Source organism: Aulonocara sp. 'chitande type north' Nkhata Bay, linkage group LG7 (genome assembly GCF_057382095.1).
Source record: "Aulonocara sp. 'chitande type north' Nkhata Bay isolate Kocher_YH1m ecotype deep benthic linkage group LG7, A_spYH_male_GT1.1, whole genome shotgun sequence".
NCBI classification, from domain to species: Eukaryota; Metazoa; Chordata; class Actinopteri; order Cichliformes; family Cichlidae; genus Aulonocara; species Aulonocara sp. 'chitande type north' Nkhata Bay.
Window position 1 is genome coordinate 44506338 of NC_141350.1, and position 238279 is coordinate 44744616.

The window sequence follows — 238279 nt, forward strand, 5'->3', positions numbered from 1 at the left end:
ACATACGTTTGTATTAAACTTGGTTGTTTTTTGCCCTTGTTTTTTATGTAATAAAAAATATTTAGGCTTATGTTAAATTGTAATTGTTTTGCCCTTTTGTACAAAGTCAATAAAAATTGTTAACTTTATTTGTGTAACTTTTGTCTGCTGGTTTATTTTACTGCTTTCCTGCACGGTAGTACACCATGGTAATGGTTGTCTTAGATGCACAATTAACAATTAAATGAGGAGAATGGTTAATAATTAATGGTGCCATGTGGGGGGTAGGTGATGTGTTCAGGCACCTAATAAAATTCTGCTTAGGGCCCCATAACACCTTGACCTGGCCCTGCACTTGATTTATGACCTCAGAAAACACTTGATGGTGTCAGTCGCTAGATTCACAACCTAAATTCAATACAGGATTATGTTCATTTGGTAAATTATGGTCCCAGCTCTAGTCTGATAAACTATATAACAGGGTAAGCTACTGGGCTGAATGTTGTGCAACGAGTTGTTGAGTGACAAGAGTGCACAGTCTTTGTCAGTTCCATCCTTCACTTATTAGATCTGGTGTCAAAACACCAAGATGGAGTCATGGTTTAACGTTGTAAACATAGTTAATGATCCAAGTAGTGATATAAAAAAAATTAAAAGAGAGAACAAGATGGAAATAGCCAAACTACACAGCTCTGCGCTTCAAAAGTTGCAATTTATTTATTTTTCAATAAATATATGGTAGGTCCAGAGAACAAGTCCCAGCTTTGTTTTGATCTCAGTTTTGTGGATGCCATGTGTCAAAACAATCGCAGGAAACTGCTTTACACATCTACTAATCTGTGCTTCACAAATACCAAAAGATATATTTTTTAAAAGATTTTATTCACTAGATTGATGTGATCATTAGAATGATGTGAAGTTAAGAAGGTTCAGCCAAGGCACTCAGTGTTAAAGTATAGCTTGTAATGGTTAAAGGCTTGTTCAGCTGGTACTAGTTGTTTTGTACAATCAGTACAAAACAACTGGTGCCCAAGACAAACGCCCATGTTGGCTGAATCTTTATCAACTTTCTAATCTTTGAGGTTGTCCCACTGGTGTCAAGGTTCACAAAACTACAGTATCTCTCCATAATCATAGGTGTGTTTATAACTTCAGTATCCTGCTGCATACCCCCCCTTGCGTGGATCGGACTGAGCATACACCTTGTCATCATGACACAGTACTGCCTGCACCACGGCTCCCGTCGATGTGAGGAGTTCTGTCTCATGGTTCTTCCTTGCCAAACCATCCAGGACATCCTGGAAACCAAAGCATGAGTGAAGACAGACTCTAAGCACAAAAACATGACTGACTAGGCGTGCCATGTAAACATGTGGGGAGGGGTTGTCTGTTCAGTGTTTGTCCATTAACACTGCTGTTTTTGCATGAGAGTAGAGAGGATTATTTTAATACTTTTTGCATTGCACAGTACTTGTAAACTGTACTTGTAAAGAGCACTTTTAATAAGAGAACTGGAGTGCTGGTCAGCAATCACCCCACATGTAATGGTGCAACCAAGTTAACTATGTAAGAATAAGAAGTCAGTGTCTGCTGTTAGAAAAAAACAGATGCAGAATTTAAAGGGGGTGGAAGTTTGAAATGAACCAAGCATAAAACTCTATTACTGAAACATTTTTTTCTTTTCAGGTATGGAAATTCATAATTGTAAACTGGTGCCAATAAAAAAAAAAGTGTGCTACATTTTTTTTTTTTTTTTGCTTTTTAGTCAAACTGAATTAGAAAATTCAGAACAGCAATACTTATATTTTTGCATTAAAATATCGTTATGATTGGTGGATTAACTGTAACAGAAACAGAGAAATTTTGTAATTACCAATACTGCTAATTCAAAGTAGCTGTGGTAGTAAATTTACACCAGAAAAACATAAATTTGTCAAGCATTGTATTTGTGATGTACAAATATATCACCTAAAACTGTTCTTGTTTTCAGTTTTCTCTTTCTCTCTCCCTTCTTCTCCTCTCTGTGTAACCTGATTACAGAAGTATGGCTCTAGAATCATGAAATCATCTGTAATTGTTTCTGCTTGCAGTCCAGTTTTCAGCTCCACCACATCCCCAGATTATAAACTCAGTAAATATCAGCTTTGTTCCAGCCTTTTATAATTGTTCTAGTCTGCTCCAGCCTAGCCTCTAAACTTCTCACCATGAATTAACACACATGTTATGAACACTCAGAGAGTCCTGGTCTGGTGTCTTGTTCAATTTTGTGAACAGAGGTGAAATGCCACAAATTAGACCATTAGCATAACCCTAGTACAACCATTTCCTCCCTTATTGTTACGCTGTTTTTACCCATGAAGCTAAAGATGAAACAGTGTTCCCAGTTCTAGTCATGACTTTGGTTTATACAGTGTTTCTTAGGGTTGTGAATAAAACATAGTTTCCCTGCACACCACACCACCGCCCAGTTGTTGTTTACTGTTTGTGACACTCACTTTGTCAAAGCCAGGCTCCGCTACAGTGATGTTAGGAATCAGCTGGTTGTGGACCCTTGGATCTAACACAGCTTCTTTCAGATCATAGTTGAAGAACAGGGTGTTTAGAATCACCTAATAAGTATTAAATAGAAACCAAGTTATTAATTAGTTTCTACATTTAACGAGTAGAAATGAGTGTTTTACATAGGTATCGGTACGCATTTTACCTGAGCAACAGAGGTGGTGATTTTTGTTCCTCCTGAACCTCCGACCACCATCTTCACTTTGTTGCTTTTGTCAAAAAGGATTGTTGGACACATTGAAGACATTGGCCGTTTCCCTTTTTAAAATGATATGTTGATAATAATTACTTTCTGAATGTCTGAGTCAGAGCAGATTCATGTGCATGCACACAAGATATTATTCAGTAACCGTCAATAACCAGGCTGACATCTGCATGACTTTTAATCACTCTGTCATTAAAAAGCTCATCTGTCTTGCAGAGTCGCTGGTTTTAAGGCCCTCTTATGTGTGTTCTCAGTCTGTACGAGCGTGGTGGCCATAACCTTACCTGGCCTGATGAAGTTGTTCGGTGAAGGAGGCACACCGAAGCTGTTTGTGATATCAGGCGAGCTGAAGTCGTCCATCTCATTGTTGAGAATGATCCCTGTTGATGCTGACATAACTTTGGAGCCCAAACTGCAAAAAACAAACCCAATAACCAGTAAGAAATCACATAAGTTGTACACACATGAGTGATTAACTTCATGAAGTGTCAGTTAGGAAGTCGTACTATAGGTTGATAGTGCTGGTGGCAGCCACAGCACTTCCATCTTCAGCTACTACCGAGAGGTGCGAGGTCCCGTAGTTTTCAGGCAGATAAAACTCTGGCTCGTAGTAGTTCATGTGATGTGTGGTTTCATCGGTAATCTTTTCATGGAGGGCATCGGCATACAATTGTGAAGTCATATTCTGGATGAGCTTTGGGGGAGAAATATTATAATTATACACATGCAAAACCTAAAAAGGTTTCCTATTATTCTGTCCTCAGGTTTTAAAGATTCTAGCCTAATCAGAATATGCAGGGTAATTTTGTTTTTCTCTTTTCAAACAGTGTCGAACAATGACTCTCATGGAGGACTAACATCAAATTTGGATTAATTTCAATTGTTTTTTTAAAATTTGTTTGATTTGTTTCATTATAGAAGTGATGTCAAAAACTCCTTTAATAATTGTATAATCTATAACCTTACACCTGTGATGTTGAGAAACTTCCGATCTCCGAGCATGGTTCTCTTTGCGTAAGCGAAACGATAGGCCTCCACCATGCGGTGGTAGGTTAGGATCTTTTTCTCAGTGCTTGCCACGCTATCTGAGGTGAAGTTGTAGCCTGCAGAAAATACAACAATAAGTACCATTTCATTTAAAGCACAGCCTTACCCACAAATGGTTGTTCAGGTAGGAAATGAGACACAAAATGCAGGCTGTTCCTGTGCTTTTCATTTAGTCTAAAAGGGAGCTGCAATCAGACCAGAGCTGACAGCCACATGAGGAAACAGGGAGATGGCTGAGAGAGCCAGAGTCTGGGTCTGATGGGTTTCAGCTGACAGCGGCAGGAGTCACAGTAAATCAGCCGGATGGAAGTTTTTGGACAGTGAAATGTGTGTGTGTGTGTGTGTGTGTGTGTGTGTGTGTGTGTGTGTGTGTGTGTGTGTGTGTGTGTGTGTGTGTGTGTGTGTGTGAAGCCTCCACCATTCAACTCTGTCCAATTAGAGATGAAATAGTGAGATTAATGTGAGTGTGTGGGAGGCAGGGCGGAAATAGTGAGGAAAGGAAAGGAAAGGAAAGGAAAGGAAAGGAAAGGAAAGGAAAGGAAAGGAAAGGAAAGGAAAGGAAAGGAAAGGAAAGGAAAGGAAAGATTAATATCTTTAAAGGAAGATTTGGGATCTAATCGTTAGAAGAAGAGACTGTCTCTGACCTAAAAAGTTACTGAAGCAGGGAGACAGTGTCCTCCCAGGCAAATATTTTAGATAGTATAGCATTCCCCAACCAACAAGGTCAAGGTCAACTTTATTTATATATCACATTGCCAACAGTCCATGCTGCACAAAGTGGAGCATGGAAATAGCATCACAGATGTAAAACAGACAATTATCTTTGGATCTTCACTACTTCAATAAAATTAAAGCTCTTTTAATCCAAATGGGCCCCACACTTTCAACCTGGAGCACTAATTTAATTTTGGCATAGTTATCCCATATCTATATGATAGTTCACTGAAAATCATCCCAAAGGTAGATCTGTGCTTTATCCCATCATTCCAGCTGCTCTTAGGTAGCAATAAGTCAAAGGTGCTTTTTATTGAAGTGAGACTGAAGAGATTTAGTGCACAGTAGATCAGCTTGAGTCTTTTCTGAAAGACTGACTGGTAGTGTGAAGGCAGCTCACATAAAAGCTTATTCTCTCCCACTCGGGATGTTTTTTTGGACAAAGCATCAAGGCTTACCATTCAAGATGTTTAATATCAGCGAGAGCACAGGGCCGCTAGCGGGGGCATTGGGAACAACCATGGTGTACTCCCCCACGTTCACCCTTAGAGGGTTCTCATCCAAGACAGGCGTATAATCCTGCAGATCCTCCATTGTGATGATGCCGCCTAAACAGATTGACAAACACTGTGAACGCACACTTGGACAGAACTGCTGCGTTGCACAAATCCTCTTTATCGTGAAAATTAGATGTGCATAGAGGTGTATGTAGCTATTTAAAGACTAAATATAAAGACTTTTTATGGAAACTGCGTATATGGGGTTTTCTAGGTACAGAAACATGATTTTAATTGCAGAAACTGCTGTTCTCATAAGTCTAACCCTTTGACTGTAAATCTCAAAACTGGGAAGATAGCTGCGACTATCAGCACAGGAGAACTGAACGTTTGCTGCCAGACTCAAATCAGTTCAGTCCTGATGTTAAGTGCTGGTGAATTTCTATATATGTGACTCCAACTCATCTGTTTTCCCGTTCAATTAAAATGTCTGCTTATTAGTGTTAAAAACTATACTTTGTAAAATAAAAATAGTACCTGCTGCCTGGATATCTGCCACAAGCTTCTGAGCCAATTCTCCCTTGTAAAAAGCATCAGGACCCTCTTCGGCTATTTTTCTATAGGTTTCCGCGAGCTTGGTAAATTTAACGGTTTCATTTTCTTTTAGGACGTCGCTTTTCTCCCCGCAAAAAACTTGACTGAAAGAAGAGAAGATGATTTACAATGGATTTAGTCACTGTCTAAATAATGTCACAGTTTTTATAGGGATAGTTCCCTTCTTCTCACCACAAGGTTGGGTCCTGCATGATGGTTTGCTTATTACTAGACAAAGCTGAGGCAAGTGCCTTTCCCAAAGGAAATCCTTTCTCTGCAAGTTCAATGCTTGGCATAAACAAGTCTTTCCAAGGCAGTTTTCCATGTCGCTGGTGTGCCATCTGGTAACCTCGAATCTCCCCTGGCACAGCAATCGCCAACCCTCCTAATAACAATGAGGATCAGGCACAAGGAAGTCTTAAAGATTTTATTTTGGTGCACTGAAGTTCTTTAGAGGTTTTTTAAAATAATTTTTAATCTAAATGATTGTTTAATTATTTATTTCACAAGCAAATCTTTAAGAAATTACACTCTCTGACACTGATCACCCTTTTCTCCATCACAATCACAAAGTCATCAGCTTCCCTCAGTTTGTTGCCATGTCAGATAGTGCTGGTTAAACATTACCTTTCTGGGATAGATCTGTACTGTTCCCAAACATGTTTTCTGTTGCGTTGCGTGGTGCCGTCTCCCTGGCATCAATGGTCTCAACTCTCCCTGTGCAGGTCAGGAAAAGCATTTAGGGGCCCAATGAAGTGGAAGCTTTATGGGTTTGTTGTGTTAGTGGGAAAGTATAAGAACAGAGTATTTGAAGTAAAATGCATTTAAGACGGCAGGTGTACCAGTCATTGCATTATAGATGGTGAAGAAAAGTCCTCCTCCGATACCCATACTATGAGCATTCATCAGTCCAACACACAAAAAAGCAGCTATAGCAGCATCTACTGCAGAGCCCCCTCTCTTCAGCATGTCCCTGAGGTTTGAAATAAAAAGGAGACAAAGTGGGAAGGGAAGGTGCTGGAAGTTTTACAGTTAAGATCCTCCGAAGTATCTTGTGGACAGATCTTACCTGCCGATCTCTGAACATGGTCCAGCGTCTGCTGCCACAGCTGCCTTAGAGTACCCCCTCTCACTTTTTGTCTCCCTTCTCCCCACACCAAAGTAGACGCCCACAAAAGTAGCAGCTGCTGCCAGCAGCAGTATTGTCAGTGCCACAATTATTGTCTTCTTTTTCATTTTTATACCTCAAACACAACAAATAATTTCTTTAATACCTCAGAAGACTTGGCTTGTATTTTAAAAGTTGCAATGTTGAGCTAAAACAAAGCAGCAGGAACATGCAAAACACTGAGATTATACATCCTCTGACAGACATACAATACATGTTTAAATACTTTGTGCAATGTGAAACCAAACACGACTGCTCGCACCTGTACCAGCTACATAAAGAGGTTGTAGATGAAATTAATTCAGCAGAGAGAAAACTAAAAATATATATCATGTCCAGTGGCTTGGGTAAATAATTTAGAAATTTAGTCATCATTATACAGCTACGCTCATCATGTATTCCCATTTGATCCAGGTCAGCAATGCCAGTTTGAGGAAAAGATTTGTAGATTTGATAAGTCTGAGGCACAAGATTTCCAACGTTGTGTAATATTAACATAACCACAGTAAGAGCCCTAAGAGAATCCATTTCTAATACTTCCCTGAAAAAACGTCTTGGAAATTGTAGCCTGCAAAGCTTCACTACACGAATAAAACCAGAGAATGTGACGGGAAAGCAAATTAATAGCTGCGCAGCACATTTAATATTAGTGCACATCAGTATAAACTGACTAGTTATACAAAGCTGTCGTCTGTTTTCACACCTCACACACAAAATAACTTCAATAAACTGAAAACGGCCCCTTTCTTCAATTTAAATTGAACATTTTGCTTTCACAGATATGAATCAATGACCTCTCTTACTTCAGTTCCTCTCGGGGTCTCAGCAGCAGGCTGCACGCTGTGCCACGGTCTGCAGGAGTTGAACGGTAAAAGGCTCACTCAAGGTCTCGATGTGTGATTGTCACAGAGTAGTTAAACTTTAAACCATCCCACCATAAAACACCATACTTGTGTTTTTGATTGGGGTGAAAGATGCAGGCAGACGAAAGTATAGAAAATGAAAGAAAAAAAAAACCTTAGACAGCTGCTTTCAAATAATTAGTTTTCTGTATTCAAGCAACTTTCTAATATCCACAGACAACTGCACAACCCTGGAGCTGAGAGTAAGAAATAATCGCCAGATGAAAGGCTCTTTATCTGTGGTAATACTTTATCTGTGAAAAAGATTAACCAGCAGTAGCCTCAGTTTGCTGATGGTTCACTTTAAATAAATGCCAAACGTTTTATAGTTAACACAGGACCTGTTTCCTTCTCTTAAGTAACGCAGCGCCTGCAGGAATGTCATTGAGTTTTTTTTCTTTCTATGACTTCACACAAAACCTAATATTTAGGTTTTTAAATAAAGTGCCTTCTCATCGGAAAAGTGAAGGCTTTCTCGGCTGCGAGGGAGAAGATCTGCCATGAGGCGAGGAAACAAACTCTCTGAACAAACTGCAGGAGAACCATGTGAACGAGTGCAAAGCTGACTGAGGAAGGTCAGTTAAGTAAGTATGTTTCTGTTCTGTGTCCTGTGTACTGTTTGTTTGTATATGTGTGTTTTTGGCTGCTGTTACAACCAAATTTCCCTTTGTGGGACAATTAAAGGATTATTCTATTCTATTCTTATTTTTGACTGATTTGAACCTCAAAACTTGAATGAATCCAGGAACATCTTTACTTTAGCAAAGACACTTCTAATAACTGAATTAAAATATGGTGCACCTGGTGTTGAATTATGCTAAACTATGGATTTTACATTCAAATACGTCCTTGTTTAAAAACCAAGGATTTTTTGTTAGAAAAACTACCCACATACATGGGTTTTTGCAGTTTTTATGTGAGCAATAAACTGCATGATTGCCAGGTGTAGCTAAAAAGATAGGATTTTTAATTTATGATAAAATGACAAACTCATATATGCAAATTGATATATTTTTTATATATGTATTTATATTTCGGATGTCTATTTAGTATATTTGTGTGGATTTCTTAAATAAGCACTCCCGTTTTTTGTTTTTTGCTTTTTTAATTGAATTTTCTGGTAATTATTTAATGGTTCGGGCTTCACTGGGTTAAATTCTGTGTAAGCTTTCAGTGTAGCTCATCACAGAAAACACACACAGGTGGAAATGAGTGATGTAGCAGCTCCAACCTATTATAGAATAGAATCAAACAGAATGTGCTTTTTACTGATAAGAGGCTGATTCGTTTAAACTGCTGAATTTGATTAATCTGAATCTTTCCCCAGAGAGCAGGGCAAAGAATCAGTGATGTCCGGGTGGGTGTGATCCATTATTATACACCTGGCTTTCCACTGGAGTCAGGGTGTCGCGCTGACCACCACCTGCCCTCACCAGCTATGCAGCTGGCGAACCACACCACGCAGCAGAGGGTCCGAAGGCTCTCTGCTGTTGAATGATAGAAGCTGCTCAGCAGGTAGCAAGGGAGGTGAACGTGTCTTAGCTTCCTCAGGAAGCAAACGCCTCAGCTGGGCCTTCCCCACCTGACAGGAGATCCGTGGTTCAAATGAGGTCAACCTAAATGTGAACACCAAGGTAACTAAAACTATCTACCTGCTCTACTTCTTGAAGTCCACAATCATTTCCTTGGTTTTTGTAGTGTTTAAATCCAAATGATTGTGATAGCAATAACCTGTGAGAGGCCTGACCTGCTCCCTGTAGGTGGTTTTGTTATTATGTAGAGTTGTTCACCTCAACTAAAATAATGTTTCATTCCATCCTAATGCTGGGGTTTGTTTTTAAGGATATCAGAGGCCAGATTGAGATGGTTTGCAGGATGGCTCTGGTCATTTAGCTGTATTTTCCCTATGTGTGTTTTAAATTCTGGATCCCTTGTCCCATGTGGCCAGTGCACATGGGACAAGGTGCAGGTCCCGTCCCATCCCAGTGACGAACTATTTCGACTTCTGCAATCAGGCAGAAGTTTCCACACTATCAGGGCAAAAACAGAGAGACTCAAGAGGAGCTCCCACTCCCACTTCCCTCATAACATCACCCAAAGTGACGGAAACAGGACATTATATCATATTCTTGTCACGTCCCAGAACTTTTACTGTCATGTTTCATATCATATCTGATTTATTATTACATCACACACTGATTCACTGATCATACTGCTTCACTACTATTTATATTACTCTGGTTACTCTGTTTAATTATCCTGTTAAAATACTCTGCTTACATTACTCTGGTCACTTTGTTTTCTCTGCTTTCATTGCTCTGTCAATACATTGTTGTGCTAATATGGCACAAAGCACTTTAACATTAAGTTCGCACATTGTACTTTTTTCAGATTTAAATTTAAAATTTCCAGATTTAATTTAAATTTAAATGTACTTGTTTTTAATATAATGTCTTGCACAGTCAAAGGAGCAGTTCAGGACACATTTGACTGTGTGTTGTACTTGTATCACTATGCATGTGACGAATAACGAATCTTGAATCTGTGGAGCCGCAGCTATCAAAGCACTCAAAAATCCAATTTAGGCATTTAAGGAACACAGACCTTTGACCTTTGAATTGCCAAACAAAACAATTATAGTCTTCTTCTTCTTTACTAATTTGTCCCCATCACTTTGCTCCTGCTGTGACATCACCAACAGACAGCATTGATGTTTTCATAGCTGTAACCCTCAGGCTGTACTAAATATTCAGAGTTAGGTGCATTGCTCCATGTCAGACGAAAGAGAACAGCAGGAAAATGGTGCCTTCATAATGCAACAAAACACAGAAGAGATGGGATATTGTTCTTTCCTTTTCACAAGAACAATGAAGCTGTAGATTTCTCCTCAGGCTCCACCCAACTGACAGCCATCCGCCAGACAGATTTTTTTTAAAGTTTGGTTTAATGGCGTCTTTAATAAAAGATGTTATTGCAGAACTGTGGGTGAGTCAGATTACTCTAAAATACAAATTGCACTCCAAGTTTTCTAGTTTGGTTCCACCAGACTGGTTGTGGAGTTTCTGTTATGGACTTTGCATTGTTCAACCTTTGGCCTGCATGGGTTTTATTAGCATGATTAAAGTTCAAGGAGTAATTTCAATATACAGTGGAACATAATCAGAATCAATCTGAATCTAACCACGTAATCAGGGATTAATCAAGCAGTTCTTGTCAATCTAAATGTCATTATTTTTTCTGATTGTGTAACTTAGATGACATTTTATTAGTTATTACCCAGCCCTGTGAGGATGAAGACTAGATATGGAGTCTTCATTCATATAGTGTGTAATTTTTATCTAAAGGCAGCTATGTCTGTGTCATGGTCAGTTTTGAGTTTGTCGGAGGTTTGGGGATTTTTTTTTTTACATTCTTTTTTGGGGATTTTTAAATTATTGTGGAGTTTAGTTCTGCCTGAGAGTCTTACATCTGGGTCCTTTTCTGTCTTGCCTCACACACCATTTTATGACAGTCTGGCATACAAAAGCATATAAGGAGCTCATGGCAAAGCCTGACCCCAAACCATCTATGTGGTGGTGGTGCAACACAGGTTGGTAAATCAGTTCCTATGTTGCATGCAGGTATGTTGAACCACTGAGACACGTCAGCTAAGAAGCATGAGTGTGGCTGGGAAGGTAAAGGAATGCCTCACTCCACCGCCATAAAGAGCAGTGAGCAAAGTGAGCCACAGGTGTTCTCGCAGCACGCTAATGATTCTCCTTGAATTTAAATGTTAGCCCACGTCTCATAAACCACACGGTGACTGTGGTGTCCCTCAAGCAGAACAGAGAGAATGAGGAATCCAGGAGATGGAGCTGCAGATCATTAAAGATTTTTTTCCGTACACCTGCTGCTCCTGGAGTAGGCCTCCGCCTGTGAGCGCCGACACATCCTGCAGCACAGCATCCCAAAGGCTCTGCATCAGTTTGGAGACACAAGGGCAGATGAAAGGTGAGATCCACAGTAAACAAAGAGTTCGATTTCGTTCTAAAAGTCCACTTGCGTCTCTCTTCAAGGATCTGTATAAGATTAGTATGACTCTTCAGTACTGCTACAGTAAGTCAGAAATTATAAGCTTTCTCATTATCCACTTCAGTTTTAGAAAAAAGGCCTAGATTAATAAACTAATTTCTGTGTTGTTGTTAATCTTGTGTTTAGAGAAAGTGGCTGTTACCTGCTGCCATAGGCCATAATGATGGTGTCAAGGCAGAATTAAATGCAAGATGAAGGGGGGACAACCCCTCTAAATTAGATGCTTGACAGGGGTTATACTAGGTTTCCATACAAGGAAAGAAAACATGTATGTAGGTTCTCAGTCATCCAGGTCATGGTAATCTAAGGAGCTGACGTTCCCTGACATTGTTCCCTGACATTCAAACACAGCTGTTCAAACTACATGTCAGTGAAAAAGGATTTTTTTTACCTCTAGCCTCACTCAGCCTCACAGGTGGGTTCTCCACTTCCACTTTCACAACTGCACCTAAATACTTTTGAGGTGGAGGGTTGTTAAACAACGTTAAAGGAAAGTTAAAGTTAAAGGAACGAGATTTAAGGGCCCACCAGCAATCTGGCAGTACTCGTCACCAGTGCATGACAGAGGGCACATCCAAAGGTCTCCGCGGTCCATTTTTGTAGTGAACTGTTCAAACAAGGATTCGCTGTTGGGACATGGAACTTCTTTGAGGCGATCTTTGTAAAGGGTGCACTGGGTGGTGTGGGAGGAGCCCTAAAGAGGAAGGCTGACAGTCTGGTCAGCAAAGGGACAGACATTCCTGATGCTACAGAACTGTTTGCTGCGTTACAAAAGACAGAAATGGTAATCAGGTTGTTTTTTGCCAATGATGATGCAGTAGAGAAAGCAGTTCAGGAGATGCCCAAAGATGTGCCATCAATTCAATCCACAATGAGGATACATCAGGCAGTGACCATTGCCCAGGCAAAACTGACATGCAGGGATGTCGGGTGCCTGTGCACACTAAATTCTGATCTGTGAGTGCTTTAATGCAAAGCATTTCACACTCAATCATTAACAGATAGCACCCAAAGCCACAGATATTCTGTGGCAAAGTCCTGAAGTTGTTGGCGAATGGTGTGTGGTAAAGTAGTGGTGACCTCCAACCAGGTGTCATCACAGATACACATGTTGAGGTGCATGAACAAAACTGGGGTCATCCCACCACTGAAGCCAGTCACAGCCTGCTATATGGAAATTGAAAAAGAGGCCCAAACTAGAGAGGGACTCTTAGAAAAGGTTACATAAGTTTGTTTTCACACACACTCACACACACACTGACATGCACACATTCTCAGGACATGTTCAATCCTGTTACTTTGCTTTGTTTCTGCAATTATGTCGCTTAATAAATACGATGAACTTGAGGTTTGTGTCAACTTGAACTGATAAATGTACCTTTGGATCTTTAAAAAACACAGTTTCTGTGTGTACATAAGGATTTTTGGTCACAAATATCAGTTATTTGACTTTCTTGACTTTTCTTGGAAAGTCAGTGGAATTCATCCATGCTTTAAACATGTTTTTTGAGTTTTGATAACAGGACTGAAAAAAATGCAAGCATCTTTGGCTTACAAGGCTTGTTAAACTTGTTAACATGACAGCATTACACAGTTGCTGCAGATTTATCAGCTCCACGTCCATGATGTGAGTCTCCTGTTCCAACACATCCCAAAGGTGCTCTATTGGACTGAAATCGTGTGACTGTGGAGGACATTTGAGAGGACATTTGAGAAACCAATCTCAGATAATCCAAGATTTGTGATGTGGTGCATCACCCCGCTGAAAGCACCCATCAGAAGATGGGTACACTGTGGTCATAAAGAGACATGGTCAGCAGCAATACTCAGGCAGACTGTGGCATTTAAACGATGCTCAGTTGGTTCTAAGGGACCTAAAAAAATGCCAAGAAAATATCCTCACACTGTTACACCACCAGCAGCCTAAACTGCTGGCACTAGCCCAGATAGATCCATGCTTTTTTTTTTCAAAGTCTGATTCCTACCATTGTAATGTCACGGTGGAAATCAATGCCCATCAGACCAGGCAACATTTTTCCAATCTCCTGTTGTCCAATTTTGGTGAACCTGTGCAGATTATGACATTTATTTTACTGTTTTTAGCTTATAGAAGTGCTGATCAGTGTGGTCTTCTGCTGTTTTAGCTCATCTGCTACAAGATCCAGTGTGCATTTAGAGATGCACTTCTGCGTACCTTTGTCATAATGAGTATGTATTTGACCGACTGTTGCTTTCCTATCAGCTCAAAGCAGTGTGACAATTTTCCTCTGACCTCTGACATCAGCAAGGCATTTTCACCCACAAAACGGCTGATCACTGGATATATTGTTTTTCAGACCATTCTCTGTAAACCCTATTGATGACTGAGTGGGAAAATCCCAGTATGACAGTCTGACTGACACCAACAGCCATGACACGTTCAGTCAAGTCACGTAGGTCACATTTCTGGCCCACTCTGATGCTCACTTTGAACATTAACAGGTCGTGATTGTATATTTAAGTTGAACATGTGTACCTAACAAAGTGGCCAGTGAGTGTAAATACCACTGAAGGCAGGTGACCCATACAGACGCTCCAAATCTCAATAAACAGACGCATCAAAGCATCATGTTGTGATAACAAATTTCACCAAACTGACAAAAACTCAAACTAAACATATTTTCTGGATGCTTTTATTTTTATTCACTTTATTCGCACCCAGTTTCAGATTGTAGTTCAGCTTTAGCCAACTCTAATAGCTATGCAAGAAAACTCAGCTGAGTGTTTTCCTGCACTCTCAAGCTGTGCAGCGAGTACCGATCTGATTGGCTGAGAAGAAACACCATCCCCGAGTAAAGCGAGGGATGCCAGAGTGCTTAGGCAGTGCATGGACAGATGCAGACTGAGAGAAGACGGCGGCGAAACCAGCCGCACATTTACGGTGGCGATGCTGTGCGGTTGGTTAGTAGCCTTCAAACTTTGAGGCACTATTTTATGCATCTCCTCACATTTCAAGTTAAGTGTGATGTTTTGGCTGCACGCTGAAAATTCGCTCTCCGCACCAACAGTGACACATCCTCCCAGGAGTGATGGGCTCTAAGTTGACCAGACAGAGAAGTCTCGATTTTGATAGCAAATTGTCAAAAAGGAGACGCCAGAGGAATGATATTCCTGGAGAGAGCGAGAGGAGTGGCGGCAGGAGCGGAGACTTCTTGTTTACCTCCCTGATGCTCAAGTCCGACAAGCTTCCAGGGATGCTGCGGAAAACCAACCACAGCCCATATGTCAGGCGGGTGGCTTGGGTCCGGGAAATCCAGAGGCTTCTCCGAGAGCAGAAGATGGAGCAAGCGGCCGAAGTGCTGAAAGTGCTGAGAAAGGCAAGAGACCGAGCTTATTTTAATCATGCATGCGCTTACTGTGGAAGCTTGGGGGAGGGGGGACTACTTTATTCCTAGTGTACCTGAAACTTTGTGACTAAAGAATGGAAGGTGGTTTTTAAGCAACTGGCCTTCTTAAATCGCTAGGAAGCTGGTTTTGCGTGAAACTGTGTGCTTAATGTTTGAACCATCCACAAGTGCATTTGTAAAATTCTGTAGTTCAGTTTTTGCATGTCTGCTAAAACCTGGTCACGTCTAACAGAACATTCACTAAAAGCAGAAGTTCAGCATAATGATCACACCCCAGCTAGTAATAGCCTTTGGCCATCAGCGTTTCTGATTTCTAAAATCCTGTGCAACTTCTCCTCAAATGAAGGCATGCTGAATAGTTCCATAAAGTCTGTTTCTTTGGTTACATTCTGGTCCAATCAAACATTATTATACTATGAATAATGATTTTATTTTGTTGTTGTTGTACGGCATTTCTTAACACATTGTTGCAGAGCTCTTCACAATTACAAAAAAACACATTAAAGATAAGTATACACAATCCATCATGCAAACACACAGGCACACACAATCTTTTGATTGTGTTTTTTCATAAAGGCATAGTTCTGTGCATCCATTCGGTTTGAGTTATATCACAAAAATACTGGATGAAAGATTAGAGAAACATATGAAACCACAGAAATTAGTTCTCAGTAGTTATTTAAAACACACCCACTTATTCAGCTTACCTGATAAACTGAGGGGGCTGATGTACTACAACCTCAAAAGAGTTTACAATAAAGTCAAAAAGATTTCAAATTAGAGCTTGGGTCAGTATATAAAGACTGCTCAGATGACCGGAGCCTGGAGCCTGGCCATACAAGGCTATAAAGGCTTTATATGAAATTAGTAACACTTTGAAATGAATTCACAAATTTCACTGGATGTCAGTGAAAGGGAAGCCAGGATAAGAAGGGTGGTGGCCATGTTTTTTGTGAGCAGCTGCAATTCTGGATGAGCTGATGATGGGCTAAGCGGGACTGAGGGACGCACATAAAATGTGAGAGATGAGAGAAAATTAAAGTGCGTACTAAAAGCTCTAAATTATGGGTGGGTCTAAATGATCTGTGTTTGATTTATGCATTGTTTTTTGGTTGAACGAAATAGGTTTGAATGAGCTTAGAAATGTGAGATTAAAAATTCAGATGCTGGTGAAATATTAAGATTCAGATGATGAAGATAGAGATGATAAACTCAGGCTCAATATTTTTATCAGCCTTTTATATTAACACTGAAAGTGTGAGTAGGCAGACTTAAGAACCTGGGGTGACTCTGTTTACCAGTCAAGTTTATAGAGTATACAAAGCCTGTATATAATGTAAATGAATGGCATGTCTGTTCACTGTTTTCATTGTTAAGAAGGCTTAAGAAGCAGTTTATCCAAAAGTCTTGGAGGTTATAATACACCATTGTTAAAAATAGCTCTAATCAGTCCCCGATCGAAACACCTTTCTTTCCCCAGCTTCATAGCTCTGAAATAATATACAGGTCTAGGGTAAGGGAAGCCTTTCTTCTCTCATCTGTTACACATTGCTGTGTGTTGCCATCTCTGTGTTAATCCTTGCTCTAGATTTATACAAACTAGAGAAATAAGAAAAAATAAATATTTTTCAAGCTTGAAGCCTGAGCTTCCTGCTGCCTTCTGTTAGCTGTGATCAAAGGGAACAGTTCTGAAGTTCAGACAAAAGCAGTTTTGATCAAGAGGGCCTCCTGTCATGAAAAGTCCCTGCCCATCTGTAGGGTGCTGTAGAATAAATTATACAGATGTGTGCAGATTAAAGCAGGAAACAATGCCGATGGGAAGCTCTCAAAAGTCTGAATTAAAGACAGATTTATGGGTATCCTTCTGCTAAAACCAATAGCAGAGCACAAAATAGGATGAATTGTTAAGCTTCATACACTATTTGCATGAAGCAGGAGGGAAGTGACTCATACATATTCCTTTAAGACTTCAAAGTGTCTATGTTTATTAAAGCAGACCTACAGTCACTCATTTCTTTTTATTTTTTTAAAGGATTTTAAAGATCAACATGTAGATTTGTTGGTCGTGTGCAGGGGCTGCTTTCTCCATAGCTCGGCATTTAAACTGCTCACGAAGCACGAATAGTCTCTCCATCACTCAGTGAGGTGAAGCCAGAGCACTGCTACGTTGTTGGGGCTGAAGCCAAGTGTCTGACTAATAATACTTCAAGACTGGAGGGAAAAAAAAACTGCCAGTTGATCTCCTGTTGTTGTTCTCTAGCAGTAAAGCAGCTTTTCCTCTCAGGGACGGATGGTTTTGGAGATAATCACCTCGAAGTGATGGATGCTGGAACAAGTGTCTTTCACATCGAGGAAGTCGTTTCAAAGAGGAACGAATAACATCGGCCCCCACATGATATCTCTGTGGTAGATCTGCCTTCTGGGCCATTAAGTTAATTAGTTTGGGATCTTCTAGATATTTATTAGCAAACAAAGAATCAGCAAATACTGATATTAATTACCAATATGTAGCTATGGAGAAAACAGTAATTAAACTGCTCCACATTATTGTATGTGACCTTTTTAAAGATTAAGATTAGTTGTCAGAAGCACACTCATTTTATTAACTGGAAAAACATCCTAAATAACAGTGGGCTAGAAATGGATATAAAAAAAATACATGGAAATGCGGCATATAAAGCAAAAACATAATTTGTACAATTCTAACAAGCTTGAAAATCGATATTTGGTATGGCCACCTTTAATTTTTCAACACAGCCTAAACTCTCTTAGACAAGTTTTCTTGTCATTTGTTTAAGTTGTCTTCAGGAATAGTTCTCCAGGCTTCTTGAAGGATATTCAAAGCTCTTATTTGGATGTTGGCGGACTTTTGTTTCGCTCTCTGTCAAGATGATCCCACACTGCTTCAGTAATAATCAGACTCGGGGAAGCCAATCTATGACTGATAACATTCTGCTGTTTGTTCTTCATTGGCAGTGTGCTTCAGATCACTGCTGATAAATGCACCGGACGCTTTCCCAGTCGTATTGCATGAAGAGTCAAAATATGACTCTAGTTTTCTACATTCAAAATTGATCAATTTTGACAAGATCTCTGACACCACTGGTTGAAATCCAGCCCCAAAATATGACAGAGCCTCCGCTGTGTTGCACAGATGGCTGTAGACACATCACTGTTGTACCTCAATGTAAACTGACGATGATTTAAACCAGAAATTTAACATTTGGATTCATCGTTTCATAAAACATCTTGCCACCAATTTTTAGTCCAGTTTTTGTAATTTTCATCCCGTTCTTTAAGAATGGCTTGTTGACAGCCAGCCTTCCACTAAAACCGTTTTGATGCAGGTTCAGTGAGCAGTAGATGGATCAGCTGAAGGGTCAGATGCATCTCTCGGGTCCTGTGTCTGATCTCTACAGGATTTTTCCTATTTCTTAATTAGATGACTTTCAGATCTTTTTTAGACCTGCCACTTCTTCTTTTGTTCACCACTTGTCCGGTTTCCGTTTTTTAAGACACGCTACGTCAAGTTTTTGGCTCTTTGGGAATCACCTTGTTGGTCTAAAAAAGCTATTTTATGCCTGCTAACTGTGTTATCTTTGGCAATTTTTGGATATCCAAGTAAAGAAGTGGAGACGTGTGTTTTGCTGCTGGTAAGAAAATTTGGCTCTTTGCTAAGTTGTCTGTTATGCGTAGACACAATACCAGTTATTCAGTTGACTTAAAAGCCTTTTAATGATTGAATAAGTCAGAGGTTGGTGGTCAGTGGCTTAAAAGGAAAAAAAACTCTGAAATTGGTCAGGTGAAAGGACTGGACTGAAAATGAGTGAAAACGTAGTCAGTGTCCACTGTTAAAGTTTAAAATGTCCTGAGAAAGCTTGGAAAACTATTCCTCAAGACCACTTAAAAATTACAACAGCCTGGCTCCTTGGAATTAAAATACAAAAGAAAATCAACTTGCCTTAAGTTTGTTAATATGGTAATAACAGTATAGCTGGATTGCAGCCACGATGCAACCCTCTTAATGGCAGCATTCTTGCTTATGTACATGCGAGGTAATGTTTTAATAGTCTAAATAAAAGCTTCACACTGAATCACGTCGGGGGGCTGCTTTGAATGGATTTTACAGTGTGACTGGTCCTAACGCTGATGAGTTAGCAGCTAACAGAGCTCTGATTAGAAAATCAATTATTTACATGTGTAGGCTATTTATTGCCAATCATTTTCAGTCAGCCAAATTAGATAGATAAGATAGATAACTCTTTATTGTCATTACACAGTCATACCTAGTACAGTAGTACAACGAAATTGGTGCCACGTCAGCACTTAATAAATAAAAGAATAAGTGAATGCTTATTGTACATTATTTTTATTGCACACCAAAAAAGTCAAGGGAGGTAGCCATTCAGGTCAGCTGTTAGCACTGATTAATATCTAACTGTTACTGTAACTGTTGTAAAAGCTGTCCTTGAGTGTGTTTGTTTGTGACCTCAGCAACCTAAATCTCCTGCCAGACGGCAGCAGCTTAAACACCCGGTGTCCTGGGTGTGTGAATCCCGTAGGATGCTGCGTGCCCTCTTGAGACAGCGAGTGCTGTACGGGTCCTTCAGGGAGGGAAGAGGATGTCCAATGATTTTTTGGGCCATGTTGATGACCCTCTGAAGTGCCTTTTTGTGTGCTGAAGAATTATACAGAGATGCAGTATCTCAGCACACTTTAACTTGAGCAACAGTAGAAGACGATCAGCAGCTCCCTCTTCAGGTCCATTTTTCTGAGGATTCTCACAAAAATGGAGACGCTGTTGGGCCTTCTTTACAACCGTCGAAGTGTTTGAGCTCCATTGGATGTCTGTGTCTATGTGCATACCCATTAACCTGAAACTGGACACCCTTTCTACACACTTCCCGTTGATGCTGAAGGGCTGCAGCAGGGACTTCCTCCTTCTGAAGTCGACTACCAGTTCTTTTGTCTTGGTGATATTGAGGTCCAAGTTATTGTCTACACACCAATCCGACAGCCTCTGAACCTCAGCTCTGTATGCTGTCTCGTCGCCCCCAGAGATGAGCTCCACCATCGTATCATCTGCGAACTTAATAACTGCGTTGACTGGGTGCTGATACAGTCATGTGTGTACAGAGTGCACTGTAGGGGACTTAGTACACAGACTTGTGGAGAGCCGGGTTTAAGGCTGAGGGCTGAGGAAAGAAGGGGACCCACTCTAACTCTCTGTACACGGTCTGACAGGAACTCTCTGATCCAGCAGCAGGTGGTAGAAGGAAATCTGATATCGAGCAGTTTAACTATTAGTCCGTCCAGGAGTTTCGTATTAAAAGCAGCAGCCTGGCATAACACCCCTGTTGTTCCAGGTGAGAGATGGCATTTTGGACAATGGCATCTTCAGTTGATCTGTTAGCTCTGTATGCAACCTGGAGCGTGTCGAGTGTGAGTGGCAGGCAGGACATGATGTGGCATCGGACCAGTTTCTCGAAAAACTTCAGTATAACAGGTGTTAGAGCAACTGGTCGGTAGTTGTTGAGGCTGCTAATGTTGGTACACTTTGGCAGTAGGACAATTGTGACCGACTTTAGGCATGGCAGGATGCAGGACTGGGACAGTGACGTGTTGAAGATCAAAGTGAAGACCCCAGCCAGCTGGTCTGCACATTCTTTTAGGACACTCCCACTCACCCTGTCTGGACCGGCGGCCTTCCTGGGGTTCACTGCCCTCAGTGTGCACCTCACCTCATATACCTGCACCATGAGGCTTGGGCTGCTGCTGTTGTCCGATGTTTGAGCTGCGGCTGCCTGTTGTCCCTTCACCGTGAAGCGTGCAAAGACGTGGTTCAGTTTCTCCGCAAGCGCCTCGTTGCCCTCAGCCATCGTGGTATTTCCAGGCTTGTACTTGGTTAGATGCTGAACTCCCTCTACATTTTGTTTATTTGACTGTGGGGGTATGATAGATCTGAGCACAGTGAATAACATTTAACCTCCTAGTACAGGGGAGGGCAACTAGTACCTGGCTTCCACATATGTGAACATCACATTTTGTGTTGTCTAGACCAACATACTTAATTTTTGCTCTACAAGGGCTTGATAATTTAAAATGAATGTCCTCATATGTGGATCTCATTTTTCTCAGAAAAAATCTGGTAAAAAAAAAAAAGGTAATTCTTTGTTTTTCCATTCATCAGGTCCCAATCAGCCCAAATAACAAAGAGAAATTAAAAATGCATGTCATGAAAGAGTTCAGGTCTTAGGAGGTTAATGTTTCTTCCAAATGGGTTAGGGTTAGGGATGTGCAGCTATAATGCTAGAAATGCAGCACCAAGCTAATGCAGGGAAAAGCCTGGCTTTGTCGAATTTGCTTCATAATACAGCCACCGAGGGAAGGACTTAGCTCAACTCTGTCTGAGAGAAACAAAGTATATCAGCAAGTGTCTTTAAAGCTTGCTTGCTAATTAGCATGTGTTATAAATGTTACAAATAAGTTAGAACTTCCTGAAGTTTCAGGTGACTAACAGGGCGCAAGAAGTTTTTTGTTTGTGTAACAGAACCACAGAAGACCCGTCCACGTTTGCATACTTTTCAGCATCTTTATTCACGGCTTTTGAAATGTACAAAACAGCTGCAGCTCTTCAGCAACAACAGTCAGAGAGCACAGACTTTAAGCCGGCGAGTCATGATTGCGGATGCCGTGCAGGTGCGTCTGCCTCCCCTGCAGCAGCACCGCAGACTACACCCCGCCACACTTTGTATCTAGAAACAGTTTGGTTTCTATACACAGGCTAATGAACAAGCTAGTTTCAGAAATACTTGACTTTTTGTAAAGCCAGCACTGGATGCAAGTGTCTACTTCAAAACCAATATGTAGTGACTCATATTAGCGTTCCCATGTATCAACGTGACAGCGAAAAGCAACAACCAAAATATCATAAAATACAGAAATAGTCATCTTACTGTGTCCTGACACCTGTGACCAAACATACAGACTCCATCCTACCCTTACCAAAGTGTTGTTTAAGTCTTTACAGCTTTCATTTTCATATTACAGCCATGATATTTTGAATTTAGTCCAGTCAGTGAAGAAAAAAAAAAGGGTTAGCATAACTGGAGTTGGAGCATCCTTCACCTGACAGCTCTGGCATGTTTCTTCCTACATAAAATGGTGGGACTGGATTTGTTGCACTCTGCAATATATTTAATTGGATTCTAATGAACTGCATGTGTGGGATGATGTTCTGCGGTTTGGAGCTCATCGCTCGATTCAGACTTTTTTGTGACAAAGCACACACCAGATTAGATATGCAGCTTTCACAGGGGACATTTGTCGTGGGATCTGAAGGCACACAAGCGTATGCACAGGCATCGTCTCAGTGAGAAATAGCAAAACATTTCATGCTTTTATAATTAGGAATCGGTCGGATTAATCCACGGGATCAGATCTTGTTTTGCGTAGTTGAAATGTCTTTCGATTTAGCTGTGAATGCTCCACAAAGAAAAAAAAATCATATCTGATGCCGCAGCTGCGCTATGGTTAACACGCATCATGATCATAATCTCCAAAATCCTCTATGCCTCCACTTTTAGACGCATGTGGCACCTTCTGTCTCCAATTAATGAGGTTTATTGAAAGGAGAGCTGGTCTGGAGGATAGCCCGGCGTCAGGGAATCCCACAGATCTCTGCTGTAATAAATCAACACAAAAGCTGGAGGAGGAGAAAATGCTGATGGGAGTTTTCCTCTTTGCCTCCACTGTGTTGTGTTATGGCTGTCAGCACATATAGAGCATGTCTTACACAGTTTCAACCTCCAGCCTGCAGTTTGAAAAGCTTTTCAGTTCATATAGAGCTGACAGTATTTATTTTTAAGCTCCACGGCCTCTTGTTGCATGCTTACATAAAACTGCCATCACAGTAAACTGTTAAAGGAAGATCGGCCAGTGAAACACGATTTTATATTCTTTTCGTATTTAAAAAAAAGGGTCTGTAGTCTGTTGATATATCTGAGTAGGGAAACTCTTTAATTTGTCTTGAACTAGGAAAAGACGTTGATGCTTTATGCCTTTAAAGACCAGATTTCCTTTGACTTCCTTTCCTTTTGCTGCCAGCCTTTAATCTTCGGATTATTTGGTCTCCTCCGCTTCGTTCATATCTTCTCCGCCGTTTGTTGTTTCTTTTTTTAAATATGGCTTGTTGTGTGTTTACGTGTCGGCGTCTTCATCGAAAAGGTGGCTGACACTGCGTGCTGCTGGGGTTATTCAGCGCGTCTGAAAACATTACATCTCAAACACTCAAACTTCAATATACTCTATTTACATTGTCGCCACAAACGAAAATAAAGCCCGGTCAAAAAATATCATCAGCCACCCCACTGGGGATGTGACCTGTTTTATGGTTTTATTAAAATCTTCTGCACATCACACAGTCTTCTGGTTATGAACTATCAAGATAAAAAAAAAGCGACGTTAGATTGAATCAAAAAGCATTATCCTCAAATGGATTAGAGGTCTTACATTTTTTCCCATTTCAACTGGTTAATGTAAGTATCCAGCTCCAAATATCACACTGATTGCCCATTTTAGCATCCCTGCATTCAGCCCTTTAGTGGTGCACCTGTGACAGAGGATCTGTTGTCTTCACAGCATTTTTTTTTTTTTTTTTGGGGGGGGGATTATTATACATGTGACGTCTGATGCATCAAACAGTTGAGAGGAGATGCAGTTCACAGCCTCACACCATTTCCTACAGTTTCAGGGAAACATCTCAAACCAGCAACAAAAACCATCCTCTTAGTTGTGACTGAACATGCTACAAGTTTTATCCATGTTGCAAAAGTTCTTTTTCGGTGTCTGTAGCTTTACCTTTGTTTAATGAAATAACCCTGGCCTGAGGAACCAGGCAAAATAAACTTGTGTTCTTGCAGGTTGCACAAGTATAGCTATAGTCCTCTCACATGTTAACTGAACCCTGGAGTTTACCTGTGCGTGTTTTGATTAAAAACCCACATGAAACTCTGGCAGAAATTGCTACATTACGCACAATGTTGTCGGATGTGGTGGCATTACTACTAGATCTTCATTTCTCAGATGCCTGGGGGGAGTGAAGACTCTCGCATGTACTTGTGCAGGCAGAAACAGTTAAAGTTAGCAGTCTGACAGGTTTGTCTCTGCAAACAAAAAAAGGTTGCACTGTGGATCCCGGTGGGCTGTACTGAAAGCCTGAATGAGGACAATTGTACATTGTTATATGTATGTTTACAAAGCTGAACAAATTTTTAAGGTCCATAATCTCTTGTTGTGTCCTTATGTAAATCTGCCATCACTGTAAACTGTAAGAGGATGGGCCAGAGGAACATGTTTTTCTATTCTTTTCATGCTATAAAAATGCCAGTAATCTCTTAATATGTCTGAGTAGATCAACTTCAATTAGTAAAAGATTGTGATGCTTTATGCTTGTGTGCACGTCTCTGTAGATCAAGCTTTTTTAACATTTGCAAAGCAGATACAGGGCAACAGAAGTTTCATTTTCTCCACCACTGTGTTGCTATAATATGACAATGGTGCTCCCCACCCGTAGCACCACTCCACAAAATCTGCTCACGAACAGCTTGAGCAACATGACAATGAGGCACTGATCTACCCTGCAAACTGTCTAGCGCTCAGTCCAAATGAGCATCTGCAGGATGGATTGAAAAAAGACCAATCAGCAGAGGCACTAACCAATAACGATCTGCTTGCCAGTGTCTAGATTGAAGGTTTAGCTTCAGCAACATTATGTGCCCAAAACTGAGTTTGGCTGACTACCTAAACATACTGAATGACCAGGTTTGTCCATCAGGTGATATTTTCTCCCCTGATGGCAGAGTCATAGTCCAAGATTCACTGAGCTCAAAATGTGCAAGAGTGGTTCAGGGAGCATGAGTGGTCAGATTCTTCCATCATTAACACAAGATGTTGGCAAAGAAGTAATGAAACCGTGGACAGAAATACATTTTGTGACACTGGATAAGTGTTTGACTTTTTGGGGTTTTCAGGCCAGAAGGTAGAAAGTCTTGAAAGAGTGACCAGACCCTAAAAAATAATGAGTCATTTCTGTTTTGTAGTCTTTCATGTGGAGAGTATTAGATTTCCTGGTACCAAATGGTAACACTTGGCAAAGAAGCTTTGATCCAGTTGTGTAAAATACACTTTTTGGCAATTAAAAGAAGCTTCTCCAGAAGTCTGTAGTGTAAATGGTAAATGGCCTGTATTTGTATAGAGCTTTACTAGTCCCTAAGGACCCCAAAGCCCTTTACACATCCAGTCATCCACCCATTCACACACTGGTGATGGTAAGCTACATTGCCACAGCCACCCTGGGGCGCACTGACAGAGGCAAGGCTGCCAGACACTGGCGCCACTGGGCCCTCTGACCACCACCAGTAGGCAACGGGTGAAGTGTCTTGCCCAAGGACACAACGACCGAGACTGTCCAAGCCGGGGCTCAAACCGGCAATCTTCCGATTACAAAGCGAACTCCCAATTCTTGAGCTATGACTGCTAGCTACTGCTAGATGCAACTCTCTAAAGGATAGGCCTAAGAGGAAAACACCAGGATCATTTTAAATTTTCATTTTAAATATTCTACTATGTTCTGTAGATATAAATGACCACAAGCTGGAAATTAATTTACTCCCAGAAGCAATGAAAATATGTTCCCCAATCAGAAGAGAACAGAGAAGGGAGAGAGCAGTTGATCTTGTACAAAACAACAGGGGTGATATGCAATCTGTGAAGAATCTTATACTGAGTCGCTCTGTCTATTGCATATGAGGGCAGATTTTATAATGCTCCCTGCCAGTCATCCTCTATATATTCTGTGCCTGAATCCTTTTCCCACTTATGAGCAATATTAGGCAGCTCATATTCATCAGAGGAACAGAGAAGGGAGTAGAATAGCGAAATAAAAGACTTCCCAGATTAAGGCTCTAAGACAAACCGCTCTATGATGCTATAGGTAGGTAACTGAACCCTGTAGGTAGGTAGGTTAATAGAAGTAGAGGTGAGATTAGAAGATAAAAAGTGCCTAACTTTCAAATATCCAAAGAATTGTTCCTTTGGACACATTATCTCCCCGTCCCACAATAAGGAGAAAGCAGATGAGCCAGTGCCAGCAGGAAAGTCAGCATTTTGGACAATAAGGGACAGCAAGGATTTCATATTATTCCTTCCAAGGTATTTAGTAATATAGTGCCAGTCTTTAATACTGTTATATAAAATAAGATGGTGCTTTACCACTGGGCTTATATTACTGACATAACGTGACCAGACTCCATAGGAAGCGTGGAGAACTCCAAGAAGCAATACATGATTCCAATTTAAGATTTGCATTAGCCAAGACCAAAGATGTGAGCATGGCAAGTCTGGTTGTAGAACAGTAATTTAGGCATGGAAAGGCCACCCATGTCTGTATGTAACTGTAAAGGTATAAGCCTCTGTCTAGGTTTTTTGCCATGACAGATTCATTTAGAGAAGGCCTTTTGTATATCCTGAATATTCTTCTGGGCAATTACAGAGGAAGCATCTACAAAGTTTATAAAATATGAGGGAGGATATTCATTTTAATGAAACTAATGTGGCCTATCAGAGAAAGTGGTACGTCATGCCAAGGTCAATGTCTTTTCTTTTTATTGAGGAATAAACTGGAAGAAAATTAGGTTTCCACAGGTCCTTTAGGTTTGGCAATGTTTTGATTCCCAAGTAAGTAAAACCAAATACAGACCATTTGAAAGGAAAAATTTTTCATTATAGTTTAGTCCACAAATTTTACCAACCTCCAACAGCTGGTATAGTTCTTTCGTTTGAAAGCCTCAGTTTTACTCCTCTTTTATAATTGTTCCTATTCCCACTCAGTATTGATAAATCAATTGAATCATGTCAAACAAACTTTTTGAACGCAAAGAGAAACTACAAATTGCAGTCGATCATGATCACCAACTTGAAAATGTTAGGTCTTGTTTTTCATCTTTTTATCTTCTTTTTTTCTCTTGTTTTTTAAAGTCATCAAAGATGTATGCTGTATAATTATATTACAGTGGGAAAAGAACAGTTCAGAGAGCTCATTAAATGCTCACAATTACAAAGACATTTGGCAATGATGAGTGGATGTTAACTACAACTGTATATTCTGTACACTGCCCAGCACACCCTAATCAGCTACGTTGGGTGGAGAAACACAGCTATGATGGGAAACACTCATCAGCTGACCTTGTGTTAAGGAGCCGTGATGAAAGGGAATAATGAACATAGCTGACAATACTGAAAGTCTATTTTCAGTTAACTAGCTATGAAATCTCAGTTTAATATTTAAAGTGTGGTTCAGTTGAATCAAATTCTGTTTTTGAAATTCTAATCCATGGGTTAGAAAGAGTAAATTGAATCACTCACATCCTTTTTCTTGTCTCTCCTTTAGGATTTGGGACTTCAGGGAACGTCACTCAATGACATTTTGTACAAAAATGCAGCGTTTCTAAACCTGGTGGACCCCATTTCCCACGAGTTGCTGCTCAGCCTTGCCCGGGACCTGCAGTGTCCAAAAAGGGTATGAATAAAACAGTTTTATTCATAGTGAACATTCAAAGCAGCTGTTTGTTTACAGACTTGACACCAGTAAAAAGGACAAGCAGTACATTTCACACAGAGGCTACACGCACGCCTTCATTAGCCACGCTTAGATGCTTGTGTCATATTCATTGTCATGCTATTGCAATAACAATGAACTATCGGTTTGCTTTGTGCAGGTACAAATGCAGAAGACAGGAAGAATGGAAAATATTGTAAGCGCTGACTCATTAGCATGAAAGGTTAGGGATGAATATCAGGGCCAAACAGAACCAGGGTATGACTCTTCATTGTTACTCTGCGCTCGGTTAGCCCAGTTGCAAGTGGGAAGCAGCTATGCACCAGGTGTATTAAATTACCTGCTCTGGTTGGGTTATACTGGAAAGCACGGTCAGGTGCCAGGCAGCCAGAGGTCAACAGAGCTCTTAACCTCTAGCTGCCTGGCTTTAGGGGGCTCATTACCCTGGCACTAACAGTGAGGGAAGTTTGAGGGCTTTGATAAATAGCCAGAAAAATCAAACTGGGGAAGGTAATGCTTTCCTCTTGGAACTGGGAAATCTAGGAAAGAGCAAAGAGAGATTTTCCAACACAAAATTTGAATTCTGCCCAAAAATCAAAGCCACTTTTTTTTTTCTTTGTCCAAACTGGCAGTCGGCTCGTTTACTTGCAGCACAGCATACAAATCAGACACGTTGAAATTCAAAGTACATTTCAATCTAAGGTAAGAGGCTGAAGACATTACAGAATCTACTCAGAGTGGCTGTAAAACATGAACCCAGAAGCTATTACGGATACAGTTATGAAAGAATGGCTGCCACAGGGGGAAAAAAACGTCCTTGTGGTGTAGTTATTACTTACTGAGTTCAGATGATAATCACCTGGAAGAAACTCTAATCTTATCTTTGTTTACTTCAGCGAGGAAAGCCCTGGAGGTAGGGAAGAAAAGTGAGAAGCTGGCAGCAATGTTCTCCTGACTGGCTGGCGACCCGTGGCAGGATACTGTGTTAAACGTGACAAGGGTGTATAGCGGCAATGTGGTGGATATAGGGCCCCGCAGGTGCTTCTGTGGCCAGTATTTTCCACCTTAGATTTATTTAGGCTGAGCATTCAAGGGCATACCGTGGGTTAAAACATACATCATATGCCAGTGTCTTGTTTTAATGCAGACCCATTATTAATGCTTAGCATTGCTTATAGAGTTACAGTACTGCACTCTGTCAATAACTCTGGAGCACGCATTTTTCTAAGAACACTTTTGCTCTGTAAATCAGCATGCGCTGCTTAACATCGTGCTCATTCATCCAAGTGGCTGAAAGAGAAGCACTGAATGTTTTGAAGCGCGTGACATGTTTGTTTGTCACCCAAGAAAAGAAGAGGCAGCGGGAACGGTTAATCGCCTTAAGGTAAATTGGCCCTGTCTTTTTTCCTCTCTCGCCGCATTGCCTCTTTCTAGTTGTCGTGTTGTACCATTAATTAGATTTAGCCTGCCCAGCGCAACCCGTTCCAGTGTTTGACGGAGGAGGGAGAGCGAAGAAAAAGAATGTAAAGAGGTGCCGGAGAATCAGGAAGGAACAGGAACGCAAAAGAGAAGCTGAATTACTGAGTCATGTGGAAAATGTTTAAAGCAAGACAAAGAAATACTTTGTAAACATGTAAAATTTGGTAGTTTCACAAGTATTTTTTTTTCAGCAGTAATAAAGGAAGAAAATATATGCTAATTACTGACTTTTAGTATATCTAACATCTGGAAAAGCTGTCCAGTATCACATTGTTTGCTTAGTTCCCTGTTTCAGGTGTGCTCATGCATGAGGAAAAGTTTGTTTATAGATTTGTGGCTTGCTTTTCTGTCCCTCATTCGCCCCTTTTGTGTGTTGCAGGAGACTGACTCGTTTAAGTCTACTAACAAGATATGTCGCCAGCTGATTTACCACCTGACCCCTCACTCCAAGTGGACAAGACAGAGCGTGCCCAGGAGAAAGTCCCAGGCCTGGTGAGTGTGTTCTCTTGGCTACCGCCTGAAACTGTGCCATCACACAGTAAATATATCCTCACCGTGTGTGTCAGTGTGATTCACAACCCTCCGGAGCATCTGTGGAATAAAGCAAGTGTGGAACAATCTCTGTGTCTAGGAATATGTTCCTTGACTTCTTGCTAAGCCCTGCTCCTCTTAGCTCATGCAGCTAATCTATCTCCAACTTACCAGGAGAACAGTGCAGATTTAAGATCCAGTCAGATCCCCTGGCAACCACCAGTCACTAGAGGAAAATGTAAAGTCCTCAACCAGCTTGCAAGTGGAGGTTGCAAGGATTTGGGGTTGCTTGGGGTTCACTGACCAAGCTCTAGATTTTCCAACATAAGGAGCCCAGACAGGAGAAGAGAAAAATCAGCGTCTCATTTGTAGAGATAAGCTGCTGAATTTGATGGCTGGAATGATTGTGTGCAACAGATTTTATATCAATTTGCGCACTAATAAAGCTACACAGCTAAGATAACTGCTCCAGTTAGCAGAAAGGGGTTTCTTTGGCTCAATTTTAAATTGTTCTTGCTGTTTTGTCTTAAAATAAGTCTTAAATATGCTACTAATTAGACAAAGTAAGGTTCTTTCTCAGTGCAGAGTGAATTTAACAATATGGGCTTTAAACTATTCAAGATCTGTATCATCAGAGCTGATCGGATCATTATCATTTATCATGTCATTTCAACAACAATCTGTAGAGCTCATCCTCTGACTGTGAATACATTTGACCTGCCCTGTCTGGATTTGTTTTCCATTTGGTTATTAGGTTATGATGTGAAAACTGGCAGTTGGAGTGGGATTTATGTTTCCTGCATGCTGCTCTTCTTAAAAACATTATTTCCTTGCTTACATTAGCCAGTCAGGGTTGCATTAGTAATACAACCAAGGGTACCATGACCACAAGGCGTAGCTTGCACTTCTAACCCACAACCAATCACAGGGGAACACTAAATGACAGGTTTCATTTTTTCTTTTAAAAAAATTGTTTACCTGATGTTTTTTCTTCTACCTAAATAACATTAGAGCTGATATGCCCTTACAAATCCTTGTGTGTAGCCAGTAATGATATTTTTGTATCATTAATCAACACAAAACATAAAGACAAAAAATGTAGTATTCCACTGTTAAGGACATTTCTGTGCTTTTTAAGTGTTTCTTATATTCATTCACATAGTTTTGCTTCAGTTATGAAGCGATATGGTAAACTACCCACGCTGACATCGGCTCAGGTGGCAGAATGCAGACTTTTAAAGGTCGTCAGTTCATTACATGCAGCAGAAGGACCGATGAGCTTATGCCACAGAGAGGCGTCCCCCATCAATAATTCACAAAAATCGCTGCTCCCCCTACGTGTTGGTCAGAATTTGATCAAACTTGCATACAGAAATTACTTGATGGGTCTTCATCTGTGCAAACTGTGCTCAAGGTCAAAATCACATATGTTCAAAAACCTGTGAATTGTAATGGCTCGTGAGTCAAATGAGCATCACTATGGTTCTGGTCTTTACCACTTATCCTATTCATGGCTGTTGGTGGACTGCGAGCCTATCCCAGCTGTGATAATAACACTGGGATAGGCCGATGAACCGCTCTTTAATTTTTAATTTGTACTGACATTTATCTGATCACACCCCTGACCAAGATCCTTCCTAAGAAAAATAGAAGACGCATCTTTAACGCAGTTCTTTTCATCTGAACTTAAGTCCTCAGGTTACAGTTTTCCACCTTGTGCCCTGTATTTGTTTACATGGACATGTTTGTGATCCAAATCAACTTTCAGTGCATAGTCAGTCAGTCTAACACCACCACTAGCCTGCCTGTGCTCTCTTGCTTCATTTACAGTACATTTCTTAAACATCACTATAAGACTGGACTCTCACACACGTCACCACACATTTCCTATAATCCTATAATTCCTATAATTTATAATCCTTATCTTTATAATCTCTTCTGCTATTTGCACATTCTTTACTGTAAATTCCTAAGTTAATTTGTAAATTTTTGTAGTAAACTGTAAATTGTAAATATTGTAAAACTTTTCTTCTGTCATTTAATGGTCGGGCATTGTACAGCTACAAGCATTTCACCCCCATGTCATACTGTGTATGGTTGTGTGTGTGTGACAAATAAAATTTGAATTTGAATTTGATTGACGTTTTAAATACAGCATATTATATCTGTGCATATGTACAGGTATAAGGTTGTATTATCTGCAAAATAACAAAGTCAAGAATGAATAAAGTAATTGTGAATCTTTTACTTTTGTTGTTTTACTTACTTTAGTTATGAAAAGTGGAGTTTTTCCTGGTAAATGTAATTTTTCTTGTTGTAAAATAACACATCACAATGTGTGCTTACTGGGATGTGTCCGTTTTCTCACTGGCCTCTCAACAGCAATGCTTCTTTTTTCTCTCTCTCTCATCCAATACTGCTGTGACTGAAACACTGCCAGTGACAAGTTTGACAAACCCAGAGCGTTAGTCGCCCTCTCGTTCCCTCAGTAGTAAAATCTGCTACAAACCTGTCCCGTGTCACTTCATACACTGTTTTGAGTTTTATAAATAATTACTACAACAGTTCCCTGTTGTATTATTTTTATGTCTCTAGGTTAGTTGTAAATCGCTTTTCATTAGTTCCCTTCCTGTAACCTTAGTCATCTCTTTGTGCTTCGTCCTTTTGTGTCTCCCTGAAGTCTGCCGTGCCTCCCGGTTTGTTTACCTTTTGTCTATGTCAAGTTCATGTGTATTAGTCTCTGTCTGTGTTTGTGCTTCCTGTTTTATTTTGGTGATCTCTTGTTCATGTGCGCCGTCTTGAGTTTTGCTTCCTTTGTGTCGTCTGTTATGATTCTGCTCGTCAATGCCTCGTTCTCCCCAGCTGTCTCCACTTCCCCTAATCACCCTCCTGTGTGTGTTGTCTGTCTCTCTGTTCTTTGTCAGCATCTGTTTAGTTCCTGTTTCGTCTTGTGCTTAGTGTTTTCTCAGTCCTAGTAACTCCGGTGTATTTCTTAGCAGTTTATAGTTTTCTGTTTTCCCCTTTTGGACGTTTGCTGCTTTTGTTCATTTTTTGCCATCAGTTGAATAAAGAGTTTGCTTTCTGTTAAACCCCGCCTGCTCGTGTCCGCATTTGAGTACAACTCAGCTTCCAGTCTGCACATCCTGCAGATTATGACACAGATCCCAAAGGTGCTCTAATGGATTTGAATCTGGTGACTGTGGAGGCCATTTGAGCACAGTGAACTCATTATCGTGTTCAAGAAACTAGTTTGAGATCATTTGAGCTTTATGACCTGTTGTGTTATTCTGCTGAAAGAAGCCATCAGAAAACAGCTACACTGTGATAATAAAGGGATAGATGGTCAGCAACAATAATCAGGCAGGCTGTGGTGTTTAAATGATGTTGGTACTAAGGGGCCAGAAGAGTGCCAAGAAAATATCCCCCACACCGTTACACTACAGTGTCATCACCAGACAATGTTTTTCCAATTTTCTGTTGTCCAACTGAGGCTATAATTTACAGGGGAGCCCCTGTATATTGTAGCCTCTGTTTCCTGTTCTCGGCTGACAGGAGTTGAATCTAGTGTTGTCTTCTGCTGCTGTAGCCCATCTGCCTATTGTAATGAATGGTTATTTGCATTACTCTGTCCTTCCAGTCAGCTTGAGGCAGTCTCGCCATTCTCCATGACATCAACAAGGCATTTTCACCCAGAAAACCGCTGCTCACTAGATGTTTTCTCTCTTAAACTAGAGATGGCTCTGTGGAAAAATCAGTTTCTGACATACTCAGTCCTGCCTGTCTGGCACCAACAACCACATAAATCAAATTTCTTCCCCAGGCTGGTGCTCAGTTTGACTTTGACCATGTCTGCATGTCTAAATTGAGTTGCTTCTTTGACTGGATGATATTTTTAACCAACCCCTAAACTGATGTACTTTGTGAAGTGTGCTTTAAGTGTGTTATCAATGCTTGAGAGGTAGAGAGAGAGCAAGATAAAGGATGTAAAGGAGTAAACAAAGGACACTGATTTGATCAGCTCGAGAAAAATCCGTGTAAACAAATAAAAATGCTCAAACTCAGTTAAGTAACAGTTACATTTGAGGAAACATTATGGGGGGAAAAAGAAAAGAAAAACAGTGCTAATCATAATAATACGGCACTCTCCCCGAACAATTAACCCAGATCGAAAGATGGTTTGACAGCTAGAGTTGCCTTCCCGCCCGAGTCTCTTGGTTGCAATGTTTCGAAATAACACTCAACAAAACAACAAGGCAGACACTCCCAGTGTGCTCATTAGCAAGCTCTGTCTCTCTCACAGCTTCGGCTGCAAACATCCACACAGCAGCACTTTACTGTGGCTGTCTCTCTGCTGCTGGATACGATGCTGTCTGAAACATGCAGAAAACGTGGCTGCCTTTGGATTAGATTAAGCATCAGTTTACTTGATTTCAGATGCTTTTCATTACAGCTCAATCTTCTCTTTCTCAATCCCTCACTCCTTTCTTTGGCAATCTTCTCGCCCACCTTTAAGCTCTTCTCTTTCAGTAACCCCCCGCAAGGTAGCAGATTAAAAGTCACACGCAGCCCCCGCCTGCCCTCCCCTTCTTCCAGACTCACTTTGAATCGATCAACAATTTGATCTTTTTATAAAATGAAAAGGCGATAGCTATTACGTAAGCTGCATTGTACCCTCGCAATCTTATTTTCTCCATTAATTGATAATGAGAACCCATCTGTCGAAGTGTCCCCGTGGCACACGGGAGATTACTTTCATGAAATATATGCAAGTGGTTCCAAATGTTCAACAGATGACATATAAACTATAATTCAAGCTTTATTACAGAGTCTTGTTTTGTTTTTTTCTCTAACACTGTAAGTGCAAAGCAAGTGTGTCGCGCATAATATATTATCGAGGCAGTTTCATTCTTACTCTGCAGCTGCTTGTGCCAGCTTTCTACAGTATTGCCAAACATCCAGTGGAGTTTTTAATGTTACCGTAATTGGTATTGAATTTCAGATTAATCAAGCTTATGCTTCATATTGCACTAAAATTGCGCCTCCAGCACATTTTGAAGAGATTGGAATCCAATTGCAGATTGCTATTTCATTACTCGTCTTTACTGCAGGGCAATAATTGATGCGATGCTCTGGCAGCAGATATTAGAGGCGTCTTCAGGTAAAATTACTATAGCTCAAGAAGAGCACTCATTCTAATAGGGTAGAGAGAAAACCATCCAAGTATTGGAAAAATATCTGTGGAGCTGTTTTTTTGGTTGTTGTTGTTGTTGTTGGTGTATTTGAGTCAAGATTTAACTGAAGCTCATCTTCAGTTTTGTTCGTCATGCTGTCCAATGCTGAAACCAGGCGCGGCTGTGACAGCTGTTTTGAGCAGGTGGGAACAGCTGCGGATGAGTGTAGATAACCCAAGTCCTGATATTTGACCCAGACCTCACACTGCTCAAACTAAACTGCTTTTCCACCCACATTTCACACTGTGAAGGATGTCCAGATGCCAGTTTCATCACTTTCATTTTGGCTTCAAGTTTTAACAACTGACATCTTCCAAGGTCTTGTTCGTCTGTAAGTACTCACGCTTTCATAGTGATGTAGCAGTGATTTAGATGTGTTTAGTGTGTTATGAAATAGTCAGAAAGAAAGCATCTGGAAACATCTGATAACATTTAACATCTGAGATCACTTTACTGTTGCACAACTCAAATATTTTGTAATAACACAAATTTACAACAAAGATTAAAAATGCCACGTGTTCATCGGGAATTTCAGTGGAAACCAGCAGAGTAAAGGGAAAAGAAACAAGAGGCAGATATCTATAATCTTGAGCTTCTGTCATGTATGAAGTATTCATGGCTGGACCATCGGTTATGCTTTGTTTTGCTCATTTTCAGCCTGATTTCTGGTCATACCTCAACTGAAGTCCAATCACAACATGTGAAATGTGCACCTGTCTTCCAGCACATACCGAGCAGCCTACTGGATCATAGACAGTATGGGACTATATTTTAATGAGTTGTTAGTTGGCTGTTTTGCATAAACAATTTCGACATAAACATTAGATCTCAACTCAAGAAACAAGTACACTAATAGCCATGATCTGCCTAAATCTTGCATCTACTGCACAAAGCTCACAAATGTGTCATTCTCCTTTCTACCAGAGTTGAAATGCCCTTCCTACTTTAACAAGATCACCTTTTCCGTGCCTTTGCTCATAGGCTGCACTTGCACAAGTGACACTTCATGTCATGTTGTCACTTCGGAATCACACCCCTGCAGCACTAACGAGTGAAAAGCCATCCAGGCATCTTCACTATACAACTAATTTTGGTTGAGTAGTGAAAATTCTCTAGACATCTCTTTAACAGTTTGGATGCCCATGACCACTTTTACAGCTTCAGCCCCGAATCTGTGACAGCTTTTCACTAATCACAAGGGAAAAAAGCTCAGTGGGATTTTCTAACTAGCTTTTTTCTGCTCTCCTCAGCCTCATTTGCTCTAATCTTTAAAGAACTCCCGTCTTCCTCGTTTCCTTGCTGTTATTTCGAGAATTCCCCTTTTGCACAATCCTTCCAGAGCCACAGCAATATTTGACTCAGAGCTTACCTCAAGCCAACATTTACACTGATGTGGTTTTAAAAAATGTCTGTCTTTAATTTATCTTTCTGGGAAAGTCAGACCAGATGGGATATTTATGGTGTTTTTAAGGTGAAGTTCTGAAAGGACACCATGATGGAAGCAGAGCTACTCTAAGTGTTAATTTTAAGAAACGCAATAACAAAACGCTGCTTTGACTCATTGGCTTTAAAAAGGCTGAAATACACCACTCAGATCAAATAGACAGCAGTGAGAAATGCACAGTGAGGCGCTCATAAATTAAACCAGACAGTGATGAGAAGAACAAAGGCACATGAGGACACATTCAAGTTATTTCTATTTATTATTATCTTAAATGTTTAACTTAACTCAAAATTTCAAGTTGTTTTTCAATTTTGATTTAATTATTCATAAGTCGAATCTGTAAGTCAACATTTTCAGCTAATAAATCGATATTTTGGCTTAAGAATGGTGAGAAATCTTTTTTAATGGCAGAGACTTCCTTAACACACATCCTGTGAGATACAGGGAAAAGAGGGGGAAACTGCTAACATGAGCAAAGGCAAAGAAATAAAGAAATTTCAGTAATCTTAAACACACTGACCATGAAAGTTTCTTGGCTCCCTGACGATGTATTCTACTCACTTTCATGTCATGATGTCCTGACTTTACCTCTGCTGCTGTGATAATTTGCTGGGAACACCAAGTGGGTCTCAACTTGGAAGTGATGTAACTCAAATATGCACCAGGGGATGGAATAATAATGCTTACCGACATTGGATGGCGTGGGAAACGTTAACACCGAAAAGAGAAAGCAAATAAAAGCAAAGAAAGCTGGATCTGTTCACTTCAGCCCAACTGTGACAATGAGAAACTTGTTTTAATTGTGGACAGGACTTTAGTTACCGGCCAGGTTTTTTAAACACTGCAGGAGGAAGTTCTTGGTCTTTGTGCACAAGGTCTGTCAGACTGTCAGAGTTCTTATTTATATATTCATACTTTGTGGTATCCAGTGTTAAGGAAAGATATATCAAAAATGTATGCAAACATAATCTGTTTGAAAATAAGTGAATGAGAGGGAGATGGGTGGAAATGCAAACTGGGGCCAATCATCCAAAGCAAGAGAAGAGCATGCGGGCAGGGTGGAGCGGTTGAAGACAAGTGTCGGATTTCATGTGTGACAGAAAGAGTGAGAGAGAAGGTTAACAAGATGGTAGTGAGACCTAGTCTATTGTTTGGAGACAGTGGCACTGACAAAAAGACTGGAGGTCGAGCTGGCGATGGCAGAATTGAAGATGCTCAGGCTGTCATTGGGAGTGAGCATGATGGATAGGATTACAAATGAGTATATGAGAGGGACAGCTCAGGTTGAGCAGTTTGGAGACAAAGTCAAATATTCAAGAGTGAGATGCTTTGGTCGCATGCAGAGGAGGGATAGTGGATATATTGAACAAAGGATGTTAAAGAATGAGCTGCCAGGCAAGAGGAAAAAGGGAAGATCTCATAGGAGGTTCATGGATGTAATGAAAGACATCCAGAGTCTTGGCGTGACAGGAAAGTATGCTAGAGTGAGATGTGGTGACCCCTAAAAAAAGAAACCAAAACAACACGATGATGTAAACACGATCTGTGGAGACAATCAAACAACAGTGTAACTTTAAGCTTTGTTAAAGTTTTTACGTCTGTATAAGTGTGAGGGACCAAGCAGCCAAAGCAAAGAGGACACAGGCAAAAAAAAATATCTTCAAAAGGGTTTTCTTTATTTTAACCCTCAAAAAGTCCAAAATTAACAAAATTCAAAACCATACTTAGCAGGCCCATAAAACAGGTCAACTAAATATAACTCTACAAAAAGTAATTTCCAGAAACTTAAACAACAAAGTGAGACACAACTTAACTCACAAACTGACCTAATTACAAAGACACATGAGGGTAGCTTTTATAATGATTTGGCCAAACCATTTGAACACAATAGGGGGGAAAAACAAAACACACACTAATATTAACTAAGCACAGAATAACCTAACTAAACCTAAAACACCCCTACTCCTGGTAAGCCCATGGTTGGTCCTGCTGAGCAGGCATTTTGTTCCTGGAGTCCTCAGCCACGCCTTTTGCCCAGACAGGAAACAGCCACCGCCCAAACCCAGGTAACTCAAAGAAAGAGAAACATAATAGCTAGGTTTCATTTGACGTAGACGTGACGTCGACGTAAAGCGCGAAATTTGACTGGCGGTCGGAAGTGAAAAAGATAAGCGCAAAATCACAGACAGACAGTACGCAAAATGCCTATGTCCTGTTGTGTTTATGGATGCTCCAGTAGGTCGACCAGAGAAACTGATAAACGGTATTTTAGGGTACCAAAAATAGCCCAACGAAGAGGAGAAAAATGGAAAATTCTAACCGAAAAACGTAGGAAAAAATGGATTTTAAATTTACGTTTACAGTCGGGAGGAGCAGAGTCTGCCAATGCCCGTGTCTGCAGCGACCACTTCGTCAGAGGTAATGTTATGTTTGCAAACGAACTTATTAGCATTAGGTTGTCGTTAAATTCTCGTTTACTTAGTGCTTTTAAGTTAGTAGTCTAATATTGACTTGATTGGGACTATAGGCTGCCCAAGTGCTTTGGATGATGAAGAGTCGGAGGACTGGGCTCCGACGGTCAATCTCGGCTACGAACGAAAACCCAGATCGGAATCAGTTCTCAAACGAGAGAAAAGAATGAAGCTTAAGGCAGAACAGCATCGATGTGCAGAGGTGATTTTGGATATGCAACAGACGGCTGAGAGCCCGGATTTGAGCCTAGTGACAGTGGAGAACAGGCTACTAACCCTGCCATACAATTGCAATGAGCTGCAATCACTTCTCCATCCTCCTTTGCAATTACCCAAGTCTTCAGAGGTGTCTCGTTAGACCGCTGAGAATGGTTTACCTTGAAACAAACAACTGTCACTCTAACGAAGTCCTAAGGATGTGGCATGTTTGTTGACGTTAAAGCCGCTACCGCTAACTGTTAGCGTGTTTAAGATAAAGCAATATAAGAACAAACACTCACCCTTGCAAACACCAAACTGTATCCATCACGGAGACGTTTTGTTCCAAGGTTGTGGACCCACCCGCTGACAAAAAAATTGTACGCCTCCAGACTCTTGAAAGCTTTCATTTGCTGCCTAGTGTAGTAAGAAGTCTAGAGGACCAAGTAGTTGGTGATATCCACAGCCTCGATAGTAGGCAAATCCTTTACTTCTGTGGTGTATTCGGACATTTTCAAAGAATACGGATCACGTCCGATATATTTTTTAACTATCTGTTTATATCTCTCCCGAGAAACGGGGTCTAAAGTTGCACAATAGCTGCTCTCCTGACTCTCCACAGTGTCCTCCATGTTTACTTCCGCCCTCCACTCAAAAATCGCGCTGCCTCCGCACGTCATCAGAACCACGTGACCGCAACCCAACTATTAATATAACAAAACATTTTAGAAAAACCACACAATGTTACTATGTGCGCGCCTCATAATACCAGTGTTAGGTTTAACCAAATGATTAATGAAGAAAACTGCAAAGCAAACTAATAAAGTGAAAAATGGACTAATTTACCCCTGTGTGGCTGATGCCATCACACACCCCCCCTCTTCAGGACTCTCGCTGGTACAGCGAGAGAGGAAGTCGGCGGTAACGTTGTTCTTCCCAGGAATGTGCTTGATGACAAACCGGAAAGGTTGCAGAGCAAGGTACCATCTTGTGATCCTTCCGTTCTTATCTTTCATCTTTTCCATCCACTGAAGTGCACTGTGATCCGTTTCCAGGGTGAATTCTCTTCCAAGAAGGTAGTACCTGAAGGAATCAAGGGCCCACTTGATTGCAAGGGCCTCCTTTTCCACTGTTGAATATCGAACCTCTCTTGGGAACAGCTTTCGGCTGATATAAGCAACAGGATGACGTTCTCCTTCCAAACCTTGAAGTAGCACTGCTCCCAGACCCCTATGAGATGCATCCGTTTGAAGGAAGTGCTCATTAAAGTCTGGACTGTACAAAACTGGTTCGCTACTCAGTGATTGACTGATGTCCTTGAAAGCTGCTATAGCCTCCTCTGTCCAGTTAATCTGATTAGGACACTTGATGCCTGTCAAGTGTGTTAGTGGAGCTGCCCTGGTGGAGAATTGTGGTATGAACCGACGATAAAAGCCTGCCATGCCCAAAAAGGATCTTAGTTGCTTCCTTGTCTGTGGGAGAGGACAAGACTCAATGGCTTGGATCTTACTGACCTGAGGCTTGATCACCCCATTCCCGATCACATGGCCCAGGTACGCAGTCTCAGCAGAGGCAAAAACACACTTAGAGGGGTTCACGGTCAACCCAGCAGCGCCAAGACGGTCGAAGACAGCATGCAGATGTTCCAAGTGTTCCTCCCATGTGGTGCTGTAGATGACAATATCATCAAGATATGCAGATGCAAAATCTGAGAAACCACATAGTACTTGGTCCATTAATCTCTGAAAGGTTGCTGGAGCCCCATGCAGCCCGAATGGCATCACTGTAAATTGGAAGAGACCCCAAGGTGTTCGAAAGGCAGTCAACTTCTTTGATCGCTCCGTTAGTGGCACCTGCCAATATCCCTTGCACAGGTCAAGTGTGGTCAAGTACTTTGCCTTCCCCAGCCGTTCCAGCAAATCATCAATGCGTGGTGTGGGGTATGAATCAAACAGTGATATTGAGTTTAGGTACCTGAAGTCTATACAGAACCTAATGCTTTCATCCTTCTTTGGCACCAGGACCACTGGATTACACCACTCACTCTTTGATGGCTCGATGATCCCCAAGGACAACATGAGGTCGATTTCCTTCTTCAGGGATATTAGCAGACGTTCAGGGATCCTGTAGCTCAAACGCTTTACTGCGATGCCCTCTTTAATGACAATGTCTTGCTCAACAATATCTGTTCGGCCAGGATTCACTTGAAGCACCTCAGAGTTGCATGCAGCTCTCACCTGAAGCTGTTTATCATCTGGCAGATGACAAAGGTCAAAATCTACCACATCAGCAGAAGGCAAGTATTGCTCACCAACCTCTTCTTCCTCTGGCACACCCCTTATGAGCATCACCTCTGCTGTCTTTTCAGGGCGCTGCGCCCATTCCTTCAAAAGATTTATGTGCAGAACCCTGCTGGAGTGTGGCTTTCCAGGGATGAACACTTGGTAAATAGTGGACCCCAATTTCTTCTGAACCTCAAAGGGCCCTTGCCACTTTGCCAATAGCTTGTTGTTGTCAGTGGGGAGGAGCACCAACACCTTTTGTCCAGGACTAAAAGACCTCTGACGAGCTGCTCGGTCATACCAAAACTTCTGCTTCTGCTGGATTTTGGTCATATTTGACTGAGCAAGCTCACTCATTTTCTGCAGTTGCTCCCTCATCTGCACAACATAGGAAACAATGTTAACAGAGTCCATCTTTTCCTTGCCTCCCTCCCAGATGTTTCTTAGCAGGGCTAGAGGTCCTTGTACCTCATACCCATACAAAAGTTCGAACGGAGAGAAACCAGTGGAGGCTTGTGGCACTTCCCTGTAGGCAAAGAGAAGATAAGGAAGCCACTGATCCCAATCAGCACCATTCTTATCTACCACCTTCCGGAGCATCTGCTTCAGAGTCTGATTGAACCGTTCTGTTAGCCCATCAGTCTGAGGATGGTATGGGGTGGTCCTCAGCCTTCTAATGCCCAGCAGCTTGTACACCTGTTTTAGTAGGTTAGACATAAAGTTACTCCCCTGATCAGTCAGTATTTCCTGTGGGAACCCTACTCTTGCGAAGAGCTGTACAAGGCAGAAAGCTACTGATTTTGCCTTGATGGATTTCAGTGGGAAGACCTCTGGATATTTAGTTGCATAATCAGTGATTACAAGCATATAGCGATTCCCTGACTTACTCTTCTCAACGGGTCCAACAATATCCATTCCGAGGCACTCAAATGGGGTACCAATAATAGGCAGTGGTTGGAGTGGAGCTTTGGAAGGGACTTTGGAGGATGTCATCTGGCACTGAGGACAGCTCTTACAGAAGTAGGCTACATCTCTATGGAGGCCAGGCCAGAAAAAATGTTGTTTAATACGAGCGGTGGTTTTGTGCTTACCAAGGTGGCCAGACCAGGGAATAGAGTGTCCCAAATTAAGCACGATTTCTCTAACTTCTTGGGGGACCACTAGCTTCAGAAGTGAGCCCATCTGATGGTAAAGTATGCCATTTTGCAAGACATAGTCACTTTTGTTAATGCCTGCCTCCTCTACTTGGTCCTTGTCTATTGCTCGCTGAAAACAGGAAGCTAAACTAGGATCAGTTTTTTGCAACTCTATTATATTGCCAGGAATTTGAAGTCCCAAAGGCAAGTCTGGGTCAGTATGCATTTCTGGGTGTACTATAGTATGCTGGAACTTCTCCTGTCTCCTCTGTCTGCGACTTTTCCGAGGCTTCACAGGTGCAACTTCCCATTCCTCATTAAAAAATGGCAAGGCACTGAAAACTTCTGAGGTTTCACTAGATTTTTGAGCTTGGGCTCTAGTAACAGCCACATTGCATTGATGATTCTGGTCTGACTCCAACAAATCAAAAAGCACTGGAAAATCTCGTCCCAGAATAGCTGAATAAGGCAGGTTATCAACCACCCCAACATTTAAAAGGTATGTCTGTCCATTCACTTTAATGTACATGTCAGCTGTTGAGTACATCTTCTCATCTCCATGCACACAACAAATGGGGGTGGTGTCACTAACACGGACAATATTGGGGGGCACAAAATCTCTATGTATCAGTGTACGAGAACTGCCAGAATCAAGCAAAGCTCTTAAAGTTGTTCCATTAGCTTCAATTTTTATCATTTTAACAGTCTGGTCACACTGGAGCCCATGTTCAGCATGTGAGCGTGGCATGAAACACATTTGAACCATCTTAGCTGAGGTTTTTGGGCACATTGGCTTTGTGTGGCCCTCTAACCCACAGAGGTAACAAACTATCCTTATTGAATTTTTTAATGGTCTGCCAGCAAACTGGTTCTCACCCATAGGAGTTTTTTCTGCTGACAGTGGCCTTTGACGATACATCTGGGCTGATTTGGGGCCTTCCTTTGGCATTTTATTTGCATTACAGGTCCAAGGTTGCCCTTTCCTCCTGGCAGCTACAAACACTTCTGCCAGCTCAGCTGCCTTCGCTGCAGAAGACGGATTGTGCTCTCGAATCCAAACCTGTAGCTCAAGGGAAAACATTCTCAAATATTGTTCAAGGATGATTATTTCACCAATTTCTTGGTTCGTTTTACCTTTTGGCTGAATCCATTTCCCGTACGGATCTTTAAGTCGAGCATACAACTCCTTAGGGTTCTCATCAAGCCTGACTTCCAGTGAACGGAATCGCTGCCTGTAGGTCTCAGGGTTAACATCATACTTGGACAAAATTGCAGCTTTAACTTTGTCATAGCTGAGAGAGTCATCAATATCCATATGAACGTATGCTCCTCTTGCCTTGCCCGTGAGCAGTGGTATTAATCGAAAAACCCAATCTGTTTTTTCCCAACGATATGCTAAGGCAATGCGTTCAAATGTAGTCAAAAAATGCTCAATATCATCACTATCAGTCAACTTTTCCAGTCTGGGTTCATACAATGAAAACTGACCTGATAATGACTGACTGGATTCAGCTTGAGCTTGAGGAGAACTAGGAATGTGAGGTAGCTCCCTTGACTCTGGTGACTCTGTGGTAGGTAATGGTAGCTCTGGTACTGGTGATGTCCGGGACTGCACCTCTAACTGTAAAAGCTGAAACTGATGTTGCAATGCTTTGAATTTTTGTTCTTGTCGTGCAGTTACCTCTTCTTGCCTTGCTTCCCGAGCCTCCTGTTGACCCATATGAGCTTGCAATAACCTCAGTGCTCTCCACCATTTCAGAGACTCCAATTTCCTCCTCAGCATCAGCTTCCTTCTGAACAGTTACTCCTTTCTTCTTTTCCACCTTTCCTCCCCGATGCATTTTTCTTTTTTTCTGGGGGTGAAAAAGCCTCAAAGAAAAAAAAAAAAAAACTGTGTCCTCAACTGGCAGATCCCACTGCTGCCACCAATTGTGAGGGACCAAGCAGCCAAAGCAAAGAGGACACAGGCAAAAAAAATATCTTCAAAAGGGTTTTCTTTATTTTAACCCTCAAAAAGTCCAAAATTAACAAAATTCAAAACCATACTTAGCAGGCCCATAAAACAGGTCAACTAAATATAACTCTACAAAAAGTAATTTCCAGAAACTTAAACAACAAAGTGAGACACAACTTAACTCACAAACTGACCTAATTACAAAGACACATGAGGGTAGCTTTTATAATGATTTGGCCAAACCATTTGAACACAATAGGGGGGGGAAACAAAACACACACTAATATTAACTAAGCACAGAATAACCTAACTAAACCTAAAACACCCCTACTCCTGGTAAGCCCATGGTTGGTCCTGCTGAGCAGGCATTTTGTTCCTGGAGTCCTCAGCCACGCCTTTTGCCCAGACAGGAAACAGCCACCGCCCAAACCCAGGTAACTCAAAGAAAGAGAAACATAATTAATATAACAAAACATTTTAGAAAAACCACACAATGTTACTATGTGCGCGCCTCATAATACCAGTGTTAGGTTTAACCAAATGATTAATGAAGAAAACTGCAAAGCAAACTAATAAAGTGAAAAATTGACTAATTTACCCCTGTGTGGCTGATGCCATCACAATAAGGAAATACAACACAATGTCAACCGAGCAAGGCAAACTGGTCCTCAGCTCACAACCTTGGCCTTTCCGTGAAGGGAAACTGAAGAAGCTGACTGGAAACATGTGAACATATGTTTCATGCAGTGTAATGGTGTTATAGCGACAGTATAGCACTACACATTTCAACCCTGCTTTCTGGTTGAAACGTTGCCTTTCTCAACACAATACACAGGACACTGTTTTATATAGTAGTAGCAGCAGCTATACTAGTAATCCAATCATGTGTGTGTACTAAGTGGTGCAAATACACGGAAGAAAAAGCCTTTAAAGGTGTGTCGTTCATGGGACAGCACCTGATTAGGCATTTAGTCCCAGACAGTTCCTCTAACTCTGGTCTGAAAGCACCTTTTGGTTACTTTCTTACTTTAGTTGTTGTGCTTCCTTGACCTATTAAAACCATGAAACTGTGGACAGACATTTTTTTGTTCTTCTTTAAGCCATCAACAGTTGAAACTTACATCTGTCCAACACTTTAGCGTAGAGCTAAATATTAAGCTGTTACCAATAATGTGCACATCTGCTGCTGGTAAAATTAACTATCTAGTTCTTCTTTAATGTTTTTACTGTACTTGTGACATCTGCAAACTAAGTTTTGTGTCATCTGCCTTTAAAGCATGCGTGACCTATTTGTCTGGAGCCAAATTACCCCCCTGAAGTGTACTCTGGCAGTCCAAACAGGCTCTGACACAGCGTGCCTGACCTCTGACTACGCCTCAAGGTCAACGCATAACTGAGGAGGGGAAAGAGTTTGTGGGAAAATATGAACTACAGATGTCTGTTTTTTGTAAAATGTGACCGTCCCTGTTTTTATTTCCCTTCGGCGATGGAGTACTCTACTTGAATGCACGCCACATTCAGTCTCCTCGATCTCCTGTCTCTCTGACCTCCACTTTTAATACAGCCTTAAAGATCCATCCACCATCCTTGTCCATGAATAATTGAGGGCTTCCCGTGGAGATCCTGCAGAGTGAGGCGGAGGGAGGAGGAGGCGCTCAGTGACTTCAGGGCACGGGGTGACAATTAAATAATTAGAATGATTAAATGTGTTGATCTTTGAACTGAAGATCGCTGGTGTAGTTCGTTTAACTGAAATAAAATCCTCTTTATGCATTTCAAGAGCTTCTTTCTGATGGTTTCTCCTCTCCTAACCGTTCATGTTTTTAACTGTGAATCAGAGATAAGGCTGCTTCACTAAAACATAAATAAGGATTGTTGTGTTTTTGATGATCTGCGGGGTCTCCTTCCTTGAAGGCTGACACAGATCACTCCACACGATCAAGCCCCCGGGCCTGTGTTTGGAGCCCTGCATTTTAATGCTGGTTTCATAACTGCGCCGTGACACGGTGTAGCAGAGACAGGCACACTCCTCCATGATATACAGTTATGTAATGCAAACTGTTTCTATGTGTTCTGTCGCAGCGCTCTTTCCTCCCAATCATCTAGTTTGTCACATGAAATCAAATCATGGGTGAATTTATAGCTCACCCGAGAAGCACGTGTTGCTTCTGCCACACTGCGCAGTTGAATTGTGGTACATCCTGTACCGAGAGGTTTAAGTATCATCGGCACAAAGGCAACGATATGCTTTTGGTTTGAATTTACATGTCATTAGAAGAGATCCGCGTCATTGCGTCGCTGGGCCGTTTGTGTTATTTTTGGTGTAAAATGAACATAACAGGGCGTTAATGTTAGTGGTATTTACATGGGAGTCAAAGACATTTGGTTTCTTTTGCGCTGTACTGTACATTACTTACATTTTTTGGTGGGAAATTTTTTTTTTTATGAGAAAAAATGTCACAGCAGGTTGTGCAGTCTGACGTGTTTTCCACATCGATGTGTGAAGAGACCTCTGAGAGTTGTGTGATGGAGTAGCTTATAGTTGTGGTTTATAGAAACTCGACAGACCCTGGAGTCTTTTTTGTTCCTGTTTTTCTTTGTGCTAATTAAAACTCCACCTTCAGACTCGTACGAAAGGCGGATGGTGACTAATGGCGCTGCATCTTTAAGGGTGGGACTGTAAGTTGGAGACTGTTCGACCTGTGTTTTCCATGATTTGTGTCTTTCGGTGAGATGAGACAAAAAAACAAAACAAAAAATAGCGAGAGCTTTTCTCATTTTAAGGGCACACGCTGTCACTTCTTTCTCAGTCAACACCGACGTTTCCCCGAAACTTCGAATTCAAAGTTTCCAAGAACCAAGTGAATGATTTGAGATGTCAAAACACTGCACAGCCTCAAGCTGCTGCATTGACAGTGTACAATAGAGGCAGCCTTAATCAGCCCATCCGCTAAATGTTTCACTGAAATTTAATCCAAATCCAAATGAGCTTTGAGGCTATTTTTTCCTTCCCAGAAAATGTGCCATTATCCCCATGAAACTGGAGGACTCTGGATGGTGTATGTAATCACCACTTTCATGTTTCCTAGTGCATTTTCTGCAGGAACCGTAGTATCAGTATGACAGTTGCATAGTTGTGCAAATTCAACTCCATTTTTAGAGTCGCTGTAAAGAATCCTCATTAACACGGGCCAAAGTAGCCTGAGGCGTAAGAGTGACACATAGCCGATGCTATAACTGAGTCAAGCTCCACAAGCTGGTGGAGAAAATGTTGAGCCTGCAGTCAAAAGGCCTGAAGTGACATCTGCAGAGAACTGAAGGATCGGCCCTTTAGCAGCTCACTTTTCAGCGATGAGTTTGTACAGTACATTGGACCCTTGTAAGGCCCTCCCTGACTGAGACAGACTACCACGCATGTATTATACAAATGCCCGGAGGCAAAACAGTTCAGATCGATCTGAGGTATACACAAGTCAAGACCAAAGCGTTGATGAAGCAGACATTGATCTGGTCGTCCCACGGGTCTGTGGTACAGCATCCACATCCAGTGTTTCTTAAGTGCTTTTATTTTATTGCCCTGAAATGAATCTGGTGTATCTCTGCATGCTCAGCGGGAAAAAATTCAAATCAAATTTGTAGTTCAGAGAAGTTTCTCCTCACAGCTGAGATACTGCTCGTTATTCTCTCTGATGTGATCACGGACATGCTGAACTTGGTCAGAGCTGTGCAAATGGACCACAGACCTTTTCTAATAACATGTTCTAATGAGACAGATTATATAATATAAATGATTTATTAATGGGTTATAATTTGTAATAAAGTATTCAGCTTTCATGCTTTTAAGAGACTGGAGAGAATATGGATAATGCCACCATCAAATCACCCACAAACTTCAGCTGTATGGCCCACACAGACATATCTGCTTAATAATGCTTCAAACCAAGAAATTAATATATTTCATAACAGAGACCGGAGACTTCTTGGATGGGCTGTTAGTGTAATTGATTGCACAGCAAGACCTTATTTGTCAAAAGAAAATTAAATAAAATAACGCTATGAAAACACTACTCAGAGGTGCTGTTAGAGGATTATAGAGGTTAGGGTTATAGGTTAGGGTAAGAGTTTTTTATAATTAAAGAAAAAAGTGAGAAAAGTAAGAATTATCACATTAAAATTATGAGGGGGGAAAAAGTCAGAAATCTACGGTGGCCCCAAGGGGTCAAATATACTGTAATTTAAGAAGACGCTTGTAAATTAACAATAAAAATTGCTGCAAAAGCACACAAAACACAATGGAAATTGAATAAAAACACAATAGAAAAAAGAAAACATCTGAGGGACCGGAACAAACTTAAGAGAAGCAGAGAATTCTTCAGTGTTGTGAGGGAGAAAAGGGGTAGTGTGTGTTTAAATCGCATAATTCATACAAAACCAGCGCATGTTTGCTATTAGCAGTAAAATGTTAGCTTGTCATTTCTACCGTCTCCACAAAAACACTTCCATTGTGTTTTGTGAGTTTTGCTTTGTTTTGGAGGGGTTTTTTATAGATTTTTTTTGTTCTGTTTTATTTGAGGTCAGAATTTTGACTTTCGCCTCAGAATTATAATTTTTTTCATCATTGTGAAAAAATAAAAACCCAAAATCTGTGATTAAAGTCAGAATTTCTCACTTGAGGAAGTTACTTGGAAACAAAACTCCCTTTTAACAGGAATAAAAATGCAGTAGAAACAGGCTCAGGGAGGGGCAGCCATCTGCCGTGACCAGTTGGGGGTCATTTTAATAACTTATAATGACATTGAGGCATATTTAATATCATACATCTCATTATTGTTAGCAAGCTTTTTTAATTTTAAAAAATAACTGCTTAACAGTAATAGTTCTTTACAGAAACTATATGCAACTGCATGAGTGAAAAGATGAATCGAGATGTCAGCCATGCAGTTAGCATCTCAAGAAACAGATTAATGATTTTTCCCAGGTTCTCCGCTTTCCTCCCACAGTACAAAGACATGCATGTGAGGTTAACTGGTCAGTCTAAATTGGCCGTAGGTGTGAATATAAGCATTGTCTTTCTCTTTACGTTTGCCCTGTGATGGACCCGTGACCTATGCAAGAATACCCCGCCTCTCATTCTATGCCCAGATAGGGTTGGCTCTAGCTCCCCAGGATAAAAAGAGATCCATGTAGTCCACGAGTCATGAAGTCTGCAGATAAGATTTTCCCCACATTTCTCACCCTATCAGCTCTTTTTAAATGTGTTCATCTCCTCAGCCTTCCATCTCTGCCTGGTTCAGTGCTGAGAAAGTGTTTGGTTGCATTCAAGCAAAAATTGATTAGTACATTGGTGAAGGAGGGAAGCTGCAGACTAATGATGGGCACTTAACTTTTTGAGACAGCTAGACTGAGTGGAGACTAACGGGGAACAGAAAATGAGTGTGAATGCAGAAATCAATGGACCTGCTACGACCGAGCCTTAATGGAGAGGCTTTAATGCTGTCTGGGGATGTATAGAACAAAATTACAACTCCTGCATGTATCTGGTAAATGTTTCAGTGAAAATGGGAAAAAAGCCAAAGTTGTATATTTTACATCTGGAAATAAAAGTTGCAAATTGAATATGAATATTTTTCTATTCATTTTTGTTTAAAAAAAAAAAAAAAAAAAATCAGCTGTTATGTATTCAAAAGGCACAGAAGTCGCCGGGCAGCCTAGACTGAATAAATCTCTGTCTCAACAGCAGCAGATTGTGCAATAGATCAAGCCACTGTAGGTTTTTTAATCAGCGCTAACTCCATTGCAGTCTGAAACACGCTGAATCACTCGTGTAGCTCCTAAACCGAATTCTCAAAAATGTTTCATTAAGTCATTATTCTTTCAATTTGTTCTGACCCTTTTTGTGCACTCCACTCTCTTTGCCTGCACTCATTTTTAACGTCACAAACCCCAGATGTTTTAGTCTCCACCTCTGGGGTTTACATAACTACAAATCAACAAGGACCCTGGTTCAGTGGATAAAAGTTAACAACATCCCAGAGGAAAGACGGCATATGAAAAGCAATTAGACAGCCTGTGTGAACCCACATTTAAGCAGCCAATAGTTTGACACATGAGACTCAGCCATTATTGGATTCCTGCGCTGTTGTATCAGTTGCTCCTGAAGATGTCAATAGATGGATTTTCCTCAGTTATTTGCTTTTAAATTGGTCCCGAAGCTGGGGACGCTCTCGTTCACATCATATTTATGGGGACGTGCTAGCCTTTGAAGTTGTTTGTGACTGAGCTGGTCCAAGAGGAAACGCACCACTGCCTACAAGTGTGCAACCACATCAGAAAGAGCAAAATAAGACATTTTGTTGTTTATGTTGTTATCATTTTCATGCTGATGGACAGTTGCATACACTGTGGCTTTAGAAATCCTACTTATGCCCCCTGGGCCTGCAGCTAACTAAGGAGCCCGTGGGTGGAACTGAGCTCACGGAGCTGGGAGGAAGCACATTTTGGGGGATGGGGGGGGGGTCTTTACTCTGTCTCATTAAAATCATATTAGAGCCCCACCTCCCCGTGCACCACCTACTCAGTTGCAGCACCTACTGTGCCTGTCTCATGAAATAGCTCTTTCTACATGAATGCAAAGGCACCACAGGTGAGAGGGAAAGGTTCTAGCAGAAGGAGGAAAACCTCCTATAAATAAGTCAGAGAGAACAATAGTCACTTAGATGACAGTAAAGAGCAGAAGCTGCACAGTGGAACAGAAAACCTGTGGTTGATTAACCCAAGAAGACTTCTCCTGCTTTTTAAGTTGCTTCTTAGCAATGTGCAAACCTCATTCATCATTTTCTGTTTTCTGTATTATTAAACTGAGAAAAAATTATTGAATAGTAATTTAATTGTTAACATATAAGAGATCACAGAATTTGCCGAGAAACTAACGTCAAATATGAGGAGCGATCCCCAAACTAGGTGTAACAGGGGGACAATGAGAACGAATCAGAGGGGGACCATGGAAAATTAAAAAAATATATATTACAAATTAAGCAATGAAAATTAGCATAGAAGACTTTGGACAGTTTTCAGGCTCCTGTGCTGTGTCACATGCACTGGTACAGGTAGAACATAAAAATTACATGAAAAGTAGCACTGAAAAAAAAACCTTTGTTTAACTGAATCTCTGCAAATTAGCTTCTTGAATGTCAGACATACTTGCACATCAATTGCCCTGGTTAGGATTTTATGTTGTTATTATGTTAGGTTCACTAACGTTCACTGTTATCAGCCAATCACATGGCAGCAACTCAAGGCATGCAGACGAGATCAAAATAACCTGCTGAAGTTCAAACCAAACATCAAAATGGAGAAGAAAGATGAATATCACTTTGAATGCTGCAAGACTGCTGGTGCCAGACGGGCCAGTTTGAGTATTTTAGAAACTGCTGATTCTGGATTTTTCACACACAGCCATCAGTTTACAGAAAATGCATTAAAAAGGCGAAAATATCTTGTGAGCAGCAGGTCTCATGGTGAAAATGCTTTGTTGATGCCAGAGGTAAGAGATGAATGTCAAGACTCCTTTGAGCTAATAGGAAGGCTAAAAAAAACATTACAACCAGGGTATGCAGAAGAGCATCTCTGAACACACAGCATATTGAACCTGCAGCAGCAGAAGACCACAATCGGTGCCACTCTTGTCAGCAAAACTTTTGTATGGGCTGAACAAGAAGATTGGTGTTGCCAGGTCTGATGACTCTCAATTTCTGCTGTGATTTCCAGATGATAGGGTTAAAATAAAATAAAAAACATGACAGCATGGATGTGTTGTAGTACAACCCCAACCTTTTTTGCACCACGGACCAGTTTATGCCCGACAATATTTTCACATGTTGCGGAATAATACAACAAAATAAAACCAGTACCGGTACCAGAAAAAAGAAGATTTATTTATAAGACACGGGAAAAGACCCAGGGAAACCAAGTTAACGATAAAAACAATTAAAAAAATAATGTTAAAAACCCTGAGAACCATCAATTTCACACCCGAGCCTCAACTCTCGCAGCCCAGAGCAAACAACTCGCGGACCGACACCAGTCTGTGGCCCGGGGGTTGGGTACCGCTGTTGTGGTATAATGATGTGGCTATATTTTCTTTCTTAGCATTGTTTAAATGTCACAGCTTACCTGAGTATTGTCCGTGACTATGCCCGTCCTTTTATGACCACAGTGTTGTGATGACCGTCTTCTGATTGCTGCTTCCACCACAATAACTCGCTGTGTCATTATCTCAAACTGGTTTCTTGAACATGGCATTGAGCCACTGTAATCAAATGACACAGTCAGCAGACATCAATCCAGTTGAGCATTTTACCCTCAGCAGTACAAGACTGATGGGGTATTGTCATCACCCCGCCGGGTGGGCAGCCAGGCAAGTGGCGTGCACACCTACGTTTGTGAATGCGATAACTCGAGGAAGAGGAGAGGTAGGCGTTTAAAATCAATAGCATAAGTGTATCTACTAAAAATATTGGACGAGTTCGAGTCTGACCTCAAGGTCAGAGGTCATGTTTTCTGAAAATCTTGTGAATGCGATAACTGGAGAACGAGGCGATGTAGGACTTTGAAATTTATACCATGCATGTATCTACTAGGAGGCTGCAGTGTAGCGCTGGCAGCTGCCAGTATTTTTAGGATGTGATGGAACAGGAGATTCACTTTGTGGATGTCCCCTATAATACATAACCCAAAAATACGGTTTTCATTCTCATATGAAAACTGTTCTAGGTCTTTTAATCTGTTAATTATTAGAGGTTTAGGTGTACCTGGTGCGTGCAATTCAATAACCTTTTGAAGGGAGCCATTCAAAAATGAGAGAATGAAGGGGTGAATATGTTTGCTTCAGCAGATCAGATTTAGAACAGGAGAGACTGTGAGGCTGTGAACAAAACAAACCGAAGAGGCCAAGAAAATAGAAAAGAGCAAGAAAGTGAGAGGCAGTGAGCAGGAGTGAGGATATGAGGGAGGGAGAGATGAATTATAGCCTACTCCTCAAATCAATAATCTTGCGAATCGCAGCCCCGGTGTGCTACAGATCTTCTTCTTTCCCTTAACCGAGCAGAGAGGGTGACAGATGTAAAGAGCACAGCCTGCCAATTTATGAGGCTCCCAGACAGACCAGAGAGCAGAGAGAGATGTAGGGATAATCCTTTACTGCGCCTGAGGAGGCAGAGGGGCGAGGAAAAGCAAACAGGACTAAGACAAAAACAGAATGAACCTCTGGTCGCTCAAACAGAGCGTTTTTCTGCTGTTTGTTGATTTTCTTTAACTAATTCTCCATTTGTTTGGCATATCTGTTTCCTCTGACTTCTTCAAAAAAAACAGTGTTCTGCAGCAGGCTCTGTCTACACACTCCTGTACCGCCCTAACATGTATGTTTCCTCCTTTTAGCTCAGCTATCCATATTCAACCAAGTTCTTTTATAAAGCAAATGTTTTGTTGAGCAATTCCATGACAGATCTGGAAGTCTGATAGTTACCGATAGTAGTATTTCACCTTTCACTGTGTTCCTGCTAAATGGAGAGATTCCGTAGTATCCATTCTGTTGTGGCGGGTGTGGTTTGTGGTGACCTGCAGTAGAGACTGACACCTGAGTTTGTTGTTGTTGTGCCGTATGTGTGGCTGGCAGCTGGGAAGCTGCAGCCAGAGTTAAAAGAGCAGCAACCGGGAATAGTGTTACAAAGTGCAAATATGTGGTCGGGTCCGTCCTTACTGCCACAAACTTGTTCTTATAAATGATGCTGTACTTCCTCTTATTCTTATAACATGCAGATTGCATGGGGTCCTAAATCAGGAGATGTAAACACAGAGGGTGCAAGGTGCAAACCACTGGTTACAGTCAAGAACAAGAATGCCAGATTAGACTGCCAGAAAAAAACCTAATAGAGCCTGCACATATATTTGGATGAAACCAAGATGAACTGATGCATACTGCAAACATGTGGAGGTAATGTTGGGCATGTGTGACTGCCAGTGGAACTGGGTCACTAGTTTTTATGGATGATGTAAGTGCTGAGAGAAGAAGCAGTGCTGCAAAACCGATCAGATGGCACTTCCCAGCGCACAGGGATAATGACCCAAAGCAAAGTGCAAAAAAAACCAAGAGTTTCTCAATTCAAAGAAATTGGATATTCTTCAGTGGCCAAGTCTGTAAACTGATCTCAACCTAGTGGGGCAGGTTTTTAAAAAACTGAAGACAAACCTAAAGAAACCCACAAACAAGCAGGAGGAAACCGCGTTTGGTAACATCCACGGGTTCTACACTCCAGGGAGTCAAAGGCATTTCCTCCAACTATCAAAAACATATATTATATATTTAAAATTGTGTTTGTTTGTCCAGTTACTTTGGATAAACATTCTTGAAATGTTAACATTTATAAAAAAAGATTGTAAACAGTTAATGCGAGGCTTTTGTAAAACCCCTTAAATTAAAGCTGAATGTCGGCACTTCAATCACATCTTGACTGCTCTGGTCCAACGTGGCAATCTACAGAAGCAAAACCACAAGAATTGAGTCTTTGTCCAAAAAGTTATGGACCTATCTGCGTAGGAGTTTCCTTTCAGATGGTTTCACCCTAACATCTGTTATCCACAGTTTGACTGACATAGATGGTGACGTGTTGCTTTTATCACTTGTGTGTCTTGCCTTTTCGAGACTGTTTGTACGTGCATCATCGACTCTTTTATCCTCCTGTCTGTTCTACACAATATCCTAACAGCCATTTATCAAATCCTGACAGGGAAAAGTTCAGGGAAGTACATGTATTTGCCTTCTTGCTGACAGTTTGTGGAGAGGAATCATGCATCTCTCAAGTGTATACATTAAATTTAAAGCTAACGCCAGTTTCTGGCTAAATTAACTTAATAGGGAGTCAGTCCAATGGTAATCATCGCCTCTAACGCCCAACTTTACACTGTCTGTATTCTTATAAAGCGTACTGCAAAATGTGGCGCATCCTAATGCTCCTGGCATAAAGACTCAACTGCGAATACTCTCATCTCTAAACTGCATTCATCTCAACTCCAGTGGCTTATTAACCTGTCACTCACAATATTTCAAACACAAGTGGCCCGATTTTCTTTTTTCTAACCCCCAAAAAACCCAAACTTTCCACTGAATCCCTGTTTTCAAAATAATCCGTGTCCCAGGAGTGACGCTACAGTCCCAGATCATAGCAAGGAGACTCATTTGTCAGGGTAACATGTTTACTTTTGCTTTGTTTGCTCGGTTTGCTTAATCACAAATATTTTAATTTTCTTGTCTCTGTGGGGTTTATTTTATGGATTTTTTATTTACTAGTAGAACTGGAGGTGACACAGAGGTGAAAAAAACAGATGACACTCAAAGCTGAAAACACCTGGCGCCTTTCTACGCCGCACATTCAGCACCGGAGACAAAATTTGTTGTTTGAGAGCCTCGGGACGAAACATAAATGCAAATTCTCTTCTGCGTGTTATTGTGGGCTGAACTCAGCCTAATGCTGTTTCTTTTTTTGCAGTCTTTTTTGCAGCAGTGGAACATTTAGAGTCTACATTATGGAGCCCTTAAATCAATAATGTCTGTATCAATAAGTAACACCTACTTGTGTTTGCATAACTAAGCATTTTCTTGCACATTTAATGTCTGCAGCAAATCACCATTTTGTACCTCGGAGACCAAACTTTTGAACATCGTGATAATGATTTGTTTTTCTTTTAAACAGCCTGAAGACCACGCTGAAAAAGAAGCTTTCGGGAGACGTTGTCAACCTGTCGGGAATCCCGCTCTCCGGCCGGGATGTCCACCGCGTGGCCTTCTACCTTCAGAGCAGCAGTGACATGGTGTCCGCCGTAGACCTGAGCTTCACTGAACTGCAGGACGACAGCTTACGCATGCTGCTGCCCTACCTCAGCTGCTTGCCGAAACTCACCATACTTGCTGTTAATGGCAACCGTCTGACAGCGGCCATCCTGAAAGACCTGACAGATGTAATGAAGGAGCCCAAGAAGTTCCCCACGCTGGCCTGGATTGACTTGGGGAACAATGTGGATATCTTCACCATCCCGCAGCCGCTGCTCGTGGCGCTGCGGCGCCGCTTCGGTTTACGCAGCAGCCTCCCCACCATCTACGAGTACAGTGAGGCGCAGGCTTTCGGTAGCTATAACCCGAACATGGAGACCTCTGTGGAGGAGCCTAGTCTGTACGAGGAGGGAGATATAGTAGAAGATGATAGAGAGGAGGAGGAGGAGGAGGAGGACAGACTGGAGCTTCAAGCCTGGGGCTTTGGAGAAGAAAGCATGTCAAAAAATGTGCCGGTGCACTTCTGTGGGAGGTGATCGCCCAGAGCTGCTTTCTTTTTGACAGGCAGCCTTGCATATCCCTCTGTATCACCTTGCTCCTCCTGCGTTAGCCGATGTCAGTGTGGTAGAAGATGCTTACAGTGACCCACACGTTTCTGAAAATAACTTTAAAATAAGTAAATGTGCTGTGTGTCCCTCTGGATGCTCTGACTACTGAAATTAAATGTGAGAATATGTTTGCGGACTGATTTATCCTTCATTTATCCAGGGGAGTCTGAACTGATCCAGCTTCCAGTGCTTCATCTTACTGAAGTTGTGTGCTTGTCCCACTTGGAAGCTGGAGCAGCTGTGGATTAAGTGCCTTCCACGAGGGCACATCAGCAGTAGCTGCTGAGGAAGAGGGGAGTGTTATTAATTCACTTTCTCTAAACACATCCTTTCTTTTTTCCATTCCTTGCCTGAATATGTCAGGGTCTGATATATATGTAAGTAACTATATATTCTGCACATGTGATGTGACAATAAAAGTGATTTGATTTGATTTGATTTTATCCTGCATAGGAAACACTTAAGAAACAGGAACATTTAACTTACTTAGAGAAGAAAGAGTATGGAAAGTATAAGCAACAAGTTGACTGTAATGAGTCGTTCATCAGCACTCCTGATCCAAGACTGTACACTGGGTAATTATTCACTAGAGCCAGCTGGAGGCACTATATTAGTGATTCGTTCATAGTTATCCATAAAGTGAGGGGTTTGATTGAAACACAAAGTGATAGAGTAGTCATGAGGAACTGCTGAGGCCACACAGACAGAGTAACAAATATTAAATATTAATTAGATTTTTAGTAATGAATAAGCAGTTATTGTTTTGGGTTGATGAATATTTGGATCAGAGTTGATGAATTTTTGTATGATTATGAACCAGTCCTCCTCTCCCTCCTCCGTCCCACCCAATCCCTAACATCCTGTCACACCAACCCTCTGCAATTACTCCTTCACTACATCTTTGAATCTCTTTTGTGGTTTTCCTCTTTTCCTCCTCCCTGGCAGCTCCATCATTAGCATCCTTTGTCCATTATCTCCACTATCCCTCCTCTGCACATGTCCAAACCGTCTCAGTATTGCCTCTCTAACTTTGTCTCCAAACTATGAGTACCACCATCTCCAAGTCATACACCACCGCAGGTCTCACTACCTTCCTGTAAACTTTCCTTTTGACTCTCGCTGCTATCCTTCTGGCACTCATCATCTCCACCCTGCCTGCACTCTCTTCTTCACATCTCTTGTGCACTACCTCTCTCTTTGGATGGTTACCCCCAGGTGTTTCACCTAATGGCACACTAATATCGTATTTTCCAGCTGGTTCTGTAGGAAGTAATTGTCAGAAGTTCGGGTGGGAGAGCACTGATGAACGACTGATTACATATCGGTTCATTCCTGAGTCATTCCTCTCTTGTTCTAACTAAGCAAGTTTTTTTCTGCCCTTTATTGTAAAATCTTAGAGCTTTTTTGTGATATGTATGTTTTATCTGGAAATAAATTAAAGTAATTCTGTTTTCATTAAATATGATTTCAGTTTTGCTACAGCTGGGACTCTGCATTTCTTCAGGAGTTATTTTTTTTAATCGATCAGTTATGATAAGCTAAAGCATACTGAATGATGCTTCAAGTCCGTGCCGATGTGCCGACAGAAGCCCTGATGCATGCATGGACACATGCTGGCAGGAGCACACAGAGTTTGTGAGCTGCTGATGAACTGGTTACTGCCTCTATCAGGGCTCGTTATGCCCCTTCAGTCAGAGACGGTGTACAGAGGATCTATTTTTTTTCTCAGCAAATAGGACCGTAGCCCCAGATCATTTCGTCCAATGGTGATCATCGAATGATTCCGTTTATGAATCAGACAACAAGAAACAAGAAGGAAACCGCCTATTTTGAAGATGTTCTCACAGTTTTGTAGACTACAAGCAGTTCTGCTTTTTCTTTCCCTTTCTGCTGTTACGCTCCCACGGACAGATCAGATTTTGTTGTGGCATGAGTTTTGTTTGTTTGTTTTTATATATATGGGTGGCTGCCACCCTTTTGTATTGGTTTTAACAAGTGGGCATGACTGTTTACTGTAACACAGCATTTAACCCGCAGACAGATAGCATCTACGTGTGCACTACATTTCCAAATACATTTCAAATTCTTTTGAATGGGGAGCTTGATGATTTCTTTTAAAAAAAAAACTGCTGTCTGTGAATACAGCTCACACTTTATCCTACCAGTATTAATGTGGTCTGTTCTCTTTCAGTGCTGTTATTCATGAAATTCAGAGTATTTGTGTTTACAGGGGGACATTAATGAAATGAATCCTTGGCTTTTGTGTGTCTGTGAGATGGTAATTAGACTGTGTGCATGAGTGTGTTTTGAACATGCAGAGTAAATTACTACCTTTGATCACAGAAATGAAATGTTTACTCATTTGCGCAACTCCGTCCCTGAATTCGCAATCTTTCCTGTTTTTATTGTTAATATAAAAATAAAAGAGTGACTCAGCTGCATAGCAGAAATGAAAATCTGTCCACATTCTCGATTTGATAGATAAGACGTTGACCTTCCTGGAAATTCACTGCGGTAAAGTCGTTTGAAAGTTTACTCAAATTTGACTTTGGCTCGCGAGCCTGCTGTTCCTTCAGAAGTAAACACAGTTTGAATAACATTTCCCTTCTGTGGACTTGTTTCTCGCTAAAGTGAGAAATAATTCTGTTTGGTGAAGCATCTGGATCGCTCTGCTTACATAGTTTGTCTCCTTAAGAAGAAGGAGAGCGATCGCCCTTATTTACTCTGATACTAGTCATTCCTTTACCGTGTACCCACATCCATCCACGCTGACTTTGTCAAGCTGCAGTTTTGACAGCTCGCTTGTCTAGTTTAGAACAGGGGTGGAAAATCAAAACAGGGCACTCATGGGAGCGTGTGACCAGTATAATCACTGGTTCGTTAACACAAAGGACCGGTTTCACACCATAAACATTCATTCGTTACTCTGTAGAAACACTAAACAGTCTCTCTTTGTTTTAAGCCTGCCATGGGAAAACATACCCACATTTCTGTTTTTCAGGTTTTACCGGTGCTTTATACTCTGTCAGTCTTATAACTGGGAAATTTACTCATCTGACTGGAAAGATGTGTGTCAGATCTATGGGGGCATAAGGTATATTTGATGTTTGTATTTTTATGACATGCACGTATATATATATATGCTTTAAAGAGATATATTCCTCCCACCACAAGTTGCACCTAAGTCACTCTGCCTGGAAAGCACATGCGTACTCTCATTCATCAGGAATACTTTAAACATTTTCAAGGGGCTCCAATTTCAGCAGGTGGTTTCCATGTTTCATGTTTTTAGTGCTGCGTAGAGATGAGAACGGTTCCTTGTACGGGCCTGTCAGAGGCACCACCATATCAACATCCTGATGGCTAGTTGTGGCTCTGCTTGCAAGGCATTTTTATGTTTGCAGGAGCAGAGCCTGAGGCTGTCCATCTGTGATTCCTGTCTGTCCCTCTAAAGGAAACACGGGAGTGTCAGATAACAGAGGATGTTGTTCTGGTTTGTAGAGGACGCCGAAACACTATGCAGACATTTACAGAAAGAAAGAATGTATACTTTATTGATCCCCGTGTGGAAATTCCTCTCTGCATTTAACCCATTCACTCAGTGAGGCAGTGGGCAGCCATTGGGCACCCCGGGAGCAGTGTGTAGGGATGGTACCTTGCTCAGGGGTACCTCAGGGTAGCTGTTCAGGGGAATCGAACCCCTGACCTTCCGATCATAGGGCCACCACTCTACCTACTAAGCTATCCCTGCCCCTATTTACCTCTGGAGCCTCACATCTGTGCAGTTTGTGACTACTGTCTCAAAAATCAGAGTGGACAATAATAAAGCATATTTACTTATTGTAAATACTTTTACTGGCTGGGTTTAGTTTCTCTGCCTTTCAAAACAAAGATCAGAGGTGTAACACTGCCGTTGGGTGTATAACTATTATATTTCTTCAGGCATTCTCGTTAAGATGAAAATCGAGCACAAAGTTTGAACAAGAAAAAAATGCAGCAGCAAAAACAACACATCACACTAAACAAAGAATCATTCAAATGTTTTAGGAGTCCTAAAGTACATCAACGCTCACACACTCCTGTCTCATCGGTCCACTTTTAGCTTTGATGGCAGCGCACATTTGTCATGATGTCGCATCGGTAAGATTATGCAGTGTCACATTTATTTCTGTCCAGAAATTGCATTATGTTTTCACCAAGTGTAAAGTCTTCTCCAGAACAATCCCCAAAATTCTGAATCGGGTCAAAATGCAAACTCTGTGGTGGCCAATGCATGTGTAAAAATGATGTCTCTCACATTTTGAGCCAGATGAAACCCAACATTGTCATCCTGGGATATGGCATCCGGAAGAAGAAAAACCCCTGATGGAAAAACCTGGTTATTCGGTATGTTCAGGTACATGGTTGGCCTCATTTTTGGGCACCTGGTGTTTCTAAACCTAGACCAACAGTCCACTCCAAGCCTCTATTTGTTTAGTTCAAATCCAGTGGGAACACTTTTTTAGCCAAGAAGTATATATAAACATGTATTCTTCCTCTTTCTCTTTCTCTTAGTTTGACGTCATAGGTAAATGTCACAGACATTTTCTACAGAATTTGGAAAGCAGAAGACATCAAAGACTTCCCATTCATCTAAACCGAGGGTAATTCCTCAACAGGTTTTACTATGAATCTGAAGTTCCCTTAAACAAGAGAAATCCACCAGTAAAGCTTTTATGGATTACCTTTGAATTATCAACCATTACATCGTCCACCTAGTATGTGAGCAGTGGGAATAAAATTTTCATGTTGGCAGCAAAGGGAGTTTATTCATTCACTCAACTTTCAAAACAGGGAGTGCTGGATTTTCTCTGGAGCTGAAAGTAACAATAAAACATTTTAAAAGACGTCATAGCTACAGTGTAAAAATCTGTTCGTTTGTGATAAATTATTATTGAGTACAAATAAAAAGTGAAATAAAGTAAAATAAAAAATGATTTTCTTCTATTAATTGCATGAGCTAGAGTATAAGTATAGCACAATTGTATTTCAGTAGATTTGCTCCATTCAAAATATTGTGACTAAAACTGCTTTTTCTGTGTAATAAAAATACAGTACACCAAATACTTGAACATTTGTTTAACTTCTCCTGAGATGTGCATGAACCCAAGCCTTTAGTGAGCAGTGGATTGCTCTTTTCTTGGAAAGCATACATGCTCCATCTAGTGGCGTTTGTTGGCTGCACAGAGACAGCTCCGGATGTCAGCTGAAAGAAGAGCTTGTTAGTGCAAGCGGTAGTTCAGAGTTTATTCCACTCATCCATGCATTTCTGATCTCACCAGGAGAACAGATGAGAAACTGCGGTAAATGTGTAATTAATAAAGCAAACACACATGGCTTATTTCTTCCCTACCTCAACAAAAAGCGATGGGGGGACCGATCAGTCATTCCCATAGTATGCTTTGTTTCACAATCCTGGAGACTGATAGCTTCTGGACTCTCTCCCAGAGTTTGTAGTCCTTGAGTTTGAACTTGTCATATGGTTCTCATCCAAAGTTAGTTTCTACAGACAAAAGAACACAAACCACCTCCAGAAATGCGGGGGTTCCAAAAACACTGCTTCGAAAGTGGTCTTTGATTTGGTCTTCCTCATTTGTGGCAGTCAAAGAATACAATTTATTTCTCACGGGAAAGCACCTTGTCCACTAATGTTGATTTCCTATCAGCGACAAGGTCTTCTTTTATAATTTGCATAACTAGCAGCGTAAATCAGTTACTAAATTTGTTCAGATTTGAGTGCAGCTGTGAGAGTAAAAGGCAAATGAGGGGCATGCTAAGAGGAAAAGAAGACAGTGTCCAGTGTGTGAGATGAAACATTAAGGTGAGAGCTTATTAATCAGTGACAGTCTTAAAAAGTCGGTTAAGGGAAAGCACCGAAGATAATTTGGCTACAGCCTGTGAAATCTGAAGATGTGCTGCTTCTCCTTATTTGGATCTGATAGACCTGAAGATTTATTTCCCTTTCACTCAGAGGTGAGCTTTGCTTTTTGTCACTTTGATATTTTTAAGCTAATTCACTTAAAAAGGATTTTTTAAAACCCGCCATGCAAGACTAAACTACTGATATGCATCATCCATGTACCTGAATGACATACAGGAGTGGAAACATGCTAGTTTAGTACTCCTGTGTCCAGTGTGCCATTAAGTTACAAATGGAGTGTGTCCAGATCTGCTGATGTTTATCAAGTACTTAAGATGGGTTGAACAATACACGGCTCAAAAACAATCTCCAAACTTTTCCTCTTCAAGCAGTTTCCCAGACAATCTGAGCACAAAGAGAAGCAGGTAAGTTAAGGTATATGAGCCAGGCTTCACTAAGTGCGGTGATTACAACAATTCCAATCGCTTCCTTAAGAAGAGGAAGTCAACAGCCTCAGGTGCATGATAACCCACAGGTGCAGGGAAGCCAGAAGGCGGGAACACAAAACACCAAAACCAGCACACCCGATGGTTACTGTACTTTACAATGTATCACTTTAATCTAATAATGAATTTGTGTAAAGTTGGAGACTGTAAAGTAATGAAAAGTTATGCCTTGCACAGTAAAGTCATTGTCCTGGGTCACTTTGACCCAGCGCCCTTGGTTTTCTGAATGCAACTGACACCCTCGTCTCGACGAGAAGCCTGGGTTCGGGAGAGCCCGCTGAAGACATCCACCTTTTTGGAACCATGATAACAGGGTTCTTGCTGATCGGCGCTGGCTTGTCCCTGGCTTATCGAAGAATAAAGAAAGCGGAAACGGCTGTTCAAATCCCCACAAGGCTGCCCACTATGCTGATTGGAACGATGGAGCGAGCCGTGGCTTCTCAGAATGGGCGCATTAGACGCAGCACGGATGACATCTTGGAGAAGCTTGCAGCTGCGTTGAGTGCTGAGACTCTGACAACGTCTTGGAGAGGCTCACGGCTGTCGTGAACACTCGTGCTCTATGAGCAAACTGGATAACATCTTGGTGTAGCTGGATAACATCGTGGAGAGGCTCACGGCTCTCCAACGGGAATGGTGAGGAACCAGTGATGGACGTTAGATCGACTGTAAAATTGACATGCAGTTTTTCGCATATGCGGCTACCATATCGGCACCAGCTGCGGTCTCAAGGCTGGAGCTGAGCATAACAAACAACTTCTCCCCTGATAACAAACTGTGTTTGGACTCTTCGTTCCAAACGCCCTTGTATGCTTATCTCCAAGGCCGAGTCGGACGGCGGGTCTGGCCCAGCGCTGGATGAATAGTTGCAGGGCAGGATGGCTGTGTCTGGATCGGCTTACTTCTCACCCCTTACCCACCCCTGTTGCTTGTCACGTGCTTCATGATGTTGTGATGTGGACATTTATGTGCTCTTTGTGCAGAGGAGGTTTCTTTTGTTTTCTGTTCTCATGCTGTCCCCCCATAGGAGCCCAGCATGAGTAGAGGTCTCTTTTTTCCCCTCCTGAACTTGCCCATTGTATTGTACATTTCAGTGTTTTTCCATGGTACTACCGGTCTCCTCCCTATGTGATGTCTGTGTTGTGTATGTAAGGTCGGGGGGGGGTCCCATTTCGCTGCAGGGCAACTTGCATGTGACAAAGGCTTTCTTGACTTGACTTTCTTGTGTTTTTGTATTTTGTTCTTTATTTATCCCATGGTTCCCAGGTTGTTCGGTTAAGTTTATTAGATTTACCCCATGTCTTTACCCCAGAGTCTGTAACTCTAATTGCAGAAGAGTGTAACAGTTGAACAATTACTTTTAACTAATAAAAAAGCAACCACATGAACTGATTTCCACACATCTTCTGTCAGTTACAAGCTAACTGTAACAATGTAAGCCAGGATCCATCTGTGGTCACCACATCAAAGACTTTATATAAAATCTGTCCTGTTGCACAAGAGTATGCTCTTCCTGTAAAACTCTAGAGTGTACCTCTAGAGTTTTACAGAATAATTTAACAAAAGATTTGTTTAATAGCCAAAAATGAAAGCACACAAAAGGAAACGGGGTCACAAACAATAAAGCAGAACATCACAAAAGGGACCATAAAAAGCAAAGAATTTAACAGCCAGACAAAGATTCGGAAACACATAGGACTACAAATATATAAATATATATCTCAGGGCACTGAGACAGAATGAGGGAGGGGCAAAAAAATCACAAAAGGAAGGAAAGGAACAGAAAATAAAACTGTGTGACACAACACAGAACAGACATTGGATGTAAAACAGGATATAACTCCCAGAAAAATAACACTGAGACGTGGGAACCGCACTACACTAGAGGACAGAGAGAGGTCAAAGCAATTTAGACATGACCAGATCAGAAGGAGGAAACACAGATGGAAATAAATTAAAACAAGCGATCGTACACAAAGAGAAGAATTCAAACGCTTTAACACCACTGGAACAAAAGAGCCTTTGTTCGTGGTGGCTCTATCAGATCAGAACTTGAACAACTAGAAGCAGCAACCACCAAAAAGTAGTTTAAAGATACGTCGAACATGCTGGATTATATGTCTACCTCTACTTGGTTGCATGTTTTTAAAATGAAAGAAAAAAGTAGAACTCTTCCATCCTGCAGTGCAGCCACACAGTGCAAAAAATATTCAGGTCGAATCTAAAACTCTAAAGTCTGTCACTGCTGGCCTGAAGGGATCCACAAATTTATTTTAACGTGGCTACGTGAAATAAAATCACCATAACGTCACTGTTTGATGTACTACTGTGGATGACAGTGAATTTAAAGAGAGTCGGCACTGTACTCACTTCACACACAACAATGCGTCTTGTGTAGTTACCTCAGATGCACTTTTTCTCTCCTGCACCACTGCTGCAGCAGCTGCGCGTATTTCAAAGACGCATATTTTCTGTAGGATTTCGTAATATTACACACTAAGAACATCGGGAGCATCCTTCATGCCTGCGGCTTCCTCGTGTCTGAACGATAATAACTCACTGAAGGCTATCTGCTGCCCCCTGCGGGCTTTCAGCAGGTACTGTCTATGTGAAGAAAGAAAACCCCTCTAATCTTCTTACTGCAGACGATATCCTTGTGCGCACACAGACGCACACGCGCGCACACACAGAGAGGGGCTAAATGTGCCTGTAAATAAGACTGTAAACGCATTTAGTTTTGGTACAAACAGACAGAAATAACACAGCGTGTGCTGGTGCGGAAGATAAGCTTAGTTATCACCTCTTCCTGCAGATACGACCCCTTCAAGCTGATGTGTTATATTTTGCGATTTCAAGGAGTTTTCATTGTGAAAGGCACCAAATTTGTGTGAGAGCTGTTAAAGCTGACCACCTTATTATAATGCTTATTGCTGCTAAGTCACCAGAATAAACCAACGCTGAGGAGAGAAAAAATAGCGTGATTCGTCTGGCACGCTCAGATGCGTCCTTACGCACAGGCGTGAACGCCTACTCCGGTGATGTGTCGGGGCGGATTGGCTGCTAAAGATACCAGAGTCCGTGTGCTCTTTGTGATTGGCTGTGGCTGTCTTGGCCATTACGTTATGCTTACTCCATACACACTGGTAGCCGGAGAGAGGGAAGACGTAATGGTTTGATTCCGTGTGCACTTGCAATGGTCGTCGTTCTGACATTACTCGGCAAATTCCTCAGACGAGAGGTGCAATGAAGGTATGTGCCTGTTTCTGCAGCTCGTTTGTGATTTGGATTGTTAACGAGGCTCATGCGGTGCCGTGATGTGCAGGGGGTGCTGCATCGAGAAGCAGGGAATATCCCCATCCTAATGCCAGTTAATTTCATTTGTGTGCAGTTGTATCAACAGGCTTGAACGCTGCAGACACACTTTAATTTTTTAACTTGCCATCACATTTCATTACTCGCCGCTGTCATTCCAGCGCCTGACAGTCTGGGGTTTGCATTATTTTCCTGTCGAGGGTGCAAGCCTGGAAACGCTTTCCCCACGTCTCCAGCCGTCCTGATAAACACTGGGTACAGTGTGTAGCCTTTTAATGAGCCTGCTTTGACCCCAGAGTGCTAGTTCAGTGGCCAGAGCGACATCCATTCATCGTCAGGCTTTAATCCGCTCTAACGAGATAGAGACACTGCGGCCGGTGAGTGAGAGAGCGTGGGGATGTTCGGGAGACGTCTCGGGATACCGAGAGGGTCACCTCTCAGGTCCAAGCTGTGTCAGGCTGTGCAGGAGTCTCCTTCCTCTCAGTGTGCGCTTGTGTATATGCGTGTGTTTGTTTGTGTGCGCCTGTGCTGTAGCAGCTACAGGCTGCAGCATAGGAAGGAAAGGTGATGAAGCTGTCTGGCAGCTTAGGACAGATAATGATGAAGACTACAACGATGATGTCATTGGTCCTCTGGTGGTGGCAGGTTTCTGGTGGCAGTCGGTGTGAAAGGTGAAGTGAAACAGCAGCAGCATCAAGGAACGTGAGTGTACACAGTACGAAAACTGTGCTGCTGTCGGTGGCAGTTGACACTTAGTCATCTGTTACAGTTAAAGCTGACTGGATGATTTTTTTAAAAGCTCATCGCATGCATCAGTGATTACCTTAAAAGGGAAATGTCCCCCTTTTTATAAATAAAGCCTCTCTTAATTCCAGAGGTGCAAAATAACCAAATACATAGCTTTTTAACTCCTCACTAAAGCACTGCTTTGGATTGGCGTGTCTCTTTTTTTCTGTGAAATCCTTTTCCTACGATTCATAGTGAAATGATATGTTCTTTGTGCCAGGTCAGGCTGTTTCTTTAGTCACCCCGAAGTGGCCCAACACACAGCAAACTTATGGAAGCATCATCAGCACTGAAATGCTGCAGGGATTTCAGCAGATGGAACATTTTCTGAAACATGCCACTGAAACATTTAAACAGAAGGGCGTTTTAGCTTCTTGCGTGGTTTGTGTGTATGGTCACATTTTCTCACTTTGCAGCATTTCTTGTAAATGTTGAACATGTGTTGGCCCATCACCCCGTCGTCTGTTTTCCTGCACGTTTTAGGCTGCAGTGTGTTGAGGAGGGTTTTTTTTTTATTTTTAATATTATTTAGGTTTTGCCTGCCAAATTTTTACAGTCAAGTCTCTAAAGATTGCTGGATTGTTATAATATTTGATGTTTATTTGTGTTATGTAGGTTTTCTTTTACTAATCCCCCTTTTTTCTTGTTTTGGAGCTATGCTGCTCTTCTGTTTAGCTTTGGATTCATCAGTGTTATTGTAGCTTCTCATTTGGCTCTTAGTGGGTAAAAAGGGAAATATTTTTTTCTATAGTTGCAATTAGTGGTGATGCACCCATCTTGAACTTGTGAGCCAATTCTGATGCTTAAAATAACCATTTGGCTGATTACCAAAGAAGTTGTTTGTTTTTGCAGTTTTCCTCCTGTGTGCTAAGAAAACAAGGGAATAAAACTCCCATCATATCACTATATTCAAACATTAAACAGGCGCAAAATTTATGTGGCACAGCAGAAAAGACATTTTGGCCAGAGTCATCAGTAAATGTCATCCCATTTGCTGGCAGGTTGATGGCAGCGAACAGGGACGATATTGATGTTTGGCTGATATATCGGTGCATTTGTAGCTCTTAATGGTTGCTTTTAACTAACTTGATTTTATGTGCAAGGCCCGTCCTCATAAAATAGAAGCTTTTTTGGAGAATAAGTGAGCTGGGGTTCAGGTTGAAATCACAGAGGACGTGATTTTTGACTGAAAGGCTGTTCTGATAAATTTTTTTTTTTTTTGCTTGCAGATTCAACTAAGACCTTTTTTTATTTTTTAATGCCTCCCTTCCTCCCCCCCTCCTGTTTATCACAATATTGTGGCAGATAAGAAAACAGACGGCTTAACTCTGTGAAGTTAATTTTCCCGAGGCACATCATCACTCGCTGTGTCCCGGGAAAGCAAAATGGATGTGACGTTTTATTGACTAATCTGGTTTAAATTGAAAAGCAGCTTTTCTGCCCCTGTGGACAGGACGGCGCTGGGTTGTGTAAGCATGCATCTCAAAACGGGAAAGACTGCTGTACAGTCTGTGCTGCCAGTGCCATTTTATTCAGAGTTAAACCTCTGACTTAAGTGGTTGGCTTTTTCTTTTTCTTTTTTTCTTTATTTTGCATTTAAAAATTCTCGTTTTCACGGCCATCTCGAAGCCCATACTGGGCATGGTGGGAGTAAATAGTCACAAATCCCCGCTTCCAGTGTATCACACTTTGTTCCAAATGGGACTAAACTGACTGAAGCTATAAAGAATCAAAGGGGTGCACGAGATTCCTGGTGATATTTCATGACAGTTTTTATATTGCAGGACTGCAGGACTCGGCATCTGTTTCCAGGGCTAAATCCAGCCAAGTCGTCCTTTGCCTTCAGAGTAGACTTTGTCAATTTCACATTTTGCACGCACAAATCCAACTTTGCCTGTAGCAGTTTGATTTGCACATGCATATTTCTCCAGACTTTGACATCTGCATCCTCCAGCAGACATCACTGACTGTATTTGTGTCATAATTTAAATGGAAAAATATCACATTTAGCTCCATCATCTTCAGACAAATGTCTAAAGGCGTTAAATCAATTAGTTGTTGTTTTTTTCTGAAACCATTATCTCCGGTATAAACAGGCAGCCAGCTGAATTCACTTTTCACAGTGTGAGTGACATTTGCAGTTGATACAAGAGGGGGGGAAACTGAGAGAGATTCAGGAGAGAGAAAGGAAATGAAAAGGCGGGAGAGAGGTGGTGGATGGTGGAAGATTAGCGTTGAAGGCCCCTTCAATAAAATATATGACAGTGCACAGTTTTCTCTCAAAAGTCCTCATAATAGACTCTGGTTGGTCCACATGTGCGTGCAGACTTGCAGAAGTCAGCCCCAGGTGTCATTTGTATCATTTAGACAGATGTAGCCAGAGAACTTTGGGTTTTGTTTTTTTTTGTTTAGATTTCACTCCTTTAACAGAAGAATAATATCCACTTTTACAGATTTCCCTCTGTTTATCAAAGCCTTATGCTTACATTACCACAAACATCATTCAGAGGTTCACATTGAGTACTGCTACAAGAAGCCAAGACCCAGCCGATGACTTAATTCAACAATGCAACGTGCGTCAGTGCTTTCCGAGTCCTGCAAACACTTAAAATACATCTTAAGTTTTGCAGTTGTGTTTCTTGCAAGGGGGAAAAGGTAAAGGAAGAGGGATGGGGACGTGACATCAACAAAGGTCACCATCGATAATCAAATTATGCTATCGGGGCACTGCAATGCATCAGTAAAGCACTCCCATTTAAAGTATTTAAAGTTTATTTTCCTTCTACGCTGAATTCCATTCTTATTATTCAATTCCTACATTTCCCATAGTGCAACTTGAGTAATTTTATTAGAACCCCATCCTCGTGTTGTTTTTGTAGCTGGCTTGATACATGTTAGTCTATATTCAAAATGTCAGTTATAAGGACAGAAAATAAAAGTAAAAGCAGTGTCAGAGCTCCAAGTAAAACAAAGTCATTTATGTTAATTATATAGTCCAATTCATGTGCACTTATGTAATTTCAGCTCTGCGTGAGAGTCTCTGCTGCCGCTTTGCTGCTCTCCTGTGCTCTCTGTTTCACTGTGGGGTCAGCGTGTTTGCTTACTATTACATATCCACGTCCAGAGAAAGAGATGATCTTTTGTTTGAGAGACTGTTTCTTCATTTGATGTTTAGTAGTTCAGAAAGTCATGCACAAACGCTATCAAAAGTCACCCAGTACAGTTTGAAGCAAGGTTAAAATCGTCTGTCTCAGTATGTGACTCATTTCTCCAGTTTGCGTCAGTCTGTCAGTGACCCATTTAAGCCTCATCTAGGTTCTCATCCCGGTTACACTTGTGGATGCTTGGGCAGTTTTTAAGTTTTTATCTTCTAGGCTCATTTTATGAGGTCGGCTAGCTGTTTGGCCACACAAGGCTCTCCCCTGTGGGTTTTTCTATTTAAATCCATGCCTCTGTTAGATTTTGCTACTTTCACACTTTAAGCTTGTGTGTAGGGGCTAGTCAGTGTGATGGCTGAACCCCAGCAGCAGTGTGTGAAATGTGACAGGTGACAGGAATGATAAAAATGCACAGTACAGTATCCCCAGAGGTATCATTCAAGTTAAGACTGTTGAGTGAAGATAAAACGCACAAAAAAAAAAACTATAAATCGCTGCCCTACATGTGATGTTTGCACTTGTCACTTGTTTATTCAGGACTCCCTGCCTACAGAGCTCGCAGTGTGCTAATTGAAGTGACACGGGGAACTCGTGCTGCTGGCTTAAAGCCAAATAAGACTGTTTTCATGGCCAGGCTGCAGTGGCTCCTCATCCTGGAGAATGCAGTAAAATTCCTTTTAGTGGCTTCATTCCCTTATGAGAGAGGTTTTATCTAACCGGAGACTTCTTAGCAGCTAACCACGGGGTCAAGTTTGTGCCACAGGCGAGTAATACAAGATTTAGTGTAACTCTACATAAATATATCTGGATAAAGTGAGCAGCTTGTGGAGGAATGTACCAAGGATAAGCAGCAATCTATAAAAAACAAATAAAACCTATATAATAAAATTAAAAATGTACTTTTATTATATAGCGGGTTTTTTTTATATATATGTTTATAGATATTTATTTCATTAATATAACATAATATACTGGTGGATTGGTAGCCAGGTAGCTACCAATCCACCGATAATGCGTGGTTGTATGGTTTGTTTAAGTATTGAGAAGGAGACAGTGAGTGAGGCATCTGGGGTCATCCTCTACAACAAATTTGACAATCAGAAAAGTTCAAAATCTCTTGTTTATTTTTATTTTACTTTTTTACATTTTTCTACGATATGTAATTCATCCAGTCACCTGACAGCAACTCGGCAGGTTTTGACATGGTCAGGAGGACCTGCTGGAGTTCAAACTGAGCATCAGGATGAGGAAAAAACACGATTAAAGTGACTGGACGTGGCGTGGTTGTTGGTTCCAGAGTATTGTAGAAACTGCTGATATACAGGGATTTTTCCACACAACTACCTCTCAGGTTTACAGATAAAACTGGTGTGATAAAAGAGAAAATATCCAGTGAGGAAAAAAAACCCAAATAACCTCTTGTTACAATCAAGGTCCACAGAAGACCATCTCTGGACACACAACAAGTGAAGCGTTGAAGCAGATGGGGTACAGCAGCAGATGACCACGCCGGGTGCCACTGCTGTTAGCTAAGAAAAGGAAAATTGGAGCTAATTCGGCATAAACAACTGCGAGCTATGCATTCAAGGATTCGGGCTGGTCCTGGTGTAATGATTAGGGGTGCAACGATACTCGTATCGATATTGAACCGTTCGATACAGTGCTTTCGGTTCGGTACGCATATGTATCGAACAATACAAAATTTGCAATTTATTTTATCAAGTTTCCTTCTGACGATGCTGTCTGTGTTGAGCGCTCAGTGAATCTGCGTTCGACTACTCAGCCTAGGCTGCACTGTCAAGCGCAGATCCACTGAGCGCTCAACACAGACAGCATCATCAGAAGGACGAGCGCAGGGCAAGCTAGCGAGACAGAAGTTAAGCTCTCCTTGCAACATGGCAAATTGAACCTCCCCCACCCTCATTCAGATGTGGCGTTTGGAATTATTTTGGTTTTCATGTGACGTATGACTCTGAAGGTAAGCGCGTCATGGACTAAAGTAAAACAGTATGTTGGATGTGCCACGCAATGCTCAATTACATGGGTGGGAACTAGTGTGTTAGCGAGCAGTTAGCTCGTTAACGTGTTAGCCGTCTAGCCCCAAGCAGGGGTAGCTCGTTAACGGAGATTTGCCGCTGACAGCACTAGTGGGAACACAACGAATATGACTGCACATTTACGCCGACATCATCCTAGTGCAAAGACAAGTGGAAGCAGACAAAAACAACAAGCATGCATGCTACAAACTTTACCCGAGTCATTTAGACAGCCGTTAGCACATGATTCTCCTTATGGGGACCTGATATGTTTAATATTGTGGCGAGCTCAGACAAGGAGGAGATGGAGGTGTCGTTTGGTCTTGCTTACCGTGAGCTAGCCAGGGAGCACAGCCGTTTATTGACATCTGCAGAAGAACACTGCCGCTAGCTAACTGCTCAGCGCGGCAACCGCACAGCAACAACAACAACACACAGAGCGCCCTCTGACCCCGGAAGGACACACCGTCGCAGCGAGAGGGCGTCACCCATCACTATGGCAACATAAACAAAACATAACTGTACAAACAGAACCCCGAACAGCCCTGACCCGCTACAATATGCTGCTGAGAATATAGCCCAGAAGAAGCGTATAGTATAGCTTTTATTTTGGAAAGAGCCATTTCTCTGTAATAAACTCTCTTTTCCAAAGATGAGTGATTCCTCAATCAGATATATTTATTTTTTTAATTACTTTTGTTTCAGCAATATTAAATTTAAAAACTGTACTTTTGAGTTAAAATATATATTTATAATTTTAATAAATGACAAATTAAAAAGGCATGAACATTTTTTTTTGTATCGAAAAAATATCGAACCGTGACACCAAAGTATCGAACCGAACCGTGAATTTTGTGTATCGTTGCACCCCTAGTAATGATGTACTCAAATGGCCTTCCACAGTCATAAGATCTCAATCCAATAGAGCACCTTGGGGATGTGGTGGAACCGAGATTCACATCATGGATGTGCAGCAGCTGCATGATGCTAACATATCATGTCAATAAGGACCATATGGAGCAGAATCTCTGAGGAGCACAGCTCCCTGGAATCTATACCCATGCGGCAATGGGAGGGGGGTGTTTGTATCACTGTAAAAGGAAAACTTCCAGCGTTTTGGAAAGACGAAACGATCTCTTCAAAATATCACCTCGGGCCGAGAGTAATGGAGGAAGACATTTTCCTCCATACTTCATTTTACAGGCTAAACAATTTATCGGTTAACTGAAAAATAATGAACCAGTTGATGCCATGTGAATTAAGTAGTAGCCTCAAAAAATATGAATTGAAATCGGGCAAAATTGTTATTCATTAATTTAATGACAGACAAACAGAAATGCAGGCAGGGAGACAGAAAGATTAATGGTGCCCACCGGAAACAGTCATTCATTCAATTAATGAGATTAGTTAATGATTTGAACTGTGGAGCCGGTGGAAGTGGACTTTTCCCCTCCGCGTCCCGAGTCCACATTTAGTGTGTCTTTTCTAAGATTACATAACGCCATCCTTAAGCAGATGGGTGAAGTCAGATCACAGGGTGTTTGTGACAAGTCGGAGCAGAGGGCCGTCTTAAGAAAAGATGTGGCAGGATCCCGTGAATTCCTTTGTTTTTCCTTTGGAGCCATGAACCAAAGAGGGCTTATATTATGCTCATGTCAGCTATTGATTCAGCAGGCTGGGGAACAACAGAAGACATATTCTCTCCTCGCTGTCCTCCCCCCTCCTTCCTCCCCGCATCAGTATGCTCCAAGGAGCCGTAGCTCCCATCGCACCATCTTTGCTCCCCGTCTCTGGGCCATTTTTGAGATCTGCAGACGCATCCGATTTATTCTTTCTGCGTGGGGCATTTTGCTTTAATTTTACATATACCAACTTAAGTCTGGAAGCTACCTCGGGACGTTTAGAGTATGTATTTACATCCACCTCTTCCCATTTGAGCTACACAAGAATAGCCGTTGGCTTGGACTCTTTTAACGTGGCTCAAAATAAATTAAATTTATAAATTTAAGCCACAGCGCTGTTGGTAAAAATGTCATTAATATATTTTTGAGACGTCTTCTTTCACCACTGTACACTCCTCCTCTCATCTCTCAATAATGTGCTTCTCTCTCTTTCCGGTCATTGATCTCCCCTGAGCACAGTATTACTCAAGTGTCGTACTGTAGTTTGATATTTTATATGGGTCTTTATGCAATATTGTACTTTATCTTTATTTGTTTCATAACTTTGTAGGTTCTAATTAACAGTACAGTAATTATAATTAGTAAAGAACTTATGGCGTTATGATGTATTAAGATAAGATCATACTTAATTAATCTTCACAAGCTACCCAGAGGTGTAGTTTTAAAGTAATTAAAGTTGGCTCTACCTTTATCTGCCCCAATGTTAATGATGTTTCTACAACATAGGTTCTATTTTTCAGTCATTTGAAAGTAAGTTAAAAGACCTAAGTGCTGTTCTGCTCTTCCCTAGCTCCATATTTCTGTTTCTATCGGGGGTTTGATTGATTTACAGTTCAAAACAATCCTTATTCACCCTACTGACCTAAGTGCAGCCCCTCATCCAATCCCCAAAACTAACCGTTTTAGCTCCTCTTGTCTTTCATGCGACTCTGCCAACAGAAGGGCACAAACAAAAATGTTTTTATTATTACATCTGCCTGAAAAAGAATTTAAAATGTCATCCTCAAATGTCATTAATTTCATCGATGATAATACTTAAGTACTGCATAAACTTCTGTACTAGATGTCTCTAAAAGTCATATCTAAGTCATGTGGGTGTATTTCTGTCTGTGTTGTTATAGGCAGGAGCATCGTCCATGTGGGCGTCATGCTGCGGGCTGTTGAACGAGGTGATGGGCACGGGCACGGTGCGGGCCCAGCAGCCGGGGTTTGGAGCAGGCGCGGGGCCCTTTCGCTTCGCCCCCAGTGCTGGGTACTCCACCTACCCCCCCACCAGCTCAGGGAGCGCCGGGCAGCTGTGCAAGGCCTGCGGACTGGCCTTCTCGGTCTTCAGACGCAAGGTAAACACGGATGTCAGCGAGTGACATGTGACAAAGCAGTAAGTGGAGCCTATCCCAGCTGTCGTAGGGCGAGAGAGTCACATCATGCCAGTGCTATATAAAAATGAACTCGCAGAGACTGCAAAGGTGCGAAGTAATCCCTCACACTCAACATTTTACACACCTTTTTTCAGCCTTGTAATCATTCTGTGCGGTTGTGAGCAGCGACTTTTCCTTCCTTGTGCATTCAGGAAAACGCACCCTAAAGTTCGGAGTCATCTTTTTTCTTTTCTTTTTTTTCTTTTAAATCTTGCAAAAAATTTAGAAGTTTCTCAACCTTAAAATCCTATTTATTATATTTTAATATAAACCTAATAACTTATAAGATTTATACATACAATATTATATTTAATCCATAATAAATGATGTAATTCTTTACTATTTTTAAAGGGCCTATGTTGCTCTTCTTAATCAGCACAATCATTAATTTGAGATACCTTTTAATTTAAGGAGCAAGGCCAAATTTTCACTCTTCTGTTCTCATTTTCATTTTCTCCTCAGTTCTCATGGCTCTCATTAGTACATGGAGATCTGCCCAGCTCTGAGGTGCCCCCACCAGTCCTCACCGAGGCCTTCCCCAAACCACAGTCGTAGGCATAGATCCATCTTTGTTACAGCAGCCGTTCTCTTACAAGAAACATTGTCAATCTAATTGGTCCCTGTTAGTGAAGAGTAATATTATTCAGACTGGTCTTTGATACTTGTATATATCTATCCCATTTTGGTGCAAGTCAAGAACATTGTTTTGCGCTATTGACAGAAATCCTTTAAAGAAAAGCTCAAGCTGTGCATGATGAGGCAGTTGTATTATTTTCCTACTTTTAAACTTTTCATAATGTGAATATTAGCCTCCACGTAAGCGTAGCCATTGAGAACTCACGGGCTTGTCTCTTTTTGACGTCTCGAAACTCTAAAACTTCAGATTTTTGAACATTTCATAGTATTTATTCCTCTAATGTATATTTATTCGCTGGTTTCTGCAGCAAACGCGCTGTTTTAGAGTAAAACTATTTTTAAGAGGACTCTGCTAAACATCTTACGTGGTTGTGTTAGAATGTGCGCCGTACCTTTCCAGGGTGTCTGCACAGCTCAACATGTTAGCATGGCAGAGTTTTATCTGCCTGGCAGTCAGACGGACTGATTAAAACTCTTCCTCTTTCCACGCAGCTTCACAGATGCCGGGTTGACTTCCATTTCACTGTCAGTGTGGTATTTTTATGGTATCTTTATAAAAAGAAGGGGGGAAAAAAACCTGCTGGGGGATTAACAACAACTGATTGAAGCAAAGTATCTGTTACGGTGCAAATGTGCTTCTTGTGAACCAAGAGCACATTTGTGCACAAGCGATAAGAAAATGTTTACAGCCGTGGCCGACCCGCTTTCCTGCCCATTTGAAGTGTCAATCTACTCAGAGGCTCTGTATCAGGAGACAGTGTTAAGCCTGTTAAATGTCAAACATCACCAGGAGCTACAGATGGTTTACGTCTCTTTTCTGGACTCTCTTTCCTAGAAATGACTGGGCACTGTTTCAGATGGGACTCTGTGTTCGTGGTTATTAAGGTTTCTCTTTGTCAGGGCGATTCAGGCAGAGCCAGGCGACTCCTGCATGCAGTATTTAAATAAGTGGCTATATGGGGACATGGCTGCACTCAGTACTGATTAAAAGGAATGTCTGTCAAAAGCTAAACTTTGCCCATTTTTCAGAGGTCTGATCTGATTAGATTTCTTTCAGAAGGTGTTTCCCTTATTTATTTATTTATTTTTAAAGTGGCATAAATGGTGAAGAGTTTATAAGTTAACAGGCCAAACATCATCACCCTTATGTTGCTGAAAAAGAACAACTTCAAGAACAAGTTTGTTTGCGTCAGTCAGAAGAGAAAGAATAACTGATCACATCACATCTGTCTTTCAATCTCTCCTCCCCCTGCAGCACATCTGCTGTGACTGTAAGAAGAGCTTCTGCGCTCTGTGCTCGGTGCTGCAGGAGAACCTGCGCTGCTGCACGACCTGCCACCTCCTGCGCGGCACGGCCTTCCAGCGGCCTCGGCTCATGCAGCTCAGGGTGAAGGACCTGCGCCAGTACCTGCTGCTGCGCAACATACCGACCGACACATGCAGGGAGAAGGAGGACCTGGTGGACCTGGTGCTCTGTCACCAGGGCGCGAGACAGGGCGCGAGGCAGACCCCGAGACCGGTGATGGAGGAGGATGAGGAGGATGAAGAGGAGGAGGAGGAGGAGGATACACATGAGGAGGAGGAGGAGGAGGAGGAGGAAGATGAAGAGGAGGAAGATGAAGGGGGAGATGACACAGACAGCCTGCACTCGCTCCCGCACTCACGTGCCGCCTCGCCCCCTTCCGCAACGCGCTCCACCTCTGAACAGTCGGTCCTGTCCGCCTCTCAGGGAGACGTGCTCAGCCCAAGTGACAGCTCAGGGACCACCAGCCAGGTCTGTGCTCACAAACACACCGCTTTCATTCAGAGTGTGTCAGCATCCTAACAACGAGCATCCTGGCAGCCGCACGTGCACAAGCATCATTCCCTGATTTACATCCGCCATACTTCCTTCACATCTGTCCTCATTCTGTCCGAGATAATTAATTTCAGAGGTGAAATCAACATATTAAGTTTCAGAGTGGCTGTTTTAACTTCTTCTCTTTTTAACTCGCTAACAAACAAGCACTCTCGTGTGCATAGAGGGCTTAGATGTCTGTTTCATTTGATTTCATGCTTTACTCTTTCCTTTGTGCTGCTTTCTGTGTTTTGTTTTGTTTTCTGGTCTTGTTGCTTTGTTATGAATGAAAAATCGACTCCATTGAAGGGAAAAAAGGTTAACTCTCCTCCGTGGTACTGGTGCAGTGTTCAGCAAAATATCCATGTGACAGCTGAAAACAGCTGTGTTAGCTATGTGGGCTAACTCTGTGTGTAAGTGCAAAACCCTCAGACCAGCCAGCGAGGCAGATTAAGCCCTTTGCCTTTTTTTAGTACTGTTACATGTACTGAGCCTGTTATGTAACAGGAGCACAGGTTGAGAACTCCCCACAGCGTCACAGCTGCAACCAAACAGCAGAAACACCACTGTACACTCCTCCTCTCATCTCTTCATGGGATGGGCACTGTGCAAATTTTAGTTTGTGGCACTTTAAATTTCTTACCACCAAATTTTGACACAAATACTACAAAGACAGTCAGACAAGAAAGCAAAAGTCATCTAAGACATTTGTGCTAACTTCATGAATTATTGAGAAAACAATCTGTCAAAAAATTTGGACGGTCCAACTAGATCACTCCAAACGGCACTCTTAGACTAGACATATGTAGGATATGGGGCTTTTTGGGGGGTGAGATCTGAACTAATCTAACGTATGTACCAGATATATTTGTGCCGTGGTCTTCCTAAAATATACCTCATCATTAAAATTAACTGAGAATTAACAGGCATCATTGCCAGTAAAAGTGTGGTGGCAGACGAAACTTCCACGTATAGTTACAAAAGCTCAGTGAATTAACATAAAGACACAGTCACGTTTTAGGTACATCTGATTTTTGCTGTTTGAATATCAGCAAATCGCATGACAGCAAATCAGTGCATTTAGGCCTTTAGACAAGGTCGGCAGCTCAAGTTCAAACAGAGCATCAGAATGGCGAGCTGAGCATGTCAGAAACTGCTCGGATTTTCCTGCACAATCATTTCTACGGTTTATGGAGAATTGTCTGAAATAAAGAAAATATCCAAGAATCTGCAAACCTCTGGGCAAGAAGATGCCAGAGGTCAGAGTAGAATAGCCTGATACGAAGGCAAATGCAAGTCAAGTAACCACTAGTTAAAACAAAGGTATCCAGAAGAGCATCTCTGAGCATGCAACACATCAAAACTTGAAGCAGATGGGCTACAGTGGAGTCTCTATTTCTGCTCCAGCAGAAGGACCGATGAGTGACAAAGATGCCCGGTGCTGGAGTTGGCACCATTTCAGCAGGACAAGCCACACAGATCCTGCATGTTGCAGATATATATGTTATATGTTGAGATCTGTGGGGTTGTGAAATAATTCCTGATAATGTCCCTAGTGTGGTGTCTGCTTTTGTTTGTTTTGTTTTCTTTTTTTAAATGACAGTGTCCACTTTGCTCAGGGCTCTGCTTTGTGATTGATTAGTGGTTAACATCACTTGTCGTCTATTAGCTTTAGCTTCTGAAACTACACATTGCAGTGAAATACCTTTTTGGGTGATGCAGTTTTTTGTGTGATAATGCAAAGCCACTGCATGAACTGAGTAAGATTTTCATGCTCACTTAGATATTCAAACTCTCGAGTTGATACCACTTCAACCATTTTCACAAAAAAAAGGACCGTACACATCGTTGCTTTTGATGAATAACCCATTTTCTCTGAGGCGATGTTTGGGGGATATTGGTGTCACTTTTCAGACTGGAGCTGGAAAATAGACTGAATATCAAAGAAAGGGGGGGAAATTGGATCAGTTGCTTTGAGATTTAACATTTCAGTGCACAGGATGATTGACAGGATTGTTTTATCACAATATAATGTCAAAACTAGAAGCCTCTTTGTTTGACAAGATGCCGTAATTTCTCTTTTAAATTACCTTGACATTTGTAGCTCTCTGGCATGAGATACGACGATATCGGCATCCGTCCAGGAGGTTATGGCCCTTGAAAATGTCTGGACATTTTTTGCTAACATTTGGTATCAAATCTATGAATCAGTAAGCATGTGATGGAACCTGACACATTTCAAGGAAATCCTTCTGTGCAGAGCCAAAATAAAAACTATCTAGCCCGTGTATGTTTTGTTGTACACAAAAGCCTTCTGAACATTTTGTTTCTGCTTGTGCTTCTGCAGCCTTGCTGGTTAATTCAAGTGCTTTCTAGTACTTCTATGTCGTTTTGATGGTTGAATAAAATCTAACATCATTCATGTGTTCCACTGAGGTTCGGCTCTCTGTGAGAGTCGAGACTGCAGCTCATGTTTGTGTCTCTGAGGAGTGCCGTCTGAGCAAAAGCACGATGTCTGCACAAAGCGTTAGGCACCTAGCAGCGCTCCTGATGGATTCATTATTAACACGTCTTTATTCAAGAAAGACAATGGTCTGCGGGAATGTGCTGAAGCAGAGAGAGGGAGTTTAGTTTTTATGGTCTAGAAGGAGAGGCGCTGAACTCAGTGGTATCAATTAGAGCTTATTTCAGTGCCTCACGAGTTCGTTTTGTCACACAGATAAAAGAACAAAGAGGGCAATATCAGCAGTGATAGCACAGCTACACAAAACAGAGCCTAAACTCTTCTGTAGCTCCTTTCGTTCTGTTCATTCGTTGGCTTTCTGAGCAGTTAAAGTCACAGATAGCGGTAAAGTAATTTCTTTTATCGTGGCAATGATGAAACCTTGTCACACAGAGCAGGAACAATTTATTTTATTATGCTTTCCATAAAGGTTCCACATTTGTTACTTTGACCAAAAGAGGTCTAAGCCATCAGGTAAAATGGCAAAGTATGTAATGTTTATCTCTGCAGTGTCTTTTTTTTTAACTGCAATAACCGAGTGGTTCTTGTATAGAACTTTTTATTGTGATGTAACATTTTATGCATTCATTCAATAGTGTTGTAGCACATGTATTCTGAAAGAATAGGTTGTTCTAACAAAAAGTCGTGTAAATAACTTCAATTCAGTTTTATTTATGTAGCACCAACACAACAGTCGAACTCAAGGCGCTTTATATTGTAAGGTAAAGACCGTACAACAATACTGAGAGAACTCCAGTAATCAGATGGCCCCTTTGAACTAGCTTTTGGCAACAGTGGGAAGGAAAAACTCGCTTATAACAAGAAGAAACCTCCAGTAGAACCAGGCTCAGGGAGGAGCATGAATGTGCATTATATACCTGAGATTTTTAAAGTATTTTTACACAGGGAAAAGAACTAATATGGGATGTGCATTAGATCTTATGAGTTAAACTACGAACTACGAAAATCAGTCATTGTCACACCTGAGAAGTCTTTGGTATTTATCTTAACAAGTTCAAAATCATTGTGACAGTTGGATCTGACTTAAGTTAACCTGACTGTTTGTCTCCACTCACACAGGAGCATGATGATACTCCAACAGCATCCCTCTTGAACCTGGAGCCCACGGAAAGTCTCATAGAGGTGTGAGACCCGCTTTTGTGCACATCTACAGCGTCGAACTGTCCGTATCTTTAAAGTCAAAGGAAATGCTATCCTGTTGCTCTGTAAGTGATTACGGCTCTGCTGCTGTGTGTGGATTGCAGGTCAGTCCGGCGACACAAAGGAGGATCAGAGCCTCGCTGTCGGATCTCGACAACGAAGAGGCGATAGAAAACCTGTCCGTCCGCCAGCTGAAAGAGATTCTCGCCAGGAACTTTGTCAATTACTCTGGCTGCTGCGAGAAGTGGGAGCTGCTGGAGCGAGTGCATCGACTCTACAGAGAAAACGAGCAGAACAGGAAGTCAAGTGAGAGCTTTGAATTTTCATTGTTTCTTACAAATTTCACTATTTTTATTTTTTGCTTGATGAACACTTTTTTTTTTTTCTCCTTGTGCTTTAGTGGAAAATGTCAACATAACTGCAGGTAACTTACATTTAATTATGTCTATTCATCTGTGATTACAACATTGCATTTATGCCGCTGATGTGCTGTAATTATGTGAGGAAGCATTTAATGCAAAACAACCTGCTTATTTGCTGCTTCACTTTTTATATTAATGAGCAAGTTCACGTCCCCCAAACTAATCTTCTTTGTTACTGCCCCTTCTTAACTATATAGTGGTTGCATATCCTCCACCTCTCTGCAACAGTGGAGTTGGAGGTAAGATGTGTTTCTAAAAAAAAAAGCCACATCACACACTATTTCCATCTCCTCCATGATCGCCATTGTACTGATACTGCATTTGCAACTCATCTGCTAGACCAGTTAAGGCATGCTGCAGCTGCTTTTACTCACCCCGTCCTTTACCATCTTCCTCTTTGTTGTGATCTTGCAAGGGTGCTTTTTATTAAGTCATTATTTCCTGCCTGGTTCGGTGTGTCTGCATTCTGTCACTCGTGCTTCTTCTCCTGTGTACATCATCTCTGTTTATTCTGAAGGACAGCCTCTCATGCCGTCGTTAATGCCCTCTTTAAGGGCTTTTACCTCTTGATGAGCCGTCATGGTGCTTCAGTGGCAGCATGTCTTCAGGTGTAATTGCATTGTCAAGCGTCCTCGTTGACATGAAGGGCTTGCGGATCACATTAGCTCCTCTTATTAGTCAGCTGTGCACAGGCAGCAGACAGGCTGCAGCTGCATTGGTCTTTTCCTGTCACGCTAGATGTGAGCAGCAGGACCCAGATTTAGGCCAGTCAGCTGATCAGTCAGAAATCATTTAAGTGTTAGTAAAACCAGAGCACTGATACAATTTGCTGCTGTGATTTTAAATGGTTTTGATGGGAGAGGCTGTCTGCCTACCATCAGCATGTGTTGATCATTATGCATGGCTCTGTTCACAAGCTGTCACAGGACGGCTCAGCAGTTTCCTTTTGTTAGTATCGATATTTTATCTCCATCTCAAATAAATAAAACCCCTTATTTTGCCCTGCACATGGAAACATTTAGCACAGACAGGTTTATGTTGCTCTATTTGGCACTAACACACACATTTCAAAATAGAGCCTAGACTAAAACCAGAGCACAGACCTCTTGACATGTCTGCTAGTTCAGTTAACCATACAGAAGGCCATATTGTTTGCAATATACAGGGCTCCAAAAGGAACCAACACCACAAAGACAGTCAAGCAAGCCTCGTTGGCATCGACATGTCAATCAAAGTTGCCGTACCCCTAATAATGCCTGTCTTTAATCCTTAATCAGATTTAAATGAGATGGCAGCATCTTGTGGCATTTTAGAGCTTCACCCGTTTTTAGTACCTCAGTACTGGCTTCACTGTTTCAGTCCAAGAGGAAGGACCACATGCTTTTAAGTTTTTTAGTTTAGTTTTTTGTTCTTTGTGTTTTTTTACTTTGGCATGGAAAGTGCAGGGATTTAGATTAGTCCGAGAACTAACTTGTCACCAAATAAAATGAATGGTAATATTTTTAATCGCTGGAGATGGAGAGCTTCCACCTCACAAGAAGTGTAGATATAAATATCTGCAATAAAGCTTCAAAGTACTTTTTCATTTTAAATAACATCTCAAACCCACAGGGAGTGTAGGGCTGTAGTTTACTGGGCCGAACATTGGTGATGGTGTTTGTGCTTATTATTCTGTCTTGCATCTGCACCTCAACGCTGATCTCCATACACTCTTATGAGCCCACAGCAAAGAAGGATTTCTTATTGAAAATATTTATTTTACATATATATATATATATATATTCCCATCCACAGATGGCGTCAAAGCTCAGCTGGCGGCTGATGAAAACCTGTGTCGCATCTGCATGGATGCCATCATTGACTGTGTGTTACTGGAATGTGGTCACATGGTAACTTGCACCAAATGCGGAAAGAGGATGAGCGAGTGCCCCATCTGCAGGCAGTATGTTGTGCGGGCCGTGCATGTCTTCAAGTCTTAAAACTCAGTGTGAGCGTGGGTGAGTGGGTGAATGTCGGCGCGGCTCTCAGGCGTGGCCCGAGCCCTGAATTTATCACTGAGAATGAACTGCTGTGCATGACGTCTCACAGGGCCTAATGCTGCAGCAGGCGTGAGCAACTTCTCGGTCTTGAAAACCAGACTGTTGTATCTGGCCTACCACGGTTTGCCCCCCTGCCCTCCTTACTAACTTATGTTCCAGTCCCCCTTTCTGTACCCTGGTGGACCGGCATCGGCTACATCGGGACTTTCATTTTCTCTGTCTTTGGTCGTAAAACACACAGCAGAAGCCCCTGCCATCACGTTGTACTCGCCAGTGTCTGTATAGATTCGACCCACAAGAGAGGAGTGGGCAGGAGGTGGTCCTGCGGGTACTTGAAGTGGACCGCCTTGTTATTTGTGGGGAAGAGAAGCAGTTAAAATATAAGATCCCAGGGTTTGAGTCAGTATGGTTTACACAGTCATGCCACATGGCATTGTGTCATTCTCCTTCAGTGTTGTTTTGTTTGTTTCTTTGTTTCTTTTTAGGATGTGCAATATCAGAAAAAAGTAAAAAATAAAAAAGAAGTGTTCTTAGAAAATATTTATTATGCACCAGGTCGTCTCACACAGGAGCATGTAGGGTGCCAAAAAAAATCATGCCTTGAGTTGATATTTGGTTAAGTTTCACAGTATATGCATCACATAACCAGCAAGCTTGGTGTGATACCTTATTCTTATTTTTCCATTTACTCAAATGAACTTTGGGGAAACAGAGTGTGTACACGTGAGCCGGTTAACACTTACTGTGTGAAGGATCGTTTCTCCGTTGTCTCATCCAAGACTCCTGCAGTTTGCCGGTTGGTTAAGTCACAGTGTACATTCCTGCTAGATCTACTGTGCGAATGTTTATTAAGACAACGACAACAAAATGAACTCAAGGCCCACTTTCAAGCTTGTTGTAGAGCTTTTTGCTGCATTTTACAGTCTCTGTAATGTGATCGTTCATTGATTTGCCATTGACATGTTCCTTGATGTCGCATGACTTAAGGTGGGAGATCATGTGAAAGGCCTCCTTCTTCTCCTGTGTACATTTTATTTCCCCACGTCCTTTCTCCTACTGGTCCATTTCTCCTCACAGTCATCGTTAAATGTACCTTAGGAGCTAAACTGATTTATAAATCTCACACGTCCACCAGTGATTATAGACAGGATGCACGTGAGACAGTTTTATTCCATCATCTCACAGTAACTCTAACACAGTGGAATATAATTTTACTGCAAAATTGTGTAGCAGTTGTTACCAACTACGTTTCCTGATACAAAAAAGCAGAAGAGATAACATATCACTTATCCATGAAGGACTTAGAAGATGATTAAATCAACAACTGTAACACAGCTATAAATGCACAACTAAGTTAATCAGTTTAAGTCTTCTTGCATTTTACCAGCTTCTAAGGGAATTTTTCTGTGGACAGTAGAACCAGTCGGGCTGACAAATGATCCTGCTGTGCAGCCTATCATAAATAAGTGATGTTGCCTAATAGGTCTGACACAATGGAAGCAAGAGTTTCTCATTTGGCAGCTTCTGTACTCAAATCTCTCTCCCATCTTTGCCGGGAGGAGCTGAGAGGTGAGGACGACACAGGAGCGAATGAAGTGAGCAGCTTCATTTAATGAAAACAAACCCATGACATGCTGCTGGACGTCCCAGTAGGAGGTACTAAGTGGACCTTGAGTTTAGCCCCTATATTTATCTACATTTTAAAGTTGGTTTAGTCTTCTATAGCTTTCACCAAGCAATACCGTTTCATTTCCAAATTGATCACGTGTTTGTGTCATCCTTTTTAATGTCAGATCGTAGGAAGGCAACAGGTGCTACTCTTTTTTTTTTTTTTTTTTTTTTTTTTTGAGTGAAACTTCCTCACGCAGACGTTTTGCCACGTCGTTTCCAAATATCCATCACACAGTAAGAGGCAGCCTGATTTACTTTAACCTGTTATGCAAATAAAACATTTTGTTCTTGTCACGAGATCCAGTTAACTCGGATGTCACTGAAGTATCTGTGTGTACAGTATGCCTGTGGTAAATAAAATAACTGCAATTTAATCGCTGTTAAGTAAATTGCATAGATAGCTTTTATTGTTGTTTACTGATACTTTATTAAATGTATATTTTTCCATTTACCTTGGAGTTGACAGGATTAAAAATTCTAATCATTACAAAGGTTTAAAAAAAGGAGAATTTACTGTTTTTCAGAATGTATTTCTGCTAGTTATGGTCACATGAGTTTGATCATGTCTCTCACTATTAAAGTTGCATCATAGTCTTGCTTTCTACAACCTTTCTGTTGTCTTCTGCTTCCAATTCACTCGCACCGTGCGATGTAGCAGTCGCTGTTACTCTGTCAGTTTGTTGTTGCTGCTGTCTCTCAAAGATGTCACTCACGGGCAGCTAAGGTATTATCAGAGTGAGAGCACATCATAAGCACTCGTAATCCTGGATCTTTATATTTTTGACTGTTCAACCTTTTTATTTTGGTAATCAAGATATTAAAAAAAGAATTTATTAGATTCAATAAAATGCAGTACTACAAACCAGAATGTAAAACCCTGCTTTTCATTTTATAAAACTGTGATATTCTCACTGATTGATATACTGTTTAAAAGTCTTGAGCCAATCCATGACTGATAGTGTTTTTCTATCCAAGTATGCTTTTACTGCAATGGCGGTGTGTTTGGGATCATTACAATACAAAAAAATTAAGGTAATCAGACACTTTCCAGACAGCATTGCAGCTATAGTGTCAATGGTTTGGGAATCATCCTGTTGAAGTAAAAATACATTTGTATGCCTGTCAAACTGTGTTATATTGGATTTTTTTTTCCAAGAAATGGGAACAAATGATGGATAAAAGAAACTTTTCTGTGAAAATGGTTACAGAGTAGGACTGGACTCAAAATTACTGAAAAAGTAAAATTGTATTTTACAGCACCTTTTAAGAAAAAGATAAGTCCCTCACAAAAAAGGAAATCGTTACCTAAATGCAAATCTAGAAAGTTTTTAATTGCTGGTCCATGTCCATGAAGAGCTGTAAAAGTCAGAACCAGAATCTTGAAATGGACTCTCAATTTAATGGGGAGCCACTGCAGTTGGATCAGCAACAAACTAGGCATAAATCTCTCAGGGGCTCAAAAAGGGGCTTAATGACGAAAAAATTAAGTTGGACAAGGCTAGGCACTTATTCAGGATATGTAGCTTAGAAACATCTTGGGGCTTAAAAGAGATATACAAGGGAATATATAGCAAATGCCCTCAAAGGTGCTCAAAATGTGCTGAAGAGGGAGCAGATATAATAGAAATATTAAAGGTCCTAGTACAGAACCTTGTGGCACACCATAGCTAAAGGAAGAAGACAAGGACCTGAAGCAGGAAAGCTTCGTTCAGACAGATGATGCGAACCACTCCAGAGCAGATCCAGATATACTCACCCAACATTTTAGCCTATAAAACAAAATGTGGTGGTGAGCAGTATCAAAAGTGGAGATCAGGTCCAATATTAGTAGACCAGAACAGTCTCCAGCCTCAGTCGGCATCAAAATCTCACTGGACACTAAGAAATGCAGTTTCAGTAGAATGAGCTCTAGAAAACCAGATTGAAATTTGCCATGTAAACTGTATTTGTCCAAGTAAGCTGCTTAGCCACAGCCTTTTCTAAAATCTTAGCAATAAATGACATTTTAAAATTGGTCTCTAATTGCTAAGAAGAGAAGGGTCAAGCTTGTTTTTTGTTTTGTAAATGGATGGATGATAGTGTACTTAAAATTAGCAGGGACTTGACCAGAGAACAGCGAGGTGCTGATTATAGTGAGCACAGAGGGGCCAATAGAGTTAGACTTTTTTGAAAAAGCAGACAATTTCCAAAATCAAACTTTGAAAGACCTCCAGAAACCCAGGAGAAATATTGTTCAAGACCACTTTTAAAATTCTCAATAAAGTCTGGCTCGTTACAAGTAAAATATAAAGAAATGAGGGGTGGCTCAAGAGTTTTGCACAGTACTGTATAGGAGCCAGCGTGTATTAAACACAGAGGTAAATCTAACATGACCAGCTTTCCAGTATAAGATACAAACCTGTTACTGATTAAACCCAAAGGACGAAACTCACACACTCATCAGTATTTAAAATGAATTTAATATCTCAAAGGTCGACTCTGAAGAGGCTTTGCGTGTACATTATGTACAGATAAATAGATCTGAAGTAATGTACTAAAATATTTCATGGAGACACGGCCTTTTAATAAAAACATAAAATTTTAAATGTAAATCCATCCACTGAACTGTATGGACTGGAGTGCTATTCAAAAATTACGCAAAAGACTTCATTTTAGAAAAATCTGGAGTTTCAAAGAGGAAAACGAAATTCTATTAATCACTAAACTCATGAGTCAGTCAAAACTTCCAACGACTTCTGAATGTCTTAATACAATTATAAAGAGTATAGGTGCACAGTAAGAACATTGCTTATGAATTTGAAACTTTATCACTGAATGACAGGTCACAATGTACTTACATCAGAAGATCAACTCAAAATATCATAAAAAAATAAAAAATAAACCAGTGTTAATGTGTTTTTTGTTTTCAGTGAACTTTCTGGCTAACAAAGAAAAAAAGCCTTTTTTAACTTTTATATTTTACAGAAATCTTTCATCCAACCCTCTGCTGACCTTTTCACTTTTCTCCTACACTGGATACAGTGTATTTGGTCTCATGCTGAGTTTCTGGTGAAGGCCTCACATTTTGAGATTGGAATGGCTTCACTGTTATTGGTTTCACTTGTTTTCTCAATGTTGTTGTCAATTTCCTTGGAACATGACACTTTAGGCATATAAAGCCCAAAATAAGAGCGATTTACAAAGTAGAGACACTCAGCTGCATTTTTCATTTGTATGTCTGATCCTCTTTTCTAAATTTAAACCTTATGGGCTTTACAGATTCTTTACTCCTTGCATGATTCAGCACAGTCTCTTCTTTATGGTAACGTGGAGTTCAGCGGGAGTAAACATGGTTATATCGTTTAACTGTTACTAACTCTACTGACAGTGGTGTAAACATGTCTGCATGCAGAGCTAAAACGCTTCCTTCCACAAAGCACCGGGAATACTAAAGAGTAATGGAGATGTTTTTATCTTATAATAGCCCAGTTACCTACAAGCTGTTAGTAAAATTAGCAGAACGTTTTAGTGTTTAAAAAATATGCTTTATACACTGTACACTGTATAGTGTATGTAAGAATGCATTCATGTATTCGTATTGACCACATCAGTGCAAATAACTAGATATTTCATCCAAACGGACATGGAAAACAAAATATACAGTACCTTTATCTAAAAGGAAGCAGAACTCTGGCATATACAATAATAAAATATAAAAACACCCACACAAACAAAAACTACCATCCTACAAGTCTGGCAACAAATCGTTAGACCTTTGTCTCTCGACAATAAAAAGCTTAACAGTAATGCCAACTAATAATCGCTTTCAGTGCTGTGATACTGTACAGTGGTGCATTTAATAAAAGCTACTTTTAGCCACTCCCTTATTGGAAAGGGGTCACCACAGCGGGTAGCTCCGCGTGTTTTAATTTGGCTGTTGTTTTTCTTTTTTTATGTCCGAATGCCCTTCCTGACGCAGTCCTCAAAGGGATTCGTGTCTCCTCCCCGGATACTGGGGGTTCCTTCGCTTATTAGGCGAATTTGAAAACCACTACAGCATGGAGCCACTACAGTGGTCCATTTAATACTGCACATAAATGTATGAAACACTTTCTGATACAAAAATATTCTTCTATAATGCAATAAACTTTGCATTGAAACAAAAAATAGTCTATAAACACCAAAAAGATAACCAGGATACAATACATAAAACAATCAATATAAAGAATAAATAACGTATAAACAGGTGTGACAACAAAAACTTATATATATATATATACATATATATATATATATCTCCATTACAGGACCATTTTTACATTCTTGCTTAGCAGCGCAAACTCCCTTTATATCAGTTTTACAGGAGTCCTTCACGCTCTTTCACACACAAGTAAGCAGTCTTCTGCTGCCTCCATGTGGACGGCACTTTTACTACTTGTGAAAAAAAATAAAAAATCACACCAGAGTTGTCCGTGTGCCTAACTGATCTTCTGCAGCAGTTTATCCTCAATGAGTTCAAACTGCACACTGACGGACATTTCGGCGATGAACTGGTCACATCCTTCCTTGGTCACCTGTTTGCAGTATCGCAGGTCGATATGGCAAATGCTTCCACAGCGCTTGAAATAGGTCAGCGACTGGTCTGTGACCCTGTTACAGACTGCAGGGAGAAATTGGGTTGGGAAAAAAATTAAATGGTGTATAACAGGTCACCTGCGCTGAAACAGACTCTGCACACGCATGGATTAATCAGCCTTTTGGGACAGGAGCTCAAACGGTCTCAGTATGGTGAGGTTTCTAAAATGGCCCTTTGATTTACTGCGTTTACCATTTGATAATATTCTTGGAGGAAAAGTATTGAGTTATTTTTATCAGTTCTGCACAGGCCACTGAACAAGATTTCCTCTCCAAAATTACAGTACTGTGCAAAAGTCTTGACTCACCCCTCATTTCTTTATGCTTTGGATCCAAGGAGCCAGATTTTCTAGGAATTTCTTCATGCGATCTTAAGCAATAGGCTTTGTGAAGGCAATTTTTCTTACACACTGGCTGCTTTTCACTATTTTTCAGTCCAGTCCTTGTACCTGACATTTTCAGAGTAATGTTTTTGTTTGTCTGTTTGTTTGTTAAGCCAAAGCCACTTAAGACTGACCTATGAATCATTTAAGAACCAAAAAGGTACCTAAATCTAGGGATAAACCAGTGTTGTGTCAACACATAACAGAAAGCTTAGCAAAAAAGAAATTTAAAAAACATTACTAGTAGCCAGTCAGCTCTGCCTGGTGCGCAATGCAAAACTAAACAAGCACAGGACCAAAGAAGAAGTGGCAGGGCTACAAAAATCTATCTACAACAGATAAACAGTATCTGAAAGCTGGGTCCTGAAGAACTAGAAAAACATCCAAAGACTGAACACAGGACCTGAGACATGCACCTGGCCCCTCAGTTGATCCATCTACTGTTCACTGAAGCCTACTTTGAGGTCTACAAACATCAAGTCAGAATCAGTCTCAGTGGATGGCTGGCTGTCAAGACGCCACTCTTAAGGATTTGAAATCATCAATTATCATCATCGTTCGTTTGTATGGAGATACAACAGTGAGTGTCTACAGCCATCTGGTATTGTGGATCTTGTCAAAATTAATGGAATTATGAACGCAGGAAAGTACCGTCAGATTTTCATTCACCATGTAATACCATCTGGAAAGCATCTGATTGGCAGCGGCTTCATTTTTCAACATGATGCACTGCTAATACAGTAAAAGCATACCTGGATAGACAAACACATGACGAAAACACCATCAGTCATGGATCAGCCTCCTCAGAGCCCAGACCTCAGCATTACTGAAGTAGTGTGGGATCATCTTGACAGAGAGCAGAACAAAAGGCAGCCGACATCCAAAGTAGAGCTTTGAATGTCCTTCAAGAAGCCTAACCCTAAGAGAGTTCAGGCTATGTTAAAGAATAAAGACCGAATATTGACTTTTAATCTCATTAAAACTGCACAAACTGTTTTTGCCGTATATGCTGTACTTCAGTGTATATTTGCACAATTTTTAATAAACTTCTGCACCTAATTTCAATTTTCCCAGCAACATATAAAGGAATGAGGGGTGATGGGAGTTATTTGCACAGTACTATAACTGCATTATTTATTAATATTGGACCCAAGTTTTCTAAAGCACGGTGTTGCTAATGGGGCTAAATATCAAGCTGTTTTATACATTCAATACTCAATACTTGAAATGTGCAATTCACTTGTATTTTTATTTTTTATTCCTATTTATTCTATTTATCCCCTTTGTATATTTTATTTATATTTGTCTCTGTATTTATATATGTGTGTGTGTGTGTGTGTGTGTGTATATATATATATATATATATATATATATATATATATATATATATATATATATATATATATATATATATATATATATATATAACAATTCTGTAACTGTAACTTCGGTCGTTGCTGTGCTTTTTGGAAGTTGAATTTCCCAGAGGAACCCACCCGAGGGATTAATAAAGTTCTATCTTATCTTATCTTATCTTATCATTCACTGGGATTATCTAAAGGGGACAGAGGTGATAATTCAGTATTCAGGTCTAATACATTTTGATTTCAGCCACAAGTCAGTGCAATGAGTCTAATCCAGGCAGATTTAGAGCCTACAAAGACAGACTCATACCTGACAGATTGATGTCAGTGAGTGAGTCTCTGGTGGTTGTCCCCGCAGCAGTCAGGATGTTAACCGACTGGTCAGTAACGTGGTTGCAGTAGCTGAGGTCCAGCTTAGATAAGAGGGGCATGTAACGAATGATGAGGCGCAGAGACGTGTCAGTGATGTCCAACCCTGCCAGACGCAGGTCCTCTACGTTACGCAGTTTACTCCTGTTGTCCAACTGACCTACAAAATGTGTAAAAACACAGGGGAGGAGATTACCAGAGGGATTAAGTAAAGAGAGATGATTCATGGTATATAGTTAATGAGCATGGAAAAGAAACAAATCCCCCAACAGTGAAGTAATCCTACTAACAACTGCTGTCTCTGGATCTAAAGCCTGACATAACTCATCTCTCTGCCACAAAGCTGCATTGTTGTCTACAAACAACATTAAAGGCACACATCGCACATCTGGGTGACATGTTCCTACAACATGGCTGCTTTAGCCAAGACTCCAATTTTGCATTCATTCATGGCTGATAATTCTGCATTCAACAGAAAATACACCAGTTACAGCAATTTGCTAAATTGGAGAGGCCAGACTTTTTAAATGTATGCAGGTCTTCAACAGGAACCAGTGGGTTGGCTCTCGGTCTGAGTTACAGACCAGGTAAGGAAGTGGCCAATTATTGATAGACTGATTAATTTGATGTTTTATTTTGGTCAGTTATCAGAATTTGTTGACACAGAGCTCTTTTCATTCATTTCTGATACTACTCAAAGGTCTCAATTTAGTTTAGGTCAGGATGCTGCCTGGACAGACCCTGCAGGACCACTTTAAAGTCAAACAATGAATTGCTCTGTCTTCACATGGGTTCAGTAAGAAATCAGACAAACTAAGAACTACTGAGCAGGGAGAGTAAAGTATGTTTAAAATCCTGCCCGAGGCAGTATTTATAGTCTACATATTATTTATGATAAATGCAATTTACACTACTCTTGCTCAATCTCAGTCTTAATTTTTACTCTTCTTTAACTTTGCCTCATTTTTATTTTTATTGGGGGGGGGGGTTTCAAAGTCACTGTTGTATGCAGATTTTGCACACATCCATCACACAGTAAAGGCCCTTCACTATGCACCTGAAACATTTTAACTTTGTTATTTATCTACAGTACACGGTACTATTGTTATTCTTAATGCTGTAACACAATAATTTCCCTTTTAGGATCAATCAGTTAATCTATGCACCAATCAATCTACTTTTCCTATCTATTATGGCCAAACACCTCCACTTTGGTCTCAAAGTCTTGTGGTTTGCGCAGATGCAAACCTAAGCCTCTTTTTTAGAGAGAAGATACGTTCCCCTGGCAACCCTTTCAAAGAAGTCATACTTGTTCAGTCTTTTTTCCAATTTTGCCGTCACGAGCTTTGACATGCAAAATGCTAACAGAGACTTGTAGTCTCTGAGATGTAGCTCTTGTGTTTTTCTGCACATTGCACAGTCTGACTTTGGGGAGAATTTGCTGGGACATCCATTTTGCCACTGAGGTGCTCACACTTGCTGATGATCACTTAATCAAGTGCTTTTTTTTAGCAGCACCTGGCTGCTACTGACCTTCTTAATCCCTATGAAAGCTGTAACAGTGTATTTGGCTTTCACAGGACTCTATGCATGTGATAGAACTGCCATTTGACTGTGGAGGCTTTTTAAAAACAGTTTTAACAGGTTGAGATAAATTCAGGGGAAGGGCATGTGTGAAAAAAGCTCTCAAAGATATTTAGTTTAGTACATAAACTTCATCTGAGCTTGTCTTTAGATGAATTTGTATTCTACCATTGTGAAACGGAGTGACTTGAAGTATAGTGATTCAGAAAAGAAAACACAGACAGAGTCACTATACCAACAATCTCCTTTCCCCCCCTCTGTAATCAAGCTCTCTCACTCAGTCAATAATGTTGTCCTGGTGTTCTGTGACAGAAAAACGGTTGGTACCTGGCCTATTATCTGTGGGAGGCGACAGCAAGTCTCTCATCTGAGCGTCTTTCAGTCCCTCGACCCACTGAACATCCAGAGTTCGCAGGAGAGGACAGCTGGAGGTGCAGAGAGCAGAGACGGCTACCCATGAGCATCCAGAGAGAAGCAGCACACGTAGACCTGCAAGGACACAAAAAACCTTGTTATAGACAGTTCTTAAAGTTTGGTTTGCTGTTTGATTTCATGTGGACAAATGCAACAATGTGGCATCTGCTTCTTCGTTTTCTGTCTCAGATGCAGTATTCTTGGTGTAGCAAAGAAAAAAAAACATCCTCTACAAATGTCAGCACAGAAAAATTACATTTAATCAAATACTCCCCCCGAAAAAATAAATAAATAAAATAAAATAAAACGCACAATTTGATTTGAATTAGAAATTCTCTGGAAGATTGAACAGTGACATACCATCCACTCCGATACAGTATTATACATTATAACGTATACAGCTGCTGGCAATGACCACAGGGTGAATCAATGCACCCTCATGGCTACACAGGTGTAAGTAAAACCTGTTCACACCACTCTTCCAGAAACCTTATGAGATGAGCTGCAGCGACGACTGTGGCTGCGATTTGGGCTGTGTCTGGAAAGGTTTAACACCAACTACATGCACTGGTTGCATTACATTTATGTTGCAGTATTTCTGAACTCTTGGAATGCTAACACATACTAACACGTGAGCTATATAAGGACCACAGATCTAAATAATTTTATTACCACAGAATCAGCCATAAACTCCAAACCATAACCACATTTACCTCCACAACCAGGCAGAGCAGCTGCAGCAGAGCTAACAGGCATTAGCTCCACACTGCGGCCACTCTGCCTGTTGAAACATCCTTTCAATAGACTGCAAATATCCTCTAACAGTACAGCATAAGCCTCAAGAGAAAAGGAAAAATGATTCTGAATGATTCCCAAAAGTAGTTTGAAAATATTTTTTCCCATATGTGACCATTAGGGGGCTCTGTAACATGATGAGCTCACTACATTTGGTTTTGCAGTGAGACAAACGTGCTGACCCCCCCCCAAAAAAAAAAATAAAATTACATGATATTGCCTTATATCTGGTTTATTTGCCACAATTATGGCCAAAGGGTGGTAAAACTGTTTTGCAGCGAGTCTCTTTCTTTTCATGACTAAGCTGAGAGTGAAGACGTAAGACAATTACAAATTGTCCCAATCCATTTTGAGTCAGTCCTCAATGGACTGACACTACATAATGAGTTAGTCTCAATACATATTGATTGAGATTAACTAGTTTTAAAAATGTCTCTTTCTAAAGCCCGTCAGACCAACTCCCTAAATTGTGTCATGTTTCCGGTGTTAATAAACGGATAAATACACAAAACTGCCACATAAAATCCTTCATCATTACCTGTACATGTCACTAAGGCTGTTTCATACAGACACAAACACACCTGTGTAGATGGGTGGATTTACTTACCTGGAAGTCTGTTGATGAGCCAGCTGAGCTGCTTCTTGGAAATGTTGGTCCAACTGAGGTCTAGGGCTACCGGCTGTCTGCGGATGATCCCGCTCAGCATCAGGGGAGTGATGGACTTGCAGCGGTTCAGATTGATGTGCTTCCAAAGCCTTTTGTCACAGCACCTGATGAGAGAGACAGCGGACGTTTTCGCTGGACTGCTGTGTGATGAAGTGCAGAAGGCACGTTTTTCATCTTCACCATCTTTCTACTCACCATCTGTTCCAGGTCCGGCAGACACGCATGCAGACGCAGAGATCTCTGTGACTGAGGTGACCGAACACCATCATCCAGGTCTCTCGCTGCATCACATGCGCTTCGCCGTCGTTCAGGGGCAGTCTGTCGGGCGGGGGGCTGATGGGAGGGGGCCGGATCACGTGGCGCTCCATTTGGATACACTTCGGTGGCGACCGGCAGGGAAGCGGTCGAGGGCATATTGGTGCGATCGGTGTGTTTCTGTTCCAACTGAGCGGCGAGTAGCCACGCGGCATCCCGTTCATCTCCCGCCCCCGGTGTCGCAGCCAGTCGCCCAAGTCGCTGCTGCCATTATTAAGAGGCCACCTGGGCTTCTGTTCGTCCACTTCACTCTCGGGCTCAGATTTCACTGGCCTTTGATTCTGATTGGTCAAGCTGTCTTCTGTTTTCAGCGGCAGTCTGTTTTGATTGTTTACGCCTTCTTCCATTTTAAGGGCTTTACGACTCGGATTGGCAGGTGGGTCCTCAGTTTTTAGTGGTTTTCGGTTCTGATTGGTCAGGGAGTCTTCGGTCTTAAGTGGTCGACGATTGAGGTTGGCTGGGCTGTCCTCCTCCTTCTTCACTGAGCCCAGCTTCTGGCTGCTCAGACAGTCTTCTATCTTCGGAGTCTCCTGGCAGAACTCTTTGCTCGCCTCCTTGTTGGGGAGCCGCTTACGCTGATGTCGTGCTTTAAGCTGAGCGGAGCTTCTCTCTTGGGCTTCTCCCGACTCACCGCTTGGTCCCGCTCTGGGAGAGTTAGAGGATGTCTGGTCACTTTCTCTGGCTGCAGACGTTCTCAGCAGCGGGCTTAGAAGGACCTTAGCTTTGTCCTCTGCATTATTGTCCCTCTCTTTTTTCACCGTCACCTCTTCCTCAGCGTCCCCATCTTGGTCCTCGTCGTCATACTCATTTTTCTCCCTTAAATGCATCCTCTCCAAGGACAGCCCATCTTCTTCATGATCCTCCTGGTCGTCTTCTTCATCACCGTGATCATTCTCTCTCTTAATATGCTGAAGCAGCTTCGAAGTAAATGAGTCATCCGGTTTTGAAAGCTTCTTCTAAGAAAGAAAAGAGGGAGTGTAATTATGTTTTGAAAGCAGACAGAATTATCAGTTTTTCCACATAAAGATCAGGACTTTCAATTAAGTTCTTGTTTCTTTGACATATTTTAAATATATTCGAGTTTTTAATTAAACATCTGCAGACAAATATTTGAAAACTTTAGTGCCTGTCTGCATTTTATGCAACATCTTAAACCAAAGTTGACAAAAAAATATCGTACTCTGCAAAAGTCTTGAGCCTCATTTATTTAATTTTCACTGGAAAATTACCACCTTAATCTCAAACACAGCCTGAACTCTCTTAGGCAGCTTTCTTGTCATTTCTTCAGGTCTTTAGGAATAGTTCTCCAGGCTTCTTGAAGGACATTCAAAGCTCTTTTTTGGATGTCGGCTGGCCTTCGTTCTCTTCTGAGGAGGCCCATCCATGACTGATAGAGTTGCACTCCGTGTTTTCCATCCTGGTATGCTTTTACTGCGTGCTTTCTACATGAGATTGCATGGTGGATCAAAATCTGACTGTAATTTTCTGCTTTCATAATTCCAACACCACTGGCTGAAATGCAGCCTTAAACCATGACAGAGCCTCCACCATGCTTTACAAACTGCTGTAGACACTCACTGTTGTATCTCTCCTCACCTCCTCCATGTGTATAGTTGTATAGTGTAGTTGTATAGTTAGTAATTATTACCTTTGTATCCCTTAATTTTACCAAAATTTAGCATGTTATTTATTTGTAATTTCTAGTTTTATATCTCTTGGAGATATATCTTTTATATAGTTATAAATGAACCATGGGGGCTTGGGGTGAAACAGAATTTCGGTACACTGTATACTGTGTATACTGCTGTATTGACAATATGAATCTTGAAATATATTGATAACAATTAACTAAAACTAAAAACTTTATCACTGCATAAGGCCCGTTGTCACTGATTTTCAGTCCAGAACTTGTGTAGTTTGTCATACCTCAGTCTGTTTCCCTTCTATAAGAATGGCTTCTTGACAGCCAACCTTCAACTAAGACCCTTTCTGAGGCATCAGTGAAAAGTAGATGGATCAACTGATAGCTCAGATGCTATGCAATGTGTGAAATCTTTGCTAAATGTTTTCCAATTTCTTGAGGACATGACTTTTGTTTTAGGCATGTCATGCCTTCTTTTTGTCCAGCTTCCTCAAATGTTTTAAGGACATATTGCACAGTATGCACTATGCTGTGAATGCATAAGGCATATGGTTTTCAGCTAGTTGCTCTTTGGAAATCACCTTCTGGGTAACGACATAATTACTACTTTATTTTTATCAAACTGTGTTTTCTTTGGCATTTTTCATAGATTCACCAAAATAAATGGGAACAGATTACATGTTTTAGAAACAGCCCGCTAGTAACAAAGTGCCAAAATATAATGGTTTTCGTCTGTATTGTCTATTACATATAGACACGGCATTGGTAGGTGTCTTTTTTTTTTAACCTTAAGGATTCATAGATCACCGTTAAGCCGCTTACCTGGCATTGAAAAAACACTGATTTGAAAATGGTCAGATACAAAGACTGCTCTGAAAATGAGTGAAAAAGCAGCCAATGTCCAAAGAAAAACTTTGGAGGGCTGTAACAAAGCCAGGTGAACTATTGCTCAAGATCACTTAAAAAAAAAAAAGACAGTCTGACTTCTTAGAAGCAAAGTATAAAGAAATGAAGGGTGGTTCAAGAATAGTTATATTCTTCCATTTTTGGTTTTCTGCATCTTCACCGTTTGTAACATTTCCGACAACATTAAAAAACTATTTTAAATATATTTTTAAAAAGCCTAAATAAAAAAACTTTACAAAGAGACATGAGTCTTACCTTCTTTTTAACAAAGCTAGGCTCATCATTTGTGTCAAAAAGTTTCCTCTTTTTCCTAAGAGGATTGTCCTCCAATCTCGGCCGGGGCATACCATCTAGAGAAAGCAAGGGGGGGCGTTTTTTAGGAGGCTCCTCGTCATTTTTCTTTGCGATTACATCCCGTTCCACCTTCCTCTTCACAGCAGAAGTGGTAGTCAAGGCAGCAATAGGTGTTGGCGCCACCATGGGTAGGTCTGGCTCTTCCTTTGAATCTCGGTTTAACCTCGGTTCTTTGAGCAGCGAGCCAGGAAGGTTGGATGCATACTTAAACCCTGGGCCTCTTTTTTGCTTTGAGGCCAAAAGGTTAGGAAAAAAGAGAGCACAACTTTATTTTTCTGGTTCTTAGATTCTTAACTAAAACTCGGCTGTTTAACAAATGCATCACACACACACACACACAGAATAAAGTCCATACTGATGCTTACTTTTCCAGTTTTCCCAGCATGGTTACATTTTGGGCACTCCCAGCAGTTTGGCAGCTCATCATTGACTACTCCATTTGAATCTTTAATCTGAATAACAAGAAACACACTGGCTATTAAACAGCGTTTGACATGAAACGAGCAATTATTCAACAGCTGACTGACACTCAGGTCTTCACCTTGAGACAGTTAGGGTGAACGATCTCGTTACAGATGGAACACTCCATGAGCATAAGGTTAAACTTCTCTTCCTCATCCTCCACGGTGTCCTCCTTGCCTGCCTCGCCACAGACGAGACACACTGCTGTGTGGGGTAGGACGGGCTGGAGGAGGGAGAAAAAAAAAAACAAAGAAAAGACAGTGCAGAAGATAAAGGCTCTGCATCAGCTCACTCTCGTCTTTTTAAGCAATTCTTTGTCACAACAAAATTTAACCCACACTTTTTCAGAAGGGTGAAACAAAGCAGAGCTGGAACTATTTGCTGCCATGGCTTTCAACAGCCTACTCCTCATATGACTCAACTAAGGACCCAGAAAATTTTAAATCCAATCTGAGTGATGGAAAAATGTAAATTGACTGGCATTTATATAGCTCTTTTCTCGTCTTATCGACCACTCAAAGCACTTTACACTACAAGCAACAGTCGCCCATTTACACACACGTACAGACAGATCGTTTTATTCTATACATCCAATACTTTCTCCATCATAGACACACACAAATCACTCACTGGAGGCAATCTGGAGTTCAGTTCCCAAAGATCACATGGACCAAACGCACAACATCAAGCCATTTGCTTCAGCTCCCAGCTTCCTCTATCTCCTCTGAGCCACAGCAACCTCAAAGTAATAATAATGTAATATTGATGGAAGATTGACTTCACTAATTGCTAAGACAGTAGCTGGTTTATAGAGTTGTATAAGCTACCCTTAATTGTGATCTAAAAGCCTGACAGCTCAAGTTTGCCACCATAGCTTTAAAAAAAATGACCTGATTTATTCATTCATTTATATTCCATATGAATCCAGAGTGTTATAGCCCTAACAGCTAGTTCATCATTTACCGTGAGGTTCCAAACAGATTTACAACAACATTAGCCAACTAATAAATGGGCTAAAGCAACAGAGTGGCTCTTGATGAACTGTGTGTAATCGCTGGCTCTGATGACTGCTCTCTATCTGTGTTAGAGTAAGTTAATATGAAGGGCGAGTTAAGCATGTTTTGCATTATTTAAACACGAGTCACGGTGGCTAAAAAGCCGAAGACCCGACAGCTCTCGCTATCTTTTAACTAGCATGATTAAACATTAAAACACAGTCCTTCTCATCATATAAAAGGCAGAAATAATCAAACTCAGCCTCTCTACAAGTCTCTGTCCTTGGTACTGAAACATTTAGACCAGGCCATTATCACTTTCTCCGTGCGTCTATATAATTGCTACTGTAACAGGTAATATCTGATACTGCTACTTGCATTCTTTTTTATTACACAGCTACAACAAACAGCAACTAAAAAAAAAAAAAAAAAAAACATTCAGGCAGCTACTCCAGAACCAAACATAATAAATTATAGTTATACTTATATAATAATATAATTACTATTTTCTTATAATAATTATAATAATTATAAGAAAGCCAGGCTTATGAGTTTCTCACTTTCTCAGTCATTGAGGTCATGAGCCATTCGGTCTAGCATTTGAGTCAAAGACAACTGGACTTCTTTCTATAGATTCATGAGGATGTTTCACCTCTTCATCAAGTGGTATCTAATCCTGGGATCTTTATGTTTAAGGTCACATGAATGTGTGAATGACAGCTGAAGCACCTGGAAAAGGACCTCAAGAATTAAGTCTTAAATGTGGTACCAACATCTGAAACTCTTCAATCAGTTCTGAGAACTCACCACACTCGAGAGGCTTCGTGAAACACCTTCACAAACCTAAAAGGAACTGCAGTTTCCTTCAATGCTTAAGACTACCATGACCTGGATGACTGAGAATCTACACAGAAAATATTGCCTAGGGAGGGAGGAACACCCTTCAATTGGTGCAGGAATATGAAACAGTATCAAGGAAGTTGACTAAAGGAACCACCTCTGCTTTAACCTAATGTGCAGACGCCTTGGGTCCACAGTCGAGGGACATAAAGCTAAGCAGAACCAGCTGCTGAGTGAAAGGATAACACTGGTCTATGTCACTACAGATGCACTCAAGGACAATAAAGTGATTGTGACTGAGACTTTTAGTTTAGCTAACAATAGATACAACAAACAGCTATCCTAGCTCTGTAAGTACTTTAAAGCTCACTGAGGCATTAGAAGTTGTTTGTTTAATCTGTAGAGAAACCAAGCTGTCGTTTGATCAGAGGTTAAATACTTGAATTATTTCTTGTCGAGAAGGTTTGACTTCTTCACTGATAGTGACACCAATATGCAAGAGACTTACATTTAAATAACTTCATCATCAAACAAAGAAGATACAGTAAGTTTTAGATAGCTTATGTAGGCGTTTCCATTCATTTTCAGTATTCATCCAAAGTGAATCACCCACTGGGTGTACCTCCTTATTTCACCAAAGGCTTTGAATTTGCCACCAATCAGGGACTTCAGGAAGTTAAAACAGTGAGTACCGTTTATATAAAACAGAAATGGAAATGTGAAACTAACAATTTTGAATATAAGTATATGAAACTCGTGGAGAGTCCTAGTAGATATGTCACCACAGCTGTGCAGACGCCTGCTCAGGCTCTTCAAGGTGCTGGAGGCATGTGGCTCCCAGGAGGCCAATCATTATCACTTGTTGTCGAGCTTCGAGCAGCATCAGTGACTATATCTGATGAGAATTACTTTCAATTGGAAAGAGCTGCTTGTTGGATTCCTATATTTGAAGCAGTGAATACAGCTGCTCTACTGGTATGAGTTTGGTGAACTTTTGTGATGGAAAGGAATCAGCTCTCCCAATTTTATTCTATTTTTTTTACATTAATGTGTGTTATTTATGATGCTTGTTCCCCTGTAGCCAACAAGCATACCACGATTTGTTTGTGCGTTCTCCAATGAGCACAAGAACCAATGTTAATTCGTTAACCAATACTTTTCCTCAAAGATTCTTTTTTTCCTGATGAAATTAAGATAATAACGGAATAAATCAACAACAAATCAAAACAAGTTGAAAGTACTCAGGACAGATGAGATCCAATCAGAAATAATGAAGCTGTGATGAAAGGCAGGACAAGTCGGAAGTGATCCAATGAGAAGTAATCTCCTTGTAATTGTGTAAGGAAGGATTCAGCTAGCATCCATGCTTCCTGTTTCTAATGAAAACGCGACAACATGTCAACGCTTCGGAACAAGAAAAGAGCAGATATGTGGAAGCTCTTCACATTTGATCTCAAAGATGAGAAGCTTTGTAAACCGTGCTGAGCGAACCCTCACAGCCCAACATTTACACTTTATATTTTAATCAACTGAATCAGCTTCAGATTTAGCCTACTATAATGATATTTAGTCTAATAAAACTATAAGAATTTAGATGCCTAACTTATGACTAAAACTAAATGACCTTTTAGTCAACAGACTACAACTACATCGAAATTGCTGTCAAAATTAATGCCCGAACTATACTTCAGCAGGAAATCTACCCTCTTTTAACCCTGCGGCATAACCTTCCACGTACCCTGACATCTATCTTCCGAGAAATTTAACTACATGTCAGGTCACGGCGTAGGGCTAAGATAGGTCATAAGTAAATTTCCTGCAGAAGCCTAAATCAGGCACACTTAGGAGTACATCCATCCATCCTCTTCTGCTTATCCTTTTCAGGATCACAGGGGGCTTGGAGCCTATCCCAGCTACCATACGGCAAGGTACAGCCTGGACAGGTCACCAATCCTACACAGGGCTAAAACAGTAAGAAAGGCAACCATTCACACTCACATTCACACCTACGGGCAATTTAGAATCACCATTTAACCTAACCCCACTAACTGCATGTCTTTGTACTAGGGCTGGGCCATATTATACCGTTCACGGTAATACCGGTATAATGTTAGGCAACGATAGGAAAATGAAATATCGCGATAGAATGGGAGTAAAACGCGCATGCGCAGTGCCTTTGTTTTCATACGCACATGGCCGATTGTTGAGTGAAACAGATGAACCAGAATTGGTTTGTAAAAATGGTGCAACTTCCGTGATGTGGAACTGGTTTGGTGTTTGTCCGTCAGATACACAACAAAGCACATTTTTTTGCAGAACATGCAAGCGGCCGTTGTTATTGTTGTATTTGTCGGACTAAGATGCTCTTAAATCTGGGAGTAATCTGGGTCCTAAACTCCGTATACTTCAGGTCAAACAACACTGCAGCATCACTTAGAGTTAAAAACTGTCTAAATTCTTTCATCTTTAATAAAACGATCAGCATTGCTGCTTTACCAGGTGTAACTATAAAGTTTAACTTCCAGGCATCCATGAAAACAAAAGTTATTACATTTAACGGAGTTAGAAGTTAGCAGGAAGCTAGCGGAAGTTAGCTCGCTAGTTTCGCTAGTTACCTAAGCATGATATAGCATGTTCTGACTGAGAGATTTCTGAAAAAAATCAAACGTACAGCTCTGCTATCACTTCCAACATAAATGAAGACAGGAAACTAAACAGCATTGACGTTTGTAGGGTTACTGAAGTTGGGCTAGCTGGTATATAATGATGTGCTACGTGATTGCTAGCGACACAGCTATGTTAGCATAACATAAACAGTGAAGCTGGAGGACGAACACTAACACTTTTCCACTTATAAAAGTTAACGTGAAGGTTCTTCATGGTTAGAAACAAATGCAATCGCATGGCAGGATGCTGTAAACGGACCAAACTTCAGTCAGGAGAACAACTGAGATAATCCATCCACAATACGAGGTTAGTCATTACTATACTGCAACAACATGGGAATAGAGCAGCTGCCAGAGAATTCAACATTAATGAATCAATGGTACAGAAGTGGAGGAAGCAAGAAGAATGAGTTTAATAAAGTTTGATTTATCTGACTGCTTTGTTTCGCTTAATGTGCCTTATAATCCCGTGCACCTTATGGTCCGAAAAATGCGTAGGGGAGAGTGAGGTAAGATGAGCCAGTGGGTAAGTTGAACCACCCCTTGTATCTAGGTAACTGTGTACATGTTTTGTCATGTGACCATAAATCCAGGAAGCACTCATCATTTCCATCCTGCTATATTAAAGAGGAGCACATTGGAGAAGGGGTAAGTCTGTATTACACAAAAAAATGTTTTTTGCTTGTCAAAGTAAAATTTCTGCATATCAGGTAAATTGACTGTAATATTAAAACAAATGTATCTGTGTCTAAAATGATATATTATACATGTTGGTGGGTTTCTAAAATATAATATCATCTGAAGAAGTTTTCTAAAGATTAGCCTAAATTGCTAAGCTAGCCCGTTTTTTTCAAAATGGTGGCTATGGGGCAAAGTGAGCCAAAGGCTATGGGGTAAATTGATCCAATGGTTCAACCTACCCCACCATAAGGCACTGAAATTTATTTAAGGCTCTGACTTATTAAATAGTATTTTAGTTCAGTATACTGAACCCTTTTGTTGTATTTGTCATATGTTAACTATTATAGAAAAGATATCATGCCAAGGACCTACAGACGGAAGACCAGCTGGGGCTCAACACCCCTGGAGGAGATTGAAAGGGCAGCGAGTGAAGTCAAGGGAGGAAAGTCCATAAGATCAGTGGCTAAAGAAAGACAAATTGACAGGTCAACACTCAGGAGATATATTAAAAAGAGGGACACATAGGAGGTCAAATCGGTTGGCTATAGTGGAACAGCTTCAGCAAAGAGAGTCTTCTCTGAGGAGGTGGAGAAGGAGCTAGCAGAGCATATCAAGAAGCTTGCAGAGCAGTTCCAGATTTTTACCAGACCCTGTACATGCATGTGGTTCACGAAGTGACCCCAACCATGCTCGATATGTGTCTCCCACTGATATTCTACCCTTACCCAAAAGTCAGCAGCCCAGGAAACAAACAAATCGAAAGCGTGTGAAGACACGAATCCTGACTGATACACCTGAAAAGCAGGCAATTGAGAGAGAGAGCCCATGAAGAAAGGACAAATAAACTGAAAGGCAAAAAAGAAATAATCCACAAAAAGCAAGGAATGTGGAAGAGGAAACAAACCCAGACAAAAATTGCAGTGGAAAGCAGCTCTGAGGAGAGTGATGTTCCCATCCCATTTGAAGACACTTCTGAGTACACTTCTGACACGCTGAGTTCCAGCGATGAAAGAAGTGAACCAGATGTCTCAGACCTGGTAGTTGGTGACTTTGTCATCGTAAGATTTGCATCCAAATCCAGGAGCCACCATTACATTGGCCTGGTTGACAGCTTTGCAGACAACGAAGTGAGTGCCAGATTTCTCAGAAGAATCCGAGGGATCACTAGCAGTAAGAAACCCACGTTTGTGTTCAAGGAAAATGATGAGGCATCTTTCCCACGCAAGGATGTGCTGAAGAAGCTACCTCAACCTCAACAGGCTGGAGGAACTGCAAGGAGGGAGCAACAGTTCATATTCCCCTGCAACCTTGATCATTGGAATATTGAATAGTTCTTTTGAATAAATGGTTTTGAACTGGTGGTTTGTTTAGAAACCACCAGTTTCCAGGTTTGTTCTCACAGGTTTACAACTGTTAAAATGGTTTTTTTCACAATATGATCAGTTTTACATTTTAAAAACTACATGGTCAGTTTGCCCCAAGATGGCTCAGTTTACCCACTGACTAGGTTCAATTTACCCCTAATCTGGGGCAAGTTGAGCCAAAGGAGCATTTTTTTTTAATAGGTCATTATTTTGGGCAGCGTCATCAGACATAGATTCTGATCATTACATTTGAAAGGAGACATCCTGAAATAAAGGAATATGTTATCATTCTATTTCTGTGTCATTTTTTCTCACATCCAGGGCAACATGAGTAAAAAGTGGCTCATCTTACCTCACTCTCCCCTACTGCACACTGCAGTTTAATGTTGCAAAGCACCTCTTTTTAACTTCAGTGGATATTATACATGGTTATGCTCAGGATATGTCAGCCCATTTCTACTGGAAATGCCTTTTGGTTAAACTTTCAGCAAGGAATTTGCATTTGCACTGTTACATTTTTATAAAGCTTTAATGTACATAAAAACCAGCTTCTTGTTTAAGTGAAAATAAATGGAAGGTTGTCTTTTTGCGCTAGTAATGTTGTGGAGTTGTATTTTGTCTCGCATCAATTATATCGTCGGTTATATCGTTATCGCAAATTTTCAAATATATATCGTGATAAATATTTTTGGCCATATCGCCCTGCTCTACTTTGTACTATAGGAGGAAGCCAGAGTACCCAGAGAAAACATGCAAACAGAAAGGCCCCGGCCAGATGGTGGAGTCGAACTGAGGACCTTCTTGCTGCGACCCAACACTGCTAACCACCGTGCTGCCCACACTGATGACTACACCACACAAAAGTTCACTCACACACATCATACTTACAGCAATGCACTGCCTCATGATGCAGGACTGCTTCATGCGTCCCGGCCCGCCGAACTTCTTCATGTCTTTGCAGAAGTGACACTCTCCGCACTCCGTCCGCAGACACGCCTCGCATTTCCGACAGCGTGTCCGTCTCCTCCTGGCTCCAGATGTACCCCGGCTGGCCGACAGCTTGACCGCTGATGCGGGAGATGCTGCCATCTTAGGTTTTGGCCGGTTGGGAGGCCGGGGCTAAGGAAAAAAAAAAAGAAAAAGGAAAAAAGAAATGGTAAATGGCCTGTATTTGTATAGCGCTTTACTTAGTCCTTAAGGACCCCAAAGCGCTTTACACTACATTCAGTCATTCACCCATTCACACACACATTCACACACTGGTGATGGTAAGCTACATTGTAGCCACAGCTGCCCTGGGACGCACTGACGGAGGCGAGGCTGCCGGACACTGGCGCCACCAGTAGGCAACGGGTGAAGTGTCTTGCCCAAGGACACAACAACCGAGACTGTCGGAGCCGGAGCTCAAACCGGCAACCTTCCGATTACAAGACGAACTGCCAACTCTTGGGCCACGATCGCCCCAAGAAAGACAAAACAGAGAGGAGGACAAAGTGCGGTGCATCAGTAACGATAAGCCAACAAGTATGCACTTAAAGGTCAGATAGAGTCATGTGTTGGCAAAGAGTGAATGTTCAAAATATTCACCAAGTACATGTTAAGCACGCCGCGGGATGCAGCGCAGCGCAGTTAATTAATATAACAATTAGGATGTCATTGGCAAAGTACTCGCATCATTAGCTTTCACTACCTTTGGTTTGCATTGTTAATAACAAACCGCTGTACATGTTTATCATCATTCTGATGACTGATTATCTCCATTCTAATAATGAAGCTCTGCAGTCGAGCGGCCCTTTTAGAGCACACTTAAAATCATGTTACATAAAAAGAAAAAAAAACAAAAAAAACAAAAAAAGAGGCAATTAAATCCAGCTGCGGTTGGTGCTACAGCTGACGTCTAAAGTACTGCCTGGACCCTTCTTTGTTTCCCCCCCCATCTCTGGGTCAAGATTTCCAGGCGCAGACGAAAGCAAAAAGGAAAAAAAACACCTGCATTTATATACGCAAAAACAGCACATAACACATATCCACAAACCTGATCGAAACATGCTGCGCATAAACACATTATTCACGCCTGGTATAGCTCAGAGTACGAGAGAAAACAAACACATCAAAAACGTCCCTGGAGGCGTCTTCCAAATTTAGCACCTCAATTGCTTGCATGTTTCTACTTCAAAGAGGAGCTGCACTTATGGCTACATTTCACACATGGATCACTAGGATCTATTATTCCATGGTTTACAGCCGTGCGCGTTATTAAATGTGCTCTATTTAACAGAAGTGGCCAATTGAAATGAGGGAGTCTTTGATCAGCATCATTATTTTTCTTGTGTCATATATATATATATATATATATTTTGCCCCCACCCCCTCAGGCTCACATCCCCACCACAACAATGTATTTTTAACATGAAAACCACAAGTCAAAACACTGCCAGCCATGCCACATGAAGAAAAAAATCAAAAATAAAAAGAGTGGAGTGTGTGAAATGAAATAAACATGAACGAGGAGTGCAAAACACTGCAGCTCCTGGAAATGAAGATCGGATTTCTTTAGTTACATCGGCAGTGCAGATTTTCCTAGTGTCAGCATAGCAACAGCCACGTCCCATTCCCTAACAGAACAGTCTATGACACACGGACTTGTAACCAATAAGAACTGTAATGAGACCATCTAACACAAAAAAAAAAAGAAAAAAATTAAGTAGGCTCTGTCTTGCGCACATTGTAATAATTTATTCCAACAATAGCCACAGAATTGACTGACATAGGCAGTCAGATATGTGGTGACCAGACAGGATTAGCGGGAGATATTGGTGTGTGTGTGTGTGTGTGTGTGTGTGTGTGTAGGATGGGATGGTTGGGGAGGGGGTGGGATTAAGAAGAGAAGAAACAATGAAATGAGACCAGATTACCCAGCAAAACAACACACATGATGTTCTGCAACTCAGCTTTTGCCATTTTAAGTGTCAGCTGATGGGCTGAAGTTGCAATAGATTCACACGAAACAACAAGTAACCAGGCCGTGCAGGAACACTGCCTCCATTCATGTTTGTTTATGTCTGTGACATGAACCACAAGGAGGCAGGTTTTGGATTGTAGTCTATATTTTCCACCAATTCCCCCTCCAACTCTGCTCCCTCCCTGCAGACAGATAAGTGGGGTGATCTCTAAAGCAGATATCCTTCTGACACACAATTTTCAATCACAGGAAAGGCTGGCAACAGCAACATCACCAAAGACAACCAACTTCCCTTAAATCTCAGTAAGTACTCCCTGTATCTGCTCATGTTTTTTTGCAATGATATCCAAGAACTCCTGACAAGAAAATATGTCACCGGTGGCAGCTAAGCCTTCATCAGCATGTTTCAGGAAAAGCAGCCAATGAAATCTGTATTATGTAGCGTGTGCCTTTTTACAGCAAGAAGGATGCACATTTGTCCCCTTTGTGCAGTAACAAGGACAGCATGGGTGACCCGCTAGTGATTTCTTAGCACTACAGAGCTCATTCAGCTGGAAAACATTATGAGGAGCAGACCCTTATGTTCAGTGACACAGCCCTGAGCTAGTAGGAAGATACCCATCATTGCAGTGAAGACAGCACACACACGAACACACACTGCACACAATATGGCAAACTTCACAATCAGATAGCTGACAGCAGTAATACATGGAACACTGTAATGATCTAAACTCTGCACTGACATAAACACACCACGTTCACGTTGCTCTGATGCAATAACGGTTCCTGGTATTCACAATTTCTCTTCAAGGGGATATAGATAAGTAAACTTTTCAATGGAGATCAATTACAATGTCAATCAGTTTTAAAATCTCCATATATACAGAGCATGCATCGGAGATATTGAGACCACACAGCACAAGCAGATAATCGGGCAGTGATATTTCACAAGTTGCTCAGGTTGAAGTTGAACTGCTATGCTTTGGAGCAACGCAGTGATTTAACAGTTATACAACCTGCTGTGGACGTAATACATCCCAAAGATGTTTGAATAGTTGAACTTTGGGATAAAACTTGGAGGGGGGAAAAAGCCTTTTTAATATCTGTCAGCAGAGCAGAATTGACTCATTCATCTGCAGTCAGCATTTTTTTAATCTAAATGCAGGCACAGGCTTAATGTAAGGGGGGTGTGGTTCAGAGTAAAGAGTGTAGGGGGGGAAATATTTGAATTAACAATTTCCGTGCAAGTCCCATCGTCTAACGTTTTCACAAAAAATTATGTCTTTTCATTAACGCACACTGAAAGAAAAACCTTCCCCTTTTGTTTTGGTTTACCATGACATGTATTCTGATATCAATCGATAGGTTTACAATCAGACCGTTAGAGATTCAGCTCCTGCATCTTCACACAACCAATAGCAACCTCGAGCTACATAAACAGAAGCTCCTATTGCTGGATTTATCTGATAATAAAAATGCAAGCACGCACGCACGCACAAACAACAAATCTACCACAAAAAAAGAAGCAAAAAAAAATAAAAACAAAGGCAAAAAAATAAAATAGAAAATCAAAGCCCAAGCACAGAAGATAAACTGAATCAGTGCTTTTGTCTTCAGGTATCTCCATTACTTCACTGCCCTGTGATGCTGCACACTGCTCTGTCTCACACAAGCATTCCTCTGGCGGCCTGCTTACGCCTGCCTGCAGGGCTTTTAGGGTGCTAACCTGCTCGGAGTCTGAGTCGTAGTCCTCATCATCGGCGCTCAGCGACATGGCCATGGCTGGTTTTCAGATACCGTCCAGCTTACAGCAAACTGACATGGCTGCAGTCTCCTCCTCCTCCTCCTCCTGCTACTGCTGTCAGGCCTATAGCCCTCCCTCCTGCTCCAAAAGCTCCACAATACCACAAGCAGATGTAGGAAACACATACAAGCCTGCCTCATTAATATGGATCGACTCACTGAGGAAGAGGAGGGGGTGCTGGGCAGCGCAGAGCCAATGGGAGGCTGCTGTGAATCAGAATATGCACTCGGGGGGAGTCTGCCTCCATCCAATGTGGAGAGAAAATGCAGTAAAGGTATTATCATATTTATGATGAGTAGCAGAGGGAGAGGAGAGCAGGCTCTGCACAGCCAGAGCCAGATGGCATCTCATTACAAAAGGCAAACACAAAGAGGCCCCACGACCAGCAGCTGGCCTTTGGAGAGCCCGGTGGGGGAGATCCTGAGGGTTTGTAAGACCCATACAAACTTCACTTTCATGCATTCCTGTAAAGCACATCTCATTCTTAAACTTTCAGCTGAGGCTCCGATGTCTTGTGTGTTTGTTTGGATACATTTTTAATCACACATATTCAGCGACTAAAATAGAGCAGCACCGTGGCATATTTAAACACTTCTAATTAAAATTGCAACCATCACACAGATTAAAGCCATTTATTCACATTTTGATTTGTTTTGGGATATCTTATGTTACACCGTGAGTGAGATAAGAATTGTACTGATATTAAGGAGCATGTTTTTTTTGTTGTTGTTGTTATATTTGGATAATAAATGAAAAGCCTCAATTATGACCTCACAGTCTGCTGCTCAGCTCATGGCTAGAGAAACTCAGGTAACATGACATCAAATGCACTTCGAGCCTTCTGACATCAACAACCATTTTCGTCTTACGATATCACAATTTCAAATGAACCGTATCGCGGTGTTTCGAACAAATGCGAAACACCGCATTTGTGGAACTCGACACCACTCAAAACATATGACAGCAAAAAGGCTAGCGAGGGCAATATTTCTGGATCTCTGTAAATATTTAGTCCCCCCAACGTAAAACGCGAAGGCTGTGACATGGTGAGACATGCCATATAATTTCTGCTCTTAGTAAACAATGTTTTTATGGACACTAAAGGCTTGTTTTGGATTCGGAAGGCACACCAAAAAGCATTAATGACAACAAAACACATGTCAAATTATGCAGAGGAGCAAAAATATCTAATCATTTACTTCATTAGGCAATACTGCAGCCCGTTATGACAAAATTATGCAAACTGTTAAATCTCCTGCTAAAGGGAAGGAGTGCAGTGAGTGGTGGGATGAGTGAGGGAAGACAGGACCTTAGCCATTAATAATTGTCCTGTACCAGATATGTACCTATATAACATAGGTAAAGAAATATATAAAATATGCACACCTGTATTGATAGGTAAATATCTATTTAAAATATACTCAGTGATGTTGCTTGCACCACAAATTTAAGCAAAAGGTGCATAAGCTTTGTACTACACAGGTATGTAGCACATAAAATGATTCTCAAGTGCCTGAAAATTAAGTAAAAACACTATATTTGCTGGAAAACAGATGTATTGCAGGTGACACTTTCTTACCTTTATGGTTTTCTTAGGCCAGTACACCACAGGATATCCAGTGATGGCTAATTTAGGGTCATCATCAGTATGTTCCTTTAAGACAACCTAGACGGGCACAGAGAACAAAATCAAAATAGGGCCGAACTATGATTCCTGTCTGTTAAGTAATCTGAAGGCATGCCGCAAACATGTTTGGTTTTTTGGTTTTTTTACCTTTAAGTCATCCAACAGCGCTTGGGGGTTCTCTATTCCCATTGGAATACATTTCCTATTTTCCGGGAGTGACTCGAGCTTTTCAATCAGCGTCCTTAGCCCATTCAGTTCAAACTCTGTTAAATGAATCCATTTATTCTGAGGCTCTGAGTTTGGAGAGTCTGAAGGAGTTTTAAGGAAATCTAAAGAGGCCGAGCTGGGGTTACAGCTGTCCTCAGAGTCGATGGATAAAACAGCTTTGAGATGTTGGCCCTTCCCATTGTCGGGTGTGCAGGGTCCATCCTGAGGAACTCTCTCTAGTTTTTCACCCTGCTCATCTCTGACATGAGTCCCACACGAGTCCTCGTTCATGTCTTGACTCCTGGAGTCAGAGGAGGGGCTTTCTGTCTTTGACTTTGTCTCAAAATCTGCAGGGATGAAAGCAGATTTCCTATAATGGATGTTTTGATAACGGGCATACCAATGAGCAAATAATTTCTCTAGTTTGGGGAGCACCTGTTAGTAATCCTGAAATTATGGGTCAATTTGTAGGTTAGCACATATAACAAAGCAACAACAACACATCCAAACCCCTGAAACATTCAAGTTTGATCTAAAGTGACTTCCTGTGACATACCAGCTGGGTTAGGCTCCAGTCAGTGCCCCTTCCCCTCCCCGGCAACCACATGTCGCTAGGGAAAAATATGTATTACCCAACCAGCCGGCGAGCAGTTGCTGGTGGTTGTTGGTCACAAAGAGGTATAGAGTGCAATTACTTTGGTGCCGTAATTGAGGTTTTTCACTCACCCATAGATTCTTTACGGATCTCCTGAGAAAAGTAGGACCGTTTGGTAAGGCAATGCAGGTATCTCTCCAGGACATACCAGCATATCTCATAATAGAAGGGGAAACGAAACTTGGAATGAACCTGAAGGGATGACAAAACAAAAAAAATTAAAAATGACAGATTCAATTAAAGAACCATTAAAAAGTAAATGAAAATCTCAAATGGATGCTTTCAATGATTGGTCATTTAAGTAAGGTTAAAACAAAGTTGGCCTTCCATTACCACAAAAGCTTTAATGCATATAAAAAACAGCTTAAAGCGTAAGTCAAACTATAAAGGACTATAAGGAACGAGGCGGCTGCTATCTGTAGCAGTATCTTGTGCTCTGACAGTCAGAGGCTATGCAGAATTCTCAGTAATGCAACTGTAATCCCAGCAGACCAGCTCACATTTAACAGGAAGTGGAAAAAGATAGCCACAAAGATGTTAATGCACAACGCAAGTAAAATATAGAAAGAACCCAAGAAAGGGTTACTTTATCCAAAAATTAGTTTTGCAAATGCCCACACCTCTTATTCTCCTGTCTCTCTCAAGGGTAAACTTTTCACCTTCCCCTGGTTCTCAGAGAGATTAATTTCTCCCACGTGGAGTTTACTATATTGCAGTCCAGATCAGAGTTAAGCCACAAAGTGGAGAAAATAGACTCCTACCTTTGTCCTGTTCTCTATCTCATAGATGGTAAGCTGCATAGGAATGTTAAAGCTGTGCAGAATGTTGCCTCCAAACACCAGTGTGTCCACGGGAGTGTAGACAGCGTGGATCCACCCTTAATTACAGAGAGTTAAATGTGTTATAAAATGGTCAAATATTCAAAGCTGAGCATTAACGGAGCCTAATCTATTCCTGCTGGCTACTTTAAGACAACCATGCCAACACACCAGATGGGATGAAGAAGGTGTATCCTTGTTGAAGCTCCACTCTCTGGCATCCATCAGCTCGGTCTCCCAGGAAGACATCACTCTGCTTGCCTGACAGGACCCAGTCCTCATACAGGGCAAGGTTATAGGGAGTTGGAGGCACAAGCCAGAACACCTGAGGAGAAGCAGTCATTTCTACTTAGAGTCTGTAACTGTTAACAACATTCAAAGCTTTGAGGAATATTAGCAGACGTCTTCGTAGGTGTGATCAGTATATCCTAAAGAGGCAACCAAGCTTTACAAAGAAAGAATAAACTTACTTTCTGTCCCTTGAATACGTGATACCAAACTGAAGTTCCCCCAAAATCGATGTGGAAATCTGTGTAGCAGCCCTTCACGCTCATCAAACAATACCTACAAAGGAAATTAGAAAATCATCTAAGAGACAAGAAGTAAATAGGTAAACAGAAAAAAGTGGTAAACACAACATGGCTAATTACAAGGCAGCAATAATCTCAGGATGCTACCGACACAGGTAACTCTCGGGAGCGACACAGCGTAGAAAACACTTCACAATAAGGCAATTCTCCTCTAGAAATTAATTTAGGAATGATTAGAACCCCAAGACACAAATGATTTGCCAATTTAGCTAAAGAGTATAATCTCTAAGAGAATCCCCACTGACTTGGAGACATTTAAAGGAAAGCCCTTCTAAGGACATCTTGCACACGATGATACTGTGAATGCCACTGAGAGAGAATCTAACACCTTCACAAATAAAAAGAAGTTTGAATTTTGCCAGTTGAACCATCCGTCAAACAGCAAAGCCAAAATTAAAAAAAAAAAAAAAATCCTGACACCATTATTGACTATTTCACAGCTTTTTAATTTAAAGACTTGTGTGTTATCACCGCATGAAAGAAGACTGAGTTCCTAGTGAATCATAAATGAGAGCATATCCAGGGTAGCTTTCACTGCAACAATAATAAAAAATTTAACGCTCCACAGCTATATCACGAGTTTCACCTCACTAGTTCTCGGCTGGACCCCGTTATGCCTTCAGAGCTGGTTTAATTCTTCATGGCATAGATTCAACAAGGTGCTGGGAACATACCTCAGATGTCGGTTCATATTGTTTTTGGTTTTTTTTTTTTTCTTTTTCTGAACTTTATTTGAAATTATAAAGCGAACAGTCAGTCATTCCAGTTCAGATGTTGGTTCATATTGATGTGAGGCCATTTGAGTACAGTGACATCAATGTCATGTTTAAAAGAAAATCAGTTTGAGCTATGTGATCTGGCACATTATCCTGCAGGAAGCAGCCATTAGAAGATGGCTGAATCACTGATACAATGCAGGAAGGAAGGAAGGAAGGAAGGATGGATGGATGCTTTCATGTTGGTCTGCCCCCATCTTAAAAATGTCAGTGTGGTCTTCTGCTGCTGTAGTCCAAGATATGCATTCAGAGATGCTCTTCTGCATAACTTGGCTGTAACAAGAAGTTGTTTGAGCTTCTGTTGCCTTCGTATCAACTCAAAGCAACCTGGATGGGTTGGCTGTGCAGTAAATCAACATTTTCATATGACCAGCGAGTCTGGGACCAACAACCATGCCACGTTCAAAGTCACTTATGTCACCTTTCTTCCCCATTCCCCACTCAGTTTGAACATCAGCAGGCTGATTAGATATTTGTGTTAATGAGCAGTTGAACAGGTGTACCTAACAAAAAGCTGGTGTCCAATTAAATAGAACAGGAGGTGAGAAACAACATGGGATGTGTCTTCATGCAACAGTATACTAGATTAACAATTTTAAAGTGAAGCCTCTAGGCAAAGGGGACACCAGTGAGTGTGCTGAAGGGAAAAATACAAGAGTACAGATGACTGAAATGTTTTAGTTTTGAAAATGGCTTTATTTTAAGTAATAGATTCTAAACTAGCTTCTGCACAGTGTGCTGAAATTGCAGCAGTAAAATCGTCTTGTTTGATATTCTACTCTGTTACACCCTAAACCACTGCCAGCATCTCCCTAACCTCTATGAACAATACAGGAGATTAGCAGGGTTTAAGTGTAACAGTAGAAAATATGGGCAGCTGACATTAAAAAGACAGGCAGCCCTGGTTTTGATTCATTTTGACTCTTCAACGGCTGATTGGCTGAGTGGTGTGTGTGTGCAGTCAGACCACAGTTGTTAGAAACCTTTCTCTTATGCGAGGAGGGGGAAAAAATCCTGCTGCCTAGCAACAACAAGGAGCACGTACAGGAGGTGACAGTATGCAGTACTCTACCGTGATGGAGCGATGGATGAGAGATGGGAGGAGAAACAGACATTTTCTACAAGTGTTTTCTTTTTATTAGTATTTATTTTCTTGCTCTACACACAATTTTTTTTCACCCCTCGTAGACTGACACACAGCTCCAAAGAGAACTTCATAAAAACAAAAGCACAACAGTGCAATGCATACCTTTGCACTTTGGGGTATTTCATCTCTGAGATGATATTGGTGGCTTCAGTTTGGCTTTGTTTCAAACCAGGAGGCCACATGTTGTCCACCCAGTCCACTTGATCCACCTATAAGAGCAATCAAAGCAGCACCATTCAGCAACCAATCACAGTGTTCTATCATCTTCTATTTTTGTCATTCTTCTTTGAATCTTTCACCAGATTTGTGACCTCTATCAAACCTCTTATAGTATGATACACAGCGAGGGTCGGGGGCAGATTACCACTGTGGGACGCTTGATGAGGTTCTCCAGCTTGGTGTGGCTGAACTCCAAGCTAATGACATTGAACAGTTTGTCCCGCTCTTCCTCTGGCGTCTCATAATAGCGGACAAACTGAGCCATGCTCATTTCAGAACCTTTCTGAGTGCTCACATCCATAACGTCCACAGACCGGCGACTGCCTGCGAAAAACAACCAGGATATGATGAATTTAGCCAATGAGATCATACGCATCAACATCAACACACAATCCAGTGCAGTCTGTCTGTGAGTCGGCGTATGCTTTGTCATATTTATACACAGAGAAGTTGTACTGTTGCAAAATATTCTACTATGAACAAGAGCAGTACTTCTTATTTGTAATTCCCAAATTTAACCACTAGATGGGGCAACTACACCCCAATCATACCCTGGCTCAATTTCTTCCAGGGCACACTTAACATAATTATATTTCACTGCATTAGAAAACAGTCGCAAACAGAAAACAGCATGATGAGACCTTTAACATAACCCCACAATATGAGCAAGAGGCCCTGGGTGATGATCCTACACACATAACACAATAGTACAAGAGGTAGACACAGACAGAGATACAGGCATACAGCAGAGTGACTAACAGATGCATGCTCACTAAATAACTTATTTCCTAAGAAAAATACAAAAAACAACACTGATGTATTAACATGCATGATTAAAATGTGACTTTTTTTGACGTTCTCTTCTATTTTTTATGTCCATTTCTAGCATTTGGCATCGGCAACATCCACTAGATTTGGATGGTTGGTAGGCAGATCAGTAAATAAATCATTTCTACTATATCTTTCAAGTTAGCAATTTCTATAATATCAGATAAAATTAGCAAATTGTTGTGACAAAACTAAAACAGCTACTCATTATCCTGAAACTTCCCACATGCCTAGTCATAGTTAGTGCAGACTGAACATGTTTCATCATAAATTAAATTAAAAGGAAATTTGACCATGAAACATGACTTCATTACATTTTTTTAAGTCAGCATGGAGCCTCACCATATCACAGACTGTTTTGGGGTTTGTTTGTTTGTTTGTTTTTTTACTTTTTACAACAATGCAAAAGCCCTTATTCTCTGAAGAAGATGCAGATATACTTTGGTCGTGTTTGCACACAGGCTAAGAGTAATAAGTATATGCACGGGTAAAAATATGCATGTGTGTGCATCGGTGTCTACTTACCAACTAGTCCTTTAATTTCACTGACTGTGAATTCTGGATCTGGCATTCTGCATATTTATAGGAAAGGGATGCATGTTGTTTAGTTCCCAAAGACTTAAAACCATAAATATATATATAAATAAAATAGAAAGTAGGTTGAATCTACAGCATGTGCACAGGCATTGCACATTTAAAGGAAAGGTTTCTCACCTGATCCCTAATTGATCTTTCTCTTTAAAAATGAGAGGGATCCTTAGACCCTCCCTTTGCACATACTCATAAGTGAAGTCTGCAAGACAGTAGTTTTACATTTAGGTCCAAAGCAATTATTTGAAAACTACTGCAGTCACATGTAACCTATAAGAAAGCTAATATGCACCGTGCTGCTTTACCTTTACCCTCCATCACCCGGACAAAGTCTGCGCTGTAGCTGTCACTGAGGACCTTTTCCTCCACGCTGAACCCTCTGATGTTTACAATTTCCTCCACGTCAGACAGGTCCTCGTTTTCGTCGTACATCGTCCGGGAGATGGAGCGCTGCCATTGAAAACGAGATGTTTTACAAGACAAAAACAGAGCCACGCGGAAAGAGAGAACTCTTTCTACCCCAAAAGGCCACTTTCTGCCCCCCTTGAACGGTCATTGTGACTCGTGTGAGGGAACCGATCGTTAATTTTACGTGTGACTTTCAAACTGGAGCAGTGGGTTGTGCTAAAGTTTTGATAGTACTATAACAGCAGTCATTTCTTTGAATGTGTGAACTAGTGCAAAAACTACAAAGCCAGCTGTTTGTGATATTTTATGGAAGCGATTGTAAAATGTTTGCTCGACTCCGCTGCTCCAGATATTGATTTATCTCGTTTTAATTACGCTACGCTCGCTCAACTACTGCGATCAGAAAAGAAGTTATAGACTCTAAAATGCGACAGTTAGCCGTTTTTCCTCGTTTTGCTTAAACTTGGACATCTTAAGTGACTTGACAGATATCCCAACGCTCACAGTGGCGAGGGTTAGCTTAGCTAACTAATTAGCTCGCTGCCAGTCTCGCCTCATAAGCTAACATTTAACACGGCAGATGGTACACACCAGCCTGCGTCCGGATTCAGCACACGTCTCTGCGGCCTGAGCCATCGTCTTTTACGATTGTTTTCCGGCCACTCAGTTTCGCGAATGCATCTCCGTGCGTGGCGAAGTTGAGAGAAAACACTTAGCACGCTTTACGGGTTCAAAACAAGGAAACCATGTTTTTGTGTATTACGTCACCGCCAGGAACCAAAACATTGTTGGACAACGTCACGGCATGTCAGTACGCTTTTTAACCTCGCTCACCAACAATAAACATTCCCCACGTCACACGGTTTTATTGTAGTAGTGGGGGGAAAATGATACTAATACTGGTTAAACCCCCTGTTATCGAATAGCGCTGATATCTATTTTAAACATCAAGCAATAAAAAGGAGGTATATTTACTCACTTTTATTAAACTATAAAGAACGGTACATTTAACTTAAAAAGTTTATTTTTTATTTCTTTGTTTATAAGTTTTACACGTGCAATTCTAATAAGCTTGTTTCCACCGCTGAAAAATAAGATAAAATGTAAAAAAAATAGTTATTATCTTAAAATGTTAACTAAATAGCTTGAAATTTCAAGCTATTCAATCAGTTTTTTTCTCCTTTTTCCCTAGTGCGAGGAAAGTACAGAGTTAATTCAAAATTTGGGGTTATTGTTGCAAATTTTTTAATTTCATAACTCGAAACTGTTAAGTCATATTTTTATCTCTTTGAGTTACTCAATTTTTTTGAGATAACTCCAAATATCGACTCACCTCTCCCCGGCATCATTTTATTTTTATTTTCTACTTCTTTTTTTTCCCACTGGGAGAAACAAGGGTCCGTAAAACGTAGCTCAGTCGAAATTATAGGTTAACTCAAAATCTTGACTTACCAACTTAAAGCGCTGAGAACATTTTGAGATAATAACTCCGAATTTGAACTTACCTCTGCCTGGCATCATTTTTATTTATTTATTTAAAAAAAAAATCAATGGCGGAAACAAGCCTCCATTAAGCGTAGCTAAGCTGAATTTTCCGGTTATTTTCTCAAAATTTCAACTTAACATCTCGAATTTCCAAATACTTCCTCAATTTTCGAGTTATTTACTCATACGGTTGAGTAAGTACCGGCAAAATGTGACTTTAGCCATTTTTTCAAAAAATGTATGTATTTATTTATACTGGCAGAAACAAGCTAACATATATAACTCCGTAGTTACACTATTATCGCTGACTAATTAATAATGAGTAGCACCATGTTTTTAAAGCAAATGCTCAGCAGCGGATGTTTCCATGGGAGCGCGCAGACTTATGGGTAATGCAAGGTGCAGGCGGTACAGCGGCACGCTGAAGAACGACAAGAAATTGCTTCCGCAGTTCAGTTAGCGTGCGAGGTTAAATGCTGTGTAAGTGTACGCTGTCCTTTTTTAAGTAACAGAGTGTTTTTGCTAAGTGTCGCAGTATGAGTCTGAACGAGCATTCCCTGCAAGCGCTGTCCTGGAGAAAGCTGTACCTGAGTCGAGCTAAACTGAAGGCTTCCAGTCGGACCTCGGCTCTGCTGTCTGGATTTGCTATGGTAACACGGTCTCCTGGCAAGCACTGGCACTCTTCCGAATCTGTTAGAGGACATTACTGACCTGTGTTGTAACGTTGTGTTTCCCGTTTCCTTCCGTCTTCTCAGGTGGCTATGGTAGAAGTGCAGCTGGACAACAGCTACCCCTACCCACCTGCCCTCCTTATTGCCTTCAGTGCCTGCACCACTGTGCTCGTAGCCGTTCACCTGTTCGCTCTGATGGTCAGCACCTGCATTTTACCCAACATAGAGGCCGTGAGCAACGTCCACAATCTCAACTCGGTGAAGGAGTCCCCACATGAGCGAATGCACCGGCACATTGAGCTGGCGTGGGCGTTTTCCACAGTCATTGGTACTTTGCTCTTCCTGGCAGAGGTGGTTCTACTCTGCTGGGTTAAGTTTTTGCCCATCAAGCCCAACAAATCCAGCAACAGCACAGTTTCCTCCGGAGTGGCTGCTGCCATTACCTCCACCTCCATCATGGTGCCCTTTGGTTTGGTTTTCATAGTCTTCGCTGTGCATTTCTATCGCTCCTTGGTGAGCCACAAGACTGACAGACAGTTTGAGGAGCTGGAGGAGCTCTCCAACCTCACCAGGCTACAGAACGAGCTTGATAACAGAGGAGAATCTTCCATCTTGCAGTCGCCAAGCTCACATTTCCCATAGTCGGGTCCAGCTGATGCACATCTGTGTTGGAACTCGTGACCCCTTTGGGAATTCTCCAAGTCAGAAGCCTCGTTATTGGCTTCTATGGTTTTTACAGGAATGAAGATTAATCTCACTCTTTATTGTGAAACTTATTTTGTGAAGAACAGTTGTATTTTTTAGAAAACACACTTGATTGACTGTGAACTCGTATATCCGCCGTGCTGCATGTAGCTTGAAATCGGAAAGTCTTAACAGTGGTAGCTGCCTCACTGATCTCCAACGGTATGGGAGAGATGTCTGAACAGTAACCTGGAATCCTGTCTGTTGCTGCCTGCTGTATTTATTTAACCGTCTGTCAGTGAATACTTCATTTGTTTATGTATATTACCATGTGAACCACGTGTATTTAACCCTTTATTTACACGGTCTTATTGTTTTTGTTTTTTTAAATGTTCATCATTTGCATTCAGAATGCTCTCCATTTGTGTCGACTAATCAGCTGCACAACTTACAGTACAACTTCAGTATGTTTTGCTGTCTCGTTTTGCACAGGCTGTGGTGTTCAAATAAACACCTTTTCACAAAGTGATGTTAAAAGTTAACGATCATAGCAAAAATCAAAAAATGTGACTGCGTGTGGAGAGTCTGGTTTGGGCTTCGTGAGGATGCTGACTTGCCAATAGATAGATGTTCTGTCCTTATATTACACAGACTTTGCACTATGGAGCTGGCAGGATAAAGAGCCTCTAATGTCAGAGCAAGCCAGACATTTGTGTTATCACACACTAGATTATCTAGAAAATTATGCAGTATATGTATGAAAAAGAGCTTAGTCCTATCTGTTTGCCTTAGACTGCTGACATTTTTATACACACTAACACAGCTTTATAATCTCATTGGGATCTCTGCTGGAAACTTAATGTTAATATTAATTGTTAGTGCTGTATTTTGAAGAGTCTGAGCACTCACATATTCTGAACTGGCATTTTGCCTTTGTGATTCAGTCTTGAAGTACATACGGAGAGCTTTCCAATTGTGTTTTTAACATAAAAAGTTTTGAATTAAGAGTCTATGTGAGGCTGTAGTCCAAATGTGGTCAGAGATGTGTTTACTTAAGCAGCTGGAACATTGATAGATGGCCATAATCCAGTTGCTAGTGAATTCTAAAAAATTAAAATATAATGAAAAAGTTTTTTGGTTTTTTTTTTGTATTTCTAAAGGGGAAACCATATTACACTTAGAGTGACATTTTAAGCTTTTTTTTTGTTTGTTTTAATTTTGATGAGTATGGCTTGTAGCTCATGAAAATCTGAAATCCAGTCTCCTGAGTTGGCTGACCACTTGCACACAGTAACGGCAGAGTCAGCACACCTTGTAGTAGAATGCTTGGCTCTGTGGGAAGGGGCTGAGTCCTGCTGGAAAAGAAAATTGGCATCTCCTTAAAGCTTGTCAGCAGATGGAAGCATGCAGAGCACTGGAAAACCCTGGCAGACATCTGTGTTGATTTTGGAGTTGATGTAAAACACAGGACACACACCAAAACAGCGGCAGATAATACAGCACCTCAAATCACCACAGACTGCAGAAACTTCACACTGGACTTCAGACACTATGGAGTCTGCGCTTCTCAGTTCTTCTTCCAAACCTCTAAGACTGTAATTTGCAAACAAAATGCAACATTTGCTTTCGTCTTAAAAGAGAACTTTGGACCGCTGAGCAAATTCAGTTCTTCATCTTTAGCCGAGGTAAGACATTTGTGATGTCTCTGCTTCAGGAGTGCCTGAATATCACTTCCTGAGTCAGCTGTTTTTGACAATCCTCTCAAAGGTGTGATTATCTTTTTTGCACCCTTTCTTGCCACACTAGCAGTCAACTTTTTAAATCCTGTGATGCAGCACTCTCGAGAACAGCCAGCCTTTTCAGCAATGACTTCCTGTGTTCATTCGCAGTGATGATCATCATCATCTAGTCAACTGTCAAGTCAGCAGTCTTCCACATGATTGTGGTTGGTGGTATTGAACTAAACCGTGAGATATACTGTTTGAATAGTAATTTACTCAAACTCTAAATTAAATATTCTAATAATTTTAGATACAGGATTCTTGATTTTCATCTATATTCCATAATCACCAAAATTAAGAAAAAAGAAATGTAGTGAAATATATCACTGCGTGTGCGATGAATATAGAATAATATGAAATTTTATCTTTTTGTATTTCTTTGAGAAGCAGTAGTATTTTTCAAGGTTTAGATGTGGTAAACATAGCAAAATATCATCCTCTTACAGACTGGTTGTTAGGACTAGTGTTTTATTCTTAGGACAACTACACAAACTATAAACAGAACAAAGCGGCTTGTGTGTTAGTTACAAGTTCACAAGGATTTACACACTCAAGGCTAATGTGTGATCAGACACCATATGACAAACAGATGGATGTGTAATACTGAATTTATCATATGACAATCATACACATACATACACATACATACATATAAAAAATCTGATGAGGCATTTTTTTCCTTTATGATCTATTATCTAAACACTTTTAATTGGCATTGGCAACAGATAAATTTGTCACATTAATGGATGATTAAAGGATTTTGCCCCTCTGACAAGGACAAATAATCTGTGACAAAATGGATACATGCTGCGAACCCATTATGCTTTTTTTTTTTTTATTCTTTATCAGCAAGCATGCGGTGAAGTGGAAACTTGCTCTTGATCCTCTTGTTGTTTATCAGAACCGGCCAAGGTAAGCTGATTCGGCTTCCCTTAAAACCAGCTGAGTATCGATCAGGTGTACCTGAAAATAGAAGATAAGTGCATGCTTTCATGCACAGTAGTACAAATGGAACAGGGCTTTGTTGTCAGTGCTCATATGATTATGTCATGTAAGCAGTGTAATGTAATTAGTCGTGTAATTTAATTTTGATCCATGGCTGTAACAGTCAGAAGCAACGCTGTACCTTTGGAATCTGATATTTTGCAGGCATTGGTGCGCCATCTCTCCCAACATCAGACAGGGTCCCACATTTTGGCACTCCATCCACCCAAAGGCCTTCATAAAGCTGGCCTTTGTCACAGTAGTAGAACTTTCCATGACCATCCTTCTTCCCCTCTCGCCAGCTACCTTCATACCTGTTTCCATTTGCTTAAACAAAAATTTGAAAGTCGCATTATAACATCCAAATTATAATCTAGTTTTGATTCACATGCATGTATAGAAAATTTTCTCTTACAAAATATAAAGATTCCTTCTCCATGATTCTTATCCTTCAGCCACTTGCCCTCATAGATGTCTCCATTTGCATAGTATATCCTTCCCCAGCCACTCCGTTGGTCCTCGCTCCACTCCCCCTCGTACACTGATGAGTTTTTGTAAAAGTATGTGCCATACCCCTGAGAAGCCGGACAAGTACATCACTGACCATACATACCGATATGTCTTGTAGCGTGCATGTGAAACATTATGGCAGATACATACATGCTTCTTTCCATCTGTCCATTCACCACAGTACTTCTTCACATACTTCTTTGATTCTGGAAGTAAAATGCTGTAGGTACCATACCCGTCACGTTTTCCGAATTTCCACTCTCCATTATAAATGGCACCAGACTTCTTCCAAACCTGATTTCCCTTGCCTTATAAAAATAAATAAACAAACAAGCAAACATGACAGCTGCACTATACTTCGAACCTCTCAGGAGTTGAGTGGAAGCTGACGACAAACTATATCTCACCATGCTTCTTATTGTTCTGCCACTCCCCGGTGTATTCGTTTCCACTGGCTGAGAAAACTGTGTGTCGTAGTCCACATTTCTGTGATTTAATGTCCAGCAGTGTTGACAATGGGGGACTAGTTGGAGGTCTTTTGAGAAATGGCATTGCTAGTTGTAGCTTGATGAAACCTGTAAGCATTAGAATGAAATTTAAAAAAACAAATACATGTTTGCTGTCTTTCTGCCACTGAAAATGAAAACAAATATTTTTATTTGTATTTTTTGCCACCCATAAGTCAAAATCTAAAGTTATTGTCTCAAAATCTGACTTAATAACTCAAACTTTAAAATTATTTTGTCATGTTTGAGTTAGTAAATTGATATTTTATTTTTTGAGATACCTAACATACATTTTTGACTTGATAGATGTCAAAAAAAAAAAAAAAAGTTTTGTTGGTGGCACAAACAAGCTTCCATACCCATTAAGCAGTACGTATCACCAAATTCATACAACAACAACAAAAAACACTGCCCTTCTTTGAGGTTTTAATTAGGAATTGACAGTATTTTAAACACACTTTTCCATGATGTCTAATTGTATATCAAAACTGTATTTTCTAATTCAGAATATGAAAAGTAGCCACAAGGTAATCTAAGGAAACTAGTTAAGCTCTCCAGCTTAGTTAGCATTACAAGTAAAATAGAAACGTGGAAAAGCAAAATAGCAAAGTAGTTGTACCTTCGCGGAGTTTCCAAGCGGATAACTTACTGAAACTGAATCCGCTTGCAAACTTTGCCAAACAAAAGCCATTAATTTACCGAAGAAATCCAGAAAACATGTTACACGACTAGCCGTACACAGCTTCCCTGGTGACCAGCAGCAGCAGGCGAGCAAGTTTGTATGCTGTATCCTAGCAACAGCAATGTGTACAGTTATTGGTGACTTATAAATGTAATTGGGAGACCATTTAAAAATTCGAGTTTAACATGTTTGGGTGTCATTTTTAATCCACAAGTCATGTTTTATTTATCTGCCGTTAGTTTTTTTTATTTACTGTTTGATGGCTTCACCCGTGGTTAAACCACAGTGTTTGGTCATCACGGCGGTTTACGAAGTGCGCATGCTCCGCACAAGAGTTAAAACTCGCCTGAGTGGCCGGAGCAGGAGCAGCCCGTGGGTGAAAAGCCTTGTGAAAGAGTCTTCTTCGCCGAATAAGCTACAACACTGCAATGTCCAAGCCGAGGTTTCAGGCGGAGTGGGAGGAAATTGATGAGGAATATCAACAATTACAGGTGACTGAAAACTCTTAAACGAGTATAGTATAATTTGTGCTAGCGTGCCGTCGAGGACATGCAGGGTTCTGTAGCAGTTTGTCTAGCTCTTTCCTATTCGCCATTCATTCTCAGGTCATCCGTAAACCGAGCATCGAGCCAATAAGTGCGCTGTTGGCAGCAGTATCCGAGGGATGCAATATATTTGCCGTGCGTTTTATAATTTTTCTGACTTTACTGTAACATCGCTGTGTTGTAGTCGCTAACATTAGCAATAGTCTTCTTAGGGCTAATGTGCTTTGCTGCTAATAAGCAGATACAGTAACTTAGCTAACCGCACACTGCATTGTTGTGCTATTGACTAATTTTAAATCATTGCTACCGAAGTTGAGGTAGAGGTTAAAGTGGCTTCACAAATTAGTTTCTGGGTCTTTGGCTTGGGTGATTTATTTAGGAGTCCTTGGGGACATCAGCAGCCATCGTGAAGTTGACACGCTAGCTCACGTTAGCCATAGTTTGCTAACTTTGAACAACATGAAGATAAGAAACTGTATTGTTCGCCTAAAATCTCTGATTCTGAGACACCTCACAGTTTGTGCACACGTGGATCTGAAACTGAGCAGAAACCGCCTACCGTTCATATTATAGCTTTTATATTTCAGCTTTATTTACATCTTTCAAACAGCTGCAGTTCTTTAGAGAATGTTAATACACATATTTTGACTAAACTTTTACAACTATAAACAAATGTGTAAACAAATTTTGAAACGATAAAAGAAAAATGTCGTAAAGCTTTAACACGTACAGAAATATTGAGCCCACTTCAATTAAAAAACAAAAGTCAAGGGGTTTTTTTAAATTGCCACTGAGGTGGAGTCATTCACCTTCAGACACTGGGGCCACGATGGCTAAAAGCTGATTCCTCCTGTGTGTATAGATCTTGGGACCAGGAGGCCAGCTGCATAGCATCTGACTTATGTTTATCTGTATATGATGATTATGTGACCTCTGAGAGAGAGAGAGACTGGTGCCAGACCCATAGAAGAATTTAAAACAGATTTTGCATCGTTTTCGTGTCAGTTTGAATGGACGTGTACTTAGATCGTGTGCTCAGTACTGGCTGACTGGTATAACCAATTCTTTTAACAGGCCATTTGCCTCATCATAACTGATGTCAGGAAATGATCATGTGATAAAACAAAGAATGCTGAAACACAACAAATGAGAGCTGCATGTAGATTGCTTTCTTTTACCTATTAATTGCTGGGGAGTTCTCCCTACTTTTTGTAGTGTCGCTAACTTTGAATTATTTCATCATAAGGACACTCATAGGACAAGTATTAAACAATTACTGTTCTCTGCTGAAGAGATCAGTCCTGCTTTTGTGATGGTGTGCTGGATGGATGGAGGTACAACAAAGGGGGTTGAACTGGCTCTAAGGGGGATAGGAATCTGACCCCTGATTAGCAAACTTACATGTAGTTTACATGTATGACAATAGGATCCGCTTACGGGGACTGTTTCACTGAAGAACAGAGTATTAAAGGCTCAAAGATTCAGAGGATAGTGAGTCACTCTCAGCATGAATGGATGAATGAACTTTTATTGTCATTATACATAGGCAAACTTTCATTGTACTTTCTCTTAGGATTAAAATGACAATAAATGAACAGAATGAATAAATAAATAGGATTAATAAAAATGGGTATGTAATTAATGATAAAAGAACTTAAACTTAGAAGCATGACTATATATGGGTGTGTCATCAGTTTTCAGTGTTTAGCCAGGACATTTCTATTTACATTTTGAAGTCTACTAATTGTTTGAACTGCAGTTCATATTTCCAAATGATATAATTTACTTTTAATTAATTTATAATTCTTATTGAAGCTGTCAGGTAAAAGGTGTGTGTGTGTGTGTGTGTGTGTGTGTGTGTGTGTGTGTGTGTGTGTGTGTGTGTGTGTGTGTGTGTGTGTGTGTGTGTGTGTGTGTGTGTGTGTGTGTGTGTGTGTGTGTGTGTGTGTGTGTGTGTGTGTGTGTGTGTGTGTCTTCATGCTTTTTGATGGGGAGAAAGTGATGACAGTGTAGCTACGAGCGCAAGTAAACCTGAGTATTTATTTTACTAAAAAATCTTGTGGAATTTGCGGTTTGTCTTCATACAGAAAGGTTGGACAGTTTTTCCACTACTGCTGAAAGAGACTATGAGCCAAAAGTTTCATCTTTTGTTGTTTTGTTTGTTTTTTAAAGCTTGGCAAAGACTTGTGTGGGATAATAATGCATTTTTATTCTATCAAACAAGGTTTTCAAGGGAATATGACAAATTTCAGTTGAAGTTAATCTGTAAACACCCACTGGCTTTTCTTTGTATTTGTATTTTGATTCAGTTGTGGCTGTATTTATCTTTAAGTCCTAGCTGGTTGTGCTTAATCCTTATTTCTGCATTTCAGCAGATGTTTCTAACCAGACATGTATTTAATTTATTCACAGGAAACTCACAAAATATACAGACAAAAACTAGAAGAGCTCACCAGTCTTCAAGCAACTTGCAGCAACGCCATCAGTAAACAGAGGAAATGTCTGAAAGACTTGAGGCACAGTTTAACCAAGTAAGTACACCTGCTATAAAAGTAGTCAAGCAAGTAGTCGACGGTTTCCCACGACTAAAATAAGCACTTAAATGATCTGGTTTTGATTTCGGTGATATCATGGAGAGTGAAAAGTATCCTTCGTCTTTTCTCTTTTTGCCCTTCTGCTTTCCTTACAGGTGCGCACAGACGTGTGACGAGAAAGAGCTGAAACTAATAACTGACATCAAAACACAAATAAAAGATAAAGAAAATGTTTTCTTTGACATGGAAGCATATTTGCCAAAGAAAAATGGGTGAGTACTATTTGTTGTTAGTGAGAGATCTGCTGTAATCACTAAGCTTTATTTCATTAACTTGCATGCTTTTCATTTTCAGACTATACTTGAATTTGGTCCTGGGCAACGTGAATGTAACCCTTCTCAGCAACCAGGCAAAGTATGTGTCACCTTTTAGCCTCAGGAGCAGGTTCCCGCTGTGGGTTCAGATTGTTTTTTATGTCAGTCTCTTATCATCTCTTTCTTCCGTTTATGTACAAAGATTTGCCTACAAAGACGAGTATGAGAAGTTCAAGCTTTACATGACAATAATCCTGATGTTCGGAGCAATAACCTGCCTCTTCTTTCTAAACTGTCGGTGAGATAACCTACCTCCCCCTCAAAGCATGACTGGTGGTGTTATTTTATTAAGGATTGGCTTCTTATTTATTTGTTTTCTGCCTTGTTTAGGGTCACTGATGAAATCTTCAACTTTTTGTTGGTGTGGTACTACTGCACATTGACCATAAGGGAAAGCATCCTCATAAACAACGGCTCCAGGTGTGTTGCTACTATCGGAGCATTTATCCTTTAGTGGGTTATTTTTAAATTAAAGCCTTTGTCTATGGAAGATTTTTAGTTGGGAAAATTTTCAAGTTCCTCCTTTTTTCTTTTCAGGATCAAAGGGTGGTGGGTGTCTCACCATTATGTCTCCACCTTCTTGTCAGGTGTTATGCTGACATGGTGAGATATTGTCTTTGTTGATTCAGCATTGTGTTGTTTTTATTTTGGGAAATGTGAATGAGTTGGTCTTTTCTTTCCTCAGGCCAGAAGGAGCTATGTATCAGATGTTCAGGAGCCAGTTTCTTGCCTTCTCCATCTATCAAAGTAAGATGAATCCATGAGATTAATTCATTTACTTAGTGGTTCTAAATTAGCTTATTTTTTTACACTCACTGGCCACTTTATTAGATACAGATGTTAGTACCAAGTTGGGAACCCTTTTGCGTTCAGATCAGAATTCTTCATGACATGTAAGATTCAATATGGTCCTCGAAACATTTGCTCCATATTGACAGTTGCTGCAGATTTGTCAGCTGCACATATGTGATGCAAAACTCCAGTTCCAATAAATCAAAGGTCCTCTATTAGACTGAGATCTGATGACTTTGGAGGTAATCTGAGTAGAGTGAACTCTTTGTGATTTTTAAGAAACCAGTTTGAGGTTATTTGAGCTTTCACATGGGGTGTTGTCTCGTTTTTGGACCATTTTCTGTAAACTCTAGAGATGGTTATGTGGGCAAAATCAGAGCAGCTGAGTAGTTTATGAAATATTCAGACAAGCTCGTCTGGCAGAAACAACCATCCCACAGTCAAAGTCTCTTAAATCTCTCACCTTTCCTCATTCTGCTGCTCAGAACTTCAGCAGGTATTCTTCTGTTTTTCCAACTCCCCTTCCTGCGCTTCTTTAAAAGCAACAGTTCAAGATTTAATAGTTCAAAGTCCAACATAAACAGCTCAGTTACATCATGACAGCAGAGCAATCTGGGCACACCACTGAAAAGTATAGATGAAGTACAGTACTAAAAGTACTTAGGGTTGACTTAAACCTCAGTTTAAAAAAAGGGGTTTTAAGCATGAAAGCCTTTCCTGTTTGTTATAAGGAACCTCATAACAAATAATGCATTTCACATGGTTTTCTGTTGTTTCGTCAAACATTGCCACACTGCATCACATTTGAGGCACCATGCTGTCGCAGTGCCAAATAAATGACTACCAATTGCATCAATAGTTGGCAATACGAGTGTCTTCCTGGAGACGGAGACAAATATATTTTGATTATTTGCGGAAGTAAACAAAAAGAAATATTAAAAAGCAAATTGTCAGACTGGAGGTGCTTCTATCACATTTTATTTGGCTTTTGTGATATTTAAGGGATGAAAATAATAATTTCTGCCCTTCAGCCAATTATTGCATAAAACTGTGCATGGAGAGAGAAGATGCACTTGAGCTTAAGGTCTAAAATCTGGGATTTCAATATTTTAAAAAAAAAAAAAAAGGGGAGACACACACACACACACTCTGTAAATCAAAGCTCTAGTTGAGGACCCAGAGGGGGTAAAACAAACTTCAGATGCTTTCATCACTATTTTCCCTTGAATGTTCCCATGTCAGACGCTCACATGCAGTCACACTGTGGTGTGATGCCACACTGTGCCAGAAGAGGGCAAGGTCAGGTCACTTGCAAAACCAAATTTGTTACATAACCCCCCAATAAAACAAAAACTTTGAATGACTTCAGGATGGGGCAGCACTTAAAGGTGATGACTTACAAGTAGGGATGGGTATCGTTTAGGTTTTATCCGATACCGGTGCCAAATCGGTACTTTTGAAACGGTGCCGGTGCTCAAACGGTGCTCAAAGACTGGAGAACACAAAATTGGTCCAAAAACTTCTCATGTTCAGCTGGTTTTTTGTAAAAAGATAACAATGTTAGCCTTTTCTGCAGCTATGGGGCATATATGGTATCACTCTTGGCTGGAAGCAGTGCTTAAACAATGGAAAAAACACAAACTTTGTCCAAAACCTCTCATGTTTAACTGTTTTCCACTTTTTCTTTGGTCATTTTAGCCTTTTTGGCCAGGGTGAAGGGAGTATCTGCCATCAAACAAGAAGACAGCCGCATGTAGCTATGATGATGTTTGCTAGTTCACCTTACATGCATTAATGTAATAACGTGGTTAGCCTACTCAACGTAAATTACACGCGAACAACATTAAGCTACTCACGCAGAGAAGAACGGCTGCTGCTGCATCATCATCCATCATCATTTCTGCTACACTGACAGGGCTAGGGGCCAGGACTCTCCTCTTCGTGTTTTTGGGGGATATTGCTAACTCCGGGTCCGATAACAGGCAACCCACGCACAGTAGATGTGCTCGGTGTGAGGTCTCGCAGCAAGCTATCATACGGCGCATTTCTGGGCTTTTAAAAAAACCCGCTATGCGTCGCCAGGTGTTTCATCGGATTTGAGGTGTTACCTCCTTTGACAGTATCACAGTATCACCTTAAAGCACTTGTTGCAGGCTGCTGAGTTTGCATATTTTGCTGTGAAGTACAGCCAGACTTATGACCGCTTCGCCTTGGACATTTTTAATCTGTAGCTCTGCTCTAAAAGAACGCACGTACCTGGACCCGCCTACTATCCTCGGAAACGTAAAATTATTGGCTAGAAGTGTATCACAGCTCAGGGGAAAAAAGCACCGAAATGTGCGCTGCTTTTCGGTCTGGTTACTACCGTTTATGTCAGAACCGGTGCCATGATGGCACCGGACACCGGTACCCATCCCTACTTACAAGTTTGTACTACAAAGAAATACAGTAGTTAGAAAGTCATGTCACAGTATCTCATGTTCACAATGATGTTGGAAAAACTGGATTTGAATACTTTTCCTTTCCATTTGTAGGCAGCTAAGATTTATTAGTGTGTCTGCAACTGCTCTTGCAAACCGTGTCTCTTTGTATTATGTGTCTGTATATTTACTCTTAAACTGTACAAGTCATTGGATGGAGCCATACAACTGGATTGAGCTGAGGTACACAAATAAAAAGCTGTCAGTGAAGAGCTTCATTAAATCTTTGTTGTAGTCTGGGATTAGATTTGATCTGTATTTGCAGAACTTGCTGTAAATGTCTGTAAAAAGGTTCCTGGTGAGAACCTTTTTAAATAAGAGCTTTAATAATACAGATGATTTAAAGTTGATAGTTGGATTTAATAAGGTTGTAGAAAGGCCTAAAAACTAACCGGACTATAACAAAGAGCAGTTTATTTAACAGTGATGGAAAATGATGAGATTGTAGCTGCTTCATCAGCCGTTGTTAAGCAGTTTGTGGAAATATGTCTTCTCCTGAGTATAGAAGGGAAGTCATGTGACACACTGGCGGTTGTACTTGTTGCTATGTATATCATGAGGTGTCAACTCTGTGAGGGTGCTCTCTGGTCAGGGTTTTGGATGACAAGTCAAATGTTTGAAAGCGTAATAATTAAAAAAAAAAAAAAAAAAAAGTCTGCCTGACAGATTCAACCGAATGTAGAACTTATGGTTTTGAGCCAAACTTCACATGGAGAGCTGCAGTTTGTTGATTGTTATTGTTGCCATCAGTGCTCTACAATAAGAACGTGGTTACAAAGTGCAGCGATGAATAATTATTTTTAATCTTTTTGTTCCTCCAGGCTTTGTTCAGTTCCTTCAGTACTACTACCAGAGCGGCTGCTTATACAGGCTGCGAGCTTTGGGAGAGAGAAATCAGCTGGACCTCACAGTGGGTAAGCTATTTTTGATGATAACCATTTCAGTTGTTTGAGTCATCTGCAACATCATGTCTGGGTGGGGGAAATGGGGGATGGGTGAGAGATGGGGGCAGTTGTTAACATCAGCGTGCAGGGTCACAGATGTCCCAACACGCTGGAACACCGATGACACAGATCTGCTTCCTCAAACATCTCAAACGTCAAGCTGTTGAGCAGTGAAATCGGAGTGAGAGCACTCCAAAAAAACAAAACATGACAAGTGACTGTTTTTCTGTCTCTGCAGAGGGATTTCAATCTTGGATGTGGAGGGGACTCACGTTTCTTTTGCCTTTTCTATTTTTTGGCCATGTAAGTTTTCATGTTTTTCTACTTGTATCCAATATAAAACTTCTATTGCTCGATTGCACTTTTCAGGAGGACTGCACAAGATCCTCACTGGGCATTAAGAGCATAAAATGGCCTGGCGTTTTTTAAAAGAAACATGTGTCTGTGCAGCAACATCATGAAAGATGATGCCTCCTCTTCTTTCACAGTTTTGGCAGCTGTACAACTCTGTGACCTTGTTCCGCTTGGCAAGCCATGAGGATTGTAAGGAGTGGCAGGTAAGGATCGCATTTGCAGTTCAAGTGCTTAAATGTCAAACCGACATGTTGAAGCAGAGCTCAAAGATAATTTTATGTAAGAGGAAAATGTTTGAGACGCTTCTTTTGGATCTCATTTGTACATTCCTCATGTATATTTGGTAGCAGTATAAGCTAAGGCCACATTTGGGGTCGTATTCAGAGTTATATTTACAAATTCTGATCCTACCATCAGAGTCTCATCCTCCGTCTCATTTCCTCTAATCTCTGACATGAAGGCTTTTTAACCTAGAGAAGTGCCGCTCACTGAATATTCTCTGTTTTCGGACCATTCTCTGTAAACCCCAGAGATGGTTGTGCGGGAAAGTCCCAGTCTGACACTAATAACTGTGCCATATTCAGTGTCGCCTACAATCTGTTGAACTTTGCTCGCGCTGTGCCTGCACTTTCCTCATCACAGCAAGAACCGTCTGCGAACACAAGTGTTAGGAAATGATGCGTTTTAGAACAGTCGTCTTCATTTTCGTGTCCTGTTTGAAAGACGCACAGCTGCACATGCCATGACTTGTAACCCTTTTTTCTTCTTTTAGGTATTCATGCTGGCTCTAACATTTCTCGTCCTGTTCCTGGGAAACTTTCTCACCACGGTAAAAGTCGTCCACCAAAAAGTTCAGAAAAACCCGGAGAAGGTCCAAAAAACTGACTGAGAATAACCTCAGCGAGGCATCTTCAATGGCCAGTCATTTTGAAGTAACACGCACAATCGCTTGATGGACTGAACAGAGTGTGATCAGGTCGAGACGACGAGGCTGAAGCCACCGTTTTGTCTCGGGCAGCAGCGTCCGGCCAAAGTTTCTGACAAACATGTTTTTACATATGTATGACTGTGTTGATGTTCATATGGGCACATCACAAAGTGACGTTCACCTGATGTGTGTGTGTGTGTGTGTGTGTGTGTGTGTGTGTGTGTGTGTGTGTGTGTGTGTGTGTGTGTGTGTGTGTGTGTGGAAAGAGTGCGTTTATTTGGGTGTTTGTGTCTGTGCATGAACCTTAGCGGAGAGCCTCTGTTCAAATCATATGCAAGTAATGAGGGAAGGTAGCATCGTTTAACAGAACAGAAAATAGTTTGCCTTTGAAGACCTAACGTCTGTCACACACATGCTTCATACTTCTGTGAAGTAATGATGATCAAAACGTCTCCCGAAAAAATTGATCACTTTCAGTTTGAGGCTGTACTTCACCACCACCTTTTTGTCTCATCTCCCTGTTGTGTGATATTATTTTTACTGCTAGTCTTTAGGTCCTGAAAATCTCAAATGTAGGTCCAAAGCTTAAAAAATATATATATATCAAGCTGATACTTGAGTATTGAGAATTATCTGAAAGGGTGGAAGAAAAAAAGAATCCCTCTGCTGTCTCGAGTGAGAGCAGCTGCTCTGTCTTTACTGTCACTGTTTTGTTTCCAGATGAGTTGGGACTACAAAGGGAGCACTACATTGTTTGTCTTTTTGAAAGCAGCGGTTTCAAAAGCCATAACTTTTTTTTTTTTTTTAATCCCAAGAAGACGCACATAACATTTAGCGACACAGTTTTTGGGGAAGATGGTTCAAATTACTGTTCTGAGTTCCCGTTTTGTTACATGTTGGAGAAATGTTTTGATTAAATGCTGCTATTGGCACCAGTACTGTGAGACTGATTATGAATTTTTTTTTAATGTTTTCAATTATTTTTCTAATTCCACAGACCCATATACCCTATAATATTTGAATTAATTTATGGTGAGACCTTTCACTTTGCTTCACATAGTTTTCTCTGATGCCTTACTTTTTATTCATGGGATGGGGGAGGGGACAAAAAAAAACCACTTGTTTTGTGAAAATGGTTTCATTGATTGTGTCATGTCTTGTGCAATCATGCTCCTGGAGAGAATCTCAGTGTCTGTGTACTTTTTTTTTTTTTTTTTTTTTTTTTATTGAGGGAAATTGATCACATCTGATGTGATTAAAACACTTTGTCTTTAACACAAAGAAAAATTGTACGTAGCCATTTTTCAAGAATGCAATTTGCTCCCTGAGTTTTTCATGTGTCCGTTATGGTTAAATCAGCACCTGATTAAGAACAGTAACTCGTTTTTTCTTGTTCTCACAGGTGTTCACTGTATTCATTACATTGTTTCAGTCCAACCTGTGATAAAAGCCTAAATAAACTGTGCAGCCGCTCTAACGCGTTATGGTTTTTCAACTCTAGTGGGCGCTATTGGTAAAGCTAAGAGTCGTGCTTCAGACTGACGGCCACAAAACAACCTAACAGTCGTGAGTTGGGTTTTTTGGTTTTTTGTTTTTTTTTTTTTTTTTTTTTTTCTTCTCCTTCACTCCTTTAGATTGTAAAAGCTACATCACAATACAAACAATAACTCTGTGCCTCCAATAAATATGTTTTTGGTAAAATAACAGTACAAAAGTAGAGAGAGTACAAAATTCCTCAGGAAGAAGAAAATACATAAAAATACCAGACATAACATATGAAAGTAAAACCCTCCAAAAGAGGGTGTTTCAAGCTCCACGTTGCAACTTGCAAAATTGTCTTTCCTGTTGTGTCATCACTCATTTCCTTGTAACACTGAAGGATCATGTGCAGGCCCCCAACTTTCAATCTCTGCAAGACACTGAGCACAATCTGTCTCACTGAAGAAGAGGGTTCTTGTGGCTTTTTGTCCTTTTTAAAAAAAAAAAAAAAAAAACTTTCACAAAATGATACATTTCTTCTTCCTCTTGTTATTCCTCTGTTTTCGGTTGAAGGCCAAAGCCCTCTTCGTTGCCTCTCTGAAAACGTCTTCCACGTTCTCCTGATACTTCGCCGAGCACTCGAGGTAGAGCTCTGCGTTCATGTGCTGGCGAGTCTCCTCACCCTGGGTGAGGGGAAAAAAATGAACAAAAATCAAAGCAAGTTTTAGAAAAAAGCAAGAATTAGACTGTAAAGCTGCGAAGACAACGATCAGTAAAGGAAGAAGGAAAAAACATGTATCTGAAGGAACTCTGTAGCTTTTAGATGTGGTGATGGGTTCTGGTTAGCGTGCATGCTCTTGTATCCTGTAACATCAGTGAAAACATGTTTACAGAGATCGGTGAACGTCTGCATGGTTCGCTTCTTACTTGCATGTAAGTGACATGAGCCAGATTCATAGCCTTCAGCTTCCTGGCACACTCTTTGTCCTTCCTGAGGTCAGTCTTGCAGCCAATCAGGATGACTGGCGTGTCCCGACAGAAGTGCTTCACCTCTGGGTACCACTAGGCAAACAGAATAGGGAGTTTAACGGTGTGATACAGTACATGTCTGTTATTTCCCCTATTAGATTTTTGAATTATTTGGCATTACTCTGTTTGTTTGCAGCACTGATTGGTCCTGTATTGTAATCCTTGCTCACATGAAGGCTTGCACAACATAAGAGTTAATAATATACGAGACAATGCAAGGCAGCACCAACATACCAGGCGATTGATGATTAATGATTAATCGTAAACTGGATCTTAAACAAAAAAACAAGAACGTTTGGCGACATTCCTGTGCCTGCATGAGTAACTTGGCTCATTGTTAACACTTATTGTAAAATAGAAAAGGATCACCTTTATCAGGACGTTCTCATAGCTGGTTGGGTTTGTGACATCAAAGCAGACTAGAACCAGATTAGCTTCTTGGTACGAAAGTGGCCTCAGTCGATCATAGTCGTCCTGTCCTGAAAGGAGAAGGGCAAGAAATATGGGTTAGCCGATAAATGTAGAAGTGTGAATACGCCCATACGCTACAAAACTCTGTGTGTGCGTCTAAAGAAACAAAAGAACAAATATTCTGCTTTAAATGCAACAGTCTAAACATAAAAATGCTACAAAGTTTATGGTGGCTATAAGAAACCACATCCTGGCCTCAGTTTCCTCTGCAGCTGATGTAAGGCACCCTACAGCAGATAAGCTGACAGACCAGACTGCCGTGGCTTTTCCTGACAATGAAATGTCTTCTTAAAAAAGCTCTTCAGATAACATGGAAATGTGTTAAAACTGTCACTTTTGAGTCACGCTGACCACTTTACGAATCTAATTTTGGTACTAGCAAGTCGACGCTGTACAGCTGGCCATACGTGCTCTGTTTCAAAACATATAAAATACTGTTATTAATATATATTTAAATGGTTTGACAAAGCAAAAATACATAAAATTAGTCCATAAAATGTTTTGAGGGTCTAATCTGAGACTCCAGTCAAGTTTTTGGATATTTACTTGATTGTAGGTGTTTCGTTTGGTTTATTTACCCTATAAAAAAACCCTCATATTAACAGCTGCTTAGTACACTTATATTTTAGACAGTTCCTGAAATATCATGATGATGATGCTCTGACATGAGCGTCAACCTTTACTACTTCCTTCTACAGTGTTTCTCAGAGCACGAAGATAACAACCGAATTCACAAGATGGGAGTGTGGTTGAACTTTAATATCTTAAAAAGCAAAAAAATAAAAGGGTGTTTCTCTTCCACTCGCTTGATAATCAGATTAGATACAATACTTCTGTTTTATTCCACCCAGAGGACAAATAATGTGGCCTCTGAGCTAAAAAATAAACCCTGATGTCTTCTCATACAATGTGAAATTTAAGTGAAGAAAAGAACCCTGAATCACAGAGATGATCATTGATTTATTTATTTTTTTTGTCTTACCGGCTGTGTCATACAGGTTGAGCTTTATCTCTTTTCCTCCGAGAGTGATAGTCGTGGTGTATTTTTCGAACACTGAAGGTGCATACTTCTGTTTTTGACACACAAAAAAGAAAGATTTCCAACTTTAAGAGACAGTGTCATGTTTATATATCCCTTCATTTATACCGATTTGAAGTGTTTCAGAGGTGTGCCTCGTTAATCTTTGGAAAGGCAGCTTACAGTGCTGGGTGTGACAGGTTACAGTCACACATCTGAACTGCGTTCATAAATTCAGAAAGCTGTGATGAGTGAAAAGTGACATGGGAGCTCTTCTTACCTCTGGAAAATCACCTTTGGCATAAACCATCAGAAGAGATGTTTTCCCGCAGCCTCCATCTCCCACAATTACAATTTTAAGTTCATCTCCCTTTTTCGTGGTGCCGCTCCCGGCACCGTTTTGTGTCATCTCGCCTCCAAAGTGTCACGCAGGTGCTCCCTCCAGATTTAACTTAAATACATGACACAGCCTAGCGAGTCTATTTTTTGAATGGTTGAGATGATTTACAGGGAGTGTCAGGCAGAGTGAGGAACAGCCAAGCCTCATGTTTTACCAGGTAGCTCACTCTGCTCACCACTTCCTGTTCCTGTCACACTGTCTGCCTCCAATTGACCCCCCACTTCTCTCCTCTCCTATTATGAGCTTGTTCACTGAAAGCATGCCGCTCTCTCGCCGAATTACACATGTGAAGCGACTGAGTCTGGCTGCTCCTACTTCCTCTACCGCAATGTGTTTGCGTATTTCATTTTCTGGGTGGGTACTCAGTCTGAAGCACTGCCCCCACTGACCGTGTGGCGTGTGTGTGCGAGGGATAACACTGAGAAATGCTCACTTTTCACGCTGATCCTACTGATGCAGGATCAGCAGGTTTTTGTTGACGCTGACAGCTGTCACTACAGAGGTTTCTAGACTCCTGCCTGTGGAGGTGTGAAGCATTGTCTTGGTGAGACTGAGTGGGTCACTGGGTGCACCCATCTAAATGTGAGCTTTTTCCAGGTAAAAAGCCTGTTTTGGTTATCTTTTCCACTGTCAGGCTGGAAAGATATAACAGTTGGAACCTTAAGGAAGCATGCAAGCAGCTTGCAGGTAGAATATTTAATATATCTGAAACAGAAAACAGAGCATCTGAGCACCAGCGCTTCCAGATTAGATCAAAATAACTGTATATTACTTTAAAATTAAAGTGTTTTCTGTACCATGTGATCATTTTGAGTCCTCAGCAGGATGTGAGTAATGCTTCTCTGCTGTGACATCACAGATGGTACCATCAGGACAAACTATTTTCTCTCTTCCCAGGGTGCAGTTTATGGATGTGGGGGTTTTTTTGGTCTTTTTTTTTATAATGTGATGAATCTTTTCAAGGGCGTGAGGATTTTTTTTAAAGTTTATTTTTGTATTTTCCAGTGTTTTGGGTGTATTTTCTTGTCACAAGGGTGAGTGTTACAAACTAGAGCTAAACACTGACGTGGCTAGATATTAAAAGACAAACACAGCAGAAAGTGTGAGAAAGCAGGTTTGGGAACGTGTTTCATTCGGCAGTGTAGATGATTGGTTATCAGTGACTGTGGGTGTCGGGAGAGAGCAGATCACAGGGAACAACCATATATGATCACAAAACGCCAAACACTTAAACATGCTGACGTGGACTAAAAAGTCAAATTAAACCCAGGGATGTTTAATGATATGTTTAGCTGGATCATGGAAGTGCTGAAAATGTGAACAACCTGTCCCTTTAAGAGAAAAGGCTGACACCCTTCCTCCATTTCAAAAATTCTATTCTTAAAATGTGAATAAATTGGCACAAGATAAACGTGTTTCTACTCAAAATTCCTCCAGTAATCTCACCCCACAGCATGTGAAACATGCCATATATTGTGTCATCACAGCTAAGGCACAGTTTTAAGGATGGGCCCAAAAATTCAACAAAATCTCCTTTTAGTTTCCATAAAAAGAAAACAATAAAATTAATGCATAGTCTATTTATTTCATCATCTCACAAACACACACACACAGCCAAGAGGTAATAAAACTTGCAATGAGAGTATGTTACAGATCATTATGTGGAATAGTACAGCAATACACTACATATGCAAATATTTAAGAGCTAAGAAGAAGAAATCTGGCTTTTTTCCCCCTTTACAGTACCAATCAATCTCTGCACGGGGAAGAGGGGGAAAAAAATCCTTGAAAAAGCCAACTGTGCCCATAAATAATGAAAAACACGACTCCGAGGAATGTTTGATTTGATTCAGTCCGTCGGGATTTAAAGCTGAAAGTACAAAAAGCCATAAAAAATAGACACAGCAGTGTACCTGTCAGTTTTGTACAGTATTTAGCGCAATAAATTTTAAAAGAAATATGTTGAATAAGTTACATTTTTTAAAGTGCTTGATTGACTTACAAGGTGTAACTGGCAGTATAACATATGGCTTAAAAGGATATTAAATTGTCCTTACATATCCACACGCATACAGCCCATTTTCATCAGTTAATAAAGAAAGAACAATTGTCAAAATATTATCACTCCGAAGAGAAAGAGACAGCTGTCCTGCAGGGGAAAAAGGCCAGTCTTCTCTGTGTGGAATATTCCAGACTGTCAGCGGCAGCGCTGAACGGGCACAACCCACTCGGGAAGCTTTTTTTTTTTTTTTAACAACAGAAAAAAGAAAAAGAAAAGGCCTATAAGTAACCAAATGGGTGTCGATTTAATCGCAAATCCATCTCTAAAGTAATGTCACATTTTCACTTTTATGTTGTTTGTTTTAAACATATCCATAAAACCCTCTACATGCCGTAACCGTGGGCTGGCTGTGAGCAAGGACAAGCTTAACATAGAGAGAGGGGGGGAGGGTATTGAAGCCCTGTGACCTGAATGCGCGCGCCCGGCAGCTTAGGGCCGGCAGTTGATAACAAGAAAAACAGGCCTCTGACACGCACACTGACACATAGAGAAAGACTGCACCATTTAACTAAAGAGGTGTATCTAGAGACCCCCCGCGCCCCCTTCCATTTTACGTACGTGAATAAAGACCCTCCCCTTCTGTATATTTAACTCCTTCACCGAAAAAAAGAGGTTCATGTCATGTTTGTCTAATCTGGTAAAGCAGCCGTTGATCCGCTGGACTTTGAAGCGAGAGATCACGCGCACGCTGCGTGCTATTTTCGCCTAGATACCAAACAACAGAGCTGTCGCTGCAGTGGATTCTTCGTGACCTTATATGGCAACGGTGTGTAGGAGGGGGAGGGGGTTCCAACGAATGCGCTCGAGCTCTCGGCGCGAGTCAGCCTAGCAACCGACCGCCTGACTACGCCGGTTTTATGAAAGTTTCCTTCCTCACACGCAGTTGTCGTCTTTTCTTCTCTTTTTATATTCGTGTAAAAGCAGCCACCATTTTGGATTAAATAAATAAAAAATAAATCACCCCCCAGTGGCGCTTATTGTGGTTACTTCCAGTTGAAATTACCCTCGGATTAAAAAAAAAAAAAAAAAAAAACGCTCTCCTGAGCCTCACCCAGTTATGGCGCAGCAGCTTTTTCACGGCACAGTGCTCTCCTTTGTCTGTAAAGAAGCCATTTTGAGACAGAGAACAGCAGAGAAAACCACAGAACAAGTGTTGCCTACATACCACTAAAAAGGTCTCTGTTTGGAGAGGGGGAAGAAGCAGTTTAAAAAACACAAGATTTCTTCCCATAAGATTCTTTTTTGGTGGCTCGTTTAAGACTTGGATTACATGTTTTGAATACTGCCTGTAAGTTTGCAATATCATTAAAAATGTGGGTTACAGTTACTCATTTTTCCCTTTTTTAAACAATTACGCTGACGTCGTTTTGTATCAACTGCTTCTTTGATGTCTGCTCTCTTATGAGACTATTTAATGTAGACACATAAAGCTGGCAAATTGAGTGAAATAGCTCAAAAATCCATTACCTGTCCAAAACATTATCCTTGCAGTTTTAAGTGAAGTGTAGATCAGCTAGAAATGTCGAAAAAAAGCAAGAGAGGCTATTATCGACTGCAATCCTGTCTTCAGGGAGAGAGAAGAGATGGTTTTGCATATTGCCCACACAGATGATGCTTGAAGATGCATATTCGCTGGCTGAGAGAGGCAAAGCTACCACTGATCAAAAAAAAAGTTATCAAAAGAGCTCTATCTTTTCGTGCTAATGGATTCCTTCCTTTTCAGGAGACGCATTCCCACCCCTTATTAATGCCATTATTAGAGGATCCGAAGATGGAGCTGAAAACATTCCTCCTGCCCCTGCGTTTAGGCCTGTTAACTGCTGAGGTAAATATTTTCAGCCTGAAAGTTTTCCCTCCATCTCTTTAATCTGAGGTTGTGTTTTTAAAAGGAAAAAAAATCGCTGTAGAAGCTGGAAAAAAAATTAAATAATTAAAAATGGTGGTGGTGATGGGGGACTTCCTAAGTGGGCTTCTTTCTAAATTTAAATTATGCCCTTGAAGTAAGGTCAAGTCGACAATTGCACATTTGGCTTTCTTAGTTGGACAGCACAAACCTAGTCGATTCAAGCTGTCTCCACAGTTGCAGTACAGGACACAACAGGAGACACCAGGGTGTTTAAAGCGTTGCTGTTGTGAGAGGAAAAGTGGGAGACGTTGTTAATCAGAGCAAATGGATTATCAGTCAACAAACTATTTAACAAGCGGCCATTAGGTCTCCGTGGCCTGCTTTCAGTCATTTGAGGAGCACTGATGTTACAAACCCTGCACCTTTAGCCTTGTATGTTTTAATGTCAGCATGCCAGTGGACATATTTTTTTAAACAATAAAGCTGCAGCATTTTTATGTGATCACATAGCTCAAGTAGACAAAAGTGACAGACATACTTTTAATAACATTAACTGCATGCCTCACATTTTACATTAATTTGTTAAATTTAAAAATAAATTATGATAAAAGACTTGAACTTACTCATTGCAACTCATATCCTACAAGGCCATAAGTGCAATGCCAGCAAGCTGCCATTGCACATTTTGTCACTTTGTGTTTTTCCCCCACCCCAACCTCTATCATTTTAAACATCTCCAAAAGCATAAAGCTGTTTATTCACAACACTTTTGGTTTCTTTTCACTTAAGAAATATAAATACTGTTATATGGGTGTGCCATGACCTAGTTAAGACAAAGATGGATTCCAAGGCAGAGGAAAAAAGGCTCAAAATGTCACGGGGTAATTGCATCCAGCACATTCTCTTCCTTCTTCTCAATCCTTTAAAAGGAGCAATCATAGTTTTATCATAGTCCGTGAGAGATGAGGAAATCAAATGTAAGATCCCTTTGGAACAAAGGAAACCCATATAGGCCATTGAGTCCTGTTTAAGGAAAATGGCTGCCGAGAGCGCTCAGCCCCCTCTCTCTGCTCTCTGTTGAAGGACTCCTGAGCCGTGCCTCTAATAGCAGACGGCTCCTCTGCTGCTGCGCTCTGATTGGCTCGTTGAGCTACCGCTGTTAACCAGCCAATTGCCCGAGCACTGCAAACAGCACCAGGCAATGTCAAACAAAACCCAGTTAGTCCGATTGCAACGCACCTCCACTGAAATAATTTACAAACTAAGAGAAGCACAGTCAGGTTTAGTATTATATAAATAAAAGCGCCACCGTTTAAAAAAAAAATGCTAGCATAACATTAATAATTTTTAAAAAGAGGACAAATGGGGAACATAGGCGACGGATTGGCACTAGTCTGTTGCTGTAACCAAACAAACCGCCGCGTTCCAACGGTTATATAGCCGGGTAGCGAAATCGAGCTGCCAGACATGCGAGTGTTCGTATTAAAATTCCAATTCCCGTGTTTGACATTTTTATATTAGCCGCCATCACCTATTGCCGTGTCGCCGTAATGACTCTTTTACCCTAACATATCAACCGACATGTCCTGAATGTACAAACGCCCGCAAGACCGCACAGAAAAGCTCGCCACCAAAGCAGTTTTATTAGCCCTTTAGTGGCAGTTAAGAAGATATTACCCCCTGTGTCTGTCTTGTGTTTGCCAGTTAGGTAAATACAGCCGGTAGATTCAACACTATGTCGTTTAGAGGATTTGTGAGACACTAAACTATCGCCAGACCTCATTTAGTCGCGGATATAAATGGGAGCGTTTCTGCGTGGCCTGCCTAAAAACACGTTTATTTTATTGTTAGGCTAATGCAGCGTTAAATAAGCTGCGGCCATGGAGGCAAGTTTGTAACGAAAGTGCCGTTGGAGGTGGGCAAGCCTAGCGGTGTATTGTGGGAGAGACAAGCAGCTACAGACCAGAGGCACACAATATGTGTTGGCTCTCGCCGAAAAGGAGGCAGTATTCTTTAAGCTAAATCATGTAATGTAAGCGGCGAAAGGAAAGCGATTTCGTCTTTTCATCAATTACAAAGAGAACAACACCCGATCGGACGAACCATGTCCAAGCCAGGGGAGAGGAACAGATTGAACGAAGACCATGGCAGAAAGCAGAGTTCAAGTAAGCTTGTTCTTTTTTCCTCTTTCTCCAGCCCTCCTAATGCCTGTTTTCCGTAAGTGGGATATACACTAGATCCCATTTTTCGCTCTCGCTTGGGGTTACCCCCGCCACCGAAGTCATGCATCTGTAACGTTTGGCTGTTTTAAAGTGTTGGAAGGGGTGGAAAGGGGGGAGGTTTTGCTGGTAGGAGAACCGTGCTTAGCGCTTGGCTCCCGATAACGTTAGCTCTCCTCTCCTTGTCGCTGCCTGTCGTTTCAGGTTTGGCGAACGGCATGGACAGTCATCCCGTCTGCGGCTCAGCGGAGAAGCGGAGTCACCACTGGAGAAGTTACAAGTTGATAATCGACCCGGCGCTTAAGAAGGGATCTCACAAACTGTATCGCTACGATGGACAGACTTTCAGCATGCCCGTAAGTGCCGCATTTGACGCGGCGGAGCGGCTACAATAGTAACCGAGTAGCCGACCTCCATGATAGGTTACAATGTGGCTGTGCTGGCCGTGGGTTTGTCACGGGCACGTTCAGCATCTTGAACACGGTGCCCGGAGGTGTTCGTGTTGATTCACCGACGCAGGACAACTTTGCAACAAGTTAGTAGCGTGTGGAGCTGTGAATGGATAACGGCATTGTGTGTGTGTCTCCCCCCTCTTCTCCCACAGAACCCCGGGATACCACCGGTGGACATCGTCCGAGACCCCAGGATCGGTCGTCTGTGGACTAAGTACAAAGAGACGGACCTGCCGGTGCCAAAATTTAAGGTATCCACTCTGGCTTGAAGATCGATGCCACACTTTTCCTTGCGGATACGGGGTGCTGTCAAAAGTTGCAGACACACCCCCCTCTCACTCATCTCCGGGATGCGAAGTGAAAATGTGCCTGTCGGTGACCAAAATAATACGCTCTGCTCTGATGCATGTCTGCTTTTACGGACTCGACCGAGTGCATCAACGCGATCTTTGAAACTTCTCCTAGCAGTTGTTATCTCAGCTGTCAGAAATGACCCTCCACACACGCGGTGCAACATTAACTCCTGTCATTCTTCTTCCAGATCGATGAGTGTTACATCGGCCCCGTGCCTCCAAAGGAGGTGACTTTCGCCAGGCTCAACGACAATATCAGGGAAGGATTTCTTACCGACATGTGCAAAAAATTCGGAGAAATCGAGGAGGTCGAGATCCTGTACAATCCGAAGAACAAAAAGCACCTGGGGATAGCCAAAGTTGTTTTCGAGAGCGTGAAAGCCGCCAAAGTGGCCGTGCAGTCGCTTCACAACACGTCTGTTATGGGAAACATCATCCACGTGGAGCTGGACCCGAAAGGTAAACAAGAGCTTAAGTTTGCTTAAAAAAAATCAGAATCATATGTGTTATAAGAGTCGGGAGCACAGAAATATGACAAGCCGAGTGTTACCTTTAGAGTGACAGCGTTCACGTGTGCATATTTACGTGCGTTGCCTGGTTACGTGGATAATTGAATTCATTCATTGAATATAAGCCTGCTCCCACAAGTCCAGAGCTGACGGTGCTGTGCACTCCCACTGTGCATAATTTCAGACCTGCAAACAAACACAAGCCAATCTGTCCGAGTCCTCTGTACTTTAAATTGTTTGCATTTAACTTAAAACTAAGAAAAGAAGTTAGTTTTTCTGTTGTTAACACTGTTTGAATTCCAAGTCCATGCATGTTCTGTCTTGTTATTTTTTTTACTGATGCAAAACTGCAGCTTGAACGCATCGTAACATACCACTTTAGCAGTTTTGCTTATTATTTAATGTTATAAATACTGGCAAATATTTTGATTCACAGCTTGCACTGTTTTCATTGTCCGTAGTAATGTCTTTATGTTAAAGTATTACCCCAAATTGATGGATTTTTTTTCCCTAAGTGTGATTGATGTCTTTTTAAGAAGTGCAGTTAGGGTTTGCTTTTTTGATCAATATGCTAAAGGAATGCATGCTTTTTTAAATTAAAATATGCTGATCAGTGGTATTTATCCCAGAACATAATGATGCTTTTGCAGATACAAATAATAATGCATCATATTAGTTTGCAAACCCCCCTCCATAAGCACAAGTTGTTGCTTTAAAATGTTTAGCTTGGAGTTCAGCTACTGGAGAATAATCACTGTCACTTAAATGATGCCCGATGAAGTCTGTTGGCTTTGTAAACCTGGCATCAGACCCAGACATGTTTACTGTTCTGCAGGTGAGAATCGCCTGAGGTACTTCCAGCTCCTGATGAATGGCAGCTACACTCCACGCACGCTGCCTGTTGGTGGAGAGGAGGCCAGAGAAGTTTCCCCTCGAAGCCTGGCAGAAGCCTTACTGGTAAAAAAACAAAAAGAAATAAAGCTTAGGTTGTGCAGTTAAGAGTAAAATAGTAATTCAGTAGTAGTTTTGTGCTAGTTTGTTGAAGGTCAATTTGGAGGAACTGTTGCACACTCTTGTGTAGATGCTTTATTGTGCTTTGTAGAAATGGTTCAAGATACACCTGAGCAGGAACTTAACTGAAAGTCAGGCAAACCTGTGGCTTTGTATCTTGAGATGTCCTCACACTGCTGTGCCACCAGCTTGCTATTTTGATTTTAAAAAATCTTACTTGCTTTAGTTGTTTGAGAAACTGATTTAAAGAATCTTCTCGAACCTAAAGATGTTCTCAAGAAAATGCCCAAATTAGAATTCGCCTCTAACAATTTCATATTTGTGTCCTCTAAGGCTTGCGAGCCCATCCGCAGGTTATCAGAGAGCAGCGTGTCTGCTGGGGGAGGAACATTGCCGCCCAGCAGTTCCTCCACCCCCCTGACCCTGGAGACCGGCTACTCCAGCCTAAGACAGGATACGCCACAATCCCAGGGAACCCCTCATACCCCGCGTCAGGCTGGTACGCCTTTCTCTCAGGACTCTAGTTATTCCAGTCGGCAGTCCACGCCTGCCTACCAATCTAGCCGTCCTGAGAGCTCCGGAGGTTACAAATCTCGCCGACACGAGAGTAAATTTCAGGATGCGTACAACCGGAGACCGGAGAGGCCTCAGTATCGCAGCAACATGTATCGAAGTACGCCTGAGCAGCCTCCTTTCAAACAGCACCAGCTCACACCACCTGAACCTCCACCTTCCACCACTTCTTTCAACTACACAGCGCCTCCCCCCGCTACACCCAACTTCAAGTCCGCCTTCTCACCCTACCAGCCCCCTTTGCCCCCTGCGTTCCCTCCAACAGAGCCAGCTTTCCATCACCCAGCCCAAAGGGAGGGTGAATACCTCCGACCGCCAGAGCCGCCCCTGACGGCTGCTGTTGACTTTTTGCCCGCCAAGGAGCGACCAGAGACTCCTCCAATCCCGGAGCCTCCGCCACCAGAGCCCGCTCCTCATCCAACCACCCCTCCTCCTCAAACACCAGAGCACTGCCCTTCACCCGGTTCCCCCATTCTGGATCCAGAGAGGAACAGCCTGGATTCTCGCATTGAGATGCTGCTCAAGGAGAAAAGGACAAAACTGCTGCCGTTCCTGGACGAGCGGGACTCGGACAACGAGGTGCGAATGGAGGGAAGTCCGATTTCCTCCTCGTCCTCGCAGCTATCCCCGATCCCTCCTTACACAGGTGGCTCTCAAGGTGGTCAGCAAAATTCCCGTCCCTCCAGCACAGGTTTGGAGGACATCAGCCCCACGCCACTGCCGGACTCGGAAGATGAAGAGCCAATTCCCGGGACTGCCTCACTGATCAAGAGAATCAGCTCTCCTGTCCACGAGAAAGAGAAAGAAGGATCTTTTGGAGGCCACTCTCCCGCTGAGAAAATGGACACGGTAAAGCAAATATTTATTTTCTTAATTCCCTGATATTTGTGTCCAAATAGCGCCATATTTACCTCCATGCTTGTCACATTTGACAAGAAACGGCGCACAGGTGCTGCTTCAATTACCTCTCATTAATGGCACTGATTAAGTTGATGGAAGCGCGGTGCTGATGTTTACGCACAGCTGTGAATGACAGTTACACAGAGGACGCAGGAAGTCGGGTCTAGTTTCAGTGTGCGGCGGTAGTAGTAAACCTTCCCTTTTGTTTCATTCTTTTTCTTCTTCTGCTTTGTAAAGGAAATTCCGGTTTCACAGCAAACCGTGCTTTAAAAAAAAAATAGGGGCCATACCAAAAAGGTGTTTGCTCCTCCAGTTTACCACTGGCATTTTTCTTTCTTTATTTTTCTGCAAATGAAAAATGAAGAATAAAGCACCTGTAACCTTCTGAGGAAGCGTGTTTGTTTGCCTCATGTGCGCACACGCACTCCTTGTCAGGCGCAGATAAAAGAGTTGCAGCAAGTTATGAATGAAAAAGCTTTCGGTGCAGCCTTACAAATGCCTTCGCATTCATGGGAAGACAAACCACCTCTCTTTGTTTTAAAGTCGCAGTAGCACCGTCTGGCCTGTCAGGTTGCGTTTCAACACAGCGTGCTGCGAGGAAGAATAACAGCCTCTCTGCTGTTGGGGAATTGAACACTCTTGTTTCCTCTTTCTAACACTCGCAGCACACGCTCACATGGACGAAAAGCACGGTTTGGCTGTTGGCCCCTTTCAGCACGCCACATTTCCTGGTTTAGCTGAGCCTGACAGTCAGGATTGGCCGAGGCGTCTCTGTTCTCATATTTCAAGTTATCGCAAAGCAAACAGTACAAACAGGTCATTTGGGTAACAACGCCACTCCCATGCTGAGCTTTCCCTGCTCGGTTTCATTTCTGCAGCAGCTGAGACTTATGAAATAAAACAGAACAGATGAGAGTTCAGTGCTCAGATGTTTTTCAGAGTATTGCATTTGTGTTTTGCACTGCGGCGCTTTAGTTCGGTGCCTAAGCAAACATCTCGGTTTGGTAACACGCTGATCGAAGACTCGGGTCGGCTGTGTTTGACTGTGACTGAACTTTGAACTCAGACCAGGTGTAGAATCATTTAGTGCTCTTATTTTGAAGGTGCTGTGAGTCCAAGATAATATTTGTTACAGTCTGAAGTTTTCCTGTAGCACATCAGTGAGGGCAATAAAAGAGAGTTGGCACTGAATGCCTACTGAGATTTGTAGGGTTTCCTTTTTTAAATGTTGACAAATGTAACATTACAAAACCAGTGTTTTTGTTGTTGTTGTTTGTTCATTTGTTTTGTTTTTTAAAGTGGTGTATCCCAAGAAATCATCCCTTTACTATCATTATGTTTTATTCAAACATCTCAAACATTTCCACACAATGCCCAGCGCTGTTTATATTTAAGGGGCTGCCACATTTCTCAAGTCGAGGTATATTCATTTTGCTTTGGTTTGTTTTTTTTAGTCTGATAGTTTGACCTCATTTTAAGGTCTTCATAAGAAAATAACATTTACTCAGGTGTCAGGTGAAAAAGGGCAGGTGATTGCACAGATTTGTTCAGTCCTGACAGGCTGTCCTGTCTCCACACAGGGTCAACAGTCATCGGGAGAGGATATGGAAATCTCAGACGATGAGATGCCCGGGACTCCGATCACAAGCGGAGAGTGTGGCAAAGGCATCGTCGTGAACTCTGCCGTGTCCCCGATGCAGACCATGGCCATGCATCCTTCCAGCTACCACCCCCTGTCCCACCAAGCCGGCTTTGCCATCGCGCATCACCCCCTGGCCCCTCACCTGGCCGCCCATACCGGAGTGCCTCACCCCATGCTGCCGCCCATGGGTCCCTACCCTCCGATGCCGGTGGTGCCTATGGATCTGATGAGCTGCTTCCGGTGGGAGCAGTGGAGCACAATTCCGATGTCCTTCCAGATGCAGCAGCAGATGCTGAGTCGCATGGCTCAGACCAGAGGGCCCTATCCCTATCCACATTTTATGGACAATGGCGCTTCCGGACCTTTCGGGGGACCCTATGCACCTCTTTCCATGGGTGCTACACCTGCAGGCAGCACAGGGGCACCTGGACAACAATGGCAGCATCCCAGTTTACCAAAGTTCAACCCCACCGTTCCTCCTCCTGGATATGAGACTAAAAAAGAAGATCCCCACAAGGCCACTGTTGATGGCGTGCTCCTGGTCATTGTCAAAGAGCTGAAGGCCATCATGAAGCGCGACCTGAACCGCAAAATGGTGGAGGTTGTGGCTTTTAGGGCCTTCGATGACTGGTGGGATAAGAAGGAACGTTCTGCTAAGGTAAGCTATCAAGAGCTCCAGCGGGAAAATCTGCATGTACTGACTGCTTATTGTACTAGTTTTGAATTACGATCAGTTAAATAGTGAAATAAAATTAGATCCATAGGATATGAATTAATTATACGTACCAGAGGCCACAGACTGCAGTGACATTAATGTTGGATCACGTGATGCGTTTCAAGATTATTAAGGAGAGTAATAAAAAGGCACGTTTGCAGCTGATTTTCCTGTTTGTGGTCCGGCGTGCTTACACAACGAGGAGATTTGCATTAATACGAGATATTATTTTGACAAGCGTCATAATGAATTCATCTGATGTGGTAATGAATTGTTATGAATGCAAGAACAGCTGAAGAGGTCACGCGTTTCATCTTGTAAATTAATTATTTTTTTGTTGTTTAAAATCACTTAATTCATTTGCATTTTTGTGCCTGATTGGATAAAACAAACAGAGGATGAAGAAGTAATTTAAAATCCCTTTTCTTTGATCACTGAGGAAATCTGACTGAGCTACTTTTTGCTGTTCGTGGTAATGAGAAACACAGGGTTTCATTTAGTTGACGTCTTTCTTTCCAAGGCATCTTTGACTCCAGTAAAGGGCGCAGAAGGGAAAGAAGAAGAGAGACCTAAACCCAAAGAGACGATTGGGTCAAGTCTCCTTGAGAACTGGAACAAGGGTGAGGGGCTGGGCTACGAGGGTATGGGCCTAGGAATCGGGTTGCGAGGGGCCATCCGCTTACCCTCCTTCAAGGTATCATGATTTCTAAATTTTATTTACTGAACTGTAGAAGGAAGCATCATATGCACCAGGTGTTTAAAATGGTGCATGTCGTGCTCAGGTCAAACGGAAGGACCCTCCTGAGGCCGCAGCTGCAGGCGACAACAAACGAGCCCGACCCTCCACGCCTGTGGACGACGAACTGGAGGACGAAGGTAACCCTCCACCGTTTACACTCTCACTCGGTCCTCCATGCGTGCAGTTCTCTTTCAAAACCCAATTTATCTTTTGGTAATTTTCTGTCAGACCGGGAACGAGACCCAGCTGAGCTCCCCTCAGATGATTCCAAACTGGATGGCGACGGCACGTCGGCAAAGAGACGCCACTCTCGACCGCTTGAGCTGGACAGTGAGGGAGAGGAGGAGGTGGACACCTCAGGGAAGGAAGAGTCGCTGTCTGACAGGGAGGAAGAACCTGTTAAAATGGAGGTTGCGGAGAGGCTGTCGCTTGGCAAAGTAAGTCGCCTCCAAAATGAAAGGGGGGGGGGAAAAAGCAGCAAGTGTACAGAAATTTTGTGTGTATCATAAACCTTTTCGTTCTGATTTCTTCCAGGAGAGTGGTGATGAGGAGGGCGAAGGTGAAGATGAGGGAGACTTATCCAGTGAAAGCTCCTCTTCAGATTCGTCTGATGATGGTACTTCAGATATTTGACAGAAACAGCTGGTTGGCTTTATTTATTTTAATGCGTTTCCAGTAGTTATTCATTTGTTTTTGCCTCTTTTCTTACAGAAGCTGAGAGTTCGTCTTCTTCCAAGGCCAGCTCAGACTCCTCGTCAGAAAGCTCTGACTCCTCTGGCTATGGGTTAAGCTCGGAAGAGGAAGACGACGATGAGGAAGAAAGGGAGGCAGCAGAAGATGCGGAGGTTGACGGCAAAGATGCCGCGACCTCCTCATCTACTTCATCCTCTACATCTTCATCTTCGGAGGACGAGGAGGAAGAAACAGAAGCTAAGCCTCCGAGCTCTCCTGCAGTACCGCTCCCAGAGGTCAAGGAGGAGCAGATACGCAGACCTCCTAGTCCTGAGGAGCCGTCAGCAGAGGACCTGAAGCCACCGTCACCTCAACACATCCCTGGTAAATGTTTGCTCCCATTTCTGTAGTCTAGCGTGCATCACTTCAACAAAAAGCATTTCTAATTTTTAAAATGATGCTGTCAGAGGTTAAATGAAAATTAGAGAAGGGGGAAAAAAAAACTGTTTCTTGTCTTTCAGTCCAAGAGCGAGACATCAGTGACAGCCACATTCCTGCAGTGAAGTCTGAACATCAGGAGATTGTAGCAAATCTTCGGCCACCCACTCCCACAGGCGTCCTGTTTGACAGTGACCAGGAGACAAAAGCAAAAGGTAAAGCAGAGCCTGAAGATGTAGCCAGCACCCCTGGTCGATTAGCTTCCTCTCAATTAGATTCAAGCATGGGTCTCCCCAAATCGGCCTCCGCATCTGTAATGCACCTCCCTCTCCCTCCTCACCCGGCAATAGAAGGCCGATCCCTTCTCCATCCGCCTCCAGGCCCCCTGCCCGACTTCCCTCAGCGGCCCCGGCTCCCAACAGATGAGGATATCCCCCGCACGCCTGGCAGGGACCTCATGGAGCGTGCCCGAAGTCTGGGTAAATCCCAGAGCACCGACACAGTGCCCAACACACCAGGCAGTGATGCTCCGCTCACGGGCAGCAGTCTGTTGCTTAGTTCCCCTCACATCCCTGGTAGTCCTTTCTCCTACCCTGCTCAGTCCCCTGTCCTTAGCGCTGGAGTGCCCCGTACTCCAGGAAGGGACTTAACATTCGCCCCTGTCTTCCCTGACCCTGCAGCAATTAATAGGAAAGTGTCCTTGGAGAGCTTGGATGATAGACCAGTTTTTAAGGAGCCGCACATCAGCGCTGTGCCAGGCCAGGTCCTGGCAGCCGGCACAGAGCACTCAGTCAGCATCCCTGAAGATCTACCTACTGGTCTCTCTCTAGATGTCCCTGTGCCGTCCGATGTCACGCCGTTGAAGAAGAAACCTGGACGACCCAGAAGCAAAAAGCTGCCAGCGGCTTCTGCGGCTGAGGAGTCTTTGGAGCTCTCATCCGAGTCCATCCATCTGCCTGATGAAGCACATCTCGAAGCTCTCTCTGTACAGACGATCTGTGCACAGTCCCCCAAGCACTCGAGCCTGGACTTCCGGGAAGGAGAAGTGGAGCCTCAGACGGTGTTACCTGATGAAGACAACTTCCTGACCTACAAAGACGAGGCACCCAGTGTGGTCTCAAAGCCGCCACGAAGGGCGCGGCGGCCCTGGGATGAGATCCTGCTGGGAAGCCTGTCTCCTGTCACCACGCCTCCACGGCCATACTTCACCCGACGCTCTGATTTTGAGGAGATGACCATCCTGTATGACATCTGGAACGAAGGCATAGACGAGGAGGACATACGGCTTCTGCAGATCACCTACGACAAGATGCTCCAGCAGGACAACGGTAACGACTGGCTCAACGACACGCTCTGGGTCAACCATCCTCATATCCTTTCATTCTCAAAAGTCGATGCTCAAGTCTCTAATTTATATCACAGAGAGAAACAACATAAAAGTTCTTATTAAAGGTTTTTTTCTTTCTTTTTTTGTAAATGAAATTGTATTGCACTGTATTTTGAACAGCAGCACCCTCTGGTGGTGAAAAAGAGGAAGTTGGCAAATTTTGAGTCAGGGTTCAAGGATTTTTCTGGCTTTCTGGAATAATTTTCAAGGTGTTTTTAGTCCCTTCCTTGACTTCCCTGCACCTACCAGCATCCCTGGAGTGAAGAAAAAGAGGCGAGATGACGGAATGAGGGATCATGCGACGGGCTGCGCGCGAAGCGAGGGATACTACAAGATCGACAAGAAGGACAAGATCAAGTACCTTCAGAGCACGCGGCTGCAGTCGGAGGAGCCGCCGGTTGACACACAGGTGGGCAGGACGTGTGGATTGTGATGGTGTGTGTAACAAAAACTTGCTGTGGGTGAACACGTTTAGCTTCTCTCTGTCTCTGCAGGGCATGAGTATTCCTGCGCAGGTCCACGCCTCAACCAGAGCTGGCTCGGAGCGGCGTTCGGAGCAGCGGCGCTTGCTGTCCTCTTTTGCGTGTGACAGCGACCTGCTCAAGTTCAACCAGCTGAAGGTAAATATTATGCAGGAGAACCTGTGCAGAGGTTGCCTTACTCTACAGTTTTTACCAGCAGACACTTTAAAATGTTATCAAACTTCCTGTGACACCCAAGTGTTTGTCTGTTTCAGTTCCGTAAGAAGAAGATCAGATTCTGCAAATCACACATCCACGATTGGGGTCTGTTCGCCATGGAGCCCATCGCTGCTGATGAAATGGTGATTGAATATGTGGGACAGAACATCAGACAGGTGAGAGGCAGACAGCTGGTTTGTGTAATGTGGGTTTTCTTTCTGCATGTATGTAAACAGTTTTTTGTTTTTAACCTACTTTTATGTGACTCACATGTGTCTGATTAACCTACAGTATAGAAATAGTGCATCATGAGGAATTTCAGTACCACTGAAAGTAACCTTTCCTCAGGTTAGTCCAGGTAACCAACAATTGTGACTTGACAGAAGCCAGAGGGTTAGGTTGTTAAGCTCTTCACCAGTGGTTCTAAGGAGTGAAGCTGTTAATATGTTCACGGGGTGTCAGCAGATATCTGCAGTATTAACATACCATCTAATGATTGACGTTCTTGTCTGGCAGGTGATCGCGGACATGAGGGAGAAACGCTATGAAGAAGAGGGCATCGGCAGCAGCTACATGTTCCGTGTTGACCACGACACCATCATAGACGCCACGAAGTGTGGCAACTTTGCTCGTTTCATCAATCACAGCTGCAATGTAAGGCAACATCTGCATGGGGAAAAAGGTTTAGCAGCATGAATATAAAAAAGAAAATTTGTTCTTATGCCCTTCTTTTTTTCCCCCCCTCTCCTCCCTCTTGCAGCCTAACTGTTATGCGAAGGTCATCACTGTGGAGTCTCAAAAGAAGATCGTGATCTACTCCAGGCAGCCAATCAACGTTAACGAGGAGATCACGTACGACTACAAGTTCCCCATCGAGGACGAGAAGATCCCCTGTTTGTGTGGGGCAGAGAACTGTCGGGGAACGCTGAATTAACGTCAAGTCGAGGTCAGAAAGAAAGGTCTCCCCCAGCTTCTCTCTAAGCTCGCCCCAAACTCGGCGCAAACTCCGTGCTTGAAATCTCGGATCAGGAGGAACTGAAGAAGGAACGCTTGTTTGGGAGTGAGGAGAAGAAAACCGGCAAGTCACCCGGACAGAGTTCAGCTACCTGTCTGGCCCTCTTCACATATTTAACTCTAGATTGTTTACGAATTATGGTGCTCTTAACATACAAATTAAAAAAAAAAAAATGAAGAAGAAGAAAACTTCTAGTTTTTTATGTGCAAACACTTGACTTGCGGGTGCAGCGTTTCCTCCCCTCCTCTCAACATCGGACAGTATTTCAGCGTGGCTGCTTCTACGCCTGGCTCGTACAAGTTTTACACCTTTTGTTTTTTTCTTCTTCCTTTTTTCTCATTTGTCTCATAAGCTTTACCCACACCACACGTGGTACATAGAAACAACACAGACTCTCATGTTCAGCTGCTCACTAACACTGTTAAGACGCACAAGCCCACCAGGTAAACGCCACCCTCTTCCCCACTTGTGGGAAGAGAGGCGGATGGCAGACGGTGCCGTTTCCACGCGGGTGGTTTTCCTGGACGTGAATCAAACTAATGAAACAAAAGGAAAAAAAATCAAGCTTACCATTGCAAAATCTGGAATATCCAACCATCTCCTGCTCTCACCAGCCAGCGACGGATCATGCTGCTTCCTCTTAGTTTATGCAAAAAAATGCTAATTAAGATGTTCAAACTTTGTATTGATGATATTCCAGTGTTTTGCGGTTTCGTTTAGGTTCTCTTCTTACTTCAAAGACACTATATTCGTGTGTGAATGTGTTCGTTATCGTGTCCGGATAGAGCGCGAGACTGTGAGTGCACTGACACACCCCCCCCCCTTCCGTGGGTCGCAGCATGGAAAAAGCCAACCAATCATGCAGAGCAAGAAAGACTAAAGATTAATCAAGTCCTGTCTACTTCCAGAGCAAGTGAAGGTACAAGTTTTCAGCTGTGGAGAGAGTAGTTAGTTCTCATTTTAAGTGCCATATGAATGCGTTACTGTCTTTGTTTAACCCGAGGAATCCAGAGATGCGTTAACATGGATGTGCACAGAAATGCTTCCTGTTTTTGGCTGATGGAGGATTTTTCTTTTCCTTTTTCTATCTGGGTTCACCGTCTCGTGTTTGTGTGCTCACAGATTTCTGTCCCTACCAGTGTTTAATGTTCCCCGCGAGGCAGAAGAGAGCCGATTCTTTCTTTATAAACTCATCGCAATGAAAAAGACAAACTTGTGAATGCACTCGGGGCTCGCACTTATGCGTCCGCCCCCCCCCCCCCCCCCCCCCGCCCGCCCCCTTTTTCACCCACTCAGTCCTCCCGCTAAGACCAAGTCTAACATTTTGCTTTTCATTCAGTTAAATTGAAAATGGAGATTTTTTTTTTCCACCAGTGATGTTCATATTGTAAATGATGACTTGTACAGAAGATCTAATGCTTTTTTTATATACATCTTCACAACTTTTAAAATGCATCTTTCTCTCTCTCTTTGTTTTTCACAAAAGACTGAGTATTTAAAAAGACAAACAAACGTATTTTCAGGGATCTGTAAAAGAAATCTGATGGTTTAAAAGGTTGTTTATTTAAAGAAAAAAAAAAAAGGTCCACTGTGTACAGGACGAGTCTCCACCTCCCTTTGGAAAGATTGTTTCTTGTAGAAACGTCTTCATTTTTCTGCCCATTTGCTTTGTAATCCTAATATGTGTAAATAGTGTAACTGTGAATACTATATAAATAAATATATATATATATAAATATATATATATTTTTGTTCCCTGGGATTTGCTACATAAACACAGCTCAGACATCTATCAGAATTAGATGAGCTGGTAGCAGGAAATTCAGCTTGTGTCAAGCTTTGGGGTTTTTGTTTTTTTTAATTTTCTGTTGTAAATTCTATGAAAAGTTTGCGGTGTGGAGAAAAGAAAGGTGCAGAATCGGCATGAGAAGAGGACTGATGTGTCAGCCTGTTTCTCCTGTCTATTTATTATACAACAAATGTATGAAAAAGGAAGAAAAAATGGAAATAAAGCATTTTTGCATACATCCATAAACGCTGGTGGTTTGTTATTCCTGAGGCTGCACGATGTGAGATAGAAATACGACTGATGGAATGAAGATCGTCCTGCTGATGCAGGCGGCAGCTGATCAATCAGCTGCCGCATCAATCATGCGACTCAGTGCAGGTTTCATAATACTACAGGTGGGGGGATTCTGCTTACGCTCATCATGCGCTCCACTGCTACTGTCGAGCCACTTTCAACTCCCAAATTCTTGAATGCTCCTATGAATGTATTACTGATGATTTGAACAATATTCACATTTTCAAACTCCGATGGACTGATGACCTCCCAGGCTGTACCACCCTGAATTTGCTGGATCATTGGATGGATGGATTGCAGAGAGGAGCCAAATTGTTTATGGGAGAGGTTTGTTAAATTTCACGTGACCATAGGTGATTCAACCTGACTCTAAAACAATTCAAATTAAAACTGTCAACATGCTGACTTTCTCTCTCGCTATATACACAAACATGAACGCAAAGAGACTTTTAGTCCAAACCAGGTCTTGCGTCAGTTCACTGAGGGGTCAGTCACAATTCTCCATGAGCAAATGGCAAGTCAACATACATGCATGGGACTTGTGGCCTGAGGGTTAGAGGTAGAGGGTGCCCTTTCATCCATGACTGCTCCAACAGATCTGACTGTGGCTGACAGCGAGTACAGCACCCTGGCAGAAGAAGCATTGTAGTGAAGCTCATCTAAATAAACCCCAGAAAAGGCATTAGATTTTTTTTCCAAGGCTTTTTTTTTTTTTTAATAAAACATTCACCAAACCAACGAGTTGTCAAAGCAAGACTCCAACTACTTTGATTCAGTGCTCCAACCCTCCTCTCTGTAGTTGGGATTAATAATGTGTTTGATCAGTGAATTTAGAAGCTTTTGTGTTTATCTGCAGTGAAAATCTGCAGAAGCCTGGATTCACATTCACACAGTCCCCAGGGAGACAGAAAAGGCTCACAGTGTGGTCTCCCTGTGTGCGCGCGCCGCCCTAAGGCCGTGACAGGAGGAGGATGGTGTGACCACAAGCGGGGAGGCTGGGCTCAGAGAGCGAGCTTAGACAGCATGGGAGCCCAAGTCGCACTCGTCGCCATCTGCTTAGCGAAATCAAACACAGGATCTGATTGGTTGGTCGTTGTCACTCCAACTGTGCTGTCTTGCTTTGCCGGTCATCTTTGCAGCTCAGATCGTCTTAAAATGTTTTCTTTGATTCTTTTGCTAATCCTTATGAAAAGGGCAGTTAGAAAATAAAAGCTGAAAGAAAAACTGATATTTACATTTTACCATTATTGGGGATGATGTGCAGGTGTGCTCAGGAGTTTACACTCACTAATCATGGGCATGAAGCTCAGGGTTATTTTGTTGCTGTTAAAGATTTCGTGGAGTTGTTCTGTTTCCAGGGTGGAATGATTGTACAGCGTACGCCTTTAACAAGAACTGAGCACACAAGGTTTTCACAGTTTCACAGTTTTCATGTGAGACTGGTTCCCTGTATCAAAATTTCAACCATCTAGCTGTTGATTTGACATGAAGTTGAAGATTTCGCAGGTAGTTTTTCACCACCAGTACCACTGGCAAAAACAGCCCCAGAGCATGATGCGGGCAGGTGCAGATGCAGCTGCAGATTGTAGTTGACTTTGAAGGCGTCAGCAGCCTCTCAGGCTGGTGACAGTAATGCTGTTTCAGCAGTTTCCCGGTCATGGCAGGGAAGAGACCTTTCCAACTTGTGTAAATCTACAATTCAGCTTCTTACACCTTCACTGAGGTTCTTGGACTGTCCTATTGCTCGGAGCATCGGCCTATCCAGTGAGTCAAAACAAATCCTTTCTATGCTGGCAAAGAGAAACTACTAGTTGTAGTCAATCATAATCCCTAATGAGAAGATAACAGGCCATGTACATGCCAAGTTAAAGGACACTGTAGAACCTTTAGCACCTCTTATTAAAAGATTTAAATGAATGTATGTATATAATTTGACTGTGTGGCCTCAAGAAGATCTAAAAAAAATAAAATACAGCCACGTGCACCTAATTCTTGCCATTAAAACCATTAATGACATATGCTGTACAATCATTCCACCCTGACGTCAAATAAATAAAGGTCCAAAATTATCATGACAATCATGTCCACGGTGACTGGATGCAAACGTCTGAGCCCAGCTGCAGGTAGCTGCTTGGTGGAGTATTTGCATTTATTTGCTTGTGTTATAAAAGGCCTGAAATGCTAAATTTAGAGAGATTTACATCCCAGACTTGGTAGATGATTAAGGTCACATGGATGTTGTCACAGTGGTGACCATGATCACCATATATTCTACACCTGTGTGAGTCGGCTGGCATGTTTCCCCATTTATTGCTGACCACAGTTCAGCCACATACTTTAACCTATACTGAAACCTTTTTGCATGAGGAATAACAAAAAAACAACAGCAGCAAATAGGATTTTAAAGAATGATTTTATTGTTAGGATACACAAGTGTTATAAGGGAGCGAGTCACACTTTAAAGAACAGTCACACAGAAAATATTAAGGCTTTTGTTTCCTTGCAGGTTTCTTTTTTTCCTGGCGTAACCCGCAGTCCTCCTTTACACGACGTACGGCCACACTTCAAAATTCAATGCAGACTTGAGCACTGAGTACAAACTAATGTTTGCATGTTTTTGCGTGACGCTGGTAAATCGGCTCATTAGGCAGCCATTACTGTGCTATATTCTAGCACCTTTCCTTAACGCCCTCTTCTTTTCAAAACAGACCTTTCCTCCTGCTACTGTAGGAAAAGCAGGTGAGGCACCATGCAAAGTAATGTAACTTTGGATTTCAAAATGTCTGCAGTGAAAACGTACTGTTGCAGGAATAACCGTAAAGCACTAATGTTCGTCCCAATCAAAGGCTAACAGTGCCCAGGGGGACATTTAGCTTTAGCCCAAGTCATTTGGAAAGGAATGTACAGGCCTGCATGATGTAATAGTATCATAAATCTTTTAAACAGCCAGCTTAAAGTATGGCTAAATCTATTAGAGTTGAAAGGGTTAGAGTTTATCGCTAACCAACACAAGCACACAGTTAAGCAATGAGTAGCTGGCTCGGTGGTTAAAACAGCTAAGCATCCTCTCCATGCTCTCTTGACTACTTTCTGAACTAAAAATTAAACCCTTAGAAAACACACACAGTTAACCTTAATCAGTAATGTTAATATCACAATTAAGGTGCTGAAAGTAGTTTGGAAAATTGTTAAAATAGCTATGAGTAAATTATAAAGAAGTTAAATCCTTAAAAGTATTGCATTACATAAAAAAGCTGAAACTACTGATGTTAATATATAACTTACACTAATGAGTAAATAGGAAATAGCTACAAACGCGGACAGTTTAATGGGTTATAATCTATCAATTTTCATATCATTAAGTGGTATTAAGTGTTAAATAACAATAATTTTGAATGGTGGTGATGCTGACGGAGCAGCGACATGTCTGTGCTTCAGAACAATGTTGCGATTGACTCTGCATCTATTGAGGTTACTGAACAGAGGAGTTACACTTAGAATTAATATTAACCTCCTAGGACCTGGCGTACACATATGTGGACATCACATTTTGGGTTGTCTAGACCAAAATACTTAATTTTTCTCTACAAGGACCTGATATCCACTTACGAGGACGTTATACTGCCACTGTTCTATCAAAGTTTAAAACGAATGTCCTCAACTGTGGATCTCATTTTTCTCAGAAACTAAAATTAGGTTTAAAAAAAAAAGAAATCTGCTAATTCTTTGTTTTTAAATTCATCAAGTCCCAATCAACCCAAATAGCAAAGAAAAATTAAAAATGCATGCCATGAAAGAGTTCAGGTCTTAGGAGGTTAATATTAATTAATATGAATATATTTTATAGTTTTGCCTCATTATAACACAACAGTGGATACTTTATATTAAAACAAAATCAAGAAATGATTGAAGGGTAAGACCTTCAGCTTCATATAGTGGCTTTTCACTCTAATTTTAAATGTGAGGCCCATAAAGGTGGAAGTACAAGTAAGGGAGACCTCTGTTAGCCTGAAATACATAAATCTATCAGAGCGATAGCAAAAGCTTTAGCAGTTCAGTTCAACCTTAAAGGGAATAAATACTAGGCAGCTTGGCGACATCAAAAAGGTCTGAAAGACCACAGAAATGGTGAAGTGGATGACCACAGAATTATTTCGATGGTAAAGAAAAAACAGTTTCACATCTAGTCACACTCTTGAGGAAGTAAGAGTGTCAGTTTCAACAATCTTTATGTTTAAATTCATATGGTTTGTTCAATTAATTAAAAGACGGTATATAAATTTTATAAAACGTTTATAAATTAAAACTGAAATTCTCATTTAAATCACATCTCAACTGTTTGAAATCCACTGTAGTGACATACAAGGACATGGAAATTATGTTGTCTAATGAATTATAGATCTAATTGTATTTTTCTTTATATATTTCTTTACTTTTTTCATAAATCTGCATTACTGCGTTATTTGGGCATATTTTTAAATCATTATCATCAGCTTAAAATGCCTGACCAATACTTTTAATTTTTCAAATGTTTTATAAACAATCAATCTTGTTAGCATGCTAACATGCTATGCTAACCAACCAAGTTTTGCTTTGACTTAACTTTGCTTTTATTTTTATTTTTTAATTGCTCACTACAGAAAAACAAAGGTATACGCATGTACATTAGGTTGTAGTTTTTAAAAGCACACTTTGAATGCAAAAGGCTTCACATTAAACGGTTAGCAACATGCTAATAAATTCAAATTTCCTGAAAACACACGAGACGTTAAATAACACTTACAGTTAGGGTTGCCAACCGTCCCTTAAAAACACGGAATCGTCCGTATTTAGAAACAAAAGTACACGTCCCGTATTGAGCTAATAAGGGACGCACTTTGTCCCGTAATACAGTGAGAATCAAAAGTAGTCTATAAATGTTTATGGAATTAACGCTTTGTTTGAAAACATAATTCCCAGCCCCTCTCCTGCTTTGTGACCAATGAGCTGACAGCACACTTATGACAATTCGAGTATGACAATTCAGATTATCTCATTGGTCGAGGAAAGGTCGCTTGCGGAGAAAATACCGGAAGACAACAGATGACCACAACAACAAGCATGGCCAACAGGGAAACAAACGCCGACACTGCGGTGCACGTCTCGGATGACAGTACACCTAAAGCTGGGCAGACACTGCGATTTTTTTCAGTCACGTTATTCAGCTCTTGCTCAAACTGCACGATTGACTCGCAGGGATTAGAAGTTTGCAGGTCACGATGCAGGGTCTCACACTATACGGCCCGATGCTCTGATGCGACCTGAGTGCTCACACTGTGCCAACATAACATGAAGGTTATAACAGAAAATCTGTCGCTCGCTCTCTCTGTCTTTCACTCACACAGACACACCACCATCAACTTTGCTAAATTGCTAATGAAAAACATGATCAGGCAGCTGTGATTGAGCAGCAGTGTAAATCCAACTATTTTCACGGTTGTTGTGGTCGTGATAATTTTGTGATGCCACATCGAAAAGGCTCGGATGAGCTTTCCAAAGTTCTACAAGTGCCTCCATCACTTGTGTCCAGATCACACGCTGCACAGCCGTGCTGCGCCGTCTTTTTCACCGATGTTTACGTGTTTGCGCATGAGCAGTGTGAGCGGCTGTGGTGACACCCTCACGAGCGATTGATGATCGGGAGCTGGTCGTGAGGTGTTAATCGCTTCTTGTTACCCCACGTATACTACACGATGCACGATGAAGGCCAAAATCGGGCCGATCACCAAATCGGTCGCACGACTCAAAAATCGGCTCAAAATGGGCCAAAAATCGCACAGTGTAAGCCCAGCGTTAGAGCAGCAATGTTTGTTCCCCTCAGAGAAAGAAAAGAAAAAAGGCTGCAAAAGTACAGGGAGGACTGGGAAAAGGAAAACACCTGGCTGGGAAAGTGCACGATAACACCTATAAAGCGCACTGCACTGTGTGCCGGCGCACTTTTTCCATAGGCATGCTTCTAGTGGTGGGCACAAGAAGAACACGAGGGGCGTGAAAGCTCGGGGAACCCTTAACCAATTTTTTGTCCACCAGGCCACGGCAGAAGCAGATATGGTATGTAAACACTGGTTTGTTGTTTAAACCCTCTGGTTAAGGTTAATATGGGCATGTGCAGTGAATATCAGCGCTATGTGGCCAGAAGTGTGATAATATCATTTATTTTGTGTAATAAACAACTGCAAGGATGGATGATTACAACAAATAGATGAATAATACATAAAAGTAATACATAGATGAATAATGATGATGAGTTAAGGTGCGTAATCATGGGAACAAGCGGGTTTACAAACAGGAGCAGCTGATTAGCATTAGAAAAGCTGAAATAATACCTCAGCTGAAGCCAATTGTACTAAATGCACTATATGTGCACTGTTACAAGAATATTTTTCGTTCTATTGCTTTCTATTAATTTATATAATTTTAAGTTAAGCAGGACAGAGTTCTTTTAAAGAAAGATTTACTTATATTCTCAAAAGTTAAGCATGACAGGCTTCTGTTTAAGAAAGAGACCTGTTTTACTGTGTTAATGTTGTCATTTTGAGCTAAAAATAAATGGCTAAATGATCATTTGTTTCCCATATGGTCATATCACAAAGAATATGCATCTGCTTAAATCAAATTCAAGTCAAATGGTTAAAAAATAATTTCACACACACAAAAAAAGAGCTACCACACTGGGAAGGGTGAAGACAACTGGGTTGCCCGGCCCTGGCCACGAGGTGTCCCTTATTTATTTTTCAGGGAGTTGGCAACCCTACTTACAGTACTCTTCTTCACAGTTTGCTTGTTTTTCCTAGAGTATTTCTAAATGTCTGAAAACTTCTCCTTAAATGAAAAGTTCAACTAACCTGTTCTTTATTTAATTTTAATTTTGGTGTTGTACTATTTCACGCCTTGGATTTACCATGGTGCTAAAGTCCAGATAAGAAGCCTCCCAGTAAAAGGACTGGAAGCAGATGCACTGATGTAGCAGACAAGAGGCTTCGACCTGCCGCTCCTCTGAGGAGTTTGGCATCTATGGAGGCTGAGACAACGCGACTGAAGATGTGATGAATGTGTCTGAAATTGTTCTGGAGAGGGGTCACCTGCTCTGCGTCCTCCTCTGTGGAGAAGATCTGCGAGGTAAACTGAGCCAGCTGAGGAGACAACCAAACCCAAAAATAATATTTTAAAGCAACAAGTAAGTCTTTTAAAAAAATAAATAAAACCTGATCTGAACCTAGGCGACTTACTTGGGACCATGAAATGTAGATGGGGACCTCATACAAAGTCCACACAACCGCTTCAGAACATGGAGGGGTGGTAAGGCTGCCGTAATATCGGTAATACTGACTCATGTTGTGCTTCGGCAGGAGGCTCATTAGAGGAAATGGCTTTACTTTAGTTGCTTGCCCTGGGGGAAGGATGCACAGACATAATGAGAACATTGCTACGACTAACACAAGAAGGCAGGAGTGGATTTTTCTTAAGGCTCCACTCACCTTTGTAAGCAACAGAGGAGAGTTTCTGTGAGATGTGTCCAAAGTGCACATTATCTGCATACACAACCTGAGAAATATGATAATGTCTTAATAGTTTTGCTTTAAAAATCCTTAAAAATGTAGTTCAGGACTAGGCTGAGAAATAAACTGACATCAATGAAGAATCCAAGAACGGCAAGTCCCGTTGGATCGTCGAGGGCTGCAGACAGATTTGGATGGATGGACTTCATGTTGACTATGTGCATCTGGAAGTAAAGAAAGTCCACAGAGACATTAAGGGAAGGCTGCACTGCATCTGTGTGCTTACACAGGTGGCTTGTGACTGTGTAACTCCGTCTACTGACCATACTGTACCTCCATTGGGTATCTGCGTCTGTCCACAGTGTGCTCTGAGCCGTTGGACGCCGGACCTCCCCAGTGGAAGTGCAGCTGGATGGTGTGGTACACATCTGGAAGACCGCCACCACTCACCGCCATGCCGCTGCCGACCTGCAGTATGACTGAGAGCAACAGCGCACGCGTCACCCCCAGCGCCCACGCGACAAAAACGCGCTACAATATGCGGGGTATTCACCTGAGTGCCCGTCGTTTTTGAGCGTCCAGTGGCCTGTTTGCGTCTCCTCGAAGCCCTCTAGATACAGAGCGCCCAGAGAGGCGTTTCTGACCATGTGTTCGTCCAAGTTGATGGGAGAGTGATGGTGATTAAGTAAAGAGTAACAGGAAGGGACCATGTCTCCCCATGAGTAAGGATCTGAGGATGTGAAAGAAGACTCATGAGCTCCAGACAGACAACTAAAAAGTGTAAGAAGAACCTTGCTTGCTTAACCTTAAAATCAGCTCACAGCAATCAGTTTTGGACAACCCATGCTTTCCGAATATCTGATATTTTGGCTTTTATTTTGAAAGGATACTTTAGACCCAGGGTCCCCAATCCCAGTCCACGAGGGCCGGTGTCCCTGTAGGTTTTAGATCTCACCCTGGGTCAAAACACCTGAATCACATGATTAGTTCATTACCAGGCCTCTGGAGAACTGCAAGACATGTTGAGGAGGTCGTTTAACCATTTAAATCAGCTGTGATGGATCAAGGACACCTAAAACCTGCAGGGACACCGGCCCTCGTGGACTGGGATTGGAGATCCCTGCTTTAGACTTTCAACAGTGACTTCAGCTTCAGATCATCTAATATATAAGTCTTTTTGCCTTCAGCATTGCCTTAACTCTTCATGGCAGAGATTGAACAAAGTGCTGGAAAAATTCCCCAGAGTTTGGTCCACACTGACATGCGAGCATCACATCCATGATGTCAGTCAGCTGTTCCAGCACATCCCAAAGGTGCTCTGTTGGGTTGATGTGGTCAGCAACCATCCGGCTGATAGGCTGTTGAGTTTTAATGATGCTCAGTTGGTACTAAGGGCCCCAAAGTGTGCCAAGAAACCCACACCATTACACCACCACCAAGTTGATACAAGGCAGAATAGATCCATCCTTTCATGTTCATTTCTGATCCTCGCAGGCAAATGTTGCAGTAGAAATCGAGACTCATCAGACCAAGCGTCAACATTTCAACTCTCTATTTTCCAGCTTTGGTGGACTCATGTGAATTGTAGCCTCGGCTTCCTGTTCTTAGCTGACAGGAGTGATACCTAATGTGGTCTCTTCTGCTACTGTAGCACATCTGCTTCAAGATTCACACACTTCTGCACACCTTGGTTGTAGCAACTGGTTATTCAGCTTGAAGCAGTCTGCCGCTTTATTCTCTTCTCTGCTGCCCACTTGACATTTTGTCCTTTATTTATTTATTTTTAGACCCCGTACAGTAAACTCTAGACATGGTTGTGTGGAAAATCCCAGCAAATCAGCAGTTTCTGAAATACTCAGTCAGCTCATCTGGCATCAACAATCAAAGTCACTTAAATACCCGTTTTGAACTTCAATATGCCCCCTTGACCATGTCTACATGCCTAAAGGCATTCAGTTGCTGCCACGTGACTGACTGTTGTCACATTCAGATGGTCAGAATTTGGTGTGAACCATATGAAAGCATGAACTCATCCTGTGTGGTATCAATGGTTCAGGCTGCTGGTGGTGCAATGGCAACTGAGCATTAAAGCACTACCACCAGAGTATTGTTGCCGGTCACGTCCATCCCTTTATGACCACAGTGTGGCCATAATCTGATTCCAGTAGGATAACATGCCATGTCACAAAGCTCAAATCATCTCAATTTCTTGAACATGACAATGAGTTCACTGTACTCAAATGCCCTCCACAGTCATCAGAGCTCAGTCCAATAGAGCACATCTGTGATTTAGTGGAACAGGAGATTTGAATCATGGGCGTTCAGCTGACAAATCACTGAGTAGTATTTCCAGCACCTTGTTGAATCAAGAATCTGGCAGATCTGAAGGCAAAAGGGGTACGAGCAAGGTGTAACCAAAGAAGTGGGCATTTGGTCTGTATTGTGCACTGTAACTGTGTCATTGATGGAATTTGATAAAATCCTTTCTAAAGATTTCATACTATCATCGTGAATCCTTTTCACCGTTCTAATCATAAAGTGAAAATGTGACATCGTGACAGCGCTCGTTTTAAAATTAAAAAACAAATAAGTTACTCACCACAATGTGGCTCATCATAACAGTAGTCATCTGCGAAATGAAAACGGCACAGTGACGACAAACATCACCTTTCTTTCCCTTCCATCCAATTACACGAAATTGCGCGTAAGAGACGTTCGCAATATCTTTTCACCCCGCGAGACCAGAGTCGTGCCCTCACCTGAGTCAGCGTATGAGCCGACGATCACGAGGAGAGCTGCGGTCCAAATCATCCTAGGATCCTGGTGGAGCGCACAGTGAGGTAAGACTGAAACAATCGAGGGCGAACGTCCGGCTTAAATATAGGAAGGAAGGTGAAAGCTGAGATTTACTTTCTCCTGGGCTGATCAGTCAACCGTGTCATTACCAGTCTAGTGGTCTTTTCTGATAAACAGGCTCATTGATACAGGGAGAGCTTCACCCCCCCTACACCCACACACACCCCCACCTCCCCAGCTGCTGCTGCTGTAAGCATAGATGCCCAGTGACTAGTAACAAGACCCATTCATCTCATGGGAAAGTCAGAGGATGTGTTAGGAGGCTGGATTAGAAGTGAACAGAATATATATGACTCGGTATAAAGAGGCTGTAAAAATGACACCGTGTTTAAACTTCAGAGGTTCTCTTTATATTTGCTCATCACTGCCCCACGCTTTACAGTGGGAGGGACCACCCTCTAATCAGTGCCAAGCTCTGGGAATCCAGTTAAAAACCCTCAAATTAACACCTAATTTTACACTTAAACGCATGTTTTTAAGTGATGTTACACTTCCTCTCCTAACAGCTCAGTGTTAAGTGTTACGTGTTTCCCATCCAGGAATAGATTGTGCGACTCCGTCACTACTCAGCCTGCATGAACAAAGCCTCTTTTCTCCGACGGTGCTTCTCGGCTGGGTATCACTCTCTCCTCTCCGCCTGCCCCCTTGTGAGTCACCGCGAGGTGCACTATATCCGCTTTCTTTAAATTATGAGAATCTTTTCATTGCCGTGTATTGGACACTGGTGCGAGGAGGCGGGGGGATTTCCCTGCATCCCACCTTAATCTAAATTGACATTTGGTGACCGCAGACGAAGGAATTTCCTCCTCAAAGCCTCGCAGACCAGCTAAATGTCACGATGTAGCGAGGTTCAACGTAAAGTTCAGCATGTGTTCAGAGCCACTGACGCACAAGCTCGTCCTTCATGGTGCAATTTATTTGGCATTTGATTAGATGTACATCTACCTCAGAAAAAACACAAGCTCCCCTGCAAATTAAGCATTTCTTTTTTAAATGGTAAAGGCTATGAAATAAACATCAATGAAATGTAGCATCTGCTGTATTGTACATAAAACATTTCAAACCCCGCTCCCCCTCCAAATCCAAAAAACAAGCTCTCACGCCACCATCAACACCACCTTCTAGCACAGAAACTACAGTGTAAATGCAGCCGGATGGGTTGTGGTGGGCACGTTTTGGATGCATACGGGGATATTAAACTATATGCAGGAGTCTTTTGAGCCTACTGTACAGGACACATGGTTGAGCATAAAACATTTTTGTCCAAATCAAAAAGAACAAAAACTAAAACTAAAAATCTCTCAGCATGCCAAAAGATTAAAAACATGCACCACAGGTCGAAAACGCAAAAAAAGCAAAAGAAACTTGATTTAAAATAAGAAAAAAAAAAAACATAAGAAAAATCAAACTGAATACATCATTTCCTAAACACACATGAACACTTTCCCACAATTTCTGTGAACATGATTTTGTTTCTTGGACAATCCACTGTGGATTGTCAAAGTAAAGAAAAAAAAAGGGGGGAGGGTAGTTTAAACAAAAATAAAATAAAATAAAAACAAGCAAAACCCCCCCCCCCCCAAAAAAACCAACTTCTTTTTACATACAATACATTCAAACATAAGTTATACAGATGTGCACAGTCTGACATGTTTAAGCCGTTTTTCCCTCCTCGAGGCAGATCATGAGCGGCTTGGATGCTGGTGGTTGTGGGTCAGCTCTGATCTGCAGACGATTACTCCTCTGATGATTGACACCGTAATTCTCCCCAAGTATACAGACCCTCATCACTGACACATTAAAAAAAATAAATAAATCCCGCCGCTGCAGTTGGTGACATCCCATCACTAACTGAAGACAAACCTCAGTAACGGAGTTGCAACTGCATGAAGAATAGCACAGAAACGCACCTGATCCAACCGAGGGAGGAATTAAACCACAAAGAAAATGCAGAATTATCCTGGAAAGAGTTGGTAATGAAACAGAAGCAACTCTGGGACCATCTGGATGATTATACGACTTAATGATTGGAGCATTTATCTCATATAAATGATTTTTTTTTTTTTGGGGTTTTCAAACTTGATCTTCACATATACGCTCATAAAGCCTTTTGTCGCTTTGTTGATGGACAGGGAAAGAAAATCAGCCTATATCTATCCCACAATTAAACAATCAAGGTAACGACCTGCAGCCATAAATTATTATCAAAAAAAAAGAAAAAGAAAAAAAAGAGCACAACATCCTTTGACACTACGACGCCACATGTCAGCTTCGCCCGATAAAAACCCCACAGCAGGAAATTTAGCCGTATCTCGCGAGGTTGAACCTCTCAACTACAAAACATGTTTTTCTGCAAACTTGCTCTAAAAACCTGGAAGACGGCTTCGTGTGTCAGACTAATAAACACCAGGGGACAGTTTCTGTACGCGCTGCAACAGACTGTGGGGTGGATGAGAAAGTTATCGTAGCCTGAACACTGATTGATACGTATGTGTTTGAAAGTATGCCGCAAACACAAACAAAAGTTGGCTCTTCTGTCCGTATGCGGTTATTTTTCCTCGTGCTGTTACAAATCTGACCAAAGGGTGTATTTGCACTAGGGGCTTTGTTTTTTTATGACCAACAGGCCCGTTTTGAGATGTTTGAAAAGCTTTTCTCAGTCTGGGCTAAAAGCAGAAGTGTGGCCTTCTCAGCCTGGATGTAGAGTTTTTGTCTCTTTGCTCCTTCAGATGTCATCGTCTTTAAAAAAAACAAACAAAACAAAACAAAAACACTCTGATGAGTCTGTACAAACTGTAACTGTCCTCTCTGCAGTCAGCATTTTGTGCTCCTGGTACGGAAAACATCTACGACCCTCCTCCAACTGTGGGTAACGTGCAAGTGTCTGCCCACAGTCTTATACCACGGTGCTGAGGGAGGAGGCGCAGTCTGCAGGCATGGAGACGGGGGCGTGGCCATCTGTCGGTGTGTCGGGCCCCACCAGGAGGGTGCTGCTGTCTATGGAGTCCTCCCTCTCCTGACAGGACGGCGCGGAGTCTGGCACCGGGCCTGTCGCGTTGGGAATATTGGCCTGGAGCCCGTCACCCATGGCGTTCATCTGGCTCGGCACGATGGAAACCCCACCATGCCCTGAAGATACAGACGCAGACAGAGAAGTGGGAAACGAGCATTTATCACTCCGCACATGACGATGTTTGTAAAGAACAAGAGAAAAGGATGTGCGCCTACCGAGGTCCACGTAGAGGAGGCTGTCTGGGTTTATGGAGGCTTCGTATGGAGGAGGGGGGTCGTCGGGATGCTGGATGTCGGGGTATTTGTAGGCTGCATAAGGCGGAGGAGGCTCTTGGAAATGAAAAGCGCCTCCCTCCCCATCATCGGACAGATGCAGGGGAGTGAGACCAGTGCCGAAGGCGTCTGGGCCGTAGTCAAAGCCTGGGACTCGTCTTCCAAGGTTAAAGTGGTGCACTGAGATTAAAGCAGAGTTTAAAGTTTAAGGTGCATTTAAAGTGAGCTTTTTGGATTATTCAGACCATCTAAAAATAATAATAATAATAATAATAATAATAATAATGGATTGCATTATCATCTCTGTCTTATTGCTGTTTTATCGCACTTAAGATGCTTTGAAGATGGCAACTGACTGAGTGGTCGCAGATCTGGTCTCCGTTTCCAAAGCAACCACTTCAAAAACAACAAGATTGTAAGTTGTCACAAAAACTTTGTGCTGCCATCTCCAATAACCTATTTCCCCAATGTGACTGCAGCAACAGCCAAGACTGTTGTTACTCTCATTTGTATGAAGATGCAGAAAAATAGAAATAAATGTAAAATAGAAAAAAAACAAACAAATACATTTTAGCTGTATAAAGCATAAAACAAGAGGGGAAATTAAACGAATTAATAAAAATAAGTAGCTTAAAACATAAATATCAATATTTAGAATTAATTTCAACAATTATTTTATTTATTTATTTACTGTTGTTTGTGGCCATTTTTGCCATCCTTATTGAGTTTTCATTTTTAGAAAGGAAGATTTTTATCTCAGCTTTTTAAATCGTTCCTCATACAGACAAAGATTAAAAAGTGACCACAGGTGTAAACTTTGGATCTCAGTGCTGCAACACTTTACTCACAGTTTCCTCCAATCAGCGTTTCGATGCGTTCACGTCTTCTCTGACGGAGTCTGTGTACCATGAAGAGCAGCAGAGAGAGGATAAGGAAGGACGAGATGCAGCTGACGATCAGCCTCATCCCGCTGGCCATCGAGTCAAACAGACTATTCCCATCTGACGGAGAAGACGGGAAAAATCTAATCAAATCAGGATATGTCCTTGCAAACGTACTTTGTTAAAAACGTTCTTTTGCTGAGCTTCGAAGGAAATTCTGCACCGTTTATGTGTGAATGTGACACAATTTGCACATTAAACAACACTTTCACATCTTTTCCTTGCAGCACTATTTAGAAGAGGAGCAGGAGCTAATTGTTTATATAAATTAGGCAATTTGAATCCTCCTGACTCATTTAACTTAATATACTGAATATCAAACAGTGTAAAAATGTGTAGGTGACGAATCGTGATGCAGAATAACATCTTATAGGACTACGAGCACTGGAAGGCTTCTAATCACTGATAATCATTACACACTGGTGGTGGTGGTTTGTAACCAGTGGGATGTGTTTGGATGCGGTGGTAGTACCTGGATCGAGGCAGGTGAACTTGCAGCACTCTTTGGGATCCTTGCGGAAGTGCTGGCAGCCTTGTGGCCGCTCACACAGCGCGGCGACGCACATCTCAGGCTCGCCGTCATGACACGTGCAGCTGAGACACGGGTCGTCTCCTTTGGGGGTGAAGTAGTAGCCCTCGTTTACGACATTGTCTTTTATATCCACGCACGTTTGCCCTGTGGCACAGAGAATATCAAAATAAACACATGGCCCCAGCGGAGCAAATAACTGACACATTTTTGATAACAAACAGAAAATTAACCCGTACTCCTCTTGCACAGAAACGGAAACTTCTTGTAGCAGTTCTCAGCGTGCCAGCTGTGCAGGCCTCGCTCGTTCATGCTTTTGTACTGAAAGCGCTGCAGCTGTGCACAGAAGACATTGTCTTGGGTGGCGGAGGCCTCCCCCAAGTCTTTCAGACCCTCAGGAGGCAAAAACACCTGCATAGAGCCTGAACACAAACAATTCACACATTAAAGCATTCAAATAAATTACAGAAGACAAACAGCACATGTAGGTACTTCACAAAGCTGAATCTTTTATACCTTTGTATGCTACTTCCCAGCGGCCATCCAAGGAGTGGCTCTGATTGGTGATCACATACTGGTAACCCACCCAAAATCTGAAACAAACAACACCACTTACACCATGTCTAGTGATGACGCATTAGCTACTACCAGCCACTAGATGGCCTGCAACCAGCTACAGAGCAGTATAACATCTAAAACAACAAGCACACGCACTTCTGCAATATCTTCCTTATTAAAAAAACAAAAACAAACCAGAATTAAAGCAGAAGTTTAAAGACTGAAATGAGATCTCTGTTCAGGAACTGAAACCTGGCAGCTTATTTCTGTGGCAATAAAGAAAACTTACTTGCACTGATCTCTGCACACTTTATCGTCAAAGTCCACCTCGATCTTCAGTATGAACTGCAGCTCCTCGTTGGTCACAAACGTGGCCAACGAGCCGTTGACTTTCTGACACGTATCCACGGCCTGCCAGTAGTTCTCGTTCTTCAGGTACACTTTGTAGCAGCTCGCTGTTTTCTCGTAGTGATGCCACCCGCTGGGACATTTCTCTGCAGACAGAGAAGACAAGAGTGAGCACATGATCGCCATGCAGATTCGATTCAAATAAACCTGCTGAGAGCAAAGTGAGACACTTACTGTTGAAGCGCACCGGCTGAGCCACACCGATGACGTCTTCCACCTGGTCGTACCCGCTGCCATAACGAAACCTCTCCTCTTTTATAACAGCACAAATCAAGACAAAAAGGTTAAAAAAGTGGACTTGTTTGTACGTTCTGCCATAACAAATGTAACTGAGAACAACAGATGGTGTTTTCAGTGTGTAGGATAATTGTTAACAGCCCGCGATAATATTTAGAAGTCAAAACCACCACACATCAGTGAAAATAAGATATATACTGAGGCTGATTCTAATCTGAGGAATATGAAAGCAGAAGCAATGCTTTGCTGACCGTGCAGATAGCATCCTCTACTATGTTTTATCAGGAGTTCACAGAGACTAAAGTCTAGACTGAGGGAAGCACCCCAGTACCGTCTATGTGCAACACAATATAATATACACTTTTTAATGACAAAGTTGTTAATGCGATGGATCTCTTGCTACTCTTTGACTAGCTAGTAAGAAAATAAAGTACGTAGGTATGTTACAAACTATAAAGAAAACACACTGTCTCAATTGTGGCATCTTTACTACTTTTTCTTAGTATAAACTAGAAGAAAAAGATCAGATTTAAAAACGGGGAATATGCTTGATCTCTTAGAGCACATATGATATATCAGCAGATAATAGGTGTTTACTGATATTGGCATTTATAACAGCTGATAAATGAGCATTTAAAATGTAAAAAGACAAGAGAAACAGCCTTCAAATGCTTTTCTGTGTTGATGCTGCATAATCTGTCCACCAGAGGGCCCTCTGTAACTTCCCTGTTAGCAAAACACCTCTGGCACAACAACCAGAGGTGTGTTGCTTTTTTTGATGGTGGCTATATTGGACAACGGATGCTGGATTTGGAGCAGGCAGGAAGGAAGAGAGGACGACCTCAGAGGAGGTTCATGGATGTGGTGATGTAGAAAAGAGGACAGGCTGGTGTGAGACAATGGTGACCCCTGAAGGGAGTAATGGGTAGCAGATAAAAAAAAGACTATTTCTCTGTTACATGACTCAATGAGATTTTGTTCTTGACTGATGCTTCAAAAAGGAAGGAACTGCAGGCTATAAAAACAGCAAATACTGAAGAACTTAACTGAAAAAAACCCACCAAATTTGAGGAGCATACACTTTGTTTACATTTATAACAGCATTTATTTTGATTTTGCACTGAGATTCATGACAACTAGAGATGGCACGATACCACTTTTTTAATGTCCGATATAGATATCATAAATTTGGATATCTGAAGATACCGATATGAATCCGATAGTGTAATTTTTAATCAATAAAACTTCTTTAAAAATAAAAATAAAAAAAATATCTTGCTGCATTTTGTATAAGTTCATATTCAAGTCTAAAAACAAAACAAAACACTAAAGCTATTCTGCTATATTTGTATGCAAAAAATACACTGCACCCAAAATATTTCATAGTTCAGCAATACTGATCAATCTAATAAACTTAAACCTGCACCATCCTTCCTATTCTGGTGTTTTAAAGAGTACTTAGCAGAAATATTAAACAACCTAACTAATAGGGATGTCAACTACCAGCAGAAAAAAAATAGGGAACAGCTAGACATTTTAAATGTGCCCCCGTTTCCCTGTTAATGCCCTATCGGCCCCCTGCATAACTTTGCTAGATCCGCCCCTGCACAGTTGCCAGCCGTCAGCTACGTAGAAAAAGATTCTGGTGTAGAAATTAATATTAAATAAATTCTAACAACAGCTTATCACGGTTAAACTTGCTGCTGTTGTTTAGCCGCTGGTTTCCTTTTTCTGGTGCAAAGTGGGCCAAAAACTAACAAGAGAGACGGACTCGCGACAGAAAAGCTGATCAGCCGATCATTGATCAGTTTCATGATTGAAGTAGCAACAGGAGAGGGAGGGAGAGAATGAGAGGCAGTCGCTCCATATATTGGTTGTTAAGCTTAACGTGGGAATGCTTTACAAACATTCACAGATGAACTTACACACTTGCTTTACTTCTCTCTGGGTTAACTTTCTCTGAGATGAAATGCCGGTTTGGTAGCGAGGCTCCAAATGCTCAACCAGACCGCCAAGAGGTCTCGCACGCTACAGCCGCTCTATCATGTGACACATATTGGACTGATGTGCTAAGGTTATGAGCTGAGTTACGCCATGTTGCAAGTTTTGTGAGGTGCTTTCGTGATATTTAATGGATTGGATTACATTTTTTATTTCTCTCCGACATCCGATCCAGTAATTTAGGTCAGTATTGGACTAATACGGATACATAATATCGGATCGGTCCATCTCTAATGACAACAATCTGTAGCCACAGTTTTCACTGCATACAGTGACAGGCCTTCAGCTGGGTATTTTCAACTTTTCAAGTTTCTCAACTGTAAAGTTGAGACGTTTCTTCTTGCATCGGCCACTCTGCTGTTATTATAAGATTGAAGGATTGCTTCACCTTTTAGTGTTATTAAAAAAAGTTAAGATAAGATAAGATAACCTTTATTAGTCCCACACGTGGGAAATTTGTTTTGTCACAGCAGGAAGTGGACAGTGCAAAAGTTATGAGGCAAAAATTAGAATACAATAAGAATAAATACAGTACACAACTGTACAGAATAGAATAAAATAAAATACTATATACAGTAGAATAAAATAAAATAAATATACAATAAGATAAAAATAGAATACAAATACAAATACTATATACAACTGAGTAAAAATACAACGATGAGTGCCCTAACAAGAACAAAGACTCTCCAGCAAGCCGCTGATTAACGTGACAATAAGCCCTTGACTTGAGTAAGGCTTGCATTTCTCAGTAAGCTCACACTTAAAAAAAACAAAAGGTCAGTAGTTGTCCCTCTAAACATGCAGACTATCAGATATATGAATTTGTCCAGTTTTACTGCTGAATAAACAGAAAGAAAAAGAAGCAGAAGGAAATTACTTCTCAACTTCTTAAGCTGTTCTGTTAAAAATGGGGTTTTACTGCAGAATGAATAGACTTCAGTGTGAACCCTTAATCGTTTAACAGCAGTGCCGGCATGGAGCGTTAACTCGGAGCGTGGACGGCTGCTGTATGGAGGTCACATGCTGCACTCAATCCTTTCACTAACTCCTGTTATGCTGTTAGAGATCTCGGGATAAGGTCTTTCTAGATTTAAGCGGAGAACAATAGGATTTTGTGGTTAGCACTGTTGCCGCACAGCAAGAAGGTCCTGAGTTCAATTCCACCATCAGGCCGGGGTCTTTCTGTGTGGAGTTTGCATGTTCTCCCCATGTTTGCGTGGGTTCCCTCCGGGTACTCTGGCTTCCTCCCACCGTCCAAAGACATGCAGCTTGTGGGGATAGGTTAATTGATTAATCCAAATTGTCACTAGGTGTGAATGTGCGAGTGAATGTGAGTGTGAATGGTTGTCTGTCCCTATGTGTTAGCCCTGCGACAGACTGGCGACTTGTCCAGGGTGTACCCCGCCTTTCGCCCTATGACAGCTGGGATAGGCTCCAGCGCCCCCCGCGACCCTGAAAAGGATAAGCGGAAGCGAATGGATGGATGGACAATAGGATTTTGGTCAAAGGCTTAGTGACATCTATGCAGTGTAGGACAGATGAACCAGCAGTAAACAAAAACAGAGACACATGTGCAGCCACTCAGCCTTTAACCCTTCTTCCCCCTGCCATCTGACGCTGTCAATAGAGCGGACTCACTGTGAGGGACTATGAGGACTACAAAACCACATCTGAGCAGCTGAGCATAAGCAAATTAGTAAGACAGGACTGTTTATGTGGGTGGTTATTGTATTAAATGCAACTATGCCATGCTGCAGTTCAGACAGGGACGCAAGGGCCAAGATTTACTATTTTTACGTTTGGTAGGAAAAACCTCTGTGATAAAAACAAAGCTATTGTCAGTATCTGTTGAAGAGGTGCACTGAAAGGAGTGGACGCAGGTATTTAAAAGTCATAAAACCTGATCTACTAATGCTAAAGGCAGGTGATTTTACTGCCAACTGTGCTCAATTTAACTCAGTTCTCCAACTTCTCTGGAATGAGAAGGAGAGATGGCATGTGTTCAAAGTAGAAAAACTTAAGGCTGAGCGCCGCATATTTCTGGCCCTCAATACTACCGATATTCACCCAAGTGACATGTAATTCCTAATTTTCCACTTCCGAACTTGCTCAGTAACATACATACACACTGAACACCAAACGTGTGAATGCTCAGTGTCAAAAATAGCACTGTGAAAAAAATAAAAAACACTGACATGGGGCCAGCTGATTTTTCTGAACAAGAAAAGAAAGAAACAGATATTCTGGCTTCATCCAGTTCAGACCCAGTTAGTATTCCAACCGTCTCCTGTAGTGCAAAAGCATGTTTATGGATGGTGTGCGACTTGCTTTGTAGCCGTGTTCCTGTGGGATTACGCTTTAGCAGGAAATCTACAACCTAACTATGTCGAAACTCAACGCATTAGCCTTACATGCACCTCCCTAGAAATGTAACCACACATTGGGTTAATGCAGCCCACAACTACTCTGATTGGTCAATTATTCCTGTGTATGTCTGGCTACTTTTTGGTTCAGTTTTTCAAATTTATCAGTGAGAGCATAAAATCATCGCCTCAATGTAAGGAATAATAATCAATATTAGAACTCACAAATATCAGCAAATTCCTGAAGGGAGATTGTTGAAACTATCAGAATGAAGACGAGGGAGTGTACAAAGAAATGGAAAAAGTCCCCTCAAGCCCCCGAAGAACACTGACCACAACAAAGCATTGACATTGCCTGGCATCGCATGGAAAACACCAGGACACGACCACACTGTAATTAACATGTAATGCACCAGCACAAGAGTAAGTGCAAGCTGTGGGCTCCACAAAGCTTCCCTGCACAGGTCTGGCGCACTGGCGACCTGTCCAGGGTGTAGCCAGGTGGGATAGGTGGGATAACTCCAGCCTCCATACAACCATGAGCTGGATAACCGGTTTAGATGGAAGGAGATTACCCAGAAAACAAAAACATATTGATTTTCCTTCAGCTGCCTCTCATTGATCTGAGCTGCCATGCTCTTTCAAAGAGAAAGCACATGTCCTGTTCATCCTGCTCTTTTACTCCATCATATTCCTTAATACACACTCACTCAATCAACTCTTCTGTATGTAGATGTCACTGCTCATTAATGACATGGACTAACAGCGTCTTTGTTTACAAACTGAGGCACTGATGGCTGATCACCTGCAGATAACTTCCATTTACCCTGTATACTAAATCTGTGCATATATTCACCTGAACATCTCTCAGTTTGGCTTGATTAGATTGCGCTACATCCTCCACACCTGTATTCAGAGCTGCTCAGCTGTGGTCTGATCATCCAAGCGTGAAAAGGTTCTAAAAGGTTCTGGGTGTTGCTAGACTTTCCAAAAATCAATCATGTTATGGGTGTTAGGTAACAGACTGAGTGTGAAAGGGCTTAAGTGAGCTGCACTCACGGGGACAGTCCATCTCGTCACTCTTGTCCTCACACGCTGTCCAGCCGTCACACTGCCAGGACATCGGGATACACTGCATCTTCCCACTGCGGCAGGCAAACTGCCCGGGGCTGCAGCGCTGCTCTGAAATACACACAAAAAAAGAGGGTTTATGTGGTTAAACCTGCACATAACCAAGGCCTTTTTCCTAAGAAGAGAAAAACCATTTAAACTCAGAGTGCAGCAGTCTGAATGGCGCCGTGTGAGCTTTCAAGGCAGTTAATAAAATAAGATGTCTGAGATGGCGAATGGGTAAATGTACAATTAGAGCTGCTTGATCACGGCAAAAATCATCATCACCATTACTTCGTGAGTATTGACATTGGGATGATTTAACACAACTGCTTACACGCTCAAAACAAAAACAACAACAACAAAAAAACCACAACAGGCCAAATGCAAAGGAAAGGGATGCACTTTTTGGCCAAACAAGAGCATTATTGGAAAACACACAACGTTATTATGTTAATAAATGAGTGGAAGACAAAATTGTAACTGAATAAAAATTCAATCAACTGTGCTTCCTGTGATTGTGACTGTCCTAATTATTACTCTTAGGGTACTCTTAGGGCAGAGCTACTGTCCTAAGAGTAGCTCTGCCAATTTGTCTGGTATTTCCTTTGACGTAGTGGTGTCATTTCTGTGCCTAGGAAGTAATAGTGACCCGTAAGCCCCTTGCTTAAGGGCCTTTTTCCGCCCCTTAAGCAAGGGGCGGAAAAAAGCCACAGCCGCTAGCGATCACGTATGTTTGGATTTCTTAAACTTTATCAGAGATGTCGATCAACTGCAAGGAGGAAGATAATCTGCAGAGCCATTTCATCATGTCTGCAAGCCACTGCGTTATGTTTATAGCCTGACATTAATAGAATCTGCTGCTAAGAGTATTTCATGATATTCAGTAACATTAGAGCGCTGAGTACTCCTGCAAGCAGTTCAGTGATGACAGCAACTCAAGAAGAAGCCTAAGGCACACAGCAGACAATACTGAACTTCTATGTTCTGTCTGTTTAGCGGCCTATGAAATAAACTGAGCTTTCCCGATGCAGTTAAACAGCTCAGTGGGCAGTGTCAACATTACTGATCATCAGCTCAATAACTTATCACTATTTGCTTGTTTTTAGATTGTTACAGAAAAGGGTAAGTTCAACATACTCGGGATATCGCTTGCCTTTACTTAAGCTGTCATATGAAAGTACATATACTTCTGTTAAGTGTTTCCAGCTGGGCATCGTGTACCTGGAGTTAGGGCTGCTCAATTAATCAAATTTTAATCACGATTACGATCTGGGCTTTCAACGATCATTAAAAATGACTGAGCCGATTATTAGCCCCTCCCTCATTTATCCGCGACACCTTAAAGGCCGGTCCGTGAAAATATTGTCAGGCATAAACCGGCCCTTGGCGCAAAAAAGGTTGGAGACCGCTGATTAAGAGGACCCGAGGGAAGCTCGGAAAGCTAAGCAGAAGTTATTTGGAGAGGAGAGTGACTGCCGTTGGTTGAAAAGAGAGGTAAAAAAAAAAAAAACTTCAGTGGTGTTGCACACTATTTTATATTATTTTTTAAAGTCATTATTCAATACATTGTTATTGTTAACCCTTTAAAGCCGGTCAGAGCACCATGCTCCGTTTTGTGTAACATTTTTAAATCCCTGTAGAACCTGAACCGTGTAAGCGAGGAGTTTTACTTACATCTTATGCCATCAGCTTGTCCTCGGTCACGGTTTCCTTCCACATATAGCTTTGCAAAAGTTGCATAAAAAGCGCTTGCAGGAACAAAAACATAATATTCCAGAAACACGCTTTGCCGATCCGATCAGCTGTTCGTAACATTTCCCACAGTGAAACAGACGTCAGCGCAAACTATCGCATGTCCGCCATTTCCTGCCCGAAACCGGAAGTGACATAATTTTCGCGGAAAATGTAGTTTTTTACTTGTAGGCTTTAAAAGCCTATACTGGTGTTTTTATAAGTCATGTTTGACTTTTCTGAATAGTTTCTGGGATGCTTGCAACTCGAATTGCACTGCTGGAAATAGTTTATTTTGATGCACCTGCTGTTTTTAGATTTCCTGTTGTTGTAAACTATTTTTTGCAACTTTTTTGTATTTAAAAGTTTTGAGGGATAAACCTCTTAAATTTCTCCAAGTAGAAATATATGTAAAAAAAAAACAAAAACGATTTTCAATTTTTTTCTAGTTTATTGCACTTTTTTGCAATTAATGTAGTTACTATGGACTTAATGCATACATATTATTAAAATATGGGCTATAACAGTTGTATAGCAACTTGAAATGCTCCCACAAATGGCACTACAACATATAAAAAAATAATATAAGCTCTGGCGGACTTGGTTCTATAGTAGGTCGTAAGGGTTAAATAAATATTGTCAAATAATCGAGATCTCAATTTCAGTGAAAATAATCGTGATTATCATTTTTGCCATAATCGAGCAGCCCTACCTGGAGTCAAATGTTTTAACCGATGCATGAAACAATACATTTTTAGACATAAGTGGTAATGGCTGCCGTTTTATTTGTGAATATTTATTACATGGCGTGCTGCGGGGAAAAGCCTGTTCTAACGTTTGAGTCTAAGGTTTATTTTTTAGCACCTGGCGGCTCTTTTTTGCTTCTCATCCGTAAATAATCTGCTCTTTCACGTGATTCAGTTTATTTTGAAAAGTCTCAACAGGCTCTTGATCTTTATTCTGAAAGGTTTATGTGGAAAATAAACAAGCGGACACCAATGGTTTTATCGTTGTTGTTGCTAACGACAACTCATAAAAACAGGCGCTTGTCCGACCGTACTGTGGTTATATTAAATATAAGAGAAAGAGAGAACTTTAAGAAATTAATATAGCCACTACAGTGACCATCAAAACGATGAAAAAATATTGCCGTAAACAGTTTATTTTGCGACACCACGAAACAAACGATAGCGTAAAATGAAACGATAGATGTTTTTATATCGTCATCCGATATATATCATTATATCGAACAGCCCTAGGACAGAGTGAATGAAAATAAAAACTGAAATTTAAGTTCCTTTCCTTAATACAGGGTATTATTTTCAACAATAGATTTAACAGTCCTGCCCATTAGAGATCAGACTGTGCTACATGAAGCCCATTAACTAAAATCTGTTTTAGCCCACCTGGTTTATATTAAAATATAAATTTGACTGCTTTAAAAGGACTTTTAGTTTAATACAGGGTGACTCTTATATTGAAAATCTGCTTGAAAACCCCAAAAACATACTGTGCTTACCTGACAATAATCTTGCCAGAGCTACCCGTGGACCTGAAACAAATAGAAAAAAAAGAGTGACTAGCCTGTATATCAGTGTGTCGTCTTTCAAAAAAAAGTAAAAATATATTTCATTTAATCCAGTCCGATTTAAAAAAAAAAAAAAAAAAAAAAAAGTTATATTTTTTTAATCCTTTTTATGCTGCTCGTGATTTTTTTCTTTATTTCTTACTGTCACCTGTTCTCTCCACCCTCTTGTTTGTGAGGACACAGGTAGTCATGTAAACCTGCAGAGGAGCTGCATCACCCACTTGCCTGACAAATATAGCAACACTATTTTTTTCTTAGAAGAGAGAGAAAGGGAGAAAAAAAAAGCTTATTTAATTTAAAACCAGACCTCCAGCTTTGAAAATCAACACAGCTGCGACCACAACCTAAACTGGACTTCAGTGTTAAATATTATTTATTTGTACTACAGGTGGTGCAAAATAAATAAGCAATTACAAGAAAAAAAAAAAACAGATTTCCCAAATAAAAGCTGTCAGTTAGTTATAAGAGTTAGTTTTGATGTCAGATTTTCTAAATAAAAGTTATTTCCCAGATGTCTGACTTCATTACCATCATACTTCAACTTTTATAGCCAAACTATTTAGCTACCGTTCTTTTGCAACAAGCATTAAAGCCCAACAACACCACCGGATTTCCAGAAAGCCTAGTTCTGATTGCTGCAACCTTACTGCACAAGGATTCCTTAGACACTAACAACCCTGTGGGAACTTCTCACTGGGCTTTACACCATGATTTAAGCATTAAAAAGCTTTTTCTAGTACTGGACTGTACATCCCTATTTTATAGAGAAGCAGGATGAAGAAAAAACCCCACATTGTGGCTGGGATGAATTCATTGCAATTTGTTCTTGGAAGCATTACAACGCTACCAGTTCATCTATATTTCAGTGTAATGCTTGTCCGAGGGTTAAACAGCGCTAGAGTTGTTAATTTAAGCTTCGGAAAGCTAATGTTAGAGCGAAGCAGTGCTACTGAACCTGTAACCCTTAAGGTTAACAAGATCACACAGTCCACGGGTGTTTTAATAGCCATCTCACACAGAAATGTCACCTCTTGGTTAATGCTAAGTGGACTGAGGTGCATTACAGACACATCTCAGTCTCCAGGGAGTGAGTGCATCATCAAACTTGAATGTGTGTCAAAATGACAGATAACTTTAAAGACATTAACAATTAAACACATTAGAGGGAGCTAATAATAATAATTCATCCTTAAGTTTATGATAAATAATTGTTGGCGGATGGGTTAAAAAGCTTTGTTTACGGTAATCAAACAGGGGCAGAAGGTGATGGCCCTTAGTTGGAAGCAGGCTTGTTTTAGAGTCCGATTTTTTTTAAATCTAATGCCCCAGTTCAATCAGTGCATTGAATGAAGCTTCGCTCAGATTCCCTCATATTTGCCCTCTTAAAGTCATGACATTATGACTGCAGGCAATCATATTTCAAAAGTGAGGGGATTTCCCCTTTAAATGCTTCCACAGGGGGGATTTATACACTTTGGGAGGGATCAGGGTCAGTTTGAGGATCAAACTGTTGGGGGGATAAGCCGAGTGAGCTCAAGACTGGAGGTCCGAATAACCGATAAGTAACGTGCAGGTCACTGGTTTGAGTCCCTGTTCAGATGAAGGCACTTCCTTTTTCTCCAGAGTGTGATCCTAGGTGTCTTAAGTAGATTTAGATGTCTGCACTCTGTCAATTTCACATCTTTTAAGTCTCATAGAAACATGGAAGGAAAGCACATCAGACGTTGTCCACATTGGATGTCAATTCATCTTTGGAGCAATTTGGACCAGTCCGGTGCAATGCTTTTAATTGTTTTGGGTATTTTCCTACATTATAAATGCTAATTTGAGGCCCTAGTTTCTGATATATAGTATTCTCCATGTGCAGGAAGCAAACAAGACTTTTATTAGCAGTTCTGGTTTCTATTTTGAGTCTTACTGACTAGCACAGACTTGGAAAATAGGAATACATTGGCTGAAATGAATCTCAAACACATCAACACTTTGTCCAATCACAATTCAGCTATTTATTGAGTTTAAATAAAAAGCTCCTTACTCATAGTCAGACTGCAAACAGTGACTGAAACACAAAAAAGGACATCCAGACTTATGTGTGATTTTTCTTTTATGTGGATACCCACCGGCTATGGTAGTAGCTAAGGATTTTGGGAAGTGGCGACCCTGAAAATTGATCATGAGGACAGGTTGACTTTCCATGCTTTTTATTTACAGAAAGATAAATAAAACACAGCCCAATAAAACCTCTGATAAAACCTCTGATATGCCACAATAAAAGCTGCTTCAAATCAAAATCCCTAGTGTTTCAGTGGACACTAGCAATACAGTTTATTGAAACGCGCATGCTTTTATTGTGAAACATTTTCTTGTGTATTAAATATATTACAAACGAATTAACCAATTACCTTATAATGTACATGTTTGCAGACTTGCTAAAGAAAACAAGCCTCTTGCTGTGTGTAGCTGAATAAACACTTTCATCAGAGAAGGATGTGAGCTTTTTCCTCTTCCCTACAAGGCTGCCAGATAATTGTAACAAATCCTCCGACAGGGAACAATATTTTAATTTAAAAAATTTTCCCCATACATTTCCCACTAATGAATATTGCAATAAGACTTGTTGCTAAGGCTAAGAAGCAAACAAAGCCAAATCCAGCTTGTTACTGGCTGACTCTTTATATAGTTACATGTGCTCCTTCAGAACTATAATATACAAGCATATGTGCTCCATTTGAATGATGACTGTCTGTGCACATCAGTATTCATGCTTTCAGTCCATAGCTGGTATCTGTACTGCTCGAAAACCCACAAATGCTACTGGAATCAGAATAAGATGCCAGCAGCTGCCTGCTTTAGGTTATCAGACATTACAAGCTGAAATCAGCATATCCAACCTGTTCATATATCAGAATAACAATGATTAGGCAGTTATTGTTTTGTTACTGCTGCGGGAAAACACAAGGTCAGAAAATCAGAGATCTCAGTTTAGTTAAAGGCAACAGGGGCAAAAAAAAAAAAAAAAAAAAAAACAACAACTAAAAAACCCCATCCCTTGCCGAGGCTTTTTTTCAGGATTTTATGATCTGTACATGTTGACAAAAGAATCAGCAAACACTGGTTACCCTGAGCGAAGTGAGCCTCTGCATCTCTTATATAACCGACAGGAAAGCACAATAAAGACTATGAGACTGCCCCAGCTCGGTCCCGCTCAAGTGTAACGGCACAGTGAACCGGCCTTGTGCACACGCTGCATCATCTCCAGCTGCTGATGATTCATATCAGCACTGAGCTTTGCTGTTAAAAGCACTGTGTGGGTATGGACATTCATTTATTTCTTTTTCATTGCACCATCTCACATTAACAAGCCATATTTTTATCTGCACCTTGTGCATGAAAGCACTGCTGGTCAGCTTCCTGTGATAATTAACCAAAGTAAAGCGCCTTTCCTGTGCTAACACTGTCAGTTCAGCTGTGAGACACACTTAATATTTAAAATTGTAAACAAAGCTGTGTGACTGGAAGCTACAATGTTATTAGAAAAAGTTAACACTGTTTCCAAAGTAAGTAGTGTCAAAGGGGCAATACGGATTATCTCTATAGACCAATTCACCATGTTAGCTATAAGACGCCTTATGAAATCAGTCCTTGAGTCACTTCTATATTATTTTAAATTCCTCTACAAAAGCAGTCCCCAGCAAACCAGGACGAGAAGTGTCAAAGTGAAAAAGTTTTGCTCTACAGCCAGAAATGTGAAAGGGGATGAGGGCTGTCTTACAGCAATCCTGCAGAAGGAAGTAATTCACCCGTATAGACACTATTTACCCCATAAAACAACCAAATGGAAACCATAACTTAGCCTCATGTCTGGACAATGTTGACATCAAATTTCACGAGTTCTCTCAAGCGCCATATTATCTCATTTACTGCTTTTCGCTAGCTGCCAGAATACACGTACACAGGGTTATTTTGCCCACATGTCATGTTTCAAACATTTGCCTCAGTGACCTTTCAATAAACTGCATCACTGTATTATTGCGTGGCTGTACTTCAAGTCTACCTGTTAAAATCCTCAAACGATAAATGGCACAGGTTGAAACACCGCCAATTTTTTTGTGAAAAACAGACTACTGAACAGCCGACAGTGCAACACAAATCGGCTGCTCAGACCCACAGACAAGACCCAAAGATTAGCTGACTGCAGCTCAAGTTTAAGCTGATGGTTGTGTCAGTCACACTACACAAAAACAACCAAGCTCTGTTCACTTTTATACGCTGTTGGCTGTGCTTAACCTCTTGACTCTTTTTTTAGAGCGCACACTGAAGTTTTTCACTCTCAGACAGCTCGGTTCACCTCTAGTCTCTGTAACCCACAGGACACATGCTAACCACTGGGCCTATCATGTGCATTTCTGCTTTTATCTTAACCATACATACTGCTTCTAGCGTGTATTGTTATGCATCATGCAAATGCAGGAAACCTGCTGATTTGCCTTATTTGCACGTGAAACTCAGCTGGCCAATTGAGATGATCCCGATCACATAGATTTGCCTTAAAATGTGTGACACTTCAGTGTTGCCTGCCTCATTGGAAAATGCATAATCTGAACCTTTGAGAGTTTGCTGGAGTCAGCTGTGAAACAAATGTAGAAAGCAGGTATGCCCTTTATAAGTGTTAAAAATGTATGAGGATGATGTGGTTTAGCGGGTTACATCAATACCAAGTTAATGTCTCCACAACACGAAGTCTTAAGCAATTATTTACATGTACGTTCAGATTTGGAGTTATACTCCCGCAGTCTTGATCTCAAGTCAAATGACCAAGTCATGGTTGAAATAGTGACAAAAAAAAGCCAGCCCAACTTATAAAAACACAAGATGATGCATTCACTCCTGAGCATTTAAGAAAATCATGACTGTACTATTTGGAAACTCCTAATATAAATAAACATTTGCCCAGGGAACAAACCTCGACACGACCGATAAAAAGCACGCCCTGTTTGGTGTGCCAATTGTTTTCTAGGTGGGAGGTTTCTCCTTTGGATCGAGGCAGACAATAAAGTGTTTATTCATGAGGCTGAACTGATAGTCTGAACTGAATATCAGGATCACAAGACCGGGATTAAAGCAAACCACAAGACGCATTTGGCCTTTCCCTGCTCAAACGGACATCTAAACAGCACCTTAGAAGCTCTGCATTTGAAACAAAAGTAGAACACACTTACAGCAGAGACAAATAATAATTTTTTTTTACCTGTTTGGATTTCTATGACCTTCCAGGTGTATTTTATAATTATTCACTGTCACCAGGGGGCAGCATTTTACCAGTGGATGTGCTCAGGTACTTTCAAACAAGAGCTGCTGTTTAACTGTTGGCATTTCTTTTTAGGTACTGCTGTTTCCTTTGTGCCAGGCTGCAATTATAAAAAGCCTCATTGAAGGTTACACTGACTCACTAAACCATCTTCGAGTTTAAAATGGTATTACACAAAAGTATAGCACAGCACTAGTTCTTATTAAGTGGGCATCTCTTCAACACAATACACACAAGTCAAAGTGATTGTTCCTAAACATCAGTTGATAAGCTCTTACTTTGGGTGGTTTTTACAGATATGAAACAATATTGTGTTAAAATGGAGAGTAGTTTTAAACAAAAAAATGCATTTCTTTGTTTAGGGATTTGATTGTTTCTTTTTCCCTTTTCAAATGTTACAGTGTGTCCTGTGCAGGCAGGGGTGCCATGATATTTAAAACAAATACTGCCATGATGTTAATAATAGACATAAATCAGGGTTCCTTTTGCTCAAAATGAGCTTTTGGCAGTGACTTTTGATATTGATCAGGGCGCATGTAGTTAAGGCAAAAAGCCTGTGTTACCTGATTTAACAAACCTTTTCCTTTTATTGTATTTAACCTTAAATCAACTAAACTCAGCTTTAGAAAACTGATTTGCAACACACAATCCCCGTCTTTTGTGGACTCTAAAATATATATAATCATCTAAGAAAGGTGTTTTTCTGGCTACACTCCCTTACCCTACCTCCCTGCTAGGGCTGGGCCATATTATACCGTTCACGGTAATACCGGTATAATGTTAGGCAACGATAGGAAAATGAAATATCGCGATAGAATGGGAGTAAAACGCGCATGCGCAGTGCCTTTGTTTTCATACGCACATGGCCGATTGTTGAGTGAAACAGATGAACCAGAATTGGTTTGTAAAAATGGTGCAACTTCCGTGATGTGGAACTGGTTTGGTGTTTGTCCGTCAGATACACAACAAAGCACATTTTTTTGCAGAACATGCAAGCGGCCGTCGTTATTGTCATATTTGTTGGACTAAGATGCTCTTAAATCTGGGAGTAATCTGGGTCCTAAACTCCATATGCTTCAGGTCAAACAACACTGCAGCATCACTTAGAGTTAAAAACTGTCTAAATTATTTCATCTTTAATAAAACGATCAGCATTGCTGCTTTACCAGGTGTAACTATAAAGTTTAACTTCCAGGCATCCATGAAAACAAAAGTTATTACATTTAACGGAGTTAGAAGTTAGCAGGAAGCTAGCGGAAGTTAGCTCGCTAGTTTCGCTAGTTACCTAAGCATGATATTGCATGTTCTGACTGAGAGATTTCTGAAAAAAATCAAACGTACAGCTCTGCTATCACTTCCAACATAAATGAAGACAGGAAACTAAACAGCAGTGACGTTTGTAGGGTTACTGAAGTTGGGCTAGCTGGTATATAATGATGTGCTACGTGATCGCTAGCGACACAGCTATGTTAGCATAACATAAACAGTGAAGCTGGAGGACGAACACTAACACTTTTCCACTTATAAAAGTTAACGTGAAGGTTCTTCATGGTTAGAGACAAATGCAATCGCATGGCAGGATGCTGTAAACGGACCAAACTTCAGTCAGGAGAACAACTGAGATAATCCATCCACAATACGAGGTTAGTCATTAATATACTGCAACAACATGGGAATAGAGCAGCTGCCAGAGAATTCAACATTAATGAATCAATGGTACAGAAGTGGAGGAAGCAAGAAGAATGAGTTTAATAAAGTTTGATTTATCTGACTGCTTTGTTTCGCTTAATGTGCCTTATAATCCCGTGCACCTTATGGTCCGAAAAATGCGTACTGCACCTCTTTTTAACTTCAGTGGATATTATACATGGTTATGCTCAGGATATGTCAGCCCATTTCTACTGGAAATGCCTTTTGGTTAAACTTTCAGCAAGGAATTTGCATTTGCACTGTTACATTTTTATAAAGCTTTAATGTACATAAAAACCAGCTTCTTGTTTAAGTGAAAATAAATGGAAGGTTGTCTTTTTGCGCTAGTAATGTTGTGGAGTTGTATTTTGTCTCGCATCAATTATATCGTCGGTTATATCGTTATCGCAAATTTTCAAATATATATCGTGATAAATATTTTTGGCCATATCGCCCTGCTCTACTCCCTGCACTAATGTGCTGCAGATTTTTAGTGCAAGCAATTTGTCAAAATAAGACAAAACATCCAATAAATGAAGTTAAACTGAATTTTTCTATACAGATGTTTTTTTGACCACTATATTCATATAGTGGCACCACTAGCCCTGAGTATTAGCTTACGAGCTTATGTTGCCACAGAGACATGACGCATTACCCTTTAATCTCTATTCATCAACTAAGAAGTTTCCTTCAGACAGCCTTATCGTTTTAGCCATCACACTGGTGTGTAGTGCGATGTGCCTGGGCTTGCAGCTCTATGATGTGAGACAGGTTTAGTGATGCAGGAGCATGAATCTCTGACATGCATTTCAAATTGAGGCTTCACGGCGGAAGCGGAGACCAACCCTGGAATGTAGTGAAGCCTAAATACACCTACATTGTTTACAAAGCTTTGGATTGAGCCAAGATATCGTTTCCACCTTGCGTAAGCACAATTAAGTGAATAAATGATTATGAGCTGTATCAAAAGGTCAAAACTAGACGGTTGACTCGAAGCGACCTTGTTTATTTTGACAACAACACACAGCCTTACTTGATTTTCAGGTGAAATAAATTATAATTTCGTTTAGAGATTTCAAGCTGGTGGGCATTACTTTAAAAGATTAAACATAACAAGAGTGCCAGCAGCAGCAGTAAAGGGGTCCTCCCCGCTGTCCAGCAGCAGCAGGAACACGGGTTAAAAAGTACCGGAGTCCCCGGCTTGTGGAGCAGGCCTCCCCGGTGAACCTGCCGCCCCCTGCCTCCAGCTCTAATCCGTTTCTCCCACTTTCTAGCAGAGCCCGGGGGGAATACATGCACAAGAAAAACAACTCGGAGAGGCTATTTACCTGCCCGTGGTGGGTCCGTTAAGGTGAGGACGAAGAGAAGAGAGAAGAGGACGAAACTGCTGCTGTCAGCTTTCGGCAACATTTATCCTCCATTCATAGTAACTCCTCTATCCAGAAATGTAAGATATATTCCGAGGATCTGCACCGCCGCCGCCCTTTCCGAAACTACACCGCGAAAAGCTGAACGCAATTTGTGCCCATTTTCACGCAGTCGGAGCGGCAGCTGAGGGAAGAAAACAGCGTGTGCACAAGCATAGTCGTACCGCTCAGCGACCAGGGTCGTGCTTCCGAGGGGCTAACGTTAGCTAGCTGAGCCGCTCTGCCGTTAACGTCCCGTCCCGCTGCTCGGTGCCGAGCGACTCTCATCCAAGATGGCCGCGGCCTCCCATCACAACAATCCCAAACATGCAGCGCGCACACACAGGCCATCAGCTGGAGCCAGGGGCGGGGCTTACTGCGCGCGTGCGTGTGTGTTTGTGTGTGTGCTGAGGCCATTCAACTCTAAATATCGCTAGTTAAATAATTTCTTTGACTCAAGATAAAACTAAAAAGGCACAAGATGTACATCATACTATTATTATTATTATTATTATTATCATCTCTGGGAAATAATAATAATATTTAACGTGAGAAAAGGGTTTTAAGACTAATGTATCGAATAAAACGTTCTAAATATAACTGTTATTCTTGTAAATTTAACTGATTGTATTTAGTATTGTCTTTTCTATTTTGTTGTAAATGTATTTAAAACAGTCAGTTCAGTTTAAAGCTGAAAATATTTACTTTCAGATAATTTGCACATATTTCAAGCTGTGTGCACATTTTATGTTTTCTTTTTAGAACTTTTTTTTTTTTTTAAAGAAAATTAAACTTTAGATAATTTATCCTGCAAAGTTATACAAACCTATGTCAATTCTGAAAGACTTTAAACCAAATAGTCTTTTTCAATAAAAAATTAAGGAAAAAAGCAGCTGAGAAAGAGTATAGTTTAACCCAACAACACTAAATCGTGCCAGACATTTGGAACATGTCTAGATGAAGTTTGTGGAATGTGGATGACAAACCTTGTCCTAAAGCTATTATGAATCTTACTTAAGTTTCCATTCAACCCCTCCAGCCGGTTGGGGCAGATGGCTACCTCTCCCTGAGCCTGATCCAAACAGAGGTCACTTCCTGGTAAACTGGAGTTTTCCCACAATCATCTAGTGCTTGCTCACAGGGGATCATCTGACTGTTGAGGTTTTCTCCAAAACTACTGCAGAGTTTTTACCGTAAAGCACCTTGAGGCAACTGTTGTTGTGTTTTGGCGCTGTATAAATAAACTTGAATTGAACTGAAGAAGCTTACATTTAAAATAAATCACATTGTTTGTGCACTAGAAGACCTAATGATCAGTGGAATTATTCTTTCAGACAACACAGACAGTGAATGCAATCTCTTCCCACTTTACTACAACATCATTTAGAGTCAGTAGCTTATTAAAAAGGAGTAAATTCAGCTGAAACAATAATGATGTTTTATTATTCACCCTTACCTCTATCAAAAAATGATGGAGGTAAGAGGAAACAGGTGAGACCTTTGTACGAAAATAGCTGTATTGTCAGATGACACCTACTTATGGAAGCTCCTTTCCACCACTGAACAAAAAACCCAAAACTTTTTTTGCCATCTGTAATCAAAACTTTGAGATAGCAACTTAAAACGTTGACAAGCTTTCATAACTACTTGACTGAAGTTTCGTATTGGCTTTATTTATTTTAAATGTAAATATTGTCTCTGCCATGTCTTAGTGCTGTCCTGCACAAGAAAGGAATCTCTAACATTGGAAAAATATATATTTTTTTAGTCAGGCCAATCATTCTTTAAATGGACATATGGACATGAAAAGTGTGTGGCAACTCTACACAAGCACCTTTTTCTTTGAGATAAAACATACTTAGATCAAATAAAATGTTAACTTTAACTAGGATGCACACAACTGACAGGGTGACACTTTAAATCTGTGGCAAGTTAAAAAAAAAAAAAAAAAAAAAAAAGGGGCCTCTTTACCATCAGTTCTGACAGCAAACCAGACTGAAGGCAAACTGGAGCATTTGAAAACATAAAAGCATGACAGGTCTTTTTACTTGGACCCTGACCCAACTCCTTTAGCACCAACAGATGGGAGAACAAAACTATACGGCTGACAATTCATTATCTGATTGCAAACACAGATTTTAGCCCCAAAAGGTATATTTTACATTTAGAAAGTTTAGGAAAGGGTTCTACATCTTTATGATGGTGAGAGCAGGCTCAAGCTTTAATAAAACACATTTTCTTCTCCCATTTGGAAACACGGCAGCCGGAGATTCCTGTTCCTGTCCTGATTAATTCCTGTGAAGCAGAGAAACTCTGAAATGTCATCTCATTTATCTGTGAATTTTTTGGGAAAAACGTTCAATGACAATACAAATGATTTAAAATATGCAAATATTGTCTGTTGAGAATGTCAGTCTGTTAGAGTAGCAGGAGCTGTTTAAAAACCCCCCAAAAAAAACAACAAACAAAAACCCTTGTATGCGAGATAAAGACAATAAAATCAAAATAGAATTCAGACATTCAAATTATTTCTCTTGGACCTACAATGACCTTTGTTGCATTTTAGTGCATAAAGTTTTTATAGTCTCTACTCCACCATTTATTTCTTTTTCTAGTCCTCCAGCAAAATGATGTGCTCTTTAATGTATATGTTAAGTCTTTTTTTTGTACAATCCAAGCAGAGAGGTGCTGCTCTTAGAAAAAGTCCGATGCTTTCCGTCTTTTGGGAAGCTGCAGCAGATTGTCTGTGAGCGACGTGACGTCCTGAGAATTTGGAGTCTTTGCTTTGTTTGGCGTTGGCGTTCCCGAAGGAGTCGCCGGGCCCCCGAAGGGAGACTTGCATGCAGCGAGTCTGTGTGAGGGTGATGGGGTGTAACTTGCTCGCAGTGCTTTGTCTGTGTATTTGCTGGAAGTCCGATTTACGAGCCGTTGCAGGGCAGGCGAAAGGGCCGGGCTCAAACCTTTAGGCGTCAGGCTGCAAGACAAAGAATATAATGTTAGTTTCATTTCTTCAAGACTTCACAACTTTAATTCTGGTAGAAATGAAATGACAGACGCAGTGAGCATCAATACCTTGCAAGGTTCTCTGTGACTTTTCGTAACGCTTCCTGTTTCTTTGCACGGTTCTTAGCGGCAGCCTCGTTGGCCATCTTTAAACCAAGCCTTTCTCGTCTCCCTGGTTCTGGGATCTTTAACAAAAGGTAATTAAAGTCAACTATTTTACTTAAACAATTACAAATTAACCATCAATCCACCTGTAAATTCTCAGCACCTTAAAAGAAGGTCCATGATTCCTCTCAACATACGGGGTGTCTGATCCATCCAGACGAAATGGTGTGCTCTCGATCTCACCCCAGGTCATCAGAGGTGACTCAGCTACACCTGAAAGGACAAATGCATTAAGAGATCTAGTGCCAAAGCAGCTCCAAGCTGATTGTGGAAACAGATACTTTGGTATTCATGTTTTATCTGCTGTCTATCAAATACCACAATCGCTAACAATGAGAGGGGGGGGCTTGATTTTTGGCAGCAGGCGAAGCGAACAGACGAAACGTAGTCACATCACGTCTTTGATAAGGAAACAGTTCAATGTGGTAAACTTTTAATTCTTTAGCTGCCCCAGTCAGATAATGGAACAGGTCTGTTCTATGCAAAGCACAATAATAAGATTACTCACCAGGTGCAGGTGAAGGGGTTTTTACGTAACCATATCCATTCATTGATGGGGATTCATGTGGGATAAGCTCTTTCCCATCAGGACCTACTTTACCCTGTTTGAACTACAGAAACAACACAACATATGTTCTGCATCATCAAGAAATCCACTTTTTTGCCTCCCCTACCTCCATTTGAACAGACTGGCAGGCAGTGCAAGCACTTCATTCAGAAATAAGTGGCACATAAAGGCAACGACAGTCATTGTTTTAAATACAGTATCACATTAACAACACCTACCTGTGCATTGAGAGCTGCTGCCTGCTGAATCTGGCTCTTGTTGAGAGCTTTGCTGAATGGGTCTCCAACAAAGCGAGTGTTCTTGTGAACCACCTCCCTTGGTTTCTTGAAGATGGCATCATCATCTTTAACACCTGATTTTAAAAAAGGAAGAAAATAATAATAATTGTAGAACAAAATAAAAACCTCACTCACTGACACACACAAGTGAATTTAGCCAATTTTGCAAATTCACACAACTATCGACGCTCGAGCCTCCTACCCTCTGGATAATACATCAAGGCATTCTTGGCTTTGTACTCCCAGGTCTCCAGTCCAGCTTTGGTGCATTCGAGTGCTGCCTTCTCTACTGATGGTAAGGCAAGGTTCTGCTCATGACGCTGGAAAACAATCACAAGCTTTTATAAATGATTTGAATGCAGCCAAGAGGTAGGATCTATTAACACTCACCTAAGTCTATTTGGTGACTCAGTTTAGCATGTTTTAGGTGAGTGGTTTACTACTCAGGGGCAGGGATAGCTCAGTAGGTAGAGTGGTGGCCCCATGATCGGAAGGTCGGGGGTTCGACTCCACTGAACGGCTACCCTGAGGTACCCCTGAGCAAGGTACCGTCCCTACACACTGCTCCCCAGGCGCTGCACTGGTGGCTGCCCACTGCTTCACTGGGTGAATGGGTTAAATGCAGAGGAACTATTTCCCTATGGGGACTAACACGCACACTTTACACTTTACACTTTTACTTTACTCGACAAGCCTGTTGCTCTTATTTTGAAAAGACTGTGAAACAAAGACTCCTGTTAGGAGTCTATCTTTAGAATAAGGGACTCATACTCATCCTCTTCAACTCCAAACTCTTCTCAGAAGTTACACTACGTCACACTAGCTTTACCTGGTGGAGTGACTAAAGTTTATTTACATTTATTTTGTCTTTTGGTTTTTTTTTTAAGGAGTTCTGCACAAGACTGTCTTGGTAAAAATCTTTATAAAAGCAATCTTCTGTTTGTACAGTAGCATCTGGGAAATAGCTTCGTGTTCTTGTTTATTGGCAGCTGACAAAGCTTCTGGGTGCACTAATGTCACCTTCTGGTGGCACAAGTCTATTACGTCATACCAGACATGAGTTTCTTTTTTCTTGTTTTAAAAAGAATGGAAAATGCTGTTTATCCTTTAAGACAAGAAACAGCTGCACAAAGTATTTTTTTAAGCAATGTAACTGCTATTAAAGGGGGGAATAAATCCTGAGTATAATTTAATTAGTTAGTATATAATTAGTTAGTATATATACTAAGTGAATATATAATGCACCTCTACCAGAAGGAAGTGGTATTAATGGTCCTACAAACTGTTCGCTGACCACCATGCGATGAGCAAATAGAAGAAGCAACACATTAGCTTCCATTTGCTGGCAGATAAAAGGCGTGTGGCACATTCAGATGCGATGCTACTATATAAAACAGGGGAAACATGCAGAGCCAAAGAGGACTACAGCCTGAAAAACAAAACAAAAAAATCTGGTTCACCGCAAACTCCACCAGGTAAAGCTAGAGTGAGCAATCTCAAAAAAACTGTTTCTAGTTTTTGGTGAATAACAATTCTAGTTTAAATGGTCATCCCTAACATACGTGCTCCACATCGCCACAAATTATGAGTTTAAGTCTGTGGGAAACTAATGCAATGATTTAAATACTTTTACAAGTTTTTGCGATAAATTGACACTCGTGAACATATGAAAGCCCCAGAAAACAGATCAGCACACCTGCATTTACACAGCTAACCATCCATACCTGTTTGAATTCAGCTTCAGCCTCATACAACCAGGCATGCTTCAGTTTCTCCTTGTCTTTTGCCAGATCCATTATCTGTTCAAAGGATGCATTATCCTCACTGGTATTCTTAGCGAGGAAGCGGTCCAGGCTGGGCAGATTTTGTTCTTCTGTGTCGTCAGCCCTCTTCTCTAGAAAAAAAGAAAAAATACCAATAATTTCTCATAGTCGATCAATTTAGTGCCAAACATGTTAACCACTAATGAGAAACAGAATGGTATACAATATGGGAAAGCATGTAAATGTCAAAAGAAGGATTAACAGCGAGACGTGGATGTGAAGCTTTAACAAATTACACATTTACTGCATGTCGTTATGTGTTCATCACCCTGCTTACTTACCTCCATCTACAGCTTTAGCAGAATAAGTGGAAGCAGGGGATCCCAACTGGCCCACTGGTGTTTCAAAGCTAGCAGGCGTCACATCTTACACAAACAGAAGAGAAAGAAAAAATTTGAATGAGAAAAAAAACACCTGTTGAATTCAAGTATTTTATCATTAACAAGTATTTTACTTGGAGAACACATAATGTCTTATTTAATTCCACTTCACTCACATGGTGCAGAAGACTGCGGTGTAGATTTTGTCAACGAAGATCCGTATCGGATGGAAATTTCTCTCATCCTCTCCAGGTCTCCATTTTCCTCTGCTTCAAGATATTCCTTCTGTGCCTGCAGCTTTGTCACATCTGGGAAAAAGTCCCTCTGGATAATTTTCTCTAAGCTCTGTCAACAAAAACAAAACACAAGCAGAAGGTTAATACAGAGGACATATTACCAGGAAATATGGGCTTATGGCACATAGAGATGTGTTCAGATGTTTACATACACTCATCATGGGCATGGATGTCATGGTAATTTTAGTCTTAATTTTTTTTTTGAATAGTTTGTTTCCATGGTGCAATTACTGCACAGTACACGACTTTAATCAATTAAAAAATTAACAACAACAAAAAAACAAGAGTGTACACATTTGAATTCACTTTGGATTTTCTCTAATTCAAACAGGGTTAGATATATGTAAACAGGTTCAATATATACACACACTAAAATCTTTTGAGTGTTGCTAAAGGTTTAACAAAGCCAAAACAAGGGCAAGGACACAACAAGGACAAAACTTTGTGTAACTGATCACGACTGACTACAACTGGTATTTTCTCTTCACCAGCATAGAAAGGATTTGTTTGACTGTAGTCACTGGATTGACCAATACTCAGAACAATGGGAAGGTCCAGTGAACACAATGAAGATCTAAGAATGAGAAGTTTAGATTTACACAAGTTGCAAAGATCTCTTGAATCCATTTCTAAACAACTGCAGATTACAAGATCATCATTTCAAATAACTGTACGTAAAAGATTAACAGATGTGTCACCACTTTGCAGAGGTCTTAAAGAAAATCCAAACTGTCAACCTCAGATGACAGGAAATTGGTTAGGCTGTTCAGGAACAACCCTGTAACCACCAAGGCATAAAACCTGCCATGAACTGAAAACTGCTGAAGAAAAAAAAGTTTTTCCACTCACTGTGGACCAACTGGGAGCTGACCAAGAAAGAAGCCTCTGCTCTAAAATCGATACCTTTAAAAACTCGACTTAAACTTGTTGCTGCCCACATGGAGAAGCCAAATGCCTTCTGGAGAAAGGTTTTATGGTCAGAAGTGACAAAGTTTGAGCTCATTGGCCACAATGTCAAGAGTTACATTTGGAGGACTAAAGGTGAGGTTTCCAAACAGAAGTTACGAAGGTAATTATGGTTCTGTGAATTCCCAGAAGACTGCCAGTGACAATAAACAATGCAGCTATGTCTTCTTGTGCTCAGTGCAGGTTGAGATTTCATATAAACAAAGTCAACTGTGTGACCTGTAGGCTACCTACGCGTGTACACCATAAAACCCCCCCGGTACCCTACATCCGATCTCTATAAATGTTCTTGCACTGAGATGCTCCAAGTGAACTGCATGACTGGCAGTTATCTGGGAGTTCACAGAACCGTGGTAACTTTTGTAACTTTAATTAGGTTTCTTTCCCTCCTGCCTACAGAAGTTGCAGTAAACAATGAAGATGACTTATACTAGCAGTGTCATGAGGAAAAACTTACTGGTCAGCCAATGGCAGAATAGTTGAAGCTTGAGTGGGTCCTGAGACCAGATTAAGTCAGGTGACCCTAGCAACCGTGTAAGGCACTGCCAAGGATTCTGCTGCACAGATTTCCCCTCATGGAACACCTCGAATTACTGCCCAGGCAATGTTCCTGGTAGTGTGGCAACTAATATCTGAAGAGACTTTTTGTACATCTGTTTTACTGTGTCAACAATCTGGTGGGAAAGCTGTTTTGGCAGAGCTTTTCCCTTTTTCTTACAAATATAACATATAGCCCTGCTCTGAGCTTAAACTCTGAGTTGCCACAGTATACAGACACACAGGACCCCACTCACCAGACTGAGGAGTGTGGAGAACCAGATCCTTGATGGCCATCTAGGTCCTATCAAGAGACCCTGTGGTCTGACTGCCCCACTGTGTGAAACAGTAGCATTATTAAAAGACCCTCTGGATGGCATTGTGGCAATGGGCTGTGTGCTCCAACACAAGAAAATTTGTAAAACTTGTGGACTGCGGTTAAAGCCACGTCTGTGCCAGGAACCAAATCAGTTTAAATGAACTCTAACAATTCTTCTAAGAAGAGTGATCCAATATCCAGCTAGATTTATTTAGGGCTTTTTGATAGCTACTTAAGTGTCTCGTCGTGGTGCAACTGGTTAAACAATTTTTAACCAAATATTTTCGGGGTATAAGCATGCCATTACCATGCTATTCATGTAAATTTAGTAACTTAATCCTTACTTGAGCAATTTGCTATTGCACTTTCATATCGTGAAGTACTGTCATAACAAGCACCTTACTTTAAACCTATACGTAGATTTGATAAGTAAACACGTTTTCCACACTGACTGCATAATATTTGGAGCTGTTATACACTTCTATGTCTGTCCAGACTAGTACAATAAAGTATTTAGTCTAAAGAAATGTAGCTGTGTTGTACATTACCTGCCTGCTAACTTACAGTTGTTAGCTAACACAGTCGCGCCTGTCTATGTCTGCTATTATTTACCTCAATGTATTCCTCCTCATCCAGGACGTTTCTCTTCAGCGTTCCCTTCTCCTCATCCTCTGGTTGCTGTTGAAGAGCCACTGTTGAGACCGCCAAAGGGACGAGAGTCCCGGACAGTGCTTTCCTCACGCTGGCGCTGCCCTCCATTGTGGTCCCTGTTAGCCTCCTAGCCAGATGGCTAAATAATCTTCTACTACAAATAGCGACGAAAATTAAGCTATTAGAGGGTGTTTCTTTCAGTGGGTTAACACCGTTTAAATAGTTAACCAACAACGTAAAAACCCGATACTTAAAAATGCCCAACGCCACCAACTCTAACACATTAGCTGACTTTTAGCCACCAGCGTACAAACAACGCACAGCCGAACAATTACGTCACCGGAAATTTACGGCTTCGCTAGAATTTTCCAAAATAAACCCTGAAAGCCAACAGCGGTTTGATAGTTCGCAGACCTTAACTTAAATAAAAATAATAATAATAATAATAAAAATATTTATATATATAATTTTTAAAAAGGCTTTATATAGTTTTTGTTTCATGAAATACACTTACACTCCATTTACAGTACAGAAGACAAACTCTAGTGTCATGTCTCACAGTGGCTTTACAAAAGCACAAGACCTTCACATGTGGAGTTTTTAGTGCCTAACAATTTAATAATTTTTTTATATATTTATTTACAGTGTAAACAATTAGTCAGAAGTGATTTAAACTTTTGAAACATTTTCATGCCTGTCATCACCAGAAACGAACAACATTTTGTGGGAAAATTTATATTAGACATACTAAACATATTAATGACTTCATTGTAATTTTCAGATATAGCAAACCATCCACTGAGCCATGTTGGACTCTTTGGCGGGCTAGTTCTGACCCCCTGGTCGTTTGTTTGACAAAGAAATGCTAAAGAAATCGATAAAGTAAGGCGTTAAAATTCTATAAAAAAAAAAAAATAATAATAATAATACCGTAATAATAATAAGTTAGCTGCGTTTTCTATTGGTGGCACAAAAAAGGCATTTCTTCTTTTCTTAAAAAAATCCCCAGACAACTGTATTTTTTCTCAAGGACACGTTTTTTTTAACAGTCTGTGCAAACTACAACAACCCATTTACAAATTCAAGGTTTTACTTACAGTAATAGTATCAATACATGCCAGGATTTTACATATATGGTTACATATAAGAATTATATGTTACATATAGGTATATGCAAACTATTTTGATTGGATCACACAGAGCCATGCAAACTTCTTTTTTTTTCACTTTTTTTCTGTGTTTCCCACAACAAATGAAAGTCTTTTCTGACGTCTCCACTTGGCTCTTCTGTTTTTAAACCAAACCTGATTGACAGAAAAGAGGCAACATTGTTGAGCTGTCATTTTATTAAATTCAGTATCTACAGTAGTCTTTATTCACATTTACATTATTAGCAGACCATCATATTTAATAAAAACAATTATGTGATGCTGCAGTGTTACCTCCACTCTCTCTTCTCTTAAGTGAGTGCGCTGTGCGAGTTTCTCTCTTGTGTTCACATCTGGGTACTGGTTCTGCAGGAACAGCTCCTCCAGTGCGTCCAGCTGTTCCTCAGTGAAAATGGTCCGGTGACGCCGGGTTCGCCTCTGTTGACTGGGTGACTGCTCCTCCCTGTGAGTGTCTCCCAGCCTGCACGAATCTGAGAGGATTGCTGGGTTCCAGCCATACTGACAAGCTGCAGGGAGGAGGTCTGATTTAAGGTTGGGGGAGCAGAATCAAGCTCAACCACAGACAAAAGCGGAAGGTATGGTCCTACCTTCGTGGATGAAGTCAGGCTGGAGTATGTCAGCACAGTGGGAGCAGTAGCAGCAGCACAGGCAGGCATGATGAACCGCCTCTGTTTGGCCTCCAGCAGGACTCACTGTCTTCTCTTTTAAGCCAAGACCACTCGCTCCGTAGGACCGTTTATCTCCACTCCTGCTCGGATACTTCAGGATGTTCTCAATAGTAAAGGGGAACTTCTGCCTCTCCATCCTGATCAGTCCACCTCCAAAGAGGTTTCAGTGAAAGCTCAAAAGCAGTGGTGATCACAGGTTATTGTGACACACACACAGAGGACTTTTCGAGCCTCAGTTGCTCTTCTCCTTCTCCTTCTTCTCTTTACAGCAGCGTGTCAAGCCCTTATAGTGAAATTGGGAGGCCAAAAAAAAAGAAGTAAAACCATAATCCCCCCCTATGGACCAGACACATAAAAACGGTTGAAACTTAATTCCTTGCTAATCTGGGCAGTTTTGTGAAGAGGTTAGGGAGGATGGCAGATTCAGTTAATCTCGCCTCATTCCTTTCTTCAAAAGAAATCAGATTTCGCTGCATAAAATGAGAAGTGGAGAGCTCCTAAGATCCTTATTGTTAAGGTTTTAGAGGAAAGGGGATTTCTTGGTATTAGAAACCTGGATTTAAAGATGAGCGTTCTTGGTGTGGCCACAGACTTGTGTATGCTGAGTCTGAGGATTAGTTCTTCAAATTCACTTCATAATGTCGCTTCCACGTATAGCTCTGTCAACAAACGATCCTGCATAAATTGGTATATTTATTTACACAAGCTGGGGCTACACTGTCAACAACAATGCAGACTTAAAGTGATTACAAAGTGATTAGGGCGCTGCAGATGATGGGGTGACTCATTTGGCCCGTGTATGTTTGCACACAGAGAGAGAAAATTCAGAGATATGGATCCATCCCAGTCGTTTGTATTCACGATCGTGCATCATGTGTCTTATCTTTGTGCTGCAGTCTTTTCAGTCTGACTTTTCTGACAATGTGCGCAGCTGAGGTAAAGCTATTACAGGTTAAATTCAGCCCCCCCACCACCACCACCTCCAACCCCGACAAATCCTGTGATTTCATACAAGGCAATACACCTTTTTTTCCCCCTCCCAGAGAATTAATGGATTTCCACAATCTGTCCTAAGCTCCCTTTATAAGCGCTTTTTGAAAACAGATAACAATAAACACCATCTCATCCTTTTCACTCGGGTTTAATAGCATCCAGATTGTTGATGTATAGTTTGCGCAGAAAGTGAGATCCTTATCTGCAGTTATTGTGGTTCTCAATAGAAGGAATTGTACTATATCCATGTTGGTTCAAACAGTTCAAAATTCATTACTGGGGATTACAACAATAAAGATCCATTTTATTGTTGTAAGCAATATTTGGTACAAGGAGTAAAAGAGAAAAGAACCACAGCCGATGGGTGGCAGATGAATTCTTTTCCGCATTTTTAGGAGATTCAAAAATAGTATAAAACTCTTTGTCTTAAGGAAAAATCTTGCTTGATATGCTGGAATTTATTACACTGAATATCACATGAATTGTACAATGTATTTTTAAAAGTGCTTTATAAATAAAGTATGTTGGTATGGTATTATAAGGTAGTTGTGAATGAATAACTGTTCAAAATAATAATTTCATAATCATAATCATTAAAATGGACCTTGGCTCAGCACCTCTGTCAACATTCTTCTGATTGGCTGCCTCTACAATACACAGGTGGACAGGTTGACTATCTCCAGTGCAGAAGGTCTGCAGAAGTCTGGGGAGGATGTATCTACACAGCATCAGATAGTAGTCTGTAGGATGGAAATCAACAAGAGGAAGCGCGTGAAGGCAGAGGCAAGGATTAAATAGTGGAGGTTGAAAAAAGTAGAATGTTGTGCAGATAACAGATAACTGTTAAAGTGCTGAAGGAAACTGGCAAGAAGGCTTTTGCTGTATCCTCTGGGCAGAAAAGCAAGAGACTTGGTTGTGAAAATACAGGAAAGTATTTAAAGGAAGGAGTTGGCAAAGAAAAAGTGGGATAATCGAAGAGATGAAGAGAGGAGGCAGGGGTACCAGGAGGCTAGGCGTATAGCAGCAAAGAGACAAGAAAAAGGCTTTCAAAGAGTTATATTTGAGGCTGGACGCTAAGGAAGAAGAAAAGGACTCATGAGAGATTGAACTGATGGTCAGGGTGATTAAGGACAGAGATGGAAATACACAAAAAAGTGAAGAAAGTGAAGGTGAAGAAGCAAAACATAATATGTGTGTCAGTGAGAGGAAGATGGGTGTAACAGTGAAGATGCAAGGAAGAGAGGTAGTGAAGGTGAAATATCAGGCTGTACCTGGGCTCAGTCATCCAAACCAGTGGACAGAGCACAACAGAGGTGAAGATAAGAGCGCAGGAGGGTGGACCGAGAGGACACGAGTGTTAGGGGTGATTTGTGACGGAAGGATAACAGCAATAATGAAAGGATGATTAGATGACAGTGAGACCTGCTGTGATGTATGGTTCGGAGACGATGGCACTAACAATAAGACGGGAGGTGGATCTGAAGGTGGAAGAGCTGGATGCTAAGATTGTCAGTGGGAGTTATAGAGGCAAGGTTGAGATGGTTTGGAGATTTGGAGAGGAGAGATAGAGGAAAAGAGGAAAACCATAGAGCAGATTCATGGATGTAGTGAAGCAGGACATGCAGGGGGTTGGTGTGACAGAGGAGGAGGCTGGGGAGACGATGAGATGAAGGCAGATGAACCCTAAAGGGAGCAGCTGAAAGAAGAGAAGAAGACGACACTGTCTGTGTTTTATGAGAAGACTGAATAAATAAACTAAATGAGGCGGCGGGTGAATGAGACACTGTAATCATTATAATAACTTCTTTTTTGTTGTGTGACACTGCATTTGAAAGACAGAGCCTGGAAAATATTAGTTGCCACACAGAATGTTGATTTGCTTGGATGCTTCTGAGCGTGTGCACTCTTTAGGGTTACGTGTCACAGTCTTATATTTTAAATGGCTATTCAGACAGAAAGCGCGTGGGTGGAAAAAATGAGAAGATTAAAGGACACAAATCAAATCAGTGCACATCAGACAGGAGACACTGGATTATAAATACACCCACACACGGACTGTTGATAAACGAGCAGGGAGCTGTGCAAGGCAGCAGAAAATGCTCAGCTTCTCTGCTTGGTGCTTGGTGTTTGGACCCAGGCCCAATACCTCCTGCAGAAACAGAGATTGAATCAGGGCGACCGGGGGATCACACCCTCCTACTCTTTCTGTTTCCTCCTGAACTTGTGCAGAAAAAAAAAAACTGTAGACATAATGCACCAACAGGGAGGAGGAATCTGGAGTACCACTCCATTGTTGCATAAAGTATTTTTTAATTGCATTGCACAATGTTTTTCTTTATTGTGTTTTTAAAATATATATATTATATCCCCTCAAGGACCTGAAGTGGGATCTGGTGTTTAGTTTGTTTTGCTTCAAAATCATGGCGCAAGACTGAGCTTGCAAGAAAAAGATGGAATCAAAAAGGGAGTAACAGGGAAAAATTGCGCAATTTCTTTTTTTGGTCTGCTTTTTTCATTCTGCAGCTCAGGTTATAGAGACTCGCTTCCTCTTCACACTCATATTTACAATTTTATTCATTTCCCAAAAAATAAATAACAGCTAAACAGACAAAAAACACATTAAACAAATTAAAGATTCGATTTGTATCATTTTCATTTCATTTCACTGACAGCTCAAATGCACACATAAACAAAGACTTCAAGAGGTTTGTGCAGATGTTCTGCTCTTTATCACCTTTTTAATTTTTTTTTAAAGGAGTGCACACTTCACTGTGGATTGATCAACACAGGCCCTTAAAAGGCCTTTTCAAGCTTTTTCCAGTCACCTCTGAGGACCTGTGAAAGCTGTTGTGTTAGATGTGCACTTTGAATTTAATCATACTCTGTGTGCGTTCATGTAGGGGGAGGGACGCCCCTCCAGCCCATGCTTCCAGTTTCACCTCTTACATTTGGGACACTTGACTTCAGCAGTTGGAGAAATCTGTAGCACAGGGGTTTTGGTTCACTTAATATTTTTTTTTATCCCTGCACCTTAATTGATTACTCGTGTACTCAATAAAGACATGAGAATAAAAGCACTGAGTACCTTATTGATTGTGTTTGTCTATAACTGTGACTTAGATGAAGATCTGACAACGTTCAGTAATAAATGCAGAAATCCTGTAGGTTATATGCCAGGGTTTCCTTACCTTTTGGACTTTTGACTCCTTAAAATGAAATAAAGTCTACTTGAGACCCCCAATCACAGGTTAACCTATAGAGATGCCTCAGTATGGTGATGACATTAAGGAAAGCCTAGGGTGCCAAAATAACTTAAGTAAGTACATCATTAAATAATGAATGAAATGTGTCTTTAATTAATAAAATATTAGGTGATTAGCTCCCAACAAACTAAACAAAGAGCACTTCTAATCTCCCATGCTAATCTGAAATCCGTGTATGTATGACTTAAAACATAAATACACATAAATCCTACATGTACAGTTTTACAGTATATTTGAATGCAACTTTTCCAGCTAGGTAAATATTGTAAGCCAGAAATTAAGCTAACAAAAGCTCCGAGGACTGCCTTCCCACAGAGTCAGCGGGCATCTTTCCTGCCTTTATTGTAGCTGCATTTTCTTTTCTTTGTGGAAGTAGCTTGTTGCTTTGTACTGTGTCAACATTTCCTCTCTTGGGAGCTGTTTAGGTGCAGGAAAAGTGGCGAATGTTAACATGCACTTGACTCACAATGGCAGTCTTTTGTGCTTTCTTCATAACCACTTTAGAAAAGTGTGTGCCCTGCAGTGTTGACTTCTGAATACTAGAGGTAGTCTTCATGTGGTAAACTGTCTTAACTAGATTGTTGATTTGTGTATCTGTGGTTTTGCATATTTTTCTCTTCCAGGTGTTGTGCTTTTCTAATTATGTTCTATCATTTTATTATATTCTCTTCCCTTTTCTTTTTTCTTCCAGACTTTCCCCCAATGTGCCAGCTTTGATATTGTTATAATGCACATTAACCAAGTAATAATAATAATAATAACGACAATTTTTTATATATATATATATATATATATATATATATATATATAAGGGGTGCAACGATACACAAGATTCACGGTTTTTTTCGATACAAAAAAAAATGTTCATGCCTTTTTAATTTGTCATTTATTAAAATTATAAATATATATTTTAACTCAAAAGTACAGTTTTTAAATTTAATGTTGCTGAAACAACAAAGTAATAAAAAAAATAAATCTGATTGAGGAATCACTCATCTTTGGAAAAGAGAGTTTATTACAGAGAAATGGCTCTTTCCAAAATAAAAGCTATACTATCCGCTTCTTCTGGGCTATATTCTCAGCAGCATATTAAACATATCAGGTCCCCATAAGGAGAATCGTGTGCTAACGGCTGTCTAAATGACTCGGGTAAAGTTTGTAGCATGCTTGTTGTTTTTGTCTTTGCACTAGGATGATGTCAGAGTAAATGTGCAGTCACATTCGTTTTGTTCCCACTAGTGCTGTCAGCGTTAATCTGAAATGATTTTAACGCCACAACACGGCAAATCTCCATTAACGAGCTACTGCGGATCGCCCAGTGCGTGGGGCTGGACGGCCAACACGTTAACGAGCTAACTGCGCTAACGCACTAGCTCCCACCAATGTAATTGAGCATTGCGTGGCACATCCAACATACTGTTTTACTTTTGTCCATGACGCGCTTACCTTCAGGGTAATACGCCACATGAAAACCAAAATAGTTCCAACGCCACATCTCTCCTGTCTGGCTAGCTTGCCCTGCGCTCAGTGAATCTGCGTTTGATTACTCCACCTAGGCTGCAATGTCTAGCGCAGATCCACTGAGCGCTCAACACAGACAGCATCGTCAGAAGGAAAGTTGATAAAATAAATAAAAAATTTTGTATTGTTCGATACATATGCGTACCGAACCGAAAGCACTGTATCGAACGGTTCAATATCGATACGAATATCGTTGCACCCCTAATAAATATATATATGTATATATATTTATTAGGGGTGCAACGACAAACTTTAACCGAGTCATTTAGACAGCCGTTAGCACACGATTCTCCTTATGGGGACCTGATATGTTTAATATGCTGCTGAGAATATAGCCCAGAAGAAGCGTATAGTATAGCTTTTATTTTGGAAAGAACCATTTCTCTGTAATAAACTCTCTTTTCCAAAGATGAGTGATTCCTCAATCAGATAGATTTATTTTTTTATTACTTTGTTTCAGCAACATTAAATTTAAAAACTGTACTTTTGAGTTAAAATATATATTTATAATTTTAATAAATGACAAATTAAAAAGGCATGAACGTTTTTTTTTGTATCGAAAAAATATCGAACCGTGACACCAAAGTATCGAACCGAACCGAACCGTGAATTTTGTGTATCGTTGCACCCCTAATATATATATATATATATATATGAAAATAAAGAAATGTGACAAAGATGACACTGGTAAACTGCAACAGCTACTATTCTGTAACATCTCTAACAGGAAGAAAACTCAATGGCTCCCTTCAAAGCATCCTATGTCACAAGACATTAAAGCTGTACAATGTTCCCACCACTAACACATGACCCTACGCTGTGTTCACTGCATCATTCCATGTTTGGCACTGATCACCACCTGCACTCATGTATATATCATGTATATATCTATCTGTCTACTTAGCACTTTTAATTCTTATTCTCATTTTTATTTTCATGTCTATTTAAGCTTAATTTATAACAGTATTTATAACAGTATGTTTGCACTGAAGCACCGCAGCAATTTCCTAATGTTGTAAACCCACTCAACATTTGGCAATAAAACCCTTTCTGATTCTGATTCAATAATCATAAAAAAATTCAAATAACAGACTTTCTGATAAAAGTTTATATTTAAAAAGAGGTTTCAAAAAGAAAGACACATTTTTTGAAATTTATTATTGTTATTATTAAGCATACATATTAAAGCTTCCCCGCTCAATAGTTCAGGGCTGACAGGTGACGTGCGCCCCCGTGTGGCGGAAGCCTGCAGTGTTGACAGCAGAGCGGCACGGCACGGCGCGGCAGGCGGCCCGCCACTCGCGATAACACGCGCTAGCAGCAGCTGCTGGGCGGAAAAGGCGGGAGAAGACTGCCGCTTCCGCGTCCGCGCAGCACAGACGACGCTGGGGCAAAATGGACGATAAGTTAATATTGGCTGTATTTAATTACCCGGAGCTTTACAACGTTACACTGCCGAATTACCGCTGCACAGAAAGTCGGGCAAATTCCTGGAGAAGCATCAGCATGGAGCTGGGACTTCCGAGTGAGTGTGCCGCTTGTTTTTTCTGTTCGCTACAACTTTAATGGCAGTTATTATTTGTTCAGCTGTTTTCGGCGCGGAGGGCTGAAAGGACGCGAAATGTTAACTGCGCTTTTCTGAGAGCTGCGGCTGTTTCTCACACTGACCTGGGGGCATCTGTAATGGTTTTTGTGTTTCTCTGCACGGCTGACCTGCGGTGTGGATGCAGTCGCGCGCACCGTGCTAGCGGTAGCGGCTCGCTCGCACGCCGCCGTCGTGGGCCCGAGGTGCGCAGGCCGCGCTGCACCGAACCGCACGGTCCCGCTCCTCCGCGCTCCCCGCCGCGTGCTCAGCACCGCGCGGCGGAGGAAAGAAGATATTTGCGCTCCGGTACGGAGTCGTAGAGCCGCGTGCCTCTTTCGAAAGCTCGTGGGCAGGGAGAGCCCCCAGCCTCAAATACAAGCAGGTGCACTGCTTCGCGGCCAAGGGGTGAACTCATGACCTCCAGACTTTGCAAGGAAAAAGGAGCACAAATAAAAATTGTACAAAGAGATGAAAGTATCGTCAAAGCGCGTCACTTTTCTTTATAAAGAAAAATTCTAAAAAAAAAAAGAAACGACCTTTATTCTCCCTCATTGGGCAAATTCAGGTGTTCCAGTAGCAAAGTGACAGACATGGAAAGTCACTCAAAAGTAAAGAATACAAAATTTAAAAAGGAAGAAGAAAGAAATAAGAGGCAAAGAGTTAACCTGGAGTGCCTGGTGAGAAATTTGGCCCTCCCCTAGACTAAACCGCATGAGATAAATATAATTCCTTTTGTTTATTAAATGGCTGTAAATATGTTACTTCAGGTTCACTGTCTTAAATAAAAGCACAACTAAGCATGGATATAAAAACAAACAAACAAAAACAACAACAAACCACCTAAAAAGGCCATTTCTGGGCCAGGTAAAACTCTGGTCTAGTATAAAAACACACACTCACCAGTGTTGTTAGGTACAGACATGAAAGTATGGATCCATGCCACCTTGTACCAACACTTCAGGCTGATGGTGCTGTAATGAGGTGGGAGATGTTTTCTTGGCGCACTTTGAGCCCCTTGGTATCACCTGAGCAATGTTACATGGTAAATGGCCTGTATTTATATAGCGCTTTACTAGTCCCTAAGGACCCCAAAGCGCTTTACATATCCAGTCATCCACCCATTCACACACACATTCACACACTGGTGATGGTAAGCTACATTGTAGCCACAGCCACCCTGGGGCGCACTGACAGAGGCGAGGCTGCCGGACACTGGCGCCACCGGGCCCTCTGACCACCACCAGTAGGCTACGGGTGAAGTGTCTTGCCCAAGGACACAACGACCGAGACTGTCCAAGCCGGGGCTCGAACTGGCAACCTTCCGATTACAAGGCAAACTGCCAACAGCCATTCATGCTACATTAAAGCAGATAATGAATTATATATGACAGAAAAGGTCCTGTTTTTTACTGTCTACTATAAAAATGTTGGTTAAAACAAAATTTTCATCAATTGCGAAAAACTGCCAAAACTTTTTTTTTTAATATATACACATTTATCATGTTGAAAAACTGAAATGTGGTGTTGAAATGACACTTCTTTATTTCATAGTAAGATATCTTAAGGATTAAATGTGCAATTAAATGTCTTTACACTGACAAAAATAGTTTTACTGGGCCACTTAAGATCAAAGTGGGCTGTATGTGCCCCTCGATGCAAAATGACTTGACTGATCAAGTCAGCAGTGGTAGGCTTTACTCTAGAGATGAGGGGAAAAAATCAGTTCAATACAGTAGGTCTGCATCATTTCAGATAATTTAATTATAAAAAAAATTCTCGACAGATATTAAGGCACGGCTTTGTAGCACGCAGATGGGCTAAACGATGTAAACGCGAGCATTTCACCCACATTTGCAGCTAAGAATAGACCTGCAATGCAAACAGATTTAGGAGCATGTGAATAAAAAGTTTGACAACATTAAGCCCACACAGCCCCCAGTTTTAAACAGAAACACTGTATTACACGTCAATACAATTTAGTTGTTGTTTTGACAGATGTTGTATTCAGTTTTTAAATATTTCTAAAATGGACAGCAATGAGCAGTTCATTTCAAAAGACCATTGTTTTACTCTTCTGAATATTTATTATTGCTCATTAAGAAATGATCCTGTGGCTTCTTGCTTCTTACGTTCTGATGTTCTACTTTTCAAGCCGAGGATTGCAAAAGAAGATGGAAGAACATGAGAGACAGGTACCTGAAGGAGGTCCGAATGGAGCTTAAAAGCAAGAAGCAGGGAGAAAACGTTCAAAGCAAATGGAAATACAGACAACTTATGAACTTCATTGCGCCGTTCACTGGGTCAAGAAGTGGACTGCAGGAAATCTCTGCCAACAATGATGAGGACCACGACAACCCTGAAGACTCTAGCAACGTGGATGGAGAAACCGCTTTGTCAGAGGCAATCAAAACACCACAGAGTGCTGTAAAGGTCCCCGCGAGTCTGCCCGACCTCAAACCACAGGTGACATTTGTAACGCAGCTTCCTCCAGCGACTCAGGACACACAGGTGGCTCAGCTGGCTGTTCTGGCCAAGATACCATCACCCCCACAGGTCTCGCCTGTCACTGGCGTTACTGGACAGAAACGGAAACCGGCCCAAGAGCCGCCGTCTGCACCTTCCTCCCAAAGTACGCCCATGCCGACAAAATGGTTGGTCAAAGACAATGTCCCCTCTTTTCCCACTAAGCCGCGGGACGAGGATGAACTGTTCCTGCTGAGCTTTGTTCCCGCTATGAAGAGACTCGCTCCACAGAAGAGGTGCGAGACGAAAATAAAGATCCAGCAGATTATGTACGAGGCAGAGTTCAACGTTACACATTCAGCGTCTCAAGAAAAGAAGGTGGAGACAGAAACACAGCACTGATTACATTTAAACTTTTAAAAAAATACTTTATTGTATTTCTTTTATATAAACTTCTGCCACAGAATTAGTAAAAGTGGTAGATATTGAAGAAATTTTTTATGTGAAGTAGTTTGTTTCCCCCTGATTAGTGTATTTATTAGGCAATAAAGACTTAGAGGCAATGAGGTCATTAGATTTACACCATAAACAGACAGTTAATCTTTATTTACATAACTTTATCAATAGATTTCAAACATATTTCGAAAAAGCTGTTTCTTAGTCAGTCTTAATTTTTACTCTAATAATTACAGTATTTTACATGTAATTACAATTGCATACAGTAAACTGATGAGAATAAATGCGTAGGTGAACACTGTTTAATGAATGACTCTTTCTGCTTACATGCTTCTTTTTAAATCTAAAATAAAGATTCTTGTATTCTGAAAAAGTGTCCGTTTGAAGTCACCCTCAGCTATTTAGTGGGATTTATGCTCTGATCGGGTAATTTCATTTCGAGCAGTTCCTGGACAGATTTGTTTTTTTTAAGGTCACTACCATCTGTAAAGGTCGACACACAGTTCAACAGCTTCAGATTACATTTAAGTAATTTTGTTATGTTGCAAAACTCAGTTAAAATAATCACTGGATCCCCAAAGTATGTCCCAAAGGACATGCTCATTGTTACTGTAGCCAAATAACTTTAACTGCAAAGTGCATCAAGCCAAAAGTCCTGTTTGGCAAACTGTTTTTTCTTGTCTTTTCCCAGCATGCCTTCCATGCAGAATAAAGTTCTGTTTTCTCTTTCTGGCTGTAGACCCATACACTATGTCGCCATCACTAGCAAGACTAAACCACTAATTGTGTGATGAAACTTTGGGGTTTCTGAAAACTTTTTTTGCAACAAATGATCAGCACTGAGGTTGACCTTGTTTCAGTGACCAGACCCAGGAAAAAAAATTAAATACAATTCCAAATAATCTGGAGATCTTTAGATTTAGATGGCAACAATAACAACATACACTTCAATAAATTTAAACACTGTACATTTCACTCATCAGTCCCTAAAGAATGTTTGTATAAAACTTTGAACTGCTTTTATAAGTAGGATCATTTTGCTTTTTATTATTTATAGCATGAAAATGACAAAAGTTCAGTTATGTGTCATTTGTTTATGTATAATCACATTTATTGCAAGAGGGGGGGGGGGAGAAGTATGAAAGCAGAATCACAGATGTGTCAGATCTCTTGAGTTTTATGCAATTAGCAGCCAAAACATGATCACGAGAGCCACAAAGAGGAAGAGTCGAGACAGAAACTGCTCGTCCGTGTGCTGCGGTGTCCCCGGAGCCGCTGCTTGGGAAATTGTTTTACAGGAGGTTATTTGACATGCTAAATGCTTGGAGCGGTCATAGTGATGTGTGACAAACAAATACCTGGAGGAGGTCTTCCATCATTGATGTTAAAAGCTGTTGCAAAAATACCAAACGGAAAGGCACCGATCCCAAACGACATTTGGAAGCCTCCATCTCCAAAGCCAAATCCCTGAAAACCCTGTAATACGTATCATCAAAAGTTACGAAAGTCTGAGTTGCCTTAATGAGCAGACGTGTCTTTGCAATATCTGAGGTACAGTTTAATGTACAGCAAGTGAGACGTGACGCAACAGCAAGTGCCAAATGATATCATTCTCTGGAGATGCACTGGCTCTCCACACTTATTATCCAACAGATCCCGGTGGGGAATGTCAGTCTGTTAATGGATACAGCAAACCTACATCACTGTATGCAATGGTTTCATCATGAATTCATAATATTGCTGGGCAGCTTACAGGGCTATAAAACACTACACTATGTCTAAATTCTTTTTTAAAAAGAGCTTAAAATTTGGCATACTTCAGGATGATAATAAAAATATACCAGGGCTCTAGACTAACTTTTTGCCACGGTTGCACTGGTGCACCTAACTTTTTTTCTTAGGCACACCCAAATTTTTCAACTGCATCGCTTAACACTAAAGTTTTACCTGTTTTCTCCTGCCTGCTGCTGAAAGGCAGAGGGGGGGAGAGGGGACACTTGGGCAGTGCATTTATCGCAGCATATGTGTTTCCTGGGTACACTGTGCTTTTTCAGAGTTCAGAGATTGATGGCTCCGTGTCAGAGCACTGGCTATGAATTTCAGACGGATCAGGCCTTAACTTAACAAAAAGGTTATCAATCGTTCTTTTGATCTTTTCTGTGTGGTGTGTAAGCATCACTGCAGATGCCTTTGTGTCAAAGTAACTGAGAATAAAACACAGAAAAACATGAAGATTTTCCTGGCCTGGCTTTTTATAGCAGATAACCTTAAAAATATTCTGCAATTTTGCACAATTTTAAAAAGTCTAAACTTCTTCAGTATTGAACAGCAGAAATTAGGCTTTCTTGACAGACAGCAGCCGACAGCGCTGTAAACAACAGTAGACTGGCGGGTAATAATAAGCGAATGAATAATGCAGAAAACAGAGATTTGAGATGGGAAACTGTTCTTGAAGTACACTTTGGTCGCACTCTAGAGCCCTGTATACTGATCTATAGTACTTACCCCACGGTTTTCTGGCTCGGGCCTTTGTCCTTGTGGTCGTGGGGGTGTTTTTTCTCTGTAAAACATAACCAGAATTACCCAAAATGACTCCAAATCACTAATATTTAATACTATCTAATTATCACAGTCACCAATTTTACCCACCTTGGATCCTGTTGACCTGTACTTCCGCGCCCATATATGGGGATTACTTTATCTCGGCTGATACCAGCTTTGCATACTGGACACACTTGTCTGTTGGGTCGAGTCTCCAGCCACTACAAAATTTAAAAAAAAAAAAAAAAAAAAAAAAGTGAAGAAGCTAATTGCTTCCTTTATCTGTAACGATGTGCTGCTTCTGGTGGAGTGCAAAAACAAGAGGAAACAACGGTTTCAGCTTACCTGATGCAAACAAGGCCAGCTAATCAGGAGGAGATGCAAATGAAGATGGGAGAAGCTTGATTAGTTAGATATTAAATGTCCTTGAGCACCTATGAGTCACAAAGCAGGAACTTAAATTTGAAAATTTAACTTAATTTTGCCCAGAAGGGGTGTACTACAAAGCATGTTCTACAGGGTCAGGCTTTCTTTGCTTTAGGCCGGGATTATGCTTTCTGTGTCTGTAAGTCTGCTGGGGTTTGCTTGGATCCTAGTAATGTAAAGTTCATCTTGCATGCTTGGGTATTTTTTGTGAACACAAAAGACTCATCCAGTGAGAATTTACACCCCAGTGCACCAACTGCACAGGCATTCCAGGTGGCTTCAAAGTAGTATAACAGGAACGACTACTCAACCAGCAGGTCTCCAGCTGTCTGTGTACACAACAGGTACACTGTGTATACTACAGGAATAAAGATATATCAAACATAATAAAACTGCAGAAAGGACCGCTGGAGCTGCAAAAGTGTCAGATGACAGAGTTGTTGTGAATTCACAAGTTGATTTATTTCTTTTAGCACTCCTGGAGCTGCTGCTTATTTGTGACAGGACAGCTGCACATTGCTTTCAGAGCCCTTGGTGTTGTCAGGTCAGGTCAGTGTCACAAAGCCTCATGAAGAAGATCTGGTAATCACTCAGTTTGTGGCCTAATCAAAGGGAAGTATATTTGACTGATTTAATATTCTCTGTGATAAAGAGCTTATAAATAAAATGTCCTTCTGACTGTTCTTGTTTTTCAGGAGTTCACCATGCATATTTGATTTTGCACAGATTTCATAACAACGGCCAACCCTGGCTCAACCGTCCTAATATTCGTGGGAGTGCACGAGCTTGTGAACCCCCAGGGCTCGGTTTGTGCCTCCTCCCCGTCTCATATCAGAGAGAAACTTCACACACTGTAAAGCCACTTAATAGCCCACAAATACACTGATGAATTTTCTAAAACAGGCTTGGCAACTAATCAGAACTAAGAATCAAAGCACGTTTCACCAACTGAATGCATGATGCATGGTTTTCTTCATTTGACAGTGTTAGTAAGGTGAAGGACCACAATTAGGGCAAATGTGATACTTATTTAAAGCAAAACTCTGAATATAACCTGTTATGAACCAGGTTGTGTGTTCAGCGTAAGTTACCAAAGTGATCGAGCCACATCTGAGACACTTCACTTTATAGCACACCCCTTGGCTATTCTGTGTGGACCGAGGTTGGCCTGTATTACATTCGCAGAGGCTCAGAAGTGGAGGTGAACTCAAACCATCCCTGTTTACATGTTGGATGTCACACTGCACATCTGAAATTTTGTAGGACCTGCCTCACAATTTACTAATAAACAGGCAACATTAACTACTACTATTAACTTCTACCAAAACTTAGCATTTCCGTTCAGTGTTTGCCAAGTATGATGTGATAAGTTATGCATGCTTGGAAACGATCTCGTCATGTCTGCCAGTTACAAACCGATATTGGTCTTTAGGAGCTATGCTGATGTGTCCCCGACTCACCTGTGGCTCACAATTAAAAATATAAACATGTGTCACAGACAGCAGCACGCTTCTTACCAGAAGAGGTGTCCACATAAACTAATCACGGCGTCCTTGGCGGTGTCCAGGCATATGTTACATTCAAAGGTGCTGTCCTGGTTGCCACTGTCAGCGGCAGCCGAGCTACTAGATCCGGGACTTGCGTTTTCAACGCCCGGAGTCGGAGGAGCAGCGTTGGCCATTTGTCACACAGCTTAAATCCTCTAAACAAGTAGCTGGGGTGACTACAATGGCACCCGGGGTCTCAATACATACACATAAAGAGGTCCAGTGGCCAGGAAGTGGGGCTAACGAGAGGAGAAAGGAGTGAAAACAAACAAAAATACCCTGCTGGAAGAAACGTCCATGTCGAACATTTACGCTAACGTTAGCAAACAAGGAAAACTAAGCACAAAACGACAGTTTCACAGAGATTAACCAACAGCTGAGCGACAGATGTTAAACGGTGTCACTCAGGAAATGATTGGATGGTGAGTGACACTCATAATTTGTTGTGAGGAGTCTAGAAAATAGCCTTACAGACCTTTGCATCACACTTTCAGCAACGCCACTTAACCGGTAGTAGATCCCTGGAGGGGGCGTGGCTAAGACTGAATCCGTGGGATTTTGTGGCCCTCAGTTAGGCCTTTCAGGTGAACCTGACAAAAGGTTCCACCACTTTTAAGCAGAGCTTTAAAGATGAAGGACATTTTGTGAAAGTTTGGTCTCATTTAACTGTGAAGAAGAGGTCAGAGGTCTAAAGTAACGTGATATTTAAAATCCCCATATACACAATTCAGTGGGCTGAATATATTATTTGAATGTCTGAATATAGTCTATTGTTAATCAGTTAGCAAACCTAACAGCCAAGACGACCAATAACACTTTATTTTTATAATTAGTTAATGTCAAAGTGACTGCATGAGTGGAGCAGCGATTGCACAGGCATGTTTCTTTTTTGATGAACCTTAGAGGACAGAAATAAACTAAAGTATGAATCCTGTGGCACTCCATATTTGGCTTAATCTACCCACCTCTACTAAATGCTTGATAAAGACTCGTAAAGAGAGATAATTTGATCAATTAAAATACAAAGAGAAAAAAAAATAAACAAATGAAAGTCTAATTGTATTGTATTATCAAAAGAGCGTTTTTTGTAAATTGCATAAACCAGACATGCGCAGATGTGATTATTGTAGCTCCTCCTCCTGTCAGTGACGTGTAGTTCCATTCTCTTGAGCTGCGAGCTTTCTTAACTGCGACATTGGATCAACATGGCGAGCACCGTGGCGAACAAGTGTCTCAGTCCTCTGGCTTTCCTCACTAGGAGGCTCTCCGCTCCCGAGTTCATCACTCAGTGTTGCTATCACAAGAAGGTAAGTGGTCCAGTCTGTAGCTTCTCTTTAACGGGGAGCTCGGCTTACAGCGTCGCAGCTGCTTGTTGGTTCATGTTTACTCCTACTGAAAGCATCCTGGAGTATATCAGCTAACTGATCTACTAAACACGGGCAACCACGACTCTGTAAGATCTTTCTGCTCGGGCATTTTGTTGACAACCATAGGACGGTGGCTTATATTTAGCTGGCTGCACAAATGTTTCAAGTTACATCAGACTGCCTTTACGCTGGTTATCTCAAACCCTTCACCTCCATGATGCTAGCCCGTTAAAATGAACAAATGTATTGTTTCATTGTAGCTATTTAGCTTACTGAAGGCTGGAATAACGTCACTAATCTGCAACCAGCTGTCCACTGCCACAGTTTGAACCATATCCGATTGATGCGCTTTAAAGGGTGGCAGTATGTTGTGCTAGAGTCAGGTAAATGTTATGTGATACCTGTGAAGGTGTACTGATGCAACAGCAGGTTAACCGGGTCATGGCAGCCATAACTGTGATGTATTTATGTTTAGCTGGATGTTTTTGGGTGATTGTGGAGGTTTAGACATTATATGCCTTTTATTAAAATTATTTCTTGGATAAGAGGTCATGTTTTAGCCATCAGCTGAGGAATCTGGCTTTAAACCTTTAATTTCTGATGAAAAATGCAAAAGGTTTTGCGATGCTCGGCCACTTCACACTGTCTTGGTCAGAGTGACTCAGCAAGAAATAGAGTAGGAGGGCTGAAGGACAGAGTTTGCACTGTGTAGACCATGAAATCCAGTCCTAATCTGCTCATGCCAGTGTCAGTTATGCAAGTGAGTCAAGTTGTAGTTGTGTAACAAGGATGCCAAGACTTGTACACATTCTTTTTACCATTGTATCTGAATATAGATGGCATTTCCTTCCTGCAAATATGTGATTGTTGAATTCTGACAGCAACAGGAAGAGTGCATTTGGCCTGATGCTCCTTTTCCCCTCTCTGTTGTCTGAAGGTGGTGGATCATTATGAGAACCCCAGAAATGTGGGCTCACTGGACAAAAACTCCAAGAATGTTGGAACTGGTTTGGTGGGTGCCCCGGCCTGTGGGGATGTAATGAAGCTTCAGGTATGTTTGTTACGAAGTGTGTGTGACTTAAAGGCGTTTATTTTTGTTAGTTTAGTAGGGATACATTTTAAAGAATGGGAGAGATTAGGATTGTTTGGGGTTTTTTTTTTTTTTTGGTTTGTTTTTTTTTTGGTCACATGAGTAACAGTCAAAACTTTTCTCAGATTGAGGTGGATGACCTGGGGAAGATTGTGAATGCCAGGTTCAAAACTTTTGGCTGTGGTTCTGCCATCGCCTCAAGCTCTCTGGCCACCGAGTGGGTGAAAGGCAAATCTGTGAGTGAACACATTACAGACCTGCATCTCAGCTCCTTTGAATGTTTAATCTATTAAATATTTAGCGTGTTCTGCTCCGCTCATGGCTGTGTGTGGGCTTTTATTTTCAGGTGGACGAAGCTTTGAAGATAAAGAACACAGACATCGCCAAGGAGCTCAGTCTTCCTCCTGTTAAGCTTCACTGCTCCAGTAAGTTTTCTTTTAATACGTCAAGGCTCTTCTTTTTCTTTTTTCCAAACTTCTCTGCACATGTGCACATTTAACCTCCAATTATTTCCTGTTCAGTGCTTGCCGAAGATGCCATCAAGGCAGCCCTTGCTGACTATCGTCTCAAGCAACAAGATGACCAGCAGGAGGCAGTCAGAGCCAGCAATTAAATGGAGCGCTCACGCTTTGTGCTGGGCCCGGTTTGGCTCCCTGCTGCCAAGAAGAGAAATAGTCCAGCGTCAACACCTCACTTTCCTGCGGCAATGATGACGAGCCCACCACCTTTCAACCCTCTGTAGCAGTGTTACACCAGGCTGTTTTTATTAGTCTGCGATCCTCTAACCGTGTATACTGTATCTTTTAGCCTGTCACGTAAACGCACAATATAAGCACTGTTTTGGGTTGTTGGTACAGAGATGAGCCTTATTTTGGAAATTGCTTTGTACAGGTGGAGTTTTTTTTTATTTTGAAAGGTGTGATGGAGGTATGGATGAAAGCTAAAAGCTGTTTATACCCTCTGCACTCTAAACGCACTGACCTGTTGATTAAGCAAAGTGGCTTGAACCAAAGAAAGGGGGTCCAGTAGTTTCAAATGCGACTTATATTTACAAATGCTTCTTTAAAAGTCTGTAATAAAATTATCCCTAATTGTACTTTTTGAATCCTGTTTATTATTTAAACATTTGACCCTCCAGCTACAGAAAAATACAGGCATAACTAATGAGGTTATTCTTAATTCTCTTTAAATAAGTCATCCTTGTGATCCATTTGAGTAAGCTGCACATAGACACAGAGCCTGCAAATACGCCCATGCACTTCCTGCTACAATAACGCACCTAAAAAAGCTCTGCAGCTGAGATCCGCTGCAGCCAAAACACACCAGATTGTGGTTTTATACACTTGACAAATCCTGACTGCTTCGCTTTATCTCAGTGTCTCAGCTTCTCTCTCCCTCACACCCGCTTTCTATTTCTCTGACTTACGTGCACACAATTTTGAAAAGCGCCTTTGCAGAACACAGCGACGTTCAACATCATCTGCACTCACTAGCTTTATTGGGCTGTTACATGAAGACCCGACATGCCGTCCGATTGCCGTTTGGATTAATTTGGAGGCTTTTCACAGAGGCGGCTGCGTTGGAGTCCCACTGAGATGTGTACGAGCCCACATGTTTAAGCGGTCCAGCGTGTGATGTGCAGTGATAAAACCAGTCAGACGGGCTCCGTAAAAGTATGGAATCCTAAGCGTGCACCCTAAAAAGAGAAAAATTTAAAACTCCACAGTTTTACTCTTGGAGTCTGCTGGAGTAGCTTTACGTGACTCGCAGGTCAAAAATCATCATGCTGTTTTTTTTTTGTTTTTTTTTAAAGAGCATTGCCTCAATGCATCTACTTCCTGAAACAAGCCATTATCAGGAATGTGTACCCTGGTGATGTCACAGAGAACTTTTTATTTGAAACTCCGGACATGTTTAATATAAAAGTCCACCCTACTGTAGCAGTGTATATATGACAGAAAATGGGGAAAAGCATAACAGGTTCATATTAAAAATTCAAAAACGGAACTGAGTCCTAGTTGTTCAATTTTGTTTTTGTTTTTTTTGCATAGAAGCAGAGGTGGGACCAAGTCATTGTTTTGCAAGTCTCAAGTAAGTCTCAAGTCTTTATCCTCAAGTCTCAAGTCAAGTCTCAAGTAATGTCAGGCAAGTCAGAGTCGAGTCTCAAGTCACTGGTGTAAAAGTCCGAGTCAAGTCACAAGTCTGAAACTTTGAATTTCAAGTCCTTTCGAATCTTTAAAAAAAATATGAAAAAATAATGTTGCAGTTATGCTAAATGTAAATATTAGACCATGTAATTTTAAAATCTGTGTTTTTCTCAACACATGACAAAATAGTGAACTTAGAAAATATACACAAATTGTGAAATTGCACCTCTTTAAAATGCAGCTCAATTAAACCTAGCTCCAAGAATAATTTTCACCGACAGTTCTGAGATAAGCTGCATGTTATTCTTGGATGCGGTTGTAGGACCAGCTTTAAAATCACATGACAAAAATATCATACACATTAAAAAAAACTGTATCACCAACGTAGCCTGGAAAACATTTGCTAGTTAGATGAAGTCAGCTATCTCATCGTAGCATATTTATATGCATATTTATAATCATACGGTTCTTGGAGTGAGTGCACACACTCATGAAGTTTAGTAACTTCCGGTCACTGCAACAAGCCCAGGTACAGTTTACCGACGGATGGGTGCAGGACCTTGAAATGCACCGTGTAGAACGAAAGACCATCGTACGTATCATAAGTTTACCAGTCTCACAAATCGTCTTCATAAATACACATTCGTTAACCGTTTATTAATAGGACCTTTGAGCTCAACGGTAATTAATTAGTAGTGGAAATAATTTCTGGTACCCATCACAGAAATGTAGCAGTGACAATAATACTGTATGCTGTAATCGTACTGGGCAATTAGTGATACAAAAAAACCCGTTTTATCCTGTGAATAAAAGTATGTTTTTGTCAATGTACCATAATAACAGAGGAGAAACGCAATATTGTGTCAGGACAATTCACTATTTATGCACAATAAATAAAGGAGCATAGCGCGACAATTTCTGTTCAGCGCCAGACTTGCTTGTAACCTATATCACCAATTATGTTATGAAAATGACGTATTAACTACTAAAAAACACTGACCTTCGTGTAAATGCTTGGAGCAGACTAACCTGTGAGCTGGAGTGTTCTGGGACGTTATATTTGGTCTTTGAATGGCTGCAATCCAGTCGCCTCTTTGTTACTTCGGAAACATGGCTTGAACAATTTCTCTTCAACGAGGTAATCCGATAACAACCGATCTCTTTACCCGTCGGCTTCCCGTGGCTGTCATGCGACCGGCTATTGCAGTTAATAATACAACGGCTTCTTGACATTTTTGTGTTTCTTTTTATCTCTGTGTAACTGATTTTAATTGAAAGCCTGCGTGCGCTAGTACCGCTTGCCACGAGTTCCCAGAATCCTTTGCGGTTCTACCCGTGAATGACGTCACATTTTCAATCTCTATATAATATGCATGTTAAATTTTATATTTGGGGTAAAATATCAAGTCTTTTCTGTCATGATATGAGTGAACAGTTGTTGTTTAAGGTGCAGTTCATGTGGAAGCCACCGGAGGGTGGTGTGGAGATAATAAAAAAGTGATGGCTAAAACCTAAGACGGTGTCATGTCTGCTCCCTGAAGTAATATCGTAACATGGTGTCAGAAGTGAACTGATAAGGCTATAGAAGAGTGTCGCACACATGGAAGGGCTTAAGCCGCCAGCTGGACTTGATTTGCTGCAAGGGAACCTCTCGGAAAATTGGAGACGGTTTCGGCAACGGTTCGAGCTGTATCTCGCGGCTACAGGAGGTGCTAGCAAGCCACCCAAGGTACAGTCTTCACTATTTCTTCACGTTGCTGGAGAGGAAGCGGTTGAAGTGTATAATACCTTCACGTTTGCGGAAAATGGTGATGAGCATAAGCTGACGAAAATAATGGAGAAATTTGAGGAATACTGTAGCCCAAAGAAGAACATAACCTATGAAAGGTACAAGTTTTTCACGTGTGTGCAAGGGGATATGCCAATTAGCCAGTACATCACGGAGCTAAAGCTAAGGGCCAAGTCATGTGAATTTGGACAACTGCAAGAATCCCTCATCAGAGATCGGGTAGTGTGTGGAATTACATCGGATGCAATGAGAGAAAGGCTGTTAAGAGAAGATGATATTACTCTCGAAAAAGTAGTTCAGCTTTGCATTGCAGCTGAGACCACAAAAGCTCAAATCAAGCAAATGCATGAGGAGGATCAAAATGCTCAAGTCTCTGCACATGAAAGTAAAGACGTAGATGCAGTGAGACATAAGCAGACATGCAAAAAAGACAGACAAAGTAAGATGAAACTGAACGACAAAGACCAAGCAAGCACGTTTAATTGCAAACGATGTGGAACTAAGCATGCATTACGCCAATGCCCTGCTTATGGCAAACAGTGCAAGAACTGCGGGAAAATGAATCACTTTGCCAGAATGTGTAGATCGAGAAAAGTGCACACTGTCGCCGATGAAGCTACGGATCAGCAGGCAAGTCTGTTCATTGGAGCTGTAAATGCAAAAACACAGACACGAACAGATGAATGGACTGTAGAAATAAAAGTTGGCCACAAACCTGTGAAATTCAAACTTGATACTGGTGCACAAGCCAATGTGGTTCCCTACAGTCTACTACGAAGAATAGGAAATAAGCAAATGCTTAGACCCACAAATGTCAGGTTGTCAACATACACCGGAGACAAAATAGCAGTTAAAGGAAAGTGCACTTGGGCAGTGAAATACAAAAAGAAAAGTTTTGCTTTGGAGTTCATTGTCGTAAAATCAGAAACCAAGCCAATTCTGGGAATTCAAACATGTGAAGAAATGGGACTCATCAAGAGAGTGATGGCACTGAATAAAAGTGATGAAATGGACATCTTCAAAGAATTTGCTGATGTGTTTGAGGGGATAGGTTGCCTTGAGGGAGAACACACCATTCAAATTAATGATAGTGTGGCACCAAAAGTTCATCCACCGAGAAAAATCCCCGTCACTTTGAGAGAAAAACTCAAAGTAGAACTGGACAGAATGGAAAAAATGGAGGTGATTACAAAAATTGAAGAGCCTACCCAGTGGGTAAATCCAATCGTCGTTGTGGAAAAGGCTACTGGACGACTGAGAGTCTGCCTAGATCCACGTGATCTCAATACAGCAGTCATGAGAGAGCACTACCAGTTGCCAACAGTTGAAGAGATAACGAGCCGACTGGCAAAGGCCAAATACTTCACTGTGCTGGACGCAAGCTCAGGATTTTGGCAACTTAAATTGGATGAAGCCAGCTCTCGTCTCTGTACATTCAACACACCTTTTGGTCGTTACAGATTCCTTCGCCTGCCTTTTGGAATTAATTCAGCTCCAGAAGTATTCCACAGGACGGTGAGGCAGCTGTTTGAGGGGATTGATGGCGTCGAGACATACATAGACGACCTTTTGATCTGGGGAGAGACTAAAGTACAGCATGACGACAGACTGAGGCAAGTGCTGGAGAGAGCAAGAGCAAAAAATTTTAAGCTGAACAAAGACAAATGCAAGGTAGGCCTGGAGGAAATTAAATACCTTGGCCACATCTTCTCGGCAGATGGTTTGAAACCAGATCAGAGCAAGATAGAGGCAGTAAAGAAAATGCCTACACCAGAGTGCAAAAAAGATGTGGAGCGATTTCTGGGTATGGTGACATACCTAGCAAAGTTCATTCCAAACATGTCACAACACACAGCGCCATTACGCGGCCTTACCAGAGATGATGCTGCATGGCAGTGGGAAGGTGAGCATCAGCACGCATTCAACAAATTGAAAACAATTCTTACTGAAGCTCCTGTGCTCAGATACTATGATGTACAGCTTCCAGTAACACTATCTGTCGATGCTTCTAAAAGTGGACTCGGTGCTGTCTTACTACAAGATGGCAAGCCAGTTGCTTATGCATCACGCTCATTAACAGAGACTGAACAGCGTTATGCACAAATAGAAAAGGAGATGTTGGCAATTGTGTTTGGTGCAGAGCGTTTCCATCAGTATGTGTATGGCAGAGAAGTGAACGTGGAGTCAGATCACAAACCACTAGAAGTGATAATGAAAAAGCCGTTGAGCAGTGCTCCAGCAAGAATACAGAGACTCCTAATGAGACTGCAAAAATATCAGGTACAAGTACAGTACAAGCCAGGAAGTGAAATGTACATCGCAGACACATTATCCAGAGCATATTTGCCAGTGACCAGCTCATCTGATAATGAGATAGAAGACCAGGTGCACATGGTAATTTCCAACTTACCTGTGACAAGTGCAAAACTAAAGGAATTCAGAAAGGAAACAAGGAATGATATGACACTGACTAAACTTACAGAGACAGTTCTGGATGGATGGCCAGAAACAAGAAACCAAGCTGCAACAGAAATCCAAGCGTATTGGAATTACAGGGAACAAATTTCAGTAGTGGATGGAGTTCTGTTCAAAGGAGAGCAGCTTATTGTTCCTGCAGCACTGAGAGCAGAAATGCTAAAGCGCATTCATGAGGGTCACTTGGGTATTGAAAGCTGCCGACGCAGAGCGAGAGAAGTACTCTTTTGGCCTGGAATGTCACAGAGTATCACAGAGATGGTGAACTGCTGTGATGTGTGCAGTACTCACCAGAAACGACAGAACAAAGAACCACTACATCCACATAGTGTTCCTGAAAGACCTTGGCAGAAGATAGGTGTGGACCTATTTACTTTTGACCAGCAGGAATATCTCCTCTTAGTGGATTACTATTCCAAGTTCATTGAGGTTGAGTGGCTGAAGTCAGACACAAGAAGTGCAACAGTTATCACTCATCTTAAGTCACAATTTGCCAGACACGGGATTCCTGAAACGGTGATTTCAGACAACGGACCACAGTTCAGCTCCCGTGAATTCCAAGACTTTGCAAAAGAGTGGGAGTTTTGTCACAACACTACGAGCCCCCACCATGCACAGTCAAACGGAATGGCAGAGAGAGGAGTACAAACAGTGAAACTCTTGTTAAAAAAGGCAAAAGCCGAGGGGAATGACCCGTATCTATCATTAATGAATCTGAGGAGTACACCGTTGGAGGACATTGGAGCGTCACCAGCCCAGCTGCTAATGGGTCGACGCATAAGAACAAGACTTCCAACAACATCGCAAAGATTGAAACCCCACATGGTCACTAAGACAGTGCAGCAGTTGTTAGAAACAAGACAACAGAAACAGAGAGAATACTTTAACCAAGGAACCAAAGCACTTAAACAACTGCAGGTTGGTGACACTGTCAGAATGTGGCAACAGGGTGTATGGAATCCAGCTCAGGTGACAGGTTTATCTGAACATCCAAGATCTTATGTTGTTCAGATGCCTGATGGACAGACATATAGAAGGAACAGAAAGTTTCTAAGGCAGTCAAGGGACAACCAAAACGTAACACAGCAAAATGAGTGTGATGAAACACAGGGACAAAGTGAGATGGACATGCAAAGTACAAATGTCACTCCCACAGAGTTTCCAAGTTCCCCACCCAAAACTGCGAGTGGACGTATTGTTTCCAAGCCCAGAAGGCTTATTGAGGAATAAAATGAACATTATGTTTTGAGCACATGCTGTGATTAAAAATAAAAAAAAATAAAAAAAAGTGTTCACTAGAGAGAAATGTGAGTATGCCAAGAGGCATTTTTTTTTTCTCCCTTTCTTTTTTCCCTCTGGTCATGGGCCTTGAGTGGTGTTGTGAGTTACTTTGTTGTTTGCCCCTGTTGTTGAAAAAAAAAAAAAAGGGGGATGTCATGATATGAGTGAACAGTTGTTGTTTAAGGTGCAGTTCATGTGGAAGCCACCGGAGGGTGGTGTGGAGATAATAAAAAAGTGATGGCTAAAACCTAAGACGGTGTCATGTCTGCTCCCTGAAGTAATATCGTAACATTTTCAAGTAAACCGGTTCAAGTCCAATTCAAGTCCCAAGTCATTGGTGTAAAAGTCCAAGTCAAGTCACAAGTCTTAGAACATTTTTTCAAGTCAAGTCTAAAGTCATAAAATTAATGACTCGAGTCTGACTCGAGTCCAAGTCATGTGACTCGAGTCCACACCTCTGCATAGAAGCGCAGAGTAATTGGGACCACACCACCTACTGTTACCAGCAGAGATGTTTAAATTCAAACACAGGAACACAAAAAATACTAACACTATTTGTGTACTGTGAAACTTGTACAAAGGTGCATAAAGAGAGTATCATGTATCATCTTCAACTCTGCCTGCTGTATCTTTAGTAACTTCTCTGCATTTCCTCAAATAAAATCCTGCAGAAATCTTTGGTTTTCTGCAAAAATGTGATTTCTTAGAAGGCAGTTTTCTCTCCTGCGATGAGCTGAAGTGTAGCAGAGTCATTGTGAATGTGCAGAGAGGAGGGCCGCGGACTCCTGCCCGTCAAAGGCTCTTGTGAATCAACTTCCTCTGACCGAGGCAGCTCAGGAGGATTCGGCTCTGAGCTGCCCTCTGTGGTGGTGGCCTCACTGTCGGAAAGCTCGCTCGGCTCATTTTCCTCTGGGAGACTTGGGAGCTGATGGTCTAGGATGCTGTCATCTGCTTTTGAGCTGTCCTCGGGACTGTGGTCTGCTACTTTCTGACTGGGATCGCTTCTCTCTGCAGCATCAACAGATTTATTTGGAGCGCGCAGGCTCTTGGCAGCCCTCATAATGTCAGCCTGGAGCTGCTTGTGAGAGTCCACTGGCTCGCTTTCCTGCCCCGGGGAAGCTTTTTCTTGAACTTCGTTAAAGGGTTTAGCACCTCCACTTTTGTCCCTGTCATCCACATACATCTTTGAGGGGAAGGAGGAAGGATAGTAAGCGTTGACTTTGCGTCTGTGGCTCATGAAAACTGCCCCGCAGATGATAAGGAAGACGAGAAGGATGAGACTGGCTGCAACGAGGATGAGGACATTTTGTGAAAGTTTGGTCTCATTTAACTGTGAAGAAGAGGTCAGAGGTCTAAAGTAACGTGATATTTAAAATCCCCATATATCATTTGCTGCATGCCTATGTTGTCAATCAACATACAATGGCAGTAAAAAAAAACAGCAAATAGCTCCATATGGCATTATTATCACTTTGACCTTCAAATCAGTCTATAGACCTTGAAGGAGAAGTCAGAGTTCAAATGTGACCTGATATTTAAAATCTTCATGCAGTACTCTCTATATACACCACACATGTAAGAATCATAGTTTGTAAGTTAAAAGGCATTTTATCAATTTTTGACCAATAAATCATTTGCTTGACCTTGAAGACCCTAGTGGATGAAAGTCAAATTTTAATGGATAGTTAACATGACCTCACTCTGGACCCCTACAAAGTTTGATCAGAATAATTAAAAAAAATTCGAGCTCTTGAATGAACTGAATGACACGCACGCACACAACCGCTACCAAAGACATAACCTTCTTGGCAGAGGTAAAAACTATCTACAAAGAAAAATAATCTGCAGGAACTTCAAAGTCAGGTGATAGTTTGATTTTTACTGGAAAAATGAATACAGGTACACTTAATATTTATTAATTAAAAGTACAAATATAAGTAATACAGTAATTTAGAGCAGACTTCCTTGACTGTACTTTGAAATGTAAGTCTAAGTAGCTTGGAAAGAAAAGCGTCTGGACTAATCACACGAGCTAAGGTGTGAAAATGGGTGCAGGTCGGGTGTAAGTTTGAAATGTAAGAACTTTGACAGAAGAAAGTGACAATAAAATACTACTATTTGTCAAGTTCCCTTTAAGGGAGACTGAGTGTGTATCTTTTTTTCAGTATTTTATTACATTCATTAGTGAGTCCACAGTTTTTGGCACTCATATTAATATTTACATGCATCACTTTGCTCCTCACAGTTCATCCATCTTCCCATTTTCTTGTGCTTATCCATTTCAGGCCTGAAGCCTTTCCAAGCTGCCAGGGAGCGAGAGGCGCAGGTACACCCAGGCCAGGTCACCCATCTATCGCAGAGCTAACAATGCAGTACAATAAGTAAACTTAAAATATAAAATTCAAAGGAAACATGACAATAATCAATAAGACAAGACAGTCATTCACACACACAAAAATACCTGAGCAAAGATATGCTTTGTTTAACCTGAATGGATTAAGAATTAATAGCAATTTCCCAGATTTCTGCTTGTCTGAATAACCGATTGTGATCACTTTGTCTTGAAATGTGATATTGTGCAAAAATCTATTAAAGTTACCATAATAACCTGTTAGTTCAACATTCAATATTATCAGTGTCATTGAGAACGGTAATCATATTTATGCACTGTGATGTACTCCTTAGTAAAAACTCTAATTTAGGCCAGTTTCCATTGTTTTGGACCTTGAGTGATTGAGACCACCTGTACGAATATCCTCTGCCAGAGCATCCTCAATCCTTGATGATAAAGACCGCCTTAGGGTTTTCTTAAAGTCATTGCCGATGAACACATAGAGAACTGGAGATAGGAAGCTGTTTGCTGCAGCCAAGGTGGCCCCAACTTTTAGTCCAGTTTTAATGACCTCCAGGTTGTGTTTCTTAAAGTCTATCTCCAGCAGGACAAAGGTGTGGTAGGGGACCCAGCAGGCGAAGAAAGACAAAATGAGCGCAGCCATGATTTTGTACGGCTTTGTTGACTTGTGGGTCAGACTTCTGAGCTTTATGGCAAGCACAGAGCAACAGAAGACAATCATTAGGATAGGAATCAGGAACCCACAAATGAAACGGGTCAGTACCACCGCTTTATGTCTGACCCCATAGTCCGTGTGGCACTGAATGACCGAGCCGTGGACCGTGGTTTTCCTGTACATAAGTGAGGGCACTGTTAAGAATGCAGAAAGAACCCACATGAGGATGACGGCTCCAAAGGCTTTTCCTACTTTGCGGTGGTTGTGCGACCACACAGGAAATAAGACCATGATACAGCGGTCAGTGCTGATGAGAACCAACAGGAACACACTGCTGTGCATGTTGAGAAACAGGGCAGATGAGGCGAGCTTGCACAAGCCTTCTCCAAAGGGCCAGTGTGAAGTTATCATGTACACAACTTCGAAAGGCAACAAGGCACAGAACAAAAAGTTTGAAATGGCCAGGCTGATGTACCAGATGGTGATGACTGTGGTTTTCATTTTCCATCCACAAATCCAAATCACCAGGGAATTTCCTGCAAGCCCCAAAACGCATATGATGATGTTGACTGCCACCAGAGCATAAGTTGAAGAGGACGAGGCGCTATATAAATTTAGGGTTCCTTCAGTGGTGAGGTTGCTATCGATGTCTGCGGTGTAGTTATCATAATCAAAATACTCCACGTCCATGATTGTTCCTGAAATATATGGAACCACGACTTTTAAAAATACAAACATTTACACATATAAGCTTTAAAATTATAGGTTATAAATAACACAAAGTTTTTTTATAGAGAAAAAGATACTTACATAGGGATTTTATGTCTCGTGTGAAAATAGAGAGTTTAAAGTTGCTTGTGCCGTTGGGTGGACTTTCTCACTTCTGTTTCTTGGGAAGTAGTACTCAGTAAGTACTGACGTAGGTATTTTGCAACAGGAAACTAGAAGAGAAAGGGAAAAAACTGCTGTAATATCCAAAAAGAGATATCCTCCAAAACTTAGGCAAAAAAATATCACATTTCTTGACCAGGATTGTGCCTACAGATCATTTTAGTGGAATGGAAGTTATTGTGTAAAACTGTAATCTGTGGTTGAGCTCGCATTAGACCTCATAAGAAATAATTAAACTGGTTTACTGCAGATGGGAGACATACAATACCACAAATATTACACATGGCATCTAAAAAAATTGAATTCCCACATTGTAAAAACCAGTTTACACAACATTATTAGGTAGAATCAGTTATGGCTCAATTAGCTCACGTGTACAGGACATTCTGAGTTCTGTGCTAATGTTCCTTTTGCAGTTCCCCAAAATCAAATACCAAGCTGTTATGCAACAAACCAAGTGGGGAAAAAAGATTAATAAACAACTTTCATTTCAGGAATCACAAGACAAGGAAGCAGTAAATAAATCTCACTCACGACACATTTTAGATCAATATTGGTACATTTATACAGCTCCTCTCTGTTTCTTATTAGTAAAGCTCAAGGGTGTGGCTTTAACCTAGCAGCAAAAATACACAAGCCTGTGACAAAGTGGCTAGGACAGAATTCATTTGCCATTTGTCACTTGCATATATTGTTATTTTGTGTTCTGTTATCCTGTATAGTCTATCATAATGCTTTAATGTAAACACAACACATGTAACCTTGGCTCTACATACTATCCTGGGTCTGTTTGTGGTAGCATTGGTTATATTCATTTCATCTGTGCAAATGTACTTAAAGCTAAATGTCACTTCATCATTAATTGATTTGGATCTTTCATTTGTTTATGTAGTTTGGTTATACTTACCATTGTGTGTTCCTTTGAGCAGGTCCTATGTGTAAAACAGGTATGTGGGAAGGGCCGCCCCAGTACTTCCCGATCATGTCAATTGGGTGTAACCAAATGAAGGGGTGTTTCTTTTGTGTAAAATTGTTTATTTCATTTAAAATAACCTCATGAGTCAGATTACGTGAAGAGATTGACTTTTCAAACTGTTTCGTTGGGTGAATGAGTTTGTTAAGTGGAAAAATGATTTTATTCCTGTTTCTTTGTCTAGACTGTGTTATTTAGTCTACCCTGGTTTCCCAATTGTAGAGGTTAATGAGATCCAGGTGTGAGTGGAATTCTATATAAAGCAGGAGAGCTTTTGACTGACAGGTACACAGGAGGGTGATGTGGGGTGAACTGAGTGGTGGAAGGGAACTTACATTTGGACAAGTGGTTGATAAGTTAAGTCATGGTGAAGGGAAAGTGGTGGTTTTTCGTTTTTGAGAAGTACTGGTCTCATCAAGAGGATCTGAGGATTCAGGAGTGACGGACGGTTAACAGCCAGGAGATGGCAGTAATGCAACAGTTTTGGATGCAAGCTGCCGTTAAACTTGACTGAAGAAGAAGAAGACTGACAGGTTCAATGATTAATGATGTGTTTAATGACATAGAGGGTGGGGTGTTCACTTTTTGCTGATGATGGAGGAGAGGGAGGAATGTTGGTTTTGTTGTAAAGAAGTTACAGGAAGCGGTTGGTAAAGTGGAAGAATGGTCGTGGGGATTCAAGTTTTCAGTTGATAAGACTAAGACAATGTTTTTTACAAGTAAGAGGGTTAATGAGGAAATTAAGCTGAAGCTATATGGCATAGGATTAGAAAGAGTGAGGAAATTTGAGTTTCTGGGGTTGTGGTTTGATGAGAGGTTAACTTGGGGTGCACACGTTCAGGAATTGGTGGATAAGTGTAAAAAAAGTTTTGAACATTTTGAGGTGTTTGGGAAGGATTGGGGAGCAGATAGGGAGTCCCTGAGGGCTATATACACTGGATTGGTGAGGTCAACGTTAGATTATGGTTGTGTGGCATATAATTCGGCAGCAGACACTTCTCTTAGAAAGCTAGATTTGATTCAGTATCAGGTGTTGAGACTTTGTACAGGGGCGACTCCCACTGTAGCCTTGCAGGTGGAGATGGGGGAAATGCCACTAGGGTTGAGGAGGGAACAGCTTACATTGACATAATGGGCAAACCTACAGGGTCAGGGGACAGATCACCCTGCATTAGATGTACTTAGACCTTGCTGGGAGAAGGGCAGGAGGGAGTTAAAGAGCTTTGGATGGGTGGTGGGGGGAAGAGCTAGGGAACTTAAATTGGACCACTTAGACATATGTCGGCGAGTGCCTAGGCCTGCAATCCCTCCATGGATACTTCCTGAAGCAGCTGTAGATTTTTCTTTGTTGCGCCAGAAGAGTAAGGACGGGGCAGGCGGTCTAGACTCTAATATAGTTCAGGGTTTCAGAGATCAGTATTATGGGTATGTGCAGGTATATACGGACGCTTCGAAGAATCCAGCTAGTCAAGTGGGGGTGGCAGTGGTAATTCTGGACTTTATGGTAAAAATTGGGATGAGGATTAATAATGGTTTGTCTGTGTTTACAGGAGAAATGATAGCGATTCTATTAGCAGTGCAGTGGGTGGAAGATTTGAGGTCATTGAACACAATTATTTGTTCAGATTCCAGTGCAGCCTTGGTTAGTCTACAGAATGGTCATTCGAAAGGTAGGTCAGATATTTTATTAGAGGTTCAACAAACCCTTTACAGGATACATATGATGGGTCTATCGGTAGTGTTTGTATGGGTCCCTGCTCACTATGGGGTAAGGGGGAATGAAGCAGCGGACAGGTTAGCAAAAGCAGCCACTAATCATGAGATAGTTGATCTGGCGGTGAATTTTGGTCAGGAGGAAGTAAAGAGTATTATTAAGCTAGAAATCAGGGGAAGATGGCAGAAACAGTGGGACGAAGACAGGAGGGGAAGGTGGTTATATAAAATTCAAAGGGGGGTGGGAGTGAGGCGATCCACAAGAAGGAGTAGGCGAGAGGAGGCGGTGGTGTCAAGACTGAGATTTGGGCATACGGGTTTGAATTCCACACTGTTCTTGATAGGGAAGCATGCCTCAGGGAAATGTGATTATTGTTGAGCGGATGAAACTTTGGAGCATGTTATTTTGCAGTGTCGGAAATATATGGTAGAGAGGAGACGGTTGGTCCGAAATCTCAGTAGCATTGATATGAACCTTGATCTTGTAGGGTTACTACAGAAGGAGTCGGGGGATAAATGTTAGCAGGCATTGTTTCAGTTTTTGAGAGAAGGAAAGTTGTTTGGGAGGATATGAAGTGTTTTGTTTTTGTTTTTTTGTTTTTTGTTTGTTTTTTTTTTAGCGTGATTTCTGTCCATACTCCATACCAGTGGTGGCGGTAATGCACCATGCAGTTGTTTGCCAACCGCCAATAATACGTAAAAGGAAAAAGAAGAAGACTGAAAGGTTCTTATGTTTTTGTGAAACAATTGTTGAAAGGCTACGCCAGAAAATAAAGAACACTTAAAAGAAACTTGAACAGTCTGCAGATGCTGTCTTCCTATCACTTTCCATGCTGCTTATGTTACGCTACTTCACAAATGGTGGCAGCAGTGGCTCCAGGCCAATAGGTGATAGCAATGCAGAAATCAACCAAGTCAAGGAAACCTCAAGGGCCAACAGATTTTCCCCCAGAGGAGGCCCCAGATGATGGCAACCTGCCAGAAACTACGGGTGAGCACAGCACCAAAGCACAAAGTCTCTCTGAGCTCTCAACTTTATTGAAAGGCCTGATGCAACAGCATGCTGACCGTGAGGCAAAATGGGAGCAGGACAGACAACGCCAGGATTAACGGTGGCGTAGAATGCAACACCAGTTCAGCCAACTGCAGCAGGAGGTCCAGTCGGAGCGCCGGGAGCATCAGGTGCTGTGGGAAGGTGCAGTAGCTGATTCCGGAGTGCCACTGAGACCCTCAGTTCGGCAAAAGGTGCAACAGCCTGTTCAACAGCGAGGAAACCCCCCTGAATCTTTCGCAGCACCACATTCATCCAATCTGGGCAGAGTAAGCGGTTGGAAAGGCCCGAAGATGCAGCCCTATGGTGAGGATGAAGATATTGAACATTACTTAACCACTTTTGAGAGGATTGCAACAGGATGTCCACAAGAAGAATGGGCACTGCATCTGGCTCCACTTCTTAGTGTTAAAGCACGTGCGGCATATGTTGCTATGGACACTGATGGACTATGATAAAGTAAAAACCGCCGTTCTTGAAAAATTTGAAATAAGTGCTGAGACTTACCGAATCAGATTCCACGACATGACGGTGAAGGACGATGAGACACCCAAAGAGCTGAGAACGCGCTTTAAAGACCTATATGAAAAGTGGATGCTTCCAAAGGAGAAGACAAAGGACCAAATAGGAGATGTCATAGTGATGGAGCAGTTTCTCAGAGTTCTTAACCCAGAGCTGAGGACCTGGGTGAAAGAGTGCAACTCCACCACTTCAAAAGAAGCTGCAGAGATGGCAGAGGCTTTTCTTGCAGCCGGATGCCCACAAAAAGGGTACATGGTAGGAAAACCCAGTTCAGCCCTTGTATTTGTGGGTAAGTCAGGGGGTGGGAATGGGTCCAGAGCTAAAGGCCCTAAACAAAGTTCTCCAATCACTAGCAGTAGCCACGCTAGAGAAGTAAAGCAGAGAGGCCCATTGGTATGTCATGCTTGTGGTCAAGCAGATTGCCCAGGTCAGCAAGTCAGTAAGACTTACATGTGTCTTTCACCACAGTGTTTTGACTTGCTAGAGGAGGAAACTGAGTCTCTCGTACCCTCCAGTGATCAGGAGCACACCATCTGTGTTTTCATTGAGGGAAAGCCGTGTGTTGCCCTCTTGGATTCAGGCAGTAGCCGCACACTTGTCAGGCAAGATTGTCTCCCTAGCGACACCGCATTTTGTTAAAGTCTGGTGTGTTCATGGTGATAATGTTGATTATCCTATTGCCAATGTTTGCCTTCAAGTTAATGAAAAGGAGTACGTACTTACAGTACCAGATTGTCTTGGACCCGGACATGCCAATTCTTGGAGAGTTATTAGCAAAGACAGAGAAGAGAAGAATCTGCATGTTGCATGTGAAGGTCTGCTAGTCGTCACTAGGTCTGGTAATAGAGTGTCTCAGTCAGAGCTAGGTTTGAGTGAGTTGCCCTTTTCAGTCAGTGAAATTCCGGATGTTGATGGACCAAATAGGCCACATTTAAAGAAAAGTAGAATGCAGAGAAGACAGGAAAAAGTGAGGGGGACAGAAATTGCTGAGTCACTCCCTGAACCAGAGATTGAGGAGCTCCTGGTTGTCCCGAGCAATATTGTCCAACTCCAAAGGGAGGACCCCTCTTTAGCACCCTTGTTTACTAAGAGCATCCAAGAATCAACACAGATTACAGACAGAGTACGGGAAGTATTGATTGTAAAGAACGAACGACTGTATCGTCGTAGCAAAGTTGGTGAGCAGTTGGTTGTTCCCAAAAGCTGAAGGCCTGTAGTTTTGCAGTTGGCTCATTCACTCCCTAAAGTTAAAGACATTACAATAATACAACGAAAGCATGTATGGAGGAGTTCAGGAGAGAGGTACAACAGTAAGTGTCTATCTGTCAAACACGGTGGAGGCTCTGTCGCGGTGGAGACAGTCCAGTTGGGCATCTTGTCAAATGAAATGATAAAACTGTGAACACTGAAAAGTACCCTCAGATTTTAATCCACCAAGCAGTAACATCTCAAAAACTACTGATTAGAAATAGCTTCATATTTCATCATAACAGTGATACACAAACAAACTGGCAATGCAGTAAAAGCATGGATATCACTCAGCCTCTCCAGAGCCCAGACCTCAACATCACTGAAGCAGTGTGAGATCTATCTGACAGAGAACAGAAGAAAAGGCAGCAAACATCCAAAGAAGAGCTCTGAATATCTCAAAAAAAAATAAATAAAAAAGTTTCGTCTCACTCCCATTTCTTCTTGTTGCACGTTGAAGCTTGACTTGGAACCTTGTTAAGGTCCAACCATGCACAATATGATTTTTTTTTTGCCATTTTTCAAGTGGACTTAAATTTTTGATCGGGACTCTATGAATATGGAGCTGCCAGGCAGGAGCAAAAGAGGAAGACCACAGAGGAAATTCAGGGCTGTAGTGAAGGAAGACATGCAGAGGGCTGTACGACAGAGGTGGA

At 41.3% G+C, this 238279-nt stretch overlaps 17 protein-coding genes and 1 pseudogene across 39 annotated transcripts; 8 read left to right on the top strand and 10 right to left on the bottom strand.

Moving 5' to 3' along the window:
• Positions 1-685: 685 nt before the first annotated feature.
• On the bottom strand, positions 686-7851 carry ggt1b (gamma-glutamyltransferase 1b). The gene is made up of 13 exons (XM_086302535.1): positions 7567-7851; positions 6665-6839; positions 6438-6568; positions 6223-6312; positions 5788-5980; positions 5539-5699; positions 4963-5112; positions 3710-3846; positions 3250-3437; positions 3028-3155; positions 2684-2796; positions 2475-2588; positions 686-1277 (listed from the first exon to the last, which is right to left on the bottom strand). The coding sequence occupies exons 2-13, from the start codon at positions 6829-6831 to the stop codon at positions 1131-1133; spliced, it is 1719 nt and encodes a 572-aa protein (XP_086158661.1). The 5' UTR covers positions 6832-6839; positions 7567-7851; the 3' UTR covers positions 686-1130.
• Positions 7852-14613: 6762 nt separating this feature from the next.
• On the top strand, positions 14614-59616 carry lrrc75bb (leucine rich repeat containing 75Bb). The gene is made up of 4 exons (XM_086300638.1): positions 14614-15092; positions 27571-27699; positions 29597-29709; positions 56212-59616. Exons 1-4 carry the CDS (start codon positions 14805-14807, stop codon positions 56822-56824), a joined length of 1143 nt encoding a protein of 380 aa, XP_086156764.1. The 5' UTR covers positions 14614-14804; the 3' UTR covers positions 56825-59616.
• Positions 59617-66416: 6800 nt separating this feature from the next.
• Positions 66417-107885, top strand: rnf34b (ring finger protein 34b). Of its 4 annotated transcripts, none has more exons than XM_086300647.1 (8): positions 66417-66550; positions 75397-75615; positions 77585-78103; positions 81750-81812; positions 81935-82136; positions 82231-82254; positions 103551-103637; positions 107101-107885. In XM_086300647.1, the coding sequence occupies exons 1-7, from the start codon at positions 66545-66547 to the stop codon at positions 103631-103633; spliced, it is 1116 nt and encodes a 371-aa protein (XP_086156773.1). In that variant the 5' UTR covers positions 66417-66544; the 3' UTR covers positions 103634-103637; positions 107101-107885. The 4 variants fall into 4 exon arrangements, with proteins under 4 accessions (XP_086156773.1, XP_086156770.1, XP_086156772.1 ...); XM_086300644.1 differs by lacking the exons at positions 103551-103637; positions 107101-107885 and adding exons at positions 82450-82491; positions 84047-86052; XM_086300645.1 differs by lacking the exons at positions 66417-66550; positions 103551-103637; positions 107101-107885 and adding exons at positions 67048-67315; positions 82450-82491; positions 84047-86052.
• Positions 88404-121065, bottom strand: kdm2bb (lysine (K)-specific demethylase 2Bb). Of its 5 annotated transcripts, none has more exons than XM_086300642.1 (21): positions 120515-121065; positions 118907-119051; positions 118725-118803; positions 118536-118582; positions 117328-117506; positions 117066-117172; positions 114921-115014; positions 114622-114775; positions 114394-114509; positions 113704-113824; positions 112918-113324; positions 112723-112809; positions 107266-107496; positions 99911-100054; positions 99734-99821; positions 99271-99605; positions 96348-97423; positions 96093-96256; positions 94604-94765; positions 92634-92852; positions 88404-90601 (listed from the first exon to the last, which is right to left on the bottom strand). In XM_086300642.1, the coding sequence occupies exons 2-21, from the start codon at positions 119031-119033 to the stop codon at positions 90420-90422; spliced, it is 4119 nt and encodes a 1372-aa protein (XP_086156768.1). In that variant the 5' UTR covers positions 119034-119051; positions 120515-121065; the 3' UTR covers positions 88404-90419. The 5 variants fall into 5 exon arrangements, with proteins under 5 accessions (XP_086156768.1, XP_086156766.1, XP_086156767.1 ...); XM_086300640.1 differs by lacking the exon at positions 120515-121065 and adding an exon at positions 119601-120496 and having other exon boundaries at positions 96348-97420; XM_086300641.1 differs by lacking the exon at positions 120515-121065 and adding an exon at positions 119601-120495 and having other exon boundaries at positions 99271-99597; positions 99735-99821.
• Positions 105371-106630, top strand: LOC147325897 (uncharacterized; annotated as a pseudogene).
• orai1b (ORAI calcium release-activated calcium modulator 1b) lies at positions 119703-122981 on the top strand. The gene is made up of 2 exons (XM_086300649.1): positions 119703-121144; positions 121250-122981. Exons 1-2 carry the CDS (start codon positions 121031-121033, stop codon positions 121805-121807), a joined length of 672 nt encoding a protein of 223 aa, XP_086156775.1. The 5' UTR covers positions 119703-121030; the 3' UTR covers positions 121808-122981.
• Positions 122982-124101: 1120 nt separating this feature from the next.
• Positions 124102-126480, bottom strand: morn3 (MORN repeat containing 3). Of its 5 annotated transcripts, none has more exons than XM_086300657.1 (6): positions 126330-126480; positions 125532-125699; positions 125275-125432; positions 125030-125189; positions 124757-124941; positions 124102-124617 (listed from the first exon to the last, which is right to left on the bottom strand). In XM_086300657.1, the coding sequence occupies exons 2-6, from the start codon at positions 125674-125676 to the stop codon at positions 124528-124530; spliced, it is 738 nt and encodes a 245-aa protein (XP_086156783.1). In that variant the 5' UTR covers positions 125677-125699; positions 126330-126480; the 3' UTR covers positions 124102-124527. The 5 variants fall into 5 exon arrangements, with proteins under 5 accessions (XP_086156783.1, XP_086156784.1, XP_086156782.1 ...); XM_086300658.1 differs by having other exon boundaries at positions 126280-126427; XM_086300656.1 differs by having other exon boundaries at positions 124104-124617; positions 126250-126410.
• On the top strand, positions 126463-136735 carry tmem120b (transmembrane protein 120B). The gene is made up of 12 exons (XM_086300655.1): positions 126463-126803; positions 129270-129388; positions 129547-129663; positions 129746-129805; positions 129908-130003; positions 130096-130185; positions 130303-130368; positions 130451-130512; positions 133859-133951; positions 134220-134284; positions 134470-134538; positions 135108-136735. Exons 1-12 carry the CDS (start codon positions 126741-126743, stop codon positions 135222-135224), a joined length of 1017 nt encoding a protein of 338 aa, XP_086156781.1. The 5' UTR covers positions 126463-126740; the 3' UTR covers positions 135225-136735.
• Positions 136464-145210, bottom strand: rhof (ras homolog family member F). Of its 4 annotated transcripts, XM_086300663.1 has the most exons (7): positions 143190-145194; positions 142774-142820; positions 139541-141896; positions 139225-139312; positions 138141-138250; positions 137670-137804; positions 136464-137425 (listed from the first exon to the last, which is right to left on the bottom strand). In XM_086300663.1, the coding sequence occupies exons 3-7, from the start codon at positions 139667-139669 to the stop codon at positions 137261-137263; spliced, it is 627 nt and encodes a 208-aa protein (XP_086156789.1). In that variant the 5' UTR covers positions 139670-141896; positions 142774-142820; positions 143190-145194; the 3' UTR covers positions 136464-137260. The 4 variants fall into 4 exon arrangements, with proteins under 4 accessions (XP_086156789.1, XP_086156791.1, XP_086156790.1 ...); XM_086300665.1 differs by lacking the exon at positions 139541-141896 and having other exon boundaries at positions 142774-145210; XM_086300664.1 differs by lacking the exons at positions 139541-141896; positions 142774-142820; positions 143190-145194 and adding an exon at positions 142281-142649.
• setd1ba (SET domain containing 1B, histone lysine methyltransferase a) lies at positions 141815-158148 on the top strand. 5 transcript variants are annotated; one of them, XM_086300651.1, is made up of 19 exons: positions 141815-143010; positions 143446-145733; positions 145992-146143; positions 146392-146490; positions 146781-147051; positions 147937-148058; positions 148446-149534; positions 151166-151885; positions 152463-152636; positions 152725-152818; positions 152910-153118; positions 153216-153297; positions 153393-153737; positions 153875-155160; positions 155420-155587; positions 155673-155798; positions 155915-156034; positions 156375-156512; positions 156619-158148. In XM_086300651.1, exons 2-19 carry the CDS (start codon positions 145673-145675, stop codon positions 156790-156792), a joined length of 5430 nt encoding a protein of 1809 aa, XP_086156777.1. In that variant the 5' UTR covers positions 141815-143010; positions 143446-145672; the 3' UTR covers positions 156793-158148. The 5 variants fall into 5 exon arrangements, with proteins under 5 accessions (XP_086156777.1, XP_086156778.1, XP_086156776.1 ...); XM_086300652.1 differs by having other exon boundaries at positions 143446-143547; XM_086300653.1 differs by having other exon boundaries at positions 141816-145733; positions 153875-154006; positions 154472-155160.
• Positions 158149-165088: 6940 nt separating this feature from the next.
• car15 (carbonic anhydrase 15) lies at positions 165089-169477 on the bottom strand. Its single transcript, XM_086300669.1, has 8 exons — positions 169254-169477; positions 169094-169123; positions 167048-167224; positions 166828-166973; positions 166626-166718; positions 166474-166540; positions 166225-166385; positions 165089-166128 (listed from the first exon to the last, which is right to left on the bottom strand). Exons 1-8 carry the CDS (start codon positions 169303-169305, stop codon positions 165904-165906), a joined length of 951 nt encoding a protein of 316 aa, XP_086156795.1. The 5' UTR covers positions 169306-169477; the 3' UTR covers positions 165089-165903.
• Positions 169478-170247: 770 nt separating this feature from the next.
• dgcr2 (DiGeorge syndrome critical region gene 2) lies at positions 170248-192861 on the bottom strand. Of its 3 annotated transcripts, none has more exons than XM_086300668.1 (11): positions 192696-192861; positions 184039-184071; positions 180735-180857; positions 175246-175323; positions 174953-175157; positions 174622-174698; positions 174339-174527; positions 174049-174252; positions 173484-173636; positions 172579-172815; positions 170248-172479 (listed from the first exon to the last, which is right to left on the bottom strand). In XM_086300668.1, exons 1-11 carry the CDS (start codon positions 192859-192861, stop codon positions 172247-172249), a joined length of 1698 nt encoding a protein of 565 aa, XP_086156794.1. In that variant the 3' UTR covers positions 170248-172246. The 3 variants fall into 3 exon arrangements, with proteins under 3 accessions (XP_086156794.1, XP_086156793.1, XP_086156792.1); XM_086300667.1 differs by lacking the exon at positions 192696-192861 and adding an exon at positions 192433-192663 and having other exon boundaries at positions 174345-174527; XM_086300666.1 differs by lacking the exon at positions 192696-192861 and adding an exon at positions 192433-192663.
• Positions 192862-193873: 1012 nt separating this feature from the next.
• Positions 193874-201793, bottom strand: ess2 (ess-2 spliceosome associated protein). The gene is made up of 10 exons (XM_086300670.1): positions 201398-201793; positions 198844-199012; positions 198629-198712; positions 198249-198418; positions 196727-196844; positions 196465-196598; positions 196187-196289; positions 195782-195891; positions 195583-195698; positions 193874-195484 (listed from the first exon to the last, which is right to left on the bottom strand). Exons 1-10 carry the CDS (start codon positions 201542-201544, stop codon positions 195205-195207), a joined length of 1431 nt encoding a protein of 476 aa, XP_086156796.1. The 5' UTR covers positions 201545-201793; the 3' UTR covers positions 193874-195204.
• Positions 201794-210316: 8523 nt separating this feature from the next.
• On the top strand, positions 210317-213905 carry LOC147325906 (uncharacterized). Its single transcript, XM_086300674.1, has 2 exons — positions 210317-210575; positions 212788-213905. The coding sequence occupies exons 1-2, from the start codon at positions 210446-210448 to the stop codon at positions 213498-213500; spliced, it is 843 nt and encodes a 280-aa protein (XP_086156800.1). The 5' UTR covers positions 210317-210445; the 3' UTR covers positions 213501-213905.
• A 106-nt stretch (positions 213906-214011) lies between these two features.
• On the bottom strand, positions 214012-218671 carry rnf185 (ring finger protein 185). 2 transcript variants are annotated; one of them, XM_086300676.1, is made up of 7 exons: positions 218544-218671; positions 218039-218307; positions 216441-216459; positions 216204-216316; positions 216060-216114; positions 214913-215030; positions 214012-214829 (listed from the first exon to the last, which is right to left on the bottom strand). In XM_086300676.1, exons 2-7 carry the CDS (start codon positions 218200-218202, stop codon positions 214732-214734), a joined length of 567 nt encoding a protein of 188 aa, XP_086156802.1. In that variant the 5' UTR covers positions 218203-218307; positions 218544-218671; the 3' UTR covers positions 214012-214731. The 2 variants fall into 2 exon arrangements, with proteins under 2 accessions (XP_086156802.1, XP_086156801.1); XM_086300675.1 differs by having other exon boundaries at positions 214012-214832.
• Positions 218672-219220: 549 nt separating this feature from the next.
• LOC147325908 (uncharacterized) lies at positions 219221-221621 on the top strand. The gene is made up of 5 exons (XM_086300677.1): positions 219221-219375; positions 220373-220486; positions 220651-220761; positions 220872-220950; positions 221047-221621. The coding sequence occupies exons 1-5, from the start codon at positions 219274-219276 to the stop codon at positions 221136-221138; spliced, it is 498 nt and encodes a 165-aa protein (XP_086156803.1). The 5' UTR covers positions 219221-219273; the 3' UTR covers positions 221139-221621.
• A 7035-nt stretch (positions 221622-228656) lies between these two features.
• On the bottom strand, positions 228657-230567 carry LOC147325909 (uncharacterized). The gene is made up of 2 exons (XM_086297764.1): positions 230505-230567; positions 228657-229547 (listed from the first exon to the last, which is right to left on the bottom strand). The coding sequence occupies exons 1-2, from the start codon at positions 230565-230567 to the stop codon at positions 228921-228923; spliced, it is 690 nt and encodes a 229-aa protein (XP_086153890.1). The 3' UTR covers positions 228657-228920.
• On the bottom strand, positions 230077-233093 carry LOC147325910 (chemerin-like receptor 1). Of its 2 annotated transcripts, XM_086300673.1 has the most exons (4): positions 233024-233093; positions 232036-232166; positions 230961-231923; positions 230077-230578 (listed from the first exon to the last, which is right to left on the bottom strand). In XM_086300673.1, exons 3-4 carry the CDS (start codon positions 231913-231915, stop codon positions 230568-230570), a joined length of 966 nt encoding a protein of 321 aa, XP_086156799.1. In that variant the 5' UTR covers positions 231916-231923; positions 232036-232166; positions 233024-233093; the 3' UTR covers positions 230077-230567. The 2 variants fall into 2 exon arrangements, with proteins under 2 accessions (XP_086156799.1, XP_086156798.1); XM_086300672.1 differs by having other exon boundaries at positions 230077-231923.
• Positions 233094-238279: the final 5186 nt, after the last annotated feature.

Excerpts from the sequence above, each read along its gene's own strand:
- LOC147325910 (XM_086300672.1), bottom strand. The coding sequence starts at position 231,915 with ATGGACGTGGAGTATTTTGATTATGATAACTACACCGCAGACATCGAT.
- orai1b (XM_086300649.1), top strand. The coding sequence starts at position 121,031 with ATGAGTCTGAACGAGCATTCCCTGCAAGCGCTGTCCTGGAGAAAGCTG. Across the intron at positions 121,145-121,249 it reads TGCTGTCTGGATTTGCTATG|GTGGCTATGGTAGAAGTGCA; the intron begins GTAACACGGTCT and ends CCGTCTTCTCAG.
- car15 (XM_086300669.1), bottom strand. The coding sequence starts at position 169,305 with ATGATTTGGACCGCAGCTCTCCTCGTGATCGTCGGCTCATACGCTGAC. Across the intron at positions 167,225-169,093 it reads TTATGATGAGCCACATTGTG|ATCCTTACTCATGGGGAGAC; the intron begins GTGAGTAACTTA and ends TCACATCCTCAG. Across the intron at positions 166,386-166,473 it reads CTCCTCTGTTGCTTACAAAG|GGCAAGCAACTAAAGTAAAG; the intron begins GTGAGTGGAGCC and ends TCCTTCCCCCAG.
- morn3 (XM_086300657.1), bottom strand. The coding sequence starts at position 125,676 with ATGCCATTTCTCAAAAGACCTCCAACTAGTCCCCCATTGTCAACACTG. Across the intron at positions 125,190-125,274 it reads GGACAGATGGAAAGAAGCAT|GGGTATGGCACATACTTTTA; the intron begins GTATGTATCTGC and ends CCGGCTTCTCAG. Across the intron at positions 124,942-125,029 it reads AGAAGGAATCTTTATATTTT|CAAATGGAAACAGGTATGAA; the intron begins GTAAGAGAAAAT and ends TTTTTGTTTAAG.
- rnf185 (XM_086300675.1), bottom strand. The coding sequence starts at position 218,202 with ATGGCCAACGCTGCTCCTCCGACTCCGGGCGTTGAAAACGCAAGTCCC. Across the intron at positions 215,031-216,059 it reads CCGAGCCAGAAAACCGTGGG|GGTTTTCAGGGATTTGGCTT; the intron begins GTAAGTACTATA and ends TACGTATTACAG. Across the intron at positions 214,833-214,912 it reads TGATGGAAGACCTCCTCCAG|CAGCGGCTCCGGGGACACCG; the intron begins GTATTTGTTTGT and ends CAATTTCCCAAG.
- rnf34b (XM_086300644.1), top strand. Across the intron at positions 75,616-77,584 it reads TCTCGGTCTTCAGACGCAAG|CACATCTGCTGTGACTGTAA; the intron begins GTAAACACGGAT and ends CTCCCCCTGCAG. Across the intron at positions 81,813-81,934 it reads CCACGGAAAGTCTCATAGAG|GTCAGTCCGGCGACACAAAG; the intron begins GTGTGAGACCCG and ends TGTGGATTGCAG.
- LOC147325909 (XM_086297764.1), bottom strand. The coding sequence starts at position 230,567 with ATGGGTGACCTGGCCTGGGTGTACCTGCGCCTCTCGCTCCCTGGCAGC. Across the intron at positions 229,548-230,504 it reads GCAGCTTGGAAAGGCTTCAG|TTAAATGAGACCAAACTTTC; the intron begins GCCTGAAATGGA and ends TCTTCTTCACAG.
- setd1ba (XM_086300650.1), top strand. The coding sequence starts at position 145,673 with ATGTCCAAGCCAGGGGAGAGGAACAGATTGAACGAAGACCATGGCAGA. Across the intron at positions 149,535-151,165 it reads CCGCTGAGAAAATGGACACG|GGTCAACAGTCATCGGGAGA; the intron begins GTAAAGCAAATA and ends GTCTCCACACAG. Across the intron at positions 153,119-153,215 it reads AGAGGCTGTCGCTTGGCAAA|GAGAGTGGTGATGAGGAGGG; the intron begins GTAAGTCGCCTC and ends GATTTCTTCCAG.
- kdm2bb (XM_086300639.1), bottom strand. The coding sequence starts at position 119,645 with ATGGCTCAGGCCGCAGAGACGTGTGCTGAATCCGGACGCAGGCTG. Across the intron at positions 117,173-117,327 it reads TCATCAAGCGTCCCACAGTG|GTGGATCAAGTGGACTGGGT; the intron begins GTAATCTGCCCC and ends TTGCTCTTATAG. Across the intron at positions 114,776-114,920 it reads ACGTATTCAAGGGACAGAAA|GTGTTCTGGCTTGTGCCTCC; the intron begins GTAAGTTTATTC and ends GCTTCTCCTCAG.
- lrrc75bb (XM_086300638.1), top strand. The coding sequence starts at position 14,805 with ATGGGCTCTAAGTTGACCAGACAGAGAAGTCTCGATTTTGATAGCAAA. Across the intron at positions 15,093-27,570 it reads TGCTGAAAGTGCTGAGAAAG|GATTTGGGACTTCAGGGAAC; the intron begins GCAAGAGACCGA and ends TCTCTCCTTTAG. Across the intron at positions 29,710-56,211 it reads AGGAGAAAGTCCCAGGCCTG|CCTGAAGACCACGCTGAAAA; the intron begins GTGAGTGTGTTC and ends TCTTTTAAACAG.
- ess2 (XM_086300670.1), bottom strand. The coding sequence starts at position 201,544 with ATGGAGGGCAGCGCCAGCGTGAGGAAAGCACTGTCCGGGACTCTCGTC. Across the intron at positions 198,713-198,843 it reads ACCGCAGTCTTCTGCACCAT|ATGTGACGCCTGCTAGCTTT; the intron begins GTGAGTGAAGTG and ends TGTTTGTGTAAG. Across the intron at positions 196,845-198,248 it reads CTGAAGCTGAATTCAAACAG|CGTCATGAGCAGAACCTTGC; the intron begins GTATGGATGGTT and ends ATTGTTTTCCAG.
- tmem120b (XM_086300655.1), top strand. The coding sequence starts at position 126,741 with ATGTCCAAGCCGAGGTTTCAGGCGGAGTGGGAGGAAATTGATGAGGAA. Across the intron at positions 129,664-129,745 it reads TATTTGCCAAAGAAAAATGG|ACTATACTTGAATTTGGTCC; the intron begins GTGAGTACTATT and ends TTTCATTTTCAG. Across the intron at positions 129,806-129,907 it reads CTTCTCAGCAACCAGGCAAA|ATTTGCCTACAAAGACGAGT; the intron begins GTATGTGTCACC and ends TTATGTACAAAG.
- dgcr2 (XM_086300668.1), bottom strand. The coding sequence starts at position 192,861 with ATGGCCTGTGTGTGCGCGCTGCATGTTTGGGATTGTTGTGATGGGAGG. Across the intron at positions 184,072-192,695 it reads ACGACCCTGGTCGCTGAGCG|GTCCACGGGTAGCTCTGGCA; the intron begins GTACGACTATGC and ends TATTTGTTTCAG. Across the intron at positions 175,158-175,245 it reads TCAGCCGGTGCGCTTCAACA|AGAAATGTCCCAGCGGGTGG; the intron begins GTAAGTGTCTCA and ends CTCTGTCTGCAG.
- ggt1b (XM_086302535.1), bottom strand. The coding sequence starts at position 6,831 with ATGAAAAAGAAGACAATAATTGTGGCACTGACAATACTGCTGCTGGCA. Across the intron at positions 6,569-6,664 it reads CCATGTTCAGAGATCGGCAG|GGACATGCTGAAGAGAGGGG; the intron begins GTAAGATCTGTC and ends TTCAAACCTCAG. Across the intron at positions 2,589-2,683 it reads TCACCACCTCTGTTGCTCAG|GTGATTCTAAACACCCTGTT; the intron begins GTAAAATGCGTA and ends AATACTTATTAG.
- LOC147325908 (XM_086300677.1), top strand. The coding sequence starts at position 219,274 with ATGGCGAGCACCGTGGCGAACAAGTGTCTCAGTCCTCTGGCTTTCCTC. Across the intron at positions 220,762-220,871 it reads AGTGGGTGAAAGGCAAATCT|GTGGACGAAGCTTTGAAGAT; the intron begins GTGAGTGAACAC and ends TTTTATTTTCAG. Across the intron at positions 220,951-221,046 it reads TGTTAAGCTTCACTGCTCCA|TGCTTGCCGAAGATGCCATC; the intron begins GTAAGTTTTCTT and ends TTTCCTGTTCAG.
- rhof (XM_086300665.1), bottom strand. The coding sequence starts at position 143,028 with ATGATATTGCAAACTTACAGGCAGTATTCAAAACATGTAATCCAAGTC. Across the intron at positions 138,251-139,224 it reads CAACCTGTATGACACAGCCG|GACAGGACGACTATGATCGA; the intron begins GTAAGACAAAAA and ends TTCTCCTTTCAG. Across the intron at positions 137,805-138,140 it reads ATGAGAACGTCCTGATAAAG|TGGTACCCAGAGGTGAAGCA; the intron begins GTGATCCTTTTC and ends CTGTTTGCCTAG.
- LOC147325906 (XM_086300674.1), top strand. The coding sequence starts at position 210,446 with ATGGACGATAAGTTAATATTGGCTGTATTTAATTACCCGGAGCTTTAC. Across the intron at positions 210,576-212,787 it reads CATGGAGCTGGGACTTCCGA|CCGAGGATTGCAAAAGAAGA; the intron begins GTGAGTGTGCCG and ends CTACTTTTCAAG.